Source organism: Hemiscyllium ocellatum, chromosome 48 (genome assembly GCF_020745735.1).
Source record: "Hemiscyllium ocellatum isolate sHemOce1 chromosome 48, sHemOce1.pat.X.cur, whole genome shotgun sequence".
Lineage (NCBI taxonomy): Eukaryota > Metazoa > Chordata > Chondrichthyes > Orectolobiformes > Hemiscylliidae > Hemiscyllium > Hemiscyllium ocellatum.
In genome coordinates this window covers 6,484,555-6,772,912 of record NC_083448.1, presented here as the reverse complement: position 1 = coordinate 6,772,912, position 288,358 = coordinate 6,484,555, and the positions used below count along the sequence as shown (strand labels likewise).

Genomic DNA, 288,358 nt, shown 5'->3' with positions numbered 1-288,358 from the left:
TCTCATCTCATCATATAGAAAATTAATAAAGAAAGTGAGGCTTGAACTTTATCGTGCTTTCACAATCCCAGGATGTCTGAACGTTCTGGAAAACCAATAAATTGTTTAATATGTAGTCACCATTGTGATGTAGGAAAGGCAGCAGCCAATTTGCTCGTAACAATCGCCCACAAAGAGCAATGAGATAAGATTAGATTAGATTTGATTGTGGAAACAGGCCCTTCGGCCCAACAAATCCACACTGACCCGCCGAAGCGCAACCCACCCATACCCCTATATTAACCCCTCACCTAACACTACGGGCAATTTAGCATGGCCAATTCACCTGACCCGCACATCTTTGGACTGTGGGAGGAAACCGGAGCACCCGGAGGAAACCCACGCAGACACGGGGAGAACGTGCAAACTCCACACAGTCAGTCGCCTGAGTCGGGAATTGAACCCGGGTCTCAGGCGCTGTGAGACAGCAGTGCTAACCACTGTGCCACCGTGCCGCGCACAATGGTCAGATAAATGGTCAGATAATCTGGAATCGTACAAACATTGGGTGAGAGATGAATATCTAGCCAGGATATTGACAGAATTACCCTATTCTCCTTTGATGAACAACCTTCGAATATTATATGTTTCACTCAGGGGGTGGACGGAGTCCTTGGCAAAGCATCTCATCTGAAAGACACTGCCTCCAACAGTGCAGCTCTCCCTCAATACTGCAATAAAGTGCCAGCCTGAATTTTGTGTTCACGCAAACATCAATCCAGGGCCTTCTAACTTAGAAAGGAGTGCTGCGTGGTGTTGTGGAACTTGAAAGGGTTCAGAAAAGATTTACAAGGATGTTGCCAGGGTTGGAGGATTTGAGCTTTCGGGAGAGGCGAACAGACTGGGGCTGTTTTCCCTGGAGCGTCGGAGGCTGAGGAGTGACCTTATCGAGGTTTACAAAATCATGAGGGGGCATGGATAGAGTAAATAGACAAAGCTTTTTCCCTGGGGTGGGGGAGTCCAGAATTAGAGGTCATAGGTTTAGGGTGAGAGGGGAAAGATATAAAAGAGACCTATGGGGCAACTTTTTCACACAGAGGGTGGTGCGGGTATGGAATGAACTGTTAGAGGAAGTGGCAGAGGCTGGTACAATTGCAACATTTAAGAGGCATTTGGATGGGTATATGAATAGGAAGGGTTTGGAGAGATATGGGCCAGGTGCTGGCAGGTGGGACTAGATTGGGTTGGGATATCTGGTCGGCATGGACGGGTTGGACTAAAGAGTCTGTTTCTGTGCTGTACATCTCCATGACTGTCAGTTGCTTGTGCACAGAATAGTGATCAAAAGTTGTCAAAGTTTGATCCTGGTTCTTGAATATAAATAACACCACTCAGAGGCAAAGGGGAGGATGCTGAGTAGGTGGAACTGGGATGGAACCTTATCCAAGGGAGAAACGTAGGTGACAAAAAGAAAATATCTACCTTGAAGGAATTGTAGTTGTAATTTCCTGTTGACTTTCTCGTGTTTTACTTTGTACAATAACCCTTAGTTGTGTCAAACCAAACTCATAAAACACATGTTATTTCATCAGCCAGTAATGTTTGAACATTTTGCACTCTTTGCAGAATATTATTTCTAAAACAAGTCTTTAAAACATCAGAGTTCACAGGAAAGTCTCTGAGAATTTAGAGTTAAATTCTAAGTTGGGAGTCAAGATTTAACTCTTCACATATCTTTCCATTCCACCAGTACCATCTCTCTGGTTGAAGCTCATCATTCTAGTCCTTTAACTCCTCATCAAGATCTATCCCCTTGACATCGCAATCACTCATCCATCAAAGCCCAACCATCTCACCCATTATTTTCCCAACAAAACACATCTTTGTAGTTCCCTAACTGTTCCATTGAAGTTCAACACTCTAATCCCTAATTAAAGCCATCCCTCTAGCCACCTAAATTTCTGTTCAAAGGCCATCCTTTGGTTCCATAATCCTCCATGAAATGCTGATTGCCATCTGGCAGACAATTACAGACATTCAGAAATAATAATTTAAACAGGGAAAGCGTGTTTTTAGAATGTCCAAACTGGCAGATTTACTAATTTGCCCCTTCCCTGGAGATTCTTCTGCCACCACAAGTGACACCACACGAGTACCTTCTCCAAGTGCTTGCCACTCAGATGGTCTAAAATAGTGTATGGCAGGGTTCAACGTCCCAGCAAACTTTTGCCCTCAGTCACTTCTCTAATAGGACACACTAACCATTTGACCAGAGGCAGGAACATTGGACAACTCTCCTCTCCATTGTTTTACATTTGGGACCATTGCAATACTGAGGCCCAAGAGGTCCGGGCAATTAAACATACCAGCTAATGGATTTAAATGTCCTAGATTATAATCACATTGAATGTTGCTGGTTTATAATCAGCAGGTGGTCTTTATCACGATTTGTTTAGCGTTAACCTTAAGGGTCAACAGCTGTAATAAAAGCGTGATTGCTATTTCAACCTGTGTGCTTCATTGAGCAAGAATGGCAATTTCTGGTATTGAGAGGAACAAGCTCAATCTTTAACTATCTTTTTATTAAATTGTACAGGAGACCCAATGAGTCATGTTTATAATGGCTCTTTGCAGTGTAGCTCCAATATAAACAGTTGATTTGCTCACCCATTGACACTAAATCTTTCTAAGATTATAGCAAACAAATGAGCAAATGTCACTGAATGTACAAGAGGAAAACATGGTCTCACGTCACTTACGGGGGATGCTGGCAATCAAATTCATCACCGAAACACTGCCAACATTTTCCTGAAATCCTACATTGTTTCCTTGTGCTTAAAGCTGAGAAAACATGACACGAAAGGGATACTTAGCAGAGATATTGCATTGCTTTGAGAGATAAAAAATGTTTCCGCTGGCAGGCAATTGAGTAACCAAATGATGCAGCTTTTATGATCAATGATAGATGTGACTTAAAAATTTATTTCAAGCGCAATGATTAATTTATGATAAGCAGCCACACACTGCCTGAAACCCTGGTATAAGCAGATTCTATAACCAAAGGAAATGGATAAATTAATCATCAAAGCAACATTTGCAGGGCTGTGAGTGAGACTAACTTTGAAGAGAACCCATTATTCTGGTCTGAATGACATCCCAGTCCACAAGGTGTGATTGCAAAGGCAGAGGATTTGACAACATGTTGCTATGGAGGGGCAGGCTATCTGACCAACCTCAGAAAAACAGCACTAGAGGAAACAAATGGGATTCCAAACAAAAATGGATGGAAGGGGAATTAGGTTTTTGAGATAGAAAGGTCTTTAGCACAGTAAGACAGGTCTCAAACTCGGCCTGGAAATTGAAATACCATAATTGAGGTGCTTGTGGTTCAGCACTTAACTGGTGATGCCGTGCAGTGTCATGGTTATCTCAGTAATGGAGAATGATTCTTTCCAATGCAAGGATTGTTTTGGCCCAGGGGAAATGTCCCTCTGCTGTGTCTGTACTGCATAGCAGCAGAGATACATTTATTCTGAGAAGTGGCTTTATTCCAGTGACACATACTAAGGAATGAAGTCAGTTCCCCATTAATCCTAGCCTATCCCACTCCACCCCAGGAAAGCTCCAACATGTCACTTTTTCCTTTATCATTTGACCAACTTTTAAAACTCCCATGCGTAGCTATTGTTCCTCTTGTGATCCTCAATCTTGAAATCAAGTGACTTTGCATAAGTTCTGATTCTGGGCTTTTCTGCATTGCTGCCCCTCTCTCAATCCAACACTTGGTTGTCATGACATGCAATAGTTCAACCAAATCCCCGTCCCTCTTCACTCTCTTCTCAAACCAATTGTAGCCATGATCATAATCATTGACCCTCATACTATTTTTCAGCATCTTCCCATTTATTGTTCCTGCCTCTTTGGTACGGTAATTCAGCACCTTTCTTGTGTTGGATCGGTAATACAATTACGACTCTGGGCTTGTCATTTGTCATTTGTAAGTTAACTGTCAATGTGACTATTAGCCACAGCTTATGTTGCTCACTCTCTGTCTCATCTTGACATCTCCAAACTCTCTCTTTTGTCAGAGCTGAAGTCAGGCAAGGCGATGAAATGGGGCTAGCCCTCCCACATTGTCTGCCAATAAGCATCATTCTCTATCCTGTTCTGGCCCAGTGCTGACATCCTGTTTCCCACCCCACCCATCCTCCTGGTGCCTCTCCCCAAGGCAACTAGTTGGAAACTAGATTATGAATCTGCCTGGATTCATGCCCACTGGGTGAATGTTGACCCCAGACCAGATGTGTGAGGATCAAGCTGTCCCTGTAGACATTCTGGAAAAACCTGACAGGAGAAAAATTCTGTTAACACTCTTACATCACCTTCATGAGTCAGCAATGTTAGGTCCAGTGCCAATTTGAGTAAGAGCCAGCATATTCCTCTGACTGTGGTCAACTTAATTACCACAGGTAATTAAATACCTCAGGTATTCTATCGCTAACAGAAGAACCACGCTGCTACTCAAGTCAGCCATTGTGTCCCAAAAGTCACATATAGATACTGGCATTCTTGAGTCATTGAACACTTACAGCACAAAATGTGGCCATATCTGTGCAAGAGCGATTACAATTAGTCCTGGTTTCTTCCTTGGTATCCTTGCAAACATTTCTTTCTCAGATGATTATCTAATTATTTTTTGAAAGCCAAAATTGGATTTTTCTCCACCTCACTCTCAGATTGTACATTCCAGATCCTAACCTTTCGTGGAAGAGAAAAGATTTCTCCTCGTGTCACTGTTTCTTCTTTTGCCAGTCATCTCAAATTGGACCCCTATAATTCTTAACCCTCAAATTATGAACTGAATGAACTCAGGACCCCAAATTTGCACTTTGTTTGTAACTGAGTTAACAAAGAGTTTGACTGACAACAACTGATCTTACATTAACTGGTTAAGTGGTAAGGATGAGACAGTCTCCCTTCTCATTCATATTTGTACCCTTTGCTTTTCTCTCCTTCCACAGATGCTGCCTAACTGCTGAAAATTTCCATTGTCTTCTGATTTTAATTTCAGAGTTCCAGCACCTGCAGTATTTTGATATTGTTTCCTTTATTGCTGGTTTTTCTGAGGCTGTGACATGCTGTTTATGGAGGGATTCCTGACGAACGGCCTATGCACAAAACATCGATTCTCCTGCTCCTCGGATGCTGCCTGTACTTTTCCAGCACCACACTCTTGACATGCTGTTTATGGGATGATCTGTTCCTGGCTTTCTGCCCAATTTAAATAAAGAATTAAGAGGCAACTTCCTGAAACAACCCTGAAGCAAATACAGGAGCTATTGATAGAGTCATAGATTCACAGAGCTCTACAGCATGGAAACCCTTCTCTCCAACTTGTCCATGCCGACCAGATATCCCAGATAAATCTAGTCCCACTTGCCAGCACTTGGCCCGTATCCCTCTAAACCCATCCTATTCATAAACCCATCCAGATGCCTTTTAAATGTTGTAATTGTACCAGCTTCCACCACTTCCTCTGGCAGTTCACTCCATACACAGACTACCCTCTGCATGAAAATGTTGCCCCATAGATCTCTTTTAAATCTTCCCCCTCTCACCTTAAACCTCGGCCCTCAAATTTTGGACTCAGTCATCCCAGAGAAAAGACTTTCTCTATTTACCCTATCCATGCCCCTCATGATTTTATAAACATCGATAAGGTCACCCCTTAGCCTTCAATGCTCCAGGGAAAATAACCCCATTCTATTCAACCTCTTCCTACAGCTTAAAACCTCTAACCCTGGCAACATCCTTGTAAATCTTTGCTGAACCCTTTCAAGTTCCACATCATCCTCCCTGTAGCAGGGAGACGCAGATTTCCGAAAGTGGCCTAACCAATGTCCTGGTGTAAAAAATGAGGTCTGCAGATGCTGGAGATCACAGTTGAAAATGTGTTGCTGGTTAAAGCACAGCAGGTCAAGCAGCATCCAAGGAATAGGAAATTCGACGTTTCGGGCATAAGCGCTTCATCAGGAACCAATGTCCTGTACAGCCATGACCTTCCCTCTCAACTCCTTTACTCAATGCACTGAACAAAAAATGCAAGCATACTAAATGCCTTCTTCACTATCCTATCTACCAGTGACTCCACTTTCAAGGAAGATTGAACCTGCACTCTAAGGTCTCTTTGTTCAGCAACACTCCCCAGGACCTTAACATTAAGTGTTAATCTTGGTAATTCCTAAGTAAAACCTGAAAGTTGTCAACAAGCTTTCTGCGGAGAGAGGAACAAGGTTGATACTTCAAGTTGATGTCCTTTGTTATTCTGGTTAAAGTTTGAAGTTTGAGCAAATGATCTGCAGGGAAGGATGGGAAGAAGAAATCAAAGGAAACAGGAAGGGATAAATTAAAGGAATTTTGGTGCATTGCCAAGCAGAGTGGTAAAGGGAATAAATAGAGAAACGAAAGATGTGTTCAGAGGAGTCATGAATGGCTGGATACTGAAAATACAACTGAATGGCTGGATACTGAATAACTTGAGACCGAATGCAGTACATTCCTATTAACGTGAAGGACAAGGCTGGTAGGTGTAGGGCAAGCTGGATGTCTAGGAATTGAGTCTAGTCAAGATAAAGAAGGAGGCATATGACAGGTGGAAAATGGACAGCTGGAATTGAGTGAATCCCTGGAGGAGAAGGAAGGTAATAACAGAGTATTCTGAAGTGGGAGATGGCATGGGGTTGGGTGACACTAGGCACACGGACACATAAGATGGCCGCTGAGCCATCAGTTGGCCATTTGACACATAAGATGGCCGCCGGACCACAATATGGAGACAGACAGCATAGCAAATACAGCTACTGTCTGGGGCCACCAGAATGCAAGCACAATTCACTCGCAACCTAGTTGATTAGTTTAAGGTGGGTAGGGGAGAGAATATACATGAGTAATGTACACTGCCTGCCAAAATGTCTGGGTCTAGCCAACACCTTTTATAGAAATGCTAACAGCTTGGTAAGGACTCTATCTAGAGTGCTGATAGCCAGGGCTGCAGTAATCATCCTTCTCAGGAAGAGCGATTAGCAGCCATTATGAGAGCAATGGATTTCCATGCAGACATTGAAACTAACAATGTCTGCACTGAAACTGACAATGACCACGCTGAAAATTAACAAAGGCTGTGCTGGAACTGACAATAACTGTATCAAAACTATCAATTATTCTGCAATGATTACCATAATCAAACTATGTTACAAAGACAATAATCTCATCACTGACCTATTGTACAAAAGTGTCTTGACATGTGCTCCGGGTTGAGAGAGGAATGGCAGCTGACCACTGTGCTGTTGGTGTCTTTCTCTCCCCAGAGCTCCGGTATTTCCTTATGCAATAAAGTCTGCCATTGAACCCCGACTCTGACTCAGAGAATGGTAATTTTCCCCATAACAATTCAAAAGGGAAATAAAGGGGGCAAAAATGGGACGTAAGATATTTTTAGCAAATAGGGTTAAGTAGAATCCAAAGAGTTTCTACAAATATATTAAAGGCAAAAAGAGTATCCAGAGGGAGAATTAGGCCCCCATAAAGATGCAAAGAACCGGAGGAGATGAGTGAGATGCTAAATGAGTATTTTGCACTCGTATTTACTGTGTAGAAGTATTTACAGGGAGACAGGGTAGTGAAGAAAGTGTTTTGTACACTTAGCCTTACTGGTCAGTGCATTGAATATAGGAGGGGATGTCACGTTGAGGCTGTACAGTGAACATTGGTTAGGCCACTTGTGGAATACCCACATTCAGTTCTGGTCTTCTTACTGTTGGAAAGATGTCAAACTTAAAAGGATGCATCTACTACTAGAGACCTTGGAGAAATAAACAATGATATCTTGAAAAATGTCCATGTTACAAAGGAGGTGCCTAAAGGTGGATAAATTCCTGGGACCTGGTCAGGTATATCTGAGAACTTTGAGGGAAGATGGTCAGGAAAAGCCAAGGAACTATAAACCAGTGAGCCTGATGTCAGTGGTGGGTAAGTTGTTGGAGGGGATTATGAGGCAGAGGATTTACATGTATTTAGAAAAGCAAGGACTGATTAGGGATAGTCAACATGGCTTTGAGTATGGGAAATCATGTCTCACTAACTTGATTGGGTTTTTGAAGAAGTGACAAAGAAGACTGATGAAGATAGAATGGTGGACGTTGTCTATACAGATTTCAACAAGGCATTCAGCAAGGTTCATCATGGTAAATTGTTTGGCAAGGTTAGATAACATGGAACCCAGAGAGAAGTAACCATTTGGATGCAAAATTGGTTTGAAGGGAGGAGATGGAGGGTAGGGTGGAGGGTGGCTTTTTGGACGAATGGTCTGTGCTGCAAGGATCGGTGCTGGGCTCACCACTTTTTGTTATTTATGTAAATAAATTGGATGTGAATGATAGGACGAATTGTTAGTAAGTTTGCAGAGGAGACAAAATTAGTGGTGTAATGGAGAATGAGGAAGTTTATCTCAGAGTAGAGTGGGACCTTGTTCAGATGAGCTGAGAAGTGGCAGATGGAGTTTAAGATGGCGATAATGTTGAGATGTTGCATTTTGATAAAGCAATCAGGGCAGGACTTTTACACTCGATGATAATATCCTGCTGAGTGTTACCAAACAAAGAGACTTTGGGGTGCAGGCTCACATTTCATTGAAGGTGGAGTCACAAGTAGATGGGGTAGTGAAGAAGGCATTTGGTACACTTGCCTTTATAAGTACGTGCATTAAGTATAAGAGTTAGAATGTCATATTGTGGTCTCCATGACATAGGAAACTGAAGAACTCAACATGGAACATTGTTCCAAGTTAATGAGTTTGCTTATTCAAGAGAGCCCAGTACCACAGCACACTGTTATTGACTGAGCTCATTGGAGAGGAGTGGGCAGGAGTTTGAAATTAGGATCAAAATAAGAAGCTGCACATAGCAGAAATGTACTCACTAACCTATCATGTTGCTTCCCTGTTATCTGGACTGAAACCTCAAAATTGAAAATGTGTTGCTGGTTAAAGCACAGCAGGTTCGGGGGATGCTGCCTAACCTGCTGTGCTTTAACCAGCAACACATTTTCAAATGTGATCTCCAGCATCTGCAGACCTCATTTTTTACCTGAAACCTCAAAAGCCGTGTTTACTGTCTATCTTATCAGTTCTGCAGTTTATGTACCTTAATCATTGGGGTCATCATATCTTTCTAGTTTGATATCATTTAACTGATTTTCACAGCAGCTACAATTTTCTGAACCACCCTCAATGACGAACAGAACATGATGATCTCAATTTCTCCCTTTTCAGCCTGTGTGGTTTGCACGATGGAGATCTGCAGTATTGCAAACAATCTTCCTCCCACAGTCAAACATTACATTTCACTGCTTACAAAGTCCTTGAAATACAAGTGCTATTGAACAGAAAGTAATTCCTCAAGTCTACTCTGTTATTCAATAAAATATGATTTTGGTCTTATTTCCACTTCCCTGTCTGCTCTCCCACAACCATTGATTTCCTTGAAGATCAGTGTCCATTGGCATCCTGTGCCAATGTTATCCCCACCTCCACACCTTGCATCCTTGACCAGTCTTGCTGTTTTGAGCATACAACAGATGCTGGGATTCAGGATCCAACTCTGGTCTGTTGTCACAACTGCAGCATCTACTCCATTTCTCATGCATTAATTTTGATTGCCATGAATATAGTGAAGGCCCAGGCCATAGGCTGCTGTCGTGTTGACCGCTGTGGTTCCTGCCATGTAACTTAGCTAGTTTGCCCTTTGACTTCCAGTAATCGTTCACTCTGCTTGACCGTGGCTCATCCTCTCATCCAACTAGCTGATAAACATTCTCCCTCTATTTCCTGCCCTTATAACTACAAAAAAGAGAGTAAAAAAGTGGTCAAGAAGGCTTGAAAGGCAGAGTAGCAGTGGATATATAAAGGTGCTACTACTGGGCAATACAAAGTGTTAGAACATAGAACATAGAACAGTATAGCACAATAATGGCCCTTCGACCCTCGACGTTGTACCGGCTTTTTATCCTACACGACGATCAGACTAACATACATATTCTTCATTTACTCACTTCCACGGACCAAGCCAAGAGTTGCTTAAATGCCCCTAATGTACCTGACAATAGTTTCCCTTCCAAGATAATGTACATGATCTTTGTACATCTTCTTTGCATCTTCTTCAGCGTGTCTGCATTCTTTTTAATTACAAAGTAAGGAATAGCAGGAGTAGGTAATGTGGTCTCTCTAAGCCACTCCAATATTCAGTAACAGCAAAGCCAATCTTCAACTTTTACTTTACTTTTTTACGTCATCCTTATGTTCTTTGATTCCCTTAAAGGCCAAAGATTGGTCACAATCATTGATCTCGGTTTTGATATACTAAAAAAAAACAAACATCCATAGGTTACAGTAATAGAGAATTCTGAAAAATCCATAACTCTCCGAATGAAGAAACATCTTTTCATCTCAGTCTTTTATCGCAGTTCCTGAATCTTGACACTAATTTCTGCAAGGAGAAAGTGAGGACTGCAGATGCTGGAGACCTCAGAAGGGTTATGCCCCAAACGTCGATTCTCCTGCTCCTCAGATGCTGCCTGGCCTGCTGTATTTTTCCAGCAACAGATTTCTGCAACACAGAGACAGGAACACAGTAAATGTGGTTGAACTAAATTTCACATCAGTTCCCTGTATTTCATTTCTGCTCCTCTCAAAATCAGCCCCAAAATGTTGTTTCCGTTTTTGGTGGCTCTTGTTCATCCAATTACTTAGTTTTCATATATTCAAATTTGTTATGCCGAAGCAAAATTCTGAAGAAGGACATTGAAAAAAAAATTGGATTATTACTTTTTTTCATTGTGCTGGTGTCTGCAAATTGTAGAGTTTAATCTTGCCTGATCTGTGATCACAAATCCTTCATTCCTATTAAATTTCTGTTTGCTAATTCATGTTCAGAGTCTTGAGTACACAAAGAGTCAATATACACAACCACAGCCGCAGTTATGGATGTGATGTGAGTTAGAGGAAAGACAGTAGCAGTATATTGTGTTACAAAAGTCAGAAAAACGCTTGCAAGGCTGAATAGCTGTTGAGGTTGAATATAGAATCAATGCACAATGTGCAAAACACAAGCTGCAGTGGTATGACCACGGCTGCATCACTCTGGGAACAACCTGAGTGGAGACTTGATATATAATGCAGAGATCCATAATTATTAATGGCCTGAGTTTCCTGAACAACGAGCAGGATGGTTATTACCTTTCCAGCTAGTCAAATCCATTCTATAACATGTCATCACTGCCTTGTCCACCAAGACCACAGAGCTGGTATTTAGGTCACAATCCTGACCATCCAAAATGTGGGAACATTTCACACCCACATTCAGTAGATGAGGTCACCTGATGAAGGGCTTATGCCCGAAACGTCGAATTTCCTATTCCTTGGATGCTGCCTAACCTGCTGTGCTTTAACCAGCAACGCATTTTCAACTGTGATCTCCAGCATCTGCAGACCTCATTTTTTACCCACAGCAATTGATGTAATCTACCCAGAGGAATGGATGATGTTGAATTACACAAAATGCTTTGCTTTTTATTGGTCACTTTCATGAATAAGAAAATCAAGTTCAGGAAAATAAAAATTGGTGAGTTTTCAACTGACACCTCTGAGTTTTTAATCTCCATAAGTAATTCTCAGATAGCAGAAATCAAAGGTTTCGGGATTTTAGAAATCTTAGCAGGCGATCTGTGCAGAGTGATTTAATCGAGATGAAGAACAAATAAATAGGAAAGGATATAGTAATCTTCATAATTATCTTCAATGTTCTCATCTCCACTCTGTGGGGTGTGGGCATCATTGGCAAAGATGGCAACTGTTCCCCATCCCGAACTGCCCTTGAAATGGGCAGCTGGGCCATTTCAGAGGGCAGTCAAAAGTCAATCTCCTCGGTGGTTATGAGTCACACATTGGCCAGGAAAGGATTTCATTCCTTAGGAAATTAGTGAACCACATGTCTTTTGTTAAAGCATCAAATCAATGACAGTTTCGTGGTCACCATCAGTTTCAATTCCGGGTATATTGATTGAATTTAAAGCTCAGCAGCTGCAGGGGTGGGTTCATCACTTATTGTGTAATGTCACTTGATTGTTAAACTTCAGGAAAAAAATCCCCTCCCAGAGGCAGGATGGTATTATTAATGGAGTACTTGAGTAGATATCCTTACCTGTGGCATATCCATATCCTGTGCCACTAAACATAAGAAATCTGCCAATTTGATTCCTGGAACATGCTCTTTATTGAGTCAGATCATGGTTGAACTGATTGTGGTCATTTTTCCAACTTCCTGCCCAGCTTGGCTTACCCCATAATTATTGATTTCTTTTTCGATTGCATTGTCTGAACAGAATCCTGCACCAATGCTGCCGCTGTTATCCTTCTATAATCTTACTCCTCTGTATATCCAGTACTTTCAGGATCAGATTGAGGGAGAAAGTGAGGGACAGCCAACTCACCCTCAGATCATTGTTTAGTACAGTTCTGACATGATGTTCTTACTCAATCTACTTTTGCACTGACGTTGGTCAGCGATTGTTAATGATTCATTGATGGGTTACTAGTGTAATTTATCTCTGTACTGCAATGTTATTGCTATAGATTTAACCGTTGGAATCCATTTCCCTGCAGTGAGGATGAATGAAGCCTCCGCTTCATGCACATTCCTTAAGTTCCAGCCCTCACACACATCATTGCTCAGAACCCCCTCCTGCAAATACTTAGCTGGAATTTGTCTAAAGTTGTCACTTGAATTGCTCAACAGTGTTCTTTCAGTGTGCGCAGAGGAAACAACTGTGACTGCATGCTTAGGTCCAGCAGTCCCAGATTAACAGCTCCCGCGGAAATACAGACCACGCTAACTTAACTTGGAATGATTGCTGAGATGGGAGTGGAAGGCTGCTTAGATTGAGTGAGGGAGAGGTATGATCCTCAAGTTCTGGTCTCCACTGTTGCTGAGTCAGTTATTGTCTGACAGGCAGGAGTTTGGCCTTTGTGCCTTTGATTCCAGATAGGATAATCGAGGCTGCTGCTCCTAATGGAGATCACAGCGATTTGGTGGATGTACCTCATGCATACTCCCCTCAATCCAGGGGAGAGAAGAGGATGGAAGAGAGTATAACTGGGGTGGGAGGGGTTTTTGATAATGTTGGTTGACTTCTTGCAGCAGCGGGAAGTGTAGATGGAGTCAATCGATGGAAGATTGGTTTGTCTGATGGACTGGGTTGTACTCACAACTCTCCATAGTTTCTTGGGGTCTTGGGAATAGCAGTTGCCATACTATGCTGTGATGCATCCAGATAGAATGCTTTCTATCCTGTATCTGTAAAAATCAGTAAAATATTTTGTGGATATGGTGAATTTCCTTTGCATCCTGAGGAAGATGAGGCATTGTTGTGCTTTCTTGGGTGTTGTGTTGATGTGGGTGGACCAGGACAGATTGTTAGTGATCATCATTCCCGTGATGCTCTGGACAATCTCCACCTCAGCACCATTGACGCAGACAGGGGCATGCCAACCACTCTACTTCCTGAAGTGAAAAACCAGTTCCTTCATTTTGCTGAAGTTGATGGAGAGATTGTTGTCTGATAAACATCCCTGTGAAGCATCTTGGGCAATTTTATCATAATAGGGGCACTACACAAATACAAGCTGCGGTGACAGTCAGTGTGAGACAGGTATAATTGCTGCATGAATTTATCTAGCCCATTGTATTGTTTAGAATCTCAACATGAGTGGTTAGAGATTTTCTGAGCTTGTCCTAACATGGTATCAGAATAGATCAATCATTGCTTTGGCCTGGGGATGATGATGCTGCTGACTCTTGGATCTCCATTTGTGCTAGCCAGTGAAAACTAGTTTTTAAGTTTCTTTGAGGAATTCTAAGCCTTTGAAATATGGGCACCCAGGCTAATCAGATCATACCCATAGTCCTGAAGGTCTCTCGCTCTCTTTCTCTCTCTCTGACTGTCTCTAACTAGGCACTCTCCACTGGACCAGCAAAGATACGTATATTTGTATCATTAAAAATGCTTTTCATCTTGCACTCTTTGTCAGGAAAAATATAAAAGTGCCAAATTTCAAACAATTATGATAATTAATACCACAGGAAGAAAGAGTACTAATTGTTTGGCAAGTTAACTCTGATGTGTCAAGGCATTGCCATGGAGAAATCACCAAGGAACTCTCGGCTCACCGAGTTCTCAGGTAATATAAAATAGGCTCAAGCCTTGATCACATGCTTCATGTTTGCAAAGAATGGTTCCCTATTAATGAAGGTGTCACTTTCACCAAGCACAAATGATCATCATTATGAAATGTTCTGATCAACAGATTACCTTTAAATTGATTATTGATGTAGCTATTAGCACACTAAGGATTATTCAGCAACAGCTGCTGAATCATGAAACTGCTTCCAACAAGTTTGCAAAAATGAGTTACTTGAGTATGGTCTGTACTCTACCTATTATGAACAAGCAAGGATAATTATGTTTGAGTCATGCAGCCAATTGTTGTGTGTCCATTGTCTATATCATACATATCCAACAAGGATACATTTTATCCTTGTTCTGTTTAAGCCTGGATTTGTTCTAGTTGGCGAACTGAGATCATAGAATAGAATCCCTATAGTGTGGATGCAGACCCTTTGTCCTGTCCAGTCCACATCAACCCTCCGAAGAACATCCCACCTGGACCCACCCCCTTCTCTATCCCTGCATTTCCAATGGCTATTCCACCTGGGCTGAGAATCCTTGGACACTATGGGCAATTTAGCTTGGCCAATCCACCCAACCTGCATATCTGTAGTCTTTGGGAGGAAACCGGAGCACCAGGAAGATACCCACGCAGACATGGGAAGAATGTGCATACTCCACAGAGATTGTTGCCTGAGGGTGGAATCGAACCAGACCTTGTGAGGCATCAGTGCTACCCACCATTGAGCCACCATGCTGCCCATTGGAGGAGACATAATAGAACAAGAAAATATAAATGATAAGAACAATGAAAAGAATAATTTATGACTACAAAAGGGGTATTGTATCATGAGCCTTTCCCAATTATCGGAACAAAAGAGGAATTCTTGGTAAAGATAATGAATAAAACCTGAAATGTTGGACCTTTGAAATGAAAATTGAAAATGCTGGGTTGCACAATGGGCGTGGAACATCAGAAGTATTGCAAATGACGAGGTAGCCCAGAGGAAGAAGTAAAGGAATTTTTCAGAAATCGAGTTCCTGAACAATGAATTTGCATAATTGCATGGCATTGCAACCAGGCTGAACACAGTCACTGCAGCCAAGAACAGCTTCCCTGTGGCATTTGGACTCTTTGAACTTGTTCAGTGTGTCATCCACTCGAACAACTTCCCATTCACAAATTCAAATCACTCCAATGATGTCACTCACATTGTTGATACTGGACTGTGAGTCACCGCACTGGAATCTAATTGGCAAAGCTGCTATCTTTCCACAAACACCAGTAAGGTTGGTCAGCCATGATCCTATTGATGAGCAGACCAAGCTTGAGGGGTCCAGCAGCTTACTCCTGTTACTATTTCTTATGGCCTCCGAGTAAACCATGACCAGGGTGGATATAACCACACGACACTTATGCCTTAATCCTGACCATTAAGACATTACCTTTGGCAGCCTCACATTTTGAAATTCCAATCCTTCCATGAATTCCATGTAGATGTGTCCGAGAAGGTTCTGAGAAGTTTTGTATGAGTGTTTCCAAGGATGAGAGGCTTCAGAAATGGAGACAGATTGTGGAACTTAGGACTATTCTCTTCATTTCTCGAAGATTGACAGGAAATTTAATAGCAGCGTGTAAAACCAAGAGGAGTTTTGACAAAGCAAATGGTGAGAAAATGTTCCTGTTGGCATAAGGGTGGTGAACTTGATGAAAAAAACCAGAGGTGATCAAATGTTTTATGTAACAAGTAGTTACCAGCTGGAAAACACTGCATTAGAGTGTAATGGAGTATAAATAATTAAGGTTTTTAAAAGGGAATTGGAACACTTTCTGAAGACAAAAGATCAGGTTTTGTGAAAGGGCAGAAGAGTGGGACTAATTCAGTTACTGTGGCAGACAGCCAGCACAGACATTTCATCAGATGATCACTGATACATTGTGCTGTTTATCACATCTCCTGGTGTGTGGTACCGGGTAAGGATTGTTTAAGATCAGCCATTGCCACCAATACTTCTTTGTTTTTGCTTTGTCTTGGGCCTAACTGGTTATTAGTGGTAGACGATACACCATTGTAAACTGTCTGCTGAAGAGGCACTCTTCTCAGATAACAAGAGGGATTTTTTTGCATAAGCAATATAAGTACATTTATTAGGCATAATCACTTTGACCTTAGGGAGCTGGGACAGTTGCAAAGAGTCATAGAGATGTACAGCATGGAAACAGACCCTTTGGTCCAACTTGTCCATGCCATCCAGATATCCTAGATAAATCTACTCCCATTTGCTAGCATTTGGCCCATATCCCTCTAAACCCTTCCTAGTCATATAGCCATCCAGATGTCTTTTAAATGCTATAATTGTACCAGTGTCCACCACTTCCTCTGGCACTTCATTCCATACACACACCATCTTCTACATTAAAAAGTTGCCCCTTAGATCCCTTTTAAATCTTTTCCCTCTCACCTAAAGCCTGTGCCCTCTAGTTTTGGTCTCCTCCACACTGGGAAAAAGATCTTTGGTTATTCACCAAATCCTTGCCCCTCAAGATTTCATAAACCTCTATCAGGTTACCCCTCAGCCTTTGATGCTCCAGGGAGAATAGTCCCATCCTATTCAGCCTCTCAGTATAGCACCAACCCTTCAACCCTGGCAGCATCCTTGGAAATCTTTCCTGAATCCTTTCAAATTTTTCAATATTCTTCCGACAGCAGGGAGACTAGAAACGCACACAGTATTCCAAAAGTGGCCTCATCAATCCTGTACAGTCGCAAAGTGACCTCCCAACTCCTATACTCAATGCGCTGACCAATCAGGTCACACATACCAAATGCCTTCTTCATTATCCTATCTACCTGTGAATCTACTTTCAAGGAACTGTGAGCATGTACTCCAAGGTCTCTTTGATGTGCCCTCTCTGAATGCATGACAACTCCCTGAGCCTGTGACATCAGAAGATTGGGTGGAACCAAATTAATATGAACGTTAAGCCTTTCAGAACCATCACCAAATATGATAGATATCCTGGGCTGAATGGTCTCCTACTGTGCTGGTAACCATTCCATCATTTATCATCTCCAAGTCCAGATTACTGCCGTCTTCTGAAACAGTCTTTTTGTGCCTGTCTTGTCTCTTTACTGAGCCTTCAATGGCTCAGCTTTTGGCTGTCTTTGCCCTATGTTCTAAAATTCCTTTGCTGAACCTCTTCACCTCCCCCCTCGCCCATAACACCCTCCACATAACCCAATTTGTCACACGCTTTAAGGCGTTTGATGTCATTTTCTAATTATATATAGATTCTGCTGCAATAGTGAAGGGTGAATAAAGTGCAGCCTCAGATTCTTGGCATTTTTCTGCATTGACGAATGAAGTGGCACTTGCTGAGCTACCGGCACATGCTTTAAACAAAGGTGCAGCTCAGTCAATGTGTTGATCAATAACGAGTGAATGGTATCGAGGGAGGAACATCTGATGTTGCGAAATACTCTCTGTTCACTGCCTGCTGGGTGTGGCTGGTTTCTGTGGTTTGCAGCTTGCTATACAGTACAAAACAGTGTGGTCAAGAAATACAGGGTGGGCAGATATCACTTGTCCAGCTGGAACATATGGTGTGACACTCAGTAAATGGTTTGAAATCCTGACCGGCTCTAGCTCATGCTAAGATTTGGCAGGTGGTGGAGGTGCTAGGGGTTCATAATTAATTTGTTTTCTCGTCCTTCACATTTCCACAATGCCTTTTCCCACTTCAGGACGTCTCAAAGCTCTTTTCTAGTCAAGTTGTAATGTAGGAAATACGGTACCCATTTTGTGCACAGCAAGCCCTCACAAACAGCAATGAAATAAATGTTCTTTGTTAGGTGGTTGGCAAGGTGGCACAGTGGTTAGCACAGCTGCCTCACAGCGCCAGAGACCTGGGTTGAATTCCTGCCTCAGGCAACTGTCTGTGTGGACTTTGCACATTCTCCCCGTGTCTGCGTGGGTTTCCTCCGGTTTCCTCCCACAGTCCAAAAATGTGCAGGTTAGGTGAATTGGCCATGTTAAATTGCCTGTAGTGTGAGGCGAAGAGGTAAATGTAGGGGAATGGGTCTGGGTGGGCTGCTCTTTGGAGGGTCGGTGTGGACTTGTTGGGCCGAAGGGCCCGTTTCCACACTGTCAGTAATCTAATCTAATATCCTGTTCTTCTTCAAATATTGCCCATTTTCACCCATTGAGCGGACAGATGGGATGTTTGATCCCAGAATAATGTTTGATCCACAATTCAGCGCATCCAATAGTGCAATCTTCCCTCAGTGCTGTCTCAGGAATAGTGCACTGTTCCATCAGTGCCGACCAGCAATAATGAGATGTTTCCTCAAAACTGACCATCCAGTTGTGCAACACTTTCTCAGAACTAACTTTTCAACAACTGTAGCACTCCCTCAGTACTGTATCTGCAACAATGAAATGTTGCCTCGGTACTACTCCTCCAACAGAGCAATACTTCCTCAATTCTATCCTTGCAACAATGCAATGCTTCCTCAGACTTCTACTTCAACAGTACAGCAATGCCTCAATGCCTCTCTTCACACAGTTCAGTCCTTATGGTATGTTCCCTCAATCCTGCCCTCCGAAGATTGCAACACTCCCTCAAACTGTTCCTGCAACATTGCTCTTCCAATACTTTATTCTGAGAGTCCACCATTCCCAAAGTGCTGGTCAGGGATGAGGACAAAGGTCGATCAGGGTCCAATAACTGGAACGTGGGCCTACTGGGGCTTGTTGAGCTTGGATTGGGGCCAGGACTGTTGTGCTCAGCTTGTGGACAGGGCCACTTGGCTCATGCTGGGTTTGGGGCCGAGGCTGGAGATCTGGGCCATTTGCAGCACCAGGCCCCATGATTTCTGTTTCTACATTTACAATGGTTGAATTCTCCCTCAATGCTGCTCCTATAACGGTGCAGCACTCATTGAGTACTGTCACTGCAGTAGTGCAGATCTCCCTTAATACTCCCTTCGACACTGCAGTGTTGTCTAGATACTCATCCTCCAAGTGTGTAACACTCTCTTAATATTGCTCCTCCAATAGAGCAGCAAGCCCTCAGAACTGACCTTCTGACAGTGCAGTATTCTCTCAGTACTGTTGGAATATCAGCCCAGTACCTCTGTTGTAGTTGCTAGAACTTGAATCTACAACCTTATAATTCAGCAGTTAGAAGGCTACTAACTGAGCCACACAGGGACAATGCTGCAGTCCTAAGATCTTGACAGTCAGTGGTCTCTCTCTCTCTCTCTCTATAGCTTGGAAGGATAAATTTCCCTTTTTATTCTCCTTTGGCATGAAGTCTTTATTCTGCAGGAAAAACTGTATACCCCTTCTCTTGAATTCTCTCCACTGCAGCTTCTCTGAAAAGTCCTCTTTCTTCCTGCCACCTCACCCAGTTCTCTCAATTTTCTTGCAGCACTATCATCAATCACTCCGCTCGTTACCAGAGATGGAGCGGAAGAAGCAGAGATGGTTGTATCATGAGTAGTCCTAACAACTCACTGATTGGACATTTACATGTTAGTCATCATCAAAGTAGAGATAATGCTACACCAATATTTCTTTGCTTAATATGGGCAGGAATGAGACTGGGGTTGTGGTCTGTTAAAGTGTGACTATGTTGTGTACTCACACAGTCAGCCACACCTTGTAGTGGTCTGGCTTTCTGTTCTGTCGGAAAATGTGTGACTAAATTAGTGCTGGGTATGGACCAACGAAAACCCCCTGAGATATGAGGGGATCTCCATTCATTCAATCACCTGAGATTAGAACTCAAACTCAGAGCTTTTGACTCAGGGACACTGGTTACCCACTGGTTCAATGAGTGAGCTACCTAATTCTGCTATAGGTAGAACTTACTAATAACCATTACTTGATATATTTCTATCACCATTATAATTTGGCACATTACCTTTATGATTTCTCAATAAGTCAATGATCAACTTTGAATCTATTGGAAGTCACTTGCCAAATAGATTCGGTTTCTGTTCATCTCCTTCTCCTCTTATTTCACCATGGACAAACAACTGATTTCAGTTGTTCTTGTCTTAAATTCAGGAATTCTCTCCTGTTACATTTCTCTTTCCTCTTTTAAAAACCTGTTGTGAAGGCCTTAAGTTCTCGAATTCTCTCCCTTCACATCTCTCTCCTCTCCCTTTAAAGCTAAATTTCACCTAAATGCCATTTTTGGTATTTTTTTTAGCTTCTTTGAACATCACCTCAGCTACTAATGAACATCTGTCAAGATTAGTGGTGCTGGAAAAGTACAGCATATCAGGCAGCATCCGAGGAGCAGGAAAAATCGACATTTCGGGCAGGAGCCCTTCATCAGGAATCCACTGCCTTGTGACGTCGTGTTGGTGGAGTCGCTGGTTTGTGAGTTGCAAGAAGCGTGATCCATCACCAACACTTCACAATGGATCAGCTGCAGGACCTCAACAACCATCTCCAGGAACATAAGCTATTCAGTGCGATTTTTAACCAAATTGAGGTCGCTGCAGCCACAACAGAGTACTAACCAATGTATTATTACAATATCCCTCATTTGCCCCAGTCATAAGTTATTTAGAAGTCAGAAGTCAGGTGACACTAGGTTGATTTGAAATCACAAATACATTGATTGCTAATTTGGCTTCTTTGTTTCAGAGCAGAACACAACATCTGAGTAAGAAGAGAATATAGAATATCCTTTTCTGTTTCCGGTTGCAGCATGATCTCTGTAGAGGGGTAGATCTTGACAGGCCCACACTGTCCAGATCATGCAGGCGGCCGAACACCCTGCATACTTTCATCATTGGTATGTTAATATTCTCACACTTCACTAGATTAGATTTCCTATAGTGGAAACAGGCCCTTCGGCCAAACAAATCCACGCTGACCCTCTGGAGGACAATCCACCCAGACTAATTCCCCCACCCTATACTTACCCCTGACTAACGCACCGAACACTATGGGGCAATTGAGCACGGCCAATTCACCTGACCTGCACATATTTGGATTGTGGGAGGAAGCCAGAGTACCTGGAGGAAACCCAAACAGACACGGGGAGAGAATGTGCAAACTCCACACAGACAGTCACCTGAGGTGGGATTTGAAACCATGGCCCTCGCATTGTGAGGCTGCAGTACAAACCACTGAGCCACTTTTCCTTCCACAAAGTAATGGTTTGTTTAGCAGCTCCAGTATGACATGTGGGTTGTGAAGGATGTTAGTATCCAGGTGTCCTCTGTCTCCAAAGCATATTATCCATGTGCATGTACTCTACAAATGTAGTCTGCATAATTTAAAAACTCCTGGGCAAATAACTGATACCTCTTCCTCTCCAACAGATGCAATTGCAGAATGACATGAAGATAAAGGACTGGCAATGGAAGAATGTGCTCAGCTCAAAGGCAATGGTGTCCACAACAATTACCATTGATTAAAACAAAAACAAAGAATTGTGGATGCTGGAAATCAGATGATTGTTGCAAAGTCCCGTGCAATTCATTGATGCCCTTTTGGGAAAATTATTTGCCATTTTTACCTCGTCTGGTTTAGACAAGTCTCCAGACTCAGCAATGCGGTCAGTACTTAATTGCTCTCTGAAATGACCTAACAAGCCACATTTTTCCAAAGCGATGAGTGATATACAACAAATAATGGCTTTGCCAGCAATGCCCACATCGCATAAAAAGGATACAAAAAACAATTGTGGTGACTTCAACTGTCAAACGGTAATGTTTTATCCAGGTGGCGTACAGTGCAGGGAGGTATAACCAGACACTAAAGACTAACCAGGCTGAGCCTGGCCCAGTTTATACTTGGGAGATTGTGAGTCAGGGTTAACGAGCTCCTCAATCAACCTCGTGACTGAATAGATTTTGCAACAGTCAGATATCTAAGCATTATTTCCTCCTGTAATGATAATGTTGGCCTGGTAGTTTGAAATTAGTAGGAGATACATGACAGGCCTCACACTGAACACATTTCATTCAGGCTGTTTCAGAAAGTTCACAAACATTAAGAATCTACCTTAGGCCAAGCCTTTGCTGCCTAGAAATGGTTGGGTGAGCGGAAGAGTGTCGATTCAGATAATGCGGGTGAGTTTACCTCTTCTGAGTTAGTTTAAATAGTTAGATTGGGCTAGATCAATTAACCCGTATTAATTCAGGTAACCCAGGTTACCAGAACCACAGCATTAATTTAGCTACTGCAGGGAGTTTGGTTGCCCTTGATTAATTTAGTTATAAGAGGTTAATTGAGTTTGGTTGCAGAGTTTAATGTAGATTCGATTACTTACAGTGTGGAAACAAGTCCACACCTACCGGCAGACCACCCAGACCCATTCCCCTACATTTCACCCAACACTACGGGCAATTTCCTAACCTGCCAATTCACCTAACCTGCACCTTTTGTTTGGATTGTGGGAGGAAACTCATACAGACAGGGGGATAATGTGCAAACTCCACACAGGCTGTTGCCCGAGGCGGGTATTGAACCCGGGTCTCTGGCGCTGTGAGGTAGTTAGCCCGGGTTTGTTGTATTAACCTGGATCAGAGTTATGAGCCAAGGTTAGTTCAATGGGATCAAAAATAGAAATCAGCGCCTCTGGCAGCATCTGTAGAGAGAAATTAGAGTTAACATTTGGGGTCAATTGACCCTTCCTAAAATAATTCTCTGATTTCTCTCCACAAATGCAACCAGACCTGCTGAGCTTTTCCAGCAATTTTTGTTCTGATTCGAGCACCCACATTTTGTTCTGATTTTATTTAGTTAATCGGGATGATTTGAGTTTGCCGGATTTGGTGTAAACAGACCAGATTAGTTGAATAATTATCCCGGATTTGTTAATCTAGAATATTTTAGTTAGCTCGAGTTGTTTTATGTGAACCGGGTTAGTTAAGGCTGGCCAGTGCGTTTCACCCGGATTAGTTTCGTTTGCTGGCGTGCGTTTACCATGTGATGACATTTCCTCGGGCAGGAACCCGGAAGTTGAGTTTGGGGAGAATTACAAACATTCCGGGGGGAAATTCGAGGAGGACAGCAGAACCGATCAGAGGCACCACCTTGGAAGAGGATCAAATCCAAACCCCCTGTTCCGAAGCTGCCAGAAAAAAGCGAAGAAGACACACAGAAAGGCCTGAGCCCGCAGTGTGCTTAGGGTAAGCGACCCTTTCATTTCCCCCATCTCACGTTGCACTTTCTTCTTTCCCAGGATTGGACTAAGTCTCCACTTCACCCTTGGTTTACTGTAAATCACTGCTGAGAAAATCACCGCCTCCTGTGCATACACAAGGGAAAACAGTCAAAGGGCTTATTGGTTTGTTTTGATTTCAAATTCAGCGTATCAAGAGGGAAGGTTCACAGGAAGTGACAGTGAACTTTTTCACTTTGTCAGTGTGTCCTGTCTGAGTCAGCCAGTGATTCCCAGAATCTAAGTCTGCAGTGTGGCGAGACCTGTTAGCCTGCCAGTGGGGTCCTATCTGTCAGTGTCTCCGCCTGCCAGTGGGTTCCCCCTCTGTCAGCCTGCCAGTGGTCCCTGAGTCTCCCATTTGTCAGTGTCACCTGATCTGTCAATGTCTCACTCTGCAAATCTGCTAGTGTTGCTGTGTCTCAGTCTGCTAGTATGCCTTTGAATCTTATTCTTTTACTCTGTTCTTGTCTCTCAGTCTACAAATACATCTTGACATCGCTGATTGCCAATGCATTCCTGTTTCTCAGTCTGATATCAGGCAATCACAGAATAGAGAATAGACAATAGGTGCAGGAGTAGGCCATTCTGCCCTTTGAGTCAGCACCACCATTCATTATGATCATGGCTGATCATCCTCAATCAGTATCCTATTCCTGCCTTATCCCCACAACCCTTGATTCCACTATCCTTAAGAGCCCTACCCAACTCTTTCTTGAAAGTATCCAGAGACTTGGCCTCCACAGCCTTCTGTGGCAGAGCATTCCACACACCCACCACTCTCTGGGTGAAGAAGTTTCTCCTCAACTCTGTTCTAAATGGCCTATCCCTTATTTTTAAACTGTGTCCTCTGGTTCGGGACTCACCCATCAGCGGGAACATGCTTCCTGGCTCCAGAGTGTCCAATCCTTTAATAATCCTATACGTCTCAATCAGATCTCCTCTCAGCCTTCTAAACGCAAGGGTATACAAGCCCAGTCGCTCCAATCTTTCAATGTAAGATAGTCCCCCCATTCTGGGAATTGACCTCATGAACCTACGCTGCACTCCCTCAATAGCCAGAACGTCTTGCGTCAAATTTGGAGACCAAACTTGGAGAAGGCATTGTTACAGCCAAGGCTATGGGCACTGTCAATGTTTCAATAATAGTGCTAAGCACTTGTGTTTTGGAATTAACTGTTCCAGTCCAGCTGCTACACTGACGACATGGAAATTTGTCCAGGTAGGTCTTGTGCATGAAAAGCAAAACAAACCCACCTTGGCCAATTGCCACCATCCCCAACCCTCATAAGTCTCTGCTCAATCATTAACAAATTGATGGAATGTGTCATCGGTTGTCATAGCTATTGGCAGGGAAAGCTAACAGTGCATTAGTAGTTATTTGAAATCATAAAACATCGCATAAATTACATTTTTTAAAAAGGCTGAAGATGGATGTTTGCAGGTAAAGGGTCCTCTGGAAAATGGGAAGTGTTCAAAAATAAGGTGATGAAAGTCTAGAAACAGTATGTTCCGTTTAGGGTGAAAGGCAAGGCTGGTAGGTATAGGGGATGTGGGAGGAAAAGAAAAATTGAAGTATTGGTCAAGAAAAAGAAGGAAGCATATGTCAGGTATACACAACAGAGATGGAGTGAGTCCTTAGAGTATCAAAGCAATAGGGGTATATTTAAGAGGAAAATCAGGAAGGCAAAAAGGGCCATGAGATATCTTTGGCAAATAGGGTTAAGAGAATCCAAAGGGATTTTATAAATAGGTTAAGGACAAAAGGGTAACTAGAGAGAGAGAATAGGGCACCTCAAAGATCTTTTAGGCAGCCTGTGTGTGGAACCACAGAAGATTGGGGAGATACTGAATGAATGTTTTTCATCACTGTTGACTGGGGAAAAGGACATGGTAGATATAGAATGTAGGGAAATAGATGGTGACATCTTGAAAAGTAAAGGTGCTGGTTGTCTTAAAGTGCGTAAGGGTGGATAAATTCCCAGGACCTGATAAGGTGTACCTTGTGGTAAGCCAGGGAAGTGTTTGCTGGGCTTCTTGCTGAGATATTTGTATTCATCAATAGTCACAGGTGAGGTGTGGGAAGACTGGAAGTTGGCTAATGTAGTGCCATTATTTCAGAAAGTTAGTCAGGAAATGCCAGGGAACTATAGACCGGTGAGCCTGACATCGGTGGTTGGCAAATTGATGGAGGGAATCCTGAGAAACAGGATTTACATATACTTGGAAAGGCAAGTACTGATTAGGAATAGTCAACATGGTTTTGTGTGTGGGAAATCATGTCTCACTAATTTGATTGTTACTTCTTCAATCTTCTTTGTGTTTTTTTTGATGAGGGCTGAGCGGTGGACGTGATCTAAATGGACTTCACTCAGACATTTGACAAGGTTCCTCATGGCAGACTGGTTCGCAAGGTTAGATCTCATGGGATACAGGGAGAATTATCAGTTTAGATACAGAACTGGCTTGAAGGTAGGAGGTGGTGGCGTGGGGTTGCTTTTCAGACCGGACGCCTGTGACCAGAGGTGTGCCACAATGATCAGTGCTGGGTCCACTGCTTTTCGTCATTTATATAAATGATTTGGATATGAACATAGGTATAGTTAGCAAGTTTGGAGAAGACGCCTGTTGGAGCTGTAATGGACAGTGAAGAAGGTTACTTGAGAATACAATGGCATCTTGATCATATGGGCTGATGGACCAAGGAGTGGCACATGGAGTTTAATTTAGATAAAATGAAGTGCTGCATTTTGGAAAGGCAAATCAGGGCAGGACTTACACACTTAATGGTAAGGTTGTGGGGAATGTTGCTGAACAAAGAGACCTTGGAGTGCAGGTTCATAGCTCCTTGAAAGTGGAGTAACAGGTAGACACAATGAAGAAAGCGTTTGGTATGCCTGCCTTTATTGATCGGAGCATTGAGTATGGGGGTTGGGAGGTCATGTTGCAGCTGGACAGGACATTGCTTAGGCTACTTGGAATATTCTGTGCAACTCTGGTCTCCCTCCAAGAGGAAATATGTTCGGAAACTTCAAGGTTCATAAGGAATTTACAAGGACATTGCCAAGGTTGGAGGGTTTGAGTTATAGGGCGAGGCTGAATAGGCTGGGGGTGTTTTCCCTGGTGTGAGGGAAGCTGAAGGGTGGCTAATAGAGGTTTATAAAGTCATGAGGGGCATGGATAAGGTAAATTGACAATGGATATGGATAAGGTAAATTTTCCCTGGGGTGGGAGAGTCCACCCAACTAGAGGGCATAGATTTATGGTGAGAGGGGAAAGATTTAAAAGGGGCCTAAGGGTCCCTTTTCACACAGAGGGTGGTGTGTGTATGGAATGAGCTGGCAGAGGAAGTGGTGGAGGCTGGTACAATGACAACATTTAAAAGTCATCTGGATGGGTATATGAATAGGAAAGGTTTGGAGGGATATGGGCCAGGTGCTGGTAAACGGGACTAGATTAGTTTAGGATATCTGGTTGGCATGGATGAGTTGGACAGAAGGGTCTATTTCCATGCTGAATATCTCTATGGTTCAATGACCACATGGTCACATTTAAGGTGACGAACAAGAGAACATAATGAAAAATCTTTTTGCAATAACTGATTAAGGTTTGAAATGGACAGTCTTAGGGTCTGGTATAAATAGAATCGAGCGTTTTCTTCATGAGAGCATTAGATAGTTACTTGGAGAAAAGATTTGAGGACTATTGTTAAGGAACAGGGAATAGGAGTAGCTGGTTTGCTTTTCAAAACAGCTGGCACAAACTTGAGCTGAATGGCCGTGCTACACTTTTCAGTGATTCAATGACCGTGCTGTTGAATGGCATGTCCTCCCCAATAATCAATCTTCTTGCCAATGTTTCATTAGGATTCCACCAGGGCCATTCAGCTCCAGTTCACATTGCCGCCTTGCTCGAAATGTGGACATGGATTGAAATCAAAAGCGAATTGGAGAATGACTGCTCCTGACATTAAGGCAGCATATGACTGACATTGCATCAAGGAAACCTTCCAAAATAGAAGTTAACGGAACATTCTCCGTTCATTGATGTCCTACCTGGCACACAGAAGTATTATTGTATATTTACCTTTTTTTAATTTCACCCCCACACTACTGCCAAACAGCAGTCGTGCTTATTTTTCTCCAGCATCCATGTTGTGTGTGTGCAGGTGGAGGAAGAAGTACTGTTGTATTTGTTGGAGCCAATTATCTTTGTTCTAGGACATCACTGCTGAAGCTCCTTGCTGGAGTCCTTCCCAGGGCCAGCTACAGGGTAGATATTTTCTAAATAACTGTTGATACATATAGGGGAGCTGACGGCCTAATGGTATTATTGATAGATTATTAATTCCGAGACACAGACAATGTTTTCAAAACCTGGATTTGAATCCCACCAAGGTAGATGGTGGAATTTGCATTCAGTAAAACTTTGGAATTAGAAGTCTAATGATGACTGTGAAACCATTGTTAATTGTCTGAAAGATCCATCTGGTTCACTAATGTCCTTTAGGGAGGGAAACTGCCATCTTGTGTGGGTTTGCTCTGGTTTCCCCCCACAGTCCAAAGATGTGCAGGTTAGGTGGATTAGCCATGCTAATTTGCCCGTCGTGTTAGGTGCATTAGTCAGACAGAAATGGGTATGGGTGGGTTACTCTTTGGAGGGTCGGTGTGAACTAGTTGGGCCGAAGGGCCTGTTTCCACACAGTAAGTAATCTCATCTGATTGCTGTCTTTACCTGGTCTGGACTAAATGTGACTCCAGACCCACAGCAATGCGATTGACTCTTAACTGACCCGAATGGGAAATTAGGGATGGCCAATAACTGCTGCCCTAACCAGCAATGGCTTCTTCCTGAGAATGAATTTTTAAAAAATTGTTCCTACACCTGGAGCAGGTGGGGCTTGAACCTGGTTGTCCTGGCCAGCTACCACAAGACCCTTGTAAGAGTCCTAAAATCCTTGGTCGAACCATCTTCAGCGGTTTCATTGACATTCCTTCCATCATAAGATCAAGCGTAGGGATGGTCACAAACAAATGATGTTCAATACCATTTGCAACACCTCAGAAACAATCATTGCCCACTTATTGTTGTTGTGTCGCCATAGTCTTACCAGACCACAGGGGCTGCTCTCATTGGAGAGAGAAGTGCCTGGTGGTGATTTAACTTGAGGGCCATCAGACCTCAGGCAAAAGAAGAGGTTGAGAAGGAGAGTCCTTCATTGTAACCTCAAACCAGTGATGAAAATTGAATCCATGCTGTTGGCAACACATTGCTCTGCAAACCGACAATCCAGCCAACTGAGCTAAACCGATTCCCAGTGCCCACTTATATCAGGACCTGGACAAGATTCTGGCTTAGCTTGATAAATAGCAAATAATCTTTGTACTGCAAGTGTAAGGTTTCCAGTGAGAGAGAGAGAATTTAAATTCTTCCTTTCTTCACCCCCTGCTCACTGGTGTTCAATTGCGTTACCACCACTGAATCAACATCCTGGGGTTACCATTGACGCGAAATTAAACTGGATCAGCCATGTAAATTCTGTGGCTTCAAGAGCGATTCAAAGGCTGGATCCTGCAGTGAATAACTCACCTCCTGACCACCCAAAACTTGTCCACGTCTGTGGGTATACCAAGACAACCCTTTGCAGCAGGTCAAGAATGTGATTCATGACCACATGCTCAAGGCAATTATTTATTTAGAATGTATGTCATCGTTGAGCTCAGCAATAGCCTTGGCAATGGCAAGATGGAGCTTTTTTTAAGCCAGCCTTCAAGTTAGTCAGAGGATACTCCTTGACAGTGGCCTGTATCATATAAGTGATCTCGATATCTTGATTGGGTGGAGCAGTTCGAAGGGCTGGCTTCATTTCACTTCTAATTCTTGAAGATACTCTGGTGTGATTTCAGACATTTCAATGTGATGGGCCTGATCCAAATGTGCGATTGATGTAATTATTGAGAACACATAAAGATTTGTGGCATAATCTTAAAATTGGAGCCAAGCCTTTTGGAATGCCACCAGGAAGCAATTCTTCACAACGTAGGGAGCAGGGAAGGGTTGGAAATATGGAATGATCTCTCTTAACAAGCTTTGGAAGCTGAAGTTCAATTGAACATTTTAGAATTGAGATTGACAGACTTTTGTATTTTTTTCAATCTTTCATAGGATGTTGGCATTGCTGACAAGGTCAGCCTTTGTTGCTGAGCCTTGATAGTGCTTGAACTAAGTGGTTTATTGGACCATTTAAGGAAACAGTTAAAAGTCACCCTCATTGTTGTGGGTCTGGAGTCACATATAGATCAGACCAGATAAGGACAGCAGATTTTGCTCCTGAAAGGACATTAATGAAACAGATGGCTTACTCAAAGATAATTATCACGGCCTCCACACTGAAACCAGCTTTCAAATCTAGATTTTATTCATCAAATTTAAATTCCACCAACTGCCATGGTTGGATTTGAGCCAGTGCCCGAAGACCATTAACCTGGGCCTCTGGATTACTCATCCAATGATATTGCCATTATACCAACTCCCCTGTAAAAAAAGGTATTCATGGATACAGAACCAAGGTGGGTAAAGGGAGGTAAGAGTCAGATTAACCATGATTTGATTGAACACTAGAATAGGTTCGAAGGGCTGAATGGCCACCTCCTGTTCCTCTTTTTTTTCCATTGAACAGCAGAATTTGTTTCTGCTGGCCATCATTCCCATTTTGCTTCCATAATAAACAACAATTCAGGCTAAAATGAACAGTCACTTGGACAAATGTGAAGTAATGCAGCAGCATGGATTTGCTGAGGGCAAATAAATTGTTCAAGTTACTTCATGAGATAACACATTGAGTAATTAAGATAATGCAACACATCTAAAAGAGATGAAATGAAATACCATGTAATTAGTTGATCAGTAAAGCTAAAGATTATGGATTAAAAGAGATAGTAGCATTCTATTAAGTCCTTTAAGAATCCTGTGTTTCAATGAGATCACGTCTCATCCTAAACTCCAGTGAGCAGAGTCCCAACCTGTTAAGCCTTTGCTCATGAGACAAAACTCCATACCAGGGATCATCCGAGTGAACTTTCTCTGAACTGCCTCCAATGAAATCGCTCCTTAAATGATATCTTTCCTTTAAATGAGAGGACCAAAACCACTCATAGTACTCCAGATATGATTCGACCAGAATCTTGTACGGTTACAGTTGGACTTCCTCTCTATTCTCGACCAAATTGCTTGAAATAAGAGCCAACATTCCATGAGCCTTCCTGATCTCCTGCTGCATCTTTGTGCTGGCTTTCTGTGTTTTGTGCTCAGGATATGAAATATTTGAATGATAAAGATAGGCTGGGATTTCTTTCACTGGAGTGTAAGAGGTTGAGAGGTGACTTTATAGAAGTTTATAAAGTCATGAGGGGTATAGTTAGGTTAATGGTAGTTGTCTTTTCCCTCAGATAGAGGATTTTCAAGACTAGGGTGCATATTTTTAAGGTAGGAGAAGATATAAAAAAGATGAATGGCAAATTTTTACACAGCGGGTTGCTCACATGTGGAATGAACTTCCAGAGGATATGGGCACAGTTACAACGTCTAAAAGACATTTGAATGAATAGGAAAGGTTTGGAGGGATATGGGTCAGGGGCAAGCAGGTGCGACTAGTTCAGTTTGGAGTTATGTACAGCCTGGACTGGTTGGACTATGGGGTCTGTTTCCATGCTGTGTGACTGTCAGTCTAAGTGCCCCCAAGTGTCTTTTGTGTTGCAACCTTTTGCAGTGTTTCTCCATTTAAATAATACACTGTTCTTTTATTCTCCCTTCCAAAATGTACAACTTCACATTTTCCCATGTTATACCCCATTGCCAACATTTTGCTTACTTGCTTAGCCTATCAATATCACTCTGTAAACTGTTTGTATCCCCCTGTCTCAACCTGCCTTTCCATCTGGTTTTGTGTCATCTGTAAACGTGGCTATAGAACATTCATTTCTTTCCCCCTTCAAAGTCACGAACATATTTTTTTTAAACAGTTGCGTTCTTAGCACTGATCCCTGACTCCATTGGTCACAGATTGCCAACCTGAAAAAGAACCCCCTTTCCCCACTCGCTGTTACCTGCCCATTAACCAATTTTGAATTCCATGTCAAAATACTACCTCCTACAGTGTGTGCTCTTTTGACTTAATCTTTTGGAATCTTTTGCCTTCTGGAAGTCCAAGTACAACACATCTACTGGTTTCCCTCTCTGTTTGAGACTTCTGAGTAAGGTTCTCGTAAATTAGTCAGACATTATTCCCCTGTCATGAAGCCCTGCTTACTCTCCTTGATTAGATTATGATTTTCCAGATGTCCTGCTATTATATCCTTTATAATTGATCTCAATCCTTCTCCAACAACAGATGTCAGGCTAATCAGCCTCGAGTTAACTGCTTTTTGCCTCCATCTGTATTTTTGAATAGGACTGTCACATTGGCAGTTCTCTGATCCTTTGGTATTTCTCCAGAATCCAAGAATTTTTGGAAAATTAAAACCTATACATCCACTATCCCAGTAACTACCTCTTTGGCATCCTTGGAAGTAAGCCATCAGGACCAGGAAACCTATCTGCTTTCATCTCCATTAGCTTGTCTAATACTACTTCTCTCGTGATGATGATGGTGGTACTTAATTTCTCCCTTGTGTTCTTTCATATTAATGGGAGTTTGAAATATCTTCCACTGTACAGAATGATGCAAAATATATGCTTAACTCGTGTATCATTTCCTGCCTTTCCAGTAACCATTTCCCCAGATTAATTTTCTAAGGAACCTATGTTCACTTTGACACCTCACTTCCCTTTACTATGTTTAAAGAAGTTCTTATTGTTGGTTTTTAACTTCCTTGCTATTTTGGCTCTCATGCATAGAGTGGAGTTCTGCAAGGTTTAATCTGGGACCCCTCCTTTCTTCATATTATGACCTAGATTTGGATGTACAGGGCACAATTTCAACATTTATGGATGGTGTAAAACTTCCAAGCTTTGTGAACTCTTGAGAAAGATAGTGATGGGCTTTGAGAGGGCATCAGTGATGGAATGAGTGGAAATAAGGCAGATAAAGCCATTACAAAATTGAGTGATTAACCTTTGGGTGGAAAAATGAGGAGAGAATATAAATGTTGGGTCAAATTTAAAAGATCTTCAGGAGTGGAAAGATCTGGGTGTAAATTAGGACGGACTGAGAAGTTGGTAAATAAAGGCCACAAGATACTGGGCTTAGTAATTAGGAGACACATGTACAAAATCTCAGAAATTCTATGTAACATGTACAAAGCACTAATATGGCCTCAACTGAAGCGCAGTATCCAATTCTGGACACTTGCTTTTCGGAAGGATCCATTGGCAAGAGTAAAGACAAGACTCAGATGATTGGATCTGAGGTAGAGGAACTTGACTCCGGTAGAGATTGGTGAAGATGGGATGCTCCTCACGGAGAAGCAGTGTTTGAGAGGAGTATGGAATTTGATTGACAGGCCTCAACAGAAGAGGGCAGAATGTTCCCATGGGCAGAAATGTTGAGAATCAAAGGATACTAATTTAAGTGATTGGCCAAAAAACCAAAGGAAAACAACATGTATGCAACATATCATTCAGATTTGATGTGCACTGAGAGCAAGGTGGATGTAGATTCGAATTCCATTTTCAGAGTGACAAAAGATTTGACCAGTTGATTGGGCTGCTGCACTATAACAGTTCTGCTGTTCCAGAGAGTTTCCATGTATCTCGTTCTATTTGACTAGTAGTGCAGCAGAGCAGGCTGCAGAGAAGAGTTCTTGGTGCACATATTCTTGGGTGGAGGCTCTCATCACTAAAAACTAGTGGCACTATATTTCCATGTCTTGCTGTTATTACCCTATTCTTTGATTGATCTGTGCAGAGATGTGGCCGTGACGTATGTGCTTACATGCCTACATGCATCTGTCAGTGCCATTTTTACCTTCAACACACAATATTGGGAATCACCATAACAGAAACCTGGGAATACAGTACAGGTCGACAAGTCCTACTTAGGGCACGCATCTGTTTCTGGAGATCAGTACTGAGGGAGTGTTACATTGTCAGAGGGTCAGTACTTGCACTGTCACTCTTTCCTTCTCTGTCACATTTTCCTTTCTTCTTTTATCGGCAGTATTTACTTTATCGTCTTTATTTCTCTTGCATGGTAGGTAGTATTTGGGCTGAGCCTGTCTGCTCTCGGCCGGCAGAATTCTTTTTCTCTCTCTCCTTTTGATCTTTTTTATTCTTTCTTTTTCTTCATCTTCCTGACAATGCGGGTAGGCCAAAGCGGTGTGTCACCGGTGACTGTTGGCTCTGCGTGCCGATGCATGGTCTCCTGGCATGGGGACAGAACATCAACTGCAGTAATGGCAGAGTGGGGACTCCTGGCTTCGTAGGCCTGATACATGGACTTTTGGAATCGAGCAACAGAGCAGACTGCAGAGGAGAACATTGCTGCATGTATTATGTTCATGGGTGCAGGCTCTCGAGACTGAAAACTACTGGCACTACATTTCCTGTGAAGTTGATCACAACTTGATGTTATCGCCTTACTTTTTTGACTGAATTGTAGCAGTGTCCATGCCTGGAGTGTGGGCTCCTGGCTGTGATAGGCTAGGAGATGGGACCTTGCAGAAGACCTGAAGCCTTGTTTAGGACCCTGGCAATGAAGATGAACTCTATTGAAGTATTTTCTTCTAATTCTTTTGTACCTCAAAATGGTGCCAGATTGTGGCAACAGAACACTTTTCACTGTATCTCACTCGATATATGCCAATAAATCATGTCTTTTTTATCTTGCCTCTTAATATGGTGCTTCATTTTTTAATTTTGTCGCACTATATTCTGTATTCTGTTCTATTCTTTATGTAAAATATGATTTGCCTGGATAGCATGCAAAACAATCATTTTTGCTGCATCTTTGTATGTGACAACAACAAATCAAATAATTTCTACCTCCCTACCCTTTGTCATTACACATATTTGAGAAAAAAAACTCCTGCACTTAACCCTCCCTGTTTTTGTCATTCTCTCGCTCTGTCTACCACTCTCTCTCAGCCCCCACTATTCTGTCTGTCACTCTCCCGTCTGCTATGCTGTCACAATTTCCATCTGCCTGCCTGTGATTCTATCTTTCTTTCTCTCTTTCTTTCTCTCTTTCTTTCTTTCTCTCTCTCTCTCCTGTGCATGTAGTACAGGTGACTGACACATAGCCCTCACTTCATCCATCCTTCTATGAAGAAATAGGATTGTAGTTGTTGATGGATTTAATTGTGTGGGTGTGACTCTGTGCAGGAAGTGGTAATTTTAACCCTTTATAGCTGCTTTCTGTCATTACTTTCTGTACTTACTCCCAATCCAAATTCCACTGAACACAATGTGAATGGATTGTGTTGCAAACAGAGGAACAAGTTTCCTTTATTCAGCATCCATTCCTTTCAATTGAAATTTGCATGTCATTCTAATACTTGAGAAAAGATTTTAAAATATCCAGTAAATGATAAACCTGCATCTATCATTTGGAAATTAGCAATTCTGTAATTACGATAAATTGATTGAATGATTTGAAAATTTTCAGTTGTGCAGAGAGAACCAATGTGGATTTGCACAAGAGCCCAGAAAATAATCAAAAAGTGCAAGTTGAATGCTGGCCTTTGTATGTCGATGGCTGGAAGAAGAGATACTAAAAGTGCTTCAGCTATATGAAGGAGGGATATTTTAACATTGAAGGAAATGCAGCATAGATTTACCAGAATAGTATGTGTACCCCAAGACTTGAATTTATGAGGAAAGATTTGACAATCACACAAGTGTCATGGTGAGAAGGTCACCATTTGGCTCAGACCAATTGCCTGCACCAGTTCGTTGAGAGTAGGATTGGCTTTTATTTGCCCAGAATTAAGAAATTTAAGCTGTGATTTTATCAAGGGTTTCATAATATTCAGGAAAAGAGCTTAGGTAGATTCTAATAAGTTACTTCTGGGATAGACAGAGAGTCTAGCTTTAGTGTGCATGGTCTAAGGATGAGAATCAGACCTTTTCGGGGGAGAAAGTAGGACACTTCTTTATACACAGATGGTGATAGAAGTTTGGGACTCTTAGGTGTGCAGATGGCAATTCTGCCTCTGTTAAAATTTGAAGATAAAATTGTTAATTGTGAGATTGACAGTTTTTTATTTGTCTGAATATTCTGAAACATGGACCACTGAGATGTGATCTGAGTGAATGGCCGGTCTCGTACAAGGTGGTGAATGACCTCCTTCTATTCTGGATCTTGGACAAAGTTTCCACATGCCTGTTTCTCTCCCTGCTATTCCATTATCCTTTTCATTATTCATCGTAAACTAGGTTAAAAGTTCCAAGGGATGAACAGGATTAATCTGGAACAGAGATTTATCAACTCCTAGCTTTGTCTTCAGGGGTAGTTTGTTTGTTAGAGGTGTTAAATTGTCGATAGCCCCTGATCCCTTTGTCTCTGAATCCACCTGTGCATTTTGTCTGACAAAGCTTGCTTCTGCTTTGAACGTCCTGACAGAAGTTTTCCCAATGTTTACATAAAGATTTAATAGAGGCAAATATTTAGAGTAAACAGCCCATTTTTTGTGCTACTGTATTCATCTCTGCTTGAGCTATAGTGATGAAGAAGGGTTGACTTCTCCACCTCCTGGTGCTGAGTGGCTTGTTGTGTTCTTCCAGTCTCCTGCTTGTGTACCTTGGATTCCGGCAGTTTTCTTTTGTCTCTAACTGAACTTTAATGATGACAATCTGAAAGTGTTCCTACTTAGCACTGGTGACTGCAGTGTCTGACCCATTTATCAACCTTCACCAACACAACAGAATTTAGAGACATTCCAGATTAGTGCAAGAAGGAAACATCACTGTGTAAAACAGGAATATAGAGAAGTGCATTTCGATGATTCTTTCACCAGCTTCAGTTTCCTCTTTTGAACTGTGAGAGTGCATGTCACCATATTTGACAGTATTATGGCTGAATAGGTCAGTGATTTCATTGAAGAGTGGTGACTCTTAACGTTTTTAATTGTTGAAATTTCCCTTATTTGTTTCCTGTAACTGAATCATCAGTAGCTAGAGAGACTAATCCTCCAAGCGTCAGTTACCATGGAACCCCACTGTAGGTATTTGAATGGTGAAATACAGATTGAATGTTTGAACTGAAATTGAATTCTGATGAGCTAAACTTCAAGGGCTACAAGCAAACTGCAGAAGTTGAAATGACAGAAACAACTTTCATTGATATCGAGTTGTCACAGCCACTGGATCACTAAGTGCTTTACATTGGAGTTATAAAGTCATACAGCGGAGAAACAGGCTGGTCGGCCCAAGCGTTCATGCTGACCAGTTTCCGAAACTGAACTAGTTTGCTAGCATTTGGACCATCTGCCTCTGAACCTTTCCTATCTGTGTACTTGTTCAAATGTCTTTTAACTGTTGTAATTGTACCTGCCTCTACCATTTCCTCTGGCAGCGCGTTCCATATATCCACCACCCTCTGAAAAATTGCCCCTGAGGTCCATTTTAAATCTTTCTCCTCTCACCTTAAAATATGCCCTTTAGTTTCGGACCTTGGCTATTCACCTTATCTATTCCCCTCATGATTTTATAAACCTCTTCAGCCTCCTCTGCACCGGTGGAAATATGACCTGTCCTCACCAACCTCTCCTTATAACTCAAGCCTTCCAGGTTTTATAACATCCTTGTAATTCTTTCTTGCACCTTTCCAGTGTAACAATACTGTGGCATTAAGAGGTGTATCTTGTCTTTTTTTTTCAAATGAAGAGAGGTTGAGACAGAGGCACTGAGTGGTCTGTTCCAAGCCAATCAACGAAATAGTTTGTGAGGCCTTGGGTTTTTTAAAATAAAGTTGGAACAATGCAAGCAGACTGAATGAGTAGAGTCAGGTTCCAACAGAACCAAGGTTTTAGTTTACCTTTCAGTGATTGTTGGGGTTTTGAAGTTGGCTCTCTCTCATGCTCTCTTCCTCTACCCCAGAATTTCTTCTCTATGCGAAAGGCAAAAATCACGTGCGATTCTGGCAGCAATCTGTTTGACTGAATTTCCAGTCATGTTACTATATTGGAACTGTTTCTGTTTAGTTGTTAAATAATCAATTATTCTGTTGTCTACTTTCCAGTCGAGTTAAAGTTATACCAATTCTTCTTCCTTTTATCTGTTTTTTAAACTATGGGGCAAGAATAAACTGTGTTTTGCTTAAAGCCAAACAGTGTAACCAGTTGAATTACATTTAGAACAAGCACCTTTATGCTTATCTTGAATTAGATAAAAGTTAGGGTCTAGGTACCTCCTTGATCTATTTGGGGGGGGGGGTTTGGTCTGGTCCATAACATCAGTTTAATAACACCCTTCCTACAGCAGGGTGACCAGAATTGTACACAGTACTGAAAATATGACCTTACCAATATCTTGAACAGCTGGAAACTCTGCTTCCTGAGTTTATGTACAAATTACTTCTCGTTCCAAAGCTAATAATAGGTTGTCACTGACAAATGCTCTAGCAGTACAGGTGCCCAGTTCTTGCAATAGAGAGTCAGTTACTTTGTCTGCCAAGGATATTTCCTGATAGCCTGCACACTGAACCTCTTTGTTTTCGAGTTTGAGTCTGTCAAGCCTGATAAGACCAGATTACATCCTCAACAGCAATTCATTCCATTCCAGCCTCTCCATGTCTACTCTCTCAGGTGGAAGTAAAATTACTTGCAAGAAGAGCAGGGGAAAAGTCTGTTTGGTGTTGACATTGTGTCACTGAAATAGATTATTTGCACATTGGTGTTTATGGAATCCTGCTGTGCATAAATTGACCACTGTCATATTTCGGGAAACACAACGATTTCAAACCACGTAATGTAAACATTCTGGGTCACCCTGAGGTCATGAAATGCTCTTTAAAAATCCAAGCCTTTTGGTTTACTATTGCTATTTTCTTGAATGACAGACGATCCAGCACTGTATAATGAGGAACTGTTACGCTGAATTCAAAAACTGCTCCTGTTCCTTCATGATGCAAAGTCATGACAGTCCAAGGTGACCTTTGAAGGGCTTCTTGAGTGCATTTCAGTGACGGACAGCAGTGTGCTCAACAGTTATCTTGCTGCTGCTGGTAGCTTGAGTACCTTGGTCGATTGACTCATGTCTGTTTGGATTGGGCCTCCCTGTGTTTTAATCTTGTAGCAGGCCATGCATGCTGATCTGCAGTAAGCCATTCAGTGCCTCATTATAGTTTTGTAGTTTGTGAATCTGCCACCATTTTAAACCTCTCTGCTCGTGGTTATGGTGATGTGAATTTGGAATGCTCCATTTTCTATCCCCAGACGATATTGATTGATCTCTCCCAGCACATATTGAGGCCATTCAGTCTGTTGTATCAGTGCCAATCCTCTTTGTGTAATCTGTTGATTCCTATTTCCTATACAATCCAAGGCCCCATCATTTTTTAAAGTATTCTCTCACTCATTATATGTTTATGAAAGATTTTGCAGTTCCCTTCAAGGTCACCCAATGATATTCTCCTCTTCATCATCTTTTTTGTATCGTTTTTCAATTTCCTTAATCATTCTATATCGTGATCGGGTTTCAATTATTTTCTGTTTATCAAAAAAAATCCTTTTCTCTCTTTTTATATTAACTTTGCTCCATTTACTTTGTCATTCAGGGAGCTCTATTTTTGGATGCCTCAACTTGTATCTCTTTGACAGTATGTCTGGACTGAGCTCAAATATTCTTGCCTTGAGGATCTGCCAACGTTCATTCACTGTTCTTAACCAGTTCTTTGTTTGCACTCAATCTATTCGCTGAGCTGGAAATTTGTATTGCTGACGTTTCGTCCCCTGTCTAGGTGATATCCTCAGTGCTTGGGAGCCTCCTGTGAAGCTTCACAGGAGGCTCCCAAGCACTGAGGATGTCATCTAGTCAGGGGACGAAACGTCTACAACACAAATTCCCAGCTCGGCAAACAGAACCACAACAACAGCACCCGAGCTACAAATCTTCTCCCAAACTTTGAACACAATCTATGCTCGAGCTCTTCTCAAATTGGTCAAATTAACTCTCTTCCTGTTTGATATATTTTACCTCTAATTTTTCTTGTCCTTTTTCATAATCATATTGAACCTCCTTATGTTCTGATCGCCATTATCTAGTTACTCCCCAAGATACTTCACTTATCCTATATCACTTTCTGGAACTAAATCCAGTGCTGCTTCAGTCCTCATTGGGCCAGAACTGCACAAATTAAGGAAGTTCTCCTGGATGGAATTGAAAAAAAATTGGTATCCTCTTACCCGCTACTCTGGTTTTTCTCTCAGACTAAAATTAGGTTAATTGGAATCTCATACTATTACTGATATTACACTAATTGTTACATAACATGAAATTCTCTGAAATTACCATGCAGGTGAGCTCCATTAGCTGCTCCTTATTTCAGTGTCTACACCTAACAAAATACCAGCTGTTTCTTTCTATTCCTTAGCACAGGAAGATTATTGACTTGCATTTTGCCTCCTGTTAAATCTGAAACATTATAAAAATTAGAGAATGTACAAAGCAGGTGCAGGAATAGGACATGTTGTCCACGAAGCCCAGTTGCCGATGAACATGCTCATGACTGATCCTCTATCTTAAGATCATACGAAGATCTCTCTCCATCCCCTTTGATACCATTAGCCTCCAAAAATCAATTTCTTTCTTAAATATATTGAGTTACTTGGCCTCCCTCCTACTGTGGGAGCAAATTCCAATGAGTGAAGAAATTTCTTCTTATCTTAGTCCAACGTGGTTCACCTCATATCCTGAGGCCATGCTCCCTAGTTCTCGACCCCATGCCAGATGAGGTATCATCCCTGCATCTAATTTGTCCAGCCCTTCTCGAAGTTTGTATGGTTCAGTGACATCCTCCTGTCGTTCATCTAAACTCCAGTGAAGACAAGTCTCGTTGACCCAGTCTTTCTTCAGACAATAAATATGCCAATCCAGGAACCAGTCTAGTGAACCTTTTGCTTTTTCTTTTAATTAGGAAGTAAATCATTTCTTAGATGAGGTCAAAACTGCACATAACAGTCCCGGTGAAGGCTCACTAAGACTGCAATGAGACTTGCTTACTCCTGTACTGAAATCAGTTTGCCTTCCTATTGCTTACTGCACCTGTATGCTTTGTTTCTGTGACTGCTGTGCAAGGACATCCAGGTAATGTTCCTTCTAAGCAGCTCCTGGGAAACTCTGCATATATCACTTGGCATGTTGACCCATTACTTCTGCTCCTGGAAGCTGCAGCCATTTGTGGACAGGAAATGACAAGCAATGTTGCACCCAGGGGCCCCTTGTACATCAACATTTCTTGATTTATCACCATTTTAATAATATTCTCCATTGCCGTTCTCGACCAAAATAGCCAGGTTCACACTGATCCACATTACACTGCATCTGCCAGACATTTGTCCATTCTCTCAACTTGTTTCAACCATTTGAAACCTCTTTATATCTTCCCATCACTCAGAAGCCCACTAAATTTATGTCATTGGCAAAATTGAGAAGATATTTGATTCCCTCATCCAGATTTTTGATATACATTATGAATAGCTGGGGCCAAACAATGATTCCTGTCATGCCTCACTCTTCACAACTTGCCACTCCAGAAAAGAACCATTTACGTGTGTTTTCTGTTTGTGAACCAATTCTCAGGCCGTGCCACAACATTCCCTCTAATCCTAGATACTTTGATTTTGCTTTGATTTTATGGGGAACTTTATCAAAGGCCTTCTGAAAATCTAAATACACCAAATCCACTGATTCTCTCTCATCTATTCTACTGGTTATGTCCTCCGAAAACTCCAGTAGGTTTGTCAAACATGATTTCTCTTTCAAAAATCTGTCTTGATTTTGTGTGATCCAGTTGTTATTTTCTAAGTATTCTGTTATCATATCCTTGACAGTAAACTCCAGTATTTTCCCCACTTTTCATGTTCAGCTAACTAGTCTCTAATTTGTTTTTTCCCCTCCTTTCTTTTTTAAATATTGGGGTTATATTTGCCACTCGCCAATGGACCAGGATTGTTCCAGAATCTAGAATTTGGGAAGATTACAACCGACATCCACTATTCCCATTGCCGCTTTCTTTAAACCCTGGGATGTAGATTATCAGGCCCTGAGGGTATGTTAGTTTTCAGTCCTGTTAATTTTTCCAGCATGTTTTTAATGAATACTGATCTCCTTCAATCCTTCTTTTACTGTCTGTATGTGTTTCTCGAGTATTTTGGAAAGTTCTGTGAAGGAGATTTGAAGGAGTATTATCTTGTTCAAGACTGCCACACCTCCTTCTGTCCTTTCCACTTCCTTATCCCTCCTGAATATATTGTAGTTTCCATTCCTGTCCATCTTTAAACCAGATCCCTGCTAGGGAGGGAAGTAATGTTGTGGAATTGTAAGTGTTATAGGACTGGCAATCTGGAGTTCAAGGCCACTGCTCTTCACATCCCACCACAGCAGCTTCTGGAGCTTAAAATCAATGGATAAATTCGGAATGCAAGGCTTCTCTTGATAGTTGTAGTGATAAAATTGTTATTAATTTTTCTAAAAGGCCACCAGGTTTACTATAGAAAGGAAATCTGTCTGTCCCGCACAGTCTGGTCCACCTATGATTGCAGATTCACAACAATCTGGTTAACTATTTGTGCCCTCTGAAATGACTCAGTCACTCACTTGGAGGGCATTTAGGGATTGGCAGTAAATGCTCGTGTTGCCATTGGTGCTCATGAAAATGTATGAAAAATTGGAAAGTAACTAATTTTGTTTGTAATCCACACAGACTAACACACAAGAATATTAACATTATGCTAGTTGGCTTTGCACTTCCCCTCCATCTAATTCTTTTAGCTTCTGCACTATTCTTTATTCAGTTGCTCCTTGTCTCTCAGTTTACTTCTCCTCTCTCTGCTGCTCTCTCCTGATTGCTGTTCCTCTGCCAAATACATTTAAATTTATCAACTTTCCCCCCACAGCATTGGTTAACCTCACTGTCAGGACACTGATCCCAGGAACAACAACAACTGTTGAATTCATTTAACACCTTTTAAATTGTAAAACATCCAAAGACACTTCACAGGTATAACCAAACAGAATTTAACACTGAGCTGCATTAGGAAATATTCAGACAACTGACCCAAAGTTGTTTTAAGGAATGACATAAAGGAAGATGAAATAGCAAAGAGATTTTGGGAAGAAATTTGAGAGCTCAGGGCCATGCATAGAAAAATGGGACTTGTTAAGTTTGGGATACCGAGTTGGCGTGACCGAGTTAGACGGAAGGTTCTGTTTCCATGCAGAATGACTTATGCAGGGTGGCCATGGTGGAATGGTTAGAATTGGGAACGTGAATGAATTTGAGGTTTTCAGAGGGCTATTGGAGATACAGAGAGAGCCTTGTGGATATTCCATGAAGGGATTTGAAAAGATGAATGAAATTTTCCAATTGAGGTGTTGTTTCATTGGAAGCCATTTACAGGTTAGAATGCAACAGGGCCAAACACAACTAAGTTAAATGTATGATCAGGTTTTAAAATAAACAATCAAAGGATTTGCATTTATATAGCACTTTTTCCTAGGGTGCGCTGCAGTCAGTGAAATATATATGAAGTATTGCAATGTAAGAGACGTAGCCCATTTGCAGACACCAAGATCCTGTCCACATCAATGTTATAATGATCAGATCATCTATGTTTTTGTGAATCAGAATTCATCTGATGAAAGGTAAAAACATGAAACATGAATATCATAATTCAAAATGATTGTGACCGATCATCCAACTCGCTACTCTGTTCCTGCTTTTGCTACATATCTCTTTGATCCCTTTAGCCCCAAGGATTATATTTATCTCCATCTTAAAAACATGTCATGTTTTAGCCTCAACCTATTTCTGTGGCAGATAATTCTACAAGTTCATCAATGTCTGGGTGAAGACCATCGCAGTCCTAAATGACCTAACCGGTGACCTTAAACAACAAACCCTGGTTCCAAACTCTCTGGTTATCGGGAACGTCCTTCCTGCATTTACTCTGTCTAGTCCTGTTGGAATTTTACAAGTTTCTATGAGATGTGCTCTCACCAAGGCCTTATACAATTGCAGCAAAACATCATTGCTCCTGTTCTCAAGTTCTTTCGTGATGAAAGCCATCGTACCATTTGCTTCCTTCACCATCTGCTCCGATTGCAATCTTACTTTAAGCAATTGGCGTACAAGAACACGCAAGTCTCCTCCTTGCACCTTCCCCTTTCCCAACCTATTGCCCCTCAAATAATAAACTGCCTTCCTGTTTTTGTTATTAAAGAGGATAATCTTATTTTTATCTACGTTAAAAGCCATCTGCCTCAACTTGGACAAATCAGACTGAAGTTCCTCTGCATCTTTCTCACAGTTTGCCTCCCCACTGAGCTGTGTATGGAAAGATCATCAACTTTAACCTTGTTTCTCCCTCCACAGATGCTGTCATACCTGCTGAGAAATGTCTGTTTTTATTACAAAAGATAACATTCTGTTTCAGTAAGAATCATAGGATTTGTGATTGTTGACTGAATATTTGGAGCATATTTGGATTCTGGACTCTGTGAACGAAACAGTTGAAAGGCATTTAACTTGGCAGCAACTCAAACCAAACTGAAGTTTGTGAGAAAGCATGTTTTGGCAATTACACTGCAGCTTTTGAAAGATATACATGGGATGTGAACGTTGCCAGCAAGGCTGGCATCCATTGCCCATCCTGAATTGCCCTTGAGAAGCTGGTAATTGCACAGTTGGAATCATGGACTGCTAAAACCACATATGCTCAGCATTGTCTGTGCTGGTTCTTTGTAAAAGCAGTCCATTTTCTTCTGCTTCCATGGTCTGTGCTTTTTTTTTTGTCTATTCCAATAATTACTTCATTCTGTTTTGTTCGCGTCTATTTGAAACCATTAGCTTTTGGAGCGCTGCTCCTTCATCAAATGTTAGTGAGAGAAGAAGACTTTTGACACAGAATTTATAAGGAAAAGAGCAAAGGGTCATTTACCTTATGTGCACAAATGTGTGTTCAATTCGCTCGCAAGAGTTGTATGATCCTTTGATCTTTTGCTTGGAAGACGTTAGACACAGAATTAAAAAGAAAAAGATGAAAGGATCATACACCTCATGAACACTGGTATATGTTCAATTTGTTCGCATGACTTGTATAACCCTTTGATCTTGTCCTTATAAGTTCTGTGTGTAAGGTTCTCCTCTCTCACTAACACTTGAAGAAGGAGCAGCACTCTGAAAGTTAGTTTTCAAATAAACCCGTTGGGCTATAACCTGGTGTTGTGATTTTTGACTTTGTCCAGCCCAGTTCAATACCGACACCTTCACGTTTTTTATAGCTTCAATTGAATCTGCACCTTTCTCACTCTCAGGCACTGCATTCCAGATCCAAACCACCCACTCTGTTGAAAACGTTTCTTTATGTTGCTTCTGGTGCTTTTTTGAACTGTTTTCAATTGGTGCTCTCTTGTTCTCACCATTTCTGCCAAAGGAAGTTTCTCCTTACCTACTCTGTCCAGATCTCTAATCCGCTCACATAACCCAAGTTCCTCATGCCTGGAAACATACTTTTAAATATTTTTTGCTCTCTCTCTTTCTCTCTGTCCTTTCTCATTGTTTCTTGTGACATTTAGGTTTCTCAGTGGCCGCATTTTTTCTGTTAGTCTCTGCTTTCTTCCTCCCAGCTGCTTTTCAGTTATAATTTCCACGCACCTCCTGCATTGTTCTACATTTCTGTATTTTCCCTCTTGCCTCCACAATTTAGACATGGGTTCTGATATTTGTGACAAAAGAAATGCAGCCACATGCATGATTAAAGAAACTGTGTTGGTTGGATAAAAGGTCAAGGCTTTATGACTGATTGGAATGGGATTCCTGCTCAGGTTAGCCAAAGTAGAGAGAATGTGCATATAAAAACCTGATCATGGGGAACAAGTACTTGCAAACAGATTCAGAATGCAAAAATAGTTCTTTAAAATAGAAAGGAGACACAAGAAACTGTCAAATAAAATGAAAATCTTCCATTAATCTGATTAGTTCATACAAACCAATTCAAACTAGAAGTTGATCACAATATTAGAATTAGAGGAGATTATTACTCTTTGGACTGAGGCATCAATGGAGGAATGTGTAAGGTTGCAGATGTAGCTATCGTAAATCTGAATTAAGGAGTCTTATTAAATGAGAGGTCAGGCAAAAGATGGAGGTAGAATGGTTTACAAGTGGCAGATAGTGATTAGACCATCTAGACTTGCTGTTCTACTATAAACCAGGAGGTCTCATAAAGAGATTTTCATCCTTGCACCCAGGTAATGCAATAATGCTTTGGATGGGCTATGATTCCACCTTCCAATGATACATAAAATAAAATGACCACAAGATCACATGAAATAGGAATGGGGAGCTGTTTTGGTCCTTCAAGCCTGCTCTGCCATTCAATAGGATCATGGCTGATCCAACATTGCTCACATCCACCTTCCTGCCTTTTCCCTGTAACCCTTGATTCCCTATTGATCAGGAATTGATCCATCTCAGTCTTAATTATCGAGAAGAACTCTGCTCCCACAGCTCTCTGTTCTAAAGACTCTCAACCTCTCAGAGAATGATGTGGAGTTGCCAATGATTGGACTGGGGTAGACCAAGCTAACAATCACACAACACCAAGTTTTGGTCCAATAGGTTTATTGAGAAGTATTGAGAAAGCGCTGTTCCTTCATCAGGTAGCCCGAGTGGGACCAGAAGACACAGAATTTAGAGCAAAAGACCACAGTGTCACATAACTGAAATGATATATTGAACAAACCTCGATTGCTGTTAAGTCTTCCATCTTTTAGAATGGGTTGTAGGTTTCAGTTCATTAATATGTTACTCCTAGAACTTCTTTCAAGTGACATTCTCGAGATAACTTAAGGTATTATTAAAAAAAAGGTGACATCTCAGCTCAGACAATGCATTAAAGGTAAGAGGTTCAAGTCTGTCTGTATCCCAAACTTGAGACTAGTTCTGTTTCCAAATTAGGAATTTATAAAAGGTTTGTTCAATATATTGTTTCAGTTGCATGACATTGTGGTCCTTTGCTATAAACTCTGTGTCTTATGATCCTGCTCCACAGCTACCCGATGAAGGAGCAGCGCTCCAAAAGCTAGTACTTCCAAATAAACCTGTTGGAGTATAATTTGGTGTTGTGTGATCTTTAACTGAGTCCTCTCAGAGAAGAAATTCCTCCTCTTGAAGGCACCCCTTTGTTCTGACACCATGCCCTCTGGTACTAAACTCACCCATAAGGGGCAACATGCTGTCAGCATTTACTCTGTCAAGCCCCTGAGGAATCCCATATGTTTCAATGAGCAGACTCCCAGCCTGTTTAGCCTTTGCTCATAAGACAATCCTTCCATACTGGGGATCCTCCGAGTGAAAAAGTGAGGTCTGCAGATGCAGGAGTATCAGAGCTGAAAATGTGTTGCTGGAAAAGCGCAGCAGGTCAGGCAGCATCCAAGGAACAGGAAATTCGACATTTCGGGCATAAGCCCTTCATCAGGAATCCTCCGAGTGAACCTTTTCTGAACTACCTCCAATGAAATAAGGGGATCACAACTGCTCACAATACTCAAGATGTGCACTCACCTGCATCTTTCCAGATGCAGTAAGACTTCCCTCCACTTATACTCCAATCCCTTGTAATAAGAGCCAATACTCCATTAGTCTTCCTGATTACTTGCTGCACCTGTATGCTAGCTTTCCATGTTTTGTGAACAATTCAGCCTGAAGTCCCTTTTCTGTTGCAACTTTCTGCAATTTTTCTCTAATGCTCTTTTTTTTCTTTTTCTTTCCAAAATGCATAACTTCATATTTTCTAACATTATACCTATTTGCCAACCTTTTTGCCCAATTACTTAACATATCAATGTCTCTCTGTAAATTATTTGTATTCCTCTCCTAAAGATGCCTTTCCACCTACTTTTGAACTTCAAAATAGGTCCTCTGCTGTTACCTTCTCCCACCAGCCTTAGAATACAGGAAAGGGTAGGGCAGTGCACCTCCTCAAACATTGATATGTTGACTATGATATGGAGGAAGAGCAGTTTTGGGTTATCGACACCGCATGGCAGTAGAGGAAGGATGTAAATGCGTGAGCAATTCCCTCCAGGAAGTGGAGAGGGATGTATACCAGACTTTACAGGGAACACAGGAAGGGACATCAATGTGTAAGAAACAGAGTAGGCAATGAGACAGAGGGATGTCCAAGGTAATGGGACATCTGTGTAGAACTTTCCTACCAGAGTATACTCGAGAACAACGTCTATTATACAAGATTCGATTCGTGAATCAATCTGTTTCCTGAACAAAATCTAATTGGGAGCAATGCACTGTCAAAATGTTGCTGTTCCTGTCCTGTGACTTTGCAGTGGTTTAAGAGAAGCTAGCGTAAATATTTAATGACAGGGATCAATTCCTGCAATTATCGATTGATATATGTGCTGGCATGCCACAGCGCACACAATTGAATTTGCTAATCGTTATTTCTGTGGGGGTGGCAAAGAGGGACTTACAGTCATAGAGTCGTGGAATCATACAGCATGGAAAAAAACCCTTCGGTTAAACTCATTCATGCCAACCAAGCTTCCGAAGCTAAACTAGTCCCGTTTGTCTGCATTTGGTCCAAATCTTACTCAACCTTTCCTATTCATGAACCTGTCCACATGTCTTTTAAATGTTGTAATTTATACCACCCTCCACCACTTCCTTTGGCAGCTCATTCCACAAAGGCACCACCCTCTGTGTGGAAAAAGTTATCCTTCAAGTCCCTTTTAAAACTTTCTCCCCTGATCTTCAAAATATACCTTCTTGTCTTGAACCCCCCGTACCCTCCAGAATAGACATTAGTAATTCATCTTATCTATGCTTCCCATGATTTTGTAGATCTCTAAGGCTACTTCTCAACCTCCTATGCTTTAGTGAAAAAGGTCCCAGCTTCTCCTTATAATTCAAATTCTCCAAACCTAGTAACATCCCCAAATTTTTTCTGCACCCTCTCCAATTTAATCATGCCTTTCCTTTACGAGGGCGACCAGAACAGCACACCAAATTTCAAATTTTGCATCCCCAATATCCTGTAATTACCAATATTCTCTACATCTTGTGTAGGGGTAACATGGTGTTCCAACTCCTATACGCAGTGGTTTGAGCAATGGAGACAAGCATGCCAAATGCTTCTTTACCACCCTGTCTACCTGTGTTGCAACTTGCAAAGAAACATTTGTCCAACCCTGAGGTCTCTGTTTGACAACACTCCCGAGGGCCTTACCATTTATTGTATCTCCCCTATCCTTGTTTGTTTTACCAAAATACAATATTTGGCTTTTATCCAATTTCAATTCCATCTCCCATTCCTCGGCCTATTGGCCCAATTGATCAAGATCCCTTTGCAATCTTGGATAACTTTCTTCATCATCCCACTAAAATTAGTGTCATCCAGAAACTTACTAATCAGGCTTCCTGAATTCTCATCCAAATCATTTATGTGAATTACAAACAACAGTGGACCCAGCACCAATCCCAGTGAAATACTGCTAATCACAGGACTCCAGTCAGAAAAACAACCCTCCACCACCACCCTCTGTCTTCTACCTTTAAGCCATCATGGTCATTAACAACCTGTCTGTTCTGGAATGGCTATCACTTGTAGGGAAGTGGGAAAGTGCCCCCAATACCTCAGCACGTTCAGATGAGTTGTGAGAAAATTTGAGAGCTCCTGATTTGTGTTGTCAGTGTAATTTTTGACTGTTCTCTTTTGCCTTCAGGCATGAGCAAGGATGAGTCGACCGCCCTCCTCTCAGAACCTGAGCTGTGGAGCATGGGAGATGAAGGAACGATTAGGGACTGGAGGTTTTGGGAATGTCAACCGATGGACCAACAAGGTAGTGTTTACTCAGTTTGAAATGCATCAGAGCACTAGAGTGCAGGCAGGAAAGGTTCTGAATTCTCGTTTTCCTTCCTCATTTAGAACATTTGTTTGGAAGTTAGGGTTCTGACTTGTTTTAAACTTTTATGCATTCTGACTGGGCATGAATGAAGTATTAAATGAATCCAGCAATGGGGGTAGAATAGAGGCAGAATGGCTATGCACTGAAAAATTCCTCTTGACAGAACATGGTTTTTCTAGGGTATAAAAGGTTCACGGTTTGCTCCCTCCGTGGTTATTTTGCGAATCAAGTCGTTCAGTGACCTGGTCTAATGATCCCATGACCCAAGTTCAAATCGGGACATCTGGGGACCCGAAATTAAATAACTGCAATGTCAAGCTTGAATCAGTAATAGTGACCATGAAACTAATGGAATTACTTAATTCACAAAAGGAGGTCAGATGCCAGAAATCCTGCAGCATGTCATTCATCTCCGGATTCCCCAAAGCCTATTCGCCAGGCCCTAGTCAAGAGTGTGCTTCCCTGGATGAGTGCAACTCCAACAACACTTAAGTTTAATACCAACAAGGAAAGTGCAATCCGCTTGATTGTCACAACGTTTACAAGAATCACTCCCTCCACCACTGATGCACAGTAACAGCAGAATATACCATCTGTAAGATGCACTCAGAAATTCACCAAGGCTTCTTAGATAGCACCTTCCAAACCCCAACCACTACCATCACAAAGAACAACGGCAGCAGGTGGAATCAAACACCACCACCTGCAAGTTCCCCTGCAAGTCACGCACCATCCTGACTTGTAATCATCACCATTCGTTCAGTGTGATTGGGTCAAATTCCTGAGACTCTCTCCCAACAGCACTGTGGATGTGCTTTCAATCACCTGAGCAATTACAGATGGACAATAGATGCTGGCTCAGCTAGCAACCCATGAATAAATTTTTTGAAAAAGGACACACAGTTTTAACTCAGCACATTAGTTACCTATCAGTTGTGTAGAAGGCTCATCATATTTCTGTGGACAATTAAGAATGGACAATAAATGCTGACTTTTCAATGAATGAATATGGGGTGGGTGGTGGGGGGAAGAAATGTTGAGATCTAGCTAATTGAGTGCTGCCTCCTTGCTTTTTGAAAATACATCAAATAACGTCAGTGCATTGTTGCTGGTGTTCGGGGACAAAAATAACCAACTTCAAAGTGCCCCTTCAGCTCACTTAAGTCTCTGCCTTGTGTTTGGCTCAATGTTCTTGGTTATCTGATGTGTGACACTTAATTGCTCAGTCACAGAGCATGGAAACAGACCCTTCAGTCCAACCAGATCATGCTGAATATTTTCCTCAAAGCAAACTAGTCCCTTTTACCTGTATTTAGCCCATACCCTTCCAAACCTTTCCGATTGATGTATTAATCTGAATGTCTGTTAAATTTTGTAAGTGGACCTGCATCCACCACTTCCTCTAGCAATTCATTCCACACATGCACCACCTTTTGTGAAAACGTTGTTTCTCAAGTCCCTTTTAAATGTTTCTCCTCTAGTTTTGAACTCCCCTACAAAGGGAAAAGACCTTTGTTATTTAACTTCCCCTTACCCCTCCATTAATGATTTTATAAACCTGCTGTAAGGTTCCCCTTCAGCCTCCTACTCTCCAGTGAACAAGTCCCAGCCTATGCAGCCTATTTTTAAAACTCAAATCCTTTCAAGGGCAAGTGTTGCAGAATTTGAGTGAGTGGAGAGCTTTAAGGTGCTCGATATAGGTAGTCTTACATTTCTTTGCATTAATATTGATTACCTGCCTGCAAGGACACAAGAAGTCAAAGCTGAGGAAAGACCCTTTTAGTCAATGAAGACTATGCCTCTTGTTTTTGTCTCTTTAACAGTACTACATTCCAACTGTTGTGCTTGTTCAATAATGCTGTGCTCCCTCAGTCCTCCGCCTCTGATGCAGTACTTGCTCAGTATTTCACCTCCAAAACTGCAATATCATCCACAGTACTGATCATCTGACACTGCAACACTCCCTCATTACTGACCCTCTGAAAGCCCAGAATTCCCTCAGTACTGATCCTCCAACAGTGCAGAATTCCTTAATTATTGACCCTCTGACAATGCAGAACTCCCTCAGTGCTACTTAGTGGGCGGCAGGGTGGCACGGTGGTTAGCACTGCTGCCTCACAGCGCCTGAGATCCGGGTTCAATTCCCGACTCAGGCGACTGACTGTGTGGAGTTTGCACGTTCTCCCCGTGTCTGCGTGGGTTTCCTCCGGGTGCTCCGGTTTCCTCCCACAGTCCAAAGATGTGCGGATCAGGTGAATTGGCCATGCTAAATTGCCCGTAGTGTTAGGTAAAGGGGTAAATGTAGGGGTATGGGTGGGTTGCGCTTCGGCGGGTCGGTGTGGACTTGTTGGGCCGAAGGGCCTGTTTCCACACTGTACGTAATCTAATCTAATCTACTTTGGCAGTATTAGCCCAGATTTTGTGCTGAAGTCTCTGAAATGAGGCTTGAATCCTTGACCTCTGTATCAAGGTGAAAGAGGTCCCACTGAGACACTGCTGACACTGAGCTGACCAAGTAGAATTGTTTGCCTTTTGTCCTTTTGGGCTTTAAATTGAGTTCAACTCCAATTTGGTTAAAAATATCTCTTGTTTTCTCTTGATTCAATGAAAGTTCCCTGCTAAACTTCTGATGGGAATTTCTGTCAAGGGAGAAGTGAATTCTTAGAAAGCACAGATAATTCATGTATGCATTTTCTTGAAGCAAGCTGCAACTCCATTAGTGGTCAGCAGTAATCCACTGAAGCAGGATTCGATTTCCCTTCCTGTCCTCCTCTTCCTCCTTCCCTCCTCCATTTTCTTATGTTTTATCCCTGTTCTTTGCTCTGATCTCATTTTCTACGGGTATGCAATGACGAGCAGGGAATGGAGACTGATTCTGGGCCAAGGCTTCTTCTCAGGCCACTTCACGAAAGTCTCAGCTGCAACTCCAGAATTTAAATCCACAAAAAAATTGAATGTGTGCAGAATTTCCTGAAAGCCAAAGTCTTCATCAACATTCCTTGTGAAAACTAATATTGAAATGATTATTTGATGTCAATCACTCAAACCAGAAGGGTGTAGTTTGTGGGGAGAAAAAGATTGAAACTTGAATGTTTGGCGAGCCCTCTGTTAAACGGGCTCCTTTTGTGACCATTGGATGCGGGGAGAGGTCATTGTTCTCTGCATGTGGAGTGTTTTTTTAATGATAGAATCATAGAGTGAAGGTAAATTTTGGGGATAACAATCTCCACAGATGGGTTCTATTCATTTAAAGATTGCTAAATCAAGCAGAATTCTCCCAGATTATGAATTAAAAACAGCATTTCAGTCTGTCTTCTTCAGTGGCCATCTCATAATAGCTTTGCCTCGGAACAAAAAGTCCTCCGAACGGGAGACTGTGGACAGACATGGTGACGAAGCTGGGTACGGATGTCAGGTATCATTTGTAGAATCAGAGCGTCAGAGACATACTGCACGGAAACAGACTCTTCGGTCCAACCCATCTTCGCCGACCAGATATCCAACCTATACTAGTCCCATGTGCCAGCACTTGGCCCACATCCCTCTAAACACTTCCTAATCATATACCCATCCAGTTGCCTTTTAAATGCTGTAATTGTACCAGCCTCCACTACTTCCTTTGGCAGCTCATTCCATACACTCACCACCCTCTGCATGAAAACGTTGCCCCTTAGGTCCACTTTAAATCTTACCCCTCTCACCCTAAACCTATGCTGTCCAGTTCGGGATTCCCCTACCCCAGGGAAAAGACCTTGTCTGTTTATCCTACCCATGCCTCTCATGATTTTGATCCATGCCCCCACTGACATCCCCTCTCATCACAGCTCACTCTCCTTCCCAGGTTATACTGTTTGGGGAAATAACTTCACTCTTTGTGAATAATTCTAGGAAATTGGATTTTTAAAAAATATTGTGCACAGAATTCAGATTTCAGTGATCAGATCAGAATAACAGTGTAAAATATTATATCGATGCCAGCTCCTTTGTTCATGTTTTCCTTTAATTCCATTCCCCACAGTACTGTAAATTCTTTGACTTGAAATATTTGTCTCATTTCCCTTTCGAATGTTGCAGTCAAATTTGCTTCTACGATGCTTTCTTGCAATTTATTCCAGATGTGCTTAAATCAAAAAGCCTAATTTTCTTTCCAGTTTTTTTATAGAGTCATGGAGTCCGACAGCACATAGACAGGCCCTTTGGCCCAAACTGTTCCATGCCAACCAAAAGGGCCATCCACGCCAACCCCATTTCCCTGCATTTGGCCCATCTTCTCATCAGCTTTTCCTATCCATGCATTTCTCCAAATGCCTTTGAAACGTTGTTTCTGTACCAGTTTATCTACTGGCAGCTCATTCCATATGCGTACCACCCTCTGAATAAAAATGTTGCCTCTCAAGTTCCCTTTTATTCTTTCCCCTCGAGCCTTAAACTAATGACCTGTCGTCCTTGATTCCCCAATCCTGGGAAAAAGACTGAGTGGTTCACTCTATCATGTCTCTCATAGACTTAGACACCTCCATAAGGTCCCAGCTCAGTCTCCTTTGCTCTAAAGAAAAAGTCCTAGCTTGTCCAACCTCTCTCTGTGACTCAGACCCTTGAGTCCAGACAATATCCTTGTAAATTTCTTCTGCACTCTTCCAGTTTAATAACATCCTTTACAAGTACGGCCGCACCAATGACCGATATAACTTCAACATAACTTCTCAACTTCTATTCTCAGTGCCCTGACTGATGAAGGCCAGTGTGCCAAAATTCTCCAGTTTCCTCATTTCCCCTCCCCCCACCTTGTCTCAGTCGAATCCCTCGAACTCAGCACCGCCTTCCTAACCTGCAATCTTCTTCCTGACCTCTCCGCCCCCACCCCACTCCGGCCTATCACCCTCACCTTGACCTCCTTCCACCTATCACATCTCCATCGCCCCTCCCCCAAGTCCCTCCTCCCTACCTTTTATTTTAGCCTGCTGGACACACTTTCCTCATTCCTGATGAAGGGCTTATGCCCGAAACGTCGAATTTCCTGTTCCTTGGATGCTGCCTGACCTGCTGCACTTTTTCAGCAACACATTTTCAGCTTTGATCTCCAGCATGTGCAGACCTCACTTTCTCCTCCAGTGTGCCAAAAGCCTTCTTCACGGCCCTGTCTACCTGTGACTCCAATTTCAGAGAACTGTGAACCTGAACTCCAAGATCCCTCTGTTCCACTACACTCCTTAAGGCCCTCCCATCCACCATGAAACTCCTACCTTGATTTGACTTTCCAAAATGCAAGACTTCACGCTTATCCATTTTAAACTCCATTTGCCATTTCTTGCCCACTTCTCCAGCTGGTCAAGGTCCTGATGCAATTTCCGATAACCTTCCTCATTGTGCACTATACTGACTATTTTCTTGTCATCAGCAAACTGACTCACCATGCTTTGTACATTCTCATCCAAATCTGATATAGATGACAAACAGTAATGAGCCCAGTATGGGCCCCTGAGGCACCCCACTAGTTGCAGGCCTCCAGTCTGACAAACATCCTTCCACGATTACCCTCTGCTTCCTCCCGGCAAGCCAAATGTGTATCCAATTTTCCCGCTCCCCCTGGAATCTCTGTGATCTAACCTTCCAGAGCAGCCTACCGTGTGGAACTTTATCAAAGGCCTTACTGAAATCCATATAGTCTGTGTACTGCCCTGCCCTCGTCAACCTTCCTGGTCACTTCATCAAACAACAATAACAAATTTGAGAGGCATGATCTCCCATGCACAAATCCATGCTGGCTACTCTTAAACAAACCCTGTCTTTCCAAATCATGTCTATCTTATCACTCAGAATCTTTTCAAGTAACTTACCACTTAGGTGTTAAGCTTACTGGTCTATAGTTCCCAGGTTTTTCTTTGCAGCCCTTCTGAAATAAGGACACAATATTTGCTACCCTCCAGTCTTCCGGGACCTCGCCTGTGGCTAACAATGCAAAAATATCATCCAGGGCCCCACTTCTCTCGCTTCTTGCAGTGTTCTTGAGTATATCTCATCATGACCAGGTGATTTATCCACTTTCATACATGCTAATACATCCAACACCATCTCTACTGTGATGTGGACTGTCCCCAAGATATGTCCACTAACTTCCCCAAGTTCCCAAGTCTTCATGTCTTTCACCTTGGTAAACACAGAGGAGAAATATTCCTTGAGAACCTCACTCATCCCCTGCAGTTTGACAAATACATGTGCACTTTGGTCCTATTTTTTTCTCTGTTTTTTCTTTACCTTTACTACACTGAAAGAACTTCTTTGGATTCACCCTAATCTTTTTAAACAAAGGCTATCTGGTGTCCCCTTTACACCATCCTGATATCCTCCTTCTGTAAATTCATGTATTCCCTTGATCCCAGTTGCCTGTACCTGATCCACGCCTCCTTTTTCTGGTCAAAGCCTCAATATCTTTTTTTCATCCAGGGTTCCCAATTCCTGCCAACCTTGCCTTTGACCCTCACAGGAACAGACAGGCATTGAACTTTAGCCATCTCTCTTTTAAATGCCTCCCACTTGCCAGAGATCCCTTGGCCTGCAAACAAACTACTCCAATCAATCCCTGTCTCTGTCCCTGTAAGCTCCTGTCCAATTCCATCAAAATTTGCCAATAACTTGAAATTTGGATTCTTTGCTTATCACTGAAAACAGTTTCTATTTATTTATTTGTCAGAATCAATTATCAGTCCTTGAACGGACTCTTAACTATCCCTGCTCTAAGGAGATAAATTCTAGTTTCTCTTGTCTTTCACACAGCTTCATTTCTGATGGAATTTGGTAAATCTCCTCTGCATTCTTTCCAATGCCTTGTCTCCTTAAACTGTGGTGCCCAAAAATGAGACAGTACTCCAGCTGGCCCCAAACTGATATTTTATAAGTCTTCACTCTGTCCTTGCTTTTGTCCCTTATGCATCTATTGATGAAGAAAAGGATCTCAGACTTCGCAACTTGTCTTGCTCCCTTCAAAGATTGTGTGCTTATGTCTCCAGGTCTCTCTTTGCTTTCAAAATTGCACCATATAAATTACGTTGCCTCTAAAATGGATCATTTCACACTTTGTTGCAGTCACGTCATCCACAATCTGTCTGCCCATTTCACCAATCTGTCAACATTGTCTGCCACGACCACCTTCACTAAATACTGCATTTTCAGTTTTCATTTCATTTGCAAACTCTGAAGCAATGTCGTGAAAACCCAAGTCCAGGTCATGATTATAAATCCAAAAGAGCTGAACCCAGCGGAGCAACAATTAATACTTCTCTCCAGTCTGAACGAACAAGGCACAAGTACTGTCTGTCCCTTAGTCAATTTTGCATCTGGACAGCTACTGTCCCTTTAATCCATTAATGAGCTTGTTATTTGGGTGTTTATTGGTATTTTATTTTTAGGACACTGGGGAGCAGATTGCCATCAAACAATGTCGACAGGAGCTGAGCCCGAGGAACCGAGAGCGTTGGTGTTTGGAGATTCAGATCATGAAGAGGTGAGGGCCCTGTCACCTGACCCTTCATCTTGGCTTGACACAGAGTGAGGGATCTGCCACTTATGTCCTGTGGATTGATCCAAGGATGATCACATATCCTTTCCCTGGTGTTCTTAGCTGATGACTTTTTAATGTAAGAGGCTCGGGATGAAGGAGTTGGAGGGAAGTGGGATGTGGTGGTGGTCGTGGAGAAAGGGCTTGTAATTTGAGGTGTAACAACAAGACCCATTGTGAAATGTGCAAGGCGAAGACCTTGCAGGATTAAAGAAACTCAAAGTTTCAGTCTTATGAGTTTGGACATCTCAAAGCACTTTGCATTTGGTTACATTCTCTTGAGCTACATGGAGAAAACACAATAATTTTGCAAAACTCCCACAAACAGCAATGTGGGAAGCAATCTGTTTGTATGATGTTTTTTGAAAGATAAATACTGGCTAGAAACTATCACCGCCTGTGTCAGAGATGACAATGCAAGTTTTCCTCATGATGCTTCATCTCCCATTCAGCTCCTGCCACCGTCATCCCAATCAAAAAACTGCTAACACTCTCATTTGAACAGTATGACTTCAGAAAAGAGGCACATTGTAAGCTGAAGAATCTTGAGTCATTGGATGCCAAAGATAACTGTCCTGCTGTCTTCTTTAAAATAGTGGTTTTAAATCTTTTATGAAAAGGCATAAAACTCGCTGGTTTAAAGTCTCACCAGAAAGATGGTACTTCAGACACGATTCTGCTCCTTCAGTCCTGCATTGCAGTGTCAGCTCAGAGTTTGGTGCTGAAGTCGTAGAGTGGGACTTGAACCCAAAATGTCTGGCTGAGAGGCAAGAATGCAACCCATTGAGCCACAACTCAGAAGCAGAAGCTGGCTAGAGACAAGGAGATGGAATCCAGTCTGAAAGGAGAGGCAGATTGCCAAGCTGCGGAACATAATTAGGTATTAGAAGGGATAAAATGCTCAAAGAGAAAAGCCACTTTGAGTGACACCTTTCTGCAGATGTGACTGCAGTGGTGAGACTGTAGCTTTTGGATATGTGCCAGTATTGTTAATGAGAAGGATGTATCTCACTCTCTCGATTCCCAAGGGCGAGCGTACGATTCTCGAAGGGGCTGAATGCCAAACTAAATCTGCCCACATTATGTCTGATTATCCGAAAGCTTCTGTGTGCCTTGCTCCTGGTAACATAGCTGCAAGAGAGAACCAGTGATAGAGAAAAACACATTTTATCAGAGTTCTGTGGAAGGATCACTGGACCTGAAGTATTAACTCTGATGTCTCTTCACAGGTGCTACCAGATCTGCTGAGCTTTTCCAGCAATTATGTTTTTGTTTCTGATTTCCAGCATTTTACACATGTTATCATTCTCCCTCTCCAATTTTGGAAGCTTGGCATGAATTAGTTTGAGCAGTGGAAATCTCTGGCGTCAATGCAGAGAGTCTGTCCCATCTGTGCTTACCATGTTGTGATCAAATCTAAACATGCCGTGTTCCATACACAAAGCAGGAAATTAGTTCTTCAAATTGCACAATGTCCAAACCACACTGTCTATAAACCATCACAGCTTGTTTAGATATTCTTTCCCTGAATAAACTGCCACTTTTGGCCTTCCTGTGTCAAGTTTACTTGGCTTAGAGGTTTCTTTTTGCAATCATTTGAAATATTTCTCTGTGAGGACCAGCAGTTGACCCTTTGGAAAACCTATGTATTGTTGATTTCGGTAACTGTTAAACGGCAGCTAGATTGGTATGTGGGTCAGACATTAAGGTATCAAACTATCTTGATCCCCTCACTCTTATCTCTCTTCCAGCTCCTGTTGTCACCCGTGGTCGCTCCATTCCCATCTTCAACCACAATTGTCAAGACTTCTGCATCAAGGATGCAAATTGGGAAAGGAAGCTGTTGCAATTGTATGGAGTTCAGCTAGGTGGATCTCATTAGAATCTGAGTTCCCTGATAGGGGCTGTTAATCTGGTCCAATCAGGGACCCCTTTGACAGATACAAACAGGAGTGTCAGACAGCTTGTTCACTCTGAGAGCTGGCTCTGAGGGAGCTGGATCAGTGTCAAGGATGCTCCATGCCTAAATAAATGACTTAGTGATGGGATACTGGCCCCTGTGGAGTTAGTTAAGAGGCACTGTCTTAACCACAAACATTCTGCACTATTGGGAGAAATGCACATGAAATATTCTGAGCTCAGGGCCTGGCACAGAAGGGTCAACAAATTGGAGTTGAATTCTAGACGAGAACCTCAAAGCCAACATTGGTCGCCATCTCTTGCCATAGCAAGGATGGGGAGAAATGTTGGTCATGAATTTCAGAGTACAGTCACCTCCACAATACTTGCCCAGATCAGCTGGGTCAGTTTTAGTTCTCCTAACTACAAAAGTTTTAATTTAGAACATAGAACATTGAACAGTACAGCACAGAACAGGCCCTTCAGCCCACGATGTTGTGCCGACCATTGATCCTCATGTAAGGTAAACCTAACGTATGAACCCTCAGATTTCTGTAACCATATGCATGTCCAGCAGTCTCTTAAATATACCCAATGACCTCGCTTCCACAACTGCTGCTGGCAACACATTCCATGCTCCCACAACTCTCTGCATAAAGAACCCGCCTCTGACATCCCCTCTATACTTTCCGCCAAACAGCTTAAAACTATGACCCCTCGTGTTAACAATTTCTGCCCTGGGAAAAAGTCTCTGGCTATCAACTCCAACTATGCCTCTCATTATCTTGTACACCTCAATTAGATCCCCTCTCTTCCTTCTTTTTTCCAATGAAAAAAGTCCAAGCTCCATCAACCTCTCTTTGTAAGATAAGCCCTCCATTCCAGGCAGCATCCTGGTAAACCTCCTCTGAACCCTCTCCAAAGCATTCACATCTTGCCTATAATAGGATGACCAGAACTGGACACAGTATTCCAAGTGCGGTCTAACCAAAGTATTATAGAGCTGCAACAAGATCTCATGACTCTTAAACTCGATCCCCCTGTTAATGAAAACCAAAACACCATATGCTTTCTTAACAACCCTGTCCACTTGGGTGGCCATTTTAAGGGATCTATGTACCTGCACACCGAGATCCCGCTGTTCCTCCACACTGGCAAGAATCCTATCCTTAATCCTGTACTCAACTTTCAAGTTCGACATTCCAAAATGCATCACTTCGCATTTATCCAGGTTGAACTCCATCTGCCACCTCTCAGCCCTTCTCTGCATCCTGTCAATGTCACGCTGCAGCCTACAACAGCCCTCTATACTGTCAACGACACCTCAAACCTTTGTGTTGTCTGCAAACTTGCTGACCCATCCTTCAATCTCCTCATCCAAGTCATTAATAAAAATTACGAAGAGTAGAGGCCCAAGGACAGAGCCCTGTGGAACACCACTCACCACAGACTTCCAGGCAGAATACTTTCCTTCCACAACCACTCGCTGTCTTCTGTCGACCAGCCAATTCTGTATCCACACAGCTAAATTCCCCTGTATCCCATTCCTCCTGACCTTCTGAACGAACCTACCATGGGGAACCTTATCAAATGACTTGAAGTAATTTAGTGAAAAAAAAATTGCTCTCTCTGGGGCATTAGGTCCAGGACATTCGACCTTTACATTATATTTGTAAAGAAGTGGTCAGCTGGTGCTGACACCTTTTATCTTTTCTTTTATCTCTGCTGCAGATCCTAATCAACAATGGTAATTCAAAGTTTGTGAGAAGATTTGTAGCTCGGGTGCTTGATTGTTGTGGTTCTGTTCGCCGAGCTGGGAATTTGTGTTGCAGATGTTTTGTCCCCTGTCTAGGTGACATCCTAGGTGCTTGGGAGCCTCCTGTGAAGCGCTTCTGTGATGTTTCCTCCAGCATTTATAGTGATTTGTACCTGCTGCTTCCAGTTGTCCGTTCCAGCTGTCCGCCGCAGTGGCCGGTATATTGGGTCCAGGTCGATGTGCTTATTGATTGAATCTGTGGATGAGTGCCAATCCTCGAGGAATTCCCTGGCTGTTCTCTGTTTGGCTTGTCCTATAATAGTAGCGTTGTCGCAGTCGAACTCGTGTTGCTTGTCATCGGAGTGTGTGGCTACTAAGGATAGCTGGTCATGTCATTTCGTAGCTAGTTGGTGTTCATGGATGCGGACCGTTAGCTGTCTTCCTGTTTGTCCTATGTAGTGTTTTGTGCAGTCCTTGCATGGGATTTTATACACTACATTGGTTTTGCTCATGCTGGGTATCGGGTCCTTCGTCCTGGTGAGTTGTTGTCTGAGAGTGGCTGTTGGTTTGTGTGCTGTTATGAGTCCTAGTGGTCGCAGTAGTCTGGTTGTGAGTTCAGAAATGTTTTTGATATATGATAGTATGGCTCGACCTTTGGGTTGTGGCATGTCCTCATTTTGTTGTCTTTCCCTTAGGCATCTGTTGATGAAATTGCGGGGGTATCCGTTTTTGGCGAAAACATTGTATAGGTGTTCTTCTTCCTCTTTTTGCATTCCTGGTGTACTGCAGTGTGTTGTGGCCCTTTTGAACAGTATCTTGATGCAACTTCTTTTTTGTGTGTTGGGGTAGTTGCTTTCGTAGTTTAAGACTTGGTCTGTGTGTATGGCTGTCCTGTATACCTTTGTAGTGAATTCTCCATTCGGTGTTCTCTGTACCATCATGTCTAGGAATGGGAGTTGGTTGTCCTTTTCTTCCTCACTAGTGAATCGGATTCCTGTGAGTGCGGCGTTGATGATCCGATGTGTGTTCTCTATTTCTCTGTTTTTAATGATTACAAAGGTATCATCTACATATCTGACCCAGAATTTGGGTTGAATTTGCGGTAAGACTGTTTGTTCTAACCTTTGCATTACCGCTTCTGCTATGAGTCCAGAGGTGGGTGAGCCCATGGGTGTGCCGTTGATTTGTTCATATTTGGTTGTTGAATTTGAAGTGTGCTGTGAGGCACAGGTCCAGTAGTTTGAGTATGAAGTCTTTGTTGATAGGTTCCCCGTCTTGTTGTCTGTTCTGTATGTCCAGCAGGTTGGCTATTGTTTCTCTGGCTCGGGTTTTGTCGATAGAGGTAAACAGTGCCGTTACATCGAATGAGACCATGGTTTCTTCCTTGTCTGTGTGTATATTTCTGATGATGTCCAAGAATTCCTCTGTTGACTGTATAGAGTGTCTGGATCCGCTAATCAGGTGTTTCAGTTTCTGCTGTAGTTCTTTAGCCAGTTTGTGGGATGGTGTCCCTGGTAGTGATACTGTGGGTCTGAGTGGGATGTTTGGTTTGTAGAGTGACAAGCTACATGAGTTCAGCTGGGACAGCACTACTATTATAGGACAAGCCAAACAGAGAACAGCCAGGGAATTCCTCGAGGCATGGCACTCATCCACAGATTCAATCAATAAGCACATCGACCTGGACCCAATATACCGGCCACTGCGGCGGACAGCTGGAACTGACAACTGGAAGCGGCAGGTACAAATCACTATAAATGCCAGTAGAAGGCTCCCAAGCATTGAGGATGTCACCTAGACAGGGGACGAAACGTCTGCAACACAAATTCCCAGCTCGGTGAACAGAACCACAACAACAATTGTAATTGCCAGTAATTCAACAAACATAATTCCAATTGAAGTCAAGGAGAAGTGATTTGATTCCCTATTGTCATTGCTTTTTTGAGTGTCTTCATGCCACACTGACTCAAATGCTGACCTGATGTCAAGGGTCTGGATTAATAGTGCTGGAAGAGCACAGCAGTTCAGGCAGCATCCAAAGTGCCCTGAACTGCTGTGCTCTTTCAGCACTACTAATCCAGAATCTGGTTTCCAGCATTTGCAGTCATTGTTTTTACTTCTCATGTCAATGGTAGTCACTCTCACTCCATGTCTAGAATTTAGCTCTTGTGTCCATATTTCGACCTATCGTGGAGTGAAGGATGGATATGAGTGACTGAACTGGCATTTAACTGCCCAGTCTGAAAAGCTTTCTAACATATTCCGATGTTACATTTCATTCTTCCTCGGTGCTATTATCCCCAGTTTGGTGTTCTCAACTTATTTTTCCATATTGCCAATACTTTTTATGACCAATTAGCAGAAATAATGATTTGGGGAAGAGAAAATCAAATGTTTTTAAGGCCATGTTGAACGTTCTTTCCTGTCAGCTGTTGGTAGCATTATCTTGGATATTTATTTCAATTTCCAGGTCAATCTAAGAGCGTTGGCAATCTTACTCTCGATCCTAAGCCCTCCGATGTTAGCTCCCAGTTCCCAGACCTCGGCACTGTGTGCTAACTTAGAGATAAATCTTTGCCTGCAGTTTTTGTGCAGAAACAATGAGTACCTCAGGGCTGCATCCTGTTTATGACAAGAATGTTATTAACATTGGACTTTTATTCATAAATGTCTTGGAAAACATAATGCCACCCAGTAAAGTAAAAGAAAAAGCAATCGGTATGTGGATGTTCTAGGCTAAATGTGGGGGATTTTAGGCTAGGGGGATTAAAACAGAGAAATAAGATTTGACGCAAGAGAGAAATGTTTTTATGCAGAAGTTTGTGAGGCTGCGAAATAGGTCTGCTATTGAAGCTGCTGTCACATAAACATTCAGAAATATGATATTGGAGATAAAAGCGGATAAAGGGACATGGGAACACTGAAATGACATGGATTAGTTGTTCCTATGTTGAAAGTGATAAAGTTATACTCTTTTTAATCACACTTTCAGGGTCACTGGATGTGTACTGCACAGAAACGGGCCCTTTGGCCCAACTCATTCATGCCAACCATATTTCATTGAACATAGAACATTTCAGTGCAATGCAGACCTTGTGGCTCTTGATGCTGCACCGAACTGTGGAACCAATCTGAACCTCATCTAACCTACACGATTCCATTCTCATCCATTTGCTTATCCAATGACCATTTAAATGCCCTTAAAGTTGGCGAGTCTAGTACCGTTGCAGGCAGTGCATTCCATGCCCCTACTACTCTCTGAGTGAAGAAACTACGTCTGACATATGTCCTATATCTATCACCCCCTCAATTTAAAGCTATGTCTCCTTGTGTTAATCATCGCCATCCAAGTAAAAAGGTTCTCACTGTCCAACGTATCTAACCCTCTCATTATCTTATATGTCTCAATTGCGTCACCTCTCAACCTTCTCGCTAATGAAAACAGCCTCAAATCCCTCAGCTTTTCCTTCCCTCCATGCCAGACAACATCTAGTAATCTGCAGTCATTGTTTTGACCTGATATCCTAGTAAATCTCCTCAGAATCCTTTCCAAAGCTTCCACATCCTTCCTATAATGCGGTGACCAAAATTGTACACAATACTCCAATTGTGGTCGCACCAGAGTGATGTACAGCTGCAGCATGATCTCATGGTTCCGAAACTCAATCCATCTACCAATAAAAGCTAACACACCATATGCCTTTTTAACGACCCAGTCAACCTGGATGGCAACTTTCAGGGATCTATGTACCTGGACACAGAGATCTCTCTGCTCATCTACACTACCAAGAATTTTCGTCATTAGTCACAACTCTACTAACCTTACTCTAATCTGCAAATTTACTAACCCATCCTTCTATGCCCTTGTCTAAGTCATTTATAAAAATGACAAACAACAGGGGACCCGAAACATAACATATCCTTGCGGTACCCCATAGTAAATGAACTCCAGGATGAATATTTCTCCTCAGCCACCACCCTCTGTCTTCTCTTGGCGAGCCAATTTCTGATCCAAACCGCTAAATCACCCTCAATTCCATGCCTCCTTATTTTGTGCAATAGCCTAATCAAACAGCTGACTGAAGTCCATATATATCACATCAACTGCATTACCCTCATCTACCTGTTTGGTCACCTTCTTAAAGAACTTTGTGAGCTGAACAAGTCCTATTTGTCTGTGTTTTGCTATATCCTTCTTAAACCTTTCCTTTCCACATACCTGGGTAAAAACAATGACTGCAGATGCTGGAAACCAGTTTCTGGATTAGTGGTGCTGGAAGGGCACAGCAGTTCAGGCAGCATCCGAGGAGCAGTAAAATCGACGTTTCGGGCAAAAGCCCTTCATCAGGAATACCGCATCCTGATGAAGGGCTTTTGCCCAAAACATCGATTTTACTGCTCCTCGAATGCTGCCTGAACTGCTGTGCTCTTCCAGAACCACTAATCCAGAACCTTTCCACATACCTGTCCAAATGTCTTTTAATTGTTGTAACTGTACCTGCCTCCTCCACTTCTTCAGGGAGCTCGTTCCATATCTGCACCACCTTCTGTGTGAAAAAGCTGCCCCTCAGGTCCTTGTTAAATCTTTCCCCTCTCAACTTAAATCCATGCCCTTTAGGTTTGGATTCCCCTATGCTGGGGAAAAGACCTTGGCTATTCACCTCATCTGTGCCCCTCATGATTTTACAAACCTCAATATGGTCTGCAAAAATTCAATCAAATTTGTGAGACAATATCCCCTGCACAAAGTCACACTAACCATCCCTTTTCAAATGCCCGTAGATCCTTTCTCTCAGATACCCCTCCAACAACTTACCCATCACTGACATGGGGCTCATCACTCTGTTGTTCCCTGACTTTTTCTGAAGGCCTGTCTTCAATAATGGCATAACATTAGCCACCCTCCAGCGTTCTGGCACCCCACCCATGGCTATCGATGATAAAAAAAATCTCCACTAGGGCCCTTGCAAATTCTTCCCTAGCTTCCCGTTATGACCTAGGATACACTAGATCAGGTCTCAGGGATTTATTGACCTTCATGTGTTTTATGACTTCCAGCACCTTTTCTTCTGTGATGTGAACTCTTTTCTTTTTGAAACAGCATTTTTAATTCCCCAAATCCCTCGCTCTAAGTCTTTGACCAAGGTAAATCCGGATGAAAAATATTTGTTTAGGATATCACCCATCTCCTCTGGTTCCACACATAGATGGCTTTGCTGATCTTTAAGGGGCCCTATTCTCTCCTGAATTACTCTTTTGCCTTTAATGTACTTGGATAGTCTTTTCAATTCTCCTTTGCCCTATCTGCCAAAGATACCGCATGTCCCTTTTTCGCTCTCCTGAAATCCCTCTTAAGTGTACTCCTACACTCTGTATAATCCTGAAGCGGTTCACTTGATTTAATCATTGGAGACCATCCACTCATCTTGCCTCAGCTCGATTTTGTAAAACATTAGCATGGATGGTGCTAAATCATCTGCTTTCCCTCATGTTCAACTCTCTGTCCAATGCACATTTAAAATTAATTGTGGAATCAACTTCCACCACCTTTTCAGGTAGAACATTTCAAATGCTAACAATTCTGAGTGAAAACCTTTCTCCTCATCTCCTCTGTTGATCATACTGTTACCACTGATTTTAATTTTTAATTTTACTGATGCCAATCTTCAGCCACTTCGATGCACTCCATGTGTTATCAAGAAGCAGTTGGAGGCACTGGATACTGCAAAGGCTGTGGGCCCTGACAACATTCTGGCAATAGTACTGAAGACTTGTGTTCCAGAAATTGCCACACCCCTAACCAATCTGTTCCAATACATCTGTCATTTATGTGACAGTGAGGAAAACTGCCCAGCTATGTCCAGAAAAGCAGGATAAATCCAATCCAGAAATTGTTGCTCCATCAGTCTGCTCTCACACATCAGTAAAGTATGGTGTCATCAACAGGACCTGACCTCTCAGCTCGTGACCTCATTATCGTCTTGGTTCAAACATGGATAAGCGAGCTGAATTCCAGAAGTAAGGTGAGAGCAGCACCGCTTGACGTCATGGCCATATTTGACAGAGAGAGATATTAGGGAGTCCCAGCAAAACTGATATCAATGGGAATGAGGGGGGAAACTCTCTACTGGTTCCAGTCGTACCGAGCACATTGCAAGATGGTTGTGATTGTTAGAGGTCAGTCATTCCAGCTGCAGGGCATTTCGACATGAGTTCTTTGGGAGAGTGTACCAGGCCCAACTATCTGCAGCTGCTTATTCAATGACCTTCCCTGAAGTGTGGATGTTCACCGATTGTGCAATATTCAGCATGATTCCCAACTCCTCAGAGACAGAAGCAGTGCATGTTCAAATGCAACAAAACCTAGATCATAGCCCGGTTTGGCTCGCAAGTGACAAGTAGTATTCATGCTGCACAAATGCAAGGCAATAACCATCTCCAGTCAGAAAAAAATCTAACCACTGCCCCTTGACATTCACTGGTGCTACCATCACTGAATTTCTTGCTATCAACATCAAGTGTATCCTAGGTCATAACGGGAAGCTAGGGAAGAATTTGCAAGGCCCCTCGAGTCTAGTATTTTAACCAGATTTGCCATATAAATAGAGTGGTTGTAGGAGCAGGTCCGCCGCTGGAAATCCAGGAGCGAGTAACTCACCATCTGAATCCCCAAAACACGTCCACCATCTCTGTGGCACAAGTCAGAAGTGTGACCGAAGACTCCTCACTTGCCTGGATGAGTGCAGCTCCAAACAACATTTATGAAGATCAGCACCACCCAGGACAAAGGCGCCCACTTGATTGGCACCACATCCACAAGCATTTAGTCCGTCCACTACCGATGCTCAATTCACACTGCTGCTACTATCTACAAGATATACTGCAGAAATTTGCCAAAGATCCTTGGACAGCATCTTCCAAGCCCTCAGCCGCATCCATTTCGAGGAAGAAAGACAACAGATACATGGGAATACCACCCCCTGCAAATTCCCCTGCAAGTTCCCTCCAAGCCATTCACCATCCTGCCTTGGAAATGTATCGTTGTTTCTTTACTGTTGCTGGGTTAAAATCCTGGAACTTCCTCCCAAACACCACTGCGTGGGAGTCTCTACACTACGTGGACTGCAGTGGTTCAAGAAGCAGCTAACCCACCTTCTCAAGGGCATCTAGGGATAAGCACGAAATGATGGCGAGCCGGCAATGCCCATGTCCGATAAGTGAACAAAATTCTCACATCATCTTGAAATCCTCCAAACTTTCTCCACTCCAAGCAGAGGTTTCAAAATTTGCCCAATCTCTTCTCAGGACTGAGGTCTCTAATTCTTAGGAATATCTTGGCAAACTTCCAAATTAAGGCCTTCACGTCTTTCCTGAAGTGTGGCCTGGAATTGTCCACAATACACCAGCTGAGGCCTGTGATCCATCAAGTTTGCTTTTGTTGACCTTGCAGATTGGGCTAACTCCATTTTAATTTATCCAGGTTGAATCATGTCAACGTGGTGGCAGCGCGAGATGTTCCCGAGGGAATGCAGAAACTTGCCCTCAATGACTTACCTTTGTTGGGAATGGAATATTGTGAGGGAGGAGATCTTCGCAAGGTTCGTACTACGCTCCGCGAGTCGCTGTCCTATGCTGTTAATGTTCATTGTGTCACTGGAGTGATGTGGAGTGTTGGCAGGTCTGTACTTTCCAGTTTTTTTTCCTTCTTTCATTCTTCTTGTCCCTTCGCTTTCTGCTTCCTCCTTTTCTCTTTCCCTGCCCTTCTCTTTCCTCCACCTCCTCCCTCTCTTTCCTTGTTCCTCTGTCTTCCTTCCTGTCTTTTACCTCCTTCCATTGTTCTGTACTTCATGCTCTTCCTCCTCTTTCTTCCTTTCTTCAGCTACTTCCCTCAATCCCTTTTTCTGACCATCACTCTCTTTTTCCCTCCTTTTGTTTTTCCTTTCCTCTCTCTCCCTGTTCTTCTTCCTGTCACCATTTCTTAACTTCACAGTGTTTTTCTCGCTCTGCTCACACCATTCTTTTTTTTTAATTGGGTTAGATGAGATAGAGGAGAAAGTGAGGACTGCAGATGCTGGAGATCAGAGCTGAAAATGTGTTGCTGGAAAAGCGCAGCAGGTCAGGCAGCATCCAAAGAGCAGGAGAATCGACGTTTCGGGCATGAGCCCTTCTTCAGGAATGAGGAAAGTAGGGCTCATGCCCGAAACGTCGATTCTCCTGCTCTTTAGATGCTGCTTGACCTGCTGCACTTTTCCAGCAACACATTTTCAGCTGAGATGAGATATAGCATAGAGGAAAGATGCTTTGGGTTGGGTTGGTGCTTGGCAAAGCTAGTGGTCTTTCCGGTGCTAATGTTCCAGATTTGGTTGGGGAAAATGACAACGTGGAAAATAGTGCCTGCTGATGCGCAAGTCACAGGATATTGCTAGATTGGGAATAGTGATCACATCTGTCCGAGGAAGAGATGAAAGGAAAGTGAGTTTCCGAAAGACCTAACTGTGTAAGACTTAAGAAACTTTACAGCTTGTTTATACAGAGATTTCTTTGTTATTTGTGTGATATAATTCATGGATGTGGGTTGCCTCCCTGATAACACTGGGGATGTGAGTTGTAGATTGGAGCGCGTTCAACTCTGTCTTTCAGTATGATTGTTTTGTTCAGAGTCTTACATGTGTGTAATTTTGATTCTCTTCTCTTTGTGGGGAACACTCTTTGACAAAATTACTCTGAACCCCTCATCACTGTGATTATCTGAAGTGTTAATGTAACTAGCTGACCGCTCAACTAGTTAAACACCTCACTACCTTCATGAGCCACGTTGTTTGCTATTCTTTTGTGTATTGTCCACATTCTAACTTTACTTTGTCTTGTTGTTCCAGTTTCTGAATAAATTTGACAATTGTTGCGGGATGCGTGAGAGTTCAGTGCTAACCCTTCTCACAGACATTGGTGAGTATAGCAAGTGTTAAGGTTCAGCACTGGGCTGCACTTTTAGAAAGGGGTTACAAAGATTGTTGACGGCTTTGTATTATCCTGATTGCTCATTAATCTCAAGAAAGAGCTCTCACTACGGCCTGATATCAGGGATAAAGCGTTAAAATACATGAAGAGATTGCATAGATTTGGCTTATATTCCCTCAATTATAGACGACCCCTTAATGTAATTCAAATGTTCCAGATGATTGAAGGATTTAATAAGTTAGTTAGAAAGAACTCGGTTTCTTCTGATAGTAAGAGTCCAGTAAGGGGCAGAACTTTAAAATTATAGGGAACCAGAGGTAATATTAGTCACACAAAAGGGAGTGCAAGTAAAAGGTTGTTGGGGAGAGTCACTTTTCAGTATTCAGGAATAAGAAACCAAGACAGATAAATGGAATTAAAATCAGCTGGGATCTGATTAAGTTACATAACAAGCTTATGGGCTGAATGGCTTCTAGTGTTCCTGTGCCACACCAGTCATCGGGCTGGCTGATTGTAGAAGATATGATGCATCATTGAGCTGTCAGCTCTCTTTGCTCACAGTGAGGTGAGGTGGTAGGTGTGGGGTGGGGGGAGACATCTGAATGTGTCCACATTTAAAAATACTTATTTGAATCTTACACTTCCCGGATGTTGCCAGCTCAGCCCTGTGGTCATGGTATGGGCTCATGCATACGCACCCTAACTCTCCCACATGAGCAGCCCTTACTTTCTTCCCCCTCACTTAGCCATGATATCACGCAGCGTAATCTTTTGAAGTGACTTTTCACCTAATTGTCCCTTTTTCCTGATGCCAACTTGTGTTAAGTGGATCAGCGCTGCCCTCGTTCCCTGATAGTGAATTTATCCGTTAATTTGGTTTCCTCTCAGTCAGTCAAGCCGTAGCTCATATGTCAAAAGATGTAACTATGACTCTAATTGCAGGAGAATGGAGTCACATTGAAGAATTATTAATGGGAGGAAGGAGGTTGTGACTGTCGTCTCATTTCCTTCTTCCTGCAATAGAGTATAGGAGCTGAGAAACTCACGTTGGCGTTCGCTGTTACTCACTGAAGCTGATATTTACTGATTACCAGACAAACTTCTGTCTCTGCTAAATGTGCTGCCACTCACATTCCGGTTTTCACTGCCTGTATCCAGGTCTTTTCCAGTTTGTTATTTCCATCATCAATTGAATACGAACAAATATTCTCTTCTCCTCCAGCCTCTGTGCTCTCCTCAATCATATTATGCCAGGGATAAAGTCTGTCCATTGAAGAGAACCGTAGAATGGTTAAAGCACAGAAGGCAGCTAATTAATACATGCCAACTCTCTGTCAGAGCATTTCCCCTACACAAGTTCCTCCAATTTCCTCTGTACATTTCTTCCCCTGAAAGGCAATTATCCAATTCTCTTTTGAAAGCCACAGTCATACCTGCCACCATCACGCTGTTGGGCATTGTAGATCATAACCTCTCACTGCATCAAAAAAACGTTCCATCATTTTGCTTCTTGATTCTTCCACAATGGGATCAGTATCTTAAACACCTCGATTAAATTACTTCTTAATCTTAATCTTTGCTCCTCTTAAAGGAAATAAGTTTGACATCATTGAAGCCAAGAAACCTTATCCATGATCTTGCAGCCAGTTCCTCACTAAGCTGTACTGCTTAGTTGTTGATAGGGCATAACTTTGGCAGACAATAAATCTAAATCCCTCTATCATCTTCCCACATCAGGATGGTAACTGACGAGCACAACTTGCATTTATATCATGTCGTTAAAACAGCAACATGTTCAAAATGCATCACATGGAGAATTATCAAACAAACGTTGACTCTGGACCACATCAGAAAATGTTAGGACCAAATATTTTGCTGAAGAGCTGGGAGGGAAAAGAGGTGAAGAATTTCAGGGAGAAAATTTGAAATCTTAGGATTACAGCAACTGAAGGCATGTCGACTATCGTGAATCAAGAATGTGAAGTAGCCTGAAATGGAGAAGTCGAGATCTTTGGAGAGTAGTGGGGCTGAAGGGAATGATACAGTTGTTGGGGAAAGGAGGTAGTGGGGCAAAATAAATGCTGAAAACATGGAAATGACAAGGTCAACCAGGGAGAATTTTTAAATGATGTGAACAATGGGTTTTACAGGGTTTTAGTTCAGGACAGTGAAACCTTTTGCCCGATGGCACCATATGAGCATGAACCCATGAGCCATCTCCATCCCAGCCTCTGCCTAATTTCTAGACATCCTGTGATACTGACACTTGATCTCAATATTCAGGGAACAGTATGACAAACTACAGTAGATATATTTTTCTTAAGTAAAGGTACGAAGGGATATGGGCCAAAGATTGATATATGGAATTAGGCTACTGATCACCCATAATTTTAGTGACTGATGAATTCAGCTTAAGGGGCTGAAAAGCTACTCTTGTTTTATTGATCCTGACATTGTCAGACTCAGTAGTATCTTTGAAAAAGAAGTTGAATAAATACTTGTGAAATAATTGCAGGTTTATGGGAAAACTGCAGGGGAGTGGGTCTAACAGGATGACTCTTTGAAGGAGTTAGTGTAGGGTGACCAAATGACCACCTGTACAAAAAGAACACTTGAAGGTGGAGGTTTCCACTCTTTGAATCCTGCACTCAATGAGCTCACTTTGGAGGTTGTGCAATGATTTCAGCAGAAAGGGTGGGTTGTATTTGGGACTGCATGCTCTGCCTGATGTTTTGACTGTTGCGAGTCTTTGGTGTTTTAGCTTCTGCTCTCAGGTACTTGCATGAAAACAGAATCATCCATCGTGATCTGAAGCCGGAGAATATCGTTCTACAGCAAGGAGAACAGCGGGTGAGTGACACTTGGGTCAGTGTTGGTGGAACAGCCTTCAGTTGTTTTGGAGCAGAAAGGCAGCTCCACCAATGTTTAGATTAGTGGAAGTGTTGCTTGTTTTAATACTTTGGTACCCGGTATGATAATTATTGAATCAGCAATAACTGTGTATACTGGCTCAGATGTGACATCGTGAAATATCACCCAACAGCTTCTTTAGTTTGGTTGTATTGTTTTATATGCATTCATAAGTTCTGTTGGCATTTCTAGCATACCCTTATTTGCTCTGAAAAGGTGGTGGTGAATCGTTGCCGCCTTGCTAGTGCACATCAGAGAGAAATTCAGACTCAATCACCTTACTGTCGATCTAGTCACATGTGGGCCTGACAACATAAGGCTGACAGATTCCCTCTGCAGAAGGACATGTGAACCAATTAGATTTTTAGAATCTGACAGTTTCATTTTTTTTTAACTTTTTAACTTAATGAATTTCTCATTCCCAAATTGGAATTCAAACCCAACTCTTTGCATGACTAATGTAGATCTCTTGAATAAATTGAATAATTTATCCATTTCACTGCCATACACATTCATTATCATTCTTCTTTGTAGAAATAGTATAATTTTGATTAAAGGAGGATGTCAATGTTTCTTTGTACTGTTCTTTCAACCTTTTACATTTCATAACAGGGGAGGCCATTGAGCCCTTTGACTCTCTTCCGCTGTTCACTGAGATCATGGATGATCTGTATCCTAACTCCTTTTACTTGACTCAACTCCAAATGTCATGCTTGACCCAAGAGTTGTTGATCTCAGATTTAAAATGAAAATTGAGCAAGTGTTTTCTGCTTTTTGTGGACCGTGCTCAGCTTTTTCTTTCTCTCCTTTTGATTTTAATGCCAGGTCTCTTCCCCGAGATTTCCTCACCAACCTATCAATCCACCCTCTTGATTCCTGTCAAAATCCTAAATCCCTCATTCATGTCTTCAATATTCCAGGGAGAACAAGCGTAATTTATATGATTTCTGTTCATTATCCTACTCTTGTAACTCTGGTAATGTCCTGATAAATCTGTGCTGAATCCTTCCACCTCAGCGGGAGGCAATGGCCTCATGGTATTATCACTGAACTGTTGATCCAGAGACAAGGAAATATTCTGGGGACCTGGATTCAAAATCCCGCCATGGCATATGGTAGAATTTGAATTCAATAAATGTCCTGAATTAAAAGTCTAATGACCATGAAGTCATTGTTGATCGCTGAAAAAAACCATTTGGTTCAGGGAAAGAAACTACCATCCTGACCTGGTTTGACCTACATGTGATCCTAGACCAACAGAGAAGCAGTTGACTCTTAACTGCCCTCTGGGCAATTAAGGATGAGCAATAAATGCTGCCCTAACCAGCGATGCCCACATCCTGTGAATGAAAAACAATATGTAGAACTGCAGGCAGTACTTCCAAGTTTAGTCTGAACAGCTGCAGTATGTCTTCATCGACTTTGTTTTCAATCCTCTTATAAAGATTAACTTGCTATTAACCTCTTTGATTATGTTCTGCACCTGACAACTGTATTTTAGTAATCAATGTACATCAATCCCTAAACCTCTTTGGATTCTCACTGATTCTTATTTTTCATTGACAAACCACTTTTGTCCTTTTTTTGGTATAAACTGAATGACCTCACATTTAGCTGGATTGAAATTGCCAATTTACGTAATTCACCAATGTGTTTGTGATTCTATGTTTCTTCCCGTAATGCCTTGACATTTCTTTCGAAAGGCAGCACCTCCAATCGGACAGCTGTCCTGAGTGTGTTTCAGCCTGGACAGTGTGCTCAAGTTGCTGGCATGGAACCTGGACCCAAAATCTCCTGATTTTGCAGTGAGATTGTTCCCCACTGATATGTACTATTGACATATCTGAACTCGTGGCACAACTTCTAGTGCCTCATTGAACATCAGGGGGTGGTCTACCACCATTTCTAAACAACTGCACAAGCTCCAACCTTTTAAGCAAAGTTGCCAGTGGCCAGAGGGTTAAACCCATAATTCAGTTCTTTTGGAAAAGGTTCTGTCTGCTGGGGAAATGATGTGTGACTTTGATGAATTTTTATTTGGAAGAAGCTGGTTTTGTGTTTCTTGTCTTTAAAACCCAGAGTTGACATTTGCGTTTTATCAGTTGTTTGACATTAGTGCAACAGTAAAAGCTACTTCCCTCAGCACTCCGCTCCCAGGAGTAAAGCCATAAATAAAATGTTTCAGTATGGGTTTTGGTAATCTGTAAAATTCATTGGCTCAAAGACGCACATCCTTGATAAGCAAGCAAGATCATTACAGCTAATCCCTATTGTTAATTATTTATCCACACTTCCATGACCTCCAATACAATTTTTTCAAATGCCCATTTCACAGTTCTCTAGGGTAAAGACAGGCTCAAGTTCTCACTTGGCCAAAGCCTGGTGCTCTTCCCTTTGTACCCTGCTTGGTTTAGTGCACTGCTTACGTGGTACTTCAGGTCTTCCTTGATAAACCTCATTACATTCTTTAAGAAGCAATAGGAAGAGCAGATAAGGGTAATGAAGCAGATGGAACCCATGTAAATTTTCAAAAGGTTTTTGCTAAGTTCCATGAAATAGGAATGTATGACAAGAAAATACAGAGTAATGAAATAAATAACAGGGTTAAGATTTAGCTGGCTTCAAGACAGAAATTAGGGATTGAGGGTAGTTATTCAAAATGGCACAAGATGTGATGTGATGTTCCACAAGATCACTGCTGGGACTACTGCTGTTAATGTTTAATTTTAATGATGTTGGTAGATTCTGGAATTAAAATCACAACTTCTTAGTATGTGGATGACTTGAATTTAGGAGGGAATATTTAATGACAATATCGCAAACAATGGTCTTTTCGGAATGAACATGGAAATGCTTTGAAGATGATGGAGTGCTCACTGGAGCTTATATTTAAGGGCAGATGTCACCCAGATAAGAGAATGGATTAGAAAGGGAGATGATCAGTTTGGAGTTTATGAAATGCAATAAACAAACAGTTGTGCAAGAAAGATGGATTCCTGCTTTGGTGAATGGCTGACTAGTATTGTAACAGTTAGTATTAAGAAGGGCGACAACACATGACAAGGAACTCTGAGCAAATATGTAGGTTTATAATTGATGAATGAATTTCAATATAAAATAAACGTGAAGTATTATATCTTGGTCAGAAAGTTCAGATGCCACATTTTTTCTGAAAGAAATATTGTCTGTATAGAGTGGAGGAGCAAAGTAGAAAGCCATGAATCACAAAGAGAAGCATCACAGAATAAGATGATAAACTAAACAAAAAATTACTGAGCTTCTGTTCTAGAGGGATCAAATTATAAAGTGAAGTTATGCTAAACTTGAAAAGATCTTGTGCATACACCAGCAGGGTACAGTTCTGGTTGCTAAGCAATTGAAAGGATTATAGAGGCACTGAAAAGGGTGCAAAAGACATTTGCCAGGTCCATGAGATTATACATCTCAGGAAAGGATTGACAGGCGTTTTCCTGTCTTGGAAAGAGAAGGCTGGGAGGGTGACTTAATAGAGGTCTTTAAATTTTCGGGGGGTTTTCACAGAGTGGATGCACAGAAATTGTTTCCTCAAACAGGGAAGAGAGCAACTAGAGGCTATCACTATAAATAGTCACCAAGCACTTCATTAATTCAGGAGAAAATTCAATCCCCAGAGAGTGGGTAAGAATGTGGAACTCGCTGTCACAGGGAGTGGTTGAAGTATTGATTATTAAAGGGGAAACTAGCTAAGTACACGAGGAAGTGAGTTATAATGGCACATTTAGGTAAAGGAAAACAGGAGGAGGCTTGAGTGAAGCATAATCCTTCAGCATGGATGAGTTGGGACAAATGACTAATTTCTGTACTGTATCTTCTATTTAAGTGTATGTATGTACATAAAATTAACTTTTAAAATGTTTTACTGATCCTTTTAAAGTGTTTGGCTATTCTTCCCCAAATATTGCTTCACATCTCTCTTTCCTGCTTTTCGCCTCTTTCCTTATTTTGTCATTAATCTTTCATTTTTATCACAGATGAGTTGGACCGAAGGGTTAATTTCCGTGATGTACATCTTTATGATTCTATGTCTTTTCTTAAGAGTTCCTGTGGGATTTTTCTGTCAATTTAAATTTGTTTCAAATTGCTTTTATTGTCGTGAGCATCTTCAAACCACCAGGAGTTAGCTTTTTTAATGGAATACATCCTGCAATCTTTCCTTAAAAGCATTCCACTGTTTCTCTCCAGACCTGTGGGGTAGTTTTTCCATCCACTTTTCCATGGAAAACAGAGTCTAAAGTTAATTTCCATTATTTAACATGATTGCATGTTGAAAGTTTTTGATGCGATTTGTTCCTAAACCAGTTGATCCACAAAATCATTGACCTGGGCTATGCCAAGGAGCTGGATCAGAGCAGCCTGTGCACCTCTTTCGTTGGAACCTTGCAATATCTGGTAAGGGTTGTTTTGTGGTGTCCTTGCTTATCTTTGAGTCTCTCAACTGAGCGTGGGAAGAGAAGGGGATGTTCAAGTTTTCAGTCAGAAACTGCTACTGGCATTGAACCTGCAGTGGAATAAAATGTAATGCTGATAGGGTGATTGAACAGGGATGGGAGGAAGCTCCTGTGAAAAGTCAGCAGCAGCGTAGAAATGTTGAGCCAAATGGTCCGTTTCCATGCTGGACATAATATGGAAAAGCTGAAAATGTGTTGCTGGAAAAGCGCAGCAGGTCAGGCAGCATTCAAGGAATAGGAGATTCGACGTTTCGGGCATGAGCCCTTCTTCAGGAATTCCTCAAGAAGGGCTCATGCCCAAAATGTCGAATCTCCTGCTCCTTGGATGCTGCCTGACCTGCTGTGCTTTTCCAGCAACACATTTTCAGCTCTGATATCCAGCATCTGCAGTCCTCACTTTCTCCTAGATAACATGGAAAAGGACTATTTTTGCAGTTTGTCAGTGAAGGAGGTGTGGATTACACAATTAATGTGGAGGAACATTTTGATCTTTTTGATTTTTTTTGCGATGAGGGCAGCATAATTGTCCACCTTTAATTGGTCTTGCAAAGGCTTTGCTGAGCCATGGCTTTGAAGTTTTGGAATCAATGTGGTTTAAATGTACCCCATTGACTGCACTGTTACTAAAGAAGTTCCAGGATTTCAACACAGCAATAATAAAAGTTTGGTGACTTGGTTTTGAGTCAGGATGATTAAAATGTGACTGGGAGAAAACTTGTAAATGGTGATGTTCTCCTGTAAATGTTGTGTTTGGCATTCTCGGTGGTAAAGGGTGCAGGTTTGGAAGCGGTCATTATTCAGTTTGTTCAGCCATGTTCGTCCTATCCTAAAATGTAGCATTTACTATCTGCAGGCTCCAGAACTCCTGGAACAGAAGAAGTACACAGTGACAGTGGATTATTGGAGCTTGGGGACACTTGCTTTCGAATGCATCACAGGATTCCGACCATTTCTCCCCAACTGGCAGCCTGTAGCCTGGTAGGTGCAGATGGTTCAGGTTTATACTGAGAGGTTCAAGAAATCAGTGTTGTGTGCGTGCGTGAGGAACTGAATATGGAGGAGAGGTAGATCAGAAGGATCACGGGATTCTGGATCCTCAACAAGCCTCTGTAAAATGTTGAAATTCTGTCATCAGAAGTTTAACCTTATATGTCTGCCGCAGTGGATAGCATTCTTGCCTCTAACTCTTAAGATTCTGGCTTCTACGGCTTGAGCATAAAAATGAAGGCTGCTACTCCAGTGCAGGACAAATAGAATGATGCACTGTAGATGCATTCGCTTTTAGTTAAGGTATGGAATCACCCAATTAACTTTGGGTGCATGAAGAAAACCCTATGTCACTATGTGAAGAGCAGAGCAGTTCTCTCATGTGACGAGGCCAACATTCATTCCTTAATCAGGATCACAAAAACAGATTATCTGGTTGTGGGCAGCACAGTGGCACAGTGGTTAGCACTGCTGCCTCACAGCGCCAGAGACCCGGGTTCAGTTCCCGCCTCAGGCAACTCTTTGTGTGGAGTTTGCACATTCTCCCCGTGTCTGCGTGGGTTTCCTCTGGGTGCTCCGGTTTCCTCCCACAACCCAAAGATGTGCAGGTCAGGTGAATTCGCCATGCTAAATTGCCCGTAGTGTTGGGTGAAGGGGTAAATGTAGGAGTACGTGTCTGGGTGGTATACGCTTCGGCGGGTCAATGTGGACTTGTGGGGCCAAAGGGCCTGTTTCGATACTGTAAGTAATCTAATCTAATCTAACAATGTTGATTTACAAGGATGTTGCTAGGGTTAGAGGGTTTGAGCTATAGGAAGAGGCTGAATAGGCTGGGGTTGTTTTCCCTGCAGCGTTGGAGGCTGAGAGGTGACTTGATTGAGGTTTATAAAATCGTGAGGGACATGGATAGGGTAAATAGACAAGATCTTTTCCCTAGGGTGGTGGAGTCCAGAACCAGAGGGCATATGTTTAAGATGAGAGGGGAAAGATATAAAAGGCACCTAAGTGACAACTTTTTCACACAGAGGTACGTATATGGAATGAGCTTACAGAGGAAGTGGGGGAGGCTGGTACAATTGCAACACTTACAGATATCTGGATGAGTATATGAATAGGAAAGATGGATATGAACCAAGTGCTGGCAAATGGGACTAGATTAATTGAGGATATCTGGTTGACAAGGACTGTTTCCATGGCTCTATGTGTCTAATGCCATTGTAAAATCTTATAGTGGGAAAATTGCCTGCCTTTTTTTTTCTATTTTCCAGCAGTGACCATACTTCAAAAAGCACCACTTTGGCTGTAAAATGCTTTGAGCTGTCTAGTGGTCGTGAACAACACTATATAAATGCGAGTCGTTTTGTTTTCTGAACTTTTTCATCAAGGGACTGATTGCAATTTACTTGTTGTCTATGCAAAGAGGTGAATGCTGCTGAATTTGGATATCAAATTTGATGAAGACAACCAATTGGCACGTCCACTCATCTGCCGCCGCCACCCCCCCCACCAAATCCTAGAACATCCACAGAATTTCAAGGAAATAAGTTTACTTTTTTTTTGTTCACAAACTGTCAAAGAAGTGAGTTAAGAGAACAATGAGCTGATGACTGTTCATCAATCTTCACTATTGGGACCAAATAGCAATTTCTTAAAGGTGAGCCAAATATTGTCAGAATAGTGCTCTGCATTACATCCCACTGGACAGTGGGTGTGATCAGTCTAAGAATTTGGGTTGATGTCACGGTTCACTGTGGGACTGAATAATTTACTTCTCATCATTTGGATAATCAAACTCTGCAGCTTTGGAGTTAAGGAGGATATGTGAATGTCTTGCTTCTCTTGTGGTACCGCTCACTCTTGTCTTCCGTTTTGTCAGGCACAGCAAAGTAAAGCACAAAGGCGATTGCGACATTATGGTGTTTGAAGACATGAATATGGAGGTAAAATTTTCCAGCCGGCTTCCTCAACCCAATAACCTCAACAGGTGAGGATTGCTGACATGTCCCAAGTGACAGAATCCAGATTATTTGGATGGGGGTGGGAGGCATTCCTGATTTTAATTTTCATTGCCTTTTTAATTGAAATTTGCATAGTCATATCTAATATGTTACCTGATGGAGGCACACTTCATTAAATGTGGACTTGATAGTGATCCTGATTGGCATTTTAGCAGCGGAGGGGGTTGTCAGAGTTTGCGCCCCAACTGTGTCCATGGGTAATCAAACCGAACATCTACAGTTTCGGTCAAAATTAAATTATTTTTGTGGATAACATAAGAAGGAACAATCTCAAAGAAACAAAATCTGGGGTAGCTGTTGCCCCAAAGAATCCCACTCTGGGATGGTGAATTCACCCTTTTAATGCAAGTTCTGCCGAATGTCACTACATCCTCAGTTGACACAAAGGGTGGGGCTGTAAGAGGATTGTATTGTAAGAGGAAGACTGCTGTCAGAATGGAGGAAGTTACGTCTCCCAGCAATCCATTTGGGAACATGGGGAAATGTGGATATAATAAAACAGTAGGAATTTTGTGGTGAGTAACTGAACTCCTGATTCCCCAAAGCCTGTCTACCATTGACAAGACTTAAGTCAACAGTGTGATGGAATGTACACCCATGCAGGCAAGTGAGGAAACTCCAACAATAGACGATGTACTGCAGCAATTTGCTTAGGCTCCTTTGACAGCATCTTTTGAACACACTTCTCCTCTTAGGAGGACAAGAGCAGCAGGAACACTGGAATGTTGCAGATTCTCCTCCAAGTCACACACCGATCTGACTTGGAACTATATCAGCTATTCCTTTGTCTCTCCCTGTTGGTGGGACTTTCACAGTTCTTAAAGGCAGCTCACCAGCACCTTCTTGGGCAATTAAGGATGGGTAACACATGTCAACCAGGCAAAGGACAAGGCCACTGAGCTTCTCATTTGTTGCTTTTTCTCTCCTGCTAGTGAATTAACAGGTCCGTTGGAGAGATGGCTGCAGTTAATGCTGCAATGGAATTCCAAAGAGAGAGGATCAGACCCTGTTCATGGACCAAACGGTTGTTTCAAGGCACTGGATGATATTCTTAACAAAAAGGTGGGTGAGTTGCATTTTCAGAGATGCAGACATTTCAATACTCCTCTCTGAGGATTAATCAGATTCTCCTAACTTCCTGTTCTGATGAGTGAATGGATGACCTTTCTCCATTTTTAGTTCTTGTTGGTGAACATGTACATCTAAATCCAGCTGTCACTTAGTACTTATCCCTGTCACTCCTTGTTTTCTTGTCTTTCATGTCTTGCAACTTCCACAGCTGTGGTGACAATTTGCCGCATCCCTTTCATCAGCAACATTTGTCTCTCTGAATTTGTTCTGAAATTCCAACCAGTCATGAATAAATGAAAATAGTGGAATTTACTGTTCAGAATCTGTGTTTTTTCCCTCAGATTTCTGGTATGGTAAGCTATGGGGTGAACATGGTGAAAACAACCATTTCAAAGAAAGGAAGGGTTGCTTTCTGAATTAGAATGGTGAAGTGCACCAGGGCTGAGGTACTGAGACAGTCTGTCTCAGGGCTTAAACAAATGAAAACAGTGTGTGAAAGTTAAGGTGCTGCTGTATTCCATCCCTCCCAAGATGGTGACAGTTTCTGTTCATGTGTTTGTGTTTTCTTCCAGTATGTGCAGATTCTGGATATGAAGTCAGGATTGCTCCACACATATCCGGTCTCCCCAGAGGCGAGTGTTCAGGCTCTGCAGCAGTGGATCAAGGCCATGACTGGCATCGAAGAATTTGATCAGGAACTTTTACTGGAAACAGGAACTGCCCTGGACCCCCGCAAACCTATCAGCCAGTGTGCACCAGACTGCAGGGTAAGGGCGCGGCTGAAATCTAAGGAGAGATAACTATGGGAGAATGTATCAGTCATTCTGCATCATACGTAGTACTCCATACAATGTTATTATGGAAATCTGGTAATATCCCTGCCTCTGATCCAGGAGCTCTGAGTTCGAGTCCAGTCTCAGGACTTGATGGCTAAGGAATGTTCAGTCCAAACACAACCAGACTATCAACCTGAAAACTCTTCCAACACATGCCAGTACCAGAAGTAGGAACAGGAGAGATTTCTGGTCAGCCATATGAGAGGAAGAATCATTTACCATCACTATCCACGACCCTGGACATCAACTTGCATTTAAAAAGTGCATGTTGTCACAGGCACCCAGACTCCCTGAATGAACAGTACACATTCCACCACCACTAACTTGCTGTGATATCCTGAACAACATTGGAGGTGGTTGGAAGGGACAGGAGGAATGTGGATTTGTTTTAGCCTTGGCAAGCTGTAATTTTCTGTTTGTTCTGTCATGTCTCCCTAGCCGAATGAAGGGAAGAAGTCAGAACTGGCCATCATCTATCTGTTTGACAGAAGTACAAGCAACTATGATGGACAGGTCACTGTTCCGAAGCATCCAGATGCTGTGAACTTCATACGTAAGCCCCCGTGTTGATCTCTTGTGAAAGACGTGAAGCCTCGATGTTGAGCAATGGGTGGCAGGCAACAATCGTGGTCTGGAAGATTGGAACCGGGCTGTGATGATGTGAGATTTGGTCATAGGTTTGCTCAGTGCCCATGCCTTGCTCTCCCCATGGAGCTGATGTTGGGCATGGATCCTACTGAGCTTCCAGCTCCATCATGTTAATACTGGGAGAACCCTGACAGTCTGTGCCTGAAACTATTGACGATGGAATACCCTGGTTCTCTTCCATGTAACTTTCCTACCTCAGCGGGACCACTCAGGGCGAGTTTGGCCACTTCCCTCAACAATTGCCCTCACAGATTGCAGCACAGACTGTCATCTCTGACCCAATTTGCATCTGTTGCTCATCCCTAGTCAACCAGAGAAGGTAGTGGTGAACCGCAGGTTTGATGAGTGATGCAGATTCATAGAGTCATGGAGATCTACAGCACGGAAACAGACCCTTCAGTCCAACTTGTCCGTACCGACCAGGTATCCCAACCCAATCTAGTGCTACCTGCCAGCACCCGGCCCATATCCCTTCAAACCCTTCCTATTCATATACCCATCCAGATGCCTCTTAAATGTTGCAATTGTACCAGCCTCCACCAGCTCATTCCATACACGTATCCAATCTCTGCATGAAAAAGTTGCCGCTTATGTCTCCTTGATATCTTTCCCCTCTTACCCTAAATCTATGCCCCTCTAGTTCTGGATTCCCCCACCCCAGGGAAAAGACCTTGTCTATTTGTCCTATCCATTCCCCCTCATGATTTTGTAAACCTCTATGAGGTCACCCCTCAGCCTCCAATGCTCCAGGGAAAACAGCCTCAGCCTATTCAACCTCTTCCTATAACTCAAATCCTCCAACTCTGGCAACATCCTTGTAAGTCTTTTCTGAACCCTTTCAAGTTCTACAACATCTTTCCGATAGGAAGGAGATCAGAATTGCATGAAATATTCCAAAAGTGGCCTAACTAATGTCCTGCACAGCCGCATCATGACCTCCCAACTCCTGTACTCAGTACTCTGACCAATAAAGGAAAGCATACCAAACGCCTTCTTCACTATCCTATCTACCTGCGACTCCACTTTCAAGGAGCTGTGAACCTGCACTCCGATGTCTCTTTGTTCAGCAACACTCCCAACGACCTCACCATTAAGTGTATAAGTCCTGTTAAGATTTGCTTTCCCAAAATGCAGCACCTCGCACTTATTTAAATTAAACATCATCTGTCACTAATCAGTCTATTGGCTCATCGGATCAAGACCTTGTTTCAATCTGAGGTAACCCTCTTCGCTGTCCTCTTCACCTCCAATTTTAGTGTCATCTGCAAACTTAGTAACTATATCTCTTATGCTCACATCCAAATCATTTATATAAATGATGAAAAGTAGTGACATGTTGGACGACAGTTGTGAACCACCCACATTGGTATGAAACTGGGGTCAAAGTCGGCTCAGAGTGGTGATAGTGGCACATTTACTGGAGTAGCAATTCAAGAAGAGAGCTCCAAACCATCTTTCAGGTATAACTGGCACAGTTCATCTTGTCATCATGGCCAGAATCCCTGAGCTTCATTCCATGTAATACTTCTGATCCTATTTGGGTTAGAGGGTGGGGATTGCGATTTTTAAAAAATACTAGATTTTAGTACGTCACGATAATCATGCTTCTGTAGTCCACACTGCCATCTTGTGTCTTGTTTGCAGTCCAGAACCCAAAGCAAATGCTGCCTTATCACCAACTGCGGAGGTCCTGGGGCCAGAGTTGGCATGTGATCCGTAGCCTCAAGGAGAACTGCATCAGACTGCAGCAAGGTCAGCGGGCAGCCATGTAAGTGTGGGGCAATGGGATTCTGGTTTTTGCCCATCCTTGAAACTTGCTATGATTTGTGCTGTCCCCATCGGAATTAATGAGCGCTTGCCCGTGAGATAAAGGTGGATTTCACTGTATTTCTGCAAGTGCCATGCCAACTCAGTTTTCTCGTTTTCTCTCCTGAATGGAGCGATTGATATTGGGGTCAGTTGTAAGGCCACTGAAATCCTCAAGTATCTACCGATTTCTCCGCTTTCCTGATGGGAGCGAAGATGTGATGTGCATCACACCCTATCCGTGTCTTGTTATGAAACATATAAGTTGGATTTGACTGCTTTTCCCCTCCGTGATCTAAAGGCACTGAAGGAGGCTGTTTGTTAGTTAATTGGTGTTCGTGGTTTTGAAAGCTGAGGATCTACAGAAATAAATTATTTGGGCTTGTGGCTGTCCCTTTCCACAACTCGCTGAGGGATAATTGGATACCTCCTGGCTTTTTGCCTTTTTAGCATAAGGAATTGGCTTATGCTCTCTGATATCAAGCCAGTCACACCACAAGCTCAAGGGGAATTGGCTCTGTTTGGGAAAACGATTCACTTTGATCCAGGACCCCAGAAAGGGTAGTGTAGGCAACGAGGGTGAGGTGAACAGAATAGTCAAGGAGAGTGGGGTGAGGTGTTAAAGGAGGATGGGAAGGCTAAGAGCTAGATAGGGAGAATGAGGATGAGCTAGTTGCTGAAGTGCAACAGGACGTTGAGGATGGGATGGGAGGAATTGTCAACCTGTGAACATTATGTTGCTATTCATGTGACATTATGATTTCACTATCTGCTGGGAGAAACTGATGACTACAGCAGTTCCAAAATGACTTGCTCTGATCATCCAATCTTAGTGTGCAAGTCCAGGAATGAAATGCTGGCAGGCTATTTAGTCACAGAAACCTGAGAGCTGAGCATCCCAATCCTATTATTTGCTGACACCTACAAAAGTATCAGATTAATTAGCTTGCAGTATAGAAGTTAATGCCTTCCTTTTATTTTATAAATTGTGTTTTATACTGACATTCTGCAGTCTTTGGCACATATCCACACTCAGTAAAACCTTGAAATATAAATCCATGGTCTCTGCTATGTTTCCCCTGCTGTTTAATCACTCCTATAAATTGGATTGTTCCTGTCAGATATTAGCCTTTTGCTTTCCTTGACTTCATGAGTTGGCTGTTGCTGTCTGATCTCATTCCAGAAGATGGAGCCATTCTGCCCATTGAGTCCATGCCGACTCTCTGCAGAGGACTCCAGAAATGCCATTGTCACACCGTCTCTTCATCGCCCTCCCCATTTTCCTTAAGTGCCAGTCGATTTCCTTTTGAAGTTCTTCACTGTCTCCTTTCACCAACATCGTGAGCAGCAGGTTCCAACTCATTACCACCGACAGCATAAAAAGTTCTTCTGCACATTCACCCTTCTTCATTGCTTGTCGACAATCTTAACTCTGTGTCCTGTAGTTGTTGTACCATTATCTTTCTTTGTTTACCTCTTCTGAAGAAGACATAAAAATTTTGTCAACCTTTATCAGATTGCCTGGGGAGAATGGATCTTTGAACTGATGTCTTGTTTCTCTCCAGGATGAGTTTACTGCGCTACAACAGCAATCTGTCCAAACATAAGACAACCATGCTGTCCAGGTGCCAGCAGCTGAAAGCAAAGCTGGATTTCTTTCGAGTCAGTATCCAGATTGACCTGGAGAAATACAGTGAACAGATGGAATTTGGAATCAGTGAGTATTCAGGTGTCAGGCATCGAACAGGGCCAATGAGTCGAGAGCTAGGAAACATTATTGAGGTCTTAGTCCGAAGATCCAGGGCTGGTTCCAATCTCTGTCTCACCCTGCAACACTCCCTGGACATGTACACTGCTGGCAATATTGACAAAGTATCAGGGAACAGAAAGTTCTGGCAATTTGTAGCAGGTCACTCAGCCCCTGAGGGGGGACAGGGGTTGAGGGATGGAGGGGATAGAGAGAGAGGGGGGGAGAGAGAGATGCACTTTTGTGTTGGTTCCAGTCAGACCCCTTAAAACCAACCTTTCCTCTCCCTCTCTGTGCATTCTGTTATATCTTCAAAGATTGGGAGAAGATTTGTAGCTCGGGTGCTCGTTGTTGTAGTTCTGTTCGCCGAGCTGGGAATTTGTGTTGCAGACGTTTCGTCCCCTGTCTAGGTGACATCCTCAGTGCTTGGGAGCCTCCTGTGAAGTGCTTCTGTGATGTTTCCTCCGGCATTTATAGTGATTTGTATCTGCCGCTTCTGGTTGTCAGTTCCAGCTGTCCGCTGCAGCGGACAGCTAGAACTGACACCCGGAAGCGGCAGATACAAATCACTATAAATTCTGGAAGAAACATCACAGAAGCACTTCACAGGAGGCTCCCAAGCACTGAGGATGTCACCTCGACAGGGGACGAAACGTCTGCAACACAAATTCCCAGCTCGGCAAACAGAACCACAATATCTTCAAAGAATTAAAGCATGCTTACAGCACAGTACTGAAGGACCATATTTGGCCCATAATATTTGAGCTGGCTCTCTGTAAGAACACCTCACCAAGCTCCAAGCATGTCCCACAGCTCTTTTTCCAATTATCTCATTCCCTTTTGAAAGGCCTGATTGAAGCTGCCTCTACCACAACCTCAGGTAGTGAATTCCAGATAATTTTTCTTCACCTCATCTTGAGTTCTTTTGCCAATCACAGGAAATTGTTCTCTTGCTTAACCCTTCTGCCAATACGAACAGATTCTCCCTGTCGACTTTGTCCAGGCTGCTCATGATTTTGCACACTCCTTTCGCATTGCACCCTCAGCTTTATCTTGAAGGAGAGTGATCCTGATTCAAAAACACATTCACGATATTTTCCTGTTGTGGTCCCTGGATTATTTCAACATCAATCAGTTAATCTTTAATATATTTCAAACGCACTTTATTGACTATTGAAAAAAGCACTAAATATGTACAGATTGGTATTTACACCTCCAGATCATAATAAAGACTTTATCTTAAACCTAGAGGTCCAATGGCTAGCTAAGAAATAGCTGACATGGATTTAGAAGAGGAGAAGTGCTGACTTCAGGAAGCATGAATAAATGGCAGTATTCTTCATGATATAGTTTATTTAGATTTTCAGGAAGTTTTTTGGGCAAAGCTCCAAGACTGAGTTGTCCAATTAAATGGAATGATATTGAAACCTGTCACTGACTGCAGTGGGGACAAAGTTTTGTTTCTATCTATGCTGACCCACTTATCATGCTCTTCCAGCCTCTGAGAAGATGATCACTGCCTGGAAAGAAATGCAACTGAAAGCAGAAGGTTGCAGAAGAGTGAGTATTCTCGCCACCTGACTGTCTGTCTCCCTCTCCATGCTTGGGATCTCGACTCTTCTGATGCTTTGCTGGGATCACCATCTTCGATTGGTGCCTTTCAATTCAGTTTCAAATAAATGGGGTGGAGAAGTGATGTGGTCTGAGTATTAGGAGTGGACAAGGAGCATGTCTGAGGGATATCAAGGTTTACATCATCAAAACATAAGAAATAGGATCAGGTATAGGTCATTCAGCCTTTCAAACCTCCCTGCCAATCAACAAAATATGGCCAATTTACTCCGGGTCTCGATTCCTCTATGAATTTCAAAAATTTATCTACCTCCTTTTTAAGTATTTTCAGTGATCTCGCCTTCACAACTCTATGGGGTACAGAATTTCAGACATGCATTATCCTCGAAGAGAAGAAATTCCTTTGCAACCCAATTTTAAATAAGAGTTACAAAATGAGGGACTTTAGCAATTTCTGAAGAAGGATATTTTTGCTGCAGAGGGAGTGCAGCCAAGGTTTACCAGAGTGGTTCCTGGGATCGCAGGACTGACATATGAAAGTTTGAATCGGTTAGGTTTATATTTTTTTGGAATGAGGACAGATCTCACAGAAACTTATAAAATTCTAACAGGACTGGACAGGATAGATGCAGGAAGGATGTTCCTGGTGGACAAGGAGTTCAGAAAGAGGGATCACAATCTAAGGATTTGGGGGAACCCATTTGGGACTGAGGTAAGAAATTTCTTCACCCAGACAGTGGGAGACCTGTGGAACTCGCTACCCAGAAAGCATTTGAGGCAAATACATTGATAACTTGGGGTTAAAGGAATCACAGGATATTGGAGAAAAGTTTGAACATGTTATTGAGTGGGATGGTCGGCCATGATCATATTGAATGGTGGAGCAGGTTCAAAGGGTCAAATGATCTTGTTGTGTCCTTGTTTTCTATGTTTCCATGTTTCCAAGTTTGAGATTCCCCCACTAATGAAACAATCTTCGCAAATTCTACCCTGTCAAACCCGTCAGAATCTTCAATGTTTCAAGAACTGAAGTTGGGGACCATTTAATGGTGGAAGGTGTCCTTGAAATGTCGGATCTTCAGCTTCAAAAATAGGAAGATTGAGTACAAAGCAAGCAAGTTGTGTTGAAATTTTATCAAGCACAGATTAGACCACAAATGGAGCATTGTATCCAGCTCTGGTCAACACACCTTTTAAACAATGTGAGAGTCCTAAAGAAGATTGACTGAAATAGTTCCTTTTATGGGGGATTTTAGCTACGAGGTTAGTTCGGACAATCTGGGGCTGTTCCCCTTGGTCTGAAGAAGACTGAAGGGAGATTTCACAAGATGCTAACAGCATTATGTAACAATACTGTATTATTGCGTAGACAAAATAAAGCTGGTAGAATATCCTACAGATGGTAGAAGAGTCGGGAACAGATTTAAGACTTGGAGAGAGAGAGATGCAGGGGGGTCAAAGTCGAGATGAAGCATTTCAAAAAGAAATTGGATGGGCATTTGAGCTAAGTGAACTTCCTGGGTTACAGGAAAAAGTAGGCAATGTGGCTGACTGATTGCTCAACAAACAGTGAACAAGGACTTGATGAGCTGAATAGCTTCATTCCATGTTGTCATGATTCTAAGAGGTAACAGCATGGGGCAGAGTTTCGACAAGAGAACTGGACCAGAAATGGACAATGACTTTAGATCTGGAACTCAGGACAGAGTTAAGGAGAAAATTGAGTTTGGAGCAGAGCAAAAACTAAGAATCCCCCCCACCGCCACCACCTGTAACTCAGTGGAATTCCTGTTCAGCTCTTATGCTTCACTGTCTTTTCCAATAGTTTCTCTGCTCTCTTTAGATGGATGATGTGACCACTCTGGATGAGTTATCCATGGCACTTCAAACCGATCTGGTTGACCTGCAGAGGAGTCCGTTAGCACGACAACGAGGAGAGGCTCTAGAAGTTCTGTAAGAAACTCTTTGGTTTCTGCAATCACGTACTGCGTTTGCTTCTCCACGATATATTTATGGCTTAGTTTGTCCACTCAGAGAGGAACCATATTGTGTTTTTATCTGCTGAGTTATCTTTGAATTAAATTAAAACTCACATTTATCTAAAATCATCATTGATATTCCTAACAATATGTGTATTTGTCCTAATGACCTAAATAATGCCAGAGGATCAGGAAGGAATTCCCTTGGGTCAATGAGAATGTGGTTTTTTTCCCATATCCCAATTAGATTGAAGAAAGAATCCCAAAGTACTTCACAGCCAAGAAGTCACATTGAAAGACTGTCACTGTTGCTTTGTCAACGTATGCAATGGCTAATCTGTGCACAGCAAACTCCCCCAAGTAGCAATAAGATGGCTGGCTAGTTCATGTGTTTGTGTTGGTGAAACTTAGAGTGCATAGTCCTGATTAGTGACTGGGACCAATTTATGGGATTATATAGGATACGTGTCATTGAAGTAGACCATTCCGCCCAACCACTGTAAGCTCGTGTGTTTTTTTAAAATCGTACATGGAGTGTGGGTGTCATTTTGGACGCATTTCTCATTCCCTGGTGGGCAATTAAGAGTCATCCACGTTAATATGTATCTGGAGTCACCTGGCATGTTTCCTTACCTGAAGGACATTAGTAAACCAAATAATTTTTTACAACAATGAACGGTGGTTGTATGGTCACCATTAGGCTATACAGCTTTTTATTCCATATTTTTATGGACTTCAAAGAAGCCTGGGAACTATAGACCTGTGAATCTCATATTGGTGGTGGGTAGGTTTTTGAGGTGATTCTGAAAGGTACGATTTATATGCATTTAGAAAGGCAAGGAATGATTCGGAATCGTCAGCGTGGTTTTGTGCATTAGAAATCGTGTCTCACATAATTGATTGAGTTTTCTGAGGAAGTAACCAAAAAGGTTGATGAGGGGAGAGCAGTAGACATTGTTGACTTGGACTTGAGTAAAGCCTTGGACAGGTTGCACATGGTAGACGAATTGGTCAAGTTAGATCATTTGGGATTCAGGGAGAGCTTGTCAACTGATACAAAATTGGCTTTACGGTAGGAGACAGAAGATGGTGGTGGACGGTTGTTTTTCGGACTGGAGGCCTGTGACCAGTGGTGCTCTGCAAGGATCAGTACTGGGTCCACTTTTATTTGTCATTCATATAAATGGCTTGGATGAGAATAAAAGAGGAATACTTAGTAGGTTTGTGGATGACACCAAAATTGGTGGTATAGTAGACCGTGAAGAAGGTTAGCTAAGATTACACAGGGATCTTGATCGATTGGGTTAATGGGCTGAGGTATGGCAGATGCAGTTTAGTTTGGATAAATGTCAAGTTTTGCATTTTGGTAAAACAAAACAAGGGCAGGATTTACACAGTGAATGGTAGGTGGTATTGTAGAACAGAGAAACCCAGGGGTTCAGGTACATATTTCTTCGAAATTTGCATCATTGGTAGACAGGATGGTTAAGAAGGTGTTCAGCAAGTGTTCATTTCCATTGGGACGTCATGATGAGGCTGTACAGAACGTTGATAAGGCGTCTTCTGGGGTTCTGTGTGCAGTTCTGGTTCACCTCTTATAGGAAGGATATTATTAAACTGGAGAGGGTTCAGACAACATTTGCAAATGTGTTGCTGGTCAAAGCACAGCAGGCCAGGCAGCATCTCAGGAATAGAGAATTCGACGTTTCGAGCATAAGCCCTTCATCAGGAACGTCGAATTCTCTATTCCTGAGATGCTGCCTGGCCTGCTGTGCTTTGACCAGCAACACATTTGCAAATGTTGTCTGAACCCTCTCCAGTTTAATAATATCCTTCCTATAAGAGGTGAACCAGAACTGCACACAGAACCCCAGAAGACGCCTTATCAACGTTCTGTACAGCCTCATCATGACGTCCCAATGGAAATGAACACTTGCTGAACACCTTCTTAACCATCCTGTCTACCAATGATGCAAATTTCGAAGAATTATGTACCTGAACCCCTGGGTTTCTCTGTTCTACAATACCACCTACCATTAATTGTGTAAATCGGGCTTATGCTCGAAACGTCGAATTCTCTATTCCTGAGATGCTGCCTCGCCTGCTGTGCTTTGACCAGCAACACATTTGCAGCTGTGATCTCCAGCATCTGCAGACCTCATTTTTTACTTTCAGACAACATTTACCAGGATATTGCCTGGAATGGAGGTTTTGAAATATAAAAAGAAGCTGGGACTTCTTTGACTGGAGTGTACAAGATTGAGGGGTGACCTCATAGAGGTTAATCAAATCATGAAGGGCATAGTTAAAGTGGGGCAGTTCAAATCTTGAGAGCAATTTTTTAAGGTGAGAGGAGAAAGTTTTAAAAAAGGACATGAGCAGCAACGATTTTATACAGACAGTAGTTCGTGCATGGAACGAATTGCCAGAGGAAGTGATGGACACTGGTGCAGTTACAGTGTTTGGATATTTGGATAAGTACATGAACAAAGAAGGTTTGTGGCGGGGGGGAATTTGGACTAAATGCATGCAGGTGGGACTAGTTTATTTTGGGAACATGGTAGGCATGAACTTATTATTCATAGAACAGAGGATCTATTTCCATCCTGTGATTCTTTGACTCTATGATTCGATGATAGGATTTGAACATTAGCATGGGGTTCAGATTACTAATCAGCAACATTACCACTACTTTATTGACTCGCCTATATTCTCAAGTTAAGTCTCCTTCTTTCTTCCTCATCCAAATCTACCAGCATAACTCCCAATACCTTCTTCCTTCTACGCTTGACCAGCTTAGTCTGAAATAAATGGATATATTCACTTCGCTTATTCCCTGAGGTGGTGAATTGCATATGCCCATCACTCTTATGGGTAAGAAATTTACTTCCGAATTCCTGGTTGAATTTCTTCGTTATGATCTTGTATTATGAGTTTATAGTTAGGACCTTCCCTCCATTCTGCCTTCATTCATGCTTTCAAAGACCTCTCTTTAGTCATCCCTGAATCTTTACACATCCAGTAGAAAGGAGACCCAATCTGTCAATCCTTTGTGATGTGTGTACCTTTGCATTTCTGGCTTCACCATTGTAACCCTTCTCTACGTACTCTCACAGATGCCTCAATCTCCTTTGAGTAATCTAGTAACTGGAACGATATGTAGTACCCATTCACTATATACGCAGCACCTTTGAGTTGTCTTGCATTCAATTTCCTATTGGGGCACAATCAGCACTGACTAAATTACTGTGTGCTTTTTCTAATTGGATTTAATGCTTTCCTGCCACCCCAGGGAGGATGCTGCGATGGAATTGTATCGTAAACTCCGGGAGAGACCAAGAGGTAGGCAAAAAGACTTCAAACTCAAAAACAAATGGCAAAAACTTGAAATAGGAATAGAAGTCATTGTCAGCAAACAATGGACACATTAGTTGCAACAGAAGTTGGAGAAAGGTTAACATTCAGAAGGGGAGTCCTGTCCAGGTGATCGATCTACAGCTGAAATATTTCCTTGCTTCAAGAGTGGATTTAAAGTAATGGTGGGCTTTCACTTTCATTCCTGGTTTTATTCCAGGCATTATTTTAGTGGCAGGCAGAGAGGGTGATAGTAATTAGTTGTAACAGGATAGCAATACACCAATGGGTGAGCACAGTAGGTGAACAAGCAGCATATGGAATTTAACACAGAGATGTGTATGGCGTGACATGTGGGTGGATACCAATCTGGATTTAATTACATAGTGTTTAAAGGGAACAGGGACAGAGGGTCCTGGAGGTGCACATGCTTAGATCTTTGAAGGTGGCAGGACTTCCTGACAGACTGCTCAGCAAAGTAGCTTGGGTTCCACAAATCTAGAAATGAGTACAAATGTTGAGAAATAATGTTGAATTTTTGTAAAGTTTTGGCTCTGAGATAACTAGAGTAGGAAGGGTGCTAAGGTCCTTGAGAGAATATAGAAGTGATTTACCAGAATGATTTCAGGGAATGAATTTAAGGATTTCAGTTACACATTAAGTTGGAGAAACTGAGATTGCTCCTTTTGGAGCAAAGAATACTCGAAGCAAAGTTTGATAAAAGTGTACAAGATTATGACAGGTTTAGATCAGGTAAAGAAGGAAAACATTTAGCTGTTATTGGTACAGAGATGGGGGCTGGGCCAGATTTAAGAATGCAAGGGAGGATGCAATGAAGAGTATTTTTGCACAGCAATTGGCAATAACCTGGAACTTACTGCATGTGAATTCAGTGGATATGGAAACGATGTGATGATTTTAAATAGAAATTGAATGTGTTTGTTCCATAGACCAGCGGACCAATGGGGACAGCCAGGAGATGGTACGAATTCTTTTACAAACCCTGCAGAGCTTTGATAAGAAGGTGAAGGACATCTACTCGCATCTCAGGTATGACTGGGAGAGGGGACAGTGAGCTATCAGAATGCTGTACACAAGCTCAGTGCGCTTGGTTTGGTTTTCAAGTCTCACATACATTCACTGCAGGCCAGGAGACCAAACTGTTATGAGGGGCTTGGATAGGATAAATAGACAAAGTCTTTTCCCTGGGGTGGGGGAGTCCAGAACTAGAGGGCATAGGTTTAGGGTGAGAGGGGAAAGATATAAAAGAGACCTAAGAGGCAACGTTTTCACACAGAGGGTGGTACGTGTATGGAATAAGCTGCCAGAGGAAGTGGAGGCTGGTACAATGACAGCATTTAAAAGGCATCAGGATGGGTATGTGAATAGGAAGGGTTTGGAGGGATACGGGCCGGGTGCTGGCAGGTGGGACTAGATTGAGTTGGGATATTGGTCGGCATGGACGGGTTGAACCGAAGAGTCTGTTTCTGTACTGTACATCTCTCTGACTTTATGACTAAGGAAAAACCAAGTAGTTTTTGACACCAAACAGGAGAGAAATATCACTCAAACTTTCTCTGCTGTCTGGTTAATTAGGAATGGAACAACTGTATTATACAAACCTCCGTAAGGAATGCTATTTCCTGAGGATGGGGTGGAGCAATTGGTGATTCTGTTTCTGCGACGCAACATGGTAAGGGTAGTGAGCAGAATCGAGAACATAGCAGCACGGAGTGGTGAAGTGACTTATGTTGTAGCCTGAAACATTGCTGCATCTCTGAGAACTGAGTAATGTTTGCTTTATTTGCTGACATCCTGGCCCAAGAACAATGACAGGGCTGAAGAAAATGTAATCTTCAACACTAATTGGTGACATCAGGGAAACAACATCCTGCTAGGACAGAGTAGAGGCATATTTCCTCTGTATCCAACCCCATTATGTTGCTGTTCTTGAAGTGGTGAATGGAGACAGTGAAGAAGGAGCTTCACTTTGTATGTTAACCCGTGTTGTAGCTGCCCTGAGAATGATGGCCATAGCTTTACTCTGTATTTAACTCATGGAATGCCTTCACTGATCCAATGCTGTCTATTACTGTAACCAGTGTGATCTTTCAGTTCTAATGCTGTGAAGATTAAGCAAGTGAAATGACTGGATGCATATCGCAAGGAATAGCACCACGGTTGGGTAGAAAGTTTTGATATTCTCTCTTTGGACATGAGAATTGCTGGCAACGCTCGTATTCTTTATCTAAATTCTGTTTTTTAAATCTGGGATGATAGTGTTGGGCTGCCTTCTCGAGAAAAATAGTGGACAGCAATCATTTTGGAAAGGAATAATGGTCTTGGAACAGCAAGCTTGATTAGAAGGCAATGTGAGGTATGGTAATTTTACCCTGAGTTTTGTGGTACAGTGTGTTATCCAGATGATGTGTCTTTGGATTGGTTCATTTGTATGGCTACAGTGAGATGGAGATGGTTGTGTCTTGGTCTCTGTATGTTTCCTCTTCTCTTGCAGTAAAACTCTGGCCTGTAAACAGAAAGTAATTGATCTGCTCCCCCGGCTGGATGAGGTACTACAACAGATGGCAGACGATGAGAAGCAGGTGATGAAACTACAGGAGAAGCGTCAGAAAGAACTCTGGCATCTCCTGAAGATTGCATGTGTGAGTATTGTCAACTAATTATTCTGCCTGTACAAGTGCCACCTCTGAGCGTTACTACCACAATTAGGCCTACCCTCAGTTGCATGATCCCGGAGATATATGTCAGGGCAGCAGTGCTGAAGAAATGCTGCATTGTGAAAAGGACAGGGCAGAGGCAGTGAAGGAATGTTGCACTGTCGGAGTTGCTGTGGACGATTATCATCTGTCCTCTCGGGTGGATGCAGAGGATCACATGACACTGCTATAAAAAGTGCAATGAAGTCCTCCTCCTGACAAATATGTCGCATCAAAGGAAAAGACTACACATGTTATATGTTCAGTATCTCATTATTATTTGTGGGATCTTGCTGCCATACATTACAATAGTGACTATACTTCAAAAGTACTTCATTGATTCCCTGGGGTCTTTTAATGCAGTGGTTATGTTGCTGGGCTCTTAACGTAAGCCAGATGTCTGGTGACATAGGTTTAAACCTCATTCTGGCAGCCAGTAAAGTCAAATTGAGTGATCTAAATAAATTTGGAATAAAGTGTTTCGATGTAATTGTAACCATATAATTAAGGAATTGTTATTAAAGCCTATCTGGTTCTCTAACTCTCCTTCCAGGAGGGAATTTGCCATCCTCATCTAGTCTGGTCTTTACGTGGCTCCAGACCTGCAACAAAGCCCTGGATCGTAAATGTTCTCCAAAATGGTCCAGCAAAATGCTTAGCTATAATTATGAAAATGACACATCACAGTGTTCTGGAGGAGTGGAGAATATATATTGTCAATGATGCCCAAGTGCATTGAATGAGTAATGGAAGATAAAGTAGCTGAAAACAAGTTAGGAGGTTCCAACGTTCAGTTGGATATAAGTCCCGTAGTTGATCATTTATCCTCTAACATGGTATCTCTGTGCATCCTCCCAGCTGGATGTCTCTGTGACAGAATTACAGTCAGCATTTCATTGACTGGAGTTCCTCTTGAGAACACCCTATTAACAATGGGGAGTAGGCACTATTTCAGTATATTTTGAAGAAAGTAAAACATTTGAATTGGAATTTTTGTGAAGAAATTACATAAACACTTTGAAGAAAACTTAATGGTAAGGACCTGGGGAGTGTTGCTGAGCAGAGAGACCTTGAAGTACAGGTTCATAGTTCCTTGAAAGCAGAGTCTCAGATAGATAAGATAGTGAAGAAGGTGTTAAGGATGTTTTCCTTTACTGGTCAGAGAATTGAGTATAGGAGTTGGGAGGTCATGTTGTGGCTTTATCGGACATTGCTTCGGCCACTTTTGGAATATTGTGTGCAATTTTGGTCTCCCTGCAACAGGAGGATATTGTGAAACTTGAAAGGGTTCAGGAAAGATTTACAAGGATGTTGCCAAGATTGGAGGGTTTGAGTTATAGGAAGAGGCTGATGAGATTGTTTTCCCTGGAGTGTTGGAGGCTGAGGGATGACTTTATACAGGTTTAGAAGATCGTGAGGGACATGGACAGGGTAAATAGACAAGGCCTTTTCCCAAGGTTGGGGGAGACCAGAACTAGAGGCCACAGGTTTCGGGTGAGAGGGGAAAGATTTAGAAGGGACCTAAGGGGCAACTTTTTTTCACAGGGAGGACGGTGTGTGTACGGATGTGCCAGAGGGAGTGGTGGAGGCTGGTACAATTACAATATTTAGAAGGCACCTGGATGGATATATGAATAGGAAGGGTTGAGAGGGATACGGACCAAGTGCTGGCAAATGGGGCTACATTAATTTAGGATATCTGGTTGGCATGGATGAGTTGGACCAAAAGGTCTGTTTCTGTGCTGTATATCTCTATGACTCTGAAACAAAAATGAAAGAATTGTCAGGTTGTGGAGAAAGAGTAATGAGTATGGACTACTCATAATAACTATTTAGAAGGGCAGTTAGGGTGAATGGCCGTTTGTGTTGTATGATTCTACTAAACTGTTTTTTTTCCCTAAAGGTATTCTGAAATGCTGCTTTGGATTTTGCCAGCCGAAGTATCTGTTATGGTTACATTAATTTTGTGGCCACATCCAGTGCCACCAGCAAAATCTGAGATGAGTTTATGGTTTCTTTCAGAGCAAAGTGCGAGGTCCGGTCAGTGGAAGTCCCGAGAATCTCAGTACCAGCCGTCTGTCTGCCCCAAGTCAGTCTATCTCTCCTCCCTCTCTCAGCATGCTGCCCTCAGAGAAGTCCAGAAATTTGTAAGTTTCAGAATTCCACCCTCTTTGTTTGGGCCAATTGCAGTTCTAATAAATGGGACAGAAATTGGTTTCTCAGGATTTTTGGTCACAGAAGAGGGGAGGCGATGGCCTGGTGGTATTATTACTAGACTGTTAATCCAGAGATCCAGGTAATGTTCTGGAGACCTGGGTTTGAATCCCACCATGGCAGATGGTGGAATTTGAATTCAATAAATAGCTGGAATTCAGGACTACTACAAATCCATTGCCAATTGTCGGAAAAACCCATCTGGCTCACTGACGTCATTAAGGGAGGGAAACTGCCATCATACCTGGTCTGGCCTACATGTGACTCCAGACCCACAACAAAGTGGATGACTTTCAATTGCCCTCTGGGCAATTAGGGATGGGCAATAAATGCTGCCTAGCCAGTGACACCCTCATCCTGTTCAAGAATAAAATAAGTGAGACCCATTTAGTTTACGAGGGAATGAGGAGCTAACTCTTGGAGCAACTTAGATAGAGTGACTGCCTCCAGTCATGAAAATAGCTTGTTTACAAAGCTTAGTGAAGAAGGTGGTAAGCTGGCCCTGATCAGGCTTACACTCTGTTCTCAAGCAAAGGAGTCAGTGTTCAAATGCTCAGTCTCCCAAGAGACACAGGCTCCTAGTTGAGAGATATCTTCCCTTCTCTTTCCGAATGACAGTTCCCCTGCCAGCTTCTCAACCACTGCCCGGAGCATCCCTGCTGGGTCATGCTGCATCAGTTCAGCCTGATCTGTCGTAGTCCGGCACACAAGGAGCAGAGCGCCTTGGGGTCACCATCATGTTCAGAATAAGTATTTTCAGTGAATATCCATCAACCTCACAATTCGCAAACTGAACTGGGTACTTTGAGTGTGAATAATGATTAGATAGTAATGGAAAATGACTGTATGCTGTTCTTTGGAAGATCATTAGGTAAAGCGCAAAAAAACGGCAAATCTATGAATGGGTAGCACTTGGGTCCAAGATTTTTCAAAGCCTTTGCTTGCTTTCTCTTTCAGGGAGGAATCGCTTGTTGTAATTGAAGAAAGTCAAAGCTTTCGCAGTCAGCTTCTGAGTGCAATGAAGGAGACAACTCAGGATCATGAGAATTCTTTGCAGGTGAGATTGAGGCTGATGCATTTCTTCAATTTTATTTCCTTTTATTGTGTAATCTTTGTAAATTCTTCATTTCTTCTGAGGGAGCTTTATTCTGTGTCTGCAATATGCTCCATGTGCCCTGGGAATGTCTGATGGGGACAGAGTAAAGGGAGCCTTACTCTGTTTTTAACCCTGTGCAGTACCTGTCCTGAGAGTGTTTGATGGGGAAAGTGTAGAGAGGGCTTTACTTTTAGTTTAAAAGAGTAGAGTGAGCTTTACTCCATCTCTACCCTGTGTTGCATCTGCTCTGGAAGTTTTTTTGACAACTGCAGAAGCTTTAATAGAGTAGAGAGAGCTCTATTCCATATTGAACCCCATACTGTATCTGCCCCAGGAGTTTTATTGAAAACTGTATTAGTTTTATTTTGTATCTAACCTGTGCTTTTTGGTGTTGATACTGTATGCCTGAACTGAATGTTGCTCTTTTCCTCGCCTCATGATTCACAATTTTAAAGAACAAAATTTACCACAAAATCTATCTTTGTTCTTTGTTACAGTCATTGGATTGGACTTGGCTTTCTAGCTGCTAAGGAATTGCACACTGGATTCACTAGTTCCTCCTCAATGAGCTCTGACTGTAATATTTCGTGAACACGGGCCTTCATCTCTATTAGGTAATGCAGAGGAAAGGCTGAATGTAATTTGCACTAATTTTGGTTTGAAAAGGAAGAATTTCAGACTTCGATCTGTCAAAACTTGGTCATCACTGCCTCCTGCCACTCACTGTTTCATGATCAACATTTCAACTTTCTCTCCTGCCTCCACACAATTGGTTTGAAACTGTTCAGCATCCAGGAACAATGTTACCATTCTTTCCCAGTTAGCTATCTCAGCAAGGATTGAGGAGATGTACATGGGTCAGATCTTGCTGCCCGGTAAAATGTTGAACTGGCCTGTGTGGAGTCCTGCATCTCGAGGGGAGATGGGCTTCAGAGTGTGTTGGGTTAGTCATGGTTCTGGACCTGGACCTCTGCTTCTAGTACAAGAGCAAGATGTGATCCAAATGTATTTCTGACTGCTTTGTTTGAGCTAGTTTCCGCCACCTCAAATCCCAACTTCAGATTATTTGCTGTAGTAAAATCACAGCACCAGCTACTTTTTAAAATAAATTAAAATGCATTGTATTCCATGTATCCTCCATCCTGTCTGTGTATTATTTTGCTGTCATGTCTGAAAATGAAGTTTGAACCAAACCAGCTGATGCTTAGCAGATTTTGTACTCTAAAATCTGTAGCTCAGTCCATACAACCTGATCGATCAGGTAACTTTATCACAGTTTTCATCTTCCTGTTAGCTGTTGTTCTGTCGTGCACGTTTTCTGAGTCAATAGTTGCAGGTTCGTTGCAAAAACCTGAGCTGAAACCCCAGTGCAGTGCTGAGGGAGTATTGCAGTGTCAAAGGTGTTCTAAGAACCAAAGAGATAGGAGCAGGCATAGACCACTCAGCCCCTAAAGCCTGCCCTGTCCTTTTCTAAGATCATGGCCGATCAGACTTAGGATTCTGCCTCTTTTCTGCCCTCTATCCCTAATATTTCAAAAATCTATCTTTTCCTCTCTGAATTCATTGTGGTCAAGCCTCCACAACTCTTCGGGAGAAAGATTTCTGGAATTTATGATGCTCCTGGAGAAGCAGTTCCTTCACAGCTCAGATTTAAATAAGTGTCCCCTTGTTCTACTTGTGAGAAGCTCAGATTCCATTCAGCAGGGGAATCAATATTACCTCTATGTTGAAAATATTCATTGATCTTGTTTCTACCACCTTTTTGAGGCAGAGTGTTCCACTGGAAAAAGATAATGTTGTCAAAGACAATATAGAGGTACAGGCTCCTTGACTAGATGGGTTTGAGGTTCACAAGGAGGAGGTGTTTGCAATTCTGGAAAGTGTGAAAATAGGTAAGTCCCCTGGGCTGGATCGGATTTATCCTAGGATTCTCTGGGAAGCCAGGGAGGAGATTGCAGAGCCTTTAGCTTTGATGTTTATGTCGTCATTGTCTACGGGAATAGTGCCAAAAGAATGGAGGATAGCATATGTTGTCCCTTGTTCAAGAAGGGGAGTAGACATAATCTGGTAATTATAGACCAGTGAGCCTTACTTTGGTTGTGGATCAAGTTGGAAAAGGCTATAAGAGATAGGATTTATAATCATCTAGAGAGGGATAAGTTGATTCCGGATAGTCAACACGGTTTTGTGAAAGGCAAGTTGTGTCTTACAAGCCTTTTTGAGTTCTTTGAGATGGTGACCAAACAGGTGGTCGAAGGTAAAGCGGTTGATGTGGTGTATATGGATTTCAGTAAGGCATTTGATAAGGTTCCCCAGGATAGGTGATTACACAAAATATGGAGGCATGGGATTGAGGGTGATTCAGCTGTTTAGATCAGAAATTGGCTAGCTGAGAAAAGGTAGAGGGTGGTTGACGGGCAAGGTTCATCCTGGAGTTCAGTTACTCGTGATATACTGCAAGAATCTGTTTTGGGGCCGCTGCCATTTGTCATTTTTATAAATAATGTAAATGAGGGGGTAGAAGGATGAGTTAGTAAATTTGCGGATGACAGTAAGGTCAGTGGAGTTGTGGGTAGTGCAGAAGGATGTTGCTGGTTACAGAGGGACATAGCTAAGCTGCAGAGCTGGGCTGAGTCGTGGCAAATGGAGTTTAATGTGGAAAAGTGTGAGATGATTCACTGTGGAACAAGCAACAGGAATAAAGAGTACTGGGGTAATCGCAAGATTCTTGGCCATGCAGATGAGCAGAAAGATCTTGGTGTCCATGTACATAGATCCCTGAAAGTTGCCACCCACGTTGATAGGGTTCTGAAGAAGGCATATGGTGTTGATTTTCAGAGTCACAAGGTCACACTGCAGCTGTACAAAACTCTGGTGCGGCCACACTTGGAGTGTTACGGTGACCAGAACTGTTTGCATAACAAGAAGGATATGGAAGCTTTGGAAAGGGTCTAGAGGAGATTTACTAGGATGTTGCCTGGTATGGAGGGAAGGTCTTATGAGGAAAGGCTGAGGACCTGAGGCTGTTTTCGTTAGAGAGAAGAAGGATGAGAGTTGACCTAATTGAGATGTACAAGATAATCACAGGGTTACATAGGGTGAACAGTGAGAGCCTTTTTCTTCGGATGGTAATGGCTAGCACAAGGGGAGACAGCATTAAATTGAGGGTGATAGATGTAGGACAGACATCAGAGGTAGTTTCTTTCCACAGAAAGTAGTTGGGATGTGGAATGCACTCCCTGCAACTGTTGTAGACTCGCCAGCGTTCAAGGCATTTAAGTGGTCATTCGATAAACATATGGATGAAAACGGAACAGATGGGCTTCAGATTGGTTCCACAGGTTGGCACATCAAGAGCGGAAGGGCCTGTACTGCTCTGTTGTGTTCTATGTCATACAGCCTGCTGAAAAAAAGAAATTCTCCTGATATCTGTCCCCCTTAAAAGGGTGAACCGTAATATTATAACAGTGCCCCCTAGTTCCGGGCACACACGACAAAATATATTTCCATGTCCACCTTGTCAAGACTATTAACGATTTTAGGAAATCAAGTCACACCTTACTCTTCTTACCTTCAGTGTAAACAAGCCCAGTCTGCCCAATCTTTCTGCTTCAGACAACTTATTCATCTCAGGTATCAATCTAGTGAACTCCCTCTGAACCTCTGCGTTTACTTCATTTCTTAAGACAGAAAGATCAAAACTGCAGTTTTCTATTTATAGTCTCACCAATGTCATGTATTGTTACCATACCTGGAAGCATAACATCCTTCCTTCCAATTGCTCTCATTACAAGTGAGAGCATTGTATTAGCCGCCCTAATTATGTGCTTTATGTACATACTAAACACTCATGCTCTAGAACATCTGAATTTGTCTCTAGCACATAAGTTTGCAATTGTTAGATTTAACTAAGTCTTTTTTTTCTCATTCTACCTGCCAAAGTGAACAACATCTGGTTTTCCCCACTTTTTTTGCCCACTTAGCCTATTCATATCATTCTGCAAACTCGAGTCATTCTCATAACATAGTTACTGTATCTTTGTGTTATGTAAAAACTTATTTACCATGTCTTCATCACCACCACCACCTCCCCCCACCATCTAAATCACTGATGGAAGCTGTAAAAAGGTTGATACTCCACCAGACTATGGCATGGTGGCTCAGTGGTTAGCACTGCTGCCTTACAGCATCAGCGTCCTGGGTTCGATTCCTGCCTGTCTTCATGGTGTTTGCGCACTCTCCCCATGTCTGCGTAGGTTTCCTCTGGGATCTCTGGTTTCCTCCCACAATCCAAAGATGTGCAGGTTAGGTGACTTGGCCATTCTAATTTGCCCACAGTGTTAGGTGCATTAGTCAGGGGTAAATGTGGGTTTTTCTTCGGGGGGGCGGTGTGGACTTGTTGGCCCGAAAGGCTTGTTTCCACACTGTAGAGAATCTAATCTAATCAGGACTCTACTTGCTGCATCCTGCCAATCAGAAAAAGACCTGTCTGTGCATATTCTGTTTTCTGCCAGCCAGCCAATTTTGTATCCACACTAATATTCGACACCTAATGTCATAAGCCTTTATTTGTGGGATAACGTTTGTGGCACTGTACAACCACTAGCTCTCTGTTGTCCATAGTGTGTTACTTGTTCAAAAAAGTCGAATAAATTTGTTAAACTTCTCCTTCACAAAAATATGCTTTTTCTTACCAGTTACCTTGAGATTTTCTAAGTGTGCAGCTATAACCTCTTAAATGATCAATTCAGACACCTTCCCCATCATTGATGTTAAAGTAACTGATCTATTGTTTCCTGTTTTATCCCACCCTCCCTCCTTCAATACAGGGGTCACATTTGCTCTTTTCTAATATGGCAGAACTTTTCTTGAATCAAGGGAATTTTGGAAAACTAATAGCAATGCATCTCCTCTCATGAATCACCTCTTTTAAGATCTAAGGGTGTAATGCAGTGTTATGAAGGTATAAGGGGTACTGTACCTTTAAGAGAGTCAAAAGCTCGCAGAACTACCTGATAGCACCAAGTGTTCTGCACAAGATACAAAGTAACCTTTTGGTCCAGCTGCTAGTGTAGCTGGTTGCCTGTAGACAAAAGCAAATTTGAATTAGGCTAATCAGTTTAAATTATACCCCAGAAAATACCAAACTCCGATCAAGTTTGAATTTAGTATATTGACAATATTAAAAACCAATGACACAATCCGATGCTTTGGAGATGTAAGACTAGCAGAACGTGAACAGTTGAGGGAGAACTGCCAAGCCATCAGCATGTACATTTTGCCTGAAACATAGCTCTCTTAAAGGTACCTTTATCAGTCGATGAACTGAGAAACAGAAATCCCTAACAAGAAGAAAACTAACAGAGGAAGATACAAAGGGAAGATTCGACAACTGCCTGGTTTTGAATTCTGAATTTTTGGTAAATCTTACTTGGGGGAGGGGGGGTTTATCGGTCAAGTATTATAGAAGGAAATTAAAAGGTAGGTTAAAGGAAGGAGTTAGTTAATTATTCTGTATTATACTTTAAGAAATAACGTTAATTTTTACTTTGAATATTTCTGGGCCTCTCAAATTTTACAGATTACTGCATGGGGGAAATCATTTCGTGTTGCTGGTTTAAATTAGCAGGGGGTTTTTACCACGTGTCGTAACCGGAGACATAGACTTGGAAGCTTGCAGATCTGTCAATTTACTTTATTCGGTTTCTAGAGTGATTGTAATTTTACAAATTTTGTCTCTCCATTCCACCTCATGCTTATCAGCTATTATTCGAAGTTTATTTTGAATTTTCTACAGCGAAAACAGGAGGAAACTACTTGCTCAACCACTATTTCTTTACTATCTCACTCCCCAGAGGTTGAACACTCACTTTAGTTACTCTCTTCACTTTTTATATCTGTAGAAAATCTTCCTATCGACTTTCAGATTTCTACCCAGCTTCCTCTCATTCTAATTTCATCCTACTGATGGACTGTATAGTCATTCTCTGCCATTCGATATATTCTGAGCAAGCACCTGATGTGCAACTCATTTTAGTATAATTGTCTGCTTTTTCTTATGTTTGATGATTTCCTGATTTTTTTTACTGACCATGGATGGTGGATCCTCTCTTCAGAACTTCCTCTTTGTAAAAGGACCATACTTTTTATGACTATTCTGAAATATTACCTTAACTGGCTCTCTATTGATCTATCCTTTTGCCTGGTTGCCAGTTCATTTCAGCTAGCTCAGCTTTCATGCCCACATAGTTGCTATTATTTTACTTTAAAATACTTATCTTTGACCCAATCTTCTCCCTTTCAACTTGGATGTAAAATTCAATCATATTGTGGTTACTGCTGTCTTGGGGAGCCTTGTACTCTCAGGTGATGCTTAATCCCGTCACCTTACACGATATTTAGTCTCAGACAGCAGGTTTTCTGTATGGTTTGAAACGAGCTGCACACAAACACCGTATGAACTCCTCATCCAGACAACTGCCAAACGGATTTTTCTATTTTGTATGTAGATGACTTCATGACTCTATAAAAGTCTCCCTTGAATATTGGTGCTCCTTTATTACAAGTATCCAGTATTTTATCTTATATACATTTTAGTTACTGTCACTGGGCTTATGGATCAATCCTACTGGTGACTTATTTCTCTTGTTATTCTTAATCTCTGCCCAAACTGATCTAAAATCCTAATGTGTTGAACCAAGGTTTTCTCTAACCATTGCAGTGTTCAGGATGCATTGTAACCTTTGAGTGTCCAGCTCCTCATACCTTCTGTGGAGAACCTCTTTCCAAAGCTTATATTTCTCCCTATATCATTGGTACCAACATGGACCATAGTAACTCGATCCTCTCTTTCCCATTGCAAGTTTCTCTCCAGGCCCCAAATGTCCCAAGTCTGGAATCGGATAAGCAACACAGCTGTCGAGATAAATTTAAGAGAAAGCCAGATAGATAAATGAGGGAGAGGATGGGTGTCAATCTCCCAGACTGTGCTATCCCCATTACCACTGCATCTCTTGTCACTCCTCCTGCTTTACTGGTTTCCTGTAACACAGTACCATATTAGCTCGTCCACTCTGAAGCCCCTAAATTCATCTAACAAAGCTGAGAGATCGTCAAATCTATTAGACAATGACAGAGGTTGACATTCCTCTAAGGGTCCTTCCCAGTCTCACTCAGTCAGAACCTCTTGTCTCTGACAAATGGCCAAATCAGGACACCTTATCCTAAGTGGCATGATTGCCTCCTGATAGGAAGAATCCAGATTATTTTTCCAATCTACCGTGAATCACAATGCCTGTAATTTACTTGTTTCGTCTGCATTGCATTAACATTACCATCAATTTGTTTACTATGTTAAACTGATCATAAAGCATAATAATAAAGATTCATAATTATTTTTCCGATTCATCTTACATATTCTATGTACGTCAATGTTTCTAGTAGTAAATTTCATGTCCCAACAATCCTGTATATTGTAACAATTGTCAGAAATATATATGACCTGGGATGGTTATGTTTGCTGTTGCTGTGACCTGGATGTGACTTTTTATTGTTTTAAATCTTTATTGAAAATATTAAGAGAGAATTTACAGTCACTCGTGTAATTTTTCATTTTTGTAATTTATATTTATAGGTACCTTTGCCAACCTGGTAAAATTTGATCTTTGCTTCCAGGAAACGTCCTGAGATTTTTATTCAGGTTTTATTTGAGCCTGGCAGGCCTGAAATTGAAAAGGAATGTGAACCGTGGTAACACTGGTATTGCACTCTGCAAACTTTCAAAAAAGCTCACAGACTTTGTTGTTAGAGAACTTGATGAATCAGCTGCCCCGACACCAAACCTCACAAGTGCTGCAATACTGCCCTCTGGTGACCTGACTTTCATCATCCTGGCTTGGGCATCGAGCAAATATTGTATTTGTGCCCCAGTTCCTTAAACAGCAGAAAGGACATTATTTCTGTCGACATGTAAATTAGATCATTGAAAAGCCTCACACAGTTCATGTTCTGAGAAGATGAAGGTTCCTCATCTTTGTGCTTTGCTTAAGCTACAAAGGTTGCTGGTGAAAACCGAATACATGCAAATGGCTTCTCTGTTGCTTTGGCTCTGAAAATGATCATATTACATTGCTTTGGCCTGGAATGCTTTTTTCCTGCTTGTGCGACTTGTATGAATTGCCCATTTCTTGCTATTGTATATTTGATTGAAGGCTGCCACAGCAACAGATGGTAAATCTGTTAAATATTAATCTTCAGTACCTTCCATTAATTTGTTTCCACCATATCATTTTAAAAAAACGTATTCAGTCACTCTAGCTGGGCCAGCCTTTACTGCCCATCCCTCATTGCCCTTGAGAAGGTGGTGGTGAGTGCTTTCTTGGATTGTTTCAATCAATGTGCTGTAGATTGTTCTACAATGCCATCAGGGAGGGAATTCCAGAATTTTGACCCAGAAATGAAATGGAAGGAATGGTAATATTTCCGTGTCAGGATGGTGAGTGGCTTGGAGGGGAACTCGCAAGTGTTACCATGTATCTTCCACCCTTGTTCTTCTAGATAGTAGCGTTCATAGGTTTTGAAGGTGTTGTCTGACAAGCCTTGGTGAATTCCTAAAGTACATCTTCAAGACATGATTCCCCTTCACCCAGATTGTGAATTTAAATCTCCCAATTCTCTATTGGTAGTAGCGACAGCTGTTCAAATTTAAGACTGCAAGCTGTTGACATCATTGAAGGTGGTTGGGACAGGATGTCTGTCGTCTCTTGCTATGAGCTGGGATATTTCTGCTCTTTGCTGTGGACATGGAATGTGGATGCTCTGTTCCAATGTTCAGGGTTCTCATGTTCTGCTGCTTTGGACCAGAATTCTCACGGTCTGTTGCTATGGGCTAGGTTCTCATGCCATGTTGCTATGGCCAGGGATGCCGTGACGGTCGTGACTTGAAGCTCCATGGAACAGTTGCTGACATTTTCTGTCCTTTTTCTTGCCTCTTTCTTTCTCAATGGTGAGTGTCAGACTCCAAACCAGAACAGGACCTGGGAGTCCTAGGCTCTATGTTACAACAAGCCTTTCAAACATCCCAGCACAGGCCTCGAGCTCTGGAGCTGCAGGAGGAGACCTGCCTCTTTAAAAAGGGGATCCTGATCATGAAAAATCGTCTTTAAAATATACTTGGATGAGGATATTTATCCCTTTATAAAAAGGGCCAGAAGATGATATGCTTTCTTTCATGGAATTGTAGAAGTCTTCTTTAAAAAGAGTCCTAATGAAAGTCCTTTCTGTTAATTGGATTGTATTGATGGTGAGACACCTTCCTTGAGTGTTGCTCAGTCTCTTCTCCATTTGTGTGTAGGTGGCAGTGATGATTATGCTGGAAGAATGAGAAGTATTTCAAAGATGCTGCGATGTTTAGGCCGTGACAATTTTAAATTTGACTTTGTTCCTTATGGTTGCCATTGCACCCGCAAGAAGAGGCGGATTCTGATTGGAAAGCCGGTGGACTTGATTGATTGGTAGGTACTGCAATTCCTGGCAGTGAGGATGGAAGAGTGAACCTGCATTCATGATGCAGCTTTCACATCCTCAGGATGCCCCAAAGTGCTTCACAAAGAATTTGCTTTTAGATTCAGTCAAACAGCACTTCACATAGCAAGATCTCACAGACAAGAATGTGATAAATGATTCGTTGAGTGGTTTAGGTGGTGTTACCCAGAAGAGCCATGATTATTTTTTTCTTTGAATAGTGCTTGAGGATCTTTCATGTCTAACTGAAAATCCAACAATGCAATGCCCTTTCACACTACACCAAAGAACCAACCTGGATTGTGTGTTTAAATCTGGTGAGCTAGGGCCAAAACCTACGTTCACCCTGTTCAGACAATTGAGCCATGAGAATAAATTTTAAATGGACAGGAAAGAACAGATGAACACAAGCTAACCTATTGAGCCTGCCCTATGCAGGCACAGTTTAACTTCTGCATGCAATTGCACCATCCCTTGTCCCATCCAACCATTCAATCTAATAGAGAGGCAAAATAGAACAAAACTGAAAATGTGTTGCTGGAAAAACGCAGCAGGTCAGGCAGCATGCAAGGAGCAGGAGAATCGACGTTTCGGGGATGACCCCTTCTTAATGGAAATGAAGCCCTTCAGCCCTTCCTGAAGAACGGCTCATGCCTGAAACGTCGATTCTCCTGCTCCTTGGATGCTGCCTGACCTGCTGCGCTTTTCCAGCAACACATTTTCAGCTGATCTCCAGCATCTGCAGACTTCACTTTCTCCTGAAATAGAACAAAAGCCTCAAAAAAACGTGGAAGGGAGATGGCAGTGCAATGGTAATGTCACAAATTAGTGTCTGAGGCATTAGTTCAAACCCACAGATAGTTCACCCATGTCCTTGATGAAGAGAAATCCACCATCCTGACCTGACATGTTTTACGTACAACTCTGCACATGCTGACTTTTCACCATCCTAATGGCCTTGCAAGCCACTCGGTTCAAGGACACTACAGGATAGTCAACAATACAACCTTTATGAACAATGTTGATGTCCCATGGAATGATTTTTGAAAATTTAGGGTAAACCTGTGAAATTAAGAATGAATCTAATTACTTGAAGGGCTCAGTCATTCTGAAACCTGGATACTTGACATTTAACAAAATAACAAAAAGGATTATAGATATAAATTAATAACTAATAATAATACAGTAAAGTATGTGTAGAAATAAAGAAAATGGTAAAAGAAAATTTTGGAGAGGTTAGAGAAATGATTGAGTAAATCAAGAGGTAATGGATTCGGTATAATCCATTGTCAACTTTGAAAGTCTACAGTTTTTAAAAATGATGGGGAAGTTTGGAGTTTTATCGGCTTCCTGATGGCTAAAAGTCCTGCTTTACTTCTGTTGTTAGCATCCCTATGTAGTGATATTTTTTGCAATGACAGAAAGATTTGGTCACGGTGCTGCAATCAGTCCCACAACATTGGCCTGTCATGGATATACATTTGAAGGAGACTGGTGGAAAAAGTACCATGATTCATGTAATATTTTCGCTCTTTGAACCAAGAGTAGTGTAGGAAGGTCTGCTGTTGTTTGATCAGCAATATAAAAAAAGTTTGACAATGGAATGTCTCATCTTTTACATCTGTTACACGATTGTGTGAATTCTGACTATTATCTGCCTTCATCATTGTAAATTTCCATAATGTTCTGATTCACTGATGCCCAGGTTAAATTCATCATTCCTCTCATGTAAATGTTTCTTTTGAATCATTGTTACTACTTCTCTTTTCTAAGGTGCTGCCTTCAACACCAGTGCTGCTACAAGACACTGGTAGGAGAAGGTTGCAATCCAATGGTCCACTACAGATGGAGCTGCATTGATGGGATCGTGGAATGTCCTTCAAGTAAGTTTAAGTCACAGAGATTTATGTATGTTTATAATATTGACAATGGCAAGTGCAGAGGCATAAATAAAGCAGATGCTAGGCATTTACAAACTCCTTAAGGAAGTGACACCAAGCATAAGAGTGACCAGGTGAAGAGGGCAGTCTCCAGCACATATTGTAGCTTCTCTGGAAGGAAAATGTCTATTCTGAGGGAAGAAAGAAAGACTTGCATTTCTTTAGAATCTTTCAAAGCCTCAGGAAGCCTTGAAGCAGTTCACAGCTAATTACGTATTTTTGAAGTGTAATGACCGTTATAGTGTTGGGAAACATGGTGGCCAATTTGTGCATGGCAACTTCCTACAAATAACAATGCAACAATAATGCATCCAAAGATGTGCAGGTTAGGTAAATTGGCCATGCTAAATTGCCCATCGTGTTCAGGGATGTTTAGGTTAGGTGCATTAGTCAGGGGTAAATATAGGGTAGGGGAATGGGTCTGAGTGGGTTATTTTTTGGAGGGTTGGTGTGGATTTGTTGGGCCAAAGGGCCTGTTTCCACACTGCAGGGATTAGAACTCAAAACTGATCAGATTGGCTGTTAGTTGACGGAAAAATATTGGTCAGGCACCAGGGAGAATTCCCTGATTTCCCTCAAAATACTGCCATGAGATCTTTTACACGGGATCTTTCTCTGAGGGAGTAATGGTGCTTTGTCTCATTCGAATGTTGGCACATTTGGTGATCTTGCACTTCTGGCAGTATAATATTTCATCAATACTGACAGTACTCCCTCACTACTTAATGTCTAGCAGTGCAGTATTCTCTCACTGAATATATATCAGAGCAGTATTCTCTCAACGAATTTCTGTCAATGCAGGGCTTCTTGAGTACTGTGGCACAGGGAATGTCAGCATCTCATTAATATTTTGTGCAAAGAGTATTTGGTTTAACAGTTTATTTGAAAGAGTGGAGGAATGGGTTTCTTGTTGATCAGGTTTGGACTACTAATATGGAAATGCCATCAACATAGTTATACAGCACCATTAATGTAATGCAATGTCTCAATGTATTTGACAGAAGTATTATTAAATAAAATCAATCATCAAGTCACATAAGGTAATATTAGGTTAAGTGAACAAAAGATTAGCCAAAGAGTTTGGTTTTAAGGAGCGTCTAAAAGGAGGAGAGTGAGGTAGAGTTGTGGAGAGGTAGTGGATGTGATCCTTCTGAGGAAAACCTGGGATTGTTCGATGTTTAAAAATGCTGCAATAAAACTGTTAAGAGTGAGTTTGTCTCAGGTACAGTTTACTGTATTAATAGCATAGTGTATTACTTTCTCTGTGTTGGAAACTTCTCAATATTCTTATGGACCAAGCCAGACCCCTTCAACCAGGTCATCCAGACCCTATCGTTTCCACTTGTTTTAAGCAGATGTAAAGTGGATACTCGAGGAGTGGTGCAGCTAGCCTAATCACTCCATTTCAAATGAAACAGAATTTATTTGTACATGAACAAAAGAAAACAAAAGAAATTTAGAATAGTGTAACGATTTGAAAACCAACATCCCCCTAAGCACCCCCATGACAAAAAAGGTAAAATCAAGTACAGGTTCTCACAGGAGAGATGTCAGGGAGAGACAGGATGAGCAGGGAGTTTTTTTTTTGACCAGTAGCCTCAAAAAATTGACTGCTTACTAAAACCCACTCAAACCAAACCCTGAACTGGGAGAAACTGGACATTCCCTTTTCATTGTAAAGTGTTTTAAAAGAAAGACTTAAAAACATTCTCAAGTAGATGGACATATAGGAACTTCTGACTTTATGATCCTTCTGAGAAAAACAAAACAAAGGACAACATTACCTTGTTAAAGAAGCAGCAGCATCACAATATGACCCTGCCTCGCAAGCATTGCTTCTCTGGGGAAAATTAGCTATTTAGAAAATTAGCTATTTGTAGAACTTCTCTGACAGTTTTAAAAAAAAACGATTTTTGGTGAATTCTGCTCGATGATAGTCATTTCTGAATAATTTTTCTCACCATTCAGGACCCAAGGCACACTTGTGCCACACAGCCAGGTGCACATGTGACTACTATCTGGCTCTCTGTCTGCTCCCATTCCCAATTTGGGAGAAGTACAAGAATCACCCCTTGAAACATTGTTCCAAGGACATACAGTGTTTTTTTACTTCCTGAAGAAGAATGCAAATAAAAATAAAAGACTTTCAGAATGTCCAGTCTATTTCGTGTGCAGTTTGTCATCTGCTAATCTGTCTCAGTGTTTGGAGTGACAATGAGAAGCTGCTAACATGTCAACTCAAAATGGAGAAGAACATGATGAACAAACAGCGTGTCCCCTATTGATGGGACCTTTTGTATATGATGCCTCCGGCATGCTTCAGAGTAAAAGAATCCAAATACAGACAGTGGTGGAGAAATGAGAAGGATAGATATTTCAAATGGTCAAATAAATTACGTGGTTAAAAAACGGTCAATCCAGAGATGATGCATAGCTTGTCTTATCATTGTCTTAACCCAAGATCATTCAATAGTGTTACTGAATGACAACCTGACCATACAATCTTCAGTATCTCCCCCAGACAATTCGTCTTGCTCAGCCTTAATGGTTAATATAACTTCTTCTGAGTGTGCTGAGAAATGAATGTTTGGGCATGGGAGAACTCTGCATTTCAAAGGTCTTCCGAATATGCCCTTTTCCTCAGACGGTAGGGTCAAGAAAGTGTATGCCTTTGGAGAACGTGAGAGACGAAGGAATATCGGGAGGTGAAATCAAAGAACAGTGTCTGAAATACAGTGAGCATTTCCTTGTCACTGACGGTGAGACTCAATGAGTATTAATTATCCCCATAATGATGTTAAATACTATATGCTGATAATCACAGTGAAATTTGATACATAACACCCTGATGTTGACAATCAAACTGTCAACACTCTATACACTGATGTTTACAGTCACACTCGGTATAACACTCTGATATTGACAGTGAAGCTCAGTACCCGCTGATATTCACAGTGAGACTCGGAATAAGACCCCGATTGTCACATCGAAACTCAATGAATACGTCATGGATTTTGACACTCGGAGGCGGAACCAGGCAGTGTCACCGAATGTGTTCGCACCACGTAAGGGACGCGGTTGCCACGGTGACGGAGGTGATGTAATGACGCTGAGTGGCGTGCCCGATGCCGTGGACCGTTGGAAAGCTGGAAGAAGGTGAGTGAGCACTGATGGGCTCTTATTCCCCGTTCGGGGTGGTCCTGGTTGTTCGTGATTCCTTTCGGGCTTATACTGAAGGACCGTGACTTATTCCAGCCTGCTCCTCCCCCAGCAGACTGAACTCTGAGCCTGGATACAGCTGACTGCAACTTGACTCCATAATGATACACTGGATTTTGACAATGCTAGGCTTTGTCCCACAACACTCCCCCCCCCCCCCCCCCCCCCACCACTGCAAAAGTGCGTCCAAGTCGAATAACCCCTGGACTGATTCTGACCAGAAACCAACTTGGGCCCAGGCTTTTAGTCTCAGCCGTCAAACAGGGTAAGAAGAACGGGTTCTTAAACTGTGTTGTCCAAGGCCTCTGATGAGGGAAAAATGACCCTTTGAACTATCCATCGGTTCTACCTACCCACTGCAAAAACGCTTATCAAAATCAATGGGAAGAATGATACTTCTTCTGATGAGATACCAATGAGGAGACATGCAGAACCATGCTGGAAAGCTGCACTCGGACCTCGTACAGCTATTTCCTCTTGTCATTTAGCCACACAAATCTATTTCTTTGTTGACATAAATTGGGCTTATAAAACTAGTTGTTGCATTTTGTGATTTGTGCATGGAGCTGGTCTGGTTGCTGGATGTTGTTAACTCATGTGACCTCAGCCATCGTGTTGCATGTCAGTCACTTGCATTTTCAGCTGCAGTTGTTAGCGGATCAAATGGATCTATGTAGACAACCAGTGACGTGGGACTGTACTTTGAGAACCACTGCTCTATAAGGATTTTCTGAGGAGGAAATCACATTAAATTTCAGGGTGGTGCAGATTATCTAGGCCTTTGGATTAAGCAAAGCCACTTTAGTAGTTAAAGAATAGTTCAGAATATTGTTTAAAGTAGATTGTCAAATTAAAGTAAAAGATTTGGAGATACATAAGCAATGGCAAAAATGTGTAAAAGGAATTGCCTCTCAAGGAATAAAATACGACTGGAAAACATTCCTGTGTCTGGCTAAGTAATGAAGTAAAGATTAGATTCAAAGAAGCAGCTTGCAATGTTACCTAAAAGAGTGTTGTGAGCTAGAGGATTTTAAAAATCAGGAAAACCTGACCAAAAAATGAATAATAAGGACGAAAGAATGTGAGGAAGCCAGCAAGAAAATAGATAGTCAAAGCTTTTCTAAGAACTTATAAGAATTGAATTAGTGGAATTAAAATTGACCCCATGGAGGCAAAGACAGGAGAAATTACAAGTGAAAATAACAATATGTCAGACATTAGGTCAAAATGGATACTCTAAGAAAAATAATCAATATTTGGGAACTGAACATTTCATGAGAGTAAGGAACTAAATTCAAATAGTGATGTGTCATAAGGTTTAAAAAGAGGAGCTGCAAAATTATTGAAAGCATTAGTTTTGATTTTCCAGTATTGTTAGATTTTAGGAGAAAGTGAGGACTGCAGTTGCGCATTGAGAGTGTGGTGCTGGAAAAACGCAGCAGGTCAGGTCACATCAGAGGAGCAGGAGAATCGATGTTTCGGGCAAAAGCCCTTCAACAGGAATCAGATATTAGGACTGTCCCCATGGATTGGCAAGTAGCAAATATGACTCTGCTATTCCAGAAGGGCAAGAGAGAAAACTTTGAATTAAAGGCAAATCAGGTGTATTAACTGTCGCTCCAAATTGATCCATTGACATTTTAGATCCAGAGACAAATCAAAAATGATCAATAACTGATTGATTCTCCTTAACTCTTAATCTAAGGAATTTTAGTGTGATGTTCATGTGTACAAATAAAAGTTAATTGACAGATTTTAGAATTAACTTAACAACATTAATAGAATCATTGTCTAAAGTTAGCATAATGAGGAATAGTAGTAAAGACGTCACTCAAAGTATTGTATTCAGTTTTGGGCCCTGTACCTCAGGCAAGATTTAAACTCTGTGGAATTACCTCAAATTTACAGCGCAGTATTTTTCAGGTCATTGAACCCAATTGGTTCACATTGATGTTTCTGCTGCACATGTCCTTTTCTGCGCCTGTCAACTTATCAGTGTGATTTTCTATTCCTTGCTCCCTCACATATATGATTGGCTTTCTCTCAAACATATCTCTGCTATTCAACTTAATAATTTCTTGTGATTTCAAGTTTCACCTCTGAGTACAGAAGTTTTTCCTGCATCTCTTATTGGATTTAAATTAGTAACAAGTTGGTTGATCCAATAAGGTTGCTTCAGGGAATCTATTGTGCCTGTTGGGCAACTCAGAATAAGAAGGCATGACCTTTAAAATTACAGCATTTGGACGGGAAATCGGGATATAATAAGTGTTGAATAAGTCTGCAGTTTTGTTCGCCTTTTTGAAGTTCAGTTGTAATTTTCAACACAGAAATTGGAGTTTTCTTTTGTAAGCCAAAGTTTTCAAGTGAAATGAAATAAACAGGAAAATGAATTGAGGTACAGTTCAGACATGATCCAAATTAATGGTGGGACAGGCTTGAGGGACTGAGTGACCTCTGCTTCTTTTCAAATTAAATTATTTTGACATAGCTCTGTTACTGTATTACCAGGAAGCAAAGATGTCTGAGGGTCCGTCCAAGATATCTGGTCCCATTCCACCAGACCCAACACTCTTCCCAGATTTCTACAAGCGTCCAATGTCAGGTGAGGTTTTACCTTTTTGTTTCCAGGGAAGTGCTTTCCATGTTCCTTCGATGTTATTGGTTGAATTTCGTATTCTTATCTGAGAGGAAACAAAGTTGAAAGAAGTGCTTCTGCATGCAATGATTTTTGCCCTTTTGCCCATTCTGCACACTGGAAATGGCTTAAGGTAGTCTGAAAAAACAAATTTAAACAAGAAATAACTTTTCTTAGCTACCTTTTGAAATAGAGTAATTGTGCAGGTACAGTATATTCGTAGAAACATGGGAAAGTTACCAATTGGAATCTAATTGAGAACTTCATGGTGTTGTTATAGATATAATGATTGGACACCCTATTAATACTAGGCTGAAATTCAGTCGAGAACTAAGTGCAAGTAATTGGTTGAGTGAAGATTCATATTCAGTAATTACCCCCCCAGTGTTGAATATTTCACAATATCTAATTAATAACAAATATAGTTTCTGATTTGTTTGTTACTTTAGTCCTATTCCTAAAAATGACGATTGTGTAGGATGACAGGGAAAAGGTGCTAATTGTTTTATCACTAATTATCCTGAATAGGGTTTGTTGTACAGACGGTGAGTGATCTTTGGGAGGTTTGTGATAAGACTCATAACACACTTGAAGGATATCTTGAAACACAATGATTTCAACAATTGTTTAACTGAGAATATGATAACCTTGGAACAAATGTTAGGCACTTTGCAATTTGACATTGAAAATTTTGCTCCTCTTTCTCCTCAGATGAGAGTCAAATTTACCCAGTGTTGTTCTATGCCTGCAAAACTGAGCTCAGTAAAGAAGGAAGAAGTGAGGACTGCAGATGCTGGAGATCAGAGCTGAAAAATGTGTTGCTGGAAAAGCACAGCAGGTCAGGCAGCATCAAAGGAACAGGAGGGTTTATTCCTGAATAAGGGCTTATGCCCGAAATGTCGATTTTCCTGTTCTTTTGATGCTGCCTGACCTGCTGCGCTTTTCCAGCAACACATTTTTAAGCTCAGTAAAGAAGGGAAAAGATATTGATGGTTTTAATTTCTTGTAATTGTTCAGTTACAATTTTGGAACTGACATGATCAATTCAGCATTAAGACCCACATGGCTGAATGATCAATTTACAGGTTGTATATACTGACAAATATGTCTAATTGTTTTTGTCTTCTTTTGTCAATGCAGCTCGGGGTCGGCTAGAAGGGAATAGCTTAAAACTAGACTTCCTTTTGGGACCATTAGCCCCTGATCCCACCTTGTACCCCTCATGCTACAGTGCCCGCCCATCGCAGCCAGGTCCACGTGTGCGTTCGAATGCCAGAGAGATCCTGGAGAGAGGGCAAAAGGGCTCTGTCGGCATGCTGTTGCAGCTGGAAGGAGCATCGTTATATCGACCATTGTCACCAAAAAGTAAATAATCTTTACACTGTGTTGTTGTTTCTGTGGAATGACTTTGCTGATGAATAAGCATCTGTCAGGATTGGAATCTTGCTAATCCAAAGCTAAAATTAAATTCTGGAATTAGGTGGAGATACTGCATAGATTTGTTATATTTTGATGGTAAGCTCTACTTTTGGTTTGAGACTCTTGATTGCCATTGTTCAGTTCATTTGACTAGCTTCACAACAGCTACCTAGACCCTAACCACTGAAATTCCCTCTTTAAACCTAATTTTCCCTTCTCTCAGAACTGATCATGATCAATGAGGTGAGTAAAAGATGGTTTTGGCTGATTCTCAGTTGAATGGAATAAAAGATTACCTTTGGCAAATGAGGAGCCAGTTTTGCAGTGATGATTTCAAGGTATTTTTGGTTTTGACTATTGTGCCTTTACTCTGATACCAATTGAAAACAGTATATCTCTCTTTTACTGACCTCACTGATCATGATCAGTACTGGGAGAAGGGAAAATTAGGTTTAAAGAGGGAATATCAGTGGTTAGGGTCGAGGTAGCCTGTTGTGAAGCTAGTCAAATCGGTGATGCACAAATAGCCAGAATTGGAGGAGCACACAAATTGGGAGTGATGAAATGACGTATTTTGCTAGGAATATTGAGGAAGGACAAGATAAGCTTAAGGTTGCAGTTTTAAGGGAGCTGTAGGAGCAGAAAGAGTGGAAATCAGTGCAGATGTCACTGAAGGTAGTGTGGCAGGTTGAAAAAGTGGTACAGAGGTGTTGGGTTTGAGAAAGAGAGGCGTAGAACTCAACGGAAAAGAAGTTCATGGTGAACTTATTCAAAACAGTGTTTTAACCTCGATTGGAATGCTCTGAGGAGAATAGAATATCAAAGTAGGTATTTTTGCAAAGTTTTAAGGGCACTGAAGAAACCATATCTGGAGTATTGCAGAGTCTTATTGAAGAAGAGACATAATTGTTTTAGAAGCAATTCAGAGAAGATCCATTAATTTATTTCTGCTTATGAGGAAAAGCTAGTGGGGTTGGATCTTTATCCACTGGAATTTAGAAGAATGAGGAGAGATCCTGAGTGAAATTGACAGGATGGATGCTAAAAGGATAATTGGAAAGGATAACTGCAAGAAAGACTACAACGAAGGGACACAATAAGGAGTTACATATTTCTGATAGATGAGAATAGTTTTATATCAGAGGGTTGTGAATCTATGGGATTCTCTTCTCTAGAGTGTGGCGAAGTTTTAGAACTGAGGTACATGGAATTCTTCTTTGTTAAGAATCTCAGAGTATTGGGGTCGACAGGAAATTGGAGTTGAGGCATTGCTGAGATTAGCCATGATTTTAATGAATGGAGAAACAGCCTCTAGGAACTAAGCAGTTTACTCTTCCTGAATTATAGTTTCCATCATTTTGTTTGAAAGGTCACCAGCCCTTGACATGAAGCTATGTACATACTTACATGAAAAATGGTCACAATCAACACTTAGTTTGTTAATTTGATGATGTGCAGATGTTGGTATTGGACTGGGGTGGATAAAGTAAGAAGTCACATGACACCAGTTTATAATCCAACCAAGTGACTTCACCTGATGAAGGAGCAGCACTCTACAAGCTTGTGATTTCAAATAAACCAGTCGAACTCTGACTTGGTATTGTGTGACTTGTGACGTTAATTTGATGTCATGAAAATCAGTAGACCTCCTGATGCTTTTTTTCCCCTCATTGTTCCAGATATTTTGGACTTGGCCTTCAATTCACAGGAATCTTGTTTCTGTTTTAGAGAAAGAATTGAAAGATCATGAAAAGGAGAATGTGAGGCGCATACGGGAAATTCAGAAGAAATGCAGGGAGAAGGACCAAGAGCGAGAACTGAGTGGCCCCAAACCTGTTAAAGCGCTGTGGAAGTCCCAGAAATATGAATCCATTCCCTCAAAAGTGATGGCACAGTTACAGGTATATTTGGGCGAGCAATGAAGACAATACTGTGTTATGAGCCAAATATTGGGATGGTTTTCTCATGACTTAAGGACAAAAGCATGAGATAGTTAGGACTAACTTGCAAGAATGTTTTCTGTATGTAACACTGCTTATTTTCAGCCAGAATTATGAATGTGACTCTCAACTTGGTTGCAATACCTCTGTGGCTAAACAGACTCCCTATTACAATTCACTCGAGGAGTGACTCCTTAAGTACAATTAAAAAGAACATCTGGAGTGTTTCGTGGAGAAATTTGGATAACACAGTTCTATTTAGAAAAGAAAATGCAGTAAAATCTGTAAATACAGAGCAGATAAAGCTGTATTACTTGAGGAACAGAAGTTGAAAAGTGTCGAGGTTTCAAAATCCTTTTATCATAATCGTAAGAGGTGAAAAGTTGATTGATTGACCCAGTTCTTCACAAATGCTGCTTGACTCCTGAGGACTGTATTTTGTTACATTTGCAGATTTCCACTGCCTGCAGGATTTTGCAGATGTTTTGTAGTTTCTTTTAGTGTGGTTGTTAATTTTTTTTCCATTCATCTGTGGAAAGTGGGCAATGCTGGCTTGCCGGTGTTTATTGCCTGTCCCAAGTTGCCCTTGAGAAGCTGGTGATGTGCCATCTTTTTCAAAATTGCAGTCCACCTGCTGTGGTTGACCCACAATACCATTAGGTGGTGGTGGGGGGGGGGGCGGCAGGGGGAATTCCAGGATTTTGACCCAGTGACAGTGAAGGAACAGCAATATATTTCTAAGTCAGGATGGTGAGTTGTTTGGAGAAGAACCTGAAGAGAGTGCTGTTCCATCTTATATGTTGCCTTCTATAGTCCAGGTTGGACTATAACCTGGTGTCGTGTGATTGTTAACTTTGTACACCTCAGTCCAACACTGACATCCCCAAATCTTGCCCTTTGAGGTGGACATGGTTGGAAGGTGTTGTCTGAGGATCTTTGAATTTCTACAGTCCATCATGCAGATAGTACACGCTGCTGCTACTGAGTGCCAGTGGTGGAAGGAGTTGTTACGTGTGAATGTAGTGCCAATCAACTGGGCTGTTTTATCCCGGATAGTGTCAAACATCTTGAGTGTTGTTGGAGCTGCATCCATCCAGGCAAGTGGGGTGTATTCCAACACACTCTTGACTTGTGCGTCATTGATAGTGCACAGGCTTTGGGGAATTGAGAGGTGAGTTACCACCACAGAATTCGTAGCCCCTGACCTGCTCTTGTAGTCAGGTGTTTATGCGGCGAGCATCGTTGATTTCTGGTCATTTTGTGACCCTGAGAATGTTAATAATGGGGGATTCAGTGATGGTAAAGGGCGATGGTTAGATTGTCTCTTACTGGTGATGGTCATAGCCTGGAATTTGTGTGAATGTTATTGCCGCTAGTCAGTCCAAGCCTGGATATTGTCCAGATATTGTTGCCTTTGAACACCAACTGCTTCAGTATCTGAGGAGTCGCCAGTGGTGCTGAACATTGCAATCATTGGCGAATATCTTCACTTCTGACCTCATGGTGAAGGGAAGGTCATTGATGAAGCAGCTGAAGATAGTTGGGCCTAGGATGCGACCTTCAAAGACTCCTGCAGAAAGTCTGGAGCTGAGATTCCTGACCTCCAGTAATCACAACCATCTTCCTATGTGCCAGGTATGACTCCAACCAGTGGAGGGATTTGCCCCCTGGATATCCATTGATTCTAGTATTGCTAGGGCTCTTTGATGTCATATGCAGTCAAATGGAGCCTTGATGTTACCACTGTTGCCTCACTTTTGGAATTCAGTTCTTTTGTTCATGTTTGAGCCACGGCTGTAATGTGGTCAGGAGCTGAGTGGCCTGGCAGAAGCCAAAGTGGGCGTTGCTGAGCAGGTGCTGCTTGATAGCGCTGCTGATGACACCTTTGCTGGGGCACTAATTCACCGGATTGGATTTATCCTGCTTATTATGTACAGGACATCGCTGGGCGGTTTTCTACATTGTTGGGTAAATGCCAATAATAATAGCAAATAAATTAATCTGGACTTAACTGCAAAATTCTTCGTAAGTTTACTTGCCATGAAAATGGTGCGAAATATTCAGTCATGTTTCGAAAGCCATTCTGACATTTTGCTTGAAACTTTTGAAACCATATTGACATTTCTTACTCTTCTATGTTACAACATGTTGTTTTCAAAGTTGTGAACAGACATTTTTGTATGCTGATTTTCTTTTCTCCCTGAATAATCTTGTTTGCTGCAAGAAAGCTTGTCCTTCCCTTTCCTGCCATCATGGGGAGAATCCTCCAACTTTGTGGAACCAGGAACAAAGGGATTAATGGACAGCAAGTGTTACTTCTGTTTTTCCCTTTTTTAGATTATAGAGTCAAAGAATTATGGAGTCCGACAGTAGGGAGATCGGCCCTTTGGTCCAAACTGGTCTTCACTGACCTAAATGTCCATCAAAGCTAACCCCATTTCCCTGCACTTGCCCCTTTTCCTTCTGCAACTTTCCTGTCCATGTCTTTGTCCAAATGCCTTTTTAATGTTGTTAATGCACCTGCCTCCTCCACTTCTGCTGGCGGCTCATTGCATATGCATTCCACACTCTGCTTAAAAACATTATCCCTCAGATTCCCTTTTATTCTTTCCCCTCTAACCTTCAACTAATGTCCTCTAGTTGTCGATGCCTCAACCTTGGGAAAAAGACTGAGTGCATTCACTCTATCCATACCTCTCATGATTTTATGCGCCAAGAGAAGGTTTCCCCTCTGCCTCTTACGCTGTGAAGCAAAAAAGTCCTTGCTTGTCCAACCTCTCCCCATAACTCAGACCACTGAGACCAGGCAACATCCTTGTAAACTTCTTCTGTACTCTGCAGTTTAATAACATTCTTTCTATAGCAAGGTGACCTAAACTGAAACAATACTCCAAGTCTGGCCTCACCAACGTGGTGTACAACTGCAACACAACTTGCCAACCTTTATACTCCAATCCCTGACCGATGTAGGCCAGTGTGCCTGTGATTGAGTTTTGCCCCTTCCTCTGTCCTGCTTGAGGAAATTTTCCTGAGCACACTTAACAAATTTTACCCCATCTAAGCCCTTACCGCTCTGGCAATCCCAGTCTATGTTAGGAAACTTAAAATCCCCTCCTATGACAATCCTATTACTCCTGCAAGTCTCCCCAGTCTCCCTGCCATATTTTTCCTCTAATTCCCATTGATTATTTGGGGGCCTATAGTATGACCCCAATAACGTCATCATCTCCTTCTTATTGCTTAGCTCCACCCACAAAGCCTCACTTGATGATTCTTCAGTTATTTCGTCTCTGATTACTACTGTGCTACTAGCTTTTATCAAAAATGCAACTCCCTCTGACCCCTTTCGACCACCTCTGTCCTGCCTCAAACACCTGTACCCTGGTACATTCAGCTGTCAGTTGTGTCCCTCCCTTAGTCAAGTTTCTGTAATGGCTATAATATCCCAGTCCCACATACCTATCCATGCCTTGCATTCATCTGCCTTAGATGCAGTTTAACCCAAGAGGCATTCGTTACTCCCTATTCTGTTCCAGTCTGACCTGTCTCTTCACTTTACTGTTTCTGATTATGTGGTCACACAAAGTAGTGAGCCTGTATAGTTACTGCCTTTGCTGTTTGAATTCCTGTATCGCTGGACATCAGAATGCATCTGGGAATGAGCTGCCAGAGGAAGTGGTGGAGGCTCCTACAATTGCAACATTTAAAAGGCATATGGATGGGTATATGAATAGGAAGGGTTTGGAGGGATATGGGCTGGGTGCTGGAAGGTGGGACGAGATTGGGTTGGGATATCTGGTCGGCATGAATGAGTTGGACTGTTTCTGTGCTGTACATCTCTATGACTCTAATTGACAGCTTTTATTTTACTTTTCAAAAGTGAAATTTAAGTGTTGAACATTTTATTTGGAGCCAATTGAATTTCCTCCATACAGTGACAGAACTGCATCTCTCCCATCTCTGAATTTCCTCCTCCAGAATGAGATACAGTTGTGGAAATCTGACAGTGTGACTGGATAGAGTTAATGTTTTAAATCTGATATGACTTTTCTTCAGAACTGAAAAGGTTTAGAAAATGGTGATTTTTCTCCTGATGGCAAAGGGGGAAAAGGGAGTAAGGGGAACAGATTGTGATGGTCCGAAAACACAGCACCAGGGTCCCAGGTTCAATTCCAGCCTCGGGCGACTGTCTGTGTGGAGTTTGCACATTCTCCTCGTGTCTGTGTGGGTTTCCTCCCACAGTCCAAAAATGTGCAGGTTAGGTGAATTGGCCATGCTAAATTGCCGTCATGTTAAGGGTCTGGGTGAGTTGCTCTTTGGAGGGTCGGTGTGGACTTGTTGGGCCGAAGGGCCTGTTTCCACACTTTAGGGAATCTAATCTAATCTAAAAAAGCAAAAGACAATGGGTTTACTCATGGTGCTGAAGGAGAGATTAACATGTGAATTTAACATAAATACTTGTATGGAAATGAGTCCATTGTGCGGCAGATCCATTAGCTTTGTAATGTATTGCTAGTAATGTATTGTAATGTAAAGCACGTAGTGGAGGCATGCTCTTTTACTTCTTTTCCATTTTCTTTTAAAATCATTTGCTGTTTATCCTTAGGAGAGTTCACCCCCTCAACATTCTGAAAGTCAGCATTATCTTAAAGCACACTCAAGATGTGGGACAGGCATTTGCCCAAAGCGATCCTCGTTACCTATTCCACCAAAATCAGAGAGTTGTGCTGAAATCGCAGAAAGCGATAACAGAGAGGTGAGAATAGACTTGTCCAAACTCACTTTTTGCACCTACGTAACATTCATGATTGCCCTTCCAAAATATTACTTTGTGCAGAGTGTCCTAAAGCCATTATTGTATAAATGCAAGCTTTTTACTTCGTGCACTTTATGATGTATCAATTCAGATTTCCTTATTTTAATTGTCCACTTCTTTTTTAAATTTATTTTAAATTCAAATGATCAGTTACTAATCTCTTTGTTGTTTTCTTTTCAAGATTCATGTCAAAGGTGTTAATATTGATTTTGTAAAGCATAATGCTCAGAATGCAAGGAGAATGCCAGTGCGACGCTCCAAATCTCTGCAGTCACTTACAGAAGTGCTTGACAGGAAAGAGAAGGAACAGCAGGAATATATAAGCAAGAACAAAGGCCAGCTTCCTCAGTAGTAAGCAGGGACTATTGGTATATTGTAAACCTGACTGATCCTTTTTTTTCTCCCCCTCTCATCTTATGCAATCATTTATTTAAACCAGTCCATTACTACACTGTGTGCATTCTTTTAATTCTAGAGACATTCTTGTCTTATCTTAAACTTCCACCTCTGTAACCATCAACATTTCTCCATTTTACGCTGTCTTTGTCACAGTTCTTCTTAAATTTTGTTGACCCTCGAAAACTTGAAATCCAGTTTTTTAGATGTGCTTTCTGTCTCTGCATCTCAATATGTTAAAATTAAACTTAATGCAGAGTTTCTTTCTCTGTCTTATCCTCAGAGGTTCAATTCTCTTTGGCTTTCTTCCCTTCTATGGTCTGCAAGCCTTTAACTCAAGGTTGGCATTTGTTTATCACTAGTTCCTGATGAACTTTGTTTGCCCTTTTATTGATTTTCCATTTTGATTGCGATCTTTAGCCTTAGTTTTTCTCATTTGAAAGACAGAGTTATGAGTTGTCGTAACATGCACCACAAATTGTTGAATTGTGTGCTTTACCTATCTCCCTGTATTTTTCGCTTTTAATTGAATTTTTCTTTTTCCTAGTTTTCGGTTGAGGATAGTTAATTCACATTTTGACTGTTTTCAGTTTGATTGATCGGAGAAATCAATGGCGTAAAGAGGCAGAGGAACGACAGAAGAATATCCCTGATCCGAGCATGCCTCCTGGACATACTAGGATGCCAGAAAATGAACGTTTGGAAACACTTCATTCCCTGCAACAAAGTATGTGTGAGATGCTCGTTCTGATTGAGAGGGAATCACTCAACCTAAAGTTGGTTCATCAATTTTTTTTTCATCAATTTCCTAAACGTGCATTGCTCTGCAAATTTGCTGCTTGTTCTTCAATTCGTTAATGTAATAATTAGTTCACTTTTGAAAACCAGAGTTAGTTTCCAGGAGTTGCAGTTGTGGAATTTATAGTGATTTATGACTCACTTGCTGCTCATATGATATAAATGGTTCAGAGACAATCAAATAATATGAGCTTAGAGTTCTCCAGCTGTTGTTGTAACTTAATGTGAGTGCAATATCTGCACCATGAAGCACATAAATATTTCATGTGAACATCCAGGACCATGAGTTTTAGGGGTCTGTCATTACTGGAATCCTGTTGTTTGAACATTTATTTCGGATACTCTTGTGTGACACCCATTGATGAAATTGATACATTTGCTTTCTTTTTTAAAATTTACTGATCAGTTCTTGTGAAAGCGAGAGAAGGCAGGAGACAGTTTCTCCTGCAGTAACTTCAAGTGCAGATATACCAACTATTAAGGTAAAATAGCCGTGTGAGTTTGACTCGCTGTTTGATACACCTGTGAAGAATTATTTCAAACTTTGCATCCAGATGCAGTTTGGAAAGACTGTTGAGAAGCAGAGCACATTTTGCTCCCATACTATTTGCGAGTTTGCAGCTTTCATATGGTCCACATGCTTGTTCAACACCTATCCAAACTTTATATGTCACTGGACCTGACCTCACATCAATCATGCTCCGAACCCATGCAGGGGGATTCCCATGGCTTGTACATCAAACTTTGTCCCCTTAAGTAAACTCTCTCTCTTATTGGACCCTGATTCCTGATGTCATTTCAAACTGCTCCTCCCTACCCCATGCACCAGTCCAGGAAGGTCAGATTTATATGGTGCAGCAAGTCTGCCTGAGCTAACACTGTATATGCGTGAGAGTTGGTCCAATAATGAAATAGGAGATGGGACAGTTTGGTATCTCGTGAAGTTGGATACTGTTTCTTTAAGTCTGCCTTCAACATTTGGACTGTTCTTTTTGCCAGACCATTGGATGATTGTTGGTATGGAGCTGTCCTTACATAATGCACATTTGACTTTAGGAAATACTCAAATTCTCTGCCGGTAAAGGATGGCCTCTTTTCTGTGACACAACACTTTTTGGAATCCATATATTATAAAAGATGCACACAGTTTTTCTATTGTTGTTCCTGACTTGAACAAATTAACTCAGTGCACATCCAACCATTGTGAATGGGCATTCACAAAGAATAAGAACATTGAGCTCACAAAAGGACCTGCACAATCGATGTGTAACTGAGTCCAGAGTTTACCTGGCCAATCCCACGAATATGGAGGAGCTGTGGGCAGTAATTTTTGTCTTTGCACTCTGGGCACTACCCTACCAACACAGCTATGTCTGCATCCAATCCTGACCACCAGACCTTTCGCCAACTTTTTCATTTTGGAAACTCCTGCATGACCCTGGTGGGGTTCAACCAGGATCTGGCTGTGACCTTTATTCAAGACTATCACACTTGCTCTTCATATTCATAATATGCCATCCTCTATTGTCATCTGGTCTCTCCAGGTCCACAAAGGTTTCAGTTGTTGTGACAGCCCTTTGGTTTCTCTCATCATCACCAGCGATTTCAGTTTTGCCTTGCCTTTTGCAAACCAAGTCTGATACTGTCAGCTGCGAATGGATGTGTATTTCGAAAATTGCAAACCATTACGGACTCCTGCAGTGGTCGATCAGCCAGCGGGAGGCAGCTCAATACATCTGCATTTGCAACTTGGCCTCCTAGATGGTGTTCCACGTTGTAATTATTCATGTTTTGATTTAATATCCATTGTTGAATTCATCCTGAAGCTATGTGTGGCACTGCCTAGTCCTCTTTAAGCAGACCTAGCAGGAATGTGTAGTCAATTGTTGTTAGAAAACTGCATCGAACAAGTGAGGAGAATTTGGTCTTTTGGCTGCTGACACTAATTTTCCAGTTAATTTCTTGAAAAGCTTTAAAAGCTATTTTGATAGACAATAGTAATTAAGTGCAGAATCAGAATTTCAATTTTTCATCATGATGCTTTTGGTCTGTGAAATGTCTGCCATAGTGGTTGCTGTAATTACTTTTTTGTCTGATAACTAGGAGTCTTCTGTTTTGGTCAACCTTTTGACAGGTCTTGCAAGAACAATGTCTTTTATTTACTTTGTAAAAATTAGGACCGAAAAAGAGCGTTGTTTTTTAGAAAACAGTGGTTTCAGTTTTGAAAAACAAGTATCCCAACACCCATGATGTAAACAATTATTTGAATTCGCAGTATTTGCAAAGTTGCAGACAATCTGGCACCAATGATGAAGGTTTTGCTGGCAACAAGAAATAGAATGGTTTATGGACTAGTGACAAGTTATTAATAATAGAAATGTTTTTGCCTGCCAACGACTGTGCCATTGGTTCTCGGGTAAATGAATAAGTTGGAGAGAGGGAGAAAGTTGTTCAATTCTTCCCCAGTTCAGGACTGGTATCTCTGTTGTCTGCAGTCATAACTCATTGTAAACCTAAGGAAAAAAAACCTTTCTTTTGCAATAGTTGTTTTATTCCCTGACTTTTAATTGTGAAGAAAACAATTTTGTTTTTATAAGTGTACAAAACCCCTTTTTTAAATTCTCTCACTAACCACTGAAAGAAACCAGAAAAATAAAATGCAGTGGACACTGAAAAATTATAAGGATTATCTCAACAACAGCACTCAGGAACAAAGACTACTGAACTGTCTTTGTAGTTTTTCCCCTTTGTCCATACTTTACCCCGTCTGCCTGTTTCTGTGCAAGGAGGAATTTATCAGGGAATTAGAGTTTGAATAAGTTTTGTATGTCAAAGGTTTACAATTGTTTACATGTAGCTAGAGTCGAATTACTTGTAATATCTATCGATTCTTGTTCAGTTAAGAAGTGTATTCCATGTTTTCTCTCAGTGAGGGTCTCGAAAGTTGGGTCAGTTCGGGAACTTTGCATACTTTTTGAAATCTTCCGTTTTTGTCTTGACTCTGGGAATAGTGGTACTTGATTTCCAACGCGCAGTGAGTTGTAACAATTGCCTCACTGTTTCCACTGTTGACAACAAATATTTTTACGTGTAATTAGTCTTGTGTATTTCCATCATTTTCCAAGGAGTGATATGAGGGAATAATTAAACATATTTGAAGTTGGTGTCTTTTCAGTGAGATTGAACAATGATATTTGCAATGTATTATAACTACACTTTTAAGCTTATTTGGTTTGATCTGTTCCTACTCCTCAGCCCAACAACAGCTGACCAAGCAACTGCTGATGTTCCCTGTAAGAGTGGATACCATTGGCATGCGGAATCGACGTACCGACCTTGAAAAGAAGTTGGCTGAAATTGAAGAAGCCATTAAAATATTTTCACGGCCAAAAGTTTTCATCAAAACCAATGACTGAGCAACTCAGAGAGGTAAAATTTGGCTATTGCATTGACTCTGTAGGAGAATATTTTATTTCTTACTTGAGATAACTGTTTTGAGCAATGTGGTTATGACCTGGAAGGGGGACTGTGTTGAGGTGTGTAATCCCAAAGGTGAATCAACAGCTCTTCCACTCATAACTGTTTAAAGCATCAAGATCAGCATAGGATGCATAGTGTCTCAGTGGTTCAAAGTGGCTTATCTGATGCCAGATCGTTCGTGGTCTGTGCTGAGTTAGCAGCAGAGTCAATCCTAGTCGACTTATAATCAACGTATGGAATTGGTGTTAAAAGTTTGGAATTGGTGTGAAAAGGTATGATGGAAAGACTGGATTAAGCTTGATTGCAATGTGCTCTGTAGTCAACTGTCCTTCATTACCAAGACTGAGGTCCAAATGATTGCATGAAGGGAGCTGTTCGGTGGATTAACCACTCATGCAACCGTATCTCAACCAAGAGTTTGAGAGTTTTGAGACTATATGCAGCTCAAGTTGAGGTTCTGGATGTAGGTTTGCATGCTGAGCTGGAACGTTCATTTTCAGATGTTTCGTCACCATACTCGGTAACAGGATGACCTACCAGAGGAAAGCTATAGCAATCAGTTCTCTGGCACTGAGCCTGACACTGTGGCAAAGAAGGCAAGGGGGCAGAATAGAAAAGTACTCGTGGTAGGGGACTCGATAGTTATGGGGATTCGACAGGAGAGTTTGTGGTCAAGATCGGGATTCCCGGAAGGTATGTTGCCTCCCTGGTGCCAGGGTCCGGGACATTTCCGATCAGGTGTATAAGGTTCTAAAAGGGGAGGGCGAACAGCCAGAAATCGTGTTACATATTGGCACTAATGATATAGTCAGGAAAAGGATCGAGGATATAAAAAGTGATTTCAGGGAGTTAGGATGAAAGCTGCAAAGCAGGACGAACAGAGTAGTGTTCTCTAGTTTACTACTGGTGCCACGAGATAGCGAGGCGAGGAACAGGGAGCAGGCGCAGCTTAATACGTGGCTGCGCAGCTGGTGTAGGAGGGAGGGCTTCAGATATGTAGATAATTGGGATGCCTCCTGGGGAAGGTGGGACCTGTACAAGAAGGACAGGTTGCATCTGAACTGGAAGGGGATTAATGTTCTGGGTGGAAGGTTTGCTGCAGTAGTTCAAGAGGGTTTAAACTACTATGGCAGGGGGGTGGGAACCTGAGTTGTATACCGGAGGTGAGAGTTGATGCAGATGAGGCAATAGCAAGAGGTAGACCAGCTGGTAGGAAGGATTATCCTGAGAAGGAACCAAGGGATCAGTTAAAGTGTGGTTGCTTTAACGCAAGGAGTATCAGGAATAAAAGTGATGAACTTGGAGCATGGATCAGTACCTAGTGTTGTGATGTTGTGGCCATAACAGACATTGGTTTCTCAGGGGCAGGAATGGTTATGAAAGCAAGGTCATTGAGAACATTTAAGAGACTGCTGGACATGCATATGGTCACAGGCTGAAGGGCCTGTTCTGTGCTGTATTCTATTATCAGTGGGTCTCCGCATGAAACACTGGTGGCATGGCCCGCTTTCTATATGTGTTCATGTACCATGTAAATAGAAAGCGGGCCATGCCACCAGTGTTTCATCCAGAGGCTCGCTGATAATGTTACCTAGTATGGTGATGAAATGTTTGAAAATGAACCTTCCAGCTCAGCGAGCAAACCTACATTCAGTTGAGAGTTTCAGGACAGAACTGACAATGGTCTAAGAATGGAGAAAATTGTCCATGCCAGTTGGACTGATTTTCCTTTTATAGTTAATATTTTGTTTCTGAACATATTTGCAATTCAGCAGGTGAGATCCATCAGGGTATAACTGAATTTTGAGAGCAGTGTGTGATTTCTTTTAAATAGACAGAGAAATAATTGGTTTTACTCTAGATCTTGATCTTGCTCACTGCTCATGTCCACTTTCCTGCCTTTTCCCCATAACCCTTGACTCCCCCACTGATCAAGAATGTGTCTATCTCAGTCTTAAATATACACAAAAGACTTTGTCCCCATAGCTGCCTGTGGCAAAGAATTCCAGAATCACATAACTGTATGAGAGAGGAAATTGCTCTTTCTCTGTCACAGATCAGCACCCCTTAGATCTGAGTCTGTCCTAGACTCTCCCATGAAAGGAAATTTTCTCTCCATACTTATCCTGTCAATCTTCTTCAGAATCTTAATTATCTGAATGAGATCACTTTTTATTCTTAACTTGAGTGAGTAGAGTCCCAACCTGTGTAATCTTTGCTCACAAGACAAGTGGGGATCAAATTGCTGAACTACCTACAATGAAATAATTTTTTTGAATAATGGGACCAACATTTTCATAGTATTCCAGATGTAGACTCACCTGCATCTTGTACAGTTGCAGTAGGACTTCCCCAATTTTTTAAAAAAAAGCACGAGGAATTGTAACAATGATCAGACTTCTGAAAATCCTCAATACAATCAGAGGACAACTTCAATCATGAGGGCCATCTTGTGGCAAATGAAAGCTTTGCCATAAATTGACATGACTGTCAAAGTAACAGCTGCAGTGGAGCAGTATTCTTACATTTTCATGGACGACCATGGCTCAGGATATAAATTTGATATGTCGAGAGCTGGAAGGTTTTTGTTTTCCAATTAATACTGAATGCTCTGGAAATCAACAGTTGAACTGTTCGCATCCTAACAGAGAATAGATTTGCTTTGTTAAAATCGCTGTTGGTTGAGTTAGCTGATCGTTGGGGCACTGCATTAACTGCTGGAAGATGTGTGTCAGGGTTCAGGTTCAGAAGGATTCAAGTTTGATTGAAAATCTCTTTGAGGCAATGGCAGTTCAGCACTCATGTTTAGTCACTGTGGCAGAAAAAGAAGCCATTTGGCTCATGGTTCGGACATGAAGCATGACCATTTGAGTTCCTGCTGCTTTATATCATCGTATGCCCTTTATAATACTGCCTTTAGGAGAGGGTGACAAAAAAGTGGAAAATGTTAGCATTATTTTTACAAAGCTGTGATCTCATTTCTCTATTTTTGTTTACATATGATGAAGATGCAAAATCATGCTTTGTAGCCAAGTTGTTGTGTGAATTATCTGATGCCAAATCTTTGAGTTTTTGTTTTGTTTTAATGCAGACTTCCAGCTGAAAGCTACTTGATGTCAATATGAGCTGATCCTGTTGGGAACAAGATGTTCATGAATTGTGGATCTGTTCCTAACTTCTTCAGGCATGTAAATAAGTAAACTGTCAGATTTTTATCAATATAATTAAATAATTTTGTAATGTTTTTTCATTAAATTTATTAACACTTAAAAAAAGGTTTTCATTGTTTTAGTGAGAAAGCATGTAGTCTTAAAATGTGACACAGTTGCTGCAGAAAATGCAGGAAAGTGCTTGTTCAGAGGAATTGGGGACTTCTGTTCTTAGTGTCAATGGATTTGTGTAAATGACGTGATAACATTTGTTCACTTGTAAAATGTGTGGCAGTAGTTCCTTCTCATGCATATTTCATAGTAGGATGTCGGACAATTAAATTGTTGGTTTATATCGAAGACTCTTAATAAAACTCGTACTCAATAGGAAAAGAACTTAATTTAGTAAACTGAGTGAGATATGCATGTAATGGAACAATCTTGATACATTTTCATGTCTACCACACTGAGCAGATTTGAATTTATGAAGCTCCGTTCCCTCATCTTAACTGCTTTGGGAAGTTTGGAAGGTGTGTGTGTGTGTGTGTGTGTGTGTGTATGTGAGAGAGAGATAGTGACATGACTAAAACTGGTGGAAAGTTTAACTCCTTGTGGTCTGATATGAGTGAACACTGGCTTTTCATGGATTGAACATTTGAGTGTTGTTCCCTGGACTCCGATATCCTGGAATGTTATGAATTTAATTTGCATTCTGGGAATCTAAGATGATTTTAAAATAAAAAGCCATTTTATAGGATAATGATAGTGGATATGTTAGCTGAACAAGATGACCTCATGACCTTTTCTGCATAATTTAGACTGGTGTCTCATTATGACTTACGGGCCAAAACAATTGACCATCTGTCCTAGCCTGATCCGGTGTTCCCACTTTGATATGCATGTAGCCTAATTAGTCAAGCGTACTCAGACCTGTCAATGAGTTTCTCTTGCTCTGCAAACTTTTGCCATTTTATTGCTGCTTATCTGATTAAGGACTTGTGGCGTTTTTGTAATTTTCAAACCAAATTTGGGATGAAGACAGCTTGTTTTCAGCCATAAGGAAAGTTGTCTGAGAAAGATCTGAGAATAAGAGCTGGCGCCGGTATTCTGCTAATGGTTTTAGAACCTTGGGTCAAGCCTGGCCTGCAGGTATTTATGTTATAGTGTAACATTGATGCCATTGATAAATGAAGATAATAATTTAAACTAAACTGTCTGAAGAGTTTTATATTCCAGAGTACAATCTCCAGGACGTGTCAAGAGATGCTTCAAGTCAAGTCCATCAGGGATTCCCTGAGCTGTCTCAAATAGATACTTTAACATCCGAGCTAGCTAACATTAAATGAAAGCAAATGTCTGGAGACTTAGCCATGTTTGCGAAGAGAGCAGGCAGAATAGTACACCGTGACAGTGATATTAAAATTATACAACCTCAAAGAGCACAACATATTTGATGATATTTTTTAAAGATGATGAGTTATTATCCCACATTGTTCCTCCTCACACAAAAATATGTTGTCCTCCTGAGATTTTCTCGCCCTTGCATCCTCATTTTTGTTAAAACTCATTCATTCTTGGGTGAAAAAGTTATAGCAATCTTGAGTTTACATTTTCTTTCTGTATATTTTAAAAATGTAATATGACTGTCCATGTGGCTGTGAAGTGCTTTTAGATTATCCTGAGGACATGTATACCAACATTATTCAATGAAAAGTGAGTATCACTGTCAAGTTAGCTTTTGTTGTCAATTTCGAATGCCTTGAAAAAGTGATGGTGAACTGCTGTAGTCCATGTGGCTTGGAGAGATCCTGGAATTTGACCTGGTGACAGTGAAGGAATAGCATCATGTATGGTTCCAAGTCAGGATGGTGAGTTGTTTGGAGGGGAACTTGGCATTTCCTTCATTTGCTATTCTTGTACTTAGATGGGAGGTTATGGATTTGGAAAGTAATGCCAAAGCCTTGTTGACTTTTTGCATTGCATCTTGTCAGTGGCACACTGTATTGCCATTGTGTTTCAATGGTGGTTGGGGTGCCATCCAATGGACTGATCAGTACAAAATGCTCTTCATTATGGGGTTGGGCTTGCACCCATCCAGGCTAGTCGCGAGTATTCTATCACATTCCTGACTTTTGCTTTGTTGATTCTTGACAAGCTTTTGGAGGTCAGGAGGTGAGTTACTCACCATGGAATCCTGACCTATGACCTGTTCTTGTAGCCATTGGTTTTTATGCGGTGGATCCAATTCCTTTTTTTGATCAAAGTTTGTTACCAGGTTGTTGTTGCTGTGCTGTATTCAGTGATGGTAATGCAATTGAATTTCAAGGCAATGTTGTTCGGTTCTCACTTTTTTTGGAGATATTCATTGCATGGACAAGGCTCGTTACAAATTATTCTTTTCTTTCAAAATAAAGAGACTTGACATCATGAAACAGAGTGTGTAGAGGTCAGTAGCAGTACATTTCTCATATCCCTTCCTGTGCTTCCTTATCATGTTGACTGGTGTCTGTTTATTCTGACAATACTATGGCTTTAAGAGTAGTTATTTTGTACTGGTTTTATTGAAGAGCAGTTTTAAGGCCGAGGTATTGAGCAGTCTACCAGAGCCACGAGACCAACCAGGTTGTGAGGCCTTGGGGTTTTGTTTTTAAAGGTTGGAACAATAGAAGCAGCCTGAATGGGTATGGTTAAGCTTTCACAGAACCAAAACTTTTATTGTTTAGTTTTCAGCAATTGATGTTGGGATCTTGAAGTGGAAGTTATTTTTTGCCCTTGCTCAATTATAGCCAAAAGCTGGGCCTTCTCTTACTGCTACTGGAGTTGCTTGTGAGACAATCTGTTTTCTGAATTTGCTTTTTGCCACGAGTGTGATTAAGAAGTTTTGCTATATTACAACAAATCATTCATAATAGCAATTGTATTTAAGTTATTCCAATTCCTTCCTTTTTTTGTGTTTTAACTGTTGTGGATGAGGTACATGGGATAGTGAAGAAGGCGTTTGGTATGCTTGCTTTTACTGGTCACTGCATTGAGTACAGGAGTTGGGAGGTCATGTTGTGGCTGTATAGGACATTGGTTTGGCCACTTTTGGAAAACTGCATGCAGTTCTGGTCTCCCTGCTGCAGGAAAAATGTTATGAAACATGAAAGAATTCAGGGAAGATTTACGAGGAGGTTGCCAGGGTTGGAGGGTTGTGCTATGGGGAGAAGCTGATTAACCTGGGACTATTTTTCATGGAGCATCGGAGGCTGAGGGGTGACCTTAGAGAGGTTTATAAAATCATGAGGGGTAAGGATCGGGTCAAGCAGGGAGTCCAAAACTAGAGGGCATAGGTTTAAGGTGAGAGGGGAAAGATTTGAAGGGACTTAAGGGGCACAGAGGGTGGTCTGTGTTTAGAATGACCTGTAATAAGTGGTGGAGATTGGTACAATACAATATTTAAAGGCATCTGGATGAGTACATGAACAGGAAGGTTGAAGATGGATATGGGCCAAGCGTTGGCAAATTAATTCAGGATATCTGGTCAGCATGGAAGGGACTGTTTCTGTGTCACACGGCTACTATGACTCAAATAAAATGTGTCTTGCTTTAAGTCTGGTAATTTGACCAAGTGAATTGCATCTGAAAAGCAATACCTTACATTAATCTTTGAAATCAGAAAAAGATAAAGTTCAGACGATGTTCTAAATATTGGGCAGCTTTGGTCTGGTCCATAACACTGCACATTAAAGGATATAAGACCCTCGTTATCTTTCCATGCAACTTGATCATGAGAATGAGAGTGTTTAATTACTCTTATCAAAACTATATGATTGAGCAAGGAGATTTTATATGTTTTATGCAGTCACATTTTTCATATTCAAGATAATATTTCCGATTCACATACAAACAAAAATCAGGTGCATGTTAGAATATATTGAAAATAAAATAGGATTGCTCATTACATATGGAATTCCTCTGATTAACACTTGTGCTACTTTGTAAAGTTTTAACTCCACTGTAACATGGGGAAAGGTTGATCAACTGCGTGATCTCCACAGTGGTTCACATTTTTAAAATAAGGGGACTTATTCAGATGCAGTTCAGTCCGTTGAAAACAGACTGTAACAGGATGTTGATTCAATTATGATGAAGGTTCTTTTCTTTGGAACTTTACATTCTTCAGTGGACAGAACCTTTTTATGTATGTTAAGAAGGACGTAAGTTTCGTTTTTGAGTTCAGTGAACAGGATGTGTGGAAATATGTTAAAGTGCGATTAATTTGGGAAACTTGGTTGGATGGATGAGTTGCACCAAAGGGTCTGTTTCTGTGCGGTATGACTCTATGAAGAGTTCAGTGCCTTAGAAAAATAAGGGTTGGGAGAAAAAGGCTTTTGTCTTGCATAAGGTGTATTATGACACTGGGAGAAAGACAGAAATGAACCAGTTTAGAAAGAGAGAGCCAGCCAATAGGTTAGTGACTGTACAGGCTTCTGCAAGAGAAGCCTGTACACTATGTCTACGTCTATGTCTATGTCATTCAAGCCGTTGTTTATCGAGCAGTCTGCAAAGTGGTGCGAGGAGAAAAAGTCTTGTGTGCTTATATTGTCACAAAGAGAAAGCTGCAGAAAAAATGGCGGTGGAAGAGGCTGAAGAGATCCATATTTGTAAATAAGTGAACTGTGTTAGCAGTTTGTTTAAAGGTCTTTGAAAGAGATTTTCAAAGCCAAGTAGCATTGAGTGATGTAGAAGTTTCTCGCAAAAAAACCCAAGTACAACCACGTAAATGGAACAAGAAACTTGAAAATGGAAATGGGGTGACCCTTCATTGGACGTTGCGTATTGGTGAGTTTATTGTTGAGGGTGAAGTGATGAATTTTGTAAACATTTGTTTCACTGTTCTTAGAGTGTAATGTGTACTTTTTTCCTTTTGTGTATCATAAGCATTGATGTTCCTTTGTCCTTCACACAATTAATTTGTTCAGTGACTGACCACCATGGTTATCAAACTGCAGGAAGAATATTTATGGTTTATCAAGATTTTGTCTTCATAATCAAATCTCACTTGGATCGATCCAATGTTACCATCAGCTGGGATCATAATTCAAGATCGACTTCAGGACTTCAGTCCAAAAATTAAGACTGACCACTTCATGTTGCTGTCGAGTTGGAAGTGCCATTGTTGCATGAGCTATTAAACCTGTTGGTGGATGTAAAACTCTCCTGCTCTGAGGAAGCGCAGGAGAGTTTTCCCTGGAGTCTCGGCCAATTTATCTCTGTCAACATCATGAGAACAGATGATCTCGTGTCAGTATCACATGAGGGTGAGTGCTCCTTCTTGAGGATAGCTCCACAAACATCGAAATTTTGGTGTGGACACTACAGGTGCCTGAAAAGTCCTTCCCTTACCACCACAAGAAAAACCAGTAAAGCTTCTAGCTGAAGTACTGGTTTGAGCATCAGCAGTGTGTTAACATTTTTGGTAGTGCTTTTTTTCTCTGGTTGCTCGTGCTTCCATAATTGCCGTGATCCAGGTGGTCTCAAAGCATTTCACAACAAACTCACCCGCACCTTCTCCAGAGCAATTGCAGATGGGCAATGAAAACTCCTCTAGTTTGTTCTACCGATATTTCATCCGCAGGTTAATCTGAGGCACTCACTGTCCTTAACAACTGAGAGAATTTACCATAAATCATTACACATGGTGCCAAATTGGCCAGCAGGCTTTGTCGTGTGTAGTACAGAAGGAGGCAGAGAGCAAGCAAAATAGGAAGAAAAATGGAATTAAACCCCAGGAATGGGGTTATTGATTACAGTTACATAAACACGCAAGCCCAAAACCCATTTGCTGTGGTTGGACCAGATCCTCAAGTCGAGAGATGGCCGACAACAGTCGGGGCTTGCTGTGCACAGATCAACTGAGGTATTCCTTACGCCAACCCTTCCAGAATGAAGCCAATTGACTTTGGGATAGTGAAAGGTGCTCTGTAAATGCAAGTCTGCCACAGGTGATTTAGTGATGGAGGGGGAGAAAGAAAAAGAATCGTTTGGTTGTAAGAGCACTTAAAGTCATAGAAATGTAAAGCACAGAAATAGACCCTTCAGTTTCACTCATCGAAGCCAACCAGCTATCCCAACCCAATCTAGTCCCACCTTCCAGCACCCGGCCCATTCTTTATCATACACCCACCCACGCGCCTTATAAATGCTGCAATTGTGCTAGTCTCCACCAATTCCTCTGGCAGCTCATTCCATACAGTTACTACCCTCTGCATGAAAAAGCTGCTCCTTTGGTCTCTTTTTATATTTTTCCCCTCTCACCCTAAACCTTTGCCCTCTAGTTCTGGACTTCCCCACCCTAGGGAAAAGACCGTGGCTATTCACTGTATACATGCCCCTCATGATTTTATAAACCTCGATACGATCATCCTCAGTCTCCGATGCTCCAGGGAAAACAGCCCTAACCTGTTCAGCCTCTCCCTAAAGCTCAAATCCTCCAACCTTGGCACCATCCTTGCAAATCTTTTCTCAACCTTTTCAAGTTTCACAACATCCTTCTAGGAGGAAGGACACCAGAATTGCATGCAATATTCCAAAAGTGACAACCGATGTCCTGGACAGCCACAATATGCCCTCCAAATTCCTATACTCAATATTCTGACTAATAAGTGAAAGCACAGTGATGCCTTCACTATCCTATCTACCTGTGACTCCACTTTCAAGGTGCTATGAACCTGCACTCCAAGGTCTCTTTGTTCAGCAACGCTTGCATGGACCTTACCATACTGTAAAGGTCTTGCTACGATTTGTTTTCTCAAAATGCAGCACCTTGCATTTATCTGAATTAAACTCCATCTGCCACCTCTTAGCATATTGGCCCATCTGATCAAGATCCTGTTGTAATCTGAGGTAACCTTCTTCGCTGTCCAATACACCTCCAATTTTGCTGTCATCTGCGAACATACTAACTGTCCCTCTTATGCTCACCTCGTAATCATTTATGTAAATGACAAAAAGTAGGGAAACCAGCAGTGATCCTTGTAGCTGTGGGATACAGGTAAAGTAATGTTACTTCTGCAATTATAATTACTCATACAAAGTAACTGAACTCACACCAGTCTGTAATTGTTTCAGCCAAGAGCTGAGTCAACAAGAATGGAAACGATGTGGAGGAAATACATAATTTTTTTTATATTAGCTAAAAGTATATGCAAGAAAGAAACAGGACTTCAAAACAATGGTAGAAATACAGGCGAATTGATAAGATGCTGTGAGAGAGGCAGTTAAGCTTGATATGCCTGTACTAAACAGTAGGTATAAACATCTGTTTCCCACTTTTACAGAAACACAAGAACAAACCCCAATTAAAAGGGTCTTAATGATCTGTATGAGAGGGGCAGCACAGATGGAGGGAGAAGATAATGGTAAGGAAAGGATATGCCTACCAATGACCCACAGCAGGATGAGGTCAAACGGCCTTGTGAAGCCAGAAGTAAGCATTTTGTCACAGACAAGGCCGGATCAGGCAAGAGATAAACTGGAGTAATGGGTGCCGTTCTTAGGGAAGTGGAAGATGTAAACAGGGGACGAGCTATGAAATTAAAAATGTAGAAACCAAATTATATAAATATCGAGTACTCGTTGAATTCGGTGTGTGAGTCCATTGCCTTATAGACAGACAATGGACTTTAAAACCTCTTGCAAGAGTAAAATAAAGGACACTACTGATTCAGATTTTGTTTCAGACTGAAATTATTGACGTGTGTGAGCTTAGTTTCTCACATAGCATACCACTGGTCACAGGCATCGGGTCTGACAAACATCCCTCCACCACCAGCCTCTGTCACCTCGGAGCCAGTTTGGTATCCAAATGACTAGTTCTCCCCGTATTCTGTGAGATCTAACCTTGCTAACCCGTCTCCCATGCGGCACCTTGTCGAACGCCTTACTTGTTCCCCTATAGTTTACGTCTACCGCTCTGCCCTCATCAATCCTCTTTGTCGCTTCTTCAAAAACAAACTCTGTCAAGGTGGTGAGACGTGATTTCCCACGGCACAGAGACATGTGCACTTTGGTCACCGAAAATGCAAATCGGTCGGAAAGGCGGGGGGGGGGGTGGATGGAGGTGCCAGTGGTGAGGAAAACAACAATACTTTGAAGGGGCGAGGGAGTGAGGAACTTGCATCGCCATTTGTGAAAGGAATCCTACAATTTCAGCCAGTAAACGCAGGGCAAAGTCAAGTAAACCAGTCAACAGTTGCTCAGAGATGCCCATGTTAAAACTACATGAGATTTATAAATCGCCACGACTTGGTTGCGATGGTACCTGCAATCTTGGCGACGGTTGGGTCTCGCGAGCGCGCGCGTTCGCGCGCGACCGCTCGATTTAAATCCCAGCTGGCCGTTGGTCGCGCGCACGCGGCCTGGCAACGCGGCCGAAGCCTGGCCTTTTCCTGACGGGGACAAGCCCGGGGGCGAAGATCCCCCCGCGAAGAGGCGGCTCGGGGTCGGATAGCCTGGTTACTTCATCGCCCTCCGCCACCATGAGCAAGAGGAAAGCGCCGCAAGAGACGCTCAACGAGGGGATTACCGACTTCCTAATCGGTAAGAGGAATGGAGGAGGAGGCGGTGGCGGCGGATGGCTTTGTCGTTCCGATCCTCAGTCACTTGAGGGAATGACAAGCCTTGCCTCAGGAACGTCCTTCCTCAGCCGGTGTTGAAAGCGGGTCCAAATGTTTTTGTTATTAGAGAAAACATATTTGCAATATTCACAATGTGAGGTAGTATAGCGTTAAACTTTCAACCCGGAACCCAAGCCAAAATCTAAAAGTAAACCCCGACTTGAAGCACCTAAACATAATTCTAACTCGAAACCCCAATTCCGAAATTGACGTCCACCCTGACTCCAATCCTGTACTGAATTTTAGAGCTACACCCAAAACCCAATCATCAACTTGATGCCCACCATTTCCAAAAGGCATTCAGCAAGGAACCCCATTAGGTTACATGTAGAAGAGCCCATTATATTGAGCGCAGTCTGTTAGCTGGTTAGAGGATGGGCTGACTGACAAAAAGAGAGGTAGGTTAAGGTGATCATTTTCAGGAGACCAACGTGGAACTCGTGGAGGACTGCAGGGATCATTGCAAGGGTCACAGTTCTTCATAATATTTGATAATGACTTGGATGAGGAATGTGAACGGACAACAGCTAAGTTTCCTGATGATGCAAAAACAAATGGAAAGGCAAGATTTGGAGATGCCAGTGTCGGATTGGGGTGTAAAATGTTACGAAAAATCAAACAACACCAGGTTTTCGTCCAACAGGTTGAGTTGGAAGCATACGAGCTTTCGGAGCGCTGCTCCTTCATCAGGTGATTGTGCAAGCAGTCTCTATTGGGATATAAAGAGGTTACATGAGTGTGCAACAACTTGACAGCTGCAATGCAAGTCAGAAGATGTGACGTTATGCAGTATGGTGACAGGATTAGAAGAGCATCCTGCCAAGTTGTTCCAGCAGTTTCTGTTTTTGATTTCCAGCACATGCAGCTCTTTTGGATTTTATTTTTCAGAGGAATAATATGATTATCCTACAAATGCCACCTGACCTGTTGAGCTTTTCCAGCAATTTCTGTTTTTATTTCAGATTTCCAGCATTTGCATTATAGTCATACAGCATGGAAACAGACCCTTTGGTCCAACCAGTCCATGCCGATCAAAATCCCAAACAAAATGTGTCCCACCTGCCTGAGCTTGGACTATATCTCTCCAAATATTTCTTATTCATGGACTTATCTAAATGTCTTCCAAACATTGTAACTGTACCTGTACCTGTACCCACCACTTCCTCTGAAAGTTCATTCCAACCACAAACCACTTTCTGTGTTTAAATAAAAATTGCCCCTCCTGACTGCTTTTGGTTCTTTCTCTCACCTTAAAAAATGACCCCTAATCTTGAAATCCCCCATCATGGGGAAAAGACACTTGCCATTCACCCTATCTATACCCCTCATGATTTTAGAAACATCGATAAGGTCACCCTTAAACCTCCTATGCTCCAGTGAGAAAAACCCCAACCTATCAGCTTCTCCTTCTCACTTAAGCCATCCATCCATTCCTAGCAACATCCTGATATATCTCTTCTGAGACTTGTCGAGCTTTATAATATCCTACCTATAACAGGTAGACCAGAACTGGATACTGTACTCCACAAGAGGCTTTGCCAACATCCTGTACAACAGCAGCATAATGTCCCAACTCCAGTATTCAAAGGTCTGAACAATGAAGGCAGACTGCTAAACACTTTCACAACTACCCTGTCTGTGTATGAAGTAGACTTAAATGAATTATTTACCTGAACCCTGAGGTCTCTCTATTCTGAAACATTATTTTTAATTGTAAAAGTCTTGCTTTTGTTTGTTTTTATCAAAATGCAATATCTTGCATTTATTCATATTAAATTCTCTGTGCTACACTTAAGCTCATTGACTCAATCGATCAAAAACTGTTTGCAATCTTAAATAACCTTCTTCACTGTCCACTATTCCACCAACCTTGGTGTCATCCTCAAATGTACGAACCATACTTTATATATTCTCTTTTATATAAATGACAAACAAAAGTGGATCCAGGACTGATCCCTGTGGAACACCACTGGCCACAGTACCCCAGTCCGAAAAACAGCCCTCCACCAGTCTGTCTGCTGCTGTTAAGCCAATTTTGTATCCAGTTGGCAAGCTTACCCATGTGATCTAACTTTACTGGTTTGTCTGCCATGCAGGACCTTGTTCGTTTGGTTTTTTTTGATAGAAGAGTTGAATATTATTTAAATGGAGAAAAATACAGCACAGAGGAATTTGGGTATCCTCATGCAAAGATCACAAAATGCCAGCATTCTGACAGCCTGGATGGCTTAGTGTTAATACTGCTGCCTCACAGCCCCAGGAACCTGGATTTGATTCCTCCCTAGGGCGACTGTCAGTAGTTTGCACATTCCCCTGGTATCTGTGTGGGTTTCCTTTGGGTGCTCTGCCACCGTCCAAAGATGTGCACGCTAGGTAGATTAGCCATTGGAAATGCAGGGTGCGGAGATAGGTGCATCAGTGTGGACTCGATAGGTCGAATAACCTGCTTCCAAACTGTAGGGATTCTTGATTCTGTGAAGTTCAGTGCTTAATATGGAAAGCAAATGGGAACAAGGGAATGGTGTATAAAACAGCAAGTTCTCGATAAAACTGTACAAGGCATGAGTTGGACTGCACCTGGAATAGTGTGAACAGTTTGTTTATTTAAGGAAAGGTATACTGTCATTGATGGCTGTCCAGTGAAGGTTCACTCACTTGATTCCAGAAAGGAGATTAGTCATGGGGAAAAGGTAAGAAAGCGGAGATGAGAATTGTGAAATCATTGATTGTGGAGCAGACACAATGAACTGAATGGCTGCTTTTGCTCCTATATTTGAACCCCAATCTGAATCTTAGACACTGCAATAACCCAAAAACCAATTCTGCACCCATGTCAATCAAAATTCTAGTCCAGGTGACTGGACATCCTGGTTTTGTCAGACCGTCCAAGGCCGTCAGAAATTTCCAAGTGGTCTGACTGTAAACTATTTTAGAGAAAAGCCTTTTTCACTTTGCCTGACATGGGAGAAACCATTTCCTTGACACCTTCAAGGAATTTGTCACTGCTTTTTCGGTGCCAACAGCGCAGTAGTGTCGCAGTGTCGACAGTCATAGTGGTCTCATCAAAGACCAGTCCTGTCTGTTGAAAATAGCCACTTTTATGAAATCCTCATGACAAATCACTGCAATACATCCTTGTGATTCCGACATGTAATTTGTTACCTTTATGTTCAAGTGCTGTCCAAGTTTTAAGAAGATTCCTAGGTCAGATTATTATATACAATGTGTGCTATTTGGCTGTTCTGCTTTCCTGCACAACAATAATCAAATTTGATTCATTAGCAGTGAAGCATTCTGAGCTGCAGTGATGATCTGAGGGGCATGGGAATTGGTTGTCCTCTGAGGTGTTGACAGTAATTTAAAATGACACTTTTTTTATTCAAATACATTTGTTTGGAGTGGAATTTAAGTCATAGAGATTTACAGCACAGAAGAAAGGCCTTCAGCCCATCAAGTCAATGCCATTGAAAAACGAGCACCTAGTTATTCTAATTCTCTCTTCCAGGAGTTAGCCCAGAGTCTTGAATGTCATGACATAGCAAGTGCACATCTAAATACTTCTTAAATGTTGTGAGGTATCAGTCTCTACTCGCCAAACAGAAAGTAAGATCCAGATTTCTACCAGCATCTGGGTGGAAATGTTTTCTTCACATCCCCTCTCAATCTTCTGCTCTGTAAATCTATGCCCCCTCCCACCCAGTCATTGAATTGTCAAGCAAGGGGAAAGATTCCTTCCTGTCTACAGTATCTATGTCTTTCATGCTTTTAATCATCTCAATCATTTTCACACCCTCCGCGTTCATGGAAAATAACCTCAGTCCATCTAATTCTTGTTCATAACTCAAATTCTCCAGCCTACGCAACATCCTGGTAAATCTCCTCTCACCAGCTTTAAAGCAGGGCAGCACAGTGGTTCAGTGGTTAGAACTGCTGCCTCATAGCACCAGGGACCCGGGGTCGATTCCAGCCTTGGGCGACTGTCAGTGTGGAGTTTGCATATTCTCTTCGTGTCTGTGTGGGTTTCCTCCCACAATCCAAAGATGTGCAGATCAGGTGAATTGGCCATACTAAATTATCCATAGTGTTCAGGGATGTGTAGGCTGGGTGCATTCGTCGGGGGGTAAATATAAGGTAGGGGAATGTGTCTGGGTGGGTTACTCTTCTGAGGGTTGGTGTGGACTTGTTGGGTCGAAGGGCCTGTTTTCAAGCTACAGGGATTCTAATTCTAATTGCATCCCACTACAAGCCAATACTTTAGTTTTGGCCTAAACAACATTTTAGCTGAACCTTCCTGCTCTTAAGTTCTTTCTAACTTGGCTAATAAAGGCAAGTATCCTATATACATCTTAACCACTTTGTCTACCTGTTCCCCTCCCAGTGGATATGTGCACCAAATTCCCTTTGATCCTCAGTGTTTCCCAAGATTCTACTGTTCAACATGTCTTCCCTGCCTCATTTGTCTTTCTCAAGTGCATCACCTCTCACCTCTCTGGATTGAATTCCATTTCACACTGATCAGTCCAACTGACCAACATGTCTGTACGCTCATGTAATCTTCAGTATTTACCACCTCACTATTTTTTGTGTCATCGGCGAACTTACTGGTCAACTCTCCTCCATTCAAATCTAAATCGTTTTTTTACATATCAGCAAGCATCCCAATACTGATCTCTGTATAACCCTCCTGGACATAGGCTCTCAGTTATAAAAATATCCCTTGAACATCATCCTCTACTTCCTGCCACTCAGCCAATTCTTGATCTGATTAGCTCATTTTCTTTGGATCTCATGGGCTCTGACTTTCACTATCTGCCTCCCAAGAGGGATCTTATCAAAAGCATTGCTGAAGTTCATGTACAGTCGGCTCTGATGCAATAGTTCCATTCTTGTTTGATCTTGCATGATAAGAAAATTATGGAATAACTGTGTCATTTAAACTAATGAGGTCAGGAAAGTTCGAGTTCTACAGATAATGGTCTCAATTCTTCAACCTAGTTAAAGCCAATTCGCCTTGAAGAAACATATAGCAGAACCGACTATAGATCAAGTATTAAATCCATCTGATGCATGCTCTGATCTGCACCTCTTTGAAAAATTCAATCAAGTTAAGTCAGACATGACCTACCATTAACAACGCCATGCTGACCGTTCTTAATTAGTTCCTGCCCTCCAAGTGCAGGGTAATATTGTGTCTCAGTTTTGAAGGTAGTACAGAAAAGAGTCATGGTATTAAGTGATTACCTTATCAGGAGAAGTTGACGCCCTCAAACTGTGAAAGTAGATAATTGAAGGACAGCCTTATGAGAATACACTAAAATTTAAGCAATTTGGAGAACAAAGCTTGAGCTAAAAATAGTGAAATGAAAATTATGGACTGGTGTGAGGGAAAAAAATCTTTTTCAGGCAATTTGTTAGGAATGCTTGGAAATAAACATTTGATTTGGGAAGTTCGAGTACAAATTTACACTTCTGGAAGAGACATTTCAGTGAGGTGGAAATGAATTTTTTTCATTCTGGATGGAAAAATTAAGATGTGTTGAGAGGCTTTCTTGTTTTGTATGCTTTTTTTAAAAGAATGTGTATTAATATTTTTTAACATATTTACACTAATATTTTCTGCAGAGCTGGCTAACTTTGAGAGGAATGTGAACCGGGCAATGCACAAGTACAATGCATACAGGTAAATCCCAAGATAAGCTGTTTCGATGCAAATAAAAAAATCCCAGTTGAGAGGATTATTTTACATGTTCTGATACTTAGTCTTGATTAACTCAGTAAAGATCAGTTATCATGACATCATATGGTACTTCCAAATAGATCCAGCATGAACTGATGTTCTTGCCATATTGTGACATGATTACTAATATAAACAATGTGTAATTAAGAACAAAGCAGTGAATATCAATGTCGGTTTCATCCTTATTTTGTCACTTTGCAGATCAGATTACTGTTATTTAATTGTATGTTCAATGACATTGCACGATACCAGATTTATGTGTGAGACTCCCTTAGTAACATAAATGTGCACAACACTTTGACAAAACAGCATTATGTTGTAACTCTCTGCTTAACTGTGAATGATTGCTGTATGGCAAATGGGTCATTCAGAGTTGGTATTTCTTTTTATTTTCTTATGATAGGAAAGCAGCTTCAGTTATTGCAAAGTATCCAACAAAGATCAAGAGTGGTGCAGAAGCCAAAAAGCTGGTAAACACTTGTAATTATTGAAAACATTTTTATAACTTCTAAAATGCTTTAAAGTTAAAATATATTTGTTTTGCTTTATTATTAACTTTTCTTAAATGATCTGAAGTTAGAGGTTGGAGTACGTAGTCCAAAGAGTGTTTTTTAATATTATTGCAAGGAACAAGAAGTGAGTTGAATTTTAGGTTAAAAATCAGCTTGAACTGTATGATATAGTTTTTATTACTGAGATATGACCACAAAACAGGTGTCCAGGATTTGAAACTAAATATACCAGGAAGATGGTGAAAAAAGAGGGGTAAAGAGTATCCTTAGTGGTCAAGAATGAAAGAACTTCACTAATAACAGAGAATATAATAAGAGGCAGAGAAGCAGCAGATACTTTTTGGGCAGAATAATGAAATGAACAAAGATACATGGAACCTGTCTGGAAACCTCCAGTAGCAATTGAGAAGTAACAGATGTATAAATGCAGAGATTAGACAAGTATTTAAGAAAGGCAGGCTGCTTTTAATTTTTTTTAGCTTTCACATACATGGTGATAATTACGCTAGCACGAGTCACAATCTATCTGGGAAGAGTGAGCTGATAATTGTGCCCCACTCTTCCACAAACTGTCACAAATGAACAAAATCCCAGTGACACCATCAAAATGACAAATTTTTCTGACTGATTGTTACTCAGGACAAAAACAATTCACACCCGATTTCATTGATAACTGGCAAGTAACTTTGTATTGAAGCACACTGAATTCAACAAGATCAGGTAAAGGATTTCAAACTTAAACTATACCCCTTCAAAACCTTAAACATACATACACTTGATCACAATTAAGACAGACAAACAATAAACAGTTTCGCATGCGGACTGTGTCCATACAAAAGAATATAGACAAGGTAAACAAAATTCTAAAGATCAAAAGTTGAAATTACCAGGTAAAAAGGTATTTTTCTCAAAGTCCTTTTAATTTTTGCAATAATGATACACTGTTGTCTGCAGGGGAACTGTGGCTCATTGATGTGATGTTGACCAGGTGAACTTAGGTCATTTCTTGTATGAATTCTTTCTTCTAAGATTTCTTGGTTTTATTTATTTCTTCATATGCAGAGAGAAAAAGAGAGAGGGAGATATAGATGGGTTTCTAGCTGGATACTTCTTTCCCCACATTCTGCTCTTGGCAATTTTGGCAATTAACAATCTGCCTCTCAACCAATTAGAAGGCTATTGTCAGGCAGAATTTCTTTACTTCATAGGATTCTCGATGTCATTCAGTGCTGAATTCTCCCTCTTAATTCTTCCAGAGAACAATTGCTTTTCTTAATGCAACAATACACATTACTTGATTTTAACGCTGCTGATATTTCAGTTTCAGCAGCTGAAGTGAAAATTGTGATCTCTCTCTCTCTCACATGCTTGAAAGGGAGTGAATTTGGGTGTGTCATTGCTAATTTTGGATAACAACAACGTTAAGGTCAATGAGGGAGCAGCATTATTATTATATTTAGTAATAAACCAACTTTGTGCACCATTAGTCTGTTCACTTACGTTTATCAAATAGCATCTAAATATGATCGATTTCAACATACTATTTGAAAGGGAGAAACATGAAATAGCTATTAAGATTCGGGATTTAGATAAGGCTGACTTCAACAGGATTAGGGCAGGCCTCAAAATGGGTAACATGACAGAAGATTAGTGAGAGATATTCAAGAAACAAATTATGTTATAAAATTAGGTTTTATGTCCTTTAGGGAAAAGAACTCTGTTTGTCAAATAAAGCTATGAATGAAAAGCTGTGAACTTCTGAAGTGATCAGAATCATTATAGGCATCAATGAAATCATGGCAGATCCTCAACCAGCTCATAGACACATTTTTGTCCTATCCCTTAAAGCCTGAGATGAATAGTTTCAGTTTAAATTTAACAATGGTTATGACAACAGTTGCAGTTTGCAGAAGAGAGTTCCAAACTGTTGTTTTTCTTTATATTTAGAAATATCTGCTAATTTCTTTCTGGAAAGAACTGGCTCTAAATGTGAGATTATGTCTCCCTATCTGAGACTCCCTAGTAGAAATTGTTTCTCTTTGTCAACATGTCTGTTCCCTTTTCCGTCTTGAAAACTTTGATCACATTACACCTTAACTGTCTAAGTTTCAGGAATGTAACCCTAGTTTGAGTAATCTCTCCTTGCTTGGAGTCCAGATATTAAACTATAAGTCTGTGCTGTACTCTCCACAGGTTAGCATATCCTTCTGCAATTGTGATACCAAGACCTGCTCACACTCACCAAGTGATCAAACCAAGACTTTATTTTGTTCAAGCATGATTGCTACCCTGTTGTATTCTAGTGCTCTAGGTATAAAGGCCAGCAGACCAATAGCTTTTGAAATTATTTTTATTACTTGTTCAAAACTTAACCATTTTCTTTTTGTCTAGATTTGCTGAGATCTCTGACCCAGATTACTTATGGCAGGGGAGGGGCTATGTATGGAAACATTTCAAGGTAGTAGGATAAATTGATAAAGCTAATAAGAGAGTGTTTGAGCTTTATTGTTAGAGGTACAGAGTACAAAAGCAAATAAGTAATGCAAATGCTAAACATAAAACATTTAAAAGACATTTAGATAAGTCCATGAATAATAAATGTTTGGAGAGATGTGGGCCAAGCGCAAGCAAGTGGGACTAGTTTAGTTTGACATCATGGTCGGCATGGACTGGTTGGACTAAAGTGTCTGTTTCTGTGTTGTATGACCATGACTCTGCAACTCGATAAAATGTTAGTTTGTCATCTGTTGGAGTATTATCTTCAAATCTGGACACCAGATCTTAAGAAGGCTGTCAAAATTCTGGAGGCTGTGGAAATGATTTTATACAATGGTGTAATAGAGAAAGGACCATTTGTGTTGTGAGATTGCAGAATATTCAGCTTGAAAGGTCGAAAGTTTTGAGAAAACTTGATAGTCTTCACCATCAAGAATTCAGGGTGTCAGGGTTGTACTCAAGCTGCTTGCGTGAAAAGGTTGTGAATTCAGAGGGAATGCTATACTGTTACAGGTGCCAACTGTATGATGAGACTTTAAATCCAAGCATGCTGTCTCATAAAAGTCAATGGTTGTATTTGGAAATGAAACAAGGTGAGTTATTTGGATCATGATTTATATCAAAGTCAATCAGGGTAAATCACCCTTTTTTGTTGCTGCATAATTGCTGTTTGTATAATTTTGGAGTGTCCTAATTAACTTGCTTTTATTCAACTTTTCAAGTAAGTAATACATTTTTGGAAAAATAATTGATTATGAAATGCTTTGAGACATTGCAGAAGGTGCTGTATAAATTTCAAGTCTTTTTTTCATTATGCCACTGCCACCATTTTGTATTCCTCTAAATTTCATAATATCTGTGTAAATGCTATTTGTCATGTGAATGAAGGTGGGCTGAGTGAACTTTTTTCAGTTTGTTTTGTTTGATGATAGGGTACTTGGGTTCCACCAACATTCCTCCAGATTACCTGCTTGAGCATGGTGTGCTGGAACAAAGAACATGAATAGAGTGCTCCAGTCCATGATCTATCTCTCGATTTTTTTTTCCACTTTTCATCTCTTTTGTTTTCCAGGTTTGAAAGTCACAGTCTTCAGTTTCTTGCACCTAAATTACATATTCTTTTGTTTGTGCATTGCAATCAATTGTTTGAAATTAAATTGCTAAACGTGTAGCTATTAAATGTGAAATGTCTGAGTGAATACTGTTATAATTTCCATTCCCAACACTTTTAGGAAGGAGTTGGTGACAGGATTGCAAAGAAGATTGATGAATTTCTAGCAACAGGGAAACTGCAAAAATTAGAAAAGGTATAGTATGTATTTCTCTGCAGTTGACCTTTCAGGCTTACAATTAACTGATTTAGATTTGATAGAGGTTAATGGTAGTATTTTGATAGGTCCTTTACATGCAAATAAGAAATTACATCATTGTTCAAGAAATCTTATTGGCTAAGTGGCCTTCTGATCATGACATTATGATTGCTATTACTTTTCGTCTGAATTTTCTTTATACTCTTTTAAACAAGGATAGAAATAAAAAGATGAAGACTTCCCCGACACCTCCCCCATCAAACACTTCTGGGTGGGGACTGCATGGGTAAAATATAGCATAAAGTTTTCTCTATCCTATTTAAGTAGAAGAAAAAGTTTCCTCGCATCTCAAAACAACAAGAAAGTATCTTTGATTCTGGAAAACTGAAAATCAGTAAATAGACATAAAATGGCCCCCCTTGATTCCGCCCTCAGCAACCATTTTTGGGAACGGGTCAAACTGTAAAATAAGCTTTCCCCGGCTTGTTCAAAAGGAAAGGAAACTTAAAAAGCAACAAATCCCCTCTGCTCCGTCCCCATTGAACGGTCCCAGAACAGGGACAACAAGGGTTTCAAAATCCAGAGGACGGTTCCTCTACTCATTTCAACTAAAAGTAAAATCCCCTCACACCAACAGCATCAAGCACACCTGGGACAAGGACAGTATGAGGTTTAAATAAAATCCCCTTTTGGCTGTTCCAAGAGGTCCAAAATCAGTACAAAAGAAAAATAAAACTTCCTTTTACTATGCACAAAACCAGGAGCACAAACTTAAGAAGTTGAAAGAAAACTTACCTTACTTAAGCAAAATATCACTGCTCAGACTGCTGATGCCCTCCAGTTCCTACCGTGCCAATCGGAAAGGCGTTCATTGTACCAGTGAGCACTGTTGCTCCTGCTCCAGGGATACCCTAGTGCCAACATAACCACGCAAGAGGAGCAGACAGTGAAAGACAAAGAGTTCCTCCTCGGCCAGCTGCAAGGACCTGTGAATGGCCATCTTGCCCAGCCCAGGAGCAAAGCCACGAGACCTGTCTCCCTTTCTCTGCATTGGGTAATTGTAGATGAAGAGTGTGGGACTGAAGTGCGTCCAAAGTTTAAGCAGCTGGCCCCTCAAAAATCTTAAAAAGGAGCTGCAAAAGAACGCACTCAACATAAATGTGAAAAACTGTTTCCTGTGGACCACAGAACATGCACGTGGTCTGGCACCCAGTGAACTTGCTGAGCCAACAATTGCATGGGACCATTGCATGCAGCACTCTTCACCCCAGATCCCCAGTGTTGGAGGGGAAGAACACTTTGTCGAGTGCCCTCCACTGATCTCTATCACTGGAGGAGCCAAGGTCATGCCAAGGTGTGTCCAGGCGGCAGGCGAAAGAGTGGTAGTGCAGAGTGTGCACCATCAGTCCGTACAGATAGCACGTCTGTGCCATACGCCAGGAGGATATCCCTGAGATGGGCTCAGGTTGTGGGGACATCACATCATGGAGGAGGGTCCATGGCGCAGGGCCAATGTCGAGTTTTGTACGGATAGGGGGTCAGTTTGCTTGAAAAGCCCATCGTACGCCTGAGCTGACTTAAGTGCACGTGAGGTTCTGAGGCCGAGTACCTTGTCCCTCAGGCTATAGATAGCTTGAGTCACAAACCGGAGCTGGATCAATGCCTGCTTGGCCAACTATGTTGACATCATCCAGTCTGCTCCTTTGTGATCTCTGACACTGATCAGCACCTGCATCTCGAGTTCTCTCCTCCCTTAACCAGCTCAAACCGCACTCAAGGAGAACCTGTCCCTGAGCAGTGGCTTCCGGAGGAGAGGGAGAGCTCCAGCGTGAGCCGACTGTTTCCCAGACTATGATCAGGTCTAAATAAAAGGCAATTCCTGAAAGACCCAAGGCCAGGCCCACTCCATGAACAGGAACTGTCTATCGAAGCAGAGGCCGTGCACCTGATGGAAAAATATGCCATCAAGGTGCATCACCTTGGAGGAGGCTGAACATAAAGGTATCGCTCCAGGCTGTGAAGGCAGAAAGTCGCTACCTGGGTGCAAAGACACACCGGTGCCTGACAGCCCTCCTCAACTTTTTCTTTGATTCTAAAAGTATTAAGTTTTCCAAATTCCATGACACTATTATTCTAATCCATTCTTTCGATGGAACTCTAAACTATGGAACTGCTGCAATCGTAATACTGGTTTCAGATGAGACATTAAACCAAGCCCCCAGGTGTATCAACATACACTACTTTTGAAGAAGATATGGGAGTTGCCAATCCATTCAGCAGTCACTTAAAATACAGTTTTTATTCTTTTTCACTTCGCTTGCTATTTGTTGAACTTGACTGTGCAAATTGGCTCCTGCGGTCTTGCACTGCAACAATGATTGTACTTCAAAAGTGTTGTATTCAAGATGAAGCATCTTAGGATGTGTGAAGTATTTTGGAGATGCTAAGGAATATTAGTATCTTCTCTTTCTTGCTCCAATGCTTGTCATTACTTCAGATTTACTGCATCTTATCTCCTTTAAAATCTTGTGGCCCTGCATTGTGAACTTTCACTCTGCTTTTTCAATTTAAAAAGCAATTAATTTGGACAGCTAACTAGGGCTCAAATTCTCTTATGCTTTGAATACACAATTGTAAACACAACTATGGGGGCATTTCCATGTGAATTGTGATACTATGATGTACCTTCAATCAGGAACACTGTTTGCAGGAATGAAAGATTATATAAACAATGTTTCATTGGAGAAACCTTTCATAATAGATATTCAAGGACTATGTTGGCAGAATAAATATATTAAATGAACTTTGATAGATAGTTGACTGTGAAAATGTGATTGCTTGTTCTTTGGATTGTATAAAAATTCAGTAATCAGTCACCTGAACCAAAGGAAATTCCATGCTAGCACTGTCAGGTTCCACAGTATGTCTTATTCTGTTTGCACATGTGTTTTTGTTTTGTTGCTTAGGATCATGGTAGTTGTTCAGGAAAGTGCTTCCATGAAGTAAAATAATGGACATTGAATAACTAACTGTTTGTGAAGTAAATAATTATAATATTATGAGGAATTAGAGGTTGACTGGAGTGGGAAATATGCCTGAACTAAGGTTCCTCTCTAAATTGTTTCATGACAATCTTCTTACGTGTATACACAAACATCAGATTTCTTGATCAAAATTAATTGGGCTGTTTCCCGCTGCACATGTCTTCACACCAATACAGCCTCACTGCCCAGCTTACTTTTCTACTTCCCTGTTCATGTTTAGTCTTTTTGCTGTGCTTTTTCTTGTGTTTGTGTTGTCATTTCTACATTGAATATTCTATATTTCCTTTACAGATTCGTCAAGATGATACAAGTTCGTCGATTAACTTTTTAACGAGAGTGACTGGAATCGGGTAAACTCAAAAGACAAGAACTTCTAGTGCAGCATAATGTACCAAAATGAAGGGATCCCCCAACCGTTGTTGCTGGACCTTGCAAAATCCACAAAGCCCTAGTTTCAGAATGATGACAAGATTGGCCTAAGTAACAAGAAATTAATTGTGCAACTCGATTAGCCAAATGAAGAAATTGAAATAACATAAAAGAAGGAGGAATACTTCCAATCTATCAATTGTGATCATGTTTCACAAAGGATAATCCAAGTTGGAAGATTGGGAGATGGTGGCATAGTAGTAATAGGCTAGTAATTTAGGGCACATGTTGTGGTGACCAGGGTTCAAATCCCACTGTGGTAGCTAATGGAATTTAAATGAAATTTTTAAATCAGAACTGTCGTGATTGTAACAAGGTCAGTCAGATGGACCTCAGAATACGAGTTCCCTGATTCGGGCTGTTAACCCGGTCTGATCAGAGAGCCCTGGCTGACAGACATTCTGACACTCTGAGAGTGGGCTCTGAGGGAGCTGGATCAGCGTCAAGGACTCTCCACATGGAAATAAAGGATGACTTGGTGAGGGGACCTCGGCCTCTGTGGAGTTATTTCAAGAACCTGGAATTAAAAGCTCGTCTGTGTACCATAGGACCGTGAAACTATTCTCACATTGTCATAAAAGTTGATATAGTTCACTGTTGTCCTTCAGGGAAGACCTTCTAAGCTTCTTACTTTGACTGGCTTTTGCATGTCTCTCGGGCCCCAGTGATACAGTTGACTCTGAGCTTCTCTGTGATGTCGTTGAGCAAGCCACTCTGCCCAAAAGTGTTTAAAGATGGATAGAAAATGCTGGCCTTGCCTTCATGTGTCTTCATTTGTATAAATGAACTGAGTAACGAGCATGGTTTCAAGTTTGAAGATTATACAAAATTCGATAATATAGTAAATAGCAAAAAGGAAAGGAGCAGACTTCAAAAAGATGCATGTAGTTCGTGGAATGAGCAGACTCATGGCAGAATAAATTCTGTCTGTTTAAGGATGACGTAATGCATTTCAGACAAAACAACATGGAGAGAATTTAATCTAAATAGTGTTATTTGAAATGGGAGAGTTAGGGGACTGCACAAACAGAGGAACCCTATGTACTAATCCTTGAAGATGCCAAGGGAAGAATGTGTATTGAAATATTTGCCTTCATAATATGAGCATTGAATACAAAAGCAAAGGAGTTCTGGTAAATCATTACAAATCACTAATCAGGCTACAACTAGGCCATCTGGATAAAGAAATGTGAAGCTTTGAATGGATCTAAACACCAGGTTGAACATGTTAAAGTTGAGATATTGATGGACTGGAGAAAGATTTAAACGGGATTTATTTTTATTTAGCTCACAATTGAATGATCCTAGTTCAAAGTTTGTGAGAAGGATTCCAGTGAACGAATAATGATTTTCTAGATTAATCATCTTAGCTGTAATGAAAGCTTTGGAATTATCAGCTTGAAAAGAGCTTTTGCAGACAGAATCATGTTGTGTATTTTCAGACATGCTTTGGCCTCAGAAAATTGTTCTGATACTTGTTTTCATTGTACAGACCAGCAGCAGCACGAAAATTTGTCGAAGAGGGAATCAAAACCCTGGATGGTATGTTTCATGAGTCCCACAGCTTCTCTGTCAAACTGGTTAACATTTTGAGTTCAGCAAATTTATCCATTAGACGAGTTATCCATAAAAGCAACAGGCATTTGAAAATGTTCCTTTTGATTCTTTACACGTGCCTGTTAAACTTCCTGTCCAAAATCCTGGATATGTATTTTGCCTGATATGCCCTTCCTTACCCTATTTAATAATAGTTGCTATTTCCATATGCTGTTTGTGGAAGTTTCATGCCATTGCGATGTCATTGTATGTGTTTAAGCTGCTAAGAAAATTGATGCCTATGCATTTGTCTCCTGTGGTTAAAATACATCTGCTGTTCACTGCATGTGTGTACAATATTTCATATCAGAAGAAAGTATGAATAGGAAACCTTTCGTTGTATTTTTATGTTCCCCTCTCCTCTCACAGTTTGAATTTGCAGTGAGTACAGATTAATAATGTTGCAAATCAAAGTGGCTGCTTGAAATCAATGAAACAGAACAGTCTGTTACGACCAGCTATCGAATGAAGGAATCGTAGAATCCATCAATGATAATCCCACTCCCCATAGCGCTGTAATTTTTTTTCCGTGTTCGAGCATTTATTGATCTCTCTTTTGGTTGTTGATTCTGCTTTAACTGCCCTTGCAGGCAGTGCATTACAGATAATAAATCAGAGAGTAAAATATCATTTCTTAATGTTCCTGCTTGCCAATTTCCTGAACTCTATGTCTACTAACCCTCTTGCAGGAAACAGAAATCCTTCTTTATTCTGTCAAAACTGCTGATGATTTGAACATCTTTAATGAAATCAGCCATGAAATATTGTCAGGGATGGAAATCTAAATTGAAAACAAAAATATGTTTTTAATATTCATTTGGTCAGGCAGTACCTGTGAAAAAGAGCAGAAGTCATGTTTTAGAAAGAGATGACTAGTTCTGATGAGTTGTCATCTCAACTGGAAATGTTACCTATTTTAAATCTCTTCTTAATCTTCTCTGCACTGAGTAATGTTTTTCCCAATCTTTCTGATCAGTCTCCACCATGCCATTTTCATAAATCTCATGCCATCCTCTCCAAGGTCTTGATTGCTCCTGAGAAGGATGTGCAGAATTGAAAACGCGATTCCAACAGAGATCTGAGCAGTCTTTGACAAAGAAATGTAATTTCCTTACTTTTGTGTAGTTTTGCTATATTTAGAAATTCCACGATACCAGATGCTTTTTAACAGTTTATTCAATGTTTTTTCCACCATCGAACACTGATGAATATGCGCATTGTGTCTGTGCACCTGCAAACCTTTTTAAAATTATCCCTTTTTGTTTATATTGACCTTTTTCCTTCTGACCAAAATCAATCTCAAAACACTTCTCTGGAAGACCTCAATTTATTTTTCCAGTCTGTCACCATTTTGAATTCTGCTCCTGTGCTCCTCACTATTTGCTACATTTCTGATTTTTGTATGATCTGCCAGCCTGTGCCCTTTTATAACAATATCCGTGTCCATGTATGTACAGATTTTAAAACTGTATTTTTCATTGTGATTAATTGCCATTGATGGGTGCAGGAATCTTGGTGTCTCCTTGGTACTCCCTGATTTTAAACTCTTGTGTCGGGTGTCAAGACTAACTACAGTCCTACTTTTCCAGTCAAAATAAAACTGACTTAGGACAGATTAGAACTAAACTCAATGGATGAGTTACAAATGATGACTTCAGCCCAACCTGTGGTCATTAAATGTTCCTATGTTTGATATTTTAATGCAATTTATGATTTGAAATGCTATTTTTTGATTTTCTTTTAGATCTCAGAGAAAATGAACACATACTAAATTATCATCAGCGGATCGGTTTAAAGTAAGTTGTAGTGGAAGTAGTTTTTCATGATTGGGTCGTGGTTCTGTCATTTTCAGAAGTCTGCAATTAGTCATGTGCATTTTTCCATAGACTTCTTCAAACATAATATCATTTTTTTAAAAAAAAGACTCTTCTTTGGGAAAATTATCTCCCTTAAAATGTTCATCACTTCATGTGCCAGCAGTTTAAAACTCGTGTGAAATTTTAAAAGCTTTCAAACATTTATGGAGAGAAAAGGCCAATTAGCCTCATTGAGTTTCATCCTTGCTATTCACTTAATTTTGTTCAGAATATTGTGTCTGTGGCATGGGCAAGTATGTTGCTGTGTTTAAAACTTGATGATCCCTGAAGGAGGGAGGTGTTGGATTATATTAATTAAGTTAACTTGATGATACATTATGCATAACCATGATGTGTTGGAACTTGCTTAATGACTTTATAGAAATACAGACAAATTTATTTTCATAAAATGACAATAGTATTTTCCTCTTTTATTCTGGAGTTTGTTTCCCATGGAGTTGGTGTTTGAGAGAGTGACTTGAGTGGTTGGAAGGTTCATTGGAGAGAATGAGCAATCATTGGCCTGATAAATGTTGGACTGATAAATGAGCATTCTGAGAAAAGTGATTGGAATGAGACACTAAAGATAGCACAGCATCTACTGTCTTTATGGTCCCCACATGATAGCCTTTAAGGAAAATAACCTGCTGAGTTAGTATATTTGATGCAGCAACAGAACAGTAGAATACTAGAAATGCTTGATGTCTTATTTTTAGATCTGCATTTTCAAATTTATCTTTCAATTATTGCCACGTACTGTGCATATAAATTTCTCTTGACTCATTGATATTTCAAATAGCAGAGAGATCAAATTTGATCAGATAATTCCATTGACAAATGATTGATGTCATTTTGCTGCTTAGTTTAAAAAGATATTTGCATCAAGTAAGAGTTAACTCTCTCGCTGCCTTTTTTTTAATAGGTAAGGAAAACAATTTGAATTTATTTACAAGAATTCAACCAGTCAATTAATAGACACATGTTGAATGTTTTCAATGCTGAGAGTCTGCGTCTTCAGGAAGTATATTGCATTGTTGTATTGGATGAAAGTACAGCCTGAATGAGCAAAAGTTCATTTCTTCACTGTTTGTTTCATGATTTTTTAAAAATTGAAATGTGCACTGAGTGTATTTGCAACATAATGTGCTGATAAACTTTAGTGGCAGTGGAAAAGGATCACACTAAATAACCTCAACTTGGATTGGGATTCATTGGACTTGTTGCCCTTGATTTTTAAAAAAAATTGTAGTCATAATTGTTTAATTCTAGCATGTGCCAACATTTCCAGAAATATTTTTTTCTTGTAATTTACAGTGAAATGGGAAATTAATAAGCACTATTTGTAAAATGTTTTACAGGACCATCATCAAACCATTTAGAAATAATTTGCATTTTAAATATGCAGTTTTAACTAACTGCTCTCATTTTAATTACTGAGCAACTTCCAACTATATCTGAGGGTCTGTGAGATTTGATTACACTTTCCCGACATCAATCTTAACTCATTGGCTATTTACAGAATACACACACATGTTATACATTTGATGATGTAAAGCTGTTTTCACAGATTAAACTTGTGTAAAAAGACTCTGAAACTAAACATTGTAAGTGAATGAACTTTGTGCTGAATGAATAGACTCCTCACTGAATTCCTGTCAATGAATTTATCAGTGCTTTCACTGATTTTTGTAGGTATTTTGAGGATTTTGAAAAGCGAATTCCTCGATGTGAGATGGTGAAAATGCAGGTAAGGCAGACAGAACTAAGTGCCAATAATGCAGTTCCCTCTGACGTTGTAAACAATGAGAGACTTTATGCGGAAGAATACATTGTAACTGCACATTTGAATCTTGATGCATGTATAGTATTTGTATGTTTGTAAACAGATGTGGGCTGCCTCACAGCACCAGGAACCTGGGTTCGATTCTGACCTCGGGTGACTGCGTGGATTTCCTCTGGGTGCTCCGGGATTCTAAAATCTATGTTTGAGATTAGATTAGATTTCCTACAGTATGGAAACAGGCCCTTCAGCCCAACAAGTCCACATCGACCCTCCGAAGAGCAACCCACCCAGACCCATTCCCCCACATTTACCCCATACTGTGCTAACCACTGAGCCACCATGCCGCCCCAGTGCACCTGTCCTGGTGTTAGATTTGACTGACTGTTCTCCTTTGCCAAATAGCGGTACTTAAATTTTCACAAAGCTGCTGCCGAAATTCAGCCTTTTCTGAGTTGTAAAATAATCAAACAGTTCAGCATAGAAAGGAGCCATTCAGCACATCAAATATGTGCTGTTGTTTTTGATGTCTTAGTCAATTTAAGTTGACTTAGTTGTACTTCCTCACTCATTGCTTATATTAGAAGATCGACTACATTTTTAAAATCATTCGTTTTGTGTAAGCATTTGGCATGTCTTGGGATTCTTGAAAGGAGCTAATGAAATGCAAATATTTATTTCTGCCCTTCCTACTTTCATTTCTTATTTTTTTTTGCTCTCATTTCCCAGTATTTCTTCCATTCCTTTGTGAAAGTTACTGTCGAGTCATTTTCCACCACTCAAATAGGCAGTAGACAGTGTTACGACACAGAGGTGAACCCTTTTGTTAACTAAACCAATCATCCAGAAAAGCCAGCCTTGCCTCGTAAACTGTTAAAGTAGGAGTGACAGAGAACTTCCAGATTCCACTATTTAAAGAAAATGACGTCAACTTATTTTTTAACTCTTTGAAAGTGAATATGAAACAACTATTTACAACACTAAGCCCCCTGTCTCTTAATTGCTTACTATCTGCCTCCAATTCTATAACAATATACTATTCCAATAATGCACTTATTAAAATTAGATTAGATTAGATGACTTACAGTGGAAACAGGCCCTACGGCCCAACAAGTCCACACCGACCCGCCAAAGCGCAACCCACCCATACCCCTACATTTACCCCTTACTACGGGCAATTTAGCATGGCCAATTCACCTGACCCACACATCTTTGGACTGTGGGAGGAAACCGGAGCACCCGGAGGACACGGGGAAAACGTGCAAACTCCACACAGTCAGTCGCCTGAGTCGGGAACTGAACCCAGGTCTCAGGCACTGTGAGGCAGCAGTGCTAACCACTGTGCCACCGTGCCGCCCACAATCAACTTAATTTCAAAACCACACAGTGAATGTGTTCCTCTGTGTCTTCCCTCTTCTGACTGAAGATTTCCCTGGGTTGATCTATTTCTTTTTACTGCAAGTATGTTTCAAATGAAAAGGTACCTTTGATAGAGAGTGTTTTCTGATTTTTATGAGAGCAAGGTGTTTGATTGGCAATTGGCTTTCTCGCTCTTTATGGCAATTGCTCCCTAACCGATTTTCAAAATGTTTGCATTCTTATGCCCCCAAAATTGGATTGTCTCATTGGTTCAATGTTGGCAAAACAACAAATTCAAACTTTATTGGCTTTTAGTATCCTGGAGCATAATTTAAACTGGTTAAATTTGAATTGTTGTTAAAAAAGCACCCAAACTCAGCTATCCATTTTACAGTCAAATGTTACATATTTTCAATTTTCTAGTACACTCTGGGACGAACATCGAGTCATATACACAGATGCTTGTAATCTCTCAGTTCTGAACAACAGTCTCTCTCTCTCTCTCTCTCTCTCTCTCTCTCTCTCTTAATGGGACAGTACACACCTTCAAATTCATAACAAAAGATAATAGCAGAATTAGAGCACATTCCTGCAATTACCCTTTGTCTTTTCAATGCTGTATTGTCATATCAAAATCTGAGTTCAGAATGGTGTCAAAGACATTAGAGGAGATGGTTAGTTGGAACCAATTCTCATAAATCACTTTGTCATTCCCCCTCCAAAGATGTTGCAACCTCCCATTTGTATGGTGCCTCGAAATGGGTGCATTCCTCCAGCTGAGGCTAAACTCATACTCTTTTTTTTTGCACAACATCCTGACTTTTGTACTCCGTGTTGTGATTAGTAAATCAAGGATTCCATATGCGATATTAACTTTCCATAAACTCTAATGGATTGGTATGCAAATAACCTCAGGTCACTCTTTTCTCCTTTTAAGCCCTATTACCTCCTTTTAGATCTTCCCTTGACCAAGTCTACCTGATAAGTCTTGTTGTGTCTCACTGTCAAATTTTATTTGATAATATTCCGGTGAGAATTATTTGAGCATTTTACTATATGTAAGGGTAGAATATAAACAAAGTTGGTATTGTTACAACTGTGATAATTTGATTAAAGATATGTATGTTGCATGATATGTAAGGGGAGGCAATGGCCTACTGATATTTATCACTCGATTATTAATCCAGAGATCAAGCTAGTACAAGTAGACAACCCTTTATCCAAAATCCTGAAATCCGAAACGCTCCAAAATCCAAGTTTTTTTTTTAGGGAAGTTTTTGTCTCATTAATAAGGTTGTTTGGCATGCAAACAGTCAACCCAATTCCACACCCACTCGATGCATGTCACTCAGATGCGACGGCGGGGGAGGGGGGCCCAGCACTGGCAGGCCTCAATTCTGTCTCAGGTCCCGTAGTACTCAATGTGAGTTTGCTGTTCACTAAGATTTTTTTAAAAACTTTCACCGTCGATCTGTCACTTATTCCGAAATTCAAAAAAATTCCGAAAACCCAGCTAGTCCCAAGCATTTCGGATAAAGGATTGTGCACCTGTACTTTTGTGACCTGGGTTTGAATCCTGACATGGTAGATGGTGGAATTTAAAGTCAATAAAAATCTGCAAGTGTCATCCCAATGATGACGATGAAACCATTGTCACTTCCCCATTTGTTAGAGTTCCCTTGAGTTAGCTACATTCCAGGATTGATGATTCATCTGAGTAACTTCATGTCATCATATAGTTTCCACTGGCACAGAGAAAATTTAAAATTCATACTCATTTTCTATACCTGCAAATGCTCTCTCCTCAAGCATCTGAAGTTTGGAAGAGCACAATCCAGAATTATACCATGAGATGTATTTCTCATATTAATTCAGATGAAATGAAAATGTCAGGTTTTCATTGCCTCACTACTTGAATCCCTATTACAACAGAATGTGGGAAGGATTTAGTATCTCTCCCAATGTTCCCTTTTTAGTACTGATGACATTTGGAATTTACTGCTTGGGGAACTGCGAATTAAAACTTTATATCTTGAAGCATGAGCATGTTGGAGCATCTCATGTCTATCCCTCCAGTTTCTCTTTTGTGTGGATTGAAACAATTTTTTGCCTCTCTTCACCCTTTAGGCCATTGTCCTGCGGGAAGTGGAGAAACTGGATCCAAATTATGTCGCCATCATTTGTGGCAGTTTCAGGCGAGGTTTGTACCACTTCAGTCATTTAACTGGCAACTTCTGGGACTGGTAATTGGAAGTGCTACCAGGAATTTGCACTGAAATTATAAAATGTACAAGAGTCTGAAATGTTTGTTTTTAAAATTTTAAGTTGCAAATATTCTACGTTGCTCACAAAGAATCATTTCATCCGAGCAAATTCTGTCATTATAACTGACAAAAGTCCAAGAAAAGCTCTTTTATTCCTTTTTATCAAATTTATGAGTATCATAATTATGTGATATAATTATCTAATAACAACACTTGGGGAGAAATAATACAATTAATAAATATTTAGGGGAAGAATGAAGCTGTGAATGGTGGAATTTTGAAATGTCAAGGTAAATTTCTGTGAAAGTGTACCTTGTCAATTGGCATTTGAAAGCAAATAATTTTTTCCTCTCTTAGAAGACCATCATATGCAAGTTGTATAAGCATGGTATTCATTATATGCCAGAGAATTTTTTGTTTTTATTTACAGAGAATCCATTATCTCTGGAACAAATTGCTGGTGTTTATAATGAGCACCGATTTAAGCGTTTTAAGGGGGAATTTTTTTTGTATTTATTCACAAGATTTGAGCAATGCTAGTAAGTGATATATATCCATGTCAAGATGATCTATGATTTGGAGGCTGATTTGTTGGTTGTAAATGGTCTTGGTTTTTGATGAGGTGTTAGAGTCATAGAGATGTACAGCACAGAAAGAGACCCTTCGGTCTAACCCATCCATGCCGACCAGATATCCCAACCCAATCTAGTCCTACCTGCTGGCACCTAGTCCATATCCCTCCAAACCTTTCCTATTCATATATCCATCCAGGTGCCTTTTAGATATTGCAATGGTACTAGCCTCCACTACTTCCTCTGGCAGCTCATTCCAGATGGTATAAGTTGGTAATAGCAAAAAGCCTTTGAGGACTACTCCAGTTTAACTTTTGATTGTGAATGGATCGAATTTTGAAGGTAAAAGATGGGCTGCCAATCATATGTACTGCTTTATTCTGGATGGTGTTGAGATTCTTGAGGACTGTTGAAGCTGTACTCGCCCAGGCAAATGAGGAATAATCCATCACAGTTCTGACTTGTCTGTTGTAGATGGTGGAGAGGCTTTGATGAGTCAGGAGGTGATTTAATTGGCACAGAATTTCCGGCCTCTAGCCCGTTTCTGGAATGTAATCCTTATATGACTTGCCCAATCAAGTTTTTGGTCAGTGGTGACTCACAGGATATTGTTAGGGTGTTCAGCTATGGTAATGGTGTTTAATCGCAAAGAGGAGCACAAGTGTGATGCAGAATGTTACATTTCACTTTTCAGTCCAAACTTATTGTTCAGGTCTTTCTTCATTTGGACATAGACTTGTTCATTTAAGTCAGCATCCCCACTTCTAAAGGAATGAAACCGATGCTGATAACTGGGTCTGGGACATCATTGATGACTGACTTCAAGGATTGAGATGGATGGCTTTCATAAAACACAAGCACATCATTTTGTGCTAGCTATGACATGGGCCAGTGAAAGAGTTTTCGTAGGGCAGTTACTTTCACCTTCACTTGGAAAATCAATGCTTTTCTACGTTTTTGAATGAAGGCGATAATGTGGTGAGAAATCCACTGGTCCTGGTGGAGCTCTCGTAGATATTCCACAAATTCCTTTTCTTGCAATCCACTCAACCTGATTTTCACAGTCCAGCTGCATAATGATATCCCCCATGATCACTCTAACCTGTTGGACAGGGGTTGAGGCTCCTGCAACTCTACCCCTGGATCCCTCTACTTGCCTCACTCACAGCTGCATTCTCCTATCCACAGGCCAAATTCATGTTAGTTAGATGAAGGGATGTGACTGTCTCCTGAAACACAGCAGACAGGTAATTCTCTTCCTCCCTGATATGTTGCAATGTTTGAAGCTCAGACTCAAGCTCATTGACTCTGAACCAGAGTTCTTCCAGCAACCAACATTTACTGCAGACATGGTTACTGGGAACTACAAAGAGGTCCATAATCTCCCACATCATGCAGAAACACACCACCTGACTCACCATCCTTATTTTATTTAATTCGTTTTAAATTTATTTTTTATTTTTAACTTTTTTGTGTCTCTGTGATGAAAGTTGTGACCAATAAATTAGCAAGATTCAATTTAATACATTCAAATTTAGCAGATCCCTTAGCCAATCAAACCACAACCCTCATGTGATATCACTTTTCAGTTTCCCCATCAGGATCAGAATCCCATCTTTTCAGACTGTTCTCTGTTTGCTACCATTCAGCTCTGGTCCTGAAGTTAAGCCCCAAATCCACAAGTTAAGTTTTTATAATCTGTTACCTTCTCAGGTAATTGGTCGCATTGCATTTGTCCTGCTTTTTGTGAGCAGACAATACCTGGGCAGTTTACAGCTTTGTGTTTTTTTGAGATTAGATATCCTACGGTGTGGAAATAGGCCCAACAAGCCCACACCGACCCTCTGAAGAGTAACCCATTTCCCTCTGACTAATGCATCTAACACGATAGGCAATTTTGCATGGCCAATTCACCTGACCCGCACATCTCTGGATTGCGGGAGGAAACCAGAGCACCCAGAGGAAACCCACGCAGACACGGGGAGAATGTGCAAACTCCACACAGACAGTTAAATCCGTGCAGGATAAGCTGAGCATGAAGTTTGCCTGATTGCAGATTTTCACGACAACCATAGTTTTGTCAGGTCCCAAAGCTTTGCTGCATTCGATGTGTTTGGTTGTTTGTTGAAATCATTTGAAACTACTCATATTGGCAGAAGGCTGACCTTGGACCACCAGTTGAAACATTTTTGTTTGTAGATGCTTGCAGGTACTACAGCCATGTTCTTTGCAGTTATGTACAAAGTTTTGTTGTCATTGAGGTTTCGGAGGTGGTGGCAGTACTTGTCCATGGTGTATTCAGTATTTAAACTTATGGTAGGTCAATAATTGGGTAGTGTCATTCAAGGCCATTGGCTGGTAGAATTGTGATCAATTGCAAAACAAAGAGAATGATTTGTTTGCGGGCAACATTCACTTTATTACCTGCCAAAACTTTGAGATGGCGGTGAGAGCTGATTGAGATCATGGTGGTCATTTTTGTCCTGGTCAGCGAACATCTATCTATCTTCCAGGACTATGCTTCATCACATTTTGAAAATAGCAACTGCAATGCAAGTTGGAAGGATTCTCCTTCATTATTCTTTCCCTTCATGTCTGCAGGCGCTGAATCCAGTGGTGATATGGATATTCTTTTGACTCATCCAGACTTCACTTCAGAATCATTAAAAAGGGTGAGATCTGATTAACTGAAATACCCTTTAGAAAAATTTCAACTTTGCATGTTTCTGGGTGTGCTTTAAATCGGCCAAGTGGATTTTAAAACCAAGAATATCATTAACATTTTAACTGTGCAACAATTGACTTTGAAATCTTCCTCATAGCATAAACATCAATACAGATCATGACCTGAAGTGCCTCTTTTTTTCGGCAATAAATTCTATGCACTATCTCTCTTGTGCATTTTGTTTAGATATTTCTTAAAGCCTGAGACCATATTGCAAGTTTGCGTTTATACATCGGAACAGAAGTAGTCCATTTGACCTTTTGAGCCTGCTCCATCATTCAGCCAGATCATATTGTGCTTTCAGCTCCACTTGCTTGTCTGCACTCGAGTGCCCTCTAGTTTTAGTTTCTCCCAAGAGGAAATATCCTGCATTGGTGCATTCTATCCAGTCCCCATGAATGCAGGCTTGAATGCTCACTTTCCCCAGTTGTACTAGAGTCATACAGAAGAACATCCTCCGTTTTTCTTCAAAACGTAGAGCGTAAAAGGAGGACATTCGATCACTTGTGCATGTGTTGATGCTGTGTGACAAATTACTATTTGCTGATCTAAAACCAGGTCTCATACTTGCTCAATGGATTTTTTTTATCTCTCTATCAATATTTTGAAGACCAACTGAACTGTTTAATGTTTGCTGATCCACGGAGAACAATCCAAACCTTCAATCTGTCCTCCTAAGATCCTTCATCTCTGATAGCATTCTGATAAAATTTCACACCAGCCTTTCAAAAGGTTTTAATCTTTCCTGACGTATCGGTTCCAGATTTGTTCACATTTCTCCACTTAAAGCCCTAACCATTGATATATGAATTTCTGGTATGGTCTTTTGGTTTTTTTTCAATTCACTTGTGGGATGTGGGCATCGCTAGATGGGCCAGCATTTATTGCCCATCCCAAGTTGCCTTTTAGAAGGCGATGGCGAGCTGTCTTCTTGAACTGCTGCAATCCATGTGCTGTTGGTTGACCCATAATGCCCTTAGGGAGGCTAATCCAGAATTTTGACCCAGCGACAGTGAAGAAACAGCAACCTATTTCCAAGTCAGGATGGTGAGTGACTTGGAAAGGAACTTGCAGATAGTGGTGTTCCCATGTATCTGCTCTTGTCAGGGAGCCGCTGCTCAGGAACAGGTTCCGCCTTGAGTGCATTTTGTGTTGGAGGGAGGAGAGAACTTAGGATGCGGGGCTGACCAGAGTCAGGGATGCACTGGATGGCCTGGATGATTGCTGGCACAGAGAGCGATGGTCCACCTCCGATTCACATCGGGAGCCATCCATAGCTGGATAGACAAGGCACTCATGTCCATAACCTCGAGGTGGCTTAGGAGTGCAGTGGACTTCCGGACAAACTGACCAGTGTCTGTCCCAGAGCTTGGCATTGGCCTCACACTGTGGACTCTCCTCTGTGACATGGTTCCCCACAATCAAAGCTATCTCAGGGATATCCTTCCGGTCCCCTTTCAACTGGCGCAGAGGTGTTATCTGTATGGGCAGATGCTGCACACTGTTCACTGCCATGCCTTCATCTGCCACCCGGTCACTGGAGCATAACGTTTTCCTCTCCAGCAGCGCCGATCTCTGTGGAGGGCCCTTGACAAAGGGGATCTGAGATGGAGAGTGCTTCATGTGGCGGTCCCATGCAGTTGGTGACTGAGCAAATTTACCAGGTGCCAGACTATGTGCACGTATTGTGGCTTGAAAGAGATGGACTTCCACTTGAGTCCGTGTATCTGCAGCCCCTTTTCAGGTTTTTGAAGGGGCTGCTGTTAAAATTTTGGTTGCACTTCAGGCCCACACTCCTGATTTACAGGCACCCGTGCAGGAAGGGATGGACAAGTCTATGAACGTTCTCATGGCTTTGCTCTTGGGCCTGGCCATGATAGCCATTAACAAGTCCAGGCAACAAGCTGAGGAGGGACTTGTTGTTCCTGACTGTCTGCCCTCCTTTGCCCCTCTTTGCATCTGTCCGCCTCAAGTGTCCCTGACGCTGAAGCACACTATGTTCACTGATAGTCAAGGCCTGTCGTGACTGATGGATGCTGGAGGCATCATGAACCTGAAAGGTAACATTTTCATTTAGTAATAGGGGAGGCAATGGCCTAGTGGTATTATCACTGGACTGTTAACACAGTGACCTAGATAACGTTCTGGGATCTGAGTTTGAATCCTGCCATGGCGATGGTGGAATTTGAATCCAATAAATGTCAGGAATTGAAGAGTACAATGATGACCATGAATCCATTGTCGATTGTCGTAAAAATCCATTTGGTTCACTCACTCATGTCCTTTAGGGAAGGAAACTGCTGTCCTTAACCAGCCTGGCTGACATGTGACTCCAGACCCATAGCAATTTGGTTAACTCTTAACTTCCCTCTGGGCAATCAGGGATGGGCAATTAAATGCTGCCTGGCCGGTCATGTCTTCTGCCTGTGAGTGAATGAAGGAAATATTTTTTATTCCCACAGTGTAAGTTTCTGTTTTGCCTTTGGAGTTGCTTTTGTTTTTGGGTTGGGACCCAACAAGAAGGCTGTCTTATTTTCCCTTTGCTTCAGTATTTGACCCCTGGAAGTGCTTTATTTCATCAACAAATATTTACTTCACATTTTGATGCCTTGTTGCCCCTACCCCAATAATGCATAGTGACAGCAGAGTTGAGAAAAGTCATTTTCCGTTTGGTTATTTGTTGTTTTCCTTTTTCCAGAATCACTGGACTTTCATGTGTGTTCAAAAGTTGGATAAACATTTGCTTTTTTTGTTTTAAAAGAGTAGTGTGAGCTTTGCTGTGGGCTTAGCCCGGTGCTGTCTTTATGACTGTCTGATGGGGCGGTGTCTGGGAGGGAGCTTGACCTTTTGAGAGAGTGGATGGTGCTCCATAAGGATCTTTGGTGAATTTCTGCAGTGCATCTTGTAGATGGCACATACTGTTGCTACTGAGCGTTGGTGATGGAGGGATTGGATATTGTAGCGCCAATCAAGCAGGCCCCTTTGTCTTGGATGGTGTCAAGCTTCTTGAGTGTTGTTGGAGCTGCAGCCATGGATGAAAGTGGAGAGTATTCCATCACATTCCTGACTCATGTCTTATAGATGGTGGACAGGCTTTGGGGAGTCAGGAACTGAGTTACTTGCTGTAGTATTTCTGGCCTGACCTGCTCTTGTCGCCATTGTTTGTATGTAGCGAGTCCAGTTCAGTTTCTGGTCAATGGTAAAGCCAAGGATGTTGATAGTGGAGCCTTTACTAATGGTAACACTATTGAATATCAAGGGTGGTGGTTAGATTGTCTGTCATTGGAGATGGTCATTGACTGGCATTTCTGTGGAGCGAATATTACTTGCCAATTGTGAGTCTATAACTTGGTGTTGTCTTGTTGAATTTGAATGTGGACTGCTGCTGTATCTGAGGAGTTGTGGATGGTGCTCAACATTATGCACTCATCGGTGAACATCTCCACTTCCGACCTTATGACAGAGCGAAGATAATTGATGAAACAGCTGCTGAAGATGATAGGGCCGAGAATACTCTTGCAGATGTGTCTTGGGGCTGCACACTGGCTGAGTGGTTAGCACAGCGCCAGGGTCCCAGGTTTGATTCCACCTTCGACTGATTGTGCAAACTCCACACCGACAGACATTCTCCCTATGTCTGCATAGGTTTCCCCTGGGTGTTCCATTTTCCTCCCACAGTCCAAAGATATGTAGGTTGAGTGGATTGGTCATGGGAAATGCAGGGTTGCAGGGAGAGAGTAAGGGGGTAGGTCTGGATGGCAAGGTCCTCAGAGGGTTGGTGTGGACTCGATGGGCAGAATGGCCTGCTTCCCCACTGTCGGGATTTTATTAAAAAAGTGTCCTGGCCCTAAGCTGACTGACCTCTAACAACTGCAATCATCTTCCTATGTGCCAAGTATGACTCCAACCAGTGGAGAGTTTTACCTTCCAATACTCATTGATTCTAGTTTTCTAGAGATCTTTGCAATCAACGAAGTGTGACATCAGCCTTGATGTCAAGAGCTGTTGCTCTCACCTCACCTCCGGAATTCAGCTGTTTTGTCCATGCCTGAACCAAGGCTGCAATGAGGTTAGGAACTGAGTGGCCCTGGCAAAACCCAAACTGGGCGTCACTGAGCAGGTTATTGCTGAGCAGATGTTGCTTGATAGCACTGTTGATGACATCTTCCATTTCTTTATTGATGACAGAGAGTGGACATACGGGGCAATAACTGGCTGGGATGGATTTGTCCTGCTTTTTGTAAACTTGACATAACTTGATTGTTTTCCACATTGTAAGATAAATAACTGTTTTAACTGAACTGGAAGAACATGCTGGAGGAGTGACAAGTGCTGGAGAACAAATCTTCATTACTATTGCCAGAATGTTCTCACGGGCCATAGCTTTTGCATTTTCCAGTGCCTCCACATGGAGTGAATCAAATTAGTTGAAAACGGTCATGCTGGGGACAAGTGACGACTCTGAGATGGATGATCCACTCAGCATTTGTGGCTGAAGATGGTTGCGAATGCTTCAGCCTTATCTTTTGCTTTGATGAGTTGGGCTCTTCCATCATTGAGAAGGAGCATATTTGTGGAGTTTTTAATTGTCCATTGAGTTTTTAAATGTCCATCACCATTCATGACTAGGTTTGGCAGGACTGCAGAGCTTAGATTTGATTCATTCATTGTGGGATTGCTTCGCTTTGCCTATCGCTTGCTGCTTTTATTGTTTGTGTGCACCTAGTTTGGTAGCTTCACCAGGTTGATACCTTATTTTTAGGTATGCCTGACACTCCTGCTGCCATCCCCTCCTGCACTCTCCATTGAAGCAGGGTGGATCCCCTGGCTTGATGATCATGGTTGTGTGGGGAGTCTGCCTGGCCATGAATTTGCAGATTCAGCTGGAGTACTATTCTGCTGCTGTTAATAGCCCAAAGTGCATTATGGATGTTCAGTCTTGAGTTGCTTAATTTGTTTGAAATCTGTTCCATTTAGCATGGTGATAGTGCCACATAACATGCGGTTATATACCCTTAATGTGAAGACGTGTCTTCGTCTCCACAAGAACCCTGTAGTGGTCTCTCTTAGCTATACTGTAATGGACGGATGCATCTGCAGCAGGCAGATTGGTGAGGATGAGGTCAAGTATGTTTTCCATCACGTTGGTTCCTTCACCACCTTCACACACATTTTAGCAGTTACGTCCTTTAGAATCCAACCAGCGTGGTTAGTAGTGTTGCTGCTGAGCCTCTGTTTGTGGTGGGCATTGAATGCCCCACCCAGAGTACTCTTGCCAAGTGTTGTTCAACATGCAGGAGTACTGATTCTTCAGCTGAGGGAGGATGGTACCTGGTAATCAGGAACGAAGTTTCCTGGCCCATGTTTAACTTGAAGTCATGAGACTTCACAAGCTCCGGAGTCAATGTTGAATACTCCTCGGACAACTCCTTCCCAACTATATACGACTATGCTGCTACCTCTGCTGGGTCTATCTTGCTGGTGGGAGAGGACATATCCAGAAATGGTGATGGGAATGTCAGGGATATGGTCTGTCAGGCATGATTCTGTGAGTCTGACTATGTCAGGCTATTGCTTGACTGGGTTTATGAGACAGCGTTCCCAATTTTGTCATCGTTGATGTTCGTCAACAGGACATTTCAGAGTCAACAGGGTTATTTCCACTGTTGTCTTTTCTGATGCCTAGGTCGATGTCAGGTGGTCTGTCTGATTTCATTTAATTGTGAGACTTGTACTCAACATACCTATTTACACATCTAAGTAATCTGTATGCTTTTTTTAACTACTTTATAAAATATTCAGAAAATCTGAACATATCTCTTTTAAATTTAGTTATAAGCCAATTGGGTGCCTGATTGTAACAGTCGTGGATGCCCTTATTCTAAAATTCAAATTGAACATGATATGCTGGAGAGATCTGTGGGACCCAAGCAGCATGTTTAAGAACCACATTGCCAACTCAGTGGCAATCTGCACAATCTGAAATTGTATTGGTATATGCACGTACGAGATGGCAGACATGGGAGAGAACAGGGTGGATGATTATTGGGCTACATGTGCTTTGTAAGTTTTTCCCTCAACTGACACAAGGAGAGATTGGGAGGAGCTCTGAGAAAGTGGGAAGCTTTAAAAGATCAAAAAAGCGAGAAAAGTTCAAGGAAGGGGTTTGTTGAAAGCAGTTCTCTTTATTTGACTTTTTTTTTTCATTGAGAAGGGCAGATTCAGATCACTAGAAACCTTCTTAAATGTTTAGTCTGGGTGTGTTTACCTGTGTGGTTTACCATTTGTTCGAATTAAAAGATTGTTTTTGTAGAGAATATTGGTGCATTAATTAAAGGGAGATTGATTTCAATAAGCAATAAAGCCTCTGACTGCTTCTGACCATCAATCCAAACTATGCTGGATCGAATTTCATGAGATCGTGGAAGCTTTGAAGTTCAAGGTAATTTATCTTTTCATGTGAAGTGCCAGGATCCATGGTGCAGGAACCCAGGAAAGTCAGAGAGTAGACCTGAAAACTACATAAAACAAGAGATGGTGAGTTAAATGACTCCCAGTTTGGGCTTTAAAAGCCTGAAGATTATTGAAAGTCGAGAGGTGTAAAATTCTGTAGTTTTATGGCCCGGAAGGGAATTGATAATAAAAATGGGCAGATACGTTTACAGCAATAAACATTTTTGAGGAAAATTTCTGTTTTGGAATTCAGTTTTGAACAGAAACAGCATCCTCTCTGAGAGGCCAAAATTTCCTCTGAGAGTGCAAATTCCAGTGTTTGATCTTAAAAATATTCCCTGTTGAGTGTCATTGTTAGGCATTCTCAATTCTGATGTGTGCAGACATGCACAGTGTGTCCTAACCTTTTTATCCTTGCTGAATCTGTCATTTAAACAACCTACAGTGCAACTTTAAAGGATACAAATGTAATTATGTTGGATAGGGCAGAATATAGTCATTAAATTTCTTTCCTGTGATCTTTGATCACGAGTTGCATCTCAGCAACATGTCGTGGCTTCCCTTCCCAAATCGAAGGATAACAGAGCAGGTGCTTGGGAACACACATCATTCTGATTTGTATCTATTTTGTCATTCCTTCATTGTCGGTTGGTCACAATCTTCAGGCCTCCTCGCATAAGAGCACTGTGTGTGTACCTTCGCCACCAAATTTCAAAACTAATTAAGGATGGCCAACAAATGATGGCTTTGCCGGTGATATCAATAGCCATAAATGAATAATACAAGAAAGGTTTACAATTTCTGAATGTCTACTTCACCAGTGGAAGGATATCTGTGTGAATATGGAAACCAAAGTTGAGTGTTTTTAGATATTGCACAAAACGCAAATCTGAATGCCGCTGCTCAGCCTCAAGGTCTGAAGAGAGTTGACTTTGGATCACCTTGAGTGCTGTCTTCACGTCAATCTTCTTGACGAATTGGCCAATAACCTGTATTAGTTGCAATTGTAAGAGACTGATGGTCTCAGGTATGACTGTTTTTGTGCTGAGTGGGCATTCTGATTTCTTTGTTTCTGATATAGTTGCTCCAAAGGAGATTTGAAATTGTCTGGAGGCTCCTTTAGTCAAAGACTGCTCTTGATTGGTCATGAGCTGATGAGGCAGTCCACAGAAGGTTTATTGGGTTGAGTCTGAGTATGGAGGGACTGTCTTGCATGGAGGGGTTGAGTAGATTGGCCTGTTCTCATTGTAATTCCAAGAATGAGAGGTAATACATAGAATTGCTAGAGATTTGCCAGAGTAGGTTCTGAGGGGTTATTTTGCTTTTGGGAGTCTAGTATCAGATGGCATAATCTCAGAGAAATTGGTCACCTATTTTAGACAAAGATGAGAGTCATTTTGTTCGCTGTAAGTGATGTGTCCATGGAATTCTGTAGAGGTTGGGTCACTAACCATATTCAAGACTGAGATAGATTTCCAAACAGTATGGAAATCAAGGATTATGGGTAAAAGGCTGCAAAGTGGATTTGAAGTTTGTCAGCCATGATCTCATTGAATGACAGAGCTGATCCTGAAATTGGTTGCTGTTTGGTTTCGTGACTTCCATGTGCTCATGTCAAGGGATAACTCCGTATCTTAATTGCAGCATCTTTCCTTGATACCAGTGAATTGTCATTTGAACTCCCACTGTAATTAGGTAGGCTGAGGCCCCACACCATGACTGCAGAGGTAAGTGGTTGAGAAATTCAGATGTCTTTTTAAAATTACATCAAGCACACAGCCTCTGGATAAATCAAGAAGAATTAAATTGCCTTGCTCGTTTTTAATGAACTCATGACAAAATGCTGTGCTCACTTCTTTGCAACTTCTGGCTTCTGAACAGTACTATGCCCATTCATGTGTTGGCATTATACTGATAAAACAGCAGAGGGCTCTCTCTCCTCTTGTTCAGAAACTGTTCCGACATTCTGGTTAATCTAGAGACTTGAGGGGGTATATTCTCTTTTTTTTATATACAAACCTCAATTGTATTTTTATTTTCTTAAATTCTTGCAAAGAGATTTTGCAGCAGGGATTTATATCTTTGTTGTGCAGGCATATGGTAATACAAAACAAAAAATAAAACTTGCAAGCTTATTCCTCTAGGGTTTGTCTTGTGTATTGGAAAAGGAGAGTAGATTCCTTTGTTATCCATGTATGGAGAGTGAATTACAATATTAGATTAGATTACTTACAGTGTGGAAACAGGCCCTTCGGCCCAACAAGTCCACACCCACCCACCGCTGTGCGATCCACCCATACCCCTACATTTACCCCTATACCTCACACTACAGGCAATTTAGCGTGGCCAATTCACCTGACCTGCACACCTTTGGACTGTGGGAGGAAACCGGAGCGCCCGGAGGAATCCCACGCAGACATGGGGAGAATGTGCAAAACTCCACACAGTCAGTCGTCTGAGGCGGGAATTGAACCCGGGTCTCTGATGCTGTGAGGCAGCAGTGCTAACCACTATGCCACCGTGCCGCCCAAAAGGACAAATCCAAATAAGGCAAAATTTGGACTTGCTGATATTTAATTGAACATTTTTTGATCAAGTAAGCTGCAAAACAATTCCATCTTAACAAAAGTAACCTGAATCCAGATATATTTTAAAAAATGTTCTTGAAACCCACAGAACATCACTAACTTACTAAGGGAATATATGTCCTTACGTTTGGCAGAATGATACTATTCTCTTTACGTTAAAGGTTTTCATGGTCTTAAGACTAAATGTGAGGAGATTCATCTTGTAAATAGCTTATAAAACTGGCAACCAATCCTTGGAATTGTTTTGAAGATGTGCTGTCATTTTAAACTGAAATGTTTTGATATTTTTGGAAACTACTAGACACACAGTATTGTATCATCAGAAATGTCTTTTGCTGAGTTTATTGGAGACATGGTAAAGAACAAGAATACCATGCAAACACCTGCCAGAGTTACGACATTACAATTAAACCTTTCCTTACCACTCCTGGGTAGTTTGTAGATTATTATTGTTTTCATCATATGCTGAAAAGGCTGGAAGAATTGAAATCCCCTTGCACAAACCTCCTATCAATACAACTGTCTGATCAGTTCTTTATTGGTGTAACCAAGGCATGACAGCTGACAGTATATAATATATCAATGGGAAATTGACTGTCAACTGGAAGTCCAGCCCTGATGATTGCTAGCTGTATTTCCATTGGACAGGAGACAAAGGTCACTGTCAGATTGGAAGCCCTTGTCAGTAAGATCAACACACAAGTACCTTCATTGTCTAATTCTCACACATATTCTTACAAATACCGAACAAGGATTCATATTTCTGTTTACTGATGGTAGCTAACTTTGTGACTCTCTAAAGCCTGGCCACCATCTACATGCACAATGTAGAAGTATGCTGGGTAGTCTCTGCTTGTCTGGATGAGTGCAGCTCGAAAAACACTCAAGAAGCTTGACACAATCTAAGAAAAAGCAACCTCTTGATTGACACCATATCCACAATCATTCACTCTCTCTACCACCACACAGAGTAGCAGCAGTGCAAGCCATGTCCAAGGTGCACTCTGCAGAAAATCACAAAGGTTCCTTAGCACCTTCCAAACCCACGACCATAGCCTCCAGAAGGAGACAGGCAACAAATGCATTGAAGTACCATCACCTTGAAGTTCTCCTCCAAGTTATCCACCTTCTGACTTGTAAAAACATGTCCATTCTTTCAGTGTCTCGGGGTCAAAACCTGGGCCTCCCTAACAGCATTGAGGGTGGACAGCAAATGGACTGCAGCAGTTAGAGAAGGCAGTCCACTACCATCTTGTAAAGGACAACAAGGGATGAACAGTAACTGAACCAGTGACACCCAAACCCCATTGATTAATTTTTTAAAATGTTGCTGCTAAAATGCTGTGCTGTTTGCTCAGACATGGCAGTGGTAATCCCTTTTAAGGTGTGGGGTTGTGAAGTAAGTGGAAATTGCTCATGCAAGAAACTGTACTGCACAAAAGCACTTAACAAAGCCATGTGCGCCCCTCAAAAGAATTAGAGGTTGTTGCTTGGTAATAATGCATTGTGGCAGGTACTGCCTGTTTGGTATGATATATCAAATGCAACAATGGTTTGATGTTGCAGCCATTCAGTTCATCAAGTATTCTCTATCACTTGAGATCATGCCAAGTTTGATAATCTTGATAAAAATCTGTCTTGAATGTACTTAATGTTAGCTTTCCGTGGGACAGAATTCTCAGATTCACTTCCTCCTCAATCAAGGAATTTCTCCTCATCTCTGACTTAAATTAGATCCTTTTTTGAGCTTATGCTCTCAGGTCCAGACTCTGGCACAAGGGGAAACGACCTTTCCTCGTCTACCTAGTCAAGTTCCATGACAATCTTGCATATTTCAAAAAGGTTGCCTCTCATTCTCCTGAATTCCAATGAATACAGGTCCAACCTTCTCAAGCTATCCTTACACTGAAGCTTCTTTCTGACTGTCTTTCCTCAGTTAAAGGGCCCAAAACTCTTCATAGTTTTCCAACTGTGGTCTGACTCATGCTTTGTATAGTTTTAGCAAAACTCCCCAACTTTTTTACTCCATTCTCAAAATTGTCTGTTCTACAGCATTCTGCCTTTTTCTGTTGAACTGATATTCCGCTAATCTATTCTTCCTGCTAAAATACATAACCTCACATCTTTACACATTGTATTTTCATCTGGCAAGTTTTTGTCCACTCACTAACCTGTCCATATCCATTTGCAAACTCTTTGTGCAATCCTCACCGCTTTCCTTGACACCTATTTTTGTGTCATTCACAAGCTTAGTTGTCGGGCATTCACTTTCCTCATTCAAGTCATTAATATATATTGTGAATAATAATGGCCACGATACTCCACCTGTTCCAGGTTGCCATTTTGAAAATGTTGTCCTTATGCCAACTCTATTATCTAGTAGTTCACCAATCCTCTATTCATGCTCATATTTTATGCCTAACACCATCAGCCTCAGTACCCTAATGTGCAATACCTTATCAACTGCCTTCTGAAATTACAAATGTACTCTTTGTTTCTTGCTTGTTACCTGCTCAAAGAATTCTGGTAAATTTGTCAGGTGTAGTTTCCGCTTCAGAAAGCCATGTTATTTCTGCTTGATCACATCTTTATTGTTACATTCTTTCTAAAAGACTCTATCATTTTCCCAATGACAGATGTTAAGTTTAATTGGTCTATAGTTACTTGTTTTTTATATCTCCATGTCTAAATGCATATGTTATGTTGGCAGTTTTCCAATTCTGTGTGATATTTTTCAGAATTTAAGCATTCTTGGAAGATTACTACCAGTACATGCACTACCTCGGTAGCTACCTACTTCAATATCTCGAGGGTGCTTCCCATCAGGCCCAGGGATATATCAATCTTTAGCCCCGTTTGTTTCCCTCACGTTTTCTCTCTGTGATAATTATTTCCCCTTTCCCTTGATTATTTAGGAATTTTGGAATGCTACCTATGTCCGTCGATTGCTCGGGTATCCGTTTTTGGTGAATACCTTGTATAGGTGTTCTTCTTCCTCTTTTTGTAGTTCTGGTGTGCTGCAATGTGTTGTGGCCCCTTTTGAATAATGTCCTGATGCAACTTCGTTTGTGTGTGTTGGGGTGGTTGCTTTCATAGTTCAGGACTGGTCTGTGTGTGTGGCTTTCCTGTATACCTTCGTGTTGAAATGCTACCTATGTCTTCTGCTGTGAAGACTGATGCAAAGTATTTGATCTCTCTCATTAGTATTTTTCAGTTGTCTTTTATTGGTTTTTAAAACTTTCCCAATTCTCTGGTTTACCACTACTTTTTGTCAAATTATCTGCTTTTTTTTCCCTTTCAATTTGATGCTGTCCTTAACTACCCTAATTAACCATGGTTGGCTTATCCCCTACCTAGATTCAGTGTTGTCAACAGAAAAGCAAAAATGAGAGATTGGCAGGAAGTGAAAATTGAAAACAAGAGGGTGGTAGTGTATGGGCTGAAATAAAAAAAGGGAAATGCTATGAATACTGAGCATGCCAGACAGCATCTGTGGAGAGAGAGAGAGAAACAGAGTTCATGTTCTAACTCAGTGACTTTCCTTCACAACTTGGAAAAGTCAGTGAGCTGTATCAGCTATCAAGCAAATGCAGGGAGGGGGTGGATGCAGTGGGAGCTGATGGGTGATGTGCAGATGAAAAGAGAAGACCTGTGACAGGGTGAACAGCAAACGTGATCCAGTGTCAGAAGAGATAATAGTGAAAGTTAAAATGGGGATTATAATGAGATAAGGAAAGAAATTCAAGATGGAGTTGAAGAAGAATAAAGAAGGATTTGAAGAATTGTAACCAACAGCCTCTGTTTTTCTGTGTTTATCATTAGACATTGGTGAACACTTCACTGAGTCCAGAAGGCTGTGAAATGCCTAAATAAAACATGAGATGGTGTTGCTTGAACTTGATTGAACTTTACTGGTATCGTGTATGCGGACAATTGCAGACAATTCACAGTGAGTTGAGGGTGGAGAATTATGTGGCAAGCGACTGGATGCTTCAGCCTTTCTTATGAACTGAATGGAGATGTTCAACAATCAGATAGGCTTGTGTGAACTGAAGAACCCATATCATGAGCAGTGGCTACATCATACTGATTTGAAAGGAGTGTTTGGTGGGAGCAGATGAAATTGCAGATTTTACACCTCCAGACTTTGATTGTTGTATTGTTAGAAAAGTTGTGCAGGGTATCACGGAGTGAATGGTCATTTTGGGAGGGAGGGAAGAAGTGACTGAAGGTGCCAAAAATGATGGAGGTATTTTGTTACAGGTGGAGACTAGCTGGGTTGAACAGTTAATGTGAGGAGAACCTTTTTCCAATAGAATGAATGTGGTTACAACCCTGTCATCTAAGTTAAGGAAAACGGCAGACTAATATCGATTCGGAGAAAAACTGACAGAATTGAACAAAGGAGGTGGGGGCTGGCAGGAATTTAATCAAGGGAGAAGTCCCATGTACTATGCTCAGAGGGACTGAATGTCCATTGTGAAAAAGAGATGGTTTGAGTCAAAAAACTGGGAAAGGTGGTGGACACTGTTGGAAGAGTTGTGAATATATCTTCGAAGAGATTGGAGATGGGGAGAAACAGTTGTCTGGGACAATAACAGACTGAAAAGTTGTATCTATGCATGCATTCCTGTATGTGCATCTGGGGAAGGAAGCACAATTGAGATGTTTAAAATTGCCGACTAAGAAATTGCACAACTTGTGGGGGCTAAGATCTACAGAGAAGATGCGATCAGTGATGTTCGGGGAAATTATAACAAGGTATTCACTGGTGTGATCATATCCTAGGGAAAATAAGAGGTGTAACTCAATACGATGTAGCCACTGCTCATGATGCGGGCACTCCAGTTCACACAAGCCCATTCCGTCCATAAGAAAGGCTAACCTTCACAAGCTGAAGACATCTGTTCGCTATGGAATATCAGCACCACTCTGTCAGCAGATATAGTGGCAGTTGTCCAGGTTGAACGTCAGAGAATGGAGTGGTACAAGGTTAGTGGGAACTCAATTAATTTGTGTTGGCTTGTAGAGAAGTTGAGATCAATGGTCAATGTTCATGCTGCAGTTTCAAATGACAAGTTCTAGCGAGTCAACAAGCCAAAGTGATTGGTCCACTTGGGAAAATAATTCTGTAGATTGGATAAATGGTCTGTTGTGCAGGGAGAAAACTCCTGACCAAAGAAGTGAGCTATAGTCAGTATACCTTGAGAAATGTTCAGTTAGTATGAATGAGTGACAGCTAACCACTCTATGTTCATCATTGCATGTTAACCAGGAATGTGTTCTTTGCTGGAAACTGAACTAACACAGCTGCGAGCCAGCCAAAAAAAAGACACTTGTCGTTTCCCATAAAGTTCAAATTGACTATTGGTTATGTTGGAATGATTTCAAGGCTGTAATTTTATCTTCTGACATGGGGTGGTTACAAACTGTTCAGATTTTTCTTTGAAGTTTATGATACGTGAATCCTTGAAGATCATCTTTATTTGCTTCTGGGTATTCACTGTACTCAATAGAATTTATGATTCTTTATGTCTTCTTTCTCAAAATGAATTTTGTCTGAAGTATCAATCTGTTATATGTGTTGAGGATCTTTTTTCTGGACAAAGTGCCTCACAGTTGTATAATTATTGTATTTGAATATGCAGTGAGGCATTGGCATTTGTGATCGTGAGATACGAGCAAAGCAAGAGTTAGAGGTAGTGTGATGAACTCTGATTCGAATGAAGTAAATATTAAGATGTTAAAAATAGAAAACCAACAGAACAGAAAAAAAGAAATAAAACTGGATGCACCACCAGGCATTGACCTCGGCATTAGAAAAAACAATGGCAGAAACAATCCTTTCAACCCTGCAAAGTCCTCTTTACTAACAACTTGGTGGGGGGTGTGGGGTCGGGGTCAAAATTGGAAGAGCTGTTCACACTAGTCAAACAAGAGCTCACCTTACTCATGGAATCATGCGTGACACACACTGTCTTAGGCACCACCGTCATCATCGTTGGATACATCCCACTCCCACCAGCAGGGCAGAACCAGCAATCTCATGCCTTCAGGTTCAACACTGGGAAGGAAACATCCTGCTGGTTGCCATGTACTGTTCTCCGCTGATGAATCAATACTTCAAATTGTTGAACAAATGGAGGAAGGGCTCAGGATGGTAAGGGTATAAAATGTATTCTGGGTGGGATTTCAATGTCCTGCAAGAGTGGCTCAGTAGTAGTTCCACAAATAGAGCTGGTTGAGTTCTAAAGGACATAGCTGCTAGACTGGGTCAGTGGCAGGTGGTGAGGGAACTAACTTGACCTCATCCTTACCAATCTCTCAAATGCAGACACATCTGTCTGTGATAGTATTGGTGAGAGTGACTACCACCCAGTTCTTGTGCAAATGAAGTCCTGCCTTGTTATTGAGAATACTGTCCATGTTGTGCGACACTATCACCATGCTAAGTGGAACAGACTTCAAGTAAATCTAGCAGCTGAAGAGTGGACACCCCTGAGGTGCTGTCAGCCATCAATATCAGCAGGATGGTACTTCAGCACAACCTATGATTTCATGCCCCACTTGATTATTACTGTCAAGTCAGGGATCATCCTTGCTTCAATGGAGAATGCAGGAGGGCATGCCAGAAGCAGCACTAGGCATATCCAGAAATAAGATGAAACTACCAAACACGACACTACTTACTTGCCAAGCAGCACAAGCAGCAAGTGACAAAGCAAGGCAACTCCACAACCTGTAGATCAGATCTAAGCTCTGCAGCCCTGTCACATCTAATCATGCAAGGTGATGGACAATTAAACAACTCACTGAAAGAGCAGGGTCCACAAATATCCCATCCACAATTGTGGAAGCACCCAAACACTGCAAAACATATGGCTGAAGCATTTTGCAACCATCTTCAGCCAGAAGTGCCAAGTGGATGATCCATCTTTGCCTCCTCCAGTGGTCCCAGCATCACTGATGCCAGTCTATAGCTAATTTGAATCACTCCATATGACATCAAGAAATGGTTGGAGGGATTGGATAGTGCAAAGGCTATGGGCTGTGGCAATAATACTAAAGACTTGTGCTCCAGATTTTGCTGCTCCCCTAGCAAGGTTCTTCCAATACAGTTACAACACTGGCATTTGTGAAAAAATGCCCAGGTATGTCCTGCCTACAAAAACCAAGGCAAATCCAAACTGGCCAATTTCTATCCAATAGTCTGCTCTTGATCATCAGTAAAGTTTTGGAGGGTGTTATCAACAGTGCTATCAAGCTGCACCTACTCAGCAATAATCTGCTGAGTTATGCCTAGTTTGGGTTCTGTCAGGGCCACACAACTCCTGACCTCATTACAGTCTTGGTTCAAGCATGGATCATACAGACGAATTCCAAAGGGGAGGAGCAAGTGAGCGCCCTTGGCATGAAGTCCGCATTTGACTGACAGTAGCATCAAGCAGCCTGAACAAAACAGAAATTATTGTGTGAGGGGGCAAATTCACCACTGGTTGGAGTCATAATCTGCACGTAGGAAGACGATTGGGGTTGTTGGAAGACAGTCATCTCAGGTCCAGGACATCTCTGCAGATGTTATTCAGGTATGTGTCCTCAGCCCATCCATTTTTAGCTGCTTTAGCAATGTTGAGCACTATTCATGACTCTGCAGATAGTGAACAGACCATGTTCAAATGTAACAAGATTTGGACAACATCTATACTTGGGCAAGTAGCAAGTAACATTCGCATCACACAAATGCCAGGCAATGACCATTTCTGATAATTGACATTCAATTGCCATCAGTGAATACTACGCTATCAACATTCTGGAGGTTATCATTGACCAGAACTTCAATTGGACTCTCCCTACAAATACAAGACTGTGTCAAAGGTTCAGAATACGACAAGAAACTTACCTCCTGACTCCCAAAGCCTATCCATCATCAATAAGGCACAAATCAGAAGCGTAATCGAATACTCCTCAGTTGCTTGGATGAGTGCACCCTCCAACAATGCTCAAGAGGCTTTAATATCATCCAGGACAGAGCAGCCTGCTGAATTGGGATGACACCCACAAACATCTACTTCCTCCATCATCGATGTTCAGTAGCAGATGTGTACTATCGACAAAATGAGTGCAGAAATTCATCATGGATCCTTAGACTGTACGTTCCAAAGCCACAACCACTTCCATCTGCATGGACAAAGGCAGCAGATAATGGTAACACCTGCGAGTTCCCCTCCAAACTACTCATTATCTTGACTTAGAAATACATTGCAATTCCCTCACTGTCGCTGGTTCACATTCCTGCAATTCCGTCCCAAATGGCATTGTGGGTCAACTAACACCTTGTGGACTGCAGCAGTTCAAGAAGCAGCTCGCCACCACTTTCTCGAGGGCAGCCAGGAATAGGCAAAAATGCTGGCTACCTAGCAATGTCCATGTCCCATGAATGGAAAAAAAAGCAATGATCTAGCAAAAAGCACATATTGTTCTTGTAATGGTAAAAGAAAGGTTGAAGGATTGAAGTGATATGAATTTCTTAAATGTGATTTTTCATGCAACTGGTCAGAATGTTCAGTAATTGTTGCAAGACAACTCATAGAAATGGGAGTTGTACTCAAGCCTTGGAGGCACTGAAGTTGACAGATTAATGAACATTCATCCAGCTATCATTGAATGTTCTGATTTGAGATGAATTTTTGTTTCAAAATCCCAAGTAAAGATTGTTAAATTGTTTTCAAAAACTTGTTGAATTTGCACCACAGAGTATCCTGTTGCTGCAATTCAGAAGTCTCTTTTAAAACTCAAAGTAAAGAATTAAAGAAACTTACTAGGATATTCTTTCTAAAGTGTCTTGAGTTGATAATGAAATATTTCTTCTGAGAAGTATATTCAGCCTGTTTTGTTTTACCTTTAGGCTGCATTTTATTTATGTTTCATTTCTTAATTTAGATCAATTTCAAACTACAACATGTGGACTATTTTCTTTAAAGTTACATTCAGAAAGCTTTAATGCCAAAGGAGTGTTATTTCTAATATCGCCACTTGCAACTCCATGTATCTCTTTCAGGTTTACTTCACAAAAATCATTGCTGTCCCTGGCATATCAGTAGTATCCTAAAGGAGGAAGTGCATTTTCTGCCAAAGGAATGAAAACAGTTTATAGAGAAATATTAATAGGTTAGGTTATTGGGCAAAAAGTTGTCAATTGGGGTATAATATCGGAAAATGTAAAGTAGTTCATTTTGAAAGGGGGAACAAAAGAATAGCATATCATTTAAATGGAGATAAACTGCAGAAAGTTGCAACTCAAAAGGGACCTTGGCAGAATTATACATGATGTACAGAAAGTTAGCATGCAGGCACAGCTGGTAATCTGAAAGACTGATGGAATGTTGGCCTTTAGTTTGAGGGGCTTGGAGTATAAATGTAGCGAAATCTTTCTGCAGCTGGATGAGAAACTGCTGAGACCATTTCTGGAGTACTGTGAGCAGTTTTGGTCCCCTTATTTAAGGAAAGACGTTATTTCATTGGAAGTCAGAGAAGGTTCACTGGTAGAGTTCTGAGAGAGGTGGCTGAGCAAATAGCAGAGGCATTGGTTGAGATCTTTTAAGAGTCACTGGAGTACGGAAAGGTCCCAGATGATTGGAAGATAGCTGTTGTAACCCCCTTGTTCAAGAAAGGATCAAGACAAAAGATGGAAAATTATAGGCCAATCAGCTTAACCTCGGTTGTTGGTAAAATTCTAGAATCCATCATTAAGGATGAGGTTTCTAAATTCTTGGAAGAGCAGAGTCTGATTAGAACAAGTCAACATGGATTTAGTAAGGGGAGGTCATGCCTGACAAACCTGTTGGAATTTTTTGAAGAGGTAACAAGTAGGTTAGACCAGGGAAACCCAGTGGATGTGGTCTATCTAGACTTTCAAAAGGCCTTTGATAAGGTGCCACACGGGAGGCTGCTGAGCAAGGTGAGGGCCCATGGTGTTCGAGGTGAGCTGCTGGGATGGATTGAGGATTGGCTGTCTAACAGAAGGCAGAGAGTTGGGATAAAAGGTTCTTTTTCAGAATGGCAGCCGGTGACAAGCGGTGTCCAGCAGGGTTCAGTGTTGGGGCCACAGCTATTCGCATTATATATTAATGATTTGGATGAGGGGACTGGGGGCATTCTAGCGAAGTTTGCCGATGATACGAAGTTAGGTGGACAGGCAGGTAGTACTGAGGAAGTGGGGACGCTACAGAAGGATCTAGACAGGTTGGGAGAGTGGTCCAGGAAATGGCTGATGGAATTTAACGTGAGCAAGTGCGATGTCTTGCACTTTGGCAAAAAGAATAAAAGCATAGACTACTTTCTAAATGGTGAGAAAATTAGTAAAGCCAAAGTACAAAGGGATCTGGGAGTGCTAGTCGAGGATTCTCTAAAGGTAAACATGCAGGTTGAGTCTGTGATTAAGAAAGCGAATGCAATGTTGTCTCTTATCTCAAGAGGGTTGGAATATAAAAGGAGAGATGTGCTACTGAGACTTTATAAAGCTCTGGTTAGGCCCCATTTGGAGTACTGTGTCCAGTTTTGGTCCCCACACCTCAGGAAGGACATACTGGCACTGGAACGTGTCCAGCGGAGATTCACACGGATGATCCCTGGAATGGCAGGTCTAACATATGAGGAACGGCTGAGGATCCTGGGATTGTATTCGTTGGAGTTTAGAAGATTGAGGGGAGACTTAATAGAGACGTACAAGATAATACATGGCTTGGAAAGGGTGGACGCTAGTAAATTGTTTCCGTTAGGCGAGGAGACTAGGACCCGTGGACACAGCCTTAGAATTAGAGGGGGTCAATTCAGAACAGAAATGCGGAGACATTTCTTCAGCCAGAGTGTGGTGGGCCTGTGGAATTCATTGCCACAGAGTGCAGTGGAGGCCGGGAAGCTAAATGTCTTCAAGGCCGAGATTGATAGATTCTTGTTGTCTCGAGGAATTAAGGGCTACGGGGAGAATGCTGGTAAGTGGAGTTGAAATGCCCATCAGCCATGATTGAATGGCGGAGTGGACTCGATGGGCCAAATGGCCTTACTTCCACTCCTATGTCTTATGGTCTTATGGTATGGAGGGATTGTCATATGAGCAAAGGCTGAACATGTTGGGACTTGACTCATTGGAATTTAGACGAATAAAAGATGATCTCATCAATACATGTTGGATTCCTAAGGGGCTTGACAGGGTAAATGTTGAGAGGATGTTTCCCCTCCTAGGAGAGTTTTAGCATAAAGATTGAAATAAGAAGGAATTTCTTCTCTCAGAAGGTTGAGAGTCTTTGGAACTCCTTGCCACAGAGCTGTGTGGACAGAGTCCTTGAGTATTTTTAAGACCAAGATAAATTCTTGATCAGTAAGAGAATCAAATGTTACAGCAAAAACACAGTGAAGGTGGATGTGAGAAATGACAGATCAGCCATGATCCTGTTGAAAAGCAGAGCAAGCTTGAGGGGCCTACTCCTGTTCCTATTTCTTATGAACTTCTAGCATAAATGTTTATTTTATAAAGACACAGCAAATGAATTTTCCAAAATTGGTTTGTGTCTGAAGACTGCTTTTTGAGTTGTGTAACATTTGGGTGAAGTATGGTAACAGGAGTAATTTGAACCAATGAGAATATTATGCAAGAAGAGCATTGCCATGGTTATAAAGCACCAACCAATTCATGTGCAAGTTTTCTTAGATGATAAGTAAACCTCCTGACTGCACTAAGAAATAAATTTTATAGAAGCTAAATACACTGCAGCTCTGACTTTTTTGTTGGATTTTATCTTCAGCCAAAGCTCCTCAATCCAGTTGTGGAATGCCTGGAAGCGATAAATTTTGTCACAAACACACTTTCCAAAGGAGATGCCAAATTCATGGTAGGTATCAATTTCCTATTCTGTACCTTGAAAATTATGGGACAAGTTAGATTGTATATCCTTAACAACTTTTTCCCAGATTTTTCTTGCTTTAATATTTTAGCAGTAGGTAACCTAATTGAAATAAATGGTTAGTATACAGCTAAAATAATCAAGGGATGGATTTTGAGTGAATACTTTAAACATTGATTAGACAAGTACTCTACAACATTAATTGGGAGCCATGACTTATTTGTCACAAAATGTGTTGTATTTCACGACATTGTTGGGATAAGGAAGGAAGACTGTACGAATTTCTAGAAACCAAGAGCAAAATTATTCCAGTAAGATGTCTTGGAGGATTATGTGCGCTTTTATTTTGTATTCAGTTTGCCTAGAATAATTTACATAGTTATAAAAGGACAGATTTTGAAAGAAAAATGCCTTGTTCTACTGACTTACTTTTTTTACTTCACAGCTTATTTACTTAATTGTCATTTCATTCTTGTTTCTTTTTAAGCAACAAAACAGATAATAGAGTATTTAGCATTTTCAGTGTTTTAGTTGTTAAGATCTTGCATCCAAGTGGGCTGTGGGGGGAATATGGTGACCGTCGATAACTGGAGTGTATTTGGCTCTTGATACTAACAATTCCCCTAGCATAGAGATACTGCCAAACTTCAGATTCAAGGGTGATGAGACAAATTACAAAATTCAGATGAAATTTCTGTCTTTCTGATCTGCATGACTATGTTTTGCTGAATAAATGTGTGAGTTAACCATACCTAAATTTGATAACTTCCTCCTGATTGGATACTAAGGGATGGAGGCTTTAGGGTTTTTATATCTATCTTGTATCTTTAAGTGGAGCAGAAATTATTTTCAATGTTTGATATCCAGTGCTTGATGGATAGACCTTTTGGAAGGGCTGAAGTTTCATTTCAGTCCCTGCACAATCCACTCCCCCCACTCCATCTCCCCCACCCGCAACAAGCAATCCATTCCTCTTGCTCGTGACTGACTGAGTGTGAAGTAGACATCCAGCATTCTAAAGCAGGGGGAGTTGTGTTTAGCCAACTTAGTGCAGCTTTTAGAAGAGATAACAGAAAGGGTCAATGAGGTAATGCTTTTGATTTGAAATACATGGATATCCTGAAGGCATATGATATCGCGCCAGGTAACAGACTTGAGGAAAATGACAGGTCATGGTCTAAGACGGACATGATCACCATATATACAAAATTGGTTGAGTATTAGGAAATAGAATTATAGTGAATGGATTTTTTTCAGGCTGGGGGATGATTCGTAGTAGAGTTCCCCATGGGTCAGTGTTGGGACCCTTGTTTTTCCTGGTATGTATTAATGATCCAGATTTGGTGTGTAGTGAACAGTTTCAATGTTTGCACATGACACTCAACTTGGAAGAGTTGAAAACTGTGAGGAGGACAGTGTGGAACTCCAAAAAGACAGTGACAGGTTGAAGGGAGTGGGCGGATAGGTAGCAGATGAGATTCAATGCAGAGAAATGTCATGTGATGTGCCTTGGTCGGAAGAACATTGAATTCTAAAGGAGTGCAGGAGTACAGAGACCTGGGTGAAAACCTACACAGATCATTGAAGACAGTTGGACAGGTAGGACAAGTGGAAGAGCTTTATTAATCGGGGCATAGAGCAAAGAGATCTCACTGTCTAAAGATTTGGTCAAATTGGTGTGAAAGCTTTTGCCCAATTTGTTCATATGCTTGCAGGAACATTAACATTAAACCCCAATCTTCAAGAACAACAAAAAAGCAGCACAACAGTCTGACGAGTTGACAAAAAAGCTCCTTAACCAAGATAAATCTACTTTCATGGTGTCCTGATGTTGCAGATTGTGAGGCTAGATTTTTAATGGTTCAGTGGCTGGCTATCTATGCAGGTTATCTCAAAACAAAAGTACTGTGGACACGAGAGATCTGAAGCATAAGTAAAAAGTGCTGGAGAAACCTAGCAGGTCTGACAGCATTTATGGAAAGTGAAGAAGAGTCATATTGGACTTGAAACTTGAATGCAGATGATCTTGTTTTGATTGTTCTCAATGGTGAAGCATTCCTGTCGTTGTACTAACACTTGGGTTATAAGCTTTCATCTCCATTTGCCAAAGTGTTTTTTTATGACTGGACTCATCATGTAAGTAACTATTTTACACAAGGCAATGTCACTGATTATTATACATCTGTTTCAGAGCACATTGGCCTGATGTGTGTGTGTTCAGGAATTGCTGCAGTCTGAGACTTGTGGTTCTCCGAAGACCATAACAAATGGGCAGAATTTGAATGCACATTAATCAATCTGCAGCTCTGCCAAAGATTGCAAGAGGGCATACATCAGTTTTCATTTTGATCTTTGAAATCAAAGTTGGCAACATTCAGCTCAAATTTCTTCTTTCGCTATCACTTGGTACTTCCATTGTGTCATTTTAATCAATCCTATTCTTGCATCTGATCTGAGAGAAGTTTTGAACTTTAAACACACATTTTATTTTAAACCTCTTTTTGAAGTGTTCTGACAATGTGATGAAGTATCAGTAAGAATGCCCAAACAGGACTGTTTTACACCAGATGTTTGTTCATTGATCTTGGTTTCAGATCATTATCGCGTCAACTGCTGGATTTTTTTAAGCAGCTACTATAGTGGCTGTTGAGAAATCGAATTGATTGTCTGCACTTTTCCTGCATGGGTGTGAAGTATATTTTTTAACAACATCAATTTTAAATTGGGTGTTGAAATACAATCACAATTACGGTATCTTGTAAACATCAATCATATTAACCAATGTCATTCAGTCCCTGTTTTACTGGGCAAAATGCCACGTTTGATTGGCAACTCACCTTCATTACAAAACCATAGGTATCTCTGTAGTGGAGCTGTTTCAATTCTGTTTTTATGCTGACATCTTCTGTTGTGGCTGTATCTCATCTTACCAGTTAAACCACAGTCTTCATTCTTTGGAAATGCTGCCTTTTAGAAATTAGAACAGCAAATGGCAGCAATTAATTTTTTTTTCAACGAATACGAGATTGTGGCTGTCATGTAGGTTTTGAATCCTTGAGCTCTGGAACAATGGAAAGTATGCTGATATGATAAGGAGTAATCAAGTAGTGAACGAATATATGAGAGAAAACATGGCATATTGCATGACAACATTGAGGCCTTTTTAGAACTGTTTTTTATAAATGTTTTTAAATGGGCAAAATAGATTTCAAACTAAAACGAGAGTTGTGCATTTTTATGAAATATTGAAGGATCGTTTCTGTATAAAATACAGCCAATTTATTATCCTTTTAATCCCTAAACAGCACTGTTCTCTGATATAGCTTCAATGTTTGGTTGGCAGGTAGATTCTAATTGATAGAGGCATTGCTGAGGAGAATGAATCAGTTAATGATGATTGACAATTAAATGCCAAATTTTGTTTAAATTAGAAACAAGGCAGATTGATTCTGATTGGTGAAAGCAATGTTCTGAGGAAAAAAAACAGAGAATGATTGTCACCTACTTTAATGTGTTGTAACAGGCCGGATATGTGCACTTTTTTTTTGTGTCAACAGTAGGGCCCTGTGTATTAATATAGTAGCTTCCCAGTATGTGCAAGTACAGGTATACAATTCTTTATCCGAAATCCTCGGTACCAGCTGGTTTTCAGAATTCAGAATTTTTTGGATTTCAGAATAAGTGACAGTTTAATGGTGAAATTTTTAAAAATCTGAAGAACAGCAGATGCACCTGAGAGTACTAAGAGCCCTGAAACAGAACTGACGCCTGCCGATGCTGGGCCAGGCCCCCACATCACATCTGAGTGACGTGGGTCGAGTGGGTGCAGAGTTGGGTTAACTATTTGCACACCAAACAGTCTTGTTCAGGAGAAAAAGACTTCACAAAAACAACTTTGGATTTTGGAGTTTTTCAGATTTTGGGATTTCAGATAAAGGATTGTGCACCTGTACTCCATACTGCAATCCCAATTCATGATCCTAAATCAATTGTCAGCATAATACTTCGAATGCTGAGGAGAATGCAGGTAAATGTAAGGCTATCCAGTTTATTAGGAAGAACAAAGGTGCAGTTTATTTCTTCAATGGGAGTGATTAGAAAGTTTTGTCTCCAAAGGGACTACAGGCCTAGATGTTCAAAAATTGCTGAAAGCTAACATACAGATGCAGCAAGCAAATCAGATGGTGATTGAAATGCTGACCTTTGTCATATGATTTGGATTTGAATATAGAAGCAAAGAAATATGACTTCAATTTTGTATAACACTTGTGAGACTGCAGCTGGGATATTATGTTCTGTTCTGATGGCTTGCCTGAAGGAGGCTATACTTGCCACAGAGGTAATGCAACAGGGGTTTCCTAAACTTTTTTCTGAGATGGTAAGACTATTTTATGAATCATAGAATCCCTACAGTATAGAAACAGGCCATTTGGCCCAACAAGTCCACACCAACCCTCCGAACAGTATCTCACCCAGACCATGAAGAGAGATTGAGGAGACAGGACCTTTGGGGTTGAGAAGCAAGAGAGCTGATCTCATGAAAACTTGGAATTTTTCAGAAGGGATAAACAGAGTTGTCATAGAAAGGATGTTACACTATTACTGAGATTTAGAATCAGAGGATAGTCACTGAATAAAAGGCAAATCATTCGGCAATAAGATGAGGCTAAACGTTTTCACTCAAAATGGTCAACCTTTAGAATTTTGTACTCCAGAGAGCTGTGGAAATTCAGTAATTAAAGCTAATGACATAAAGGGGTATGGGGAAATTATACAAATATGACATTGAGGTAGATAATCTTCCATGAGGTAAAATTGTGGTGCCAACTTGAAAAGTTTGATGGTTTATTCTAGTCCTGTGTTCCTTGTTTTTTGTTAGGATGTCGACGCCGCTGCTTGGGCGAACACTGATTGTCTGTCCCTGGTTGCTCTTGAGAAGGTGGTAGTGAGCCATATTCCTGAACGACTGCATTTGTGTGTACAGCCACAATGCCAATAGGAAGGGTTCCAGGTCTTTGACTCAGCACCATTCAAGGATTGGCAATTTATTTCCAAATAAGGATGATGAGTGATTTGGAAAGGGAACTTGCAATTGGTGATATTCCCATGCATCTGCTTCTTTTGTCTTTTTAGATATTCATGGTCATGTGTTTGGAAGGTGCTGTCTAAAGAGGTGAATGTCTGTCTGTAGTGCATCTTGGAGATGGTGTGCATTGGTGCTCCTGAAAGTTGGTAGTGGAGAATGTTCAGAAATGGAGGTTGAACCCCTCTGCTAATTAAAACTAATACTCCAGAAAAGCCCACCTCGCCTCATAATCTCCTAAAAGTGTGAGTGAGTGAAAGTCTCCGATTTCCACTGCTTTAAAGAAAAAAATAACAATTTATTTTCCTAACTCTAACAGTGAAAACTACACAGACACTATTAACAAAACCAAGTGCCCCTTCTCTTAACTAATCACTATCTGACCCCAACTTAATTAAAATGCTACTCTAATAACACAAACTTTGAACATTGAGAGATTAAATTAATTTAATGTCCATACAGTCTGTTATGTAGTCTTCCTTCTGGTATTTCAAATCTGCTGTCTTCTCCTTGGTGAGCGGCACGGTGATACAGTGGCTAGCACTGCTGCCTTACAGCGCTAGAGACCCGGGTTCAATTCCCACCGTGGGCAACTGTCTGCGTGGAGTTTGCACATTATCTCTGTGTCAGCGTGGGTTTCCTCCGGGTGCTCTGGTTTCCTCTCACAGTCCAAAAACGTGCAGGTTAGGTGAATTGGCCATGCAAAATTGCCTGTAGTGTTAGGTGAAGGGATAAGTGTAGGGGAATGGGCCTAGGTGGGTTGCTCTTCGGAGGGTCGGTGTGGACATGTTGGGCCGAAGGGCCTGTTTCCACACTGTAAGTAATCTAATCTAATCCTTGGGCTGTCTTCTGTGGTTTTTTCTACTGTGAATATCCTTGCATAAAATTCCATGGTGCCTTCTGAGGGCTTTCTTTGAGAGTATTGTGACCCTTTTCAGATGGCATGTGCTCTTATGTTCCACAGGCAAGTAGCTCTTACATGCCCTTCCTTTTTCTCCCCCAAGACTCATACACTGCCATTGGTCTGATGTTGTCAGTACACTTAAATTCAAATTCAATTGGGATTTGGTAGCCTGAGCATAATTTCAATTAATTGGTTCAACTCAAATCTAGTTGCCTTAACATCAAAACACAACCCCAAGCCAGTTGTGACATACTATCAATTCTCAGCACTCTCTGCATCAGTCAGCTAATCACAGACACATGTGCTATCACGACCTCTCAGTTCAGAAAAGCCCCCTCTCTCTTAAAGTGAACATACACTCTTTCGACTTGCTAACAAGAGTGTGAATGTTTGTAGATATGGTGCAAATCAAGTGTACAAAGTTAAAAATCACACAACACCAGGTTATAGTCCAGCAGGTTTAATTGGAAGCACACTAACTTTCGGAGCGTCGCTCCTTCATCAGGTGATAGTGGAGGACTCAAGCCTAAAACACAAAATTTATAGCAAAAATTTACAGTGTGATGTAACTGAAATTATTCATGGAAAAATACCTTGATTGTCTGTTGATCTTTCATCTGTTTGAATACCATGATAGTTTCATTTCTTTCATGTGTAAATCACAAAACCATTTTTTTAAAAAGTTCCATTCTCAGGTTAGCTGTAACAATGGGTGATAACTAGACGGTAAGTTGAAGGTGTTAATCCCCTGTGTTCTCTGTCTATACCATGATGTTTATATTGATTCTAATCTAAAAAGTGAGGTAACAGAGTTTTACATGAATTCATGCAGTTTTTGAGCAAAGTACAATGTAACTCTGAAAGTGACACAAACACGGCAGAGGATATTATTCACTATATTTTGGCACAAAGCCTTTGTGTACGCAACTCTGTGACAGAAGTACAGTTTACGACTCGCTGTCACTATTCATTGTCTATTGGACCAGATGTGGGGGAATATTGCCATCTCATGCTCTTCTTTTTAATCACTCATGTGACCAGCATTTTCAATAAATAATTAAATATTGCATAAAATTCATAAAATAGATTAAGTATCATGAATAAAATCCTCTTTCAGCATCAGGAGGAAGTGTTAATTTATGACATGAATGTCAAATAACCCAGGACGTTGTCTCGTTTTCAGCATCTTTCTCCCCAAGTTATAAATGGTAATGGCTGCTTTTGAAGAGGCAGAAGTTATTTTGACCAATATGTGACTTTGTAGGGAGGCAGCTTTTGTCAACAGGTTAAGGGAGTATTTCCATTCCTGATTTCATGTATCCTGATGGATGTATTCATGTATTTCATTTATTGCTAATGGAAGCTGTTCATGTACTCTTTAATTTTCTAATTTATACATTTAATGGCATCCTTTTATATTCTAATGGGGAACTAAGATTCAAACATATTTCATAATTGTTAAGAAACTTTATCACAATTTTACTTTTAAATAACAGAGAAAAATCTTCATGTCAGCACAGCGGGTGGGTGGTTAACACTGCAGCCTCACCGCGCCAGTGACCCGGGTTCGATGCCCACCGAGGGCGACTGTCTGGGTGGAGTTTGCATTTTCTCCCCATGTCTGCGTGGGTTTCTTCAGGGTGCTCCAGTTTCCTCCCACAATTCAAAGATGTGCAGATTTGGTGAATTGGCCAAGCTAAATTGTCTGTAGTGTTTGGTGCATTAGTCATGGGTAAATATAGGGTAGCAGACTGGGATTGGGTGGGTTACTCTTCGGAGGGTCATTGTGGACTTGTTGGGCCGAAGGGCCTGTTTCCACACTGTAGGAATTAATCTAATAATTTTTCATAAAATATACTGTGTTTTCGGAGAATTAATTTCACAGTTGTAGATTTTAGATTGTCCATGAGTGACAGTTGAGTTCCAATTACTTCAGAGCACTGTTACATATCTTGGCTGGGTATTCTGCTTTGTTGTCATTCTACCTCCTTATGTCAGATCGGTTAGCTCATTTGATTGGACTGTGGGTTTGCGATGCAGAGTGATGCCAACAGCATGGGTTGAATTCCCGCACTGGCTGAGATTATAATCGAGGGCTCCCCATCTCGATCTCTCCCCTCGCCTGAAGTGTGGTTACCCTCAAACCACCATGTGTCATCTCCCTGATAAGAGAGCAACATCTGGTCCAAAAGGACTATGGTAACTTTACCTTGTATAATCCTTTAAATTACATAGTATTCAGAGTACACAAACATTTGTGAACTTAATTCTGTGTTCCAAAGATCGTATTGTCAATTCAAATTTGATACAAGTTTACCATAACCGCTCTCCTTTTCAATTCTATTCCCACAGAAATTGATCCGAGTGCTTTTTTCAGCTTGTGTTATGAGCGTAATAATGTGTATCATTTATTTAAGTACCTAACAACACATAAACACTACCTTCTTATTTTCCCAACCACCTTAGACTTAATTATTTTGCAATTCATTTGCCAAATACGTACCCATTCTTCACGTTTGTTAATGTTTTTCCTTCGGGTAATGATACAATAATTTTCCTGATATCTGGTGTGGATTTCTTCTGCCTTTTTTGCATATAGGCCTCACGTAAGCTTTTCACCAATGTAGCTCTCTACTCCTTTTAGAGTCAGAGAGTTGTACAGCATGCAAACAGACCCTTCGATCCAACCTGTGCATGCCAACCAGATATCCCAACCTAATCTAGTCCCACCTGCCAGCACTTGGCCCATATTCCTCCAAACCCTTTCCTATTCATATATCCATCGAAATGCCTTTTAAATGTTGCAATTGTACCAGCCTCCACCACATCCTCTGGCAGCTCATTCTATACCCGTAACATCCTCTGTGTGAAAAAGTTGTCCCTTAGATCTCTTTCATATCTTTCCCCTCTCACCCTAAACCTTTGTCCTCTCGTTCTGGACTCCCCGATCCCAGGGAAAAGACTTTGCCTATTTACCCTATCCATGCCCCTCATAATTTTGTAAACCTCCTTAAGGTCACCCTTCAACCTCCAACTCTCCAGGGAAAACAACCCCAGCCTGTTCAGCCTCTCCCGATAGCTCAAATCTTCCAACTCTGGCAACATCTTTGTAAATCTTTTCTGAACTCTTTCAAGTTTCACAACATCTTTCTGATAGGAAGGAGACCAGAATTGCTTGCAATATTCCAACAGTGGCCTAACCCATGTCCTGTACAGCCGCAACATGACCTCCCAACTCCTGTATTCAATACTCTGACCAATAAAGGAAAACATACCAAGCGCGCCTTCTTCACTATCCTATCTACCTGCAAGGAACTCTGAACCTGCGCTCCAAGGTCTCTTTGTTCAGCAACACTCCCGAGGACCTTACCATTAAGTGGATATAAGTCCTGCTTAGATTTGCTTTCCCAAAATGCAGCACTTCACATTTATCTGAATTAAACTCCATCTGCCACATCTCAGCCCATTGGCCCATCTGATCAAGATCCTGTTGTAATCTGAGGTAACCCTTTTCGCTGTCCACTACACCTCCAATTTTGGTGTCATCTACAAACTTACGAACTGTACCTGTTATGCTCGCCTCCAAATCATTTATGTAAATGACAAAAGGTAGAGGAACCAGCACCAATTTTTGTGGCACTCCACTGGTCACAGGCCTCCAGTCTGAAAAACAACCCTCCACCATCACCCTCTGTCTTCTACGTTTGAGCCAGTTCTGTACCCAAATGGCTAGTTCTCCGTGTTCCATAAAATCTAACCTTGCTAATCAGTTTCCCATGGGGAACCTTGTCGAACGCCTATTGAAGTCCATATAGATCACATCCACTGCTCAGTCTTCATCAATCCTCTTTGTTACTTCTTCAAAAAACCCAAACATGTTTGTGAGAAATGATTTCCCACGCACAAGGCCATGCTGACGATCCCTAATCGGTCCTTGCCTTTCCAAATACATGTACATCCTGTCCCTCAGGATTCCCTCCAATAATTTGCCCACCACCAAGGTCAGGCTCACTGTTCTATAGTTCCCTGGCTTGTCCTTACCACCCTTCTTAAACAGTGGCACCACGTTTGCCAACCTCCAGTCTTCCAGCACCTCACCTTGACTATCGATGATACAAATATCTCAGCAAGAGGGCAGCAATCACTTCTCTAGCTTCCCACAGAGTTCTCGGGTACACCTGATCAGGTCCTGGGGATTTAGAACATAGAACATAGAAAAATACAGCGCAGTACAGGCTCTTCGGCCCTCGATGTTGCGTCGACCGAAGCCTACCTAACCTACACTAGCCCAATAACCTCCATATGCTTATCCAATGCCCGCTTAAATGACCATAAAGAGGGAGAGTCCACCACTGATACTGGCAGTGCATTCCATGAACTCACAACCCGCTGAGTAAATAATCTACCCCTAACATCTGTCCTATACCAACCTCCCCTTAATTTAAAGCTGTGTCCCCTAGTAACAGCTGACTCCATATGCGGAAAAAGGTTCTCACTGTCAACCCTATCTAAACCCCTAATCATCTTGTACACCTCTATCAAATCTCCCCTAAACCTTCTTTTCTCCAATGAGAACAGCCCCAAGTGCCTCAGCCTTTCCTCATACGATCTTCCTACCATGCCAGGCAACATCCTGGTAAACCTCCTCTGCACCCATTCCAGTGCCTCCACATCCTTCCTATAGTACGGCGACCAAAACTGCACACAATACTCCAGATGAGGCCGCACCAGAGTCTTATACAACTGCAACATGACCTTAGGACTCCGGAACTCAATTCCTCTACCAATAAAGCCCAGTACACCATATGCCTTCGTCACAGCACTATTTACCTGGGTGCAACTTTCAGAGATCTGTGTACATGGACACCAAGATCCCTCTGCTCATCCACACTACCAAGTAGCCTACCATTAGCCCAGTAATCCATCTTCTTTAACCATTTCAAGGCATCCAGCACTTCCTCCTCTGTAATCTGGACATTTTGCAAGGTGTCACCATCTATTTCCCTATAGTCTATATCTTCCATATCCTTTTCCACAGTAAATACTGATACAAAATACTCATTTAGTATCTCCCCCATTTTCTGCGGCTCCCCACAAAGGCTGCCTTGCTGATCTTTGAGGAGCCCTATTCTCTCCCGAGTTACCCTTTTGACCTTAATGCATTTGTAAAAGCCCTTTAGATTCTCCTTAATTTTATTTGCCAAAGCCATCTCATGTCCCCTTTTTGCCCTTCTGATTTCCCTCTTAAATCCACTCTCACTTCCTTTATACTCTTCTACGGATTCACTCGATCTATCCTGTCTAAACTCGACATATGCTTCCTTCTTTTTCTGAACCAAACCCTCAATTTCTTTAGTAATTTAGCATTCCCTCTATCTACCAGCCTTTCCTTTCACCCTAACAGGAATATATTTTTTCTGGATTCTCGTTATTTCATTTCTGAAGGCTTCCCATTTTCCAGCTGTCCCTTTACCTGTGAACATCTGCCCCCAATCAGCTTTCAAAAGTTCTTGCCTAATCCCGTCAAAATTTGCCTTTCTCCCATTTAAACTTTACCTTTTAGGTCTAGTCTATCCTTTTCCATCACTAATTTAAATCTAATAGAATTATGGTCGCTGGCCACAAAGTGCTCCCCCACTGACTCCTCAGTCACCTGCCCTGCCTTATTTCCCAAGGGTAATTCAAGTTTTGCACCTTCTCTAGTAGGTACATCCACATACTGAATCAGAAAATTGTCTTGTATGCTCTTAGCAAATTCCTTTCCATCTAAACCTTAACACTATTGCAGTCCCAGTCGATGTTTGGAAAGCTAAAATTCCCTACCATAACCACCCTCTTATTCTTACATATAGCTGAGATCTCCTTACTAGTGTGTTTCTCAGTTTCCCTCTGACTATTAGGGAGTCAATAATACAATCCCAATAAGGTGATCATCCCTTCCTTATTTCTCAGCTCCCCCCAAATAACTTCCCTGGATGTATTTCCAGGAATATCCTCCCTCAGCACAGCTGTAATGCTATCCCTTACCAAAAATTCCACTCCTCCTCCTTTCTTGCCTCCCTTTCTATCCTTCCTGTGGCATTTGTATCCTGGAACATTAAGCTGGCAGTCCTGCCCATCCCTGAGCCATGTTTCTGTAATTGCTATGATATCCCAGTCCCATGTTCCTAACCATGCCCTAAGTTCATCCCTGTTAGACCCCTTGCATTGAAATAAATGGAGTTTAATTTATTAGTCCTACCTTGTCCCTGCCTGCCCTGACTGTTTGAGTCGCTTCTGTTTTCAATTGTACCAGTCTCAGATTGATCTCTTTCCTGACTACCTTCCTGGGTCGGTCGGTCGGTCTGTCTGGCTGTCTGTCTTTCTCTCATTCACACTCACGCGCACACACCCACACACTCTCCCTGCCAGCATATTTGTCCCCTTCCAATTTAGGTGCAATCCGTCATTCTTGTACAGGTCACTTCTACCCCAAAAAAGATTTCAATGATCTGTGCATAATCCCTCTGTTTTCTCTCACCTGACTTCTTTTAGTATGTGCAGAGACTCGAATATTCACGTTGAGTATTTTTACCATTTCTGTTGTCAGCACTTCAGCTGCTTTAAAATCTTTTATCAAGGAATTTTTTTATTTATGGCATTTTTGCTTCATAGATATTTCTGATTATTTTGGAAAATTGAGCCAACTGTTTGTTGAACAAAAGAGACTTCTTAAAACTTATGATGACAGACATGTTCAGAGGAAACTGGTTCATGTTCTTGGTTTCAGAAATGTATTGTTGTTCACTTGCTTGACCAAAGATGTCTGTCAATCAAAAGTAAATGACCCAAAAATATATTTCAAGCTCATTGCCAAATAAAATCAGAAAGTAGTGGAAGATGAGCCATCATCTGTGGGGGAACAAGAGCTAGAAATTACATGGTAAGATTTTAACACTGGTTGGAAACTAATGGACAGGCTTCCTGACATAAATTCAATCTGATTTCCATTTAAATCATTGACAGCAAAGTAAGTGGATATATCATGAGTGGGTGAACTACTGCTGCCAGTTTTCAGTCTGTCAGCGCAGATGAAAATCAATCTGTCTGAATTTGGATTTGATAATACTGAAGACTAAATGGTAAACACCTGGTATAGCAGTCTTCTAAAACTGCAAGTAGTTTTAATAACTTCAAATCGTATGGACTAGTGTGTTTCAAAAAGAGGAATGTTAGTCTTAAGGAGCAGCACTTGTACTAACTAATCAGGGAGCAGTACAACATGGTTAGATACTGAGTGAAGCCTCAAACTCACATGAAATTCGAACTGTTTACAGAAAATGCTGGAAGTACTCAGCAGGTCCAGCAGTATCTGTGCTGAGAGAAAGAGAAGCAGAGTTAATATTTCATGTCTTTGATGCTTCATGAGAATGATGCTTCTGTTGTCAATTTTCAGCATTCCCAGTATTTTGCTTTGTATGAGTGATACTTTTCAAGTTTCAAAGGTAGTTTGCGAAGTGCAATTGAAAATGATTTCTATACATGGACCAGTTTTATGCAGTTTTATGCAGCAAGAAATATGACTACTGCTGCCTAAGCCCAATTCACCTGGGACCCTTACAACCAGTAGATAAAGGAGACTTTCGGTCACCAATCTGAGCTCGATTCAGGAATCATTGATCCTCCAAGTATATCCCGCTAGCATTCTTGCTTAATTGTTTTTGAAATAGTAATGTGATGAGAGCCCAGAAGACTAACATCTCTGTAATGGTTTGAAAGGAATTGAAATTCATGTTACTTACAAGCCCACAGGCTTGGAGATGATCTATGGAAAACATAAAAGAAAAAGTACATGCTCCCGGGAGAATTTCTTATTTTGTTTATCTTGTTGGACGGGTTAAGAGAAGAAGGGAGGAGTGGTAGCCAAAGGATCAGTACAGCTGCTGGGATGCTTGAGGCTGTATCTATGTAAATTGTGGATATAAATTTAACAAGAGTATTCCTAATTATGTATGTGCCACTGCTCGCCCACTGAAAATGTTGATTGTATGCCATGAATTACTGGAAGTGCTTAATCTCACAGTAGATTCCTGTGTGCACTTCCTATACACGTTCATTCATCTATTTGTTTTCAAATTTACAGTCTTAAAAATGAGTTTAGCACAAGAATTTTGAATGTACTTGGAAATGGAAGATCTGTAGTGATTTAAATTTGAAAGAAAAAATGGAAGCCTTCCAATCGTGAAGGGGCAGATTTGAGAAAATTAGTGTTTTCTCTCACTTTTACGCCCTTTGAGCTGTGATGGGCTTCTTGCTCACCTTTTCCCATCTTCTTTCAGTGCTCACTTTAAGTTCCAAATGAAAATAATTAAGGTCTTGAGCATGTGCCTTTTGTGGAAAAGTTATTTATTTTCTACTCCATACTCTCTTCCAAACTTCCAAACAAAATAGCAAAGTGACTGGAAACTGAAATGGACTGGCCATATAAATCCTATGACGAGAAGAGCAAGTCGGAGACTGGGAATTATGTGGCACATGACTCACTCCTAATTCCCCTCACCTATCCACCATCCACAAGGCACAGACCAGGAGTGTGATGGAATACTTTTCATTTGAATCAGTGAAAGCAGCTGCAATAATAAACTAGAAGTTCAACACCATCCAGGCAAAACTTTCCACTTGATTAAAATCCTAAGCACTCCTTTAAACATTTGCTCCTGAAACACAGTGACAACAGTTTCTGTACCATCCAGAAGAAGCACTCTGTGACTCACCAAGAATTCTTCAAAGCCTGTGATTTCTCTCACATACAAAAGACAGACAGCAGATGCACCAACATACCACACTCTTCAGTGTGGTATTGAAATTTGTTTCATGCTGATTAAGAAGCCCTCAGGTTTTGCAGCATATAAACTAGGAACAAGAGAAGGCCACTCGATCATTTCAGCCAGCTCCATCATTCTATAGGATCATATTTGATCTGATTTTGACCTCAACTCTATACTCCTGTATATGACCAATAATTTTTCATCCCCTTGGTAATCAAGAATCTTTGCAATCTCCACAAGTCTGCAAAGTTCTCCATCTGAGTCTAAGCCACAGATTTCCATTCTATATAATATTAAAGCTATTGCAGGCATTCTGTCATAATTCTGTCCATTGGACTACCCAAGTAACACTCATCATTGAACATCAGGCAAAGAATGAAGAGCAAGCCACCTGCCTACCAGTTCTTGGAAAATGTAAGATTCCATTGATCCTGAGGGAACAGGATTTATATTGTAAAGTTGATGGAAGGCTGTAAACCTTAAATTTGTAACACTGCCAGTTAAATGTGCTTGCCATGTAAGTACGCAATAATTCTTTAATGTTGTTTGTTCAGTATGTATGGCATGCCTGCAGCAGAGATGAGGAAGTGAGATCTGAGTCCAACACACAATGTGGATAACAAAGACTTCTGGAGTAGGGAACTGAACTGCAGGATGTGGTTTCTGCAAAGTCTGCTAATGGCATGCTGTGTAGGAAGCAGGAGGCTTCACCCTTCTGACTGAGAGTCTCATTTTGGGCAAGTAATTGATTTAATTATGACTTTGAACTTTACAGCCCTTGTGGGAAGGGGAAGAGGTTTTATAAAAGGATTGGCCTGCAGCTGTACTTTATGGGAATAACAGAATATCTTGTACAAATTACTTGGCACCCATGTCCTGAAAATGGATTATTCTTTTAAGGACTTATCACAGTAATTGATTTCAAGTTGTGTAAGTAGAACATCAGGAACAAGGTTGTGACTGTGTTCGCCTATTTCACAGAGACCCCTTAAAGCCACTAGGCAGAGGAATATTTATTTCACTGACGAAAGACTTTTTATTTTATTCTTCAGTTACACATCAGGCTTCATGCATTGGAGAAGTAGTATCACAGTGGTGCTGAAGTGTTATCTGCGTAACAGTTTTAAAGGATTTGATATTTAGGTCAGGTTCTCCAAAGCCATTAAGGTCCAGACTATATCTCAAAGTTGATTGATAGCATCGCTGCATTGTTAAGGAGAGGTGAGAGTAACTGCCCATCATGACAGCATTCAGCTGGATATTGCACCAAGGAACCATTGAAACTGAGATGGTTGTTGTCAAATGCAAATTTCTATTAATTTCTACCAGATACGAAATAAAGTAGTTATAGTTTTCAGAAGGTAGTCATTGTGGCTGTAGAAGATTATTGCTGTTGGGATTCCTTTTCAATGGCTGAACCATCTTCAGCTGCTTTATAAGTAATCTTCCTGACATCATAAAAATCAGGAGGGTATCTGTTTCCTGACTTCCAGTATTCAGCTGTGTTTACAAATCCTCTGATAATGAGGCAGCTGATACCACCAACCCCAGAGTCTTTCTCTTTGTATTTCCCTGACAGGTTATATCTGAAGGCCACAGCCATTGAGATCAGTGGCCCAACAACGATGCCTTGCTTGGATGAGCTTTGTGTAGATATGTTACCACAGCTGACAGCTTACATTGAGTTGTCTAATGCGGATCGAGGACCATTTCCATCAAAAAGGGATCCTCTAGATTTCACTATTTTCTAGTCACCCAATGCCAAGCCCAGATTTGAAAATGGGTTGAGGAAAAAAAATTGAATCTGAATTATCTCTGAGTACAATCTGGTACATTGGTTAAAAACAACAAGAAAAACTCCATATTTGCCTTATGTACATCCAAATATATGTAATCTGATATTTATAAACTGTAGAACAGAAGGAAAAGCAAATGGACAGCAGCTGGTGATTCAGTTTGAGTCTAATATAGACATCGCTTACTTTTGGCATGGGGACAGTGGAGAAGGTGTGTTGTTGCAATCATGTTCCTGAGGACAAAAATGTACAGCACTTGTGTAATCTGCACGCACATGTTTAATATGATTAGCAAAGATGGGCTGTCCCATAACATCTTTATGTAATGCCAAATTTTATAATTAGTTCAAAAATGTCTGGCTTCTTCGTACACCGTTTCTTTCATTACAACACCTAGTTGGCACCTTTTAAGTAAAATTTTAACAGCTGTCCATTTGCTCTCCCCTCTGTCCGACGGTTTATAAATATCAGAATTACATAAATTTTTATGTATACAAGACAAATATGAAGTTCTTCCTGTTTTTGACCAATGTACTAGATTGCTCTCAGGAATCATTCAGATTCAATTTTTTCCTCAACCCATTTTCAAATTTTGACTTGGCATTGAGTGCTAGCAGCCTTCTGATATCTCCCAAAATTCGACATGTCTTACAAGCCCAGACAAATTCAGTTGACAAGCAATTCATAAAATACATCCAAGACCAGTGTATCATCCCATATTCTGTCCTGTTCAAGATCAGCTAAACAAACCAGGGTTCTTTCTTGGGTATCCAGCCTCTGATTGATGGTTGTAAGTTCAAGTTTCACTTCTGGTGCAAAATCTAGTTCATTCTGAGGAAGTGCTCTTTTGTTTGAAATGCTGTCATGTGAATGAGAATTTAACACACATCCCTCACCTTGCTTTCCAAAAGATGTAAAATATCCAAGCACACTGCTTTGAAGAGCAAGGATGTTATCCTTGGTCTCTTGGCTGATACTTATCTCTCAACCAGTATCACAGTCAAATAAAATGATCTAATTGCTGGCTGCCACAGTTTGACCTCATCACAACAGTACTATACTTCTTCAATGTACTTAACAGACTTTAAAAAATAAGACCGTGAGATGTAGGAGCAGTAGTAGACCATTGAGCCTTTTGAGACGACACTGCCATTCAACATGATTTTGTCTGATCTGATTATCCTCAACTTCCACTTTCCTGCCTTTTCCCTGTAGCCTTCAATTCCCCTTACTGATTAAAAATCTCTCTACTTTAGATGAGACTAGATTAGATTACTTCCAGTGTGAAAACAGTGCCTGAGGCCCAACAAGTCCACACCGACCCGCCGAAGTGCAACTCACCCAAACCCGTTTCCCTGTATTTACCCCTTCACCTAACACTATGGGCAATTTAGCATGGCCAAGCTTGAATATAATTAATGTCCCAACCATGATTGCCTTCTGTGGTAAAGAATTCCATAAATTTACTGCCTCTGAAGAGAAGAAATTCCTCCTCATTTCTCATTTAAATGTGTAATCTCTTATTTTGAGATTATGCTGTCTGGTCCTAGACTCTCTCTCACAAGGAGAAATCTGTAAAATCTGCTGAGAATCTTGTTTTAATAATGTCATCTTTATGCTTCTAAATTACTCTGAGTGCAAACTCAATGTCTAATAATAAGGTAATTCCTCCAAATCTGGTATCAACCGAATGAACCTTCTCTGGATTGCTTTCAATATCAGTACAAGTGGGTACCTGTGAATGCTTTTTGTTATGAACAAGATTCCACACAAGGATGTATTAATATTAAAGATCTGACATGCAAACATTTCCACAAATGTATGAACAGCTTTATTACATTGTCACGTATTGCACAAAATGACTTACAAACATACACCCATTCTCCACCCACAGAAGGCTTTTATATCTTAGATAAGAGGCCCAAGCCTGTTCACAATACCTTGCACTTATTTGACTCGTCCCTTATATAATTTTTACAAACCCTCAATTAATATCCTGAGGTTGTGAGAGGACCTCTATAAACGGACATGTTTTTCTTTCTTTCAAATGTTATCAGTACTTTTGAGCTTAATTTTAATTTTAAAGAAGTGCAATTTTTCCTTTGCCTCAAAATTGCTGCCAAAATGCCGGAGTAGTATTCGATACCAATCTTTCCAATAATTTTGAATGCAATGCCACTTTAGTGCCTTCCAATATTTAAGTAAGCCTCTTCATTCTTCTTATATTCACTTACCACACACCACCTATTACACCAAGCATTCAGTCTGCTCTCACTAAAAGTTCCAGAGACTTCTGAATGTTTGGCTCATCCCTAAATATCCCCTCTCAAATATTATATGGTAATAGTCACATACGACCTCATCATTTACTACCAGTGCTCTTACATTCTGATTCTTGCTGCTACCGAGATGCCTCTCCAAGTGCCACACCTTAAAACTATTGCATTGTTGTCCCTGCCACTTCTCTTCCACCCTGTCATTTTCATGCTCACCACATCCCTCCCAACACCGTCTGCTGTTACCATAAGAAAGAGGAACAGGAGTAGGTCATTCAGAGAAATCTGCCATTCATTAGGATTATGGCTGATACAATATTCCCCCCTCCACCTCCCTGCATTTTTTTTCCCGTAACCTTTGATTCCCCATTTCTAACTGCAAGCCTCCCCCTTCTAATGAGTTGGGGCTGTTTTTCTGCCAGTTCAGTTTGTTCTGAGTTTTAAAATTTTAAGACATATGTTTTGAACTATAAACAAAGTTGATTGAGCAGAGATACATTTCATAGTTGTGCAGCCTGAACCTTCAAACTATTGGTGTAATTTAACTAGTTTGAGCACTGAGAAAATGTTAGTAGGACCCCAGATTCAATGTTGAACAGGGCAAGGGTATTGTGGAGTTGGTCGTTGTAGCAGTAAACCAGAGCCATTGCACAAATAATCCAGATAATTTGAATTATAATGTCACAATGCTGATTGAAAATTTTCGTTCAGTTTCAAAAAAAAGACTGGAACTATAAAATGTTATCAGTAAAAATGACCATAAAACTTTTGAATGGTCATAAAAGCCCAACTGAATACTCCTCCTTTGTAACAAAACCTGCTGTATACCTGGTCTTAGCCCCGATGTAGTTGACTCTTACCTGCGAACTGAAGTAGCTCAGCAAGCCACTCAGTTGCATCAAACTACATGCAATATGTGTGGACATCAAAGAGTAGCCTTGTTAACAGCACACAGATCTGAGAATGAACAGTACAATGTGAGATGTACGTATCTGCCGATGCATGTCGATGTTTGAAAAGGTGGGCTTTAATTGGAAAATGACACACTTCAACAACTTGGAGAGATAAAGGATCAAAATGGGCTCGCTGTACCCATTAGTGTTCGGAGTCAGGATAATCCAAATGAGATTGAGAGTGTGACCTGCAGAAGATAATTTGATTTGATCTGACAAGCATGCTTGCTGCCTGTAACAATAGAATTAAGTTTCCCAGAAGAACACTTTGGAGCTGGAGAATGTCCAGAGTTTGTGGGACCTGGTGCTGGGAGGAGAGAGAAGGGAAGTCAACTGAATGTAGGTTTGCTTGCTGAGCTGCAAGATTCATTTCCAGACATTTCGTTACCCTACTAGGTAACATCTTCACTGGACCTTTCTGTTGATATGTTTGAGTTTCTTTGGGTTGGTGATATTATTTCCTGTGATGAAGTCACTTCGTGTTCCTTTCTCGGGGGGTGGCAGATGGGGTCTAACTCGATGTGTTTGTTAATGAGTTCCAGTTGGAATGCCATGCTTCCAGGAATTCTCGGGCATGTCTTTGTTTGGTTTGTCCTTGGATGGATGTGTTGTCCCAGTCGAAATGGTGTCCTTCCTCATCCGTATGTGTGGATAACACATATCATCAAATAAACTGCTAGTGTCTCACTTCATACTTTACCAACTGCCTGGAATTGATCTAACGCAGCATGTTTCCATAGCACTGAGTGAGAAACAGTCACACCATGGGGGCACAGTTTTAAAATTAGACATTTTTTTAAGGCAGAGGTGCTGAGTACTTTTTTCTCTCAAGATGGTTTGTAGCATTGAAACTCCCTGTCTCAGAAAGCAGTAAAAATGTGTTATGGAATATTTTTAAGGGAGAAAACTCCGATTCCCTTGTCTAACAAAATCTAATGTCATCAGGTGGGAATATGGAATTCAAGAGAGAAGTAGGCTTGGCCATAATCATAGAGTCAAATAGTTGTACAGCATGGAGCAGATGCTTCTGTCCAACTGCTCCATGTCGACCTGATATCCTAAAATGAACTTTTGAGATTTGCACAGAAGGTAAAAAATTAGCGGGAATGCTAATCAGGAAAGATAACATCGCCTAACGGCAGTGCGACAAAGATTCACTGCACTTATAGGAACAAGAGAGAAAAGGTTGGAGAAAGGCAAAGATGCACAGAAGATCAGAGAGAAAGCTGATGAAAACATTACAAACAGAAAGGCCGAGTGTTGGAAAGTGGGAATAATGTCAATTTAGTGCATTCGCTGCTCACAATGTCTTCTGTAAACCGATGAAGACATAGGGAAGACTGGGTCACTGCTTTATAGAACACCTATGTTCTCTGTGAAAAAATGACCCTGAGGTTCAGGTTCCCTGCCACTTCAACACACCACAGCACTTCTTCGTCCAACATTTCTATCTTGGGCTTGCAGCAGTGTTCCAGCAAAGCTCACTGCAAACTGGAACAATAGTATCTCATCTTCTGCATTGGGAATACTGCAGTCTTCAGGACTCAGGATCGAGTTAAAAAATTTTAGAGCCTGAATACCACCTTCCATGTCCTTCATCTGGGCAGCACAGTGCCAGGAACCCAGGTTCAATTCCACCCTTGGGTAACTGTGTGCTGTTGGTACATTCTCCCCATATCTGCATGGCTTTCTTCCGGGTGCTCTGGTTTCTTCCCGCAGTCCAAAGTTGTGCAGGTTAGGTGCATTGGCCAGGCTAAATTGCCCATAGTGTCCAGGGATATGCAGGTGAGGTGGACTAGCCATGGACGTGTGGGGTTACGTGGTTAGGGTGGGGTGGGAGGGGTGATCTGGTTGGGATGCCATTCAGAGAGGCAGTATGGACTTGGTGGGTTGACTGGCCTGTTTCCACACGTTTGGATTCTGTGAGTTTTACCCACCCTACAGCTCAGGCTTGTCACAACACAGGCTGATTTCAGCACAGGGAGAAAGTAAGGACTGTAGATGCTGGAGATAGAGTCAAACGTATGGTACTGGAAAAGCAAAGCTGGTCAGGCAGCATCCGAGGAGCAGGAGAGTCAATGTTTCAAGCATAAACTCTTCATCAGGAATGTGAAGATTAGAAGAACTTATGCATGAAACATAGACTCTCCTGCTTCTCGGCTGCTGCCTGGCCAGCTGTGCTTTTCCAGTACCATGCCTTTTGACTACTTTCAGCACAGCCAACCCATTTTTATGTATTCATTGTCCTTGTTATTCGTTTTCTTCCTTCCATAGCTTACTACCTGCCACCCCTTTGTCTGGCTAACTTTCTTTCTCTCGCTTTGGGCTCCATCTTCACCTGTTATTCCCCAACCCCCATCCCTCTGTCATCAGCGTAAAGACTACCTTTTGCTAACTGCTGTCAGTTCTGAAGAAGGGTGGCTGGACTCCACATTAACATTGCTGTCTCTCTAGAGATATTGCCAGACCTGCTGAGTTTATACAAAATTTCTGCTGATGTTGAATAAATGTTCTAACAGTTTTTAAGACAGTGACAGTGTAACAGAGGATTTCAAAGCATTTCAAACAAGCATTTTAAAGCAAAATTTGACACTGAGCCACATACGGCAGGATTAGTGGAAATGACCAAATGTTTGGCCAAATTTTAGCAAATATCCTAAACAAGGAATGAAAATGATGGACGTAAAGGTTTACGGAGAGAATTTTGGGGCTTAGGGCCATGGCAGCTGAAGACTCGCCCAACAACGTTACAATTAAACTCTGGGGTTCTCAAGCAGCTATAGTTTAAGGAGCTCAGATGCAGGGCTGGCCTTTATTTTGGAGCTATAGATTACAAGAGATTTGATTTTGTGCAGCAGCTGTATATATAAAAGGTGCTAGAGGTTTGGCACTCTTCAAACAAAAAAGCAATTAAAATTTATTGCATGGTAGAACCAGCTCGAGGGGCTTTGTGACCTACCCTTGTTCCTGTTTCTTGCCTTTTTTCTTTTACTAAAGAGCATGCTGAATTGGTGTGAAGTATTTAATGTGAAGTCTCTTACCTTGTGAACTTCTTCACAAAAGGGACAGGAAAGTCACGAGTAAAAATAATTCTTGGAAGATGATCATGAGTTCTGATACGAGCGATATAATACTGATTCTTTTTGTTTTGAAATGGAAAGTTGGAATATTGAATATTTGTGAAATGCTGATATGTTTATAGTTTTAGATAATCAGAACAATGCACCAACCTTTGTTCTTTCAATCAACATCTCTTTTCTTGGAAATCATTACTACACAGAATGATATTGAGATAGATAGTGAATTGCAGTTACCTTCTTGTAATATGGATGGAAACAGGGTGGTATGGGTTGTGGTTAATTTTGACTGAATAAAATTAAGAGGAAGATTATTGGTGGTTAGCCAGCTGCTGCCTTTTGTCTGTTTGGGATGAACCATCAATTTGTAGTTTTGCATCTTTGAAGAGTTGGTTGCAGATTTTGCCTGAAGCTCTGGGAAGGGCGGGATACTGGACAGAAGTCTGCTTTTAAAAACCTGATTGAATGTTGTTTCCTTACTGGCATCAACATTCCATATTGCAGTCTTTGTTTGCCTACCTACCTGCTGGTAATGTCTGACTCAATATTTTTCCAGAAATCCTTTCACTGACACTGGTTTGGAGAGAGTGATGAGGAACCTAAGTATTATTAAGTTTTGAACAATGGGACCTTTGTAGGTTTTCCTTTGCTCAGACCAAACCTCTTCCTTGCTAAAGTCTAAAGACGTACTTTGTTAAATTAATTTCCTGGATTAAATCACCAAGTTCTGAATCACAATAGTAATTACTACAGCAATGACCACAAAATGCAGAATTAGGTCTTTTGATAGCTGGATTTCCAATATTAAAAGTAAGTGGAAGCATTGATAAATAATTTATTAAAAAGGGAGCGTGCTTAGAACCTTTTCAGTTCTCAAGCTATTGTCAAGAATTCCTTAAATTTATTGAAGAGCTGAAGAATTTACCAGGTTTTCTCCCCATATTAATAAAACCATTTAGTCCTGCATCAAGATAATATAGAGGAGATGGTTGTTCAGGGTGAGAACCAGTTCAGTCAGTTGAAGGAGGTGAGGACCAGTTCACTCAGTCGAAGGAGCTGCGCTTTAACCAGCAACACATTTTCAGATCAAGATAATATAAGCTGGTTCTGTAAATTACAGCACTTAGCACAGTCCTGCATTCTTCAGTCTGTTGCACATAATCAGGACACGTAGAGGGGAAAGGTCATCATTGATAGCAAATGTCTGTTGTTCTCCAAATTCTAAAATGCTGTTGACATGTATACTTAAGGGAATCACATACAGTACATATTTGCACTTCAATTGACAAACATCCTTTTGACTTCCCAGAAATAAACAGGACAGATTGAAGATCATTTATTGTTGCAATAAAGAGATTGCAAAAGACTTAAATCTGATGTTTCACAAAGATAGTTTAGTTTACAAATTTGTTACTGCGTTGGGTGATATTTTTCCATGACTTGCACTCGTCATAGAATCCTGACAGTGTGGAACCAGGCCATTGGGCCCAACAATCTAGCCTAGCCAATTCACCTAACTTGCACATCTTTGGACTGCGGGAGGAAACCAGAGCACCTGGAGGAAACTCACACCTACACAGGGAGAACGTGCAAACTCCACACCGACAGTCACCCGAGGCTGGAATTGAACCCGGGTTCCTGGTGCTGTGAGGCAGCAATGCTAACAGCTGAGTCATCATGTGGCCCGACCGTAAGGGTTTTATAGTGAAATGGCCAATCAAGTGCTCAATTAATTATGACATTATGTGAGATCTTTGGAATGGTGTTGAGAATGCCTCAAGCTCATTTTTCTTCGACTCACTCTTGGGATATGAGCATCATTAGCTGGCCAGCATTTAGTGCTGTTCCATAGCTGGTGGTGAAATGCCTTCTTGAACCACTGCAGTCCCTGAGCTGTGGATTGACCCATAATACCCCCAGGGAAGGAATTTTTTGACCCAGCAACATTGAAGGAATAGTGATATATTTCCAAGTAAGGATGGTGAGTGGCTTGGAGGGCAGTTTGCAAGAGGTGGTGTTCCCATGTTATCTGCTACTCTTATTCGTCTGGATGGAAATGGTCGTGGTCTGGAAAGTGCTGTCTCGGACATCTTTGGTAAATTTCTGCAGTGCATGTAACTACTACAGAGTGGTGTTGGTGGTGCTGGGAGTGGATGCTTGTGAGTGTGGTGCCAATCAGGTGGGCTGCTTTGTCTTCAATACTGTCAAGCTTTTGAGTTAAAAATTGCACAACACCAGGTTATAGTCCAACAGGTTTAATTGGAAGCACACTAGCTTTCGGAGCGTCGCTCCTTCATCAGGTGGTATGAAGGAGCGACGCTCCGAAAGCTAGTGTGCTTCCAGTTAAACCTTTTGGACTTTCACCTGGTGTTGTGTGATTTTTAACTTTGTGCACCCCATTCCAAAACTGGCATCTCCAAATCAAGCTTCTGAGTGTTGTTGGAGCTTTATGTTGTTGGACCCATATCTTTCTGAATCCTTCCTATTCATATACCCATTCAAATGCCTCTTAAATGTTGTAATTGTAACAGCCTCCACTACTTCCTTTGGCAGTTCATTCCATGCATGCACCACCCTCTGCACGAAAAAAGTGGTCCTTTTTAAATCTTTCCCCTTCACCTTAAAACTGTGCCCTCTAGTTCTGGACTCGCCCTTGTAAATCTTTGCTGAACCTCTTCAGGTTTAATGACATCTTTCCTATCATAGGAAGATCAGAATTGAACACAGTAATTTAAAAGTTGCTGAAGAATAGTTACTGACCTGACAGAAGCAGGAGGAAAACAGGAGCTTCATTTAGGAAATACTTTCTTATGGTTCCAAGTTGCCAGGAGGCTGCAAAAGAGCACAAGATCATGTGACACTGCATCACTTCCTGTGATGTAGGCCATTTCACTGGCATACCACAGTGGAACTTAATCCCTTACATTACATGTCACCCACTTCTCCCAAAGTTTTGACTCATAGATTACAATATAGTGTTAAGTATTGCAGTCCCCTGGAAATATAATGTATATTAAATAATTACACAATCTTTTCAGAATAAATTAAAAATATATCAGAAGGCAATATGACAGTTTATCATCTCAGATATGTGGGGCATGAGTGAGCCAATCAAGTACCACACGTGGCCTTCACTTCAGAAAACTGGATTTCAACATTGCCAAAATGTTTCAGAAGCCAGTCTCCTGTCTATATTTACCAGCTGATGTGTGTCCACCTCGCATCTCACTTACATAGAAAATCCCAAGACAAAGCTTCCTGCAGGACTAAGAGAGGCCATGGCAGCTGGCAGCAATTGGTGCAACACCATCCTGAGCACTATGCACCACAAAATTGGAGGCTTACAGTCAGGGTAGAACTGAGGGAGCATTTCATCTCATGCAAGACATAACATGGTTGTTTGAAGCACTTTCTGATAAGGCTGTGCAACCCAAATCCCAAAAATGTTCCCTTTAAAAACATTAGCCTTCCCCTATATCCTCCCCCTCCCAATATACACTGCACCAAGTTTTTCCTTTTGATAGCCAAGTGCTGACTGATTCTTGTCACATCCCACAAGCCGCAATTTCCTTGAGAATGGAGCAAAAAGTGGGGTGGGAGTGTGCAATTGCGATGCTGAGAGTGTGACATGGGGCAGTAAGTCACCCTGAAAGATTCCTGAAGAAGGGCTTATGCCCGAAACGTCGATTCTCCTGCTGTTTGGATGCTGCCTGACCTGCTGTGCTTTTCCAGCAACACATTTTCAGCTCTGATCTCCAGCATCTGCAGTCCTCATTTTCTTCCAGTAAGTCACCCGCCAACCCTGCTCGTCTGCTCAAGAAGAGCAGAATGGGAAACAAGTTTTAGCTCACTCAGGCTGTTTCCTGTGATTGACATTGGGAATGGCAGTATTATGAGGTACTCATTGCTCATCCAGCTGAATGACTTCAAATTAAAAACTTGCCTTTCACTTCCCGTCTGGGAGCTGTGAATGCAACTAGGAATAAGGTTTACAAGTTTTGCAATGATCCATAAAAGGCTAGTCACAACCTTGAGGGTCACCTTGACCCTCTGAATTGGTTAAGCAATCACTCGAGATGAGAAAACTTAGCAAAAACAAAAGCATTGGTAACCTGACATGAGAAATGCTCTTCCAGCTAACTCCTCACCCAAGTCCTCAGCAGAGCTTGCAGACCATTTCAAATTCTGTAGCGTCATCTCACAACTCCTTCAAGATACCCAAGTCAGCATTGTCACAAAGATAGACTCAGAGGTAAAAACATCCCTACGAACTTAGCACAGCTGTCCACAGAGAAGAGAATCATCAATATTGACTCAGAGCCTCAGATTTTCAGCAATGAAGCCAGTAACACAGAATCTTATATTTCTCTTGGAGAGAAGGGGTTGAGAAAAAGAGAGCTTGTCTTGTGTGTTTGGTAGAAACAGTTTCCCCAAGGATACAATGTTTACTTCAGAGTAATTTTTGTAAGCTATTTTGAAATAAGGGTTTCAATGTAAGTACCCATTGTTATTCATCTGAAGCCTATCTAGTCAGTGTAATTAGATGCAAAACGTCTAATTTTTGGCAAAAAGTTTTTCCCATCAGCTCTGGTTTACTTTGCCCCACTCAGCTGTCCACTTTCCCCTCCTAATTTATGAGCATCTTATCACTGATTGCCACAATACCGGTTGAACATAGAATGCCAGAAAGACCAGTTGGCCTGAAAATGCCTTGGAAAAATTAACATCCAAGGCTTAGCCCATTTCCTCCATTCATTAGTAGCATAAGGAACAGCTTTCAGATAAATGATTATGCATGCACTGGAAGTGGACAGAACAGGAGCAAGGATCAGTGTGTTCAGGGTTTGAGAAACCCAGTTAGTTTGAGACTCTAGAATTGTACAAGAGCAACGCAAGCCAGTGTGGTTTCTCAGCATAAACCCTGAAACCCAGATAACTGCTAAATGCAGCAAGCCAGCATTTGGATTGTTTGCACTATTTGAAAGACAGCTATGCACCACAGGCTATTACTAAAATGGTTTTGTTTCCATGGATAGAACCAGGCGGAGCATAAATGGAGGGGGCAACCTGGCGTGAATGCAGCCTTCATGTTGGGATTTGACCTAGTTTAACCCATCACCTCGGACCAATGGGGGGAAATGTTCAACACAGCATAAAACTGGCCAACCACCCAATGCCAGAACTTTCCCTGTGACGAACCAAAAAAGATATTGCTGGAGTAACAAAGCAGGTCAGGCAGCATCTATGGAGAGAGAAACCAAGTTATCCTTGAGCCCTGTGACCCTTCTTCAGATCTGAACTCAAAATGTTCACATTAACTCTGTTTGACTTGGTCCACAGATTCTGGCAGATCTGCTAAGTCTCTCCAAAAATTTCCACTGTTTTTGTTTGAGATCTCCAGCACCTGCATCCTTTGTTTTGTTTGTCACTCATAAAGAGTGAGTACAGTTAAGTTTCTGGTGCATGGTAATACCCAGCATGTTGATAGTGGGTGATTCAGCGATGGTAACACCATTGAATGGTGGGTGATGGGCAGTGGTTAGATTGTCTCTTACTGAAGATGAAAATGTTATTTGCCACTTGTCAGCCCAAGCGTAGATATTGTTGAGATCTTGTTGCATTTGAACGTGGATTGTTCACTCTCTGAGGAGTTGTGAATGGTGCTCAACATTATGCAATCATTGGTGAACATTTCCACTTCTGACCTTATGATGGAAGAAGGTCATTTTGAAACAGTTGAAGATCATTGAGTCAAGGACACCACCCTGAGGAGCTCTTGCAGAGATGTCCTGAACCTGAGATCTTAAGGCCAGGTATGACCTTAACATAGCCAGCTATGACCTTAACCAGTGGAGAGTTTGCCCCCTAATTCCTACTGATTCCAGTTAGGCTATGTCTCCTTGAAGCTGTACTCCGTTAAGTGCAGCTTTGATGTCAAGGGTTGTCACTCTCATCTCATCTCTGGAATGAAGCACTTTTGCTGATGTTTGGACCAAAGCAGGAGCTGTGTGATCTTGGCAGAACCCAAACTGGGCATCACTGAATAGGGTATTGCTGAGCACTATTGATGATATCTTCCATCATTTTACTCATGATCAAGAGAAGACTGCTGGGACAGTAATTGGATGGTTTGGATTTGTCCTGCTTTTTTTTTTCTGTGCAGGACATAGCTGAGCAATTTTCCACAGAGTCTGATAGATGCCAGTTTTGTCACTGTACTGAAACAGCTTGGTAAATTCTGGAGCACAAGACTTGACAGGGTAAATGCAGGAAGGACATTTCCAATGACTGGAGGAATTCAGAACCAAGGGTCACAGTTCAAGCATATCGGTAGGCCATTTTAGGTGGAGATACAAAGGAATTTTTTCACCAGCTTTCCTGTAACTCCAGATCCACAGTTTTCTGGTTGACTCATAACTGTCATCAGAAATGGCTGAGCAGCCCACTTAGTTCAAAGACATTTACATCAGGGAACAAATGCAAGCTCTGCCAGCAGTGCCAAAATCCCATGAAAGAATGAATGAGAACAAAGTCAAGATGGAACAGCTCAAACCCAGAGCAAAAATGAATTGCTCTGTACATTGCTACGGCCAAGTCTAAGTCAACTTTATGAAATTTTTTAACACAAGTAACAGAAAAAGATGCTGTTATCTCATTAACCAATATGTGGCAACATTTCAAGGCTTTGTGTTTGCTAAATGATTATGTTGTCTGTTTGCCCTTGATGTATCTCATAAGATGGGTTGATCTCAGTTTAACATCATGCCTGAAGAATGACATTCCCTACTGTTGCACTAAAATAGAAATCCGGAGTGTGTGATCGAGCCTTGAAGTGGGATTTGAACCCACAATCTTCCCACACAGATGAGAACACTGTCATCAAGTTGACATACGAGTATGACTAAAAACTATCAATTGATTGTTCCAATAAATTTTGGTATACCAATAATATCTCTAGTGATCTGCACTAGCTTCAGTAGCATGCCACATTTTATCCCTTTCCCATCTGTTTTGTATACATTGCCATTTTCACTAGTTTATCAAACATTGTCTGCTGATCAATGCAAAAAGTGACTATTGAAAGAATAGGGCCTGGTTGGAAAGTGGGTAGATAATTCTTTCATGATTTAACATATAGGATATAAAAGATGTCTACCAAAAAAAGGTAAACCTTGTGTATTATTGGCTTTCTCATATCATCTTATAAATCTATATAACTGTGGATAGTTAATTACAATTAATAAAGTATCATCAAGATTGGGAGTGTGGAGAAAGTGAGGACTGCAGCTGCTGGAGATCAGAACTGAAAATGTGTTGCTGGAAAAGCACAGGAGGTCAGGCAGCATCCAAGGAGCAGGAGAGTCGATGTTACGGGCATGAGCCCTTCTCCAGTTATTTTTGAAAAATTCTTCTTGTGCTGTTTCTTTGAAATATCAGTCCGTTTAATTATTGTTAGCCGACCTTTTTATTCCTTCATTCGTATCCACTTTGACGAGAGCAGGCAGCCCGAGGTCTCCTGGAGGCTGTCATTTCCTTGTATGGAGTGTGAGGCCAGCATGGCTAAGCACAGAAGACAGACAATGGAACTATTTAATTGGTTTCTTTATTTTTCTACTTGATACTAAGAAGGACTGTAATGTTGAGCTTTTATTACTTTGTACCAAGCATTTTGTACCCAGGTACCTTTGCCCCTAAAATGATGTTGGGAATGGTGACATTATACATTTCTGTACTTGAGTACAAATGACAATAAAATCTAATTCTAAGCTTCAGTTGGTTTCAATCCATATTTCCTAATGCCTTGTAATGTTGATCTGCTCAGTTGGAGGTATGTGGTTTAATTTCACTGTGTAGGCAATTTCCTGCCAATCCAATTAAGTCTTGTCTATTTTACAATTATAAATCCTATTCTTAGTCAATCGTCATAATACTCACAATATTCCAAAGCAAATTTCAGCGATATGCACTTTTCGAATTAACACATCTGTGAGCAATTGACAATTTTAACCATGTCGCCTGTTTTGTTTTGCCATTACCTTGTTCAAAGTTTGTAGAATTTGCACTTTATCTGTTGAGTTGTTTGCCAGTTGGTGACACGCAGTTTAAGGTATGTTTTCACTGTTGGCCTAAGAATTTTTGAGGCTGAGCGTATTGCCTAAGTCTCAAGTTTTATTGTCGAAGAAATTGTGAAATGTTTTCCAGAAGCATCAGATAAGAAACGTTAAATAATGAGAATGAAAATTGTCAGTGTGCATTCTGTGAGGTGTTTGAACACCCTCAGGTGGAATAGACCTTCTCAGAAAGAAATCTTTATCCTATCTAGTTGATATGTGACTCCAGAACCATCAGTCACTGCTATCAGAAAAGGATAAATAAATAAGTGCACAACACAGTAATTGTTGGCCTTGCTTGCAATACGTTCATGAATCCATGAAAAAAAGGTGATGCTGCGTGTAACTGTTGGTGAATGGCACCTTCATCTCAACTTGAAAGTTATCCATAGTCTCTTGAGCCTTATATCCTTTTCAAACTGCTTTGAGAAATATCACAACATTTTAAACCATTGAAATTTGTTCAAAGGTGTGTTTGGTTGACACCAAAAGCATCATGTTGATCTCTTATAGTATCTGCATCTAATACTTTAAAATTTGAAGTTCACTCATTGTTGAGGGACATTCACAGATTCTGCAAAAAGAGATGGTTGGTTGTATCTGCCAGTGAAGAAGTTGAGAGGAATGAGGGTGTTTTCAATTCAGTTCCTTCAAGTGCCTCCTGAAGAAGGGCAAAAGCACAACATTGACTTATCCTAAGATGGGCACTTGGACAAACCATTCCTGCAACTGAGAACAATTGCATTATTTTCTGCAGTAATAAAGCAAAACTGTTGTATGTTAGATACTTTTTTTCCCCCAGTGATAAATATATGTTCCAAGCAAATACCCCAATTTGTAACACAAGTAAAAGTCAGCATATGCTGACTAATTTGGGCAAATTAGATTTTTAAAAATTAGGCCCAAAGAAAAATCAACAGTTTTTGATTATAACTAATTTGTAGAATGAACATAACTGTTGTGAAATTAAAAAGTTGCATTTATTTTATTTGTTTTTTTCAAATGTGCAATAATTAATATTTATTTAGCAAATTTAACTCGTGAAATATTTTGATGCCCTGCACAGGAGTGCTATTCACTCAAAGTTAAAACCAAGCTGCAGAGATGTTTAGGCAGCTGACCAAACCCTTGATTTTAAAAACCATCAGAAGAAGAAAAGTAAGGTTGAGCGGTTTAGGGACACAATCCCTGAATTTAGGGCTCAGGAATCTAAACGCGTGATGGTCAGTACTAGAGCGATTAAAATCAGGAGACCGCGAGACCAAAATTAGAGGAATAAAAAAATCTAGTATTTTAAGGCTGTGGGGGTAAGGTGAGCCTTCCACAGAGAAATAACGTGTTCCAACCTATGTGCTGGGCACATGTCTTTTCAAGTAAACCATGTAACATAAGAGGACAATTAGTACGTATCTTCCACATAATAGAAATTTGTGTTGTGTGGAAATTGCATAATCCAGAATTTGTTTTCCGCATCATTTTAAGGATTTCCTAACTTTTTAACTTCTGGAGAAAGATTCCCACTTGGATTGGCTGTCTGCCTTTTCACGTTAAAAGTGCTTGTCAAGATTTTGTGTAGTTTTTCTTATAGTTTCAGAATCTGCAGTTTCTTTTAATTTTATAATATTTTTCCTACTCTATGCTTGTTGCTTCAATGGGAATGTATGTGTGCACAGATCCTGCAAGTCCAGGAATAATGTTTTTACTTTCTTCACATCACTGTGATGGGGGATATATGATGTGGACCTCACTTCTGGGTGTGTTACCAAATTTCAATTCCCTGTAGATTTGTAATGCTCATATTTCACATTCAGAAGAGACTTTACTGCTTTTAAATTGTCACTTGGTTGAGAAACATGCAGTAGTAGAAGTTAATCTGATAATTGTATCATGTGAATGCAGAGTCCAAAGAACATCTGCTTGAACATATTCATTGTTCAGATTATCTTTTTATTTAAAGCAGCCTCAATTGTTATTTGATATGTCTTACAATCCATCGTGTCACATTCCCAGAATTTTATACCTACGAATCAGTATTTGAATCTTGTTGAGATAATTATCGGTCTTGAACGTTGACCTTCTAAGTGTATGATATCGAAACATTTGCTGTCCACATGACTTGAAAGAATAACTCTTCTTGCAGTTATGGACAAACTAAAGATTTACTAACATTCAAAGTAGCTTTGGTTTCTAATACTCAAGGACCTAACTGCAAAATTTAATGATAACTTATGAAGTACACATTCTGCATGATTTGAGCTAATGTGGAGTATGTCATCTGCTTGCCAAGCACCTGTAATTGAGAATATGTTTCCTTCATGCCATTCTCCAGATATTAACATGCCACAATAGGAATTGTTTGTCAGGAATGGTGCATGAAGAAGATTCGCTGTCTTTTAGCTTCAGACTTTTCCCAGTGGAAATTTCCGAGCTGATTGAACAGCTGTCTTCACAGTAGGCTGTCTGAGAGAGATTATGTACTCAGGCTTGAACTGATGACAGCAACTACTTGCAACAAGCCACCTTGATGAGTGCCACTATAAAGTGACTCTATATAGTTACTTCATACAATAATCTTTTTGTTGTTTCATCAAAAATATTACTTTTCAACTTTTCGAACAGTTTGTCAGCTGATACTGGTATATTTTCAGGGGTATTGCGTGGCTGTTGATGCAGACTTTGATACCCAAGTAATTCAATATTATTGAAGATTCACAGCACTTTTGTTCACACATGCTATCTTGTAGAAGTGAAAACGATAGCAGCTGCTAATTGTGAAGGAGACTCCGTCTGTAAAGGGAAAGTAATTTCAGAAGTTTTAAAATGACTTTGTAGGGATTTTAATTCACGTTACTGAAGTGATAGTGTCAATATTTATAGATAGGCATGCACAGCTTACATTTGTGAAAGAAGGAGTGTCACTTTACAAGTATTGCTATCCTTCAATTATATCCAGTGAAGTATGCACCTAATGCAACCTCTCTTCCCCCTTTTTATTCTAATCTAAACAATCAGTGGTTGCATATTTTTTACCCAACAATGCTCCCTATTGCCAGGACCTGAGATAGTGGGATATCCACCTATCAGGTTTCAAATTACATTTCTTTTAAAATCCACATTAATTCACTTCACAAAATGTAATGGTATTAATTCCATGTGTATGAAGACTGATTTACAGCCTCAGTAATCAAGTGAGGCTAGATCAATTTAGGATATCTGGTTGTCATGGACAAGTTGGACCAAAAGGTCTGTTTCTGTGCTGTACATCTCTGTGAGTCGATAAAAAGCCAATTTTTTGGAGTTACTGCTAACGTAGTCACACTAAACCATACTAAGGCAGAAAGTACTGGAGATTCTCTGCAAGTCTGAAAGCACCTGTTGGGTGAGAAACAGGGTTAACATTTCAAGTCCACTATGACTTCAGGCTGAAAGATAAAGCAGCCCACTTGATTTTCACCATGTTCACAAACAGCCACTCCTTCCCCAACATTGCTCAGTAGCAAGAGTGTGTGGCCATCTAGAAGATGCACTGTAGAAATTCACCAAGGCTCCTAAGACAGCATCTTCAAAGCCCATGACCACTTCCACTGAGAAGGATGAGGGCAACAGGTACATGGGAACAACACCAGCTGCAAGTTTCCCTCCAAACCACCCACTATCACTGTTCTTTCAGTGTGGTTGGATTAAAATCCTGGAACTCCCTCTCTAAAAGCATTGAGGATGTCGCTACATCACATGGACTGCAGGGGTTCAAGAAGGCAGCTCACCACTGACTTGTCAAGGGTAATAGGGATGGGCTGTAAATGCTGACCCAGCCTGCAATGCCCACATCCCATCAATAAAATTTGAGTAAGCAGACAGGATAGCTCAACTTGTACCAAATACGACATCCTTGGCAGGTGTATTCAGCTGTTGTCTTCTACAGCTCTCATTTGCAGATACTATCCACTTACATTTTGGTTTATGTTGTGGTTTATTTGCTTCCCTTTGAAGACTCAATATTTCAAAACATGTCAATACAAGAACAACATTAGCCATATGCTTGAATAATGGCTATTTTATTGTTAATGCAAGGGTTTTGGGTGCAGTTCCCACCATGACAAAAATTATTTTTTATATAGAAATTGCATTTTCAGGGATGGCACCAGAAAATGGCATTTTGTAATTAAAATAAAAACACAGGTCATTAATCTCCTTCAGAGATAGTAACTTGCAAAAGCAAACAGCACATCTATTTGAAAAGGAGAAATTTGCAGGGCTTTGCAGAAGAAGCAGTGGAGCAGAGTTCATTGGATGAAGTGCCAGTACAGGGTTGTGACAGCTAAATTGACCTCATCTTGCACTGAGAAATATGGTGTCCGGTATGTTCATCCGGTCCTTTGTATATCGCCAACTCCTAATGCTAGAAAGTAAATTAAGAATAGGCATCAGATAATACCTTGCCACTGTAGCCCTGATCTAAACAATATATAAAAATATTTTTTCAAAATAATGTGGTCATAGCAAGGATGAAAAACTCATAAGCTGCAGTGTTTTTTCAGATTTGATGTTTTATTCCATTAAGTTGCAGTTCAAACATAATGTAGTTCAAATATGTTTAATAGCCACTTCTGGTCCTTTTTTCCCAAGATTATGGAATGGAAATAAAATCCAATCAAAAGTTTCTGAATGGCTCAGTTTGTTTGTGTTCACTTGGTGACTACAATCAATACAAATGAGATAGTCCCAGGTTCCACAGCCTTGAACCCTTTGTTCTACGGAAGTTGCTGTTTATGAAAACTGAAATGAAATTTGTGACAGCCATCATCTTTGAGAGAAAACACCTGACTGAATGCAGTTTAGAAGCAGAAAAGTTCACATTTCAAACTTACTTGTGTTGTGACCCATTTTCCTTATGCAAGTAACAAGGCAAGACTGTCTAGTGTTGTAAGAACAGGAGGAAAAGAGAGATGAAAGATCCAAATTTCTGAAATATAGTTATGTTTCTGTGGAATGTAAATTGAGCAGAGGTTCAGAAATAAGCTTTTTGTCAGGATTTTCAGGATGTCAATGTTTGCTCTTCCAGCTGCTCCCTTTTGTTTCAATATGATAAAATATCTTTTTCTCACATGTTACTATCTTAGGTTTGCAATGCTGTGTGAATTTGTAAATTGTAACTAAAACTGCTGAAAGGGAACATTTGAATGAGCTTGTCATGGTTTCCATGAGGCCCAGCTTATTAGTGCTGAAATAAGTTGTTGATTTATCCATATGATTGCAGTTGCATGTGAATTGTGTGAGCTTGTCAACTTGTTTATTGTAGGTTTTAGTGAATTGGTTTTACCGATAGTTGCAGAATTTTCCTGTTTTGATCTTGTCAAACAATTATCCCGTTTATGATCGGTTAACTGTTCCCTGAACTCGAGCCATTTTGTGTTAGAGGTGGGCAATGATTTGGTTTTGGTTTGAAGACAGACAGCCTTAATGAAAGGAACAGTGTCCCAATTTTATCTGATTGTTATCAAATAAAATATTGCATTTAACTGTCAACTGTAAATAATACAAAAGGGAAATCCAATGTCAGTCCTTTTTAATCTGAATGAAAATGTACGAATATGCAATGTCTCCATTTCATTTTCCAAAATTGTAGTACATTTCTGACAGAAACAATTTGCACAGCATTACTTTAAGATGCACACCAATCATATTGGAATATTTATTTAATTTGAAATCATCTCCCATGATAATCTTCACAGAGGAAGAATGAGATAAAAATAATCACAATGGCACTTTTGCTGTAATCATGCTCAGATCCCATGGGACACCGGTCAAAAATGAAGTTCGATATGAAATAGAGAATTTGCTTTTCAGTATTAGCAGAGAAGCAAACGTGGGGCAAAGAGGAAAGCATGTGTTTCTTAAGAGAGAAGAGCTGAGCTGTATGATCAGCTTTAGGGTCAGATGGTGTAAAATCTGTGTGGGTAGAATTGAAAGCAAAGACCATAATTGGAGTTATGTACAGGCCTCCAAATACTAGTCAGGAGCTGGGGCACAAGATACAGTAACAGCAAAGGAAAGACAAAGTTACAGTGATCATGGGGGATGTCAATATTCAGGTGGACTGGGAAATCAGGTTGGTAGTGGATTGCATGAAAAGGAATGTATGGAATTCCACAAGATGACTTTTAGAGCAACTTGAGGTGCAGCCGACGAGGGAACAGGCAATATTTGATTTAGGGTTGAGCAATGAGACAGACTTGATAAGGGAGCTAAAGGTGAAGAAACCATTAGGAGGCAGTGATCATAATATGATTCAATTTACTCTAAATTTGAGAGGGAGAAGATGGAATCAGAGATTACGGTATTACAGCTGAATAAAGGCAACTGCAGAGGCATGAGGGAGGAGCTGGGTAGCATTGACTGGGAGAGAACCCAACAGGAAAGACAGTGGAACAGCAATGACAGGAGTTTCTGGGAGTAATTCAGGAGACACAGCAGAGATTCATCCCAAGGGAAAAAAGCATGGTAAAGGGAGAATGAGCTGCAAAATATGTTGCTGGAAAAGTGCAGCAGGTTAGGCAGCATCCAAGGAGCAAGAGAATCGACGTTTCGGGCATAAACCCTGCTTCAGGCTTATGCCCAAAACGTCGATTGTCCTGCTCCTTGGATGCTGCCTGACCTGCTGCACTTTTCCAGCAACACATTTTTCAGCTCTGATCTCCAGCATCTGCAGTCCTTACTTTCTCCAAAGGGAGAATGAGGTCACCATTGCTGGGAAGGCAGGGATAGTGTACAAGCAAAAGAGAAAGCAGAAATGTGGCGAAGGGGAATGGGAAACCAGAGGATTGAGAAGTTTACAAAGACCAACAGAGGGTGACAATAAAGAAATATGAGGGAGAAGATTAAATATGAGGGTAAGCTCGCCAGTAATATAAAGGAGGACTGTAATAATTTCTTTAGATTTGTAAAGGCCAAAAGAGTGTCAAAAGTGGACATTGGATTGCTGGAAAATGGTGTTGGAGAGAGATTTGTAGGGAAACACGAAAATGGCTGAGAACTGAATAATTACTTTGCATCAGTCTTCATGGTGGAAGATATGAGTAATATCCCAAAACTTCAAGAGAGTGAGGGCGCAGAGCGGAGTATGGTGGCCATCACCAAGGAACAGGTGTGAGAAAAACTGAATGGTCTGAAGGTGGGTAAATCATCTGGCCCAGATGGACTACACCCAGAGTTCTAAGGGAGATAGCTGAAGAGATAGCAGATGCATTAATGATGGTGTTTCAGGAATTGCTAGAATCATGGAGGGTCCAAGAGGTTTGGAAAATCGCTAATATGACATCCATATTTATAAAAGGGGGTAAGGCAAAAGACAGAAAATTACAGACTTATTAGCCGAACCTCAATCGTGGGTAAAATTCTGGAATCTATTGTTCAGTTTGAGGTTTCTGATTTCTTGGAAGTGTATTGTCAAGAAGGGCAAAGTCAGCACGGTTTCATCAATGGGAAATCATGCCTGACAAATCTGTTAGAATTCTTTGAGGAAGTAACGAGCAGGTTAGACCAAGGAGAGCCAATGAATGTTATCTCTCTGGACTTCCTGTGCTGCACATGAAGCTACTAGTTAGATAGGGCCCATGGTGTCAGAGGAGAAAGTGAGGTCTGCAGATGCTGGAGATCAGAGCTGAAAATGTGTTGCTGGAAAAGCGCAGCAGGTCAGGCAGCATCCAAGGAGCAGGACTATCGACGTTTCGGGCAAAAGCCCTTCTTCAGGAATTCCTGAAGAAGAGCTCATGCCCAAAACGTCAATTCTCCTGCTCCTTGGATGCTGCCTGACCTGCTGCGCTTTTCCAGCAACACATTTTCAGCCCATGGTGTCAGAGACAAGGTACTAACATGGATGTAAGCTTGGCTGTCTGGCAAAAAGCAGTGAGTGGGGATAAAAGGGTCCTTCTCAGAATGGCAGCTGGTAACAAGTGGTGTTCCACAAGGCTCAGTGTTGGGACCACAATTTTTAACTTTGTTCATTAGCCATCGAGATGAAGGAACTGAGGGCATTCTGGCTAAGTTTGCAGATGATACAAAGGGAGGTAGAGGGACAGGTAGCAGTGAGGAGGCAGGGAAGCGGCAGAAGGATTTGGATAGGTGAGGCGAGTGGGCAAAGAAGTGGCAGATGGAGGACAATGTGGGTAAGTGTAAGGTCATGCACTTTGGTACAGAGAATAGAGGACTATTTTCTAAATGGGGAGAAATTTCAGAAGTCTGAAGTGCAAAGAGACTTGGAAGTTCAAGTCCAGGATTCTCTCCAGGTAAACTTGCAGGTTGAGTCAGTAATTAGGAAGGCAAATGCAATGATGGCATTTATTTTGAGAGGAGTTGAATATCAAAGCAGGGATGTACTTCTGAGGCTCGAGAAAGCTCTGGTCAGACCACATTTGGAGTATTGTGCACAGTTTTGGGCCCTATATCACAGGAAGGATGTAATTGTCTTAGAATGTGTTTAGAGAAGTTTCACAAGAATGGGCCAGGAATGAAAAGCGAAACATATGAGGATCTTGTGTTGAGAGTCTGAGTTTAGAAGGAAGAGGGGGAATCTAATTAAAACATACAGAATATTGAATGGCCTGGACAGAGTAGATGTTGGGAAGATGTTTCCATTGCTAGGAGAGACGCGGACCCAAGGGCACAGCCTTAGCGTTAAGGGAAGACCTTTCAGAATGAAGGTAAGGAGAAACTTTTTCATCCAGAGTGGTGAATTCATGGAATTCATTGGCACAGAATGCCGTGGCTATCAGATCATTGAGTACATTTAAATCTGAAAGATTTCGGTTTTTGAATTTCAAGGGGATCAAGGGTTCCAGGGAGACAGAGGGAGAATGGGGTTGAGAAACTTATCAGCCGTGATTGAATGGCGGAACAGACTTGATGGGCTGAATGGCCTAATTTCTGCTCCTGTGTCTTATTGTCTTAGGGATTCTATAAGATTGGCTTGGGGAGTAGACTGGGATATCTGAACTGAATGGATTTCTCTTGAATTCATAGATATTATCATTCTTTAGTAAAAGATTGCATTGTCAGCTTGGTCGAGAAGAAATATTTAGGTGGATCCGATGAAGAGCAACCAGGCAAAAGATCTCAAGAGGCTACTAGGCAGTGAAGTTGGTCTGTGGAAAGCAAGTGATGAGGAGGAGTTTGGGACGGGAGAACCCACAACTTCCACTGTGATGAATATTCATGATCTGCAGATTTGTATATTTTCGGACCTGTGGAAAGAAATGCTGACCCCCCCCCACCCCGCCAATACGTAGTTCCAAAAAACTTTGAAATGGTAAATCATTTGAGCATTGCCATAAAAGCATTGAAATTGAAAGTGTCTGAAAGGATCTGCAGTTGTCCTGATTATGCTCAGTGGTAACTTTTGCTTCCTGATAAGCTATTTTGAGTGGGCTTTGTTTAAAAACAGCAGTCCTTTGAAGTTTGTAATTGTACTCCTGTATCTTTATGTCTGTCTGTGTTTTTGATACTGTGCCTCTCATTTTGTAAGAGATACTGTTACTATTTCAGTGGGAAAGTGATTCAGAAAAAAGTAGAACAGGAATACTTATAAATAAAAAACCTCGAGACAAAAATATTTCCAGTGCAGCTTTGAACATTTGCTATATTACAGATTCCTCTTTCAAGTTACAAATTGGTCACTGAAGATCAACGTAAAGAACGATCACAAAGACTTTGTGTGAACTCTTTTGTAAAGTCCATATTGTTCATTTCATGGTAAAAGAGGAATTCCATTGACTGAATTGAATGGGGTTAGTGGGAACATTTTTGAATGAGCACAGTGGCTTCAACTCACTTGAGTAAGCAAAGTATTGTGGATACTGGCAATCTAGCCTCAGTGGAGAGAGAAACAGTGTTAACATTTCAAGTCCAGTGTGACTCTTCTTCAGAAGGAAAATGAAATCGTACTGGACTGAAAATGTTAAATCTGGTTGCCAGACCTGCTGGGTTTCTCCAGCAGATTTATTTTTGGCTTTAACTTACTGTTAAATTGCAAGGTCAAGTTGCATGTTAGTTTGCAATGCACATTCTATTGCATTTTTGCAATGAGTTCAGAGCTATGAGGTGGGTTTCAACACTTTAATATGCATTGCATTTGTTTCTTTTCATTGTTAGAATGTTCCTGTATTTTAATATATGACTTGTCAAATTTGCAGTCTGATTTGCATATCAACAGCCATGTCTTGACAATGAAAACTAACATTGTTAATGTTCAGCATAAAAGAACATAAAAATTACATGAGCACACTCAAAACTATCAAAGCAGATAAAAAGAGTGAAGCATTTGTTGACTGATTTTGAACAATTTATTTCTGCCGTGATACATTTTCTGTTTGGAAGACGTATGCAAGAGAAGACTGGAATAAGCAACTACTTTTGACTATTTTAAAACGTTCTTCCTCATTGGGGTTGCCCTTGCCCACTCTGCAATTTTCATCTGTTCTGTATTAATATATTTTACAAACCTACCTCAGGGTTCTCCTGACTCAAGACCACTTGCGCCTTCGGTTCCAGAGCCATTTTCCACTGAGTTGTCGCATGCCACTACTTCCCTGTGACTTTGATGACCTTTCTGCATTTGATTGCAAAGAATCACATGGGGAGACTTCACTTCCATAAGTAGCATGCTGCAGCATTGCTACTTATGGAAATCTTATTTGTTGTGTTGTGGTTGCTCTGTTGATCAAATACTGACACTCTGTCCTTGTAAATGACTTTGTCTGTGTGTGAAAGAGTGGTGGGTTTGGAATGTGCCAAGGTAATTGCAGAATCCATAATGGGCATTTTTTATTTTGTGCTTCCACGGCAGTTCTGAGGAAGGGTCACTGGACGTGAAATGTTAACTCAGATTTCTCTGCACAGATGCTTTCAGACCTGCTGAGCTTTTCCAGCAATTTCTGTTTTTGTTTTCAGACAGTGGTGTTCTGTGCTGTGATACAGATGTGCTGGACAAAATCAGCTTACTCCTGTATTCTATTATCATCTCTTTTGAGCCATGATGTTTTGCTAACTATTTGTTTGCACTTCCTTTTTCAATAGGGTGTCTGCCGATTGCCTGACGATAGTGATGGTAGTGATTATCCATTCAGGAGAATTGACATTAGGTAATTTAATTATCTGATATTTGTAAATTCTTGAAATCACTCAGAATGCGTGCAACTCCGCCAACTCTCGCCTACCCAATTATTATGGTCAGCACCCCAAGATAGTAGTTTGATAACTTCTGCTTTATGAAGTAAATCAATGTCATTTGGCCTTTCTTTTTGCCAGCTTTTCTTTTTCACTGAAAAAAATTGTAATCATTCCACTTTCTCACCTTGCCAGTTCGGAACCATGTGCAATCTAAATTGACAGCAGATGCAGAATTTGTGTGGTTGCAAATGAACAAGTTAATGTAGAAGCCATAATATTCTGTACGATAATTTGATGAATTCTAACAACGCTTCCCTTATGTTTGTGAGGTGGCTTGAAGTTCATTTGCGACATTAAGGTTATTGCATGCAAGTTGTGAAATAAACCTTCTTGGCAAAATCATATGATCAGTTTATACCTAGCTGTGTATCCCTTGAATGCTAATTCTCTGTCGTCTTATGTTTCCCAGCTGAATTTTGTTCAGAACTCCTCATCTTGGCTGTTTCCTGTCTCTCTTGATCTATGCCTTTATACTTGGCTTTCTAAATCCATTGAGTTATGGAAGTTTATTTATTATTTGTTATTATTTATTAATCTCTAAATGCTTTTGAGGATTTTTAAAAATTTTGTTTAGTCTCTCGGAATTGTACAGTTGAACCCTCAACTCATCTTGTTTGGTTGTACCTGTCTGCAAAGTTTTAGAATGGGTTCTGTCTTGTAATTCCTTGTTTTTCCCTCCCCAAAATATCGTAACTCGCACTTCTCGATATTAAGTTGTGCTCGCCATTTGTTTACCTGTTCACTAAGTTTTGACCTTCCTGAAGCATTTCTTGTGGTTTGCAAAGTTTTCTACTTTTGTGTTGTTTGATCCTATTTTTCTGTGCATGATAACTGAAGATGATAACTCCCGAACAGCTTGTGTTGCTGTTGAAAATGTGTGTAAGACTGTGACTTTAGCAAAATGATTTTGGACAGAAAGGACAAAGAGTCTACACTTCAGCAGGAAGCTAAGAGATGGCAATATAATCCCAGTCATTTTGTTGCTTGTCTGCACTCATTTCAGAGGTGGTTTCTATTAAATTAATGTTATAATTCTAATCTAACAAAGCAAATTCTGCCAAGCATAGATTCTTTGCATGGGCTTCAGGAACTTAATGCAATCATAGTGTGATCTGAATTTTGCACTTCAAGAAAATTGAGTTTTAAGGTCTTAATCAGTATCCAGTTAACTTGAGGTAGTGCAGTTGGCCTCACTAGTCTTAAGGGTCGAACATTTATTAAGAACTGCCTATTCCTGCTGAAGGTTATGAATGACAGGAAAAAGACAGGATCTGGCTGAGTGTTCATGTCCTCCCACTTGGCTAATTGTCCTGCTAGTACTAATTATCAAGATTATGTGAACAATGGTTATTTGGATGTGGTGTAAAATAGTTGCTGGGGTCTCTGGAATTGTAATCCAGCATTGCCTTCAAAAGTGAAGCGGAGGTTAGGCGACACATGGAGAGAATGCAGAAAAGATGCTCAAAGGGAAATCCATAATCCTGTCCCAAACCTACGTGGAGCTGAATTTATATGAACCTAATTTTCAGGGCTAAGCAAGGTCCTTAATTTGATGCCAGAATACTTGCCTGTGGCTATTTCTCCATGTAATTGATAATTCCCAATTAACAATTGCCAAGGTTGACATAGAAAAACATATTGCGATGATATATTGCTCAATTTTTCCGAATTCGGCATCTGATTCTGCTTACTTTGTGTTTTCAAATAGCCATTCAAATATGAGATTGATGGTGGTCTTGTAATTGATGCTTTGTGATGAGTTGAGATGCTTCATGTGTGTGGCCTCTAAGAGGAAAAGTAAAATGAAACAATTAGCCTGATATTGCCAGTTACATTTCGGTTTGTGCCAGCTGTGTTGGTGGGGATGTCAGAGTCATTGGTCATAACTGTTAACAGGAACAGAAGAGTTTCTTGTGTGTTTATTGGATCATTTTCTTATTTCTTATTTGATAAACACTAGATAACTTGCTCCAAATGGGATGTTTCCTGGAATTTAAACCCATAGCATGTTGCAGGTCAGTGGGAACTATAAGATGGAAGGGTTATTAATTGCCACCAAAGTTGTCATCTTGAGAGTTGCAGGATCAGTGTCTTGGAACGGAGAGAGCAAAGCATTGTGGGACGCTTGGAGATGCACCAATGAAACAGAAGGCATTCACCAGCTTCTCCAGGGCGACTACTGATCAGCAATAAATATTGACTTTGCAACATAATCTGAAAAAAAGTTTGACCTTTAAACTATGCTAAGTAACAATCTAAATCAACAATGTAGCTCTTTGACATTTGAGTCACTCAACGAGGTTTATACTATTTTTTGAGACCCTTCTAATAGCCATCGAACAATGTACGAAACAAAGTTTCTGTCAGATCACCGATAGCTCCCTCACCTGTCATCTCTCTTCAATTATATTTTTGTCTGTTTCTCTTGATCTATTTGATACTTTTGTCCTGGCTCTATGATCTTGCCTTCAGAGCTCAAAATACGTTGATTTGCGCATTGTTTCTCTTTCCCATCTAGCTCTTTTATCGTCATCAGTCATTGCAGTTTCTTACGTTTAATTTTTTTTTCTAAATTCTGCATCTTCCTCAACTTTTAAACATTGCTTAATCACTTGTCTTTGATTTATTTTGATCTTTCCAACTTCATGAAATATTGTGGTGTCTTTATCATTTCTTGGTTCATCAGCTACATTTCTGACAAAAATCTTTGGGATGTTGACTTATCAGTGCAGCTCATTTGGAATTATTCTCTTTAAAGTTTCTGATTTGCTTGCCTTTTCTCTCTTTAACAATCAGAATATATGTACAAAGTTATCTGGTTAGTATTGGAGAGTGTTCTGTAATTTTACAAAATAATTTAATAATTGGTAATAGTTAATGTTTTCGAGCTGGCTTTACTACTCAAATCCATGAATTAAATCTATCTCCTTTGTGACTTTAACAGACAGTTATAATACCTGTTGGTGAATCTCTCTTTTTTTCAACCTTGCTGTGTGGTCTTTGTCTGCTTATTAACTTTCAAGCATTGGTTCATGAAATTTTGAGTTTGGGATAGCAGTTTTATGATTTATCATTGTGTGACTTTGCATACCCTTTCAAGACACTCACAGTTATGAATATTATTTCTTATTTTTTGAATTGTCTAAGTTTTGTTCATCTTATTGAAAAGGATCAATTCATGTCGGTTAGCAATGGTTAGTTTTATGTAATTTTCCAAGGACTGAGCTCTTAAACTAAATTATTCTGAAATTTCAGGTGATAGATGCTCACCAAAGGTAAAGGAGTGATCTCCATGGAATTATACCTCTCTTCAAATATTTATGTTTATTCAAAGTATTGCTTCCTGCACTTGAGCACTCAGTGTTTACTACCTGATTATTCAATCACAAAGCTCCCAATTTTAGCAATAAACAGTTTCCTAAGTTGTCAGTAGATCAGTAAGAGATAGTACTGCTCATTGTTGGCCCCATTATTGGATGCAACGTTTCAATCTGCCTCATTTTTTATGCAACAGAATAGTGAATTTTCATTTGGAAATTTTTACAAACCTTTTCTGTTGATCAACTCCCAATTCTTCTATTGTTTATTTTCCAAAAAGGGACTAGCCAGTTTGCCCACTCCTGGCAGAGTTTTTCCAGTTCCAAAACAAAGCCAATCTTTATTATAAAATGGACAAGAAACTTGTAAGCGAGAGATAACTGCCCTGGATTTACACTAGAGAAAAGCAAGAAGTGAACTAAGCAGCAGAAACTAAAATTTGAACAGAGAGATTGAACAGTAGTGCACTTTGCATGGGACACAAATAACCAGTAATCAGGATTGCAGAAATGGAGAAGGTGATTTGAAGGATAAAGCAAGTCATTGTGTGGTACAGCTGCTGAAAATGGGTGAGTTTATCCAAAAGCCATCTTTTGTTGAATGATTCTGAGAGATTACCAGGGAAATTTCAAATGATTCAGTCTGTGGAGTTGATGTGGATTCTTGTGATTAAGATACTTCATATGAGCCTGACTGCCATACCTGGATTTACTTCAAAATTCCGTATTCTAATGTAAATTTAACATTTATTTTGCTTTTACATCTAGGTCTTGTTTAATGGTGTACTGTCATACTTTATTTCCAGTTTTGGCAATCAGCTCAGATTGCTATGTGTTCCTCTTTGTGGTTTAGGTTTTGTCTTTGTTTAGCCTAAGCACAGTGGACCTCCCATACTGATTATTCTTGGTTGTTTCCATTCACATCAGAACCAAGCCTCCACTTGAAGCCGTAGGCTGACCACTTTTCTCAATCTTGTTACAAGCAGCAATTTGCAATTTAAAGTCAATTAAAAACAGCTGGATATTCATTTATTTTATAAAAAGTGACATTTTGCTCAAATGAAGCTCATGAAAGTCTGACCATTATGATTAGAAACATAGCCAACTGTTAAGAGACATTCTGCTATTTTATTGGGGATTCTATTGAATTGTCAGTGTGAATACTGTGACTGATTAAGATTACTTTGGCATTTGATTGAGTAACATCTTCAATAAAACATGCTCTTATTGCTTTTACGCCCTCCATATTGTTTTCAAAATCTTACAAATTCCTTGGATCTGACCTATAATATGTCTCGTTTAAAGTTGTTAAATGATCATTTAGGCTGCAGGAAGTTAAACCTAATTGCCACCATTTCCAGTAGAGGTTAATAAGGCAATCATGAATTAAGTATTAATGTGATGATTTATGCTCAACTTTATGTAATTCTGTTGGAAAGCTCTTCTGACTATAATGTGTAAATTTAAAAATAATGATATATTATGGTGAGAATGAGTACTGCTTAGTCAAAAACCTCATTATGAAATAGATCATGGGAATGAACCTAGTTCCACATCAAGTTCAAAGTATTTCCCCTTATTTAGACTTTGTTCTTCATATATTCTCTTCGAATGTGTTCTCTTTTTAGACTTGAACATGCATTGTCTCATTCATTTTGGAGTGCCCAGTCTATATTTGTGAAAATCGACTGCAAACATTATGTACTCTGGTCGTATTACTGAAATCGATGACTACAAATCAACACTTCAGAAATGATGCTGAAAAGGATGCTACTGTGCTTCTGGAGGAACTTTTGGTTGTGTGTGTTTTCGTTCCTGAAAGCTGGTTCCAGTTGCTGGTGTTTCAAAAATTAGATAAATTATGTCTGTATCCAACCTACCATGGTACTCAGTTTGGATGAGTTTAGGATTCAAACGCCCTGACCAACAAGTATTGTTTTAACTTATGTTTATTAACTTTGGAATCTCATTGCTAACCATGCATTTCTACTGTTGCAGGCTAATTCCAAAAGATCAGTATTTCTGCGGTGTGCTTTACTTCACTGGCAGTGATCTTTTTAACAAGAACATGAGGACCCAAGCACTGGAAAAAGGCTTCACATTGAATGAGTACACAATTCGCCCTGTGGGAAGCACAGGTAAGAACTGAATGATATTGGAAACTTCATGTTTTCAAAGACTTTGAATGCCTGTTTATTCAACCAACCAAATTGATGAAGATTCCTTCTTCACAAACTAGATTAAATAAAAAGTATGTATCTGGTTTGTAATTTAATCTATAAAATTCTAATAACAGTTGACTATGTTTTAGAAGTACTTAAGAACAGAAGAAGTTTACTAAATAGATATATAATTTAGACATTGTCACCCTGATGGAGTCTTTACAACTTCAATTAATTCTATTCCTTCAGAGGGTTGAGGTTTTTGTTTCTGAAGAAAACATTGATCAGTATAAATCAAAATGCATGTACTGGGCTTTACTTTGTTGCACTTCTGGAGGCATGGCAAAAAAGCGTAGGAGAACTCCATTGTTTTTTCTTCTTTCAAAAAGACTTGGAGGTAGAGAAATTAACATTCAGTCGAAGAGCATATTCCTTTGTGAGAAATCTTTATGTGGAGATAATAAATCACAAACTTTAATAATACAACTTAGACCTGTTTGTAGCCAAAATACTTTCTCCCAGTCTGATAAGTAACTGCTCACTACTACATGGGTAGTTGTATTACCTGAAACACTGCTTAGGTAGTGTCTCCCATCCATCCACCTTTAACCAAAAAAAAGGTTCTGTGCGCCGGATTGGTAAGGTAACTAGTTTTTTTCTTTATTTTTCTGCAGTCTCTCTGGGAATTTAGAATAGCGGAAATGATGGTGAGGGCAGTTGAATGTTCCTACTGCGGAGCGTGGGAGGAAGATCACCACCTATGTCTCTGCTGACTTCCTCTCCTCTCAAACCACTTTAGGGAAGTAGAGCTGGACCTGGATGAAACTTCAGATCATTCGGGAGACTATTGAGAGGGGTTACAGGAAGATAGTCACACCTCAAGTGCAACAAAAAGGCAGGTGGATTACAGTCAGGGCCCAGAAAAGGATCCAGCAGACAGTGCAGGGAGCCCCTGTGGCGGTTCCCCTCAATAATAAGTTTACCATTTTTGATACTGTTGGGGAGGCATGACTTACCAGGGTAAGCTTTGGAGTACAGGTCTCTGGCATAGAGTTGCTGTATCCCTGATGCTCAGAAGGGAAGGGGGGAGATGAACAGAGCATCAATCACTGGGGACTCCATAGTTAGGGGTCAGATAGGAGGTTCTGTGGGAATGAGAGAGTCTCACAGTTGGTGTATGTCTTGGATCGTGTTTTTGGGATTCTTGAGGGGGAGGGGCAGCAGCCCCAAGTTGTTGTCCACATAGGTACTATGACATAGGTAGGGAAAGGGATGGGGATTTAAGCTGGAAATTCAGGGAGCTGGTGTGGAAACTTAGTGCTAGAACAAGCAGAGTTGTTATCTCTGGTTTGTTGCCCATGCCACGTACTTGCGAGGTGAGAAATAGGGGGAGAGAGGAGTTGAACATGTGGCTACAGGGATGGTGCAGGAGGGAGGATTTCACATACCTGGATAACCGGGGCTCATTCTTAGATAGGTGGGACCTCTACAAACAGGATGGTCTACACCTGAACCATTAGGTTAGATTAGATTAGATGAGATTACTTACAGTGTGGAAACAGGCCCTTCGGCCCAACAAGTCCACACCGACTCGCCAAAGCGCAACCCACCCATACCCCTACATTTACCTCTTACCTAACACTATGGGCAATTTAGCATGGCCAATTCACCTGACCTGCACATCTTTGGACTGTGGGAGGAAACCGGAGCACCCAGAGGAAACCCACGCAGACACGGGGGGAACCTGCAAACTCCACACAGTCAGTCGCCTGAGGCGTGAATTGAACCCGGGTCTCTGGTGCTGTGAGGCAGCAGTGCTAACCACTGTGCCACTGTGCCGCCCACAAACCAGAGGGGTACGAATATCTTGCTGGGGGGGGGTGCGTTTGCAAATGCCCTTCAGGAGGGTTTAAGCTAATTTAGCAGGGGGATGAGAACCTAAATTGTATTTCCAGTGTCCAGGAGGTTGACAGCAGTGAGGTCAGAAATTTCAAGATTGAACGAATTCACTGGAAAGCAGGACGGTGGTTTGAAGTGTGTCTACTTCAACACCAGGACCATCCAGAATAAGGTGGGTGAACTTGCAGCATGGGTTGTACCTGAGACTTTGATGCTGTGGCCATTTTGGAGACATGGATGGAGCAGTGACAGGAGTGGTTGTTGCTGGTTCCGGGATCTAGATGGTTCAGTAAGAATAGAGAAGGTGGTAATGCAGGGGGACGTGTGGCATTGTTCGTCAAGGACAGTGATACAGGGACAGACAGGACATGTGATGAGGACTCATCTACTGAGGTTGTATGGGTTGAAGTTAGAAACAGGAAAGGAGAAGTCACCCTGTTGGGAATTTTCTATCGACCTCCGAACAGTTTCAGCGATGAAGAGGATAGGATTGCAAAGATAATTCTGGATAGGAGCAAGAGTAACAGGATAGCTGTATTGGGGGACTTTAACTTTCCAGATATTGATTGGATATCCTGTGGTTTGAGTACTTTAGATGGGTCAGTGTTTGCTCAATGTGTGCATGATGGTTTCCTGAGAGAGTGTGTAGACTAGCTGATAAGGGGCGAGGCCATGTTGGATTTGGTACTGAGTAATGAACCTGGCCAGGTCTTCAATTTGGAGGTAGGTGAGCACTTTGGTGATAGTGACCACAATTTGATTATATTGACTTTCGCAATGGAAAGGGATTGGTATATACCGCAGGGCAAGAGTGAGAGATGGGGGCAAGGGAATTATGATGAAAATTGGCAAGATTTAGGATGCATAGGATAGAGAAGAAAACTGAAGGGGATGGGCACAATTGAAATATTTAAGGAACAGCTACTGTGTGTCCTTCATAAGTATGTTCCGGTCAGGCAGGGAGGAAGTGGTCGAGTGAGGGAGCCATGGATTACTAAAGACGTTTAATCTCTTGTCAAGAGAAAGAAGAAGGCTTATGTTAGAATGAGACATGAAGGCTCAGTTTGGGCGCTTGAGAGTCACAAGTTAGCTGGGAAAGACCTAAAGAGAGAGCTAAGAAGAGCCAGAAGGGGACATGAAAAGTCGTTGTTAGATAGGATCAAGGAACACCCCAAAGCTTTCTTTTGGTATATCAGGAATAAAAGAATGACTAGAGAAAGATTAGGACCCATCAAGAATAGTAATGGGAAGTTGTGCGTGGGATGAGAGGCGATAGGGAAACACTAAATGAATATTTTTCATCAGTATTCACTCTAGAAAAAGACAATGTTGTTGAGGACAGCACTGAGATACAGGCTACTAGACTAGACAGGATTGAGGTTCATGAGGAGATGTAAGCAATTCTGAAAAGTGTGAAAAAAAAAGTCCCTGGGCCAGATGGGATTGATCCTCGAATTCTCTGGAAAGCCTGGGAGGAGATTGCAGAGCCTTTGGCTTTGATCTTTCTATTGGTATTACCTACAGGAATAGTGCCAGAGGACTGGAAGTTAGCAAATGTTATCCGCTTGTTCAAGAAGGGTCATCTGATTCCTGATGAAGGGCTTTTGCGCAAAACGTTGATTTCGCTGCTCCTTGGATGCTGCCTGAACTGCTGTGCTCTTCTAGCACCAATTGTTTTTACCTCTATGGTAATTATAGACCAGCGAACCTTACTTTGGTTGTGGGTAAAGTGTTGGAAAAGGTTATAAGAGATAGGATTTATAATCACCTAGAAAGGAATAAGTTGATTAGGGACGGTTTTGTGAAGGGTAGGTCGTGCCTCACGAACCTTATTGAGTTCTTTGAGATAGTGACCAAATAGATGGGTGAGGGCAAAGCAATTGATGTGGTGTATATTGATTTCAGTAGGGCGTTTGATAAAGTTCCCCACGGTAGACTATTGCAAAAAATACACAGGCATGGGATTGAGGGTGATTTAGCAGATTGGATCAGAAATTGGCTCGCTGAAAGAAAAGAGAGGGTGTTGGTTTATGGGAAATGTTCACCCTGGAATTCAGTTGCTCCTGGTGTACTGCAAGGATCTGTTTTGGGGCCACTGCTGTTTGTCATTTTTATAAATGACCTAGGTGAGGGCTTAGAAGGATGGGTTAGTAAATTTGTGGATGACACTAAGGTAGGTGGAGTTCTGGCGAGTGGTGAAGAATGTTGCAGGTTACAGAGAGACATAGATAAGCTGCAGAGCCGGGCTGTGAGGTGGCAAATGTATTTTAATATGGAAAAGTTTGAGGTGAGCAACAGGAGTAAAGAGTACTGGGCTCATGGTAAGATTCTTGGTGGTCTAGATGAGCAGAGAGTCCATATAGATAGATCCCTGAAAGTTGCCACCCAAGTTGACAGGGTTGCTAAGAAGGCATACAGTGTGTTAGCTTTTATTGGTAGAGGGAATGAGTTTCAGAGCCATGAGGTAATGCTGCAGCTGTACAAAAGTCTGGTGCGGCCGCACTTGGGAGTATTCCATATAGTTCTGGTCACCACATTATGGAAAGGATGTGGAAGCTTTGGAAAAGGTTCAGAGGACATTTACTTGGATGTTGTCTGGTCTGGAGGGAAGGTCTTATGAGGAATGGCTGAGAGACATGAGGCTTATTTCATGAGAGAGAAGATGAAGGTTGAGAGGTGACTCGATTGAGATGCATAAGATGATCAGAAGTTACATAGGGTGGATAGTGAGAGCCATGTTCCTCAGAGGGTAATGGCTAGCATGAGGGGACATTACTTTAAATTGAGGGGTGTTAGATACAGAACAGATGTCAGAGATAGTTCCTTTTCTTAGATAGTAGAGGCATGGAATGCATTGCGTGCAACAGTCGTAAACTTGCCAACTTTAAGGGCATTTAAGTGGCCATTGGATAAACATATGGATAACAGTAGAGTTGTGTAGGATAGATGGGCTTCAGATTGGTTCCACAGGAAGGCGCAACATCGAGGGCCAAAGGGCCTGAACTGCTCTGTAATGTTCTATGTTCTAGATTCTATTCTGCTTTCGTCCCATAGTAAACTTAATGTCCATGCTGCCTGTGTCCCTCTTCTGGCGAAAAGGCTGAGAGGCCAGAATATCTGTCCACATCTGACCTACTCCAGGCATGTCACATTGATTAATATAATAAATCCAGTAAAGGAGAATGTTTGTGATGCAGTGCTAAGGCCCTATGTCCGAGGGCCAAGTTGCCAGGTACAAGTTACATCTGCTCCAATGTGTGTCATGACATCTTTGATGAGGTTGATTGTTTAAAAAGAATCCAGGGATGAATTTAGGGAAAGGAATAGAGGTATATATTGATTCAGTTAGATTAAAAAAGGAGTAATACAAGGCTTGCGTGCAAATAAATGCTGGCATTACCATGTGCGCTAAATGTTGTGTTTTGCAGCTGTCAGTGTGACTTTTCCGTTTAGCGGTATATGAAAGTAACTTGAGTTCAACTGACTGAAAAAGACACTGTCTTCAGTTTTTCTTTGGTCAAGTAAATTTTGAACTCAATAAACTTGTCTTTCTGTGGTTTGTTATGGTTTTCATTATGGTGTAAAATAAGTTTATAATCTTAAGAGTTTAGACTTGGTTGACTTTGATGCATTAAGTTAATTTGAAAATCTTGCACTGGATGGTAAGAAATTATCTGTTCTGTAATTGGTCAGAATTTATAGGGGGTGTTACTAATGGTGAATTATTGCAAATCATAATCTAATTGCAGGCCGACTAGACTATGTTAGCATTTCAAGAAGGTATCCTAATGCATGTGGCAAGAAAAATTCAGGTTCTGGCTAACCAGTCTTCTCATATCAAATCAGAATTTTTGAATTGGTTACAGATTATTGAGTCTTTCTTTAACCCTACTGGTGAGGTTTTCAGATCCTTTGAAGAGCAATTTGTGGAAATGCCTGGAGTTTGTGATTCTCAGTCATTATAGAACCATCACAGCCAGACTCTTCGCATGACCTTACTGTCTTTAGAAGTTTTAAACAACTTCTGGCGTCAGACTCTGCCCTTTTTCATAACAAGTGAGCCACACTTGCAGCAGGACATAAAAGAAGATTGATGCTGGCAATATCTAATCATACAATGTATGTGTTGTATGTAGTAGCTCTCTCATGGCAGTAGCTCTTTGAGTTAGTGACTGTGTAAAATCATAGAATCCCTACAGTGCGGATCAAGGCCATTTGGCCTGCCCAACCTGCACCTACCCTCTGAAGAGCATCCCACCCCCATCCTAACCCCGGAACTCCCACATTTACCACAGCTAATCCACCTAACCTGCTCATCCCTGGACACTATGGGGGAAATTTAGCGTGGTCAAGCCACCTCATCTGCAGACCTTTGGACTGCGGGAGGAAACCAGAACACCCAGCACAAACTCTCACAGATATGGAAAGAACATGCAAACTCCACACAGACAGTCATTCAAGGCTGGAATCGAACCCAGGTCTTTGGAGCCATGAGGCAGCAGTGCTAACCACTGTGCCAGTGTGTTGTGTTTTGTCTAATTATCAGAATTATGACAGAAGGGTGACTCAAGGATTGACTGAGACAATTGCAAGAAAGGCATGCTTTTATTAAAACCATTCAGGCTATAAATCAAAAATAGGTAACCTTTAATGGTCTCTTTACATTGTCCATCAAACTGTGAACTCAGAATTCCATGCTGAAAGAATTGTTGCTTTTGAAACTGAGCCAAGCATTCATAACGACCTAATGATAGTCTTTGGGGAAATATCCGAGAACTGTATAAGCCTGCACTACCAGCTGCTGTTACTTTAATCTCGACTATCAGTCCAAACAGTCCACTCGGAAGATGTTTTAGAAACTCTTTCACTGACAGCCACAGCATATTTTTTCTTAAAATTTGAAGAGCAGGGCATTAAAAAACAATTTCAGATCAAGTCTGTACACAAACCGTATCTGCCCTTAAAGTATGTTTACATCTACCCCAGCACTTTGTATTTCCTACAAAGTGAAGATCTGAAGAAGAATTATGTTGGACTCAAAACATTATCTCTATTTCTTCACAGATGCTGCCAGACCTACTGAGTTTGTCTGCCATTTTCTAGGTTAATTTTCAGATCTCCAGCATCTGCAAAGCTTCGCTTTTTACCCAGTTCAAATGACCTGCTGAATTTGTGTTTCCTACTTGTGTGAATCACACCCTACTTTCCAGCTGTACGAAAATCTGACTGACCAGTCTACCTTTCATCAGCATGGTTCGTCTGGTCATTGCTGTTGATGTAAGTCTAATGCCAAGGTTCTGGAAAGGCTTAAGCTTTATAGTGGATGTGAATCACTAACTTCCTTAACTTTCTTTTCAAATAGTTCTTTTATGTTGTACATTAATCTGAAAACCTCACACGTGAGATTAAAGACAGACATGATAACCTGTAACACGCCTCTGGAGCAGGTGGAACTTGAACCGAGGCCTCCTGGCTCAGAGGTTGGGACCTAACCAGTACACCATTAGAGACCTCTAGTCTGGTCATTGTTTACAGGTGGAAATATTTTGCACCTTTTTCTGGTTCAAACACCTCGGCTTCCCTTTAACCTTTAACTACAAAGCCACTGAAATGTTTTGAGGAGCTGAATTCACAACAGGTCATGTGACCCTTTTCGTCTCTCCATTTTATGAGAGAGAGAGTGCCGAAATGTAAGAATATTACAAATCTCATTTGTGTCACGGGACATATTCACAACATGGTCACTGGTTTCAGTTTTGTTTTCTTACCCAAAAAGAACTGAACTAATTCATGAAATTATGTTAAGCATCTCAGACTTCTATCTCTGACACCGAACAGTTTGCACGTGTTCAACAGAATGAGAAATGAGCAGGCAGAGGAAAGAAATTGTTTCCAGTATTGACTTCAAAATGAGCAGAAAGTGAGAGTTGAATGTTTGACCATGCATTTATTGCTGATGTTAAGTCATTGGACTTTAGATGATAGCCCAGAAGACTGCAATTGTGAAAAGGTAGATTTGAGAGATTTTTGGAAAGGCAGAAGGGATGAAAAAAACCAAATAATCAGCTATAAAGACATACTGTTCCTGCCTGGTACTTAAGGGGGTAGTTTCCTTGACCCAAAAAAGTTATAGAATCATCATTATTCCTTCATTCAAATAAATCTTGCTGTGAACGCTTTCAACTGATTTGGCTATACTGTGGTCAGAAGTCGCATGAAACCAGGTTATCGTCCAACAGGTTGTGATTTCAAATAAACCGATTGGATGATAACCTGATATTGTGTGACTTGGACTTTGTCCATCCCAGTCCAACACCAGCACCTCCATGTCATTGCTGGACCAAATTATGTTTTTGATTACAGTGTAAACATTTTGAAGCAGGGAGTAAGTTTTAGAGTGGTCATGTTGGTACCATATTGCTATGACTAATGTCATTGCAGTGAGTCAAGATCATATTGGAATTTCATCTTCATGTAGAAGAAGACAAATCAATTCCTGGTCAACTACTTTACCAATGTAACATTAGAGTTGAGCTTTCAATTTTGCACTGATAACAGGTTATCATGTCTGTCTTCAATCTCATGTGTGAGGTTTTCAGATAAATGTACAACATAAAAGAACTATTTGAAAAGAAAGTTAAGGGAATTAGTGATTCACATCCACTAAAAAGCTTAAGCCTTTCCAGAACTTTGGCATTAGACTTGCATCAGATTTTAATTTGCTCAAAGAATCTTAATGGTAACAGCCAGATCCTGATCGCCGAAAATGAGATGTTATTTTTGTCGCAAACGGTTGCTCCAATAGTTTTTGCTGTTCTTTTTAATGCTGATTTAAAAGTAAAAACTTGAAATAATCTCCTAATCATGCTTGCTTGTTTTTTCTTGGCTCTCCTCTTCTCTGATCCTGATCTGTCTGAGTTTCGACTTGGGTCCTGCATCCTTGTAATGAACCCTTAGCATAAGCCATGCCTCAGCAACCCTGAAATAATCACGAATGATGCCTAGAGAAGAGGAAGCCAAACAGAACAAGCAAGCAAGGAGATTATTTCAGGTCTTTACTTTTAAATCAGCATTAAAAAGAACAGCAAAAAACTATTTGAGCACCCATTTGCTTCAAAATAACATCTATTTAAAGCAGTAACCCAGAAGATTGTACTCTTTGTGCCAAAGATTGGAAGCAGAATTACAAAGAAGTATGGACTTCTTGGACTGCAGATCCATGCTGCGCTGTGTCCAGACTTTGCAGCTTTACTCACCCATGATTGATGTGTCAGGTATTCCAGAGCTTTGTCTTCTCTGAAACACAGTTTTGAGAAAGTGTTTCTTTCTTTGCTTGTAGTTTTTTGGTTTCAACAAAAATAAAAACATTGGGTTCATAACTGCTCACTAATTTATAATTGCCTTCAATCAAAAGACTTTTCTGGTTAGATAAATAAGGTAGTTGCGAAAAGGGATTTCAGCACCTTGATTTCAAAGATACCAGATTGTTTTCAAAGCATTGGATGTTTTAACTGTCTATGCACTCAATGTGAATAAAGACCATAAATAAGTTGTTTTTGTTGATATTTTGAGACTTTTTTTAAACATCTTTATAACAATTAAAATATTTCAGTATTGAGTGAAGAGCTCTGACACTTACTAATCATGGCAATGGTAATCTTGAACTTAATTCAAGAAGTGGAAATCTTTTTAATATTCACGCATTATCCCATTTGCTTCCTTGTGGGGGGAAACTAATATTGTGTTGCTCAGCAGTTAAAATTACAGTTAGCCACTAATTGGCCAATGATGTGAAAGAGTGTTCCCTGAAGGGATTCCGAAGTATTGCAGGTGTTGTATCAACTAATGTTAAAACATCAATAAACTTGTTAACTAATTTATGTCATGTTTTAACAAAATGTAATATATTCATTTACATAACTTAAGAAATTTCCAATGATCTTGCAGGTAACTGAGTAAAAATATCACTGCCTTTGTATGAAAATTATTTCCATTGATTTCTGTAATTTCTTAAATGATGACATTGAAACTGAATTTCCTAACTGGTATTGCCATATTTTGCCAGCATATGATGCAAGATACTAAGCATTGCCTCATCTAATCATGGTTTCTTATTTTACCTCATTCTATATGTTTCCAGAAGATCGAGATGTCTTTGTGTCACAACGTTTTGTCTCCATTTGTTAGTGTAGTATTGCATCTCTCACTTTTCTTGTCTTCTATCTGGATCCTCAGTACATTGACCTAGACACTCCTCATCCACCCTTCATTCTCACTTATCACCATCTCTTATCCAACACCAAGTTACCATAAAGTCAAAACTGTGGAGCCTGTCTCCATCAATTTATGCTTTCCTTCTACCTTCCAAGTCCTAAATGTAGGGTAGATCAGGAAACTTTTCCGAACAGAAAGATCTTTTGAGGCTGATTGTCTACTGCAAAGACAAATTGAAGAAGTTGGAACAGAAGACGGCTAAGAGGCAGTTTGATTGAGTTTTTCAATGTCATGAGTGAGCTGATGGGGAAAAGAAGCAAGGGTAACATATAAACAATGTTTTCACTTCGCAAAAGTTAGGAGATAGGCTGCACTGCCTGGAGGTGTGTTGGAGGCAAGTTCAAGAGACATTCAAGAAGGCCTGTCATGATTATTTGGATTGAAATGATGTGTTGGGATATGAGGAAAAGACAGGATTGGTAATGATAGTAATTACTTGCTAATGATGCTCATTTTAAAATATGGTGCAGGCACACTGGGCCAAATGGTCACCTTTTATGTCACAGCAATTTTGTGAATGATTTATTCTGTTCTTCTACTTTTACCCGTCTTCTGAATTGTCTGGCACAGAATCTTGCAGGAGCAGAGTGCATTTTTGTAATCTCGATTTCCCAGCCATCCTGACTAACTCACAGGCATGAGTTTCTCTCGAGTTCTGCATCTGGAGGACTGAATCTTAAAATTTACTCCACATCCTTGTGAACAGCTGATCGTCTCCATGAACTTCAAAGCAAATGATGGAAGTGTTGTTTTGTCCTGTCTTTGGTTTACTTTTTTTAAATGTTGTTTTCTTACCATCCTTATTTGTCAAAGATGCTGGCTCAGCTTGGGGCACTTAGCCATGTGATCATATCAGTTGTGCTTAAATATTGCTTGAATGCAAGAACAAGGAGCAAGAATAAGCCTCTCGGCCCTTCGGGTCTACTCTGCTATTCAAAAAAATCATGGCTAATTGGATTTTAACCTCAACTCTATATTCCCTCATATCCTTCATAATATTTCAACCCCTTGGTAATAAAGAATCTACAAACCTTTGATTTAAACATATTTAAAATTTCTGCAGCCATTGCATATTGAGGGAAATAAAACTCCTAAGACTCCCAATCCTCTGCAAGAAAAGCATTTCCTCATCTCTATTTTAAAGGGTTATGGGCAGAAAGCAGGAAAGTGAAGTTGGGGGGTTCTCAGATCCGCCATGGTCTCATTGAGCTGAGTGACCGACATCTGCAATGTCTTATGGTCTTAATTGAGCAAACTCCTAATTTTAAGCTAGGGCCTCTCGCTCGAGATTCTCCCTCAAGAGGAATCATCCTTTCAAAATAGACCCTGTCACGTCCCCTCTGAAATAACTCCACAGATGCCTGTATCCAGTCAATGTGCCAATTATTATTTACATGGGAGAGTCCTCGACACTGATCCAGCTCCGTCAGAGCCAGCTCTCAGAGTGAACAGAAACTCTGATACTCCTCTTTATATTCATCAGCCCGGGCTTCCAGATTAGACCAGATTAACAGCCCCATTTGGGGAACTCCGATTCTATGAGGCTGATCTCATTACAATCACTACATCCTCAAGATTTTTTAATGTTTCAGTTAAGTCCCCTTTGAATCTTCTGAATTCCAGAGGATCCAGCCAAGCCTGTCTAACCTTTCCTTAAAAGGCCATCTACTCTTTCCAGGTATTAGTCCAGCAAACCTTCTCTAAACTGTTTCCAACATATTGACGTAATTCTGTAAGTATGGTGACCAGTATTATATACACTTCTTCAGATGTGGTCTCATCAATGCCCTGTTTAACTGAAGCATAACCTCCCTAACTCTTGAATTCAGTTCCCTCACAATAAAATATAACATTCTACAAAGCGTCCTGATTACTTACTTTATCTGTCCACTAATCTTCTGCAGTTCATGAATTAAGCCACCCAGTCTTCTCTGCACCTCAATTCATTTTGGCACACGCTTCTGCTGGCAACTGAATTGGTGATAGTGTACAATTCTAGTCCTTAAAATGGGCACAAAGTACTGTGTCAAAATGAATTAGATGTTCTGTTTGACTCTCCCATGTCATTCAATTGTCAGCCTGTTCCATGACTCCGTGTGAGAGTAATGAATGATACTTTGGTTGTAATGGAGCAGGGCAGAAGTAAGTGCTGGCTATTGTGATGGGAGGATTGTGAAACACTTTTAAAGGATATAAAAATAATCCATCCAGACTTGGTTTCCATGAACCATGTATTTGGAATAAGGAGTTAGCATTTCAAGTCCAGTGTGACTCTCTTTCAAGTGTTATCTTACGTCTCTCCTCAGCTGCTGCCAAACCTGCTGATCTTCTTCAGCAATTCTGTTTTTTTCTATAATTTCTAGCCTTGCAGAATCATGTGTAACAGCTTCAACTGTTGCTTTCGCTTGGATGCACCAGACACTGATCAAATTGGGAATGGAACTGGAGGTGCAGTAGCTGGCTGTTTTTCACATTGAGCAATTAGGAGAGCTGTGTCATATCATTCAGGTTATTTTTAGGCTGTGATGGAATAGCCACAAAACTTCGCTTGTTTTTTAGGCCTTGACAGTTTCCTAGCTGAGAGTTGATTTTGTGACCACGTATCACTTCTCAATGGAGGATTGAGGCTACTGTTCCTAAACTGAGTTAGACATAAGACATAGGAGCAGAAATTAGGCCATTTGGCCTATCCTGTTTGCTCCATTCAATCATCATTGATTAGTTTTTCAACCCCACTTTCCTGCTTTTTCCCTGTAATCTTTTATCCCCTTGGCAATCAAGAGCTTATCTACCACTGTTTTAAATATACTCAATGACCTGGCCTCGACAGTCTTCTGTGGCAATGAATCCCACAGATTCATCACTCTCCGGCTGAAGGAAGTTTCTCCTTATCAACGTTCTGAAAGGTCTTCCCTTTGCTCTCAGGCTGTGCCCAAGGGTCCTTGTCTTTCCCACCAATGGAAACATTTTCCCGATGTCCACTCTGTCCAGGTCATTAAGGATTCTGAAAGTTTCAACCAGATTCCAACCCCCCTCCTCCTTCTAAATCAAACATCCCCCCTCATTCTATTTCTTGATGAAGAGTGTTTTTTCACTTTTTTGCAATTCTGAAATCATGTCAGGGCAAAATTCATGGTGATATATTCAAATGAAAATCCTTGGCAGCAAGGATTTATGACTTACTTTTACCTTGCCCCATGTTACACTGGACTTCTCTTCATCAACAGTGTGATGCTGCATATATTTCATAGAAGCTCTTCAAAGAAATGCAACTTCTGTCATCTTGCCTGCTCTTTGACTTACTATCAGTCTTGAGCAGGCAATTCTTTTTCGATTCAGAATAGTCTCTACTTGCAAGCAGTATATTGACAGATTGAAGGTAACCTGGTGTGTATAAACTGCAGTGTTCTTACAGTTCTCTTAGACTTTTAGATCCACTACCCCTGCACCCTTGGTGCTGTGTCCAGTACCCTTAAAAGTGAGAAGTATTATTGACCTAATTAATCTCAGTTACAATAATGAATTGAAGTTGAAGTCTGAGTCACTTTTTAACACCTTAAAACCTGGGAACAGAAGCAGGCCATTTCGCCCAGTGAGTCAGCTCTGTCATTCAGTGATATCATGGCTGATCTGATAATCCTCAACTCCAATTTCCTGCCTTTTCCCCCAACCCATTCTTTTGCGATTAAAATTCTGTTTACCTCCACCTTGATATTAAAAATGAATCTTCATCTTCATTCGAAATGGATTGCATTCAGCAAAATTGTGTCAGTATCGTTAATAGCCTACTGTTTGTTAACTGCAGGAGTGCCAGGAGAACCCCTGCCAGTGGAAAGTGAAAAGGACATCTTTGATTACATTGATTGGGAATATCGAGAGCCACAAGAACGAAGTGAGTGACTGTCACCTGAGGGTTACCCTAAGAACCTCTTTACATATGAAATACTCTGAAGTTCTGCCAGAATGAGAATACAGTGAATCCTGATAAATGTAGAGCTAGTTGAAACATTCATAAGAATTTCTGAAGTTGCTTGCTAAAGAACATTGTGTATGCAGATATCGCTGGTATTTTATGCATCAAGTTGGAATGTATTTGTAGAGAAGACCATCTTTCTATAAAGTACTGTGTAGTAATATCAATAAACCACTTTGGAGACTCATTGTCACATTTAATAATGAATAAAAATAGAATATTAAATACACACAATCCACACGATTAATCAATACTGTTTGTAAAAGTAGCAAAACCAAAGGGCCGCACAGATGTGATCTTAAAGAACACAAGTGACAACAACTTTCACTGTTGGATCTGTTTGAAAGTTAGTCTAATTATACTGATATTTTCCGATCAATACCCTCTAGTTTGTAAGTACAGGATTCGGGAACTCCTTGGAAAACCAACAGAAGACTGTATAAATCTGAGTGGCCCACACTTTGCTAACCTTGTATAATATTCAGTATATATTAGATGAAAGCTTCATAAATATGTTATTCATAGCTTTTATATTTATGGCATGCCCACGAACAGAGCGTAACACTGCACTCCAATTAGGTTCTCTCTGGCAATAAGTGCCCCACATGTTGTGAATGCTGTAAGTTGTCTGCAACAGGTCCTGGGACACAGCTTTCAACTGTTGGTGCAAATGCTGTGCATTTAATTTGACATGTAGTGTGATATCTGTTTTTGTGCAGTGTGCTGTTTCTAAGATAAATCATTTATTTTGATCTTTAAAATACAGGAGACATTCACTGCAATGAATAAAAGGTAAAGCAGTTTAGAATAAAAGAAAATTGTTGTATGATATTTTTGTGCACAATTGCAGACTCATTTTCAGAATATACAACAAGTTTTGATATTTTGTGTCTATTTTGCTGTTGCAATGCAGTCAAAACATGGAACCGATATTTGAGTTATCAGTGTTGGAGTACATAAAGAAAGGATAAATAGGTAAGTTACTTTCTATTATCAGAATGAAAAATGATCCTAAGACATGCAATCGCAGATTTATAATGTGATAGCAATAAATAAATAAGAGCCGGCACTTTGAATAAAATAAGAACACTTTTGACGACACAATTTTTTTTTGTTTTGGAGTATTATCAGCTATGTCATTGGGATTTAAAGCTGAACTGCAGCTTGATCATGAAACAAGCTGAAGTCAGAGCTGCTAAGTCTTGTGAAAAACTGATTTTTAAAAAATTTCTACCATAAACTGACCATAGTGACGGTAAACAGTAAAATTCACTTTGACCTCTATGGTGGGGATAGGTCTCAAATTTTTTTAAAACTGACATGAATAATTGGCAGCTTTAAAGTGTGAGTCGAGAGTTCCATTAAACTGCTAAATTATTGGTTAAGTCAGATGTTCTGCTTCAAGTAGTTACTTGTGAACATTTCTGAAGCATTTGCCAAACTGGTTAGTCATCCAATAATTTGCTAGTATCATGAAAGACTTTCACAGATTTTATCTCATTTATAAAATATATAGATGATTATTTAAATATATGTCCAAACTTTCACATCTTTCAGAAATTAATGTGAAAATAATATGAAGAGGAGCTAGCAGGAAATTAGTCCAAGACTTCCTTGGAATTTGGATCAGATTCTTTTGGTGATAGTTTGAGATGCAGAATTCTGACTTTGGCAAGGTTATAACTTTAGAAAAAACCTGGTGTATGATGATGAAGTCCTGCCTCATGTGCCAATGGGCATGATATTGAAGATGGCAAGCATTTACTGTCTCCAGTCTCTGAACAGAACCTAGCATTGCTTAGTGACTGCTGATTTGCTCAGAGACCAGGACGTCTATTCAGTTCTGTTTGCTGGGATGGAAGATAAAACATCAACTTGACTTGACGGTGTCAAATGGCATTTTTGAACAACATCTTGTATTTCAGGTCCTTTATCTGTGCCAGCTATACATTATCATGTAATGTGTATTATAAGCATTTGAAACATGGGTGACATATACTAATTGCCCCCATTGTTATAAATGAATAGAATATTGGGTTATATTGATAATGGTGATTCAATCAAGTTTTCTTACGGAAGACTGCACCTTATTGATTTTTCCATTTTAGACAGCATATAGGCCGTAAACAATGCAGTCTCTGACCCTTGCATTGATCATATCAAAAAATCAAATCAAGGTATTTTGTCTACGGAGCCTTTGTCATGCTGCTCAGGGTGCGGTCATATTGAAAGATACATTTAACACTGAGCTTCGCATGAAAATTGGATTACTCTAAATGTACAAAGTGTGATGGAGCAAAAGGATGTAGACATACTTTTGCCAAATGATAATATTGGGAGTGTGGAGGGGGTGGATTTCCAAATACAGAATGTGGAGAGACAGGAAGCTGGTTGCAAAACCTCCCATCTGCATCTTTTATGGCTGACTGCCTAGTGGAGACTATATAGGGACAATCTGAGGAGTACGGAGCAGAACCTCAAAGAGGATTACGAGGAGGCCATCACATTATCTCAGGGGTGAAGAATAAAGCTGTAAAAGGTGACAAGATTTAAAGTTTGAAATATGGACAAGAGACTAGAATATGAAGAAGAGAACCTTTCTTGATGCATTGATCCTAACTGATTTTGTTGTGATGTCAGTCAATGCTTATTCATGGAGTTTCAACGAGTTCATTGTACAAAGTTCGACAATTAGATTTTTAAATATTTCTGTTGACCATTTAACCTTGATATCACAACAAAACTAGCGTAAGGTGATTGGTAAGTACAGAGAATGACAGTGGAATGCTTCAACAGAGAATGATCCAAAAAAAAGGTTTGAGTCACTTTCAGACTTCTGCACAATCCACAGTTACACAGCTTTACCAATTGTAGAGCATTTTTCAAAATAATCCTAAAATAAATTTGTGTTCTTAACATCAGGATAAGCTGATAAGACCAACAGCTTGCTCTGCTGGCTGTCTTAATTACTGAGGTCTGGGTATACACAGGATTAACCATTTGTTTTCTCCATTTATAGGAGTCCGTAAGCTGTGAGATTGAAGAAAAACATTCTCTGTAGTAGATAGAAAATTAAGAGCTGCCAATACTGCAGATAGGTAACACAGGCAAGTCAAGGTCTGAAAGAGACAGGGTACTTAATGCAGACCTCCATCAGTTCTGACATAACTGCACCTGAAACATAAACTCAGCTTTTTCCAGTTCAGATATTGACAGACCTGGATATTTCAATATTCTCTGCTGTTTGAATACTTTTAGCGTGTTTCAGTTTTAAAAGCCATTTTCTGCTTCTGCACTCCCCAAGTTTGGTGGCCATTCACATTTTAGCCTCATGTCATGATACAAGGCATGTATTGAGTTTGGAAGATCATAATGGTGGATTGTATGGGCAGACATTTTTCTTAATTCAAACATTCATGATATTCAGCTTTCACATAATTGACTGAAATACTGCATTGGTTTGTTCTACCATATTTGTTCTCTGTTACTTGTCTTTGAAAATCGGGCACCACTGTTGGCCATCAAATACTTGCATCTAATAATACACTTTAAAACATTCAGCTAACATCTCTTCCATCACACACACCATGCTACACCTCAAGTGCCTCACCTAACAGAACAGAAAGTTTTAATACCTTTTTGCACTTTGATGCTCAGGTTTCAGTATTTTCTGTTTTGATGAGTTAATTTTACTCTAACTGGTGCAATAGCTGGTGATGTTAATCTGTGACATAAAGAGTGCGGGTTAGGATTGCTCTCTCTCTTTCTAGACACGTTGACAGACTCGTAGTCGGGAGTTAGGTTGAGATGTGCCTTGGTTTTGATTGCGACAAGCTAAACCTGGGCCACAGTCGCATCGTTGGAAGATCTCTGGTCCTTGTGGGCCTTCCTTGCGACCACGTTTTGAGCAGACTTCCCCCTCTTTTAGTACAGGCCGACAAATCTTCGACCAGAAGTGACGAGCGCAGCATAGGCCATCAGAACAATCTGATGTTCGTAAGCATGTCTCTCCTTCTAAACCTGCAACACAGAGAAAGTAATATTTATTTGTTCTCAGGTCAGTTATTAAATATTTACACCACTCTTCTGCATACAAGAAATTTTCATTTGTTTGGTCACTGCATTTTTTCTCCGAATATTCATTGAGCCACCGAAGTTGTCATCTCATTTTGACGTTTAGATTGAAACTCTCTTTTGAATAATACCCAGGACATCTTGAAAGCCTCTCAACCGATTGTCCCAATAGTTCACAATTCCTGATGTCTTCTGATACCAAATTAAATCACCTTTATTTTTCTACAGTTTGAGTGTGAATTTCTGATATTAAGGAAAAAATTTGCTTCAATGTTATTCTTTTTTTAAAGAAAAGGTTTTAGGTTCTGCTTAATTTTTACACACACACACACATAATAATATATATATCCCAAACTTGACTGTGTGTACGCTTCAAGATTATGATGCAAAGCACCCATTTGGAATTGAGACAGACTCATTTTGTTTTTTAAAATGCATGTCATAAGTAAGCCTTCATTAGTTTTTAACAGTTTACAATTGTTGTCACTGTTATATAAATTTCATTCCAAATGTTTACCCTATGTTGACACCTCTGGCATTTTCAGCCTTTCCTGTTGTGTATTCTAGTGAAATTGGAAATAAATGCTTCATGAACATGCTAGCAACTACCCAGGAGCAGAAATCTTCATAAACTCATTCACAGCGTCACAGAGGAATTCTTATCGTGTAGTTAGGTCATCCAAGAGCTGGTGTTTCAAAAATACTTGCAACATTCTACAGCAAGGTAAATACTAATAGTCAAGTGAAAAGCAAGGCTCCACAATTAAATATTCATTGCAGGACATAAAGGTAAGGACTCTCTCATCATATCTGTGTTGGTATTTATATTTTGCTCAAAGAGCAAAACTATATTTAACCTTGACTGTGATCAAAGTACTAGATGGCACTCATTCAGCATTGACTTTTATTGATCGATTCAAAGAAGTAGCTGTCAGGGTAAACCTCCATTAGCATCAGGTTAATTTGATTTTTGAAGTTGCAGTGGCCAGAAAACGTTTACTGAAACACGGTGCAATTGGAGCAACACAAAAATGTAAGCTGTTGGATGCAGCTGGACAGTGCCCTATTAGCAGAAATTGGAAATTGTTCTTGAGTTTCGAAGATTATCTCAAAGACTTGACAGACCCTTATAAAAAAGAATAACATCGAAGCAAATATTTTCCTTGATATCAGAAATGCACCCTTTCATACCTGCACCATTTTCTCTTGAATAGATGGCTGAGGTTTGCTCTGGAATTTATTTTTAGAGTGGTGTGCTGTTGAAGATCGTATGTGTCCTTTTCCAGCATTTTATTTAAATTTGAACAACTGCAATTTGTAATGTTAACCAAGGTAACGATAGTCAGGCTGAGTTTGATTGCTCACGGGGGTCAAAGTGGAGTTCTCTCCACTCTTTTACCCAGTAGTTTGGCTGAACACTACTCTCTTCATGTCAGAAGCTCCCTTACACCTGCTTCGTTCATTTGTCCCAATATCTCCCTTTCTGACTCAATTTTTCTCTGATAATTTCCTGTTAAGATCTATGGCACATATGATATTGTTAAAGGTGTTATATAAAACAAATTGAGTGATACAATATCTCTATTAAGCAGGGAATATGCTGTGGAGACTATCCTAATATAGGATTACTATCCTGTAATGTTTGCGTTTCATCACTTTATTGACAGTATTGCAAGATATGAGACTTAATAGCCTCATGGCAGTGAAATTGGTTTAGACATTCTTGAAATAATTACTTTTATAGGAGTAATAGGACATTCATGATGCAAGAAGAGGCAGGTCAGATCATCATGTCCAAGCCAGTCAGCTGAGAGTCCCAACCAACCCTATCTTCATGCATTTGGCGGGTCATCCCATAAGTCATGGGTCTTTAAGTAAACATATTTAAATGTAGTGGGAGTTTCTGCCTTTACTACACTTTGAATCAATGAGTTCCTCAATGTTGACTGATCTCCTTTCTTGTATCGATTATTTTCCGTCTATGTCCCCCAAGTTGTTGACCTCTCTGCCACATCTAATCAGTCCTTTCTATCCATTCTATCTATGTCTCTCATTTTTTTGTACACCTTATTCATTGTCTCCTCAGATTCCTTTGATCAAAGAAAGAAATCTAGCTTTTACCTTCTTCCTTCAAGTGTGTTGTATATCGTTCAAGCCTACCCTTCAGGTTCCTGAATTTCATGATTTGTTCCAACCAAGAAGAAATACATTAACAAATGCAAACTAAGGGTAATTCTATTCTAATTATTAGTCAATCAAACCAGAATGTACCCAATACACTTGGACACACAGCAACGATACAACTCGGCTTTTATGTAAGGCCAAAGTTTTCCATGGTGTCTCACTGTGGAAATGAAACCACTTTTGTTCATTTTTCATTCTACGCAATTTAAATCTAAACCATTCTAAATTTTCTCCAAAGAATTATTGGTTCTGTCTGTGTTGAGTTGGTTAAATCCCACTTGGATTACAATTGGGGCAATTAAGGTAACTATCAAGAAGATTGTGATCCAGCATTGAGTGAGAACAGAATCAGACTCAGCTGTGGTGTGTCCTGCAGGGCTCCACTGTGCTGATATTCCACTCTCACAAATGGTGTGTGAATGTATACCAGTTTATTAACTGTTGCTCATGAAACAGGACATTGATAAAAGACAGTGGAATACAGATTCTTCAGGCTCGAGTGATCTTCCATTGTAACTTGAGTAGGAGATCAGAGGAAACCCAAGAGAAATAAGTGACAGTAGATTGCGAATTGTTTTCCCCTTGCACTTCTGCCTTGTGTCTTCACAAAGTAAGGGGAGAAACTCAGCTTTGGTGAAGAGTGGACTGGAAAGCTTTCTTTTTGGGCAAAAGAATGATTAGAAACAGTCAAGTGGGAACATTCCCACTTTTGGTAAAATGTTTAGCAAGGTGTTAGTCAGGTTTGTCATTGACTCCAGACCTACATCACGCTTTTACCTCCCAATATGTAGAGATCCAATATTAAGACTAAGGGATTAATCCTCATATTCTTGATACTTTTCACTAAACTGGTGTATCATGTGCCACCACATCATTACCCTCATCACCAAAAGGGAGATTACATCTTTGATGTTAAATCAACCAGATTGAGTTGTGGGTCATAAAGTAGCAGATGATTTACTTAACAGAGGAAATGTAAATGGATAGGACCGAAATCAACATTGTGTATTCACAGTAGTATGCCAACATGCCTCCGTTTTTCATTTGTTAATTCTGAAGGCAAATCGCCAAGTTATCTTTCAACATAACTAACTCCCTGAAAATAGTTGCTAATTTTTTGGATGTCAAAAAGCTGCCATTAAATCAGAGTAGTGCAAACTTTTTGCTGACTGACAACCTGGTTCAAGCAACTGAACTTAAATCCTAAGTCCGAGGCTACTGGCAACAAAGCTATGAGGCAAATCGTTGACGTTCCTGTTCAGTGACCTCCGGTATCGCTGTCAATCAGCTTTTGTCATCCTAGGCTTGGCTTGTTTCTTGAACATATTTTGAGATCTTTTGAAAACATGTTTGAACAAAAGTTATGAGCAAACTGATGTACTTTTAGTTACATAGATCAGTTGTTGTTTCACAGCTTCTCAGATTCTCAGTGTTTAATGAACCTTCTGGTTGAGAAGCTTGATAATAAAACGCTTGGCCATTTAAATAGCAAATATTAATCAAAAGGTGTCAGAACTCTAATGCTCATTCATTGGGTGTTAATTATCTTGATTGAAATTTTATATTTCTGAGAAATAATCAATAAACTTCAATGTTTATTTATCTGTACCAAGGCCAATATAAAAATTTTGATGCAACTAACCTGTAAAAATATTCTCTATTGGGAAAAGTTTTTGGGTGAACAATTGCGAACCAAGCAAAAGCTTATGCCCTAAGCTGTAAGATATTTGATAATTTCCCAGTGAATTAATTCTCTCCAAATCTGGTGAAGCAAAGAAATTAAATAGTGAGAGGACGCCTTCTCCCTCGCACTGCCCTTTGTCACAAAAGCAGACTTCAATATTGTGATCATAGTTGGAACTGGAAAGTAAATATAACAAGTTGGTTCCTCTCCATAACTGTGTGTAGAGGGCCTGGCACATAGTTTGAGGATTATTCACACATGTTTCATCTAATTACCTTATAGAGGGTAATGACTCCTCAGTGCAGTGATGGTTACATTAATAATATGTCTGATTTCAAGCCCTACAATTTAACACATGGCAAAACATTCAGAAAATTTATTGCACCCCAAAGCAAACGTTCCACATGTTTAATGAATTACGAACTCGTGGCATTAATTCACAAGACTTATTTATAACCTTGTGGCTTGGGCTGGTTGCTCACCACAAAATGCTGGAGAAGTCCTTTGCTTCTGTATTAAATTTATTTGAGATGCAGTGGTGGGAGAGCAACTATGCCATTTAATTTTTGTCGTGCAATTGTTCAACTAATTTCCAATCTTGAAACTTGGTGTTTATTTTAAGTTTCCCAAGTTCCTCTCTTGCAGGTGCTAACACCTGCGAGTGGACAATCCCACAGTCTCTGTACCACTATTGTTCATCCAGGTCGTCATTCTTCATATGTGACCTCGAAAGTTTATGTTGACAGACTATTCAACTGCATCACAGTTAAGACAATCCAGTTCACTGCTGGCATCCTCATCTGAAACATTTTGTTTTTCCTAACTCCTCACCAAGTCACTTAATCGATATTAATCTCCTTGCCTTATCGGAGGAATTCCCTTGCTGACAGATCTTTGTTGAGGAATAGAAGAGGAATCTATAATGAATTGCTATTTATTGCTGCCTTCTTACCAGAGAAACAACTCTGTTCCATTTGTAAGGAATAAGAAACTCAGGATATCACTCGCTACACTAGCCTGTGTAGTTCTCTAGTACTTGATGATCTATTCCCAGAATAATCTGCATTACCTCCAGATCCACACTTTTCCTTCCTCCTTATATTAGGAAGGAAGACATTTCCTCTGTTTCATTTAGTCTGGTAAAATAATAGATTTTATATTTTTATAATTTTGCTACATCTTAAAGACTGATTTGTCTCCTCAGTCATAGCCACTATTCTAACATACCTACCTTTCCATTCTCTGATCTGAAGGATATATACTTCAGTTCCCCAAAGCAGCCATTTCTTGTTTGAAATTTGTACCCTGACCCAGAATGCAAACTCTTTGAGCTTCCCACTCTTATGATAGCAGTTTTATCTTACTCTTTAACAGACTTGTCTGGCAAGGTCCACAAATATTTCACAGAATTTTTCACTGCAGGTAGCAATGATAACTGAGACCTCAAGCATAGTACTTAAATCTGCTCACCCTGTGAGCTATTAAGTTGGGATGTGTAAAACCCAATAAACCAATTATATTTCTTGGCACTGATAATTGCCACAGGATTGAAACCAAATGATGTCTTTTGCAATGAAGGAGCTGAAGAGTATTTGCTTTTCAGAGTTGTAAAAACAATTTGGTCGGGCTCTGATACAAGCCAGATGGTAAGTAATTAAAAGCTCATTGCCATTAAGTACTATATTTGCAGAAAACCAGAGGGAGATCACTCAGTGCAAAGCTGCGGTACAATTCAGGTGTAAGTCTCAGTTTAGTGGTATCATCCTTGCCTGTGTCAAAACGTTGTGCCTTCAAGCTCCACTCTTTAAAAACGTGAGCACATAACTTCAGCTGATACTTTAGAAATGCACCAAAAGTGTGTCACACTACGGGAGGTGATTTCTTGCGAAAGAGAAACGATGGCCTAGTTTGCCCTTAAAAGATAGAAACTCGGAATCCCATATGGCACTATTTATAGGAAAGCAGGGGGTGCTGTCTTGGTGGCTGGGCAAAATTTACCCCACTACTGTCAGTACTAAAGTAAATTTGCTGGTGTACTATCTTGTTGATTTTGAGGCCTTGCTGCAAACAATTCTTTTCTTTTTGCTATTTTTCTCCACATGACACACAAAATGTATCTTACACTTCATTATGAATCCAAAAGTACTGTCAAGACTGAAAAGCATTTTAGAGTTACTTCCTTGACTATATTTTTTAGATTACTTACAGTGTGGAAACAGGCCCTTCGGCCCAACAAGTCCACATCGACCCACCGAAGCGCAACCCACCCATTTCCCTACATTTTCCCCTTTACCTAACACTACAGGCAATTTAGCATGGCCAATTCGCCTGACCTGCACATCTTTGGACTGTGGGAGGAAACCGGAGCACCCGGAGGAAACCCATGCAGACATGGGGAGAACGTGCAAACTCCACACAGACAGTCGCCTGAGTCGGGAATTGAACCCGGGTCTCTGGCGCTGTGAGGCAGCAGTACTAACCACTGTGCCACCATGCTGCCCACATTTTTATGTAATGTGTTTTGCAGGAACATTTTTCAAATTACTTGTTGAATTGTTCATTTCATAAGCAAAACTACTGAGCATAGAGGGGGGGACACAAATATTCTGTCAGAGTCAGAAATGAGATTTAACTGAACTTCCTGGAATCCCAGCTAAAAGTCTGTGTGTAAAAGTGCCTTTAAGATTACAAATAAACAGTTCATTGGTAGTCAGTGCAGATCCTTCTGTGTGGAAACTCGTCTGGTTTATAAAAAATAGCATTTAATATTCCCTGATCTTCAATTACAAATGTTAAATGTTTTAAAAGCTTTTGTTTTGATGTTGCAATTGATCATGAGAATTTTGATGGAAAAATGACAGTAATCACAGTTTATCAGCCAATAGTTGGAATCATATCATACTGAGCCTGAATACAACTTGAAGATAAGTCCAACCAATTTTTTTCTGCTTAAAGCTCCAAAGAAGCTATCCGCAAACTTAAGGTAGCGAGAAGTAAAGCAAGCTATAAGTAATATTTCCTGTATTCGTGGAACAGCATTTCTGTTCGTGGTTAAACTTGCTTCACATTGGCTTTAGGAAATCAGCTCACCCTTCTCCTTTTCATTGATCTGAGCTCAGCGTTCTGGGAAGCTTTCTATCCATACAATTTCAAAAGGACTGAAACGAATCATCACTGTCATGACAAAAGGTCAAGTGAGAAAGATAACCAGCCTCACCAATTTGACCTTCATGTGTAGCAAATGTGGATGTATGAGAGTGCAACTTTTGGAAATGGAATGGATTTGGGTGTCAGATCAACTATGATTCAGTATACCATGGAAAAGGTTGACGGGGCTAAATCCAGTCAGTTATGCAGTTAGACTCTGAACATCAAAGTATTAAAGGGGTACAGTCAACAATTTTTAATGCAGAACCAAAATTTCTTTTTAAATCCAATATTTTCTCACCAACCTGACTCCAAGCAATGAATGTTTATATCAAATCACTTATACTCCATTGGAGATAAACCTTGTTACCTTGTGCAGGGTTAAAGCAGTCCCGGCTGTGGCCACTGATTGTGTTCAGTTATTTGTTTGTAATGAGTTGCAATGTAGTATGATTACTTGGCCTCCAGGTTTCTCAGGTGAAGTGCAATAAAACTCAAACAACACCAAAATGATTAAAATTAAAAGTCGGTAGCCTTAGCTGGTCACATCTATTACCTTTCCTCATTTGTGGTTTGTCGAGCTTTTCTTTTTGATTCTTCCGTCGAGTCTCCTTTATTTTTTGAGTCTTGGATTTCTTTGCCTTTTTGCCACCCTTTGTTTTCTGAGATTGTGAAGCCTCAGATGGCTTTTCTGCAGTCTGCCCTTCCGTTCGTGTGCATACATCTAAAAGAGAGAGAACAAAAACTATCTGTCAGAAATTGCCAATGAATGCCCTACCACTCAACCCCACACCTTCCCGAGGGATAAATCTTCCCAAACAATTTCATTATTCCACCATGAATTGTGTTCACAAAATAGGAAAGCTATTAAAACAAACTTTATTGTGTGACACTTAACAGTGGTAGGTGTAGATTTACGCAGGATGCAGCTGTATAAAAGCAGTGCCTTAGGCTAGTCGAGGGTGAGGGGAAAGCAGTTAAGATTAAAGGTACTTTTCAAAGGTGTACTTCTGATGAAATGTGAGTTGAGTTAAAGGTTCTTAACTTTATACAGAATTTGACTTCACAAGAGGAGACAGCTAATTTCCTGTTGGATGAAGAACCCGATTGGCTGCATGAATTGTACTCAGTTATTGCAAGTGTTCACTCACAACAATTTGTAGACAGGTCCTCTATATGTTGAACCAGCAAAGAATATTTTTCACACAGCAGTGTTCATTTCCTTTTTTTCAACACACACTTTCCCAGTAAAAAGGCCTTCTTCACAGTGTGCCTTCTAACGTAGCAGATAGTTGCTATGATTATTATTTTCCTCAGTTTCCTTTTTAATTCTCTCGCACAACAAATAACTCATGCTATGCACTTTTTCCTCCTTCTAAATCACTGCTTCCCAAATGTTTAAATTCCTCAGAGTTTCTTTGCTCCAAGTTTTCCAACTTAACAGAGATTCTAGATTTTGTCTCCCTCCTTCTGAGGAAGTTGTGCTTTGTACCTTCCCTGGCAGACAGATGCAATAATTCAATGTCTAATCCTGTGTGCATTGATATACAGTATTGGCAAGACCTGTACATTCTTTATTCTCAAATTTGCTGCACTTAACAAAAGGAAAGGACCATTTGATTGTGCAACCGCACAGCTGGGAATATATCCACTTGGAGTTTCTAATTTCCAATTACATGACATTCAGTTTGCATTTTTAGCTCAACGTAACACTCTGCACTCGTGTGTGTGTGTACATGTAGTTTAAATTGTAGTGGTGGAAAAGCACAGCAGGTCAGGCAGCATCCGAGGAGCAGGAAAATCAATGTTTTGGACAAAAGCCCTTCATCAGGAATAGGCTCTATTCCTGATGAAGAGCTTTCATAGAGTCATAGAGATGTACAGCTTGGAAACAGACCCTTCAGTCCAACCTGTCCAGCCGACCAGATATCCCAACCCAATCTAGTCCCACCTTCCAGCACCCAGCCCATCTCCCTCCAAACCCTTCCTATTCATGTACCAATCCAAATGCCTCTTAAATGTTGCAATTGTACCAGCCTCCACCACATCCTCTGGCAGCTCATTCCATACACATACCACCCTCTGCGTGAAAAAGTTGCCCCTTAGGTATCTTTTATATCTTTCCCCTCTCACCCTAAATCTATGCCCTCTCGTTCTGGACTCCCCGATCCCAGGGAAAAAACTTTGTCTATTTATCCTGTCCATGCCCCTCATAATTTTGTAAACCTCTATAAGGTCACCCCTCAACCTCCGACGCTCCAGGGAAAACAGCCTCTCCCTATAGCTCAAATTCTTCAACCCTGGCAACATCCTTGTAAATCTTTTCTGAACCCGAAATGTCAATTTTCCTGCTCCTCGGAAGCTGCCTGACCTGCTGTGTTTTTCCAGCACCACTCAAATCTAGACTCTGGTTTATAGCATCTGCAATCCTTGTTTTTACATAGTTTAAAGTGTACCTGATCCCCAGTAACAGGTGGAAATGAATACATTCTTTATTTGATATTGGGACAGAATGTACGGTGGAATTGCATCTGGTGAATGGATCACTCAGACAACATGCAGAGCCAAACAACTTTCTGTGGTATCCAAGCTCACTCAGACTTCCCAGAGGTGGTTTGCATTGGGAAAAAAGTGTAAACACAATGTGAAAAATTTGCATAAAGGTGAGGGTGAACCCAAGACTTTATAACATAGGTGATGTCAGATATATGATTTTTAAGTATCTTGGGCAGAATTTTAGCAGCATCTGAGCATTGTGAGTGAGATTTGTCTCAGAATCAGATGAGAGATATCTCAAGGGCTAGATCAATATCGGGAACTTCATCTTTTATGATTTTTGAAGCAGTGTGGTGACTTCCTCACTGGGCAGCGGTGAGTTGCCAATTAAGGGGGATTTTAGCCTGTTAAATGCCTTCGTCATGGTCCAAATCACACCATTAATCTTCAGCTTCCGATCTTAGCAAATGTACCAAATAACCTGGGCAGAGAGATGTCACACCTCATCAAACCTTCAGCTCGCTGTTGGCTCCAAAGGACCGCCACATCAGATGCCATGCATGCTCCTTGAGCTTTAGCCCACATACTCCATTTCTACAGACATTGGCACCCAACATGTGCTGGCTTCTAAGAGCCCTCATGACACATCTGTGATCCACTTATAGGATGCCTCTATATTTCAGTACTGCACCACGGGCTGCAACAACAGCTATCACCTTAAACATTGCTGCAAAGATGCTTTGCGCTTCAGGACATGAAACCAGTTCGTGGACTGCACCAGGCTGCATCTCTGGGCTCTCCATTTGTTGTCACAGCAGTCAATTACTGAACCTACCTAGATGCTCACAGCATTCTGCCTTGCATTGCTTTTCCTTGCCTTTATGCGCTTTGGACCCTCAGTCAAAGGTATCAGGCTCTTATAACTTCCGTCTTGTACTGCTGTTTAGTGCAGACATGAAGCGAGGAAGCTCCTGGTGGTTGTCAGTAGATCTCTTTTAATTTGAAGGATAACGTTTGCTCAGATGTTCCCAGCAAAGTAAGTCAAGATCAGACTGTGCTATCAGTAAAAGGGAATTGATAACTGCCAGATACTTGAGACAGTCAGAATCAGAATGCTGTCCACATGTGGACAATGAGCAATGTCAGACAACCCAAGACCATTCATGACCATTCTTTTGCCTCACTGGGGACCTGGAGTGAGGGAGAGACAGGTATTAAAGGAGATGATAGTGGGTGGCATAACCGTTAACGTCTGGTGCAGATGTGGTGATATCCCAAGCGCATGAGTAGCCAGCAGAGAGGGTGTGTACCATTGGTGATTCAGGTTGGGGTGGGGGACAGCAAGTGAGGGAAGATGTTTCAGTCAGTCATGGGAGTGGTAGAGCACGAACCTTGGCAGGAGGTGGACACAGAAGCAGAAATAGTGTGAGTGAAAGGCTTCAGAAGGATGACGGTGACACTTAGGCTGGCAGAATGGAGAAGAGCATTGACCCTCTTTCTGCAGTGCTGAGCATTCCTCGATATGACTGAGGCTGCACTGATCCAGGTGGCAATCTTTGACCAGACTAACATAGTCTGGGGTTGTGGCCTCAGCTGCTGGTGTTGGGGGAGGAGGAACTCCAGTGTCTGCACCATTCACTGGGTCCCTTCTGCAAGACGAGGTGGCAGTTTTCTCCTGGCCGTCACATCGGGAATCGTGCAGGGTAGCTCTGTATGATTATGCTTGTCTAGGGACACGACATGTTTTCGATGATGGTGTGGGTGCAAGGTCTGCCTGCTGATCTTTGAGTGGATAACCAGCAAATGGCAAGTTGTTCAGAGATCAGAGTGTGGTTCAATCGGCCTAACATTGAATGAGAGGCATCCCATACTATGTTAATGAGGCACATTTGGTAAGATATGGTGGGACATCCTGCTGCCCCTCATCGTGAGAATCCCTCCATAAAATTTTATTCAACTCGCCCTAGCCAAAAAAAATTCAGCCCCTTGTATCATTCTCATCCCTCAGTTTGCTTAGAGATTTCAAAATTTTACACAATCAATACATTACATGATATATTTGCAAAACCTAACTTTGTCTACCATGGTTGAAGCATCCAGAGTTTCACTTTTCAGTTGTATCTAGTGCTTCAAGCTATAGCCATCTTTCAGTTCTGTTTTCTGGAAGAATATAGGTATCATGGTCACAAAATATGTCCTTACGAGTAATTGTTCCTATGAATGGGATCGTGTAAGAAGACAGTCGTCTGAGTTTAGCAAGCTAAGACTCACATGTTTTAAAAGACAAATTAGCTCCTTGCTCTCTATTGGTATTTGACATTTTTAAATTATTATAGTCTGTGTCACTCCCTATGGCACAGTACAGCTGTATCCTACAGATGTAGCTGCTACCATCCAACAGGTTTTAGTAACATACCTAATTAATTTTCTCCTTACTGAAAGCTTTCACTCCTTGGAGACACAGTACAATAAGGGACAGGCTTTGTTCAATACTTTGTTCAAATGTCACAGGGCTGATTGCTCCATTCCCTTGTTTGAAGAACTAGAGTCAGTGGTAGCATTTTCATTACACCCTGGCTGAGATTAACTCGTTCATTAGTGATCAAAGCTGGCACCTTCCCAGAATGTATATTAATCTCTGGTTGCATGACTCCTGGAATGTTCATTCTTGCCAGCACCATATTGAAAAAGGATTCTTTGCTGTGCACTGAACATTAGACATTTTTATTTTTAATCTCCACGTAGGCTTTCAGCTTGACAAAACCTATCTCTGACTTGTCAGCACTCACTCTCACTCAGTATTTAGAACAACATCTCTACTCTTTCATTATTGTTTATTCAAAAGTCCGGAACTCACTTCCCAACAGCATTGTGGATGTAGCCACACTACACAGACCACATTGGTTCAAGAAGATAGCTCCATCACCACCTACTCATGAGCAATTTAGAACAAGGAATACATTTTGGACTTTGCCTTGAGCAATTTTTTTTTAAGAAACTAAACAAGGAAGAGCAGCCAGTGAAATTTTTAAGGATGGGAGCTGAATTTGTAAATAGCTTTTTTTTTAAACAAGGAAGCTGGTAAAATAAATCCCAAAACTACATACCCATTCATTTTCCCCTTTACTGAGCCAGTGCTGAGTGCCAGTTGGCTCCTTCACAATGAGAAAGGCTGTACTAAGGCAGTACAATACTACTGCAGGTGGGGGTAGTATTGAGTATCAGCTCAGCAATACAAAGAGAACTGTACAATGTCAGGGGGCAATACTGAGAGAATACTGAAATGTTGGAAAGCTATTACTCACTGAGTAAGCTTGAGATACTTATTGGACTGTACAGGACATACTGCATATGGCTTTGCTGATTGACCTAACTGCACACAAAGATTGACTTTGATTTCAACTTCCACCTCTTTTCTTTGAGCCCTTTGAAGAACTCATAAAAATCATTCTTAGTTTGCTCAGTTCAAAGGTACACATCACAGCTAAGACCTCATGAAGTATCAATTCTTGAGTCCTTTGAAAACAGTCCATTCACATAAACAATTACTTACTTCAAAGACGTTTCTCTCAACCAAGACTTCCTTATTTGACTCTTCTTGAATCTTTTGAGATGTAGGTTTGTTAACCATTGATCTATCTATCTATCTTATAATTAATAGCTCCCCTCTGCCTCTGCACTGAAGTTGTACTTCAACCCAGTCATGACCAACATTGTCACAGTCATTTATTTTCTTGCGCGAGTTTCTTGTTGATAACTAACTAAGATTTGAAGCAGAACATAAGGCAAGCTTCCTTCTTCGCATTTCATTGCTGACATTGAATAGCCATTGCTTTAAGACTCAAAGAAATTCAGTTATTAATCCTTAACTTAGCAAGATGCTTAATATTGGCCACTTGGATCTTCGCAGCCTGAAAAGCAGGTTTTCTTGAGGGTGTGCTTCAGTGTCAAGGAGAATTACATGTAGCAGTCCATGCAACAGTAGGTTAAATGGGTTCACATTTATGTTGAATGTTTACATTTGCAGTCCTTCCTTAGTTTTTTGGAGGAGCTGCTCTTTCATATTTGGTTGCACTTCAGCCTCATGTTCCAGGTCTGTGAGCACCATGTGTGGGATGGGCAGGTCAGAGGATGCCCTGTGGGCCTGTTTCTGGGCTTGACCAAAATGGCCATGAACAGAATCAGTCAGCGGGCCGTGGAGAAGTCATTGTAACTAACTGCCTGCCCATCTTTCACAGTTATGTCCATGCTTGGGTCCATTTAGAACATATGGCAACATCATCTCAAACAATGTTATTTTAATTTATTAAGTTTCTGTTAACTGCTAATTTGTAGTTCTCTTCCAGTGCCCCAACAGGGCTGTTTTAAGTCTGATTTAAAAGTGTTGGGGGCAATGCTGAGGAAATGTTAAAGCAAAGAGCTACATTTATTGTCATGATGTCATGCTACAACCTGCTGTTCAAGCTGCGAAGATCCAACTGGCCAATATTAAGCATCTTGCTAAGCTAAGGATTAATAATTGAATTTCTGGTCTATCTCCTTTCACCTGTGCAAGGAGCACATTTGCTTCTCTCTGTATCTTGAATTTCCATTCTCCTTTTGCATGTTACCTATTCTTGTCTGAGTCACCATGTTTTACTTGCTCCTGAAGAATTCTGTTAAAAGGCAAGGTTATTCCATTGTCCATAGAGCAAGGGAAAGGTGAAAATAGATGTGTCATGTATCAATCCTATGCTCAGCAGGAATTGGAGTAGACTCATAGGTGTTTACAGCACAGGAAGAGGCCACTTGGTCCATCATCTGCATTAACAACAATCTCATTTTCCAGCAATCGGAGGTGATGGGAATTCAAATGAATATCTAAATATGGAATAAATCTTTGGTGAGTTTCTGTCACAATCACCATTTCAGATAGTGAGTTCCAGATTCTCACCACCCTCTGAGTGACAAAATTCTCCTAATTTTCCATTTGGCTTTCTACCTCTTAGCTAAATCTGTACCCTTGGTTATTAATACCTCTACGAGAGGTAAAGAAAATATGTCCTGTTTATGCCCTTCAATCCTGTACCTTCTAAAGGTCACCGTCTCAACCTTCATTGCTATAAGGAAAACAACTGCAGTCTCTCCAGTCTTTCTTCATAGTCCACACTGCAGCCCACACAGCATCCTAGTAAACCTCATTTGTACCCTTTCTCGTGTAATCACCTGCTTCCTATAATGTGGTGACCAGAATCACATGCAGTACTGCAGTTGTTTGCATAATCAGCATTTTATATAGCCTAAGCATAACCTCCTTGTTTTTGTATTCTATGCCTCAGCTAATGAATCTCATATACCTTTTTAACCAACTTACACTGTTGTCTTCAGGGACCTGTGGATATGCACACAAAGGTCCTCTTGATCTTCCATACTTCTCAGGGTCCTACCATTTATAGTTTTTCATTTGCCTGTTAGCCTTCCCCAAGTGTATTTCTGGGTCGAATCACGTTTGCCATTGCTTTTCTCACCTGACCAGTCCATCTGAGCACAGTTTGCAGCTATCCTCCTCAGTATTCACCAGCCTACCAATGTTTGTGTCATTAATGTGGGATTTGTCCTAACCATTTCATTGACTGTTGGTGAATTTACCAGTCATCAGTTTGCTGGAATGACACTGATTCCTTCCCCTCAGTCTGTGCTGCATCATTTCAAAAGAAGATCTTGAACACAACATTGCTTAAGGCCGTAAATGCATGCAATGAGAAGGTGACACCAGATAAAATTTGGGATGCATTAATGTTAATGTGCAGATGCTAAATGACCATGGATTCCTCTAGCATCAAAATAATATCTTTCAGAAACTAGCTATTCAGTTATGCTGTGGGATCTGAAGAGTAAGGTTTGTGTTTTGCATTAACGTCATTTGGAATAACCCAGCTTCACCACAGACTGACGACCCAGGAACATGTGCAGCCATTTTGATTTGGAGTGAGCTGATGTGAAGTGAGCTTAAATCAACAATTTGTGAAAGCTGTTTGGTGGAATGTCATGCTGCTACTGTTTGATCCTTACCATTTAAACAGTGGCTCCCTGAGCAGCACATTTCATCACGTTGGCAACGTCTCCTTAGCCCCCTGCAAGCAGTGCAGATGGGTTGGTCATGGCGGGAAGTGAGGCAGAAACTCCCAGGGCCACAATCAGGATCTGCCAAACACTGAGACACCTGGGGAATCAATGAAAAATATCATTTTAGTGATACGTTAGACTAGATCAGAGATTAATGCTTGTGAGACATTGTCACAACAAGTTAGGGAGTTGGGGAGCCAGCAGTCTAATGTTACAAGAGAGCTATCATCCATATATTTCCATACACTTAAATACACACAATAGAGTCATACAGCACAGAAACAGACCCTTCGGTCCAACTTGTCCATGCCAACCAAGTTTCCCAAACTAAGTTAGTCCCCTATTCTTGTCAACCTTTCCTAAACATGTGTTTGTCCAAATTTTTTTTAATGTTGTAACTGTATTAATTTAGTGTATAAGTCCAGTGCAACGATGATATCAATCATTTTTGTCATTAAGTGAACAACTGTCAATAGAATGCATTGAAAAGGTTTCTTCAAATTATAATATGAATGGATATTGAGAAATATTAACAATTGTTAAATCATTAATCAATTTTAAAAATAATTTGACATAGAGCAGCATCCTTGAATGGAACCACATCGAAAGCTTCAATGTTCAGTGCGTTCACCATCCTAGTCAACGCCATAAGGTGATGAGCCAAGGTTTATTTCCCAGGGGCAGGGTGTCCAAAACTAGAGGGCATAGGTTTGTTATACACGGCGGTGAATCCTCCTGTTAAACCAGACGCCCAGAAACGCTCACCTTGCCTCATAATCTATTAAAATATGAGTCCCAGAGAACTCCCAAATTCCACTATTTAAAGAAAATAGTAACAATTTATTCCTTAACTCTAAAAGTGAACAAAAAAACAACAATTCTTCAAAACTATAAGCCTCCCTTTCCTTAAATACTTATTGTCTGCATCCAACTGTATGACAATATGGTATTCCAATTAGACACTTATTAAAATTACATCAACTTTATTTCAAAACCACACAGCCGCTGTTGCCTTCTTGACTTCACTTTTCCAGCTGCTGAATTCCCTGGGTCATCTTTTTTTCTTTTTACTGCATATGTTTAAAATGAAAAGATATCTTTGATATAGAACATCTACTAATTTCTTGGGTCTCTCTCAATGGCAGTGGCTTTGTCCCTGCAATCTTCAAAATATCCACATTGTTATGTCCCCAACATTGGATCGTCTCATTAGTTTGATGTTGGCAAACCCATAAATTCCAAGTCAGTTGGGTTTAGTATCTTGGGACATAAATAAAAGTGGTGAAATTTGAATTGTCAAACAGCAACCAACTCAGGTATCCATTTCACAGCCAAACGTTACATATTTTCAATTTTCCAGTTCACTCTGGGACTGCCATCTCGTCATATCACATCGGTGCTTGTCAGCTGTCAGGTCAGAACACACTCACTCTCTCTTAAAGGTACAGTACACACTTTCAAATTCATATCAGGTAGATGGGAGAGGAAAGATTTGAAAGGGATTTACAGGGCAACTTTTTCAAGAAGAAGATGGTGAGTGTATGGAATGAGCTGCACAGTGGAAACAATTTGTATCATCTAAAAGATGCAGTAACTCAAAAGCTCCTCCAGCAGCACCTTCTGAACCTGCCACTTACATCACCTAGAAGCACAAGGGCAACAGATACATGGGAACACTATTCCTAGAAGTATCCTCTCCTAGCCCCTCATCATCCTGACTTGAAATGATATGGCTATCCCTGCATTTAACACCCACATTCCAAGAACAAGAAGAAACAAAAACAGATTCCACTACATAATTTTTAACTATCTGTACTGGCTCCTTATTGCCTATTGTTGCAATCCAAATTGATCTGCTTGATAACATCTCTCTTTGCACTTGTCATTGACTTTAAGCCAAATGAATTAGCATCCCTTACTCTGTATCAATATGTTCCAGTACTAGGATATTGATGAGGACAAAAGAAGCTTTACTCTGTATCTAAGCCTGTACTGGAGTGCTTGATGGGGACAATGCAGAGGAAGTTTTCTGTGACTTCAAAAGTGTGAAACTTTTAGTTTAAACAAGTAGAGGGAGCTTAACTCTGTATCTAATGATGTGGTCTCCCTGTCCTGAGAATGTTTGATGGGGACAGTGTGCAGAGTGCTTTGTTGCTAACCTATGCTTTCCCATTTCTGGCCCTGAGGAGGATGAAGTCACCAGACTGAAAGAAAATTAGCGAGCAGACAAGATGTTGCTTCAAGAATTGATGGTCTGGCAATTAAGCCAAGTTAAGGAATGGGCAGGGGACAGTACTGGGTTCATTACACTTGCTGTTCAAGTGGGGAAAACAAATGTGAATTTCATGCTTGGTACTAGCAAAACTAAAATAGATACCTGAGGACAGGAAAACATGAGAATTGCAAAGGACGTCATAACAGTTTCAAAGGGAAAGTACCAGTCACTAAGTCATCACCCCAAAGTTTCTGTTGAGGTACCAGCTTTTCATCATTTATGTAATTGATTTGGATGTGAATATGGGAGATATAGTTAGTACATTTGCAGATGTCACCACAATGGTAGTGTAGTGGACACTGAAGAAGGTTATCTCAGAGTACATTGGGACCTCGATCAGATGGGCCAAGATGTGTCAGATGGTGTTTAATGTAAATGAATGTGAGGTGTTGCATTTGGTGGGCCAAGTCAGGGCAGGACTTCTATTTAAAGGTAGGGCCTTCCAGAGTGCATTGAACCAAGAGACCGAGGGGTGTAGGTATATAGTTCCTTGGAGATGGAGTCGCAGGTAGACAAAGTGGCGAAGAATGCATTTGGCACACTTGTCTTCATTGTTCAGTGCATTGAGTATATAAGTTGAGATGTCATTTGCAGGTCTTCAGGCCATTGGTGAGGCCCTTAGAATACTACATTTGGTTCAGGTCTCCTTGCTATGGGAAAGATGTTGTTTAGACTTGAAAGAGTTCAGAAAAGATTTACAGGAATGTTCGCAGAATTGGAGGGTTTGAGCTGCAGCAAGAGGCTGAATAATCCAGAGCTGAGGAGTGACCTTACAAAGGTTTATGAAATCGTGAGCAGCTGGATAGGGTGAATAACCAAAGTCTTTTTCCCAGGGGAGGGGACTCCAAAACTAGAGGGCATCGGTTTTAGGTGGGATAGGAAAGATTTAAAAGGGACTTGCAAGGCAACCTTTTCACGAGCGTGGTGCGTGTATGGAATGAGTTGCCAGAGCGGGGACAGTCATAACATTTAAAAGGCATTTGGATGGGTATGTCAATAGGAGGGGTTGAGAGGGATTTGGCCCAAATGTTGTCAAATGCAATTAGATCAGTTCAGGAGACCTGTTCGGCATGGACGTGCAGAACCGACGGGTCTGTTTCCGTATTCTGTCAGCCTATGACTCCACAACTTGGGAAACTGACATTTTCTCATGTGACCTATAATGTACCCAGGGTTGTTACTTGTTGTCCCATCAGGCACTGTACCCATTAAAATAATAGTTCACCCCGGGAATCCCGACTTCGTAGGAAACATTCAACTCAGGACGTGTCAGCCCCCTCAGCTGCTGGGAAAGATCCCAAAACAATTCTCTCTGACTCTATCAATATTTAAACGGTATTTGGATGGGTATATATGAATAGAACGGTTTGGAGAGATATGGGCCGGGGGCTGGCAGGTGGGACTAGATTGGGTTGGGATATCTGGTCGGCATGGACGGCTTGGACCGAACGGTCTGTTTCCATGCTGTACATCTCTATGACTGACACGTTGCAAATTGTGTAGTTGCGTTTTTGTTGAGTGTTTCACAGTGTAGCCATTAGGTGGTGCTATTTACGCTTGTGCAACTTCGCCAATGGCTCCAGTGTAAAGTTCTGACCGCAACAATCAAATTCATTCACCTGCTTAACTCTGTTCAGCCAAAGTTCCTGGTGTTACAAGGACTTGTCAACTGTGACACCGATTGTGCTCCTTGGAATTGAACTACAGTGTGCATGAAAGAAAGTGACAACAAATGGTACGTTTTGTGAATGGTACATTTGAGATGCAGAATCTCATGTTGGGAAGACCAGTTCCACGTCAGTGTGGCCTGCATTGACACCAAAGAGTACCTTTTACTTCTCGGTGCTCGGATCCCCCTCATCACAAGAGATTGGATTGGACTGGCAGTGCATATTATTCTTGAAACCCAGTAAGCCTGTTTTTTTCTTTACGTGCAATACCAGTTGATCCCCGACTCAAGTCAACTTGACACATAATTTCGCAGAGGTATGCTCCCTGCGGTAATGATGTACTCTGACGCTGGGGTGAAGTGAAGAAAGTAGAGAACAAGCACCAGCATGGACCTGTAGGGCCAAATGGCTTTTGTGAACGATGCCCGGCGCAACAGCAAACCAGGAAAAGAAATCCGGGTCAACCTGGAGTGAATCTGGGTTGGCCCGCAGGAGGGTGGTCAATTTGAGGAGGAGGTTGAGGAGATGGGCTGACTGTTCTTCATTTTTAGTGACCAGCTCAACTTGTCGACATGGAAAGGACTCAGGGGAGAGAATGGCTTATGGCTGCTGCTCACTTATAAGACTTCCTGAAGAAGATGTTTCTTGGCATTCCCGGAGAAGGAAGGATCGGGGGTTGGGGGTGGAATCTTGGCGTGAGATTCATGTTGTGCTACTGTGAATCTCCACGCCACGTTTATGGAGAGAAACAGGATTGATTAAGGAAGGGATGAGCTGGTGGCATTTCCGTACCCGTGTTTCTGTATCTTATGTTTTCAAGGTAAAGTGGATGTGAATTAATCTAGCCAAGCTGCTTGGATGTTATCGAAACGTGAAAAAGGAAATCAACTAATCAGCATCTGTCCAAATTGTATTGTCCTTTCTACATGTCTCTTTCCGGATGATGGATTTGTCTCTTGTGGTTTGTTATTTATTTTGCTTCTTTCTTGATCCCCCTGTTTCTTGTTTCTGCTCTCTCTCTCTCTCTCACACACACACACACTGCTCCCTTGTGTTTGGAACACCTTGGCTCCTGCTGATGTTGTTCTTTGCCTCTGTGTGTCTGCCTTTAGTTCAAACGCAGAGGAGGTTCACGAAGATGTTCCCAGGGATGAGGGGCTTCACCTGAGGAGGGGCTGAACAAGTTTTGACTGTTCCCCTTGGAAGAAGAAAAGGCTTCGAGGAGACTGAATAACGATTTTTCAAAATTATGTGAGGTTTCGATTGAAAAGATAGAGAAAACTGATTCTCTCTAACAAATAGGTCTACAACAAAAGGTCATAGACTTTAAAATTACTGACAAAGGATCGAGAGGCGGGACTAGAAATGTTTTCAGTCAGCTGTAAGGATCTGGAATGTTTTACCTGAGAAGTGGGCGGCACGGTGGCACAGTGGTTAGCACTGCTGCCTCACAGCGCCTGTAGACCCCGGTTCAATTCCCGCCTCAGGCGACTGACTGTGTGGAGTTTGCACGTTCTCCCCGTGTCTGCGTGGGTTTCCTCCGGGTGCTCCGGTTTCCTCCCACAGTCACAAAGATGTGCGGGTCAGGTGAATTGGCCAAGCTAAATTGCCCGTAGTGTTAGGTAAGGGGTAAATGTAGGGGTATGGGTGGGTTGCGCTTCGGCGGGTCGGTGTGGACTTGTTGGGCCGAAGGGCTTGTTTCCACACTTTAAGTCTAGTCTAATCTAATCTAATAAATTGGTGGTAGATTGAATAAATAATGTTGTGAAGTTGAACAGATACTTGAGGATGAGCAATTTACAGATTGACGGATAAGAAACAAAATTAGGGATTTGAGACTGACCGTGACATTTTGTTTTGAAAAGTCAGCACAGCCACGATAGAATATCTGGTTTGTTGTGGTGCCAAAGTTACAATGGTTCGAGCCAACGAGCTGCATCGCATCACTGATCAGAATGACTTGGGAGTGACAGGAGATTGCAAACTTGGGAGAGAAAGCTGAGCCGCTCACTCGCCATCTATCTGCTTTACTTAAATTTCTTCACTTCTTATGGTCTGATGGAATTTGGGGCTGGTTATCACTTGGGCAGTACTCCCATCTACTTTCTTGATGGGTTGTGTCAGTCTCCCTCCCAGCGTACTCCACTGCCAAGAAGCAGGGCTGGGTGACCAAGGATGGGAGTGGAGTACTCCGATTTCAAAGTCAACGCTGACTTGTCCAATTCCAACCATATCTGGTTGGCACCAATACAATTCTGCCATTCCCTAAATTGTACAGTGTCTTAGCTCCAACAGAGGTTGGACTGAATTCTTTATGAACAAGCATTTCCTTCACCAGAGAGCAGCGTGTGTTGCACAGATAGGAACTAACTGAAGAAGACCTCGCGTAAGCTTCTCATTATTTCCCTGTACCTGTTCCATTTCCACTTGACTCAAATCTTTACCACCATCTTCAGGCCGAAATGTAGATGAATGCTTCTTTCCTCAGTCCTCCCCCACCCCCAATCCGTCCAGCCCCTCTCCTTCCCATGCAGTGGTTTTCCAAATTGACATGGAGATCTTCCCAGAGCACCTCAACCATCTAGTTGAACGGAAGACCTTATGAGTAGCAAGCAGTGTATATTTTGACAGCTAATCCCAATTCTCTTTTCATTTTCTTTCCCATTCTCATCTGTCGTTAGTATTAACACCAGAGAGTCAATATCTCACTGAGGCTTCCAGTTCACTGACAGGACAATTAACACGGAGGCTAAAGTTATGAGTAGTATCAATAATGCAGTTCCAAACAGCATCTTTCACGCCTGACACCACCTCGGAATCCAATCAAAACCTTCTGCCCATTTCTCATTTCCGGCTACATCAAAACTCTGTATTTAACGACACCAATTTGAAACCTCTCCATAGTCAATGTCCTGATACTGATGTCCTGTCCACCGTGACAGTGGAGGCGGGAAGGTTCATCTTGCTGAACTTTAATTGGAATTAACCTAAATATCCTTCCGAAAGGTCGCTTCAGATCGGAGGGCTCAGTCTTTGTCATTGCCAGATGAGGAATTGGTAGGGTATGATGTTTTGCCGGCTAGGAGTTGAACCATCGCAGAACTGGCCAACTTTGAACCAACGTGAGATCATTTTTTTTATTTTTTTTAAAAAATCTCTTTTGGCGCAACGATTGGCTGAATTTCCCACCCGTCCGCCCGTTTCCCCCTGCACTTGCCCAAGACAACCTGCTGGGCTCCCTCCGGACCCCTGAGAAACTCACCTCTTTCGTCGGATCCTGACCAACCTCGGTGGAGCTCCTGATGTTATTCGAGTCCAGCACCAATGCACTGAGTGGACAGAGGAGGCAGGACAGGAGCAGGACCACTGTACAGCCCATGGTGTCCACAGCGGTTGCAGAGAAATCAGCGACAATTACAGCAGGTCACAAGAAAGCACTTGGAGATCAATCTCTCTCGAAGTGCCTGTCTCTTTTGCTCTGTCTCTCGGGGGAGATAACCGTTTCTTATAACCCTGCAGCCCACTCCCTCTCTGACGTGTGGAGGTACTTCTTCCAGTCCCCGGACGCGAGGAGGGGACAAGAAACTTAATTTCCCCTTTGAAACAAAGCGTTTCCGAACAGAGGACGCTCCAGGCGCTTTTCACCCACCGGCACATCGCATCAGGGGAACTGTTGCAAATCCACCCACCCCCTCTGCTCATTTCCCCTTGTTCCTGTCTGAATCAACATTTGGCTTGGCGCAAGTCAAAACTCAACTTGAAACACTGGTGCAGCAGTCACAACACCCTGTAATTACTGAGCGGGAAGGTGAGGGATATCCTTCCAAAAAAACACTGATGCGCAGCGGTGTGTTAAGAAGCAAGTATTGTGTGTGCGCCGAGGTGATGAAAGACAGTGCAGGGGGGGAAAGTTGAAAGAACAAGACACGTTTCATTGACTCGTTTCCTGCCCTCAAGACACCTCAAAGCGCTTTGGAGCCGATGATGTGTTTTTTTTGGAAGTTACGCGTTGTCATTGTCGGAAAGGCAGCAGCAAATTTGCGCACAGCAAGCTCCCACAAATATGGTCATTGCAGGGGCTCCTCTTTGTGATGGGGTTGAGGGTTTGGGTCACTAATTTTCTCCGCTCTTAAAATATCAGCTTCATGTTCATCCCATTAACAGCCGCCAAAAAAAGCTACCCGTTTGTTTTCAGCGCAAAATGTGTCCCATACATCGGCATCCTTGGCAAGGTATTGCTCACCCCAAATTGCGCTCTGGAAAGTGCCCTAAAGTGCTTTAGAACCAACTGCAGTCATGTGGTGCTGGTTCCCCCCTGCCTTTCTGTAGCGGCTTGACAGGACTGAGTGGCTTCTCCATAAGACCATAAGACCTAGGAGTGGAAATAAGGCCATTCAGCCCATCGAGTCCACTCCGCCATTCAATCATGGCTGATGGCATTTCAACTCCACTTACCAGCATTCTCCCCGTAGCCCTTAATTCCTTGGGACATCAAGAATTTATCAATTTCTGCCTTGAAGACATTTAGAGTCCCGAACTCCACTGCACTCTGCGGCAATGAATTCCACAGGCCCACCACTCTCTGGCTGAAGAAATGTCTCCGCATTCCTGTTCTGAATTGACCCCCTCTAATTCTAAGGCTGTGTCCACGGGTCCTAGTCTCCTCGCCTAACGGAAACAATTTCCTAGCGTCCACCCTTTTCAAGCCATGAATTATCTTGTACATTTCTATTAAATCTCCCCTTAATCTTCTAAACTCCAATGAATACAATCCCAGGATCCCCAGCCATTCCTCGTATGTTAGACCTACTATTCTAGGGATCATCCGTGTGAATCTCTGCTGGACACGCTCCAGTGCCAGTATGTCCTTCCTGAGGTGTGGGGACCAAAACTGGACACAGTACTCCAAATGGGGCCTAACCAGAGCTTTATAAAGTCTGAGTAGCACAAAAGTGCTTTTATATTCCAACCCTCTTGAGATAAATGACAACATTGCATTCGCTTTCTTAATCACAGACTCAACCTGCATGCTTACCTTCAGAGAATCCTCGATTAGCACTCCCAGATCCCTTTGTACTTTGGCTTTACTAATTTTCTCACTGTTTAGAAAGTAGTCTACGTTTTTATTCTTTTTTCCAAAGTGCAAGACCTCACATTTGCTCACGTTGAATTCCATCAGCTATTTCCTGGACCACTCTCCCAAACTGTCTAGATCCTTCTGCAGCCTCCTCATTTCCTCAGTACACCTGCCTGTCCACCTAACTTCGTATCATCGGCAAACTTCACTAGAATGCCCCCAATCCCTTCATCCAGATCATTAATATATAATATGAATAGCTGCGGTCCCAACACTGAACCCTGCGGGACACCGCTTGTCACCGGCTGCCATTCCGAAAAAGAACCTTTTATCCCAACTCTCTGCCTTCTGTCAGACAGCCAATCCTCAATCCATACCAGTAGCTCACCATAAACACCATGGGCCCTCACCTTGCTCAGCAGCCTCCTGTGTGGCACCTTATCAAAGGCCTTTTGGAAGTCTAGATAGACCACATCCATTGGGTTTCCCTGGTCTAACCTATTTGTCACCTCTTCAAAGAATTCCAACAGGTTTGTCAGACACGACCTCCCCTTACTAAATCCATGTTGACTTGTTCTAATCAGACTCTGGTCTTCCAAGAATTTAGAAACCTCATCCTTAATGATGGATTCTAGAATTTTCTCAGGCCATTTCAGAGGGCAATTTAAGAATCAACAATGTTGCTTTGGGTCTGGAGTCATATGTAGGCCAGACCAGGTGAGGTGGCAAATTTCCTTTCCAAATGAGCATGAGTGAGCCAGATCGAATTTTAACAAAAATCAAATACTGACATAGTCATACAGCATTCAAACAGATACCTCGGTCCACCGATCATGTTCCCAAAGTAAACTAGTCCCACTTGCCTTCCCAGCCTTTCCTATTCATGATTTGGAGATGCAGGTGTTGGACTGGGGTGTACAAAGTTAAAAATCAGTCCAACAGGTGTTGGACCTGTTGGCCTATAACCTGGTGTTGTGTGATTTTTAACTTTCCTATGCATGTACTTATCAAAATGTCTTTTAAATGTTGTAACTTTATCCGGATCCAACACTTCCTCTAGTAGTTCATTCCACATACAAACCATTCTTTGGGTGAAAAAAAGTTGTCCGCAGTGTCCTTTTTAAAACTTTGTCCTCTCACCTTAAAAATATGCCCCCTCGTTTTAAATTCCCCTACCCTCGGGAAAAAAGCCTTGCTATTCACCTTACCTATGCCATCTTGATTTTATAAACCTCTATAAGGTCACCCCTGACCTTTCTAAGCTATAAACTGTCCAGTCTCCTTTTATAACTTGAGCCCTCCATTCCCAACAACATCCTGGTAAACCTTTTCTGAACCCACACCACTTTAATAATATCCTTCCTATAACAGAGCAACCAGAATTGCATGCAGAGGAGACCTCACCAATGTCCTGTCTAACCTCAACATAACATCTCGATCCTGTACTCAAAGTTCTGAGCAGTGAAGGCAAGTGTGCCCAACACCACCTGAACTACCCTGTCTACCTGTGATGCAAGTTTCAAATAATTTCATGATCGTCAAGGGGACTAGGATTTTATTACACATTTTTGAATCACATTTGAATTTCCCTGCATTGTCTTCACTGACAAAACGGAGATGTTTAGTTCACTTAGTTCACAGACGCATTTGGTTTTCAGTCAGAAACAGTGTGTGCTGGACGTGTCCCGTACCTTTGTCAGCAATTGAAGGAAGAAGAGAGGTTAAGGTTACAGTGGAGGATTTTTATCAGACTTCTACCTCAAACTGCTCATATCTCCAACCTGCCAAAGTCACCGAAATGACCTGTTATTGCAGCATTTATTGTATTTATTTGAGGTCCTCAGAATTTGCTTTTTATCTCTGCTGGTCACTACAATATCATGGAAGTTGTAACAGAATGGCGTGGATTTTAAAATCAGCATAGTCTGAGTCATTTTGGAATGAATTGTGAATTCAATCAATGTGAGCACTGTTTCATGCCACCCACTGTGCTTCAGCCATGTCTTGTCACACACCCCTCATTTCTTGCCACCACAAATTTTTGTTTCTGACTCCATTTCACCTGTGATGAAGATGGAAGAATGCATCAACTAAGCCACACACAATAGTAATATCATGTCAGAGAGGAGAAAGCAAAACTCCATTCAGGCAGCCCGAAACATATTAATGTTTCAATATGCCACCTCCCTCTACATCCTTCTTTCAGAATCATGTCAGAGTAGTTTGCAGAAGGTAGTGAAGAAGTACTGTCTTTACAATGGGAAATGCGCTGAAAGAAACAAGTGAGGAATACTTGACTTTATAAATGGTGTTGGAACTCAAGAGCACGGAAGTGTTGATGAACCTTCATCAGCCATGTGCGAGACTTCAACCTTTGTGTCCAATTCTGAAGACCACATATTAAGATGGGATGTCGAGGCCTTGGTGAGAGTGGGGTTAGGTTTGGGTGTGTGATTTACTAGAATGTTATCAGGGATGAGAGATTTCAGTTATCGGAAATTGGAGAAGAGAGGGAGTAGTGTCACAATGTGGGAGGCAGATGAAACGAATCATAGAATCTGTACAGTGTGGAAGCAGGTCATTTAGTCCCTCAAGTCCACACAGATCCCACCTAGACTCTCCGCCTTTGACCCTATTTGTGCATTTCCCATGGCTAATTCATCTGGCCAGGACACTTTGGATGCAATTTAGCACGGCCAGTCTACCTAACCCGCACATCTTTGGACTGTGGGAGGAAACCAGAGCACCCGGAGAAAACACGCAAACATGGGAAGAATGTGCAAGCTCTGCACAGTCACCCGAGGGTAGAATTGAACCTGGCTCCCTAGCACTGTGAGGCTGTAATGCTAACCATTGAACCACTATGCTGCCCATGAAAGGAAGTGAAGAATTCAGGAGCTTAATGTCGTGTGATAGATTTTGTTATAAGCAGCAACAGACAATAATTCCTAATATCAGATTTAGGATTGCTGACTTGGCTGGTGAAGAGCTGCACTGGCAATCCAACCAGTTTGTGTGGAGCTACACATAACCCTGACTTCAATATACAATTGGAATGATGACCACTGTATAGATCATTCCAGTGCATACCCTAAGCATGTACTTAAAGGGAAAATATGCAGAACTCTGGGGGAAGAAAACAAGGGTGTGAGACTCATTGACCGGCTTTCAAGGAGTTGGCACAAGCATGTGGGTTGAATGGCCATCACCTGCGGTGTGTCATTCTCTGATTTCATTTTAGTTATCATTCCTTTTTGAAAATAACTCAAATTTCACCAGGAGCTGAAAAAGACGGAAAGGGAAGGTTGAAACTTGATGTTGTTTGAAACCAGCCTTTGTGAGTCAACCGAGAGAAAACATGCCTGAGCAAAAAAAGTCCTCCAGTCACAGGTGGGAATGCACTGATTTTGGCCTTATCTGACAATGTCACATTGTTTTTTGTGGGACATGAAAGTCAGGAAGCAAAGGAAAGACGCAATTAAATATTTTCATGGCATTTTCAGTGTGGGGCAAAAATTTAATTAATCACCCACCAGCCAAAGGAATCAATAGAGCTTTAATCTTTGATTGATAGTGACAGTTATTTCTCGAGATGAAAGTGAAATATACGTTGAGGATGTTCTTTGTTTCTCAGATGGACTTGCCAGTTTTCTGAGTCAAATCAGCTTCTATGATAGAGATCTTCACTCTGATAATCTTTGCTTCCAATCTCAGTTCAATTAATTGTTCTTTCAAGCCAGAGAATTTTTTTTTTTGGTTGCCAAGTTTTCTTTGGTTTCAAGCCTCTCCTCTTCATTCCACATTTTGTTTGTTTTTCATCCATCATTCCACACACTGATTAGCAGCAGTTTATTGAAAGTGCCTCTGGACTTCCTGGGAGTTACCTTGATCATAAATTGAACTGAACCCACTATTTAAATACCATGATGACATGGACAGGCCACAGGTTTGGGATTCTGCCTCGAATAATTCTCCACCTGGCAATTCAAAGCCTGCCCACCTTCTGCAGGGCGCAAGTATATAGTCTACCCGAATACTCAGTACTGTATTCACCTGGATGATGGGAGCTCCAACAGCACACGTAGAGCTCAACACAATCTAACTGACTTGATCAATACACCACCCACCACCTTAAACATTCACTCCCTTCACCAGTACACAATGGCAGCAATATATACGATGTACAAGATTCAGCACAACAACTTGCCATAGTTCTTTGATATGGCAAAATTTGTGACCTCGACTCCTAAGAAAGACAAACCCAGCAGTCACTCGGGATCACCACCTCCTGCAAGTTCCCTCCATATTCCATTTCAACTTGGAACTTGCCATATCTTTACTTCTTGCTTGGTCAAACTTCTCAAACTTTCATTGTCACAGCTCTGTGGTAGTACCTACACCACACAGATTGCAGTGGTTCCAAAAGGCAGGCTCACCACCACCACCTTGAGAGCAATTGGGGATGAGCAACAAATCCCAGTGCAGCTAGAACTTATTAATTCCGGAAGGAGAAAGGATAAGGGAAAAAACAGGAAAATGTGGAAACTGAAATCTCCTTATGCTCCAATCTCGGGACTCAGTATTTAGGGTTAAATGCAGAGTTGCCAAAAAGAAATCAGACAAAAACTATTGGCTTACTCATTAATGTCTGTCAGGGAATCTGCCAACCTCACCTGGTCTGGCCTACATGTTACTCCAGACTAACAGCAATGTGATTGACTCTGAACTGTCCTCTGAAATGGCCACGCAAGGCACTCAGTTGTATCACTTACCAACCATCTCAAGCAAGAAATCAAATTGGACGGAGCACCTGGCATCAACCGAGGCACTGGCAAAGAACAGCAGAAACAGCCCTGTTGAACCTGAAAAGTTCACCTCACTAAAATCGGAGGGCTAGTGCCAAAATTGGGAGAGCTGTCTCTGTGAAGCAACAGCCTGACAGTGTCCTACTCACAGAACCATAGCTGACAGACAAGGTCCCATCCACTACCATCACCATCCCTGGATACGTCCTGCCCCATCCCCAAGACAGACCCAGCTGAGGTGGAAGCACAGTCTGGAGGGAGTTGCCCTGGGAGCCCTCAACAACGACTCCGGATCCAGTGAAGACTCGTGGCTTCAGGTTAAACATGGTCAAGGTAACCTCTGCTGATTGCCACAAAGCATTCTCCCTCGGCTGATAAAGCAGTACTCCTCCATGTTGAACAACACTTGGAGAAAGAACTGAGGGTTTCAAGGGTGCAGAATGTACTCTGGGTGGAAGATTACAATGTCCACCCCTAAGATTGGCTCGGCAACAACACTACTGATTGATCTGGTTGGGTCCTAAAGCTGCTTGAATGGGTCGACAGCAAGTGGTGAGAGAATCAACAAAAGGGGAAAAACATACTTGACCTCATCTTCACCAATGTGTCTGCTGTAGATGTATATGTCCATAGCAGTGTTGGTAATAGTGACCACCGCACAGTCCTTGTGGTGACAAAGTCCTGCCGTCAAACTGAGGATACGTCCATTGTGTTGTGTGGCACAATCACCATGCTAAATCAAACAGACTTCGAATAGATCTAGCAGCTCAGGACTGAGCATCCATAAGGTAGTATGAGCCATCAGCAGCAGCAGAATGGTATTCTAACAAATTTTTCAACCTCATGGCATATCCCCCACTCAACCATTACCATCAACCAGGGGATCAACCCTGCCTCAATGGAGATTCAATGCACCAGGCATATCTAAAAATGAGGTGTCAAGCTGTTGAAGCTAACCAAACAGGACTACTCTTGTGCCAAACAGCATAAGCAGAAAGTGATAGACAGAGCTAATGGCTCCCACAATCAATAGATCAGATCTAAGACCTGCAGTCGTGAATGGCGGTAGACAATTAAACAACTCACTGGAAGAGGAATGGAGAGTCCACAAATAATCCTTTCATCAATGACAAAAGAGTTGGGTTCAGTGCAAAAATAAGGTTGAAACATTCACAACAATCTTGGCCTCCTCCAGTGGTCCCCAGCATCACATTTGCCAGTTTTCAACCAATTTGATTGATGTCGCGTGATTAAAAAAAAAGGTCATACGTACCGGATATTGCAAAAACATGGGCCCTGACAATATTCTGGCAGTAGTACTGAAAACTTGTGCTCCAGATGTAGCTGAGCACTTCCAATACCTTTACAGCACTAATATCTACCTGACAATGCAGGAAGTTACTTGAATATCTCCTGTACAGACAAAGTGGGACAAATCCAATGCAGCCAATACCTGCCCCATGAGTGAAATGTTGGAAATGTCATCAATGGTGCTTTCAAGCAGCATCTGCTCAGCAGTAATTTGCTCAGTTTGGGTTATGCCAGGATCACTCAACTCCTAACCTTATTACAGTATTAGTTCAAGCATGGATAAAAGAGCTGAATTCCACAGATGAAGTGAAAATGACAGCCCTTGATATCAAGGCAATGTTTGACTGAGTGTGGCATCAAGGAGTCCGATAAAAACTGGAATCAATGGCTATCAGATGAAAAATTTCCAGCTGTTGGGGTCATACTTGGCACGTGGGTTCCGGTAATTGGAGATCAGTCATCTAAGCTTCAGGATGTCTCTGCAACTGTTCCTTAGGGTAATGTCCTGGGCTCAACCATCTTCAGCTGCTTCAGCAATGACCTTCCTTGCATCATAAGGTCTGAAGTGAAAATGTTCACTGATCATTGCACAATGTTCAGCATCACGCACAACTCCTCAGATACTGAAGTGGTCCATGGTCAAATGCAACAAGTTCTGGACAATATCTTGGGTTGGGCTGACAAGTGGCAACTAATATTTGTGCCACACAAATGCCAGACAATAGCCATCTCCAATGAGTGAATCTAACTACCTCCCCTTGACATTCAATGGTGTTATCATCACTGAATCCCCCAATATCAACACCCTTGGGGTTACCATTGACCAGCAACTCAAATGGACTGACCACATGAACAAATTGCCTACAAGACCAGGTTAGATATCAGGAATACTGCAGCAAGTAATTCCTGACTCCCCAAAGCCTGTCCACAATCTGTAAGGGACAAATCAGGAGAGTGATGGAATACTCCCCATTTGCACAGATGGGTGCAACTCCAACAACACTCAAAAAGCTTGATATCATTCAGGGCAAAAGCAATTTACTGAGTGGAACCATATCCATAAACATCCACCATCACTGACACTCAGTAGCGATAGTGTGTGCTATCTCCAAGATGCACTGCAGAAATTCAAAAAGATCCTTCAACAGCACCTTACAAATCCACTTCCCACTGAGAGGTCAAAGGCAGCAGATACATATGAACACCACCACCTGCAAATTCCCCTCAAAGCCACTCACCATCCTGACTTGGAAATATATCACTGTTCCTTCACTGTCATTGGGTCAAATTCTTGGAATTCCCTCCCTAAGAGCATTGTGGGTTAACGTATTGCACGTGGACTGCATCAGTTCAAGAAGTCAGCTCACCACCATCTTCACAAGGACAACGAGGGACTGACAATAAATTCTGGCCAGACAATGACACCATATCCCGCACATGAAAAGAAATAAAATAAAACGTACAAACATGCAATAAAATCTGTAAAAGTCAGAACATTGTATTGCAATAAAAGGCTACATTCTGTGTATCCTGGGAGTCAGGAATAGAACCAGAAAATATTGGAGATGCTCTGTCTGGCAGCATTGGTTGCAAAAGAAACAGAGTCATTATGTTTCAGTTTGATCACTTCTTGTTAGAGCCTAAAAAAATTACATACGAAAAGGTTTGAAGCTTGTGAAGAGTCAGAGACAGGGAATGAAAGAGCAAAATGGGTTGGTCTGTCAAAGGTTAGAAGGCAGGAGGAATTGAATCACACAAGGGATGATGTTGCAAGACAACAAAGATGGTATTGGGACAAATAGAGGAAAAAATGAGGTCTGCAGATGCTGGAGATCAGAGCTGAAAATGTGTTGCTGGTTAAAGCGCAGCAGGTCAGGCAGCATCCAAGGAACAGGAAATTCGATGTTTCGGGCCAGAGCCCTTCATCAGGAATGAGGAGAGGGTGCCAGGCAGGCTCAGATAAAAGGTAAGGGGGAGGGACTTGGGGGAGGGGCGATGGAGATGTGATAGGTGGAAGGAAGTCAAGGTGAGGGTGATAGGCCGGAGTGGGGTGGGGGCGGAGAGGTCAGGAAGAGGATTGCAGGTTAGGAGGGCGGTGCTGAGTCCAAGGGAATCGACTGAGACAAGGTGGGGGGAGGGGAAATGAGGAAACTGGAGAAATCCGAGTTCATCCCTTGTGGCTGGAGGGCTCCCAGGCGGAAGATGAGGCGCTCTTCCTCCAACCGTCGTGTTGTTATGTTCTGGCGATGGAGGAGTCCAAGGACCTGCATGTCTTCGGTGGAGTGGGAGGGAGAGTTAAAGTGTTGAGCCACGGGATTGTTGGGTTGGTTGGTTCGGGCATCCCAGAGGTGTTCCCTGAAGCGTTCTGCAAGTAGGCGGCCCGTCTCACCAATATAGAGGAGGCCACATCGGGTGCAGCGGATGCAATAGATGATGTATGTGGAGGTGCAGGTGAATTTGTGGTGGATATGGAAGGATCCCTTGGGGCCTTGGAGAGAAGTAAGGGAGGAGGTGTGGGCGCAAAGCCCTCCGCTTCTTCCTTTCCCGCCGCACCAACCAGTACCCTTCCATTGACACCCTCCTTCGACTGACTGAACTGGTCCTCACCCTGAATAACTTCTCTTTCCAATCCTCCCACTTCTTCCAAACTAAAGGAGTTGCCATGGGCACCCGCATGGGCCCCAGCTATGCCTGACTCTTTGTAGGATATGTGGAACAGTCCATCTTCCGCAACTACACTGGCACCACCCCCCACCTTTTCCTCCGCTACATCGATGACTGTATCGGCGTTGCCTCGTGCTCCCACGAGGAGGTTGAACAGTTCATCAACTTTACCAACACCTTCCATCCAGACCTCAAATTCACCTGGACTGTCTCAGACTCCTCCCTCCCCTTCCTAGACCTTTCCATTTCTATCTCGGGCGACCGACTCAACACAGACATCTTCTATAAACCGACTGACTCCCACAGCTACCTGGACTACACCTCCTCCCACCCTGCCCCCTGTAAAAACTCCATCCCATATTCCCAATTCCTTCGTCTCCGCCGCATCTGCTCCCAGGAGGACCTGTTCCAATACCGTACAGCCCAGATGGCCTCCTTCTTCAAGGACCGCAGATTCCCCCCAGACGTGATCGACGATACCCTCCACCGCATCTCCTCCACTTCCCGCTCCTCCGCCCTTGAGCCCCGCCCCTCCAACTGCCACCAAGACAGAACCCCACTGGTTCTCACCTACCACCCCACCAACCTCTGTATACAGCGTATCATCCGCCGTCATTTCCGCCAACTCCAAACGGACCCCACCACCAGGGATATATTTCCCTCCCCTCCCCTATCAGCGTTCCGCAAAGACCACTCCCTTCGTGACTCCCTCGTCAGGTCCACACCCCCCACCAACCCAACCTCCACTCCCGGCACCTTATCCTGCAACCGCAGGAAATGCAAAACTTGCGCCCACACCTCCTCCCTTACTTCTCTCCAAGGCCCCAAGGGATCCTTCCATATCCGCCACAAATTCACCTGCACCTCCACACACATCATCTATTGCATCCGCTGCACCCGATGTGGCCTCCTCTATATTGGTGAGACAGGCCGCCTACTTGCAGAACGCTTCAGGGAACACCTCTGGGATGCCCGAACCAACCACCCCGTGTCTCAACACTTTAACTCTCCCTCCCACTCCACCGAAGACATGCAGATCCTTGGACTCCTCCATCGCCAGAACATAACAACACGACGGTTGGAGGAAGAGCGCCTCATCTTCCGCCTGGGAGCCCTCCAGCCACAAGGGATGAACTCGGATTTCTCCAGTTTCCTCATTTCCCCTCCCCCCACCTTGTCTCAGTCGATTCCCTTGGACTCAGCACCGCCCTCCTAACCTGCAATCCTCTTCCTAACCTCTCCACAAATAGAGGAACAAATGCATTTCGAAGAGGT

At 41.2% G+C, this 288,358-nt stretch overlaps 3 protein-coding genes across 3 annotated transcripts; all 3 read left to right on the top strand.

Moving 5' to 3' along the window:
• Nucleotides 1-23,236: 23,236 nt before the first annotated feature.
• ikbkb (inhibitor of nuclear factor kappa B kinase subunit beta) lies at nt 23,237-100,271 on the top strand. Its single transcript, XM_060856415.1, has 22 exons — nt 23,237-23,417; nt 49,346-49,462; nt 56,935-57,029; nt 68,219-68,336; nt 69,615-69,684; nt 72,458-72,546; nt 76,945-77,034; nt 77,947-78,071; nt 79,957-80,064; nt 81,031-81,160; nt 81,742-81,936; nt 82,444-82,558; nt 84,298-84,421; nt 86,025-86,176; nt 87,705-87,766; nt 89,622-89,731; nt 93,050-93,099; nt 94,062-94,161; nt 95,627-95,774; nt 97,851-97,975; nt 99,000-99,099; nt 99,636-100,271. Exons 2-22 carry the CDS (start codon nt 49,358-49,360, stop codon nt 99,666-99,668), a joined length of 2,244 nt encoding a protein of 747 aa, XP_060712398.1. The 5' UTR covers nt 23,237-23,417; nt 49,346-49,357; the 3' UTR covers nt 99,669-100,271.
• A 13,434-nt stretch (nt 100,272-113,705) lies between these two features.
• On the top strand, nt 113,706-132,533 carry enkd1 (enkurin domain containing 1). Its single transcript, XM_060856417.1, has 9 exons — nt 113,706-113,756; nt 116,331-116,424; nt 117,598-117,822; nt 119,605-119,777; nt 124,423-124,572; nt 124,814-124,983; nt 125,619-125,755; nt 129,082-129,255; nt 132,398-132,533. Exons 2-8 carry the CDS (start codon nt 116,340-116,342, stop codon nt 129,240-129,242), a joined length of 1,101 nt encoding a protein of 366 aa, XP_060712400.1. The 5' UTR covers nt 113,706-113,756; nt 116,331-116,339; the 3' UTR covers nt 129,243-129,255; nt 132,398-132,533.
• An 8,285-nt stretch (nt 132,534-140,818) lies between these two features.
• polb (polymerase (DNA directed), beta) lies at nt 140,819-249,778 on the top strand. The gene is made up of 14 exons (XM_060856418.1): nt 140,819-141,038; nt 146,738-146,795; nt 147,256-147,322; nt 151,093-151,167; nt 154,506-154,564; nt 156,136-156,185; nt 157,984-158,035; nt 159,788-159,842; nt 163,362-163,434; nt 166,672-166,742; nt 187,638-187,724; nt 229,814-229,878; nt 235,282-235,421; nt 249,424-249,778. Exons 1-14 carry the CDS (start codon nt 140,978-140,980, stop codon nt 249,516-249,518), a joined length of 1,008 nt encoding a protein of 335 aa, XP_060712401.1. The 5' UTR covers nt 140,819-140,977; the 3' UTR covers nt 249,519-249,778.
• The last annotated feature ends 38,580 nt before the right edge of the window (nt 249,779-288,358 follow it).

Excerpts from the sequence above, each read along its gene's own strand:
- enkd1 (XM_060856417.1), top strand. The coding sequence starts at position 116,340 with ATGTCTGAGGGTCCGTCCAAGATATCTGGTCCCATTCCACCAGACCCA. Across the intron at positions 119,778-124,422 it reads AAGTGATGGCACAGTTACAG|GAGAGTTCACCCCCTCAACA; the intron begins GTATATTTGGGC and ends GTTTATCCTTAG. Across the intron at positions 124,573-124,813 it reads CAGAAAGCGATAACAGAGAG|ATTCATGTCAAAGGTGTTAA; the intron begins GTGAGAATAGAC and ends TTTCTTTTCAAG.
- ikbkb (XM_060856415.1), top strand. The coding sequence starts at position 49,358 with ATGAGTCGACCGCCCTCCTCTCAGAACCTGAGCTGTGGAGCATGGGAG. Across the intron at positions 49,463-56,934 it reads TCAACCGATGGACCAACAAG|GACACTGGGGAGCAGATTGC; the intron begins GTAGTGTTTACT and ends TTTTATTTTTAG. Across the intron at positions 94,162-95,626 it reads GACATCTACTCGCATCTCAG|TAAAACTCTGGCCTGTAAAC; the intron begins GTATGACTGGGA and ends CTTCTCTTGCAG.
- polb (XM_060856418.1), top strand. The coding sequence starts at position 140,978 with ATGAGCAAGAGGAAAGCGCCGCAAGAGACGCTCAACGAGGGGATTACC. Across the intron at positions 146,796-147,255 it reads CACAAGTACAATGCATACAG|GAAAGCAGCTTCAGTTATTG; the intron begins GTAAATCCCAAG and ends TTCTTATGATAG. Across the intron at positions 156,186-157,983 it reads GGGAATCAAAACCCTGGATG|ATCTCAGAGAAAATGAACAC; the intron begins GTATGTTTCATG and ends ATTTTCTTTTAG.